Consider the following 288358-nt stretch of genomic DNA (forward strand, 5'->3'; position numbering starts at 1 on the left):
TTGGCTATTTTCGTATTTCGTATTTGAACTAAGTGATCAAACTAGCAATAGAATACAAGTTTAGAAGCATCTTCCAGGAACATGATTGGTCTCAGAAATGTCATAAAAGCAAAGAGCTTATAATGCCTCGAATATGTGATTTCTGCAGCCGGTCGGCTGTTATGGACGATTCATACTCCTATTTTAGAGCCGAATAAAAGTCGGTTCAGCTCTGTAGAGCCTACAATGTGACATCATTTTAGGTTCGGGGGGCGGGTACCGTCCTAAAGTCGGCTCTTCGGTGCTACTGAACATTAGTATGAATATGAATCGGCCCTTAGAACGGCATCAACAGTAGGTTTAGAATGTTCACACACCTAAAACATGTTACATTAGAATGTTCACATACCTAAAACATGTTACATTTTCAGGTCTTCAGTCTTGAGATTTTATTTTGCTTCGTTCATGCATGTCCCGTTTCCCATAGCACAATAGCACACCCTGCCTCTCAAACCCACAGCTATGCGTAGCATTGATCACTCCTTTGTAATCTAATAAGGGCATGTCCAGACAAGACAGACTTCACTAGCCTCCTTTAACAATGCTGTAGAGAAGTCGTTCACACTCCCCTACCCCCAAGTCTGTCTGCCTCACAGCTGTGCTAAATCAATGGCATTACTATGCAAGACCGCAACATGCATAACGGTCTTAAGTCCTATTCATAGTCCAGTTTTTGGTGAAGAGGTGACCACCAAAACGTGGTTAGTAAAAACAGAGAGATGTGTTGTGTGAGCGGTGACCACCGCGGCTCAGTGTTTTCGGTGGTCACCTCTTCACCCAAAACTGGACTTTTAAAAGCCTTAAATTAGCCTTAAATTATCACTTCACTGTCATCTGGGAACCCCCCAAAACCATGTGGGGACACCCCCCCCCCCCCCCCCCCACAGGTTGAGAACCCCTGCCCTAGAATATGCAGCAAGAGGCACCAAGCACCAAAATCCAGTAAACGGGTTTACTGGCGGTGAGCGGAACGCCACGCCCCTCCCCCTTCATTCGCGACGTGCCAATTACCCCCAGATCATTTGCATGACAACAACAGGTTTACCTGAACGTCCTCATACACCTTTTTTTAAAATTCAAGACATTCCTTGAGAAGATTTACAAAATGTTTCCTGCTACTATTTATAATTGAGTAAACTATAATTGTATAACATTAATCACACATTAACTTAATTAAGAAGATGTTTTCTGATGCTGGTCTCGTCGCGAGTCGACTCTCACTGTCCGTCCACTACTGTCATACAGGCTGGTCCAGCAGCACAGGAAGCCTGCAGTTCACCCCCCTGCCCTCTGGGTGGTGCTGACGTTGCACTCCAGGAGGGGGACATCAGTGTGCGTATGACTCCGTGGGGCGGCGAGCGGGACAAGATCTTTGATGCTCTCAACAGGCTGCGTCTCGACCGTACCTTGTGTGATGTGATTCTGTGCTGTGAGGGACAGGAGGTCCCCTGCCACCGTGCTGTTCTGGCCTCCTTCAGCCCTTACTTTGAGGTAAATTAATCCAAGTTCAATTCAAGTAATCGGGCCGTCTGGTCTGGGGCATACATTAAGTAAGACCTAAACTATGGACATTTGAAGCCAAACGTTCTGCTTTCCAACAGGCCATGTTTACATCTGGCACGGAGGAGTCCACACAGGACAGAGTGACCATCAGAGAGGAACCCCAGATGATTGCATTGCTGGTGAACTACGCCTACACATATACGGTGTCCTTCTGCGCTGATAATGCACAGGTAATGTGTTGCCACTAAGAATACGATACACTCAACTCACGATACGATACGTATCACGATATGAGGTTCACGATACGATTTTTCACGATATTTTAAACACAAAACTTTCCAGACAAATGACTGAAAAATCTTTTTTATTATTCCCCCCCCCCCCCCCCCCCCAGGCTATTTGTATTTAACTACATCGCTAAAGTATCATTACTTTTCATGTCAAATTACTTAATTTCTGTGCAACAACTGTAAACATGCTTTCTTGTTTAGAACCTAGTAAAAAGCTTTCTTTGATGACATCTGAGAATAGATGTAGACCTATTTGACAGTGCAGAAACATAATTGCCTTCCTTGATGTATTAATGAGCATCAACGACCATCACCTGGGCACAGTCAGACACACAGCTCCCCTCTGCAGGCTTCTACAACTGAAAGTGACTGCATGGAGTCTGTCTCATTTCTCTCCAAAAGCAGCCCCCCTAATAATAATAATTATTATTATTTTGTAATCGATTTTTATATTTATTCAATCGATCATATATATCGTCGGGATTAATATCAATATATATATATCGATATATACGATATATCATTACATGCCTAGTTACCGTCATCATAAACCTCATTGTCTCCATGTTTGTCCTACATAGCATCAGTGCTTACATTCATTGTTTTCTTCATTTGTTCTATAGGCCCTGCTGGCAGCGTCAGACTTGTTGGAAATCGCGGCTGTTCGAAAGGCCTGCTGTGACTACATGAAGGACATCAAACGTTGGGTAGGGATTTGTTGCTTTTCATATTGAGAGGGTTTGGGGCGTATTGTTGCTGTTTGGGAGGGGAAGATGGATGGCATTGCTTTTCAGAGGAAACCTCATAACTCCATTTTTGAGGTTTGATTTTATTCCATAAATCAGTGCTATTGAACACCCTTTATGTCTGTGTGTTGTTTTGAAAATATTGAACCAATGGAAAGTAGTAAAAAACGCATTGGACAAAACCTTAACTCCATTGGACCCTCAAACTGTCTGCTAAAACAGCTAACTCCACCACCTCTCTCCTTCTCATGCAAGTAATTGACAATATCTAAAGACACAACACCAACTTTGATGGGGCAGTATTGCATTGTTTAAGCACAGAACATCCTAATTCACACTTGGAAATATTCAAATTTGCCCCTTATGCACAAAATCGGTTATCTGTATTGGCCGATCGTGAGAAAAGAAAATCGGGATCGGGATCGGTCCCCCAAAAACCTGATCGCATCACACCTAATTATGCATCTACCTCTGGATGTTGTGGTTAGGCTATGGAATGAGCTCCCCTTCCACCTAAGAACTGAGGTCTCTGTGGACACTTTTATTAAAGGACTCCTAAAAACTTTTAGCCTTTTCAGACATGCCTTTTATAACCCTAGTTGACTACAAGATTCTGTGTTGTAACACAATCCTGTTTTCCTTTGTTCAATTTCACCGGCTTGGTTAAATGTTGATTGTTTTATTTTTATAAAAATGTTGCCTTATTTTTGTTACTTTTATTGTTGTTAAAGCACTTTGTGATTGTCTGCGAAAGGTGCTCTACAGATACATTTATTTTCTTGCTTTCTTTTTGCACTTCAGGAGAACCGAGAGGCCACCGGTCTCCCGCTGAGGGGAGAGGAGAGAGGCGCTGTCGTGTATGTGGACCCAGAGCATCCGGCTCTAGGTACCATGTTTATGCATCAACCTCCATCGGAGATTGGGAATTATTGGGACCAACACAATTCCAGGAAGGTGTTAGATGGTCTCAACAGGCTGCGTCTCAACAGTGTCTTGTGTGATGTGATTCTGTGCTGTGAGGGACAGGAGGTCCCCTGCCATCGCGCTGTCCTGGCCTCCTTCAGTCCTTACTTTGAGGTAATGCATTTACATTTATTGACCTGCTGTAGTGTTCTTAACTTGGCTTTTATATGAACTGATCTGAACTGATTATGTCAATGAATTGTTTACACAATGTACATCAGGGTAGGCAAGTCACAGTGATTACATATTAATGTACATCAGGGTAGGCATGTCACAGTGATTACATATTAATGTACATCAGGGTAGGCATGTCACAGTGATTACATATTAATGTACATCAGGGTAGGCATGTCACAGTGATTACATATTAATCACCTAATCACAGTTGGAGATAATAGGCCTATCTCACAGCCCGCTTTTCACGCCCACTTCCGGTAAATAGTGGCGTCTTTAACATTAGCATTTACACGTTTTTTTCTCTGGAGAATCTAAGTACATTTTCTAATGTAAAAATGTGACAGACCAATATTATTATGAAGCAAACAAGATGGTAAATCAGCTCGAACAGATAGAACAAACCTTACCTTGAGAAAACAAAAGTTGTAGACTTCTTAAATTACCTCTGTTAACATGTAGCGTCTATGGAGTGACGTCACGCTATCACCACTAACCCCAAAAGGGGGCGTATTAAGGGGGGTGGGGAAATTCTGTGAGATAGGCTTATCACAATGATGTTTTTTGTCAATCGTTTCCATGTTGAAAAATGGCCATACATTTTTTTTATAATAGCAAGCATATAAGGCAAACAAATTGTAACGTTCCAATGGTCAATGCAAAAAATAATAATCGTAATTGCGATTGTTTGTTGCATTGTTTTTCATGTCAATCATCGAAACCTTAATTAATGTAGCGGATGTGAAAAGGAGAAGTTTTGTGACTATTTATTTTATTAGGGGCATCATCACCTTTATTTATACTCGGAAATACAGTTGAGGGCAAGCCCTCATTTTCAACGTAGCCGAGGTTACAATACACAAAATACAGTTGAGGGCAAGCCCTCATTTTCAACGTAGCCGAGCGAGGTTACAATACACAAGGTACAGTCAAAAAATAACATTATAAATCAGGATAAATTACAAAGGAACTTTATACAGAACAACCATCAGTAAAATAAATCAATTGAAGCAGAAGCAATCACTGTGAAAAATGTTCTGGAGCATTCCTTTGAACTGACCGAAGGATGGCAGGGAGCTCAGTTTTAAGGAGTTTTGGAGTTCCTTCCACGAAGTTGGGCCATTGACAGAAAAGGGCATGGGGACTACCAGCGCTGCCCTTGTGATTCCCCCTCCCCCATGGACACTCAAACCATTGTCCTTTCCAACGTGCACAGGCCATGTTTACGTCTGGTATGAGGGAGTCCACACAGGACAGAGTGACCATCAGTGGAGTAGAACCTCACACCATTGGAGTATTGGTGAACTACGCCTACACTGGTGTGGTGTGCACCACAAAGGCACATATGCAGGTAATGTACAATGCATAATAAACCTACTTTTCAACATTATTGTCCTATATCGGTTCTTAACAAAAAAAAAGTGAGGATACCATGTGAGGATACCTACTCTAGGGGACACGGGGAGAACATGCAAACTCATTGCATTTCATAACGTCACCTGTTACATAGCCAGCGCCACATTCAGTAGTGCAAACAACTGATGGCTGTGTGGGGTGAGTTTAGTGAATGATAAGGGGACGTCGCAGGACAACAGCAGTAGCTGTGTGGGGTGAGTTTAGTGAATGATAAGGGGACGTCGCAGGACAACAGCAGTAGCTGTGTGGGGTGAGTTTAGTGAATGATAAGGGGGTGTCGCAGGACAACAGCAGCAGCTGTGTGGGGTGAGTTTAGGACTCACCCCACAATATGCAGTAGCTGCGCAGTGCATATTGATATAATGTCAAACTGGTGTTTCTCCTCAACCCGCACCACAGACCAATCAGAAGCCACGGTTCCATTTCAACCCTCATATGTCCCAACAGTTCCGCCTACCTGTGTGGAGAATAGGAGACTGTCCAGACTGAGTAGCGCAGTGACATTTTCAGATCTGCGGAACGCAGCGAATCAGGTTGGAACCCAGGCTACCATATCGGTGCTTAACAAAGACATGTTGTTAATTTGTTCCAGGCCCTGCTAGCAGCCTCGGTGATGTTTGACGTTGCGGTTGTTCAAAAGGAGTGCTGTGACTACATGGTGCAACATGTTGTGGACATTAATAACTGTGTGGAGCTGTACTGCTTCGCCGAGGCCCATTCCTGTGAAGGCTTGCAGACAAAAAGCATGCATTACATGGAGGAACACTTCAGTGTCGTATACCAGCAGGTCAGTTATTTGATGCTTTCTACGTTTTTTTTGGTTTCTGCTATAACTTCGTTTTACAAACGTATTACTCGACCAGACCTGAGTAGAAACAGTCATTCACAGACATTAGATGTATTTCAGCGACAGTCACATGTCCATTTCACTAAACAAATCATCTATCACCAGTGAACACCTTCCAGGCGAGACAATGTGACTTCAAGTATAAAATGGTAAATGGTGCAATTATATAGCGCCTTTATCCAAATCGCTTTACAGAGATTGTGCATTACATCCACCCATTCACACACACATTCATACACCGATGGCAGCGAAAACCATGCAAGGCACCGACCAGCTCATCAGGAGCAATCAGGGGTTCAGAGTCTTGCTCAAGGACACTTCGACACTAACTCTGGGAGGAGCCCGGGGGTTTGAACTGGCAACCTTACGGTTACCATCCAGCCACTCTACCGCCTGAGCCACCGCCGCCCCCTAGTGGCCACTCTACCCCTGAGCCACCACCGCCCCCTAGTGACCACTCTACCCCTGAGCCACCGCCGCCCCCTAGCGGCCACTCTACCCCTGAGCCACCGCCTCCCCCTAGTGGCCACTCTACCCCTGAGCCACCGCCGCCCCCTAGTGGCCACTCTACCCCTGAGCCACCACCGCCCCCTAGCGGCCACTCTACCCCTGAGCCACCGCCTCCCCCTAGTGGCCACTCTACCCCTGAGCCACCGCCGCCCCCTAGTGGCCACTCTACCCCTGAGCCACCGCCGCCCCCTAGTGGCCACTCTACCCCTGAGCCACCGCCGCCCCCTAGTGGCCACTCTACCCCCTGAGCCACCGCCGCCCCAAGTATGAGAACAGGGTCTTCATCTATCAGCTAATCTACCGTAGTCTCTTCTACCAATAGGAGGAGTTTCTCTCTCTCTCAGTGGAAAGGCTGACAGAGGTTCTCTCCAGTGACCATCTGAATGTTCCAGAGGAGGACATGGTGTTTGAGGCTGCCATGCTGTGGTTAGACAAGTGTCCTACCCACAAGCAGAGCTTTGGACAGGTCAGTCATTTCTTATTCTCGCACCTTGTAAGACAATCAGAGGTCTCTGCCTGTCGATACGTCAGGGGTCTTCTAAATGTAAGGTAGTTTCTAGAACAGAGCCCACTGCTTGCTTGACGTCTATAATGTGTTATAAGTAACTTGCTGGTATTCTGCATGTTTTTTTTATTATTTACTAGTCCAACTGGATATTGGGTGAAACACATTATGCTGTATATAATATTGTTCTGTGTTCTTGAAGGTGTTGGAGCACATCCGTCTGCCTCTCATCAGTCCCTCCTACCTCCACACTGTGGTTGAGAGTCTGGATGTGGTGAAAGAACAGCAGGGCTGTCAGAGGTTCATCTCTGAAGCCAAGGGGGAGCAGCCATACTCTAACACAGCACGCCCACGCAGTACCACTGGTAGGTACCCTGTTGAACACTTGCATGCATGCGGCCGTGCTATTTTTGGAAAAAATAAATATCTTGGTGTTTTAAAAGGTGACGAGCTGAAAGTCGACATCTATCCAAAGGCCAGCATGCCTGTCTGTGAGATATGGTCTCTTTTCATGAAATAAACTCTTGAATGTTGACCCTGATGAAGGCCCATGCAGGCCGAAACGCGTTGGTCGTGTTTTTAATATTTAAAGTAAACTAATCAATGAAATAAAGGATTTTTCTACTTCTACTGGACAGAGCTGCCTTGGACCCTCTTTTAAGTTCGCCACCTTATATCTCCTTCCACAGTGACATTGACTCAAGGTATAGAACTTTTTAAGAACTCTTGTGCTTTGCTATATGAAACCCTCTCCAAAGAGCACCTGTCTACAGTTCTCTCTACATATAAAGGACCCACGTAGCGCTTCTTCGTTTCTTTTTTTCTGAAACTCTTGAATGTACTCTGTCTGACCTGCTCCTGCTCCCCCCCTGGATGCAGTGATCGTGGTGGTGGGAGAAACGCGCAAAAGGAAAGGCAGCAACACATTTGACAGCTTTGATCCCCTGACAGAAGAGTGGAGGACAGTTGAAGACTTGCCCATGAAAACGGACAGTCCTGCCATGGTCGCCTCAGGTGAGAAGTTGGTCGACTCAATCGACTTGTTGATCAACTTTTGTCTTGCCTCTGAATTCAATTCAATTAAAATTAGCGGACTCGGGTCCATACACAAAGTACAAACAAATAAGACATACAAGAAAAAGTAATTAAATGGATGTAAAATAAAAATAGTACACAACTTAACCCATTCTGGGTGGGAACCCCTTTTGGGGTTCTGTACAGTATGTACAGTATTCAACAAAATAAAGTGATGCTATATAAATAGAAAACTGGGTTAATCCACAGGTATTTAACACCCCGAACGCCCGGGATTATTTAATCCGCAATTACATTAAATCATAGATCAATTACATTAAATCATAGATCAATTACATTAAATCAATTACATTAAATCATAGCGCCAAGCGATTTATAGCAGCCAAATATACCAAAACACTCGAGGCGATCGACAACAACGGGATGTATAGTTAATTATAACGCGACTAGCGACGGGACCGCGGTGGGCCGTCTAACACATCATTTTTCTTTTCTTAGAATTGGACGGAATGATTTAGATCAAGAGTTATTAACGTTTTAACATTTTCGATCTCGTCGGCTAAAATGGCTTAATATAAGCGCCCAGCAGCTTCTATTATATCACCACACACTGGAACTATTTTGATGAATTTCTGTGAATTTCTTCAGCGATATATGAAGACATTTCAAGTTGTGTATGCATATTTTGAAACAATGTATTTCTTTTTAACAATGAAAGCTTACGTCATTGTTTTAATTCTGCTCCTCTCCCACCATATAGGCTCTACTCTGTATCTGGCTGGAGGATGTGACAGGCCGGGTCATTTTCGTGGTAGTGACACTAGTGACATGTGGCGCTTCGATGCTCAGAACGAAAAATGGATGAAGATGGCTTCCATGAAGGAGGAACGCGCTTGCTTCAGTAAGCTGTCAAACTATTCTAATTTAGCCCCCTTTCCCTGCCAAGAATATTTAACCAAAAAAGCCCAGACTGCCATAATTGACATCGATGTATGTTTACTCAGGTTTAAGTAGTCACAGAATATTCATCTTCACTACTATCGCACACCGAGACATTCGTTTGTGAAAATAGTCGGTTTGAAAATCCGTCCATGTAATCCATAGTTAGATTAGAGCCCATTCAAGATTGAATGGTCTCTCAGGGGGAAAGGACACACAAACAAGGCAGAGAACATTGTCCCCACCAGGGAATAAAAAGGAGTTTTACGAGCACATGGCTGTCACATGTGTTTCTGGGTTGATCATAGATTACCTCCCTCTAGTGGAAACACTGACAGGATTATCCATTGAAATAAATGGACCCTAGCCTCGGTAGTCGCTGTACCGCACTGTTGTGACGAAAAGAGAGTTGAGCCAGAAGGCAAAGCTCTCTGTCTACCGAGCAATCTTCGTTCCTACTCTCACCTATGGTCATGAAGTGTGGGTCATGACCGAAAGAATAAGGTCGCGAATACAATCGGCCAAAATGAGTTTTCTTCGACGGGTGGCTGGCTCTCCCTTAGAGATGGGGTGAGAAGTTTAGTCACACAAGAGAGACTCGGAGTAGAACCGCTGCTCCTTCGCCTGGAAAGGAGTCAGCTGAGGTGGTTCGTGCATCTGGTTAGGATGCCTCTCGGGCGCCTCCCTAGGGAGGTCCTCGACGCACGTCCCACTGCGAGGAGACCCCGGGGCAGACCAAGGATCACGACCCACTGGGCAGACCAAGACGCAGTTGGAGGAAACGCATTGACTCACTGGCCTTGGAACGTCTCGGAATCCCCCAGGAGGAAGTCACTAATGTTGCTCTGGAGAGGGAAGTCTGGAGCACTCTGGTGGAGCTGTTGCCCCCACGACCCGACTACGGATAAGCGGTTGAAGATGGATGGATGGATGGAAGGATGAATGGATAGCCTCGACGACCATGCATGTCCAACACGAACGTGTGGCCTTCTAACGATTATGTTGTATCTTTTTTTTCCACAGGCCTGGTGATGCTGGATGGATATATGTTTGCAGTGGGGGGGTGGGGGATGGGGGGTGACTGCCCAATAGAACGGTACGACCCGAGCACGGACACCTGGGAGGTGATGGGGGAGGACAGAGTGGGAGCGCATTACGGTGTTGACAGCTGTGACCTGGGCGTGGAGACCAGGGGGCCGAAGAAGGATACCGGAGCGGGAAAGCATTACGACCCTAGCAGCTGTGACGTGGTCGCACTGGACGGACATCTCTATTTTATTGGTATGGAACAGATTCATGGACCTGCAGGTTCAGCCTGCTGGGTTTCATGAGGTTGTGTTTTTCATGTAGTAATAATAATAATGAATTGCATTTTTATAGTGCTTTTCTATGCACTACGTGCCTACTCAAAGCGCTTTACAATGGTTCATTCATTCATACATTGGGAGGTGAAGCGGCGAACAGTCGAAGCCAGCGTCCTCACTTCCCACATTCACACACCAATGGTGGCGAGCTCACACCGACCGACCCATTGAAGGCAATGTAGGGTTCAGTGTCTTGCCCAAGGACACTTTGACATGTAGCGTTAGTGTATGTCAAGCATAATGGTTCACTGAAAACGTACAAATATACTTTGGTATTATTTTATTACGTATTCATGCTTCACCTGTTGGCGGTGAATAACGTTTTGACGTGTGTGTGTGTGTGTGTCCTCCTGGACTCTAGGTGGTGATCCACAATTTTATCCCGACAACAAGCCAGGTGGCCTTTTGGCCAAGTACAACCCTAAAACCTCCGTGTGGACACAACTCGCTCCTATGCAGATTCCACGTACAGACTCAGCCGCTTGTGTTCTGAATGGAAAGATCTACGTTACAGGTATCTTACCTTATTTCCTTACCTTTAAGTAGTCACATGTTTATGCCCACTACGGTCGATCGCACCGACCGTGGTTAATCACAGAGCCTTTTGTTGTGCTTTAGTCACTAAACTTTTCCACATGTTCAGAGTCATTTCTGAAAAAGACATAAGCCTAGTATTTTTTTAAAATCATACTATCATTGTCGATATAACGCCATTTAGGTCAACGATATAATTATGTTGTGATATAATAATATTGTGCTGGAGGATGCTAAACGAACACCAGTCTTAGTAGTGGTGCCAGCTCACACCAGTCTTAGTAGTGGTGCAGCTCACACCAGTCTTAGTAGTGGTGCAGCTCACACCAGTCTTAGTAGTGGTGCAGCTCACACCAGTCTTAGTAGTGGTGCAGCTCACACCAGTCTTAGTAGTGGTGCAGCTCACACCAGTCTTAGTAGTGGTGCAGCTCACACCAGTCTTAGTAGTGGTGCAGCTCACACCAGTCTTAGTAGTGGAGCAGCTCACACCAGTCTTAGTAGTGGTGCAGCTCACACCAGTCTTAGTAGTGGAGCCAGCTCACACCAGTCTTAGTAGTGGTGCCAGCTCACACCAGTCTTAGTAGTGGTGCCAGCTCACACCAGTCTTTGTAGTGGTGCCAGCTCACACCAGTCTTAGTAGTGGTGCCAGCTCACACCAGTCTTAGTAGTGGTGCAGCTCACACCAGTCTTAGTAGTGGTGCAGCTCACACCAGTCTTAGTGGTGCAGCTCACACCAGTCTTAGTGGTGGTCTAGCTCACACCAGTCTTAGTGGTGCCAGCTCACACCAGTCTTAGTAGTGGTGCCAGCTCACACCAGTCTTAGTAGTGGTGCAGCTCACACCAGTCTTAGTAGTGGTGCAGCTCACACCAGTCTTAGTAGTGGTGCAGCTCACACCAGTCTTAGTGGTGCAGCTCACACCAGTCTTAGTGGTGGTCTAGCTCACACCAGTCTTAGTAGTGGTGCCAGCTCACACCAGTCTTAGTAGTGGTGCCAGCTCACACCAGTCTTAGTAGTGGTGCAGCTCACACCAGTCTTAGTAGTGGTGCAGCTCACACCAGTCTTAGTAGTGGTGCAGCTCACACCAGTCTTAGTGGTGCCAGCTCACACCAGTCTTAGTAGTGGTGCCAGCTCACACCAGTCTTAGTAGTGGTGCAGCTCACACCAGTCTTAGTAGTGGTGCAGCTCACACCAGTCTTAGTAGTGGTGCAGCTCACACCAGTCTTAGTAGTGGTGCAGCTCACACCGGTCTTAGTAGTGGTGCAGCTCACACCAGTCTTAGTAGTGGTGCAGCTCACACCAGTCTTAGTAGTGGTGCAGCTCACACCAGTCTTAGTAGTGGTGCAGCTCACACCAGTCTTAGTAGTGGTGCAGCTCACACCAGTCTTAGTAGTGGTGCAGCTCACACCAGTCTTAGTAGTGGTGCAGCTCACACCAGTCTTAGTAGTGGAGCCAGCTCACACCAGTCTTAGTAGTGGTGCCAGCTCACACCAGTCTTAGTAGTGGTGCAGCTCACACCAGTCTTAGTAGTGGAGCAGCTCACACCAGTCTTAGTAGTGGTGCAGCTCACACCAGTCTTAGTAGTGGAGCCAGCTCACACCAGTCTTAGTAGTGGTGCAGCTCACACCAGTCTTAGTAGTGGTGCCAGCTCACACCAGTCTTAGTAGTGGTGCAGCTCACACCAGTCTTAGTAGTGGTGCCAGCTCACACCAGTCTTAGTAGTGGTGCAGCTCACACCAGTCTTAGTAGTGGTGCAGCTCACACCAGTCTTAGTAGTGGTGCAGCTCACACCAGTCTTAGTGGTGCAGCTCACACCAGTCTTAGTGGTGGTGCAGCTCACACCAGTCTTAGTAGTGGTGCCAGCTCACACCAGTCTTAGTAGTGGTGCCAGCTCACACCAGTCTTAGTAGTGGTGCAGCTCACACCAGTCTTAGTAGTGGTGCAGCTCACACCAGTCTTAGTAGTGGTGCAGCTCACACCAGTCTTAGTGGTGCCAGCTCACACCAGTCTTAGTAGTGGTGCCAGCTCACACCTGTCTTAGTAGTGGTGCAGCTCACACCAGTCTTAGTAGTGGTGCAGCTCACACCAGTCTTAGTAGTGGTGCAGCTCACACCAGTCTTAGTAGTGGTGCAGCTCACACCAGTCTTAGTAGTGGTGCAGCTCACACCAGTCTTAGTAGTGGTGCAGCTCACACCAGTCTTAGTAGTGGTGCAGCTCACACCAGTCTTAGTAGTGGTGCCAGCTCACACCAGTCTTAGTGGTGCCAGCTCACACCAGTCTTAGTAGTGGTGCCAGCTCACACCTGTCTTAGTAGTGGTGCAGCTCACACCAGTCTTAGTAGTGGTGCAGCTCACACCAGTCTTAGTAGTGGTGCAGCTCACACCAGTCTTAGTAGTGGTGCAGCTCACACCAGTCTTAGTAGTGGTGCAGCTCACACCAGTCTTAGTAGTGGTGCAGCTCACACCAGTCTTAGTAGTGGTGCCAGCTCACACCAGTCTTAGTAGTGGTGCCAGCTCACACCAGTCTTAGTAGTGGTGCAGCTCACACCAGTCTTAGTAGTGGTGCAGCTCACACCAGTCTTAGTAGTGGTGCCAGCTCACACCAGTCTTAGTAGTGGTGCAGCTCACACCAGTCTTAGTAGTGGTGCCAGCTCACACCAGTCTTAGTAGTGGTGCCAGCTCACACCAGTCTTAGTAGTGGTGCCAGCTCACACCAGTCTTAGTAGTGGTGCAGCTCACACCAGTCTTAGTAGTGGTGCCAGCTCACACCAGTCTTAGTAGTGGTGCCAGCTCACACCAGTCTTAGTAGTGGTGCCAGCTCACACCAGTCTTAGTAGTGGAGCCAGCTCACACCAGTCTTAGTAGTGGTGCCAGCTCACGGCAGAAACATCTAAAGAGTTAAGAAACCAACGTTTCGGCAGATGCAACTGCCACTCTTTCTGTCTTTTTAAGACTTAACTCTTTAAGTGATATATAATAATATATCAGCGGGTAGCCTATTTAAGGGCCAGTCAACCGTCTTCCGTGAGAACGTTAGGTTTTGGTACGATGACGGGCGTATCGTCATGGACTCAAAGTAAAATTAGCTGACCTTCCCTTGGACTGAGATTAAAAAGGCATAACCCTTCCCTATTTTCCTCCAGGTTTACACTTTTTTTTCTTTCTAAATATCGACCTGTCCCATAGTCTGGAGTTTGTCCTTGTGACTGTAGTTTGGGCCCATAATGAAAGGCACTAACAGTCAATCCCTGTGTGTGGATAGGTGGTCTGTATAAACACGAGGAGTATGGCAAGGTGATAGCAGAAACGGTGGAGTGCTACAACCCGCAGACCGACCGGTGGACCATGTGTGCCCCCTTTGGAGGACGCTACAAGCACAGCGCGGTCGTGGACAAAGGAAAGATCTACGTACTGGGAGGGACGGCAATACAGGGCAATTACGATGATCACTTCCGGTAAGACACTGCAGCGGCTCCATGAATGTCTGGGAGGGGGGAAAAGTGTCTTCTGGACACTAAGGGCTCCATTTTCGTCACCGCTAAACCCCTTTTGTTTCCCCTATTTTGCAAAACATTTTTGAATAGTTAAAATGGCCAGTCTACCAGCTCACAACGTGTCAATGTAGATTGGCTAGTTGAACTATTCAAAAATGTTTTTCAAAATTATAAAAAAAAAAGAAAAAAAGAAGTTTAGGGATAAGGGTTTTAGCGGTGACGAAAATGGAGCCCTAAGTCAGTGGTTCCCAATCGTTTTAGCCTAAAAGAGAGATTAGACGTTTGCACCAGGACCCAAACTTCTGAAAATAGGGGATCCTACAAGCTTGCGACGCGTGCTTGTAGATTTTCACTACTTCTTAATTATTTTATATTCATGGAATTTCATAGATGTTTTTATTTATACAAATATTTTTATATTTTCAAAAAAAGAAAATCTTTGTCCAGTCGTGACTCGTGACCCATAAAGATTGGTCCGTCACCCACAAATGGACTAGTAGTGTCATTTGTATGTCAGCAGCAGTCGACAGGCAAGTGCTCAGGAAGTTGAAAGTACCGTAGCTTATGCTATGGTGTCTTCTGGTCCATACGAGACATTTCTTTCACATCTGTCGGTCTCTCTCTGTTCGTGTCTAGATATGCCAGAATGATCGAGTGCTACTGCGAAGAGACGGACACGTGGGAAAAGGCGGGAGAGTCAACGGCTGCTCGCTTCGGTATCAGATGTGTGTCTCTCAAGCTGCCGAGGTATCATGGTTACGACTTCGAATGTGGAGACTATGATGCTCAATATTCCCCTTCTGGAGACTCCAATGATGAGTGGTAACCCACCCGTTCCAGACCACTTATTTTTATTCCATTGTGTAAGCCGAGATCTACCAATGTGTTCCCCGGACCGCTGCACTAGAGGCACACCTTAATCTAACAGATCTACCAATGTGTTCCCCGGACCGCTGCACTAGAGGCACACCTTAATCTAACAGATCTACCAATGTGTTCCCCGGACCGCTGCACTAGAGGCACACCTTAATCTAACAGATCTACCAATGTGTTCCCCGGACCGCTGCACTAGAGGCACACCTTAATCTAACAGATCTACCAATGTGTTCCCCGGACCGCTGCACTAGAGGCACACCTTAATCTAACAGATCTACCAATGTGTTCCCCGGACCGCTGCACTAGAGGCACACCTTAATCTAACAGACTATTATTCATTTGATTACCTGCAGCTGCTGTACTAGCCTATGATGTTTTTATACCGCTGAAGTTCTTTTTTGTTTTTAAACCTGAACTGGAAACATTTTCTCTAGAAACAGGCTGTGTATCAAACATTCATGAGCATCATAAACGACAAAGATCCACTGCCACCTGTAGAAATGCACACTAGATACATTCAAAACCCTCCTACGGCTGTTGAATGAACCGTGGTAAATCCTCCTCTACGGCTGTTGAATGAACCGTGGTAAATCCTCCTCTACGGCTGTTGAATGAACAGTGGTAAATCCTCCTCTACGGCTGTTGAATGAACCGTGGTAAATCCTCCTCTACGGCTGTTGAATGAACCGTGGTAAATCCTCCTCTACGGCTGTTGAATGAACCGTGGTAAATCCTCCTCTACGGCTGTTGAATGAACCGTGGTAAATCCTCCTCTACGGCTGTTGAATGAACCGTGGTAAACCCTCCTCTACGGCTGTTGAATGAACAGTGGTAAATCCTCCTCTACGGCTGTTGAATGAACCGTGGTAAATCCTCCTCTACGGCTGTTGAATGAACCGTGGTAAATCCTCCTCTACGGCTGTTGAATGAACCGTGGTAAACCCTCCTCTACGGCTGTTGAATGAACAGTGGTAAACCCTCCTCTACGGCTGTTGAATGAACCGTGGTAAATCCTCCTCTACGGCTGTTGAATGAACCGTGGTAAATCCTCCTCTACGGCTGTTGAATGAACCGTGGTAAATCCTCCTCTACGGCTGTTGAATGAACCGTGGTAAATCCTCCTCTATGGCTGTTGAATGAACAGTGGTAAATCCTCCTCTACGGCTGTTGAATGAACCGTGGTAAACCCTCCTCTACGGCTGTTGAATGAACAGTGGTAAACCCTCCTCTACGGCTGTTGAATGAACAGTGGTAAACCCTCCTACGGCTGTTGAATGAACCGTGGTAAACCCTCCTCTACGGCTGTTGAATGAACAGTGGTAAATCCTCCTCTACGGCTGTTGAATGAACAGTGGTAAATCCTCGTTATCTATAAATGGTGAAGTATAACAAGATGTTAAAGCATCGCCACTGAGTAGACCAAAGCAATGTTGCACGTCCTACTTGCTCTCTCTCTCTCTCTCTCTCTCTCTCTCTCTCTCTCTCTCTCTCTGTGTGTATATTGTGTGTGAATGCTTCCCTCCCAACGTATATGAGATTTTTTTTTAAATCCACAGCATTTGTATGAAGACATTAAATGTATATTTTCATGCTGTACATTTCTTGTACCAACTTATTATGTTTTTAATAAAATGACAGAAAACAGAACAGCGACTTACATTAATTGTACTTTTACAGGATATTGTGTTAACAGTGTTTAGCCTCTGCACTGCATTAACTATTAATTATTAGGCTATTATTATTCATAATATTTGTTCTGGAATTGGAAGTGTTGCAATATAAGAGGTGTGTGAATCTATGTATTCACTTGCATCAAAATATAAAACTAACCTTATTCCTAAACTTCTCTCCAATGGCAACCGGATGTACTGTTTGATTGATTGAAATATGTATTAACAGTTTGCAGAATTACAGTACATTTCAAGCACAAACTCAATACAAAGACTGTACTGTACTGTACTGTACTGTACTGTACTGTAGGCCTACGTCTTAAAAATAACCAGCAGGAATGTGTCTGGCTTATAAAACTAATGTCTCCCCTCCTTTCAGATGATAGAATATGAGAGCAGATGAAGGGACAGCAGTGCCATCTAGTGGACAAGTTAGCTCATCAAATGATTTGTAGCTGTACTGGTTGAGCGAAGAGAAGTCAGTCATACATGTACAAGAGTTAAAAAAGCACCAGTTGTTCATCAATAACAAAGCCAATGAATTCCAAGTTTTAATTGACAATAGGCTACATTTATTGACTGTCATTTGATTTACTTTGTTTTTATATTTTTAACTAATCCAATCACTTGCCATATAGTCTACTATTCTATTCCTACACGTTTTATAGCCATGAATGTGTATGTTTCTGCATTTATTGTCCCACAGCTCCTTCCTATTTTGATGCCAGTATATGTAGGTGATTTAACTGGCATGATACGTTTTGGTTTTATTTTAATTTTAATTTATATCTTTATAATCATGTTTTGTTTTCACCATCCATGAGGGAAGAATCTATTCTTTAAGACTATAGGATAATGACCACCTAGCTAGCCGCAATTTGCAACTCTATATTTTACCAGACATTATCCCTTACATAGTGATTTAACCTCTTAACAAAAAAACTTTATGTTTTAACCAAAACTGATTGATTGATTGAAGAATGTATTTACAGATTGGATAATTACAGTACATTTCAAGCACAAGTTGCACAACTCAATACAAAACTGTTAACTGTGGACGAAACCATAAAGCATTACACTTGTTTACAATAGGGTCCAGCATGTTCAATTCATCATAACATTTACAAATATGTTACAAATATACACTTCTATATAGCCAAGAACAGAAAGTCATCATAGAGGAGATAAAAAGGGAAAATACAAATAAAAACGTACTAGTCTGGAGTTGGCCAGAGAGACAATTAACGTGTATTCACTATTCACTATGTCAGTGAATTCATCTGACATCTGTCTGGCCAACGCCAGGCTAGTAATTAAGTACAGTACTTAAAGTAATACTTTAACACGCAGTGTCGGTGGGCCAATCAGAGGCAGGCGGGGCGTTACCAGGATGTGTGTGCGTGTCTGGAAGGAACGGTGTAGTATGTGTTGTGTTTCCAGGAGGACACATTTAGTGGTTACACCACTGCTTTGAACAGTAGAGACGCGTCGAAGGAAGCACTGAGCAGCTGTTTGACTCTAAAACCTTCTAAAAGTGAGTATATTACATTGTTTACCTAAGACTGAACGTCTTGTTTGAACTAATTTCAAGGATTCGAGCCATGAATCCATTTCCCTCTTATTCATTATCGCGAGACATGGCCAAAGCATTTCAATTTCCGGAGGTCCCCCCAGCCCAAACTGTTGAGAACCCCTGAGTTAAACCACATGTAACAGTAATGTAGTGTGTTCTCTCTCCACCTCACCTCAGCCATGAGTTAAACCACATGTAACAGTAATGTAGTGTGTTCTCTCTCCACCTCACCTCACCTCAGCCATGAGTTAAACCACATGTAACAGTAATGTAGTGTGTTCTCTCTCCACCTCACCTCATTCATGAGTTAAACGGTTAAACCACATGTAAATAGTAATGTTGTGTGTTCTCTCAATTCAATTCAAAAGGCTTTCTCGACATGAGAACATATACGTATATCCTCTCTCCACCACGCTGCACCTCAGCCATGGCTGACAACATCCTGGACCTGGATGCTGCCTGCCAGAGAGAATCACCAAATGTTGCCAAGAGGATGAGACTGGACACTGACCATGTGAGACTGGACACTGACCATGTGAGACTGGACACTGACCATGTGAGTGTGTGCTATATAAATGCACCATTTACCATTTTAGATTGGCTATTTTCGGTCATTATTTATTTTATGAAAACATATTTGAACTAAGTGATCAAACTAGTAATAGAAAATAAGTTTAGAAGCATCTTCCAGGAACATGATTGGTCTCAGAGCTTATAACGAGCTTATAACGCCTCAAATCTGTGATTTCGGCAGCCGGTCGGCTGTTAGAAGGGCATCAACAGTAGGTTTAGAATGTCCACATACCTAAAACATGTTACATTTTCAGATCTTCAGTGTTGAGATTTTATTTTGCTTCATTCCCGTTTCCCAAAATTCCCATAGCACAATAGCACCCCCTGCCTCTCAAACCCACAGCTATGTAGCATTGATCACTCCTTTGTAATCTAATAAGGACATGTCCAGACAAGACAGACTTCACTAGCCTCCTTTACCAATGATTTAGAGAAGTCGTTCACACTCCCCTACCCCCAAGTCTGTCTGCCTCACAGCTGTGCTAAATCAATGGCATTACTATGCAAGACCGCAAGATGCATAACGGTCTTAAGTCCTATTCATAGTCCAGTTTTCGGTGAAGAGGTGACCACCAACACGGTGGTTAGTAAAAACAGAGAGGTGTGTTGTGTGAGCGGTGACCACCGCGGCTCAGTGTTTTCGGTCGTCACCTCTTCACCCAAAACTGGACTTTTAAAAGCCTTAAACTAGCCTTAAATTATCACTTCACTGTCATCTGGCGACCCCCCCAAAACCATGTGGGGACCCCCCCCACAGGTTGAGAACCCCTGCCCTAGAATATGCAGCAAGAGGCACCAAGCACCAAAATCCAGTAAACAGGTTTACTGGCGGTGAGCGGAACGCCACGCCCCTCCCCCTTCATTCGCGACGTGCCAAGTACCCCCAGATAATTTGCATGACAACAACAGGTTTACCTGAACGTCCTCATACACTTTTTTTTTTAATTCAAGACATTCGTTGAGAAGATTTACAAAATGTTTCCTGCTACTATTTATAATTGAGTAAACTATAATTGTATAACATTAATCACACATTAACTTAATTAAGAAGATGTTTTCTGATGCTGGTCTCGTCGCTAGTCGACTCTCACTGTCCGTCCACTCCTACTGTCATACAGGCTGGTCCAGCAGCACAGGAAGCCTGCAGTTCACCCCCCTGCCCTCTGGGTGGTGCTGACGTTGCACTCCAGGAGGAGGACCGCAGTGTGCGTATGACTCCTTGGGGCGGCGAACGGGACAAGATCTTTGATGCTCTCAACAGGCTGCGTCTCGAGCGTACCTTGTGTGATGTGATTCTGTGCTGTGAGGGACAGGAGTTACCCTGCCACCGTGCTGTTCTGGCCTCCTTCAGCCCTTACTTTGAGGTAAATTAATCCAAGTTCAATTCAAGTAATCGGGCCGTCTGGTCTGGGGCATACATTAAGTAAGACCTAAACTGTGGACATTTGAAGCCAAACGTTCTGCTTTCCAACAGGCCATGTTTACATCTGGCACGGAGGAGTCCACACAGGACAGAGTGACCATCAGAGAGGAACCCCAGATGATTGCATTGCTGGTGAACTACGCCTACACATATGAGGTGTCCTTCTGCGCTGATAATGCACAGGTAATGTGTTGCCATTAAGCATACGATACACTCGACTCACGATACGATACGTATCACGATATGAGGTTCATGATACGATTTTTCACGATATTTTAAACAAACTTCCAGACAAATGACCGAAAAATCTTTTTTATTATTTCTTCTTCATTTGTTCTATAGGCCCTGCTAGCAGCGTCAGACTTGTTGGAAATCGTGGGTGTTCGAAAGGCCTGCTGTGACTACATGAAGGACATCAAACGCTGGGTAGGGATTTGTTGCTTTTCATATTGAGAGGGTTTGGGGCGTTTGGGAGCGAACAGAGGAAACCTCATAACTCCATTTTTGAGGTTTTTTATGTCTGTGTGTTGTTTCGAAAATATTGAACCAATGGAAAGTAGTAAAAAACCGCATTGGACAAAACCTCTTAACTCCATTGGACCCTCAAACTGTCTGCTAAAACAGCTAACTCCACCACCTCTCTCCTTCTCATGCAAGTAATTGACAATATCTAAAGACACAACACCAACTTTGATGAGGCAGTATTGCATCGTTAAAATACAAGGTTTTATTAATTTCCTGAAAAATGAACATTTTGGAGTTATGAGGTTTCCTCCGGACAGCAGAGATATAATAAATGACACTTATGCACAATGCAGATTGAATAGATGGCATGTAGCGTACAGTCGGACACTTTTATTAAAGGACTCCTAAAAACTCTCCTTTTCAGACTTGCCTTTTATATCCCTAGTTGACTACAAGATTCTGTGTTGTACCGTGTGTTTCACCGGCTTGGTTAAATGTTGATTGTTTTATTTTGTATAAAAATGTTGCCTTATTTTTGTTACTTTTATTGTTGTTAAGGCACTTTGTGATCATCTGCGAAAGGTGCTCTACAGATACATTTATTTTCTTGCTTTCTTTTTGCACTTCAGGAGAGCCGAGAGGCCACCGGTCTCGTGTATGTGGACCCCGAGCATCCGGCTCTAGGTACCATGTTCATGCGTCCTCCATCGGAGATTGGGAATTATTGGGACCCAAACAATTCCAGGAAGGTGTTAGATGGTCTCAACAGGCTGCGTCTCAACAGGTTCTTGTGTGATGTGATTCTGTGCTGTGAGGGACAGGAGGTCCCCTGCCATCGCGCTGTACTGGCCTCCTTCAGTCCTTACTTTGAGGTAAATATATTTACGTTTATTGACCTGCTGTAGTGTTCTTAACTTGGCTTTTATATGAACTGATTATGTCAATGAATTGTTTACACAATGTACATCAGGGTAGGCATGTCACAGTGATTATATATTAATCACCTAATCACAGTTATTGGAGATAATCACAATGATGTTTTTTTGTATGATCGTCAATCGTTTCCATGTTGAAAAATGTACATTTTTTTTTATAATAGCAAAAAAGGCAAACAGAAATACAAATTGTAACGTTCCAATGTTCAATGCAATACAAATAATCGTAACAATTAATTGTAAACTTAAATGTGTAATCGCGACATAAGGGATGCCCAGACTTTTTTTACTTGAACTACTTTTAACACGACCAGCTCAACAAGACCTACCAACCCCCAAAAATATAATCCCATTGCTGAATACACGTCAAAATGTACCAGGCAGGCAGGCCGTCTTTCATGTCAATCATCGAAACCTTAATTAATGTAGCGGATATCAAAGTTTTGTGACTATTTATTTTATTCTTTTCAACGTGCACAGGCCATGTTTACGTCTGGTATGAGGGAGTCCACACAGGACAGAGTGACCATCAGTGGAGTAGAACCTCACACCATTGGAGTATTGGTGAACTACGCCTACACTGGTGTGGTGTGCACCACAAAGGCACATATGCAGGTAATGTACAATGCATAATAAACCTAATTTTCAACATTATTGTTATCGGTTCTTAACACAAAAAAAATAAAGGGGACGTTGCAGGACAACAGCAGTAGCTGTGTGGGGTGAGTTTAGTGAATGATAAGGGGACGTTGCAGGACAACAGCAGTAGCTGTGTGGGGTGAGTTTAGTGAATGATAAGGGGACGTCGCAGGACAACAGCAGCAGCTGTGTGGGGTGAGTTCAGTGAATGATAAGGGGACGTCGCAGGACAACAGCAGTAGCTGTGTGGGGTGAGTTTAGTGAATGATAAAGGGACGTCGCCGGACAACAGCAGTAGCTGTGTGGGGTGAGTTTAGTGAATGATAAGGGGACGTCGCAGGACAACAGCAGCAGCTGTGTGGGGTGAGTTTAGTGAATGATAAGGGGACGTCGCAGGACAACAGCAGTAGCTGTGTGGGGTGAGTTTAGTGAATGATAAGGGGACGTCGCAGGACAACAGCAGTAGCTGTGTGGGGTGAGTTTAGTGAATGATAAGGGGACGTTGCAGGACAACAGCAGTAGCTGTGTGGGGTGAGTTTAGTGAATGATAAGGGGACGTCGCAGGGCAACAGCAGTAGCTGTGTGGGGTGAGTTTAGTGAATGATAAGGGGACGTCGCAGGACAACAGCAGCAGCTGTGTGGGGTGAGTTTAGTGAATGATAAGGGGACGTCGCAGGACAACAGCAGTAGCTGTGTGGGGTGAGTTTAGTGAATGATAAGGGGACGTCGCAGGACAACAGCAGTAGCTGTGTGGGGTGAGTTTAGTGAATGATAAGGGGACGTCGCAGGACAACAGCAGTAGCTGTGTGGGGTGAGTTTAGTGAATGATAAGGGGACGTCGCAGGGCAACAGCAGTAGCTGTGTGGGGTGAGTTTAGTGAACGATAAGGGGATGTTGCAGGACAACAGCAGTAGCTGCGCAGTGCACATTGATAGAATGTCAAACTGGTGTTTCTCCTCAACCCGCACCACAGACCAATCAGAAGCCACGGTTCCATTTCAACCCTCATATGTCCCAACAGTTCCGCCTACCTGTGTGGAGAATAGGAGACTGTCCAGACTGAGTAGCGCAGTGACATTTTCAGATCTGCGGAACGCAGCGAATCAGGTTGGAACCCAGGCTACCATATCGGTGCTTAACAAAGACATGTTGTTAATTTGTTCCAGGCCCTGCTAGCAGCCTCAGTGATGTTTGACGTTGCGGTTGTTCGAAAGGAGTGCTGTGACTACATGGTGCAACATGTTGTGGACATTAATAACTGTGTGGAGCTGTACTGCTTCGCCGAGGCCCATTCCTGTAAAGGGTTGCAGACAAAAAGCATGCATTACATCGAGGAACACTTCAGTGTCATATACCAGCAGGTCAGTTATTTGATGCTTTCTACGTTTTTTTTGGTTTCTGCTATAACTTCGTTTTACAAACGTATTACTCGACCAGACCTGAGTAGGTCACAGACATTAGATGTATTTCGGGACAGTCACATGTCCATTTCACTAAACAAATCATCTATCACCAGTGAAGACCTTCCAGGCGAGACAATGTGACTTCAAGTATAAAATGGTAAATGGTGCAATTATATAGCGCCTTTATCCAAATCGCTTTACATAGATGCATTACATTCACCCATTCACACACACATTCATACACCGATGGCAGCGGAAACCATGCAAGGCACCGACCAGCTCATCAGGAGCAATCAGGGGTTCAAAGTCTTGCTCAAGGACACTTCGACACTAACTCTGGGAGGAGCCCGGGGGTTTGAACTAGCAACCTTACGGTTACCATCCAGCCACTCTACCCCCTGAGCCACCGCCGCCCCCTAGTGGCCACTCTACCCCCTGAGCCACCGCCGCCCCCTAGCGGCCACTCTACCCCTGAGCCACCGCCGCCCCCTAGTGGCCACTCTACCCCTGAGCCACCGCCGCCCCCTAGTGGCCACTCTACCCCTGAGCCAACGCCGCCCCCTAGTGGCCACTCTACCCCCTGAGCCACCGCCGCCCCAAGTATGAGAACAGGGTCTTCATCTATCAGCTAATCTACCGTAGTCTCTTCTACCAATAGGAGGAGTTTCTCTCTCTCTCCGTGGAAAGGCTGACAGAGGTTCTCTCCAGTTACCATCTGAATGTTCCAGAGGAGGATATGGTGTTTGAGGCTGCCATGCTGTGGTTAGACAAGTGTCCTACCCGCAAGCAGAGCTTTGGACAGGTCAGTCATTTCTTAGTCTCTCACATTGTAAGACAATCAGAGGTCTCTGCCTGTCGATACGTCAGGGGTCTTCTAAATGTAAGGTAGTTTCTAGAACAGAGCCCACTGCTTGCTTGACGTCTATAATGTGTTATAAGTAACTTGCTGGTATTCTGCATGTTTTTTATTATTTACTAGTCCAACTGGATATTGGGTGAAACACATTATGCTGTATATAATATTGTTCTGTGTTCTTGAAGGTGTTGGAGCACATCCGTCTGCCTCTCATCAGTCCCTCCTACCTCCACACTGTGGTTGAGAGTCTGGATGTGGTGAAAGAACAGCAGGGCTGTCAGAGGTTCATCTCTGAGGCCAAGGGGGAGCACTTCCCTAGCACAACACGCCCACGCAGTACCACCGGTAGGTACCCTGTTGAAACGGCCGTGCTATTTTTGGAAAAAAAAATATCTTGGTGTTTTAAAAGGTGACGAGCTGAAAGTCGACATCTATCCAAAGGCCAGCATGCCTGTCTGTGAGATATGGTCTCTTTTCATGAAATAAACTCTTGAATGTTGACCCTGATGAAGGCCCATGCAGGCCGAAACGCGTTGGTCGTGTTTTTAAACCCTTGTTTTTAATATTTAAAGTAAACTAATCAATGAAATAAAGGATTTTTCTACTTCAACTGGACAGAGCTGCCTTGGACCCTCTTTTAAGTTCGCCACCTTATATCTCCTTCCACAGTGACATTGACTCAAGGTATAGAACTTTTTAAGAACTCTTGTGCTTTGCATTATGAAACCCTCTCCAAAGAGCACCTGTCAACAGTTCTCTCTACATATAAAGGACCCACGTAGCGCTTCTTAGTTTCTTTTTTTCTGAAACTCTTAAATGTACTCTGTCTGACCTGCTCCTGCTCCCCCCATGGATGCAGTGATCGTGGTGGTGGGAGAAACGCGCAAAAGGAAAGGCAGCAACACATTTGACAGCTTCGATCCCCTGACAGAAGAGTGGAGGACAGTTGGAGACTTGCCCATGAAAACGGACAGTCCTGCCATGGTCGCCTCAGGTGAGAAATTCAATTCAATTAAAATTAGCGGACTCGGGTCCATACACAAAGTACAAACAAATAGACATAAAAGAAAAAGTAATTAAATGGATGTAAAATAAAAATAGTACACAACTTAACCCATTCTGGGTGGGAACCCCTTTTGGGGTTCTGTACAGTATGTACAGTATTCAACAAAATAAAGTGATGCTATATAAATAGAAAACTGGGTTAATCCACAGGTATTTAACACCTCGAACGCCCGGGATTATTTATCCGCAATTACATTAAATCATAGATCAATTACATTAAATCATAGATCAATTACATTAAATCATAGCGCCAAGCGATTTATAGCAGCCAAATATACCAAAACACTCTCGAGGCGATCGACAACAACGGGAGGTATGATTAATTCTAACGCGACTAGCGACGGGACCGCGGTGGGCCGTCTAACACATCATTTTTTCTTTTCTTAGAATTGGACGGAATGATTTAGATCAAGAGTTATTAACGTTTTAAGATTTTCGATCTCGTCGGCTAAAATGGCTTAATATAAGCGCCCAGCAGCTTCTATTATATCACCACACACTGGAACTATTTTGATGAACTTCTGTGAATTTCTTCAGCGATCAGCGATATATGAAGACTAGGCATGCCGCGGTTTACCGAAATTCGGTAATACCGCGACAGGAACAGCCACGGTGTTGATACCGTGAGATTTCCGAGCTTACGGTATTTTAATACAGCGTTGGTGGGCTGCGCATGCTGCGCGCATGCAGTGCAACTCCACTCCCAGACTAAGGCAAAACATTTATTTTCACCACAGCTGCAGTAGATTGAAAAGTTGCTTCCTACCTTTGAGTTAGTGTTGCTGAAAGACACCCAGATCCAATTGTAAATTCCATATTTCCACAGTACTAAACTAAAAGTGTGAACTGTCAAGTGTCAACACAGAGGCACGCAGTTGTGAGCATGCGCAGATTGCACTACAGCGTGCAGGGTACAAAACGGCCATTAGGGGGAGCCATAGTACAGTGAAATACAGTGGGGAATAGCTATTGATTCATTGATTGAATACTTTATTGGCAGAAATGTAATCAGTATAGGGTAGTAAGGGTACAGTCAAACACATGTCCAAAGGGATCACTGAAAAAAGTCCTTGCAGTCTTGTTTCCATTCGGTCCTGGGTAATCAATTCATAATCATGACAAGTCACATGACAAATAACAAAATTCAAATTATCATAAAAGGTAAAAATAAAAAAATAAGATATGTAGGCCTACAGGTTGGGGAACAAAGAAGGGCTTATAAGGAGGTGGGGGTAGTCACTAGACATAGGTGGGGGGGGGCAATCTTTTTTTTTTTTTTTTTAATATAAATACCGTGGAATACCGAGGTATAGGTTTTCAATACCGGCACCGTACCGTACTGTAAAATCTCATACCGTGGCATGCCTAATGAAGACATTTCAAGTTGTGTATGCATATTATTAAACAATGTATTTCTTTTTAACAATGAAAGCTTACGTCATAGTTTTAATTCTGCTCCTCTCCCACCATATAGGCTCTACTCTGTATCTGGCTGGAGGAGAGGACAGGACGGGTGGTGGTGACTGTAGTGACATGTGGCGCTTCGATGCTCAGAATGAAAAATGGATGAAGATGGCTTCCATGAAGGAGGGACGTGCTCACTTCAGTAAGCTGTCAAACTATTCTAATTTAGCCCCCTTTCCCTGCCAAGAATATTTAACGGTTTGAAAATCCGTCCTATGTAATCCATAGTTGGAGCCCATTCAAGATTGAATGATCTCTCAGGGGGAAAGGACACACAAACAAGGCAGAGAACATTGTCCCCACCAGGAAATAAGGAGTTTTACATGACATGGCTGTCACATGTGTTTCTGGGTTGATCATAGATTACCTCCCTCTAGTGGAAACACTGACTGGACGTAATTTACGCCCCTGGCAGGATTATCCATTGAAATAAATGGACCCTAGCCTCGACGACCATGCATGTCCAACACGAACGTGTGGCCTTCTAACGATTATGTTGTATCTTTTTTTCCACAGGCCTGGTGATGCTGGATGGATATATGTTTGCAGTGGGGGGGTGGGGGAAGGCGCATGACTGCCCAATAGAACGGTACGACCCGAGCACGGACACCTGGGAGGTGATGGGGAAGGACACAGTGGGAGCGCATTACGGTCTTGACAGCTGTGACCCGAGCGTCACTGAGACCTGGGGGCCGAAGAAGGATACCGGAGCGGGAGAGCATTACGCCCCTTGCAGCTGTGACGTGGTCGCACTGGACGGACATCTCTATTTTATTAGTACGGAACAGATTCATGGACCTGCAGGTTCAGCCTGCTGGGTTTCATGAGGTTGTGTTTTTCATGTAGTAATAATAATAATGAATTGCATTTTTATAGTGCTTTTCTATGCACTACATGCCTACTCAAAGCGCTTTACAATGGTTCATTCATTCATACATTGGGAGGTGAAGCGGCGAACAGTCGAAGCCAGCGTCCTCACTTCCCACATTCACACACCAATGGTGGCGAGCTCACACCGACCGACCCATTGAAGGCAATGTAGGGTTCAGTGTCTTGCCCAAGGACACTTTGACATGTAGTGTTAGTGTATGTCAAGCATAATGGTTCACTGAAAACGTACAAATATACTTTGGTATTATTTTATTACGTATTCATGCTTCACCTGTTGGCGGTGAATAACGTTTTGACGTGTGTGTGTGTGTCTCCTCCTGGACTCTAGGTGGTGATCCACAATTGTATCCCGACAACAAGCCAGGTGGCCTTTTGGCCAAGTACAACCCTAAAACCTCCGTGTGGACACAACTCGCTCCTATGCAGATTCCACGTACAGACTCAGCCGCTTGTGTTCTGAATGGAAAGATCTACGTTACAGGTATCATACCTTATTTCCTTACCTTTAACCCATTTAGGCCTGACCTCAAAATAAATAAAAAATCTTCTAAATCCTACAGTTTTCTGAAATAAATATTTTCACGAGACCTACAAGCTCATAGCGCGCCACTCGGTGGTGCGCTATGAGCTTGTAGATCTGCTATTTTTCAATAGCTAAATTATAACATAATGTTTAAAACACAAAGGGGTTCCCGCCCAAAATGGGTTAAGTAGTCGCAGAATGTTTATGCCCACTACGATCGATCGCACCGACCGTGGTTAATCACGGAGCCTTTGGTTGTGCTTTGGTTGTCACTAACCTTTTCCACATGTCCAAAGTCATTTCTGAAAAAGACATAAGCCTAGTATTTTTTTTTAAATCATACTATCATTGTCGATATAACGCCATTTAGGTCAACGATATAACATTATGTTGTGATATAATAATATTGTGCTGGAGGATGCTAAACGCACACCAGTCTTAGTAGTGGTGCCAGCTCACACCAGTCTTAGTGGTGCCAGCTCACACCAGTCTTAGTAGTGGTGCAGCTCACACCAGTCTTAGTAGTGGTGCCAGCTCACACCAGTCTTAGTGGTGGTGCCAGCTCACACCAGTCTTAGTAGTGGTGCAGCTCACACCAGTCTTAGTAGTGGTGCAGCTCACACCAGTCTTAGTAGTGGTGCCAGCTCACACCAGTCTTAGTAGTGGTGCCAGCTCACACCAGTCTTAGTAGTGGTGCAGCTCACACCAGTCTTAGTAGTGGTGCAGCTCACACCAGTCTTAGTAGTGGTGCAGCTCACACCAGTCTTAGTAGTGGTGCAGCTCACACCAGTCTTAGTAGTGGTGCCAGCTCACACCAGTCTTAGTAGTGGTGCAGCTCACACCAGTCTTAGTAGTGGTGCAGCTCACACCAGTCTTATTAGTGGTGCAGCTCACACCAGTCTTAGTAGTGGTGCAGCTCACACCAGTCTTAGTAGTGGAGCCAGCTCACACCAGTCTTAGTAGTGGTGCCAGCTCACACCAGTCTTAGTAGTGGTGCCAGCTCACACCAGTCTTAGTAGTGGTGCCGGCTCACACCAGTCTTAGTAGTGGTGCAGCTCACACCAGTCTTATTAGTGGTGCAGCTCACACCAGTCTTAGTAGTGGTGCAGCTCACACCAGTCTTAGTAGTGGTGCAGCTCACACCAGTCTTAGTAGTGGTGCAGCTCACACCAGTCTTAGTAGTGGTGCAGCTCACACCAGTCTTAGTAGTGGTGCCAGCTCACACCAGTCTTATTAGTGGTGCAGCTCACACCAGTCTTAGTGGTGGTGCCAGCTCACACCAGTCTTAGTGGTGGTGCCAGCTCACACCAGTCTTAGTAGTGGTGCAGCTCACACCAGTCTTAGTGGTGGTGCCAGCTCACACCAGTCTTAGTGGTGCCAGCTCACACCAGTCTTAGTAGTGGTGCCAGCTCACACCAGTCTTAGTGGTGCAGCTCACACCAGTCTTAGTAGTGGTGCCAGCTCACACCAGTCTTAGTAGTGGTGCAGCTCACACCAGTCTTAGTAGTGGTGAAGCTCACACCAGTCTTAGTGGTGCCAGCTCACACCAGTCTTAGTAGTGGTGCCAACTCACACCAGTCTTAGTAGTGGTGCAGCTCACACCAGTCTTAGTAGTGGTGCAGCTCACACCAGTCTTAGTAGTGGTGCAGCTCACACCAGTCTTAGTAGTGGTGCCAGCTCACACCAGTCTTAGTAGTGGTGCAGCTCACACCAGTCTTAGTAGTGGTTCCAGCTCACACCAGTCTTAGTAGTGGTGCAGCTCACACCAGTCTTAGTAGTGGTGCAGCTCACACCAGTCTTAGTAGTGGTGCAGCTCACACCAGTCTTAGTAGTGGTGCCAGCTCACACCAGTCTTAGTAGTGGTGCAGCTCACACCAGTCTTAGTAGTGGAGCAGCTCACACCAGTCTTAGTAGTGGTGCAGCTCACACCAGTCTTAGTAGTGGTGCAGCTCACACCAGTCTTAGTAGTGGTGCAGCTCACACCAGTCTTAGTAGTGGTGCCAGCTCACACCAGTCTTAGTAGTGGAGCAGCTCACACCAGTCTTAGTAGTGGTGCCAGCTCACACCAGTCTTAGTAGTGGTGCCAGCTCACACCAGTCTTAGTAGTGGTGCAGCTCACACCAGTCTTAGTAGTGGTGCAGCTCACACCAGTCTTAGTAGTGGTGCAGCTCACACCAGTCTTAGTAGTGGAGCAGCTCACACCAGTCTTAGTAGTGGAGCAGCTCACACCAGTCTTAGTAGTGGTGCCAGCTCACACCAGTCTTAGTAGTGGTGCCAGCTCACACCAGTCTTAGTAGTGGTGCAGCTCACACCAGTCTTAGTAGTGGTGCCAGCTCACACCAGTCTTAGTAGTGGTTCCAGCTCACTCCAGTCTTAGTAGTGGTGCCAGCTCACACCAGTCTTAGTAGTGGTGCCAGCTCACACCAGTCTTAGTAGTGGTGCCAGCTCACACCAGTCTTAGTAGTGGTGCAGCTCACACCAGTCTTAGTAGTGGTGCCAGCTCACACCAGTCTTAGTAGTGGTGCAGCTCACACCAGTCTTAGTGGTGCAGCTCACACCAGTCTTAGTAGTGGTGCAGCTCACACCAGTCTTAGTAGTGGTGCAGCTCACACCAGTCTTAGTAGTGGTGCAGCTCACACCAGTCTTAGTAGTGGTGCAGCTCACACCAGTCTTAGTAGTGGAGCAGCTCACACCAGTCTTAGTAGTGGAGCAGCTCACACCAGTCTTAGTAGTGGTGCCAGCTCACACCAGTCTTAGTAGTGGTGCCAGCTCACACCAGTCTTAGTAGTGGTGCAGCTCACACCAGTCTTAGTAGTGGTGCCAGCTCACACCAGTCTTAGTAGTGGTGCAGCTCACACCAGTCTTAGTAGTGGTGCAGCTCACACCAGTCTTAGTAGTGGTGCCAGCTCACACCAGTCTTAGTAGTGGTGCAGCTCACACCAGTCTTAGTGGTGCCAGCTCACACCAGTCTTAGTAGTGGTGCAGCTCACACCAGTCTTAGTGGTGCCAGCTCACACCAGTCTTAGTAGTGGTGCCAGCTCACACCAGTCTTAGTAGTGGTGCAGCTCACACCAGTCTTAGTAGTGGTGAAGCTCACACCAGTCTTAGTGGTGCCAGCTCACACCAGTCTTAGTAGTGGTGCCAACTCACACCAGTCTTAGTAGTGGTGCAGCTCACACCAGTCTTAGTAGTGGTGCAGCTCACACCAGTCTTAGTAGTGGTGCAGCTCACACCAGTCTTAGTAGTGGTGCCAGCTCACACCAGTCTTAGTAGTGGTGCAGCTCACACCAGTCTTAGTAGTGGTTCCAGCTCACACCAGTCTTAGTAGTGGTGCAGCTCACACCAGTCTTAGTAGTGGTGCAGCTCACACCAGTCTTAGTAGTGGTGCCAGCTCACACCAGTCTTAGTAGTGGTGCAGCTCACACCAGTCTTAGTAGTGGTGCAGCTCACACCAGTCTTAGTAGTGGTGCAGCTCACACCAGTCTTAGTAGTGGTGCAGCTCACACCAGTCTTAGTAGTGGTGCCAGCTCACACCAGTCTTAGTAGTGGAGCAGCTCACACCAGTCTTAGTAGTGGTGCCAGCTCACACCAGTCTTAGTAGTGGTGCAGCTCACACCAGTCTTAGTAGTGGTGCAGCTCACACCAGTCTTAGTAGTGGTGCAGCTCACACCAGTCTTAGTAGTGGTGCAGCTCACACCAGTCTTAGTAGTGGAGCAGCTCACACCAGTCTTAGTAGTGGAGCAGCTCACACCAGTCTTAGTAGTGGTGCCAGCTCACACCAGTCTTAGTAGTGGTGCCAGCTCACACCAGTCTTAGTAGTGGTGCAGCTCACACCAGTCTTAGTAGTGGTGCCAGCTCACACCAGTCTTAGTAGTGGTTCCAGCTCACACCAGTCTTAGTAGTGGTGCCAGCTCACACCAGTCTTAGTAGTGGTGCAGCTCACACCAGTCTTAGTAGTGGTGCCAGCTCACACCAGTCTTAGTAGTGGTGCCAGCTCACACCAGTCTTAGTAGTGGTGCAGCTCACACCAGTCTTAGTAGTGGTGCCAGCTCACACCAGTCTTAGTAGTGGTGCAGCTCACACCAGTCTTAGTAGTGGTGCCAGCTCACAGCAGTCTTAGTAGTGGTGCCAGCTCACAGCAGTCTTAGTAGTGGTGCCAGCTCACACCAGTCTTAGTAGTGGTGCCAGCTCACACCAGTCTTAGTAGTGGTGCAGCTCACACCAGTCTTAGTAGTGGTGCCAGCTCACACCAGTCTTAGTAGTGGTGCCAGCTCACACCAGTCTTAGTGGTGGTGCCAGCTCACACCAGTCTTAGTAGTGGTGCCAGCTCACACCAGTCTTAGTAGTGGTGCCAGCTCACACCAGTCTTAGTGGTGGTGCCAGCTCACACCAGTCTTAGTGGTGGTGCCAGCTCACACCAGTCTTAGTGGTGGTGCAGCTCACACCAGTCTTAGTAGTGGTGCCAGCTCACACCAGTCTTAGTAGTGGTGCAGCTCACACCAGTCTTAGTAGTGGTGCAGCTCACACCAGTCTTAGTAGTGGTGCCAGCTCACACCAGTCTTAGTAGTGATGCAGCTCACACCAGTCTTAGTAGTGGTGCAGCTCACGGCAGAAACATCTAAAGAGTTAAGAAACCAACGTTTCGGCAGATGCAACTGCCACTCTTTCTGTCTTTTTAACCCAATTTGACCTGAGATCAGATTCTAAAAATGTCTTCTACATCCTGACAGTTTTCTGAAAAAGCTATTTTTCTATGTCAGTCGTTCTTCGATTTGGCGTATCGTCATGGACTCAAAGTAAAATTAGCTGACCTTCCCTTGGACTGAGATTAAAAAGGCATAACCCTCCCCTATTTTCCTCCAGGTTTACACTTTTTTTTCTTTCTAAATATCGACCTGTCCCATAGTCTGGAGTTTGTCCTTTAAACTTGACTGTAGTTTGGGCCCATAATAAAACACACTCAACAGTCAATCCCTGTGTGTGGATAGGTGGTCTGTGTAGATACGGGGAGTACGGCAAGGTGATAGCAAAAACGGTGGAGTGCTACAACCCGCAGACCGACCGGTGGACCATGTGTGCCCCCTTTGGAGGACGCTACAAGCACAGCGCAGTCGTGGACAAAGGAAAGATCTACGTACTGGGAGGGACGGCAATACAGGGCAATTACGATGATCACTTCCGGTAAGACACTGCAGCGGCTCCATGAATGTCTGGGAGGGGGAAAAAGTGTCTTCTGGACACTAAGGGCTCCATTTTCATCACCGCTAAACCCCTTTTTTCCCCCCTATTTTGCAAAACATTTTTGAATAGTTAAAATGGCCAGTCTACCAGCTCACAACTTGTCAGTGTAGATTGGCTAGTTGAACTATTCAAAAATGTTTTTCAAAATTGTAAAAGAAAAAAAAAGAAGAAGTTTAGGGATAAGGGGTTTAGCGGTGACGAAAATGGAGCCCTAAGTCAGTGGTTCCCAATCGTTTTAGCCTAAAAGAGAGATTAGACGTTTGCACCAGGACCCAAACTTCTGAAAATAGGGGATCCTACAAGCTTGCGACGCGTGCTTGTAGATTTTCACTACTTCTTAATTATTTTATATTCATGGAATTTCATAGATGTTTTTATTTATACAAATATTTTTATATGTTCGTGTCTAGATATGCCAGAATGATCGAGTGCTACTGCGAAGAGACGGACACGTGGGAAAAGGCGGGAGAGACACTGGCTTCTCGCTTCGGTATCAGATGTGTGTCTCTCAAGCTGCCGAGGTATCATGGTTACGACTTCGAATGTGGAGACGATGATGCTCAATATTCCCATTCTGGAGACTCCAATGATGAGTGGTAACCCACCCGTTCCAGACCACTTATTTGTATTCCATTGTGTAAGCCGAGATCTACCAATGTGTTCCCCGGACCGCTGCACTAGAGGCACACCTTAATCTAACAGATCTACCAATGTGTTCCCCGGACCGCTGCACTAGAGGCACACCTTAATCTAACAGATCTACCAATGTGTTCCCCGGACCGCTGCACTAGAGGCACACCTTAATCTAACAGATCTACCAATGTGTTCCCCGGACCGCTGCACTAGAGGCACACCTTAATCTAACAGATCTACCAATGTGTTCCCCGGACCGCTGCACTAGAGGCACACCTTAATCTAACAGATCTACCAATGTGTTCCCCGGACCGCTGCACTAGAGGCACACCTTAATCTAACAGATCTACCAATGTGTTCCCCGGACCGCTGCACTAGAGGCACACCTTAATCTAACAGATCCACCAATGTGTTCCCCGGACCGCTGCACTAGAGGCACACCTTAATCTAACAGATCCACCAATGTGTTCCCCGGACGGCTGCACTAGAGGCACACCTTAATCTAACAGATCTACCAATGTGTTCCCCGGACCGCTGCACTAGAGGCACACCTTAATCTAACAGATCTATTCATGTGATTACCTGCAGCTGCTGTACTAGCCTACGATGTTTTTATTCTGCTGAAGTTCTCCTTTTTTGTTTTTAAACCTGAACTGGAAACATTTTCTCTAGAAACAGGCTGTGTATCAAACATTCATGATTATCATAAACTACAAAGATCCACTGCCACCTGTAGAAATGCACACTAGATACATTAAAAACCCTCCTACGGCTGTTGAATGAACAGTGGTAAATCCTCCTCTACGGCTGTTGAATGAACAGTGGTAAATCCTCGTTATCTATAAATGGTGAAGTATAACAAGATGTTAAAGCATCGCCACTGAGTAGACCAAAGCAATGTCGCACGTCCTACTTGCTCTCTCTCAATCTCAATCTCTCTCTCTCTCTCTCTCTCTCTCTCTCTCTCTCTCTCTCTCTCTCTCTCTCTCTCTCTCTGTATACTGTGTGTGAATGCTTCCCTCCCAACGTATATGCTTTTTTTTTTAATCCACATTATTTGTATGAAGACATTAAATGTATATTTTCATGCTGTACATTTCTTGTACCAACTTATTATGTTTTTAATAAAATGAAAACAGAACAGTGACTTGCATTCATTTTACTTTTACAGGATATTGTGTTAACAGTGTTTAGCCTCTGCACTGCATTAACTATTAATTATTAGGCTATTATTATCATCATCTTTGTTCTGGAATTGGAAGTGTTGCAATATAAGAGGTGTGTGAATCTATGTATTCACTTGCATCAAAATTATAAAACTCTAGCCTTATTCCTAACCTTTACCTCAGTAAAACTATGGTTTAACTATAGCTTTATTCCTAAACTTCTCTCCAATGACAACCGGATGTACTGTACTGTACTGTACTGTACTGTACTGTACTGTACTGTATGTCTTAAAAATAACCAGCAGGAATGTGTCTGGCTTATAAAAACTAATGTCTCACCTCCTTCAGATGATAGAATATGAGAGCAGATGAAAGGACAGCAGTGCCATCTAGTGGGCAATTTAGCTCATCAAAGGATTTGTACTGTATCCTTCACAGTAGGTTGAGTGAACTTAGTGAAGAGACATACATGCACAAGAGTTACTATTCTATTCCTACACGTTTTATGTTATAACCATGTATGTGTATGTTTCTGCATGTATTGTCCCACAGCTCCTTCCTATGTTGATGCCAGTATATGTAGGTGATTTAACTGGCATACGTTAGCGTTTTGGTTTTATTTTTATCTTAATTTTGTTTTCACCATCCATGAGGGAAGAATCTATTCTTTGAGACTATGTAAGGAATAATGTCCACCTAGCCAGACATTAGGCTATCCCTTACAATGATTTAACCTTTTAACCAAAAGATTGATTGATTGATTGATTGATTGATTGAAGCATGTATTAACAGATTGGAGAATTACAGTACATTTCAAGCACAACCCAATACAAAAACAAAACTGTTAACTATAGTGTGGACGACACCATAAAGCATTACACTTTTAGCATTACAATAAATAGTGTCCACCATGTTCAATTCATCATGACATTTAGAGACGTAGCCTACTTAAATATACACTTCTATATAGCCAAGAACAGGTAATCATCATAGAGGAGGAAAAATAAAAACGTACTAGTCTGGCGTTGGCCAGACAAAGCCAGGCTAGTAATTAAGGGTAACAGGTCAGGTCGCCCCAATTCCATCTCGCCCCAGCTTTGTAATTAAGTACAGTACTTTAAAAGTAATTACCGGCAATGTACTTTAACACGCAGTGTCGGTGGGCCAATCAGAGGCCGGCGGGGCGTTACCAGTGGCGTGTGTAACACCGTCTCCACACCTTAGCGCAAAACGGTCTTAAAATGCGCACTTCTTAAGCTGCTCGCAGCTTAAATTCTGAGTTTTTAGACAGCTGGTGGATGGAAAAGAAGCTCCACCTCCGCGGACTTTTTGCGCGGAGGAGAGCGTTTCCGGGAATCTGGCCGTCGCGCAAAAAGTCCGCGGAGGTGGAGCTTCTTTTCCATCCACCAGCTGTCTAAAAACTCGGAATTTAAGCTGCGCGCAGCCGAGAACGTGCGCAGCTCTTTCGATAGTGTGGCAACACAACACCTTTAGTGGCGACACGCTTTGATCTCCCCGCAAAGCGGGGTGCTAGCGAGTTTTTTATTCCTATGATGGGAGGGAATTTGGAGCGCTGTGATTGGTTGTCAGTGGAGTAGGAAGCGCTGGGCTGTGTTTTGGACCGCACACAAGTGTTTATGCCTACTAGTACTCTATGACTAGTAGGCCTACTAACCCTATCTCTAACTCTAACCTAAACATAACCGCAAGCAGGGGAGCAACGCACCCCTCACCAACCTTAATCCAAAAACTATTAACGTACCCCTCACCAACCTTAATCCAAAAACTATTAAAAAATCTGCGGTAGTAAAAGAGTAGTAAAACGAGCGCTCCTAAACCTGAGCTATCCTAGGAATAAAAAACTAGCGGGGTGCTAACCCTAGGTGCTAAGGGAGAATTAGCAAGAGAGGCCAACTTTGCTTTACTTCCTGTATCTGCGTGAGGTGGGCGGTAACATTATTAGGAGACAGGAAGAATGTGAGACAATGGGAGAGTGAACGTGAACACCATAGACATATATACATAGACGCCTCATTTGCCGCTGCAGTTCATTGGAGCGACGTGTATCCCAATGAAGGCGGAAGTGCAGTGCTGAAGGCTTTTTTTTTTTTTAACAAATCTTTATAACAGTCATGACAATATACATTACAAAACAAGACAAACAAACACAAACAACAAAGTTATTAACAATACAACATCAGAGCCAGGGGGGATTAGATTACTAACAGAAAACATTAAAAGAGTGAACACAAAGCAACAGTTCTCCGCAGCTTTCTTATTTAGAAGTGCTGAAGGCATTTGCTGAAGGCGACTGCGTCGCTGCCCGAGTGACGTCACTCATGTGAATCCTCCATGTCTCTCGCTGTCACTCAAGTGACTACTGGCCAATCACAGCGCGTCTTTTCCGGGACTTATGTTACGCACGCGGAAGCTTGACAAGCTTCCGCTTTGCTTCCGCTATTCTTCGCAAGGAATGTCGGGAAAATAGTGCCTTCAATTTTGACACACGCCTCAGAGCCGGAAGGGGCGTCTATGTATATATGTCTATGGTCGCCACTCTCCTACTAGAATACTCTGGTTGCCAGCAGGCAGGAGGAGTCGGACTTATTTAGTGGTTACACTGCTTTGAACAGTGGAAGCGCGCCGAAGAAGGAAGCACTGAGGGCTCCGTTCCTTTGGCAAATCTAGAACTTCCTGTTTGAGAGCTAGCAAATTTAAGACATCCGGTTGCTTTCAGAATAAAAGCGTAGTTAATTAAATAATTATTTCATTACATTATTAGTATTGTTATTACATTACAGTTATTGTGAAGACACACATTATGTTTCTGTGTAAAAATAAGTAATGAAATAACGTAAAAAAGTTATCTAAATGGATAAATGCCCAAGTCTATGCACTGGAGTGCCCAAGTCCATTCACTGGAGTGCATGGGCTTTATAAAGTGGACACTGGACAAAAATCCCTGCTATGTATCGACTAGTGTGACATACGCACATGTCCGGGGAGACCTCCTCTACAACACCACACTGTCCGCTAAGCAGCAGAGGTGTAAAAATGTAATTGGCACACCATACAGCGAGGTGAAAGGTCAAAACACATCCCATTTCCAGACTAAAGTCAACTAAAGTGGACACTGGACAAAAATCCCTGCTATGTATCGACTAGTGTGACATACGCACATGTCCGTGGAGACCTCCTCTACAACACCACACTGTCCGCTAAGCAGCAGAGGTGTAAAACAAAAATTGGCACGCCATACAGCGAGGTGAAACATAAAACAATGTCCCATTTCCAGACTAAAGTCAACTAAAGTGGACACTGGACAAAAATCCCTGCTATGTATCGACTAGTGTGACATATGCACATGTCCGGGGAGACCTTCTCTACAACACCACACTGTCCGCTAAGCAGCAGAGGTGTAAAAATTAAATTGGCACACCATACAGCGAGGTGAAAGATACAAAAATATCCCATTTCCAGACTAAAGTCAACTAAAGTGGACACTGGACAAAAATCCCTGCTATGTATCGACTAGTGTGACATATGCACATGTCCGGGGAGACCTCCTCTACAACACCACACTGTCCGCTAAGCAGCAGAGGTGTAAAACAAAAATTGGCACGCCATACAGCGAGGTGAAACATAAACAAATGTCCCATTTCCAGACTAAAGTCAACTAAAGTGGACACTGGACAAAAATCCCTGCTATGTATCGACTAGTGTGACATATGCACATGTCCGGGGAGACCTCCTCTACAACACCACACTGTCCGCTAAGCAGCAGAGGTGTAAAACAAAAATTGGCACGCCAATGGGGAAATGGGACATTTTTTTATGTTTCACCTCGCTGTATGGCGTGCCAATTTTTGTTTTACACCTCTGCTGCTTAGCGGACAGTGTGGTGTTGTAGAGGAGGTCTCCCCGGACATGTGCATATGTCACACTAGTCGATACATAGCAGGGATCTTTGTCCAGTGTCCACTTTATAAAGTCCATGCACTCCAGTGAATAGCATTTATCCATTTAGATAACTTTTTAATTACTTATCTTTACACAGAAACATTACTTATTACTTATTTTTACACAGAAACATAATGTGTGTCCTATAGCATCGTTTAAATGCTTAATTTATAGTTTTAATGTGCAAATCCCTCGTTTATCCTTTTATCTTTTTAACCCTGTACTGTTATGTTATGTTTTGCTTTGTTTTTTTCTTATTAAAGTCTGTTCCTAGTGTTCCTATGTAAAGCGCTTTAGGTACTTAGAAAAGCGCTATATAAATTTGAGCTATTATTATTATTATTATTTATTATTAAATTAATCTTTTTTTTCGGGTACTCTTATTTTGAAGAGATCGTCCCCCGGAAGTCTTATATTTGCTAGCTTAGATTTGCCAGAAAAACAGTGCCAGCACTGAGCAGCTGTTTCACCTGTTTGACTCTAAAACCTTATAAAAGTGAGTATATTGCATTGTTTATTTCATTTTCATTCCCTTGCTGTCTGTCTCCCTGTCCCTGTGTTGTGGACACTCTGTTGGAACTCATTCGTCGATTTATAAGAGGAACAACGAGGATTGTTTTACGTGTTGTTTTTATTTTTGTTTACGTGTGTTCCCGTTTCTATCGTGTGTTGTTAGTAAAAGTACCACAGTATCTTCTTGAAGTACCAAACTTTTCAAATGTAGCATGTACAATCGATGTATTAAAAAGAGAATCTTTTGAAAATAGCAAATCTACAAGCTCCCAATGTGTCGCATTGTGTATAATAATATCATAATATATAATAGGGCTGAAGTGGTTAATGTATGTTTTGTAATAATGACTCAAATCTTCAATCAATTGTAGTGGAGTAAAAGTATCTGCCTCCTAGTGGAGTAGAAGTAATACAAGTACTGAACTGGAAATACTCCCATAAAGTAAAATAATAATACCTCAACATTCGGTACAGTAAGTACAATACTTGAGTAAACCTACTTAGTTACTTTCCACCGCTGAAGAGAAGACGAGTAAATTAATAAGCAGTGAGTTTTTTATTTTTATTTTACCAGGAACTGGTGGAACAGAGACAAACTTAAATTAAACCAAAGACTGAACGTCTTGTTTGAACTAATTTCAAGGATTCGAGCCTTGAGTCCATTTCCCTCTCATTCATTATCGTGAGACATGGCCAAAGCATTTCCAAAATTCCGGCGGTCCCCCCAGCCCAAAATGTTGAGAACCCCTGATTTAAACCACATGTAAATAGTAATGTTGTGTGTTCTCTCAATTAAATTCAAAGGGCTGTCTCTGCATGAGAACATACGGTATACATTATATCCTCTCTCCACCACAGCTCACCTCAGCCATGGCTGACAACATCCTGGATGCTGCCAGCCAGAGAGAATCACCACAGGCTGCCAAGAGGATGAGACTGGACACTGACCATGTGAGTGTGGACACTGACCATGTGAGTGTGGACACTGACCATGTGAGTGTGTGTGGACACTGACCATGTGAGTGTGTGTGGACACTGACCATGTGAGTGTGGACACTGACCATGTGAGTGTGGACACTGACCATGTGAGTGTGGACACTGGCCATGTGAGTGTGGACACTGGCCATGTGAGTGTGTGTGGACACTGACCATGTGAGTGTGTGTGGACACTGACCATGTGAGTGTGTGTGGACACTGACCATATGAGTGTGGACACTGACCATGTGAGTGTGGACACTGACCATGTGAGTGTGTGGACACTGACCATGTGAGTGTGGACACTGACCATGTGAGTGTGGACACTGACCATGTGAGTGTGGACACTGACCATGTGAGTGTGGACACTGACCATGTGAGTGTGGACACTGACCATGTGAGTGTGGACACTGACCATGTGAGTGTGGACACTGACTGACCGACCGTGTGTGTGTCTAATGCCCAGGTTTTTCCAGCACAGCACCTTATAACCTCACACGGGCCGGGCCAGCACCCAGAACATGTCACATGGATGAAAGTTCTCAGTCGCCGACTCACCACGACTGATCAATTTCAGTCATTTGGATTCCATAGAAGCGAAGCCTGCAGTGTGTCTTCTGTGAAAGCATGCTGTGCGCTGACAATAGCAGATCTAGAAGCTCACAACATGTCGCAGCTGTGACGTGATGTGAGCTTGTAGATTGGCTATTCTCGGTCATTATTTATTTTAGGATGAAAGAGTATTTGAACTAACTCATCAAACTAGCAACAGAATACAAGTTTAGAAGCATCTTCCAGAAACGTGATTGGTCTCAGAAATGTCATAAAAGCAAAGAGCTTATAATACCTCAGATCTGTGTTTTCTTCAGCCGGTCGGCTGTTATATAGAACAGCAGCAACAGTATGTTTAGAATGTTCACATACCGACATCGTTACATTTTCATATTTTCAGTCTTGAGATTTTATTTTATAAAACAAAGTACTGCATTGTGGGTTTGAGCTGACAGGCCCTTACATGTCAGTGGACTGGCCTCATGCTTCCTTCTATGCATGAGGAGTCCAAGCTGCTTCTTTTTACCTGACAGGGGAGAGTTTCCCCGGCCGGACGCATCACGTGGAAGGAACACGTTATTCCGACCAGTTCCTTTCCCCTCCATCAGGCGCCCCGGCTGGCAGAGGTAGTTTTGCACAGCCTTTGTGATCTACTGGTTCTAACTCTCTGCCCTAGAATATGCAGCAAGACACACCAAGCACCAAAATCCAGTGGTTACTTGCATAACAGGTTTACTGGCGGTGAGTGTGCCGGCCATGCCCCTCTCCCTTGATTCACGACGTGCCAAGTACCCAAATCATTTGCATGACACCATATAAAAGCAACACCTACAGCCTGTACGCCTTTTTAAATTCAAGACATTCCTTGAGAATGTAGCATTACACAGGAAGCGGGGATTGAACCCGGGGCTCCCACTCGCCAGACCACCTCGCAATCTACCGTGCCAATAGGGCTGAGCTCGGTTAGCAGGGCTGTTGCGGGCTGGGTCTTGGCTGGAGGCTACAAGAAGATTTACAAAATGTTTCCTACTACTATTTCAAATAAGGGGAATTTATACTACTATAATATTAATCCCACATTAAGTTCATTAAGTGGCGGCGGTGGCTCAGGGTTAGAGTGGCTGGATGGAAACCGCAAGGTTGCCAGTTCGAACCCGGGCTTCCCCAGAGTTAGTGTCGAAGTGTCCTTGAGCAAGACACTGAACCCCTAATTGCTCCTGATGTGCTGGTTGGTGCCTTGCATGGTTTCTGCTGCCATCGGTGTATGAATGTGTGTGTGAATGGGTGAAATCTATGTAAAGCGCCTTGGATAAAGGCACTATATAAATGCACCATTTACCATTTAAGAAGATGTTTTCTGATGCTGGTCTCGTCACGTGTTGACTCTCACTGTCAGCTGTTCTGTGCACATGGGCACACGTTGCGAGCTTGTAGATCTGCTGTTTTCACTAGTTCGGGTCCCGGCCCTAATAAATAATAATAATCTTTATTGTCCCGAAGGATTTTTGTCTTCACAGTCTGTTCAAACACCCATATCAAAAAACAACACATAGCACCCAGACAATACAAAAACATGAGGTCCCTAGTACTGTATACAGAACCATCCTATCGGCGGGGCAGTTTGTTTAATGCCGCGATGGCTGAGGGAACAAAACTCCTACTAAAACAGACCTTTTTCCATGGCAAGGTTCTGTATCTTTGTCCAGGTGGCATGAGGTTAAAGAAGCGATACAGAGGATGATCAGTGTCATACGATATTGAAAGTGCAAGCCGTTATCTCTTTTGGGTCACATTCTGAAAAGTCTGGGAAACTAAACCACTGCTCTTTATATAACCATCCACTCCTCCTGTCATACAGGCCGGTCAGGCAGCACAGGAAGCCTGCAGTTCACCCCCCTGCCCTCTGGGTGGTGCCGACGTTGCACTCCAGGAGGAGGACCGCAGTGTGCGTATGACTCCTTGGGTCGGCGAACGGGACAAGATCTTAAAGGGTCTCGACAGGCTGCGTCTCGAGCGTACCTTGTGTGATGTGATTCTGTGCTGTGAGGGACAGGAGGTCCCCTGCCACCGTGCTGTTCTGGCCTCCTTCAGCCCTTACTTTGAGGTAAATTATAGTACACGCTAGGCCTGATCTCGATTAGTCGACCAATAATCGACCGATGGAGTCTTAGTTGACTACCGATCTCTACCAATCTCTCCACAGCCCAAATGGAATGATTCTCTATTCAGTCTATTGCATGACTTGTTTTATGTTATGCAATCAGACTGATTCGACTGCCGCCAATCTCTCAAAATTATGAAACAAAAAAACAACCTTATAGTCGTCTATAGACACACCGGCGTGGTGTCTATAGACGGACTGCGGTCGACACATGATGATGATGATGATAGACACAATTTGGCCAATCAGATTAGACTTGGAACGTTACTTTCCCCCCTTATTCCCGACTCAATGGGCTCAATTCACCAAGCAGTTTACGCCCATATTTAGAACGTACATGACATGTACGCAACGTCCCACGTCAGAGTCTTTAGAAGGCTTTATTCTCCATGCTGCATCAATTGTGCCAAACCTCAAATAAAATATGTTCCCAGCATTTGTCAAAAAAGAAAAAGAAAACAACCTTTTTTGTTTTTAAAGAAATGATGTATTGTATTCAAATTAGACCTGATGCAAATCCAACTGATGTGTATTTATTTTGAGTTGACGCATCGCATGCAGAGCTGAGTTATTTAATGCCACACTTTGGCATATTGGACTTTCATCAAGACAACTGCAACGTCGCTCCATCATTTATAATATGTATTGACCAGTGACCACATCGCATGAAAACCTGTCTTACCATCTGACGAGGAGAAGGATACAGTATAAGGGGCGGCTTTAGGAATCTGGAGGCCTGTTTCTTTTTTTTTTTTGAAATTATGTTTTTATTTTGGTCCTTGTGTACAAGCATAATGAACAACTACATCATGAGAAGTACATTACATTACAATCATATACATATAAAGATATATTTCCCATGTTCTCAATGGTGACCAAAGTTACAACATTTTTCTTTTTCTTTGGAGCAAAAACTAAAAACGAACAAACAAGAAAAAACAAAAAAGACGAACATCTGGGCAGCTCTGAAGGGAAAAGGGGGAAAGGAGACGCTTTCACTAATCTACATTACAACTTATTTGTAAGCAAGTACAGGGTCATACACTGGAGGCCTGTTTCAAGATCAAATATGGCCCCCATATATATCTATCACATATTCTGTTGATACAGCCGTATTGATACAAATAGTTTGGACTGTTCTATATCGCGCACAGCCATTACTCTCTATAATTATGCAGCAACAACACCTCTCCTAATCCGGTCGTCCCTTCACAATAAAGTGTCTCCCCTTTTACCTCCCAATGCCGCACATTTTACCCAGGTTATTAACAGGAAATAGGTGTAATTTAACATCATGGGAGAGAGCAAGGCACCGAGCGAGAGAGAGAGATAGAGAGAGGGCCAAGGGTGGCGACTGATGCCTGACGGTCAGTCAGAGCTTGGAGGCACCCCTGAGGGTGGAGGCCCGTTTCAATTGAAACTGGTGAAATATAGCTAAGGCCTCGTATACAGATATTTATGTTAGATGTCACATTATTGAGGGAGATTAAGATTCTCTGATAAAAAAAAAGAAAAGAAAAGGCCGCTTATCAACGAACTGGTTAATCGATCGATAAGTTGATCATTTCCTTAATTAATCGATGATGTGCATCCCTACTTCAAGCCAAACATTAATCTTTCCAACGTGCACAGGCCATGTTTACATCTGGCACGGAGGAGTCCACACAGGACAGAGTGACCATCAGAGAAAAACCTCAGATGATTGCACTGCTGGTGAACTACGCCTACACGTCTGAGGTGTCCATCTCTGCTGATAATGTACAGGTAATGTATTAACACCATCATAAACCTGTGCTGATAATGCACAGGTAATGTGTTAACACCATCATAAACCTGTGCTGATAATGTACAGGTAATGTGTTAACACCATCATAAACCTGTGCTGATAATGTACAGGTAATGTGTTAACACCATCATAAACCTGTGCTGATAATGTACAGGTAATGTGTCCTACGGATGGCTGCAATTCGAAACTGGCCCCCGTAAAATCTGAATCCCCCCCCCCCTTTTCCCCCTCACTGTATATGTTTATTTTCCCTTTTTACCTCCTTTATGTTGAATTCATGATCTGTTCTTTGACTATATAGAGCGTCGCAGTCCCGCCTCCTACCCTGGACCAGGAAATGAAACCCAATGCATTATTCTCATAGACATTTCTTAAAGTATTTATTTAAAGACGGTTACGCCGCGGACAAAGCCAACTCGAGTCGTGACAACTCATGACAACACAAACAATATTTTGGACCAAACAAATAATTAGAAAGAAGAAAAAAACGGCAGGTTACAACACTTTTTTTGTTGTTTTTCTTCTTTGTAATTATTTGTTTGGTCCAAAATATTGTTTGTGTTGTCATGAGTTGTCACGACTCGAGTTGGCTTTGTCCGCGGCGTAACCGTCTTTAAATAAATACTTTAAGAAATGTCTATGAGAATAATGCATTGGGTTTCATTTCCTGGTCCAGGGTAGGAGGCGGGACTGCGACGCTCTATAGAAGTGTCTATTTGTACGTCTCTAAATGTTTTGATGAATTGAACATGGTGGACCCTCTTGTAAACAAGTGTAATGCTTAATTGCGTCGTCCACTCACAGTTAACAGTCTTTGTATTGAGTTTGTGCTTGAAATGTACTGTAATTCTGCAAACTGTTAATAAATATTGAAATCAATCAATCAAAGTCCTTATGTGCTGATAATGCACAGGTAATGTGTTTCCATCATCATAAACCTCATTTGTTGTGTAATGTTTTTTGTCCTACATGGCATCAGTGCTTAATAAATACTTGTTTGATTTGTTCTATAGGCCCTGCTAGAGACATCAGACTTGTTGGAGATCGAGGCTGTTCGAGAGGCCTGCTGTAAATACATGAAAGACATCAAACCCGTGTCCCCTAGGGTAGGTACCCTCACAAAAAAACAGGAGCAACTTGGACACTCATGCATGAAGGAAGCATGAGTTCAAGTCCGTTGCTCTCCCCAGGTTGGCGGAGGGTGTGTAGAGCCCAGGATCACATTAGATAATTGACACAGGGGTGAAAAATGGGTTACAAAATCGTGGGATAAAAAAAAAAAAAAGACATCAAACTTTGTGTAGGGATTTGTTTGCTTTTCATATTGAGAGAGTTTAGGGCGTATTGGTGCTGTTTGGGAGGGGAACATGGAGAGGAGGACGGAGGAGGACAAACCTACCAAATCTTTCTTTTTCTAGCCCATTTTGACCTGAGATCAGATTCTAAAAATGTCTTCTACATCCTGACAGTTTTCTGAAAAAGCTGTGTTTCTATGTCAGTCGTTCTTCGATTTTTCAAAAATAGCAGACCTACAAACTCGTAGCGCGCCACTCGGTGGCGCGCTATGAGCTTGTAGATCTGCTGTTTTTCAATAGCTAAAGCATAACATAATGCTAACACCAAAAGGGGTTCCCGCCCCAAAATGGGTTAATTTCTTTTCATCGTTGTGACGGGCCTACCATTCTCCCCTTCCTCCCCACACACACGGGAACAGTTTTGACGCGGGGTTTTTTTGGCATATAATGATTTGGGGAAATATTCAAATTTGCCCCTTCTGCGCACAAAATCGCTACCGGTATTGGTATTGGCCGATGGTGAGAAAAGATACTCGGGATCGGTCCCGAAGAACCGGACCGGAAAACACCCCTAATTATGGACGTTAACTCTGGATGTTGTGGTTAGGCTACGTTATGGAGTGAGCTCTCTTCCACCTCTGGATGTTGTGGTTAGGCTACGTTATGGAGGGAGCTCCTCTTCCACCTCTGGATGTTGTGGTTAGGCTACGTTATGGAGTGAGCTCCTCTTCCACCTCTGTGAACATTTACATTTTTATTGAAGGACTCTAAACCCACTTTGGGCGGGAACCCCTTTTGGTGTTCTAACAGCTATTGAAAAATAGCAGATCTACAAGCTCATAGCGCGCCACCGAGTGGCACGCTATGAGCTTGTAGGTCTGCTATTTTTGAAAAATCGTGAAAATGCACCTTAAATCTTTGAATATATATTCTTTCTGTGTTTCAGTTTTTAACTCAAATCTTTGCTTCTGGAGGGTCCCTGGAACAACATATTTTCAGATGGGGGTCGGCGGCATAGTACATATATAATTTTTGGGGTCCTTGACATGAAATATTGAGAACCACTGATGTAGAAACATGAGGTTTTTCAGAAAAAATACATTTTAAAAAATGCATTTTTTAAATTTCGACGTCAGGTCTAAATGTGTTAAAAACTCACCTTTTCAGACAGGCCTTTCCATAGCCCTATTTAACTACAGATTCTGTGTTATAAATAATCCTGTGTTCCTTTGTTCAATTTCACCGGCTTGGTTACACGTTGATTTTTTTAATAATTCAAATTTAATTTTTGTCTTTATTTTTTATCATTCACAATGTTGTTCAAACGAACTCCGGGGCGCACTTCCAGGGGGACCCGCGTAACCGTGGGTACCCACCTTTTAAAGCACTCTGTGATTGTCTGCGAAAGGTGCTCTAAAATGAACTTTACTTACTTACTTCAGGAGAACCGAGAGGCCAACGATCTCCCCTCCAGCCATCCGGGTGGATCGTTCACCACCATAATAGATCCACCTCCACCGGAGATGGAGAATTATAGGGACTACACACATCCCAGGAAGCTGTTAGAGGGTCTCAACAGGCTGCGTCTCAACAGGTTCTTGTGTGATGTGATTCTGTGCTGTGAGGGACAGGAGGTCCCCTGCCATCGCGCTGTACTGGCCTCCTTCAGTCCTTACTTTGAGGTAAATATAAATACATATATAAATATACCTTTAGTTTATTGACCTGCAGTGGGATGAGTGACATTTTAATTCTTAACTTGGCGTTTATATGAACGGATGTTGTTTATGTCCAATCACTGAATTGTTTACACAATTGTACATAAGGGTTGGCATAGACCATAACTTGATTAATAAGGTTTATTTGGTATGTACATGAAATTAAAATGTAAGTTTTATATAGCACGGACATGTCTGTGTTCATCTTAAAACAGTGGCTTAGTATTGGGCTAACAGCTGGAGCATACCGGCTAATGGCTGACTGGCCGTGAATGTTTCAGGGCTGTTTTCTCAAGTCTACATTCTGTACGAGACATCACCGTTTGAGCCATATCTCAAAAACGAGTGCCGTTGGTCAAACTGCAGAACCAATATGTCAATTTGAAGCTATGATTCCCCTGCTTTCACATGACATGAAAAAAACAACGTCAAAATGGTTCACAAATGCTCGTCTCAAAGATTAGGCCATGCATGTCTCAAGTACAACTGGATAGATAGCAGATAGCGGATGCCGAAAGGAGAAGTTTTGTGACTATTTATTAGTGGTCTACCTGCGCTGTCCTTGTGATTCCCCCCCCCCCCCCCCCCCCCATGGACACTCAAACCATTGTCCTTTCCAACGTGCACAGGCCATGTTTACGTCTGGTATGAGGGAGTCCACACAGGACAGAGTGACCATCAGTGGAGTAGAACCTCACACCATTGGAGTATTGGTGAACTACGCCTACACTGGCGTGGTGTGCACCACAAAGGCACATATGCAGGTAATGGTACTTTCATAACGCACCTCATTGCCAACGATATTGTCCTATATTTTTGCTTAACCCATTTTGGGGCGAGAACCCCTTCTGGTGTTTTAAGCATTATGTTATGCTTTAGCTATTGCAAAATAGCAGATCTACAAGCTCATAGCGCGGCACGAGCTTGTAGATCTGCTATTTTTGAAAAATCATGAAAAGGTGGCACAAATCTTTGAATATATTATTTCAGAGCGAACGTTTTTAACTCAAATCTTTGCTTCTGAGAGGTTCCTGGAATAACATATTTTCAGATGGGGGTCAGTGGCCTCTTACATACAATTCGTGGGTACCTTGACATGAAATATTGAGCACCACTGACATAGAAACATAGGTTTTTCAGAAAACTGACAGGATTTAGAAGACATTTTGTAGAATCAAGCTCAGGTTTACATGGGTTAACAAAGACATTTTGGGGCGGCAGTGGCTCAGTCCCTCAGAGTTGGTGTCGAAGTGTCCTTGAGCAAGACGCTGAACCCCTAATTGCTCCCGATGTGCAGGTTGGTGCCTTGCATGGTTTCCTCTGCCAATCGGTGTATGAATGTGTGCATAAATGGGTGAATGTAATGCACAATCTACATATGTAAAGCGCCTTGGATAAAGGTGGTATATAAATGCACCATTTACAGTAACATGTACATGTTGTTAATTTGTTCCAGGCCCTGCTCGTAGCCTCAGGGATGTTTGACGTCACGGCTGTTCGAGCGGTCTGCTGTAACTACATGACGGCACATGTGGACATTAATAACTGTGTGGAGATGTTCTGCTTTGCCGAGGCCCATTCCTGTGAAGGCTTGCAGACAAAAAGCATGCATTACATCGAGGAACACTTCAGTGTCGTATACCAGCAGGTCAGTCATGATTTGAGGAGTCATACATTTACCAAGGTCTACACATTCAGAAGATAATCTGGGGATCCCCCTCACTCACCAAAGTCAAAGTCGTACGATTTGTCACACGTTACCGGCCGCAGTGAAATTTGTTCTCCGCATTTGACCCATCTCTTGGAGCGGTTGAGCCGCAGCCAAGGAGCGGTGAGCTGCAGCCGTGCCACACTCGGGAGTCATTTGATTAGTAGATTTGACCCCGGCCCTCAATCCAACCCTTGATGCTGAGTGCCAAGCAGGGAGGCATTTTACAGAGTCTTTGGTATGACCTGGCTGGGGATCGAACCCCGACCTCCCATTTTCAGGGCGGACACTCTAACCACAAGGTCACTGTCTGGTGGCCTTGTGAGGACCAGTGAGCACTTCAGAGGAGAAAAGGTGACTTCAGTATGAAGTAGTGTCTTCGTGTATCTCAGCTAATCGTGTTATTTATTTTCCTCTAACAACAGGACGAGTTCCTCTCTCTCTCCGTGGAAAGGCTGACAGAGGTCCTCTCCAGTGACCATCTGAATGTTCCAGAGGAGGACATGGTGTTTGAGGCTGCCATGCTGTGGTTAGACAAGAGTCCTACCCGCAAGCAGAGCTTTGGACAGGTCAGTCATTTAAACAAGAGTCCTACCCGCAAGCAGAGCTTTGGACAGGTCAGTCATTTAAACAAGAGTCCTACCCGCAAGCAGAGCTTTGGACAGGTCAGTCATTTCTTATTCTCTCACCTTGTAAGACAATCGTAGGTCTCTATCAATGTCATGTTGATCACCCAATATCCAGTTGGACTAGTATTAATACTTGGTGTTCTGTGTTCTTTAAGGTGTTGGAGCACATCCGTCTGCCTCTCATCAGTCCCTCCTACCTCCACACTGTGGTTGAGAGTCTGGATGTGGTGAAAGAACAGCAGGGCTGTCAGAGGTTCATCTCTGAAGCCAAGGGGGAGCAGCCATACTCTAACACAGCACGCCCACGCAGTAGCACCGGTAGGTACCCTGTTGAACACTTGCATGCATGCGGCCGTTCGATCCCGGGTTTCCCCCCAGAGTTGGTGTCGAGCTAGACTCAGTCTGAACCCCTATTTGCTCCCGATGAGCAGGTTGGTGCCTTGCATGCTCTCCTCCGCCATTGGTGTGTGAATGTTCGTTTGTGAATGGGTGGCTGACGAGGTGTCAACATCTATCCAAAGGCCAGCATGCCTGTCTGTGAGATATGGACTCTTTTCATGAAATAAACCCTTGAACTCTTGAATGTACTCTGTCTGACCGGCTCCTTCTCCCCCCCTGGATGCAGTGATCGTGGTGGTGGGAGAAAAGCGCAAAAGGAAAGGCGTCAACGCATTTGAGAGCTTCGATCCCCTGACAGAAGAGTGGAGGACAGTTGGAGACTTGCCCATGAAAACGGACAGTCCTGCCATGGTCGCCTCAGGTGAGAAGTTGGTCGACTCAATCGACTTGTTGATCAACTTTTGTCTTGCTAGTGCTTTAGTTAAAGGTCCTCAATCCAGCAGTAACAAACACCTGACTATCACTGCTCCCTCTGCGTTATTTAAGGAGTATCAGTTTGCAGAATTACAGTACATTTCAAGCACAAACTCAATACAAAGGCTGTTAACTGTGAGTGGACGACCCAATTAAGCATTACACTTGTTTACAAGAGGGTCCACCATGTTCAATTCATCAAATTCATTCACATGTAGATGTGTCCTTGTGCAAGACACTGAACACTACATTGCCTCCGATGAGTTGGTTTGTGTGAGCTCGCCACCAGTGTGTGGGAAGTGAGGACGCTGGCGTTGACTGTTCGCCTCTTCACCTCCCAATTTATGAATGAATTGTAAAGCGCTTTGAGCACTTGGGAAAAGTGCTATAAAAATGCAATTAATTATTATTTTATTATTAATAAGGAAAAAACAACAGATATTGGCCAATTTTACACTTTATTAATTCTACACTCATTGTTGGGGAACTGGAAGTTCCATACGCTGCAACTGCGTATGGCTCGTCATACGCAGTTGCTGCGTATGTTTATCATGATTGTAAACCTGCTACCACGCTTAGCTTTGGATCCATACATGTGGTGGAAGCTGACTTTACAGCCATTGTAAACATAATAATAAAACGTAGTGTTGCCCACTTGGTAGCTTATATTATATCACATCACCACACGCTGGAACTATTTTGATGGATTTCTGTGAATTTCTTGGCTTGATAAAATGGTCCATCTTATAGAAGATCAGCGGTTATATAACATTTCAAGTTGTGTATGCATATTAAGAGAGCCCACGCAAAACTGCCCAAAATCACTTTCACCTAGAAAATCCATTCACATTTTTTATAATTCAGCTGACTGTGGAGACACATGCTGGAACCTTTTACTTTGAAATGTTTTATAGTTTCTGAGTTATTTAATTTAAACGCCAAATGCATTCTCAATGGCGAAAACACGTCTTGGGCTATGCACGTGCGGTAATACCCAGGACGTCCACAGACGTTTTGGGCACAAAATGTGTTAAACTATGTATTTCTATGTATTTCTTCTTAACACCCCAATCGCCTTAGTAGCGCCCAGGACGAAGTTTTATCCAAAAGACGAAGTTTATTGATATGAAAACCGATCACATCACTCCACAGCCTAGGAGCGCCTGTTGCGCAATCCTCGATGTTGCATAACAGTGGGACGTCATCAAAAATGTCCCCCCCCTGTTTAGCCGACGACAACGGAAATCTTAAAACGTTAATAACTCGCAATCTAAATCATCCCGTCCAATTCTAAGAAAAGATCATGTGTAAAGGCTCAAACATAGTCTGGATTTTCGGTGGTGAGGTGTCCACCGAACTACAACATGGCGTCACGAGCTGCGGTGAAGAGCAAACCACCGCCCCAGCCCTTCTCTCTGTTTTTACTCACCACCGCTCAACGTTATTTCAGCTCCGGTGGTCACCTCACCACCGGAGCGGTGGTCACCTCACCACTGAAAATCCAGACTATGAATGAGCCTTTAGACGGCCCCCCCGCTGTCCAGTCGCTAGTCGCGTTAGATTTAATCATGCCTCCCATTGTTGTCGATCGTGTTTGGCTACATTTAGCTGCTCCAGCCACATCCGGTATAACTTCCGGTCCGTCGGTAAAAGTGCTCCGTTGCTATAAATCGCTTGGGCGCTACGATTTAATGGATTAAATAACCCTGGGCAATCGGAGTGTTAACAATGGAATTATACGTTGTTGTTTTAATTCTGCCCTTCTCCCACCATACAGGCTCTACTCTGTATCTGGCTGGAGGAAAGGAAAGGCCGGGCCATCGTGGTAGGGAGAGCAGTGCGATGTGGAGCTTTGATGCTCGGAACAAAAAATGGATGAAGATGGCTTCCATGAAGGAGGGACGCGCTCGCTTCAGTAAGCTGTCAAACTATTCTAATTCAGCCCATTAAGACCTGGAACGCATCTGTGTCATGCCGATACCGATCTGTCCCGATCCGATCTTTATATTTTTTATATAACACTTATGCCATATCACAATAGCAAATATACTAATATATGTCACTCTAGTGTAGTCTGTTGTGTTGCCTTTCAATTATTGAAAGGCAACATGTGACTATACTTTTATTAGAATGACTGTCATTCTGACAGGGCTTTTTTAAGTGGTGCAACCACTTCCTTAAGTGACTGTGTGTGTGGCTGGCTGGGTGGGTGGGTGGGTGGGTGCCTGGGTATGAGCACGAAAATAGCATGGTTGTTTCTCACCACCTGTGCGCAACCTAACACACACACGCACATATTAACTGTATATATGGTGATTTCGGGTGTGCCAGTACAGTAAGGGACCCCCACACGGTAACTCGGTCATTTCTCAACCGATTCGGACGCGGGGCGGCTCGCCGGAATCGGGGCGGCACCCTGGGTGCGTTCCTGTGGGTCTGGAACTCCCCCCCCCGATCTTTTGAAAGTCATGTGATCGGAGCCGATTTCCGATCACCCGATCCGATCGGGACAACCCTAGTTATAGGCAAAAATAAATAATCAGAACTGAAGATGTCCCCCTTAGCCTGTAGCACTTGCCGTAGAACTTGCCCTATAGCCTCGACGACCATGCAGGCTTATGTAATACATTTTAACTTGGCATGTCATTAAAGTGACATCCTGTCTTAAACTTAGTTTTGGAATAACCGCTAAGTTTTGTTGCCTTGGTTACCCAATGAGAGGCTGCATACATGTGACCACGGCCATCCCTTCTATTATTCCAACGATCGTTTTTTTTTAAAATGTTAAATTGTTACTGCTACTGAATTAGTTACATTTTCGCTAGAAACAGACAATCAAAACGAAACAGAGACACCTCCCTGACAATAACGCAGAGACAGCTTGTTTATTTTTGGACCACAACGCTTATATGAAACGATTTTAAGATGAGCCCATGTTATTCTGCATAGAGAAATTACTTACGTTTACATGGGGAATCGAGGGGACGAGCGACTCTATTGACGACTTTGGCGCTCTATTGTCCTCATTGGTCTGTTGTAGGGCATAGCAGTGAACCATTGTCCTCATTGGTCTGTTGTAGGGCATAGCAGTGAACCATTGTCCTCATTGGTCTGTTGTAGGGCATAGCAGTGAACCATTGTCCTCATTGGTCTGTTGTAGGGCATAGCAGTGAACCATTGTCCTCATTGGTCTGTTGTAGGGCATAGCAGTGAACCATTGTCCTCATTGGTCTGTTGTAGGGCATAGCAGTGAACCATTGTCCTCATTGGTCTGTTGTAGGGCATAGCAGTGAACCATTGTCCTCATTGGTCTGTTGTAGGGCATAGCAGTGAACCATTGTCCTCATTGGTCTGTTGTAGGGCATAGCAGTGAACCATTGTCCTCATTGGTCTGTTGTAGGGCATAGCAGTGAACCATTGTCCTCATTGGTCTGTTGTAGGGCATAGCAGTAGCAGACATGTAGTGGTTCCACCCATCCAGAGCACATTAATTTTCTTCCCGTAGAGATTTCCATACAAATATGTATATCAATTATTTTAAGCGTAGAATCCAGAATCTAGGATCCTTCATCCTGGTGAATCATGACCATAAAACATTTGATTCTGTGAGAGAGGGAAAAAAAGAATGAAAGAAAACCGTCAAGGCTTTTGTTTGTTTATTTATTTTCATCTGAAGCTGACCGAGGCCATTACAGATGACCAATCACCATCAGCTCACAGCTTCTTCTGTTCTTATTGGTTAATTGTTATTATTTTCTTTTTTTTAAATTTTAGCACAGGTTTTATTTATTTGTCATAATTTTATCATTTTTGATTTCCTTCTTTATCGTGGGCACGCTTTTATGTTGTTGTTGGTTGTCATGGCTGCCAATTCCCACCTGATGTGGGAGTTCTGATTGGTCCAGAGTGTACTGCATAGCTTACATAAGGGTTTTTTTTAAACAAGAAATGTTGACCATCTGAAAAGTATATTAATGTATGCAGTTAATACTATTTTAGAACTAATTATTTAATCAATGGGGCGTGGCATGGAGGTGATCAGCCTGTGGCACTGTTGAGGTGTTATGGAAGCCCAGGTTTGCTTTGACAACAGCCATAAATTAATTTGAATTGTTCAGTCTTATGTCTCACACCTTCCTCTTGACAATACAACTAGATTCTCTGTGGGGTTCAGGTCAGGCCAGTTGGCTGGTCAGTTAAGCACAGTAATGCCATGGTCAGTACACCAGTTACTAGTAGTTTTGGCTCTGTGGGCAGGTGCCAAATCGAGCTGGAAAGGAACATTTGCATCTCCATGAAGCTTGTCAACATGCTGAAGCACAATGTACTCTAATAAAATCACACCCGTGTGAACTGAGTGGTGTAAGGTCTTATATAGACTAATCAGCTGTGGTCTGACGTAATGTCTGACGTAATGAAATCACACCCGTGTGAACTGGGTGACCGTAACAACCATGCTCATTGTTTGAGCACAGACAGACAGACTAACAAAGCCAGTTGTAGGAGTGGTTTACACCACTCAAAAAGATGGCTTTTTAGAGTACAAGCTTTACAGTAGGTGACTTTAGGCCTGCAACACACATGCAGCATTCAGCAACACATATGCAGCATTCAGCAACACATATGCAGCATTCTGCAACACATATGCAGCATTCTGCAACACATGTGCAGCATTCAGCAACACATATGCAGCATTCAGCAACACATATGCAGCATTCTGCAACACATATGCAGCATTCAGCAACACATGTGCAGCATTCAGCAACACACATGCAGCATTCAGCAACACATGTGCAGCATTCAGCAACACATGCAGCATTCAGCAACACATATGCAGCATTCAGCAACACATATGCAGCATTCAGCAACACATATGCAGCATTCAGCAACACATATGCAGCATTCAGCAACACATATGCAGCATTCTGCAACACATGTGCAGCATTCAGCAACACATGTGCAGCATTCAGCAACACATATGCAGCATTCAGCAACACATATGCAGCATTCAGCAACACATATGCAGCATTCAGCAACACATATGCAGCATTCAGCAACACATATGCAGCATTCAGCAACACGTGTGTTGCAGAATGCTGCATATGTGCAGATCTCAACGCTCGAGTCAAGCTATAAAAAGCGTGACTCGAAGGGGAAGGGGAATATAATGCCCTCTAGGGGGTGCGTGGGGAAGGGGAAGGGGAATAGAATGCCCTCTAGGGGGTGTAGAGGGAATAGAATGCCCTCTAGGGGGTGCGTGGGGAAGGGGAATAGAATGCCCTCTAGGGGGTGTAGAGGGAATAGAATGCCCTCTAGGGGGGGTAGAGGGAATAGAATGCCCTCTAGGGGGGGTAGAGGGAATAGAATGCCCTCTAGGGGGGGTAGAGGGAATAGAATGCCCTCTAGGGGGGGTAGAGGGAATAGAATGCCCTCTAGGGGGTGTAGAGGGAATAGAATGCCCTCTAGGGGGTGTAGAGGGAATAGAATGCCCTCTAGGGGGTGTAGAGGGAATAGAATGCCCTCTAGGGGGTGCGTGGGGAAGGGGAATAGAATGCCCTCTAGGGGGTGCGTGGGGAAGGGGAATGGAATGCCCTCTAGGGGGTGTAGAGGGAATAGAATGCCCTCTAGGGGGTGTAGAGGGAATAGAATGCCCTCTAGGGGCTGTAGAGGGAATAGAATGCCCTCTAGGGGGAAGGGGAATAGAATGCCCTCTAGGGGGTGCGTGGGGAAGGGGAATAGAATGCCCTCTAGGGGGTGCGTGGGGAAGGGGAATAGAATGCCCTCTAGGGGGTGTAGAGGGAATAGAATGCCCTCTAGGGGGTGTAGAGGGAATAGAATGCCCTCTAGGGGGTGTAGAGGGAATAGAAGAGGGAATAGAATGCCCTCTAGGGGGTGTAGAGGGAATAGAATGCCCTCTAGGGGGTGCGTGGGGAAGGGGAATAGAATGCCCTCTAGGGGGTGAAGGGGAATAGAATGCCCTCTAGGGGGTGTAGAGGGAATAGAATGCCCTCTAGGGGGTGTAGAGGGAAAAAATCTTCTAAATCCTCGTTTTCTGAAATAAATATTTTCACGATTTTTCAAAAATAGCAGACCTACAAGCTCGTGGCGCGCTATGAGCTTGTAGATCTGCTATTTTTCAATAGCTAAATTATAACATAATGTTTAAAACACCAAATGGCAAAATCCAGTAAGACACTGTCGTAAGGAGATGTATACTCAGTGCATTCTGTGATTATTTGCCATAGTCATGTAAAAAAATATATAATTTTCGGCCAAATACAACGAGACTGAGCGTTGGGGGTGCGTCAGGTATAGGTCAGGAGGTAACGGGGGGTGCACAGCCAAAAATGTTTGGGGACTGCTGCTCTAGTAGGTGAAGAGCTCATTTTTGATGAAAAAAAACAAAAAATAAATCTGTTTTATCTCCTCCGTTGAAAAGCTTGCACGATGACAGGCTCTCAGTCAAATCTGGTCACAAATATTAAAATAATATTTGAATCCATAATTCCGTAATGACAGCACTACTTGGTAGTCACGGCTGCCAGTTCCCACCTGATGTTGTGTGCGAGTTCTGATTGGTCCAGAGCGTACTGAATAACTGCTAGCTTACATAAGGTCTTAAGACTAGGACTAAAAAGGTCTAAAATGAACAGCTCATTAGAGATAGTTTTAACTCTTTTCTTTCCTCCGAATAAGATGATACGATCTCCCACAATGCAACAGCACATGTGCTTCATTGGACATGGTCCTTTACCCTTGGGCTCAACCTTCTTCCAGGAGAAGGTCTCTGGACTGAATTTCCACACATCATTGAAGGTCTGGTCATCGTTGCAGCCACCAAATATGTACAGCTCTCCATTGTAGGTAATTGCTGAATGCCAACAGCGTCCTTCTGGAAGAGGTTGTGCAGAAGGTGTTCTCATCCAGTCGTTGGTCTCTGTGTCAAACACTCTGATGCTGTTGTAGACCCCATGGAACTCCTCATAGCCCCCAAATACAAACATCTTTGTCCCGATGATGGTAGCAGAGTGACCATATAAACCATACGGTGGAGTTCCTCTGGTGTTAATTAAAGACCAGACCATTGTGCTGGTGTCCAACGTGTACATTACATTAGTGAGTCCAATCATGATGGTGTATCCTCCATGGATAAATATGACTTTCTCTAACACACAGGCTGAGTGGTATTTCATCTTTGGAACAGTCCCAGAAACCCTGGGTTGGAACCATCTGTGGGCGTCGACATCAAATGCATAAAGTATGTTGTAGTACCTCCCATTCCTTTTCCCTCCCCAGATGAAGACTGTATCTTCTACCAGCACAGCCGTGTGTCCCTCACGCACCAGCCCAGTCGTCGCTGTTGTCAACTTCTCCCAGCGCAAAGTCACTGTGTTGAAGATGTGCACCTCCGTCTGACCCGTGTTACCACCGCAGTATCCTCCAAAGTAATAAACCTTTTGCTCCACTGAAACAGCAGCATAAGCCGGTCCTCCTGGTCCTCCCTTCCGGTGGACCGTCCAGTGGGACATTTCTCTCACACCGTAGATCAAACTGGACTTTGTCGAGTCTTGCTCTGTAAACGTCCAGAGAGTCCGTTGGTCTCGGTGCCACAGACGTTTTGGCGAAATCCACAAAGCCAATGAAGTGGGTCGCTGTTAGATGGGGGAAGCCGATGGCGTTGGGCTAATGTAGCAGAATGAACGTCAGCTCCACCTCAGCCCAGTCAGTCTGATCCACAGTGCGGACAGTATCTCCAGGTGGAAGTGTCTTCAGGCCAGGCGGGATTCTTCGGTAAAAAGTCGCTAAATGACATCGAGATCACTTGAAGATTAATTTTTAAAGGACCCGGTGGTCGTGATGACGACATGGTGATGTCGTTGCGTGATGATGTCACTACCCCGGGTTAGCCAATGGCATTGCTGCAGATGCCCTTGAAGAGACCTGCACTATGGAATCGTGGATTTCCCGTCAGTTGGTTGTGCCTCGTGACATCATGTGATGTCATCAATATTAAGCGCATATATGGAGATAACTGATCTCATGATTATTGGCCAGCAACTCTACATCTGACCTCAAACCTCAAACCATTAGATCTCCATATATGGAGCTGACCTGTTCTGACATTCCATGCATTATGTTGATCCTTCCCCATCCATCCTTCCTCTTCGATGTCTCCCTTTTGACTGATACCTTGTCAATTTAAACTCTAGACTGGCCTGTTGACTGATACCTGTCCATTTAAACTCTAGACGGCCCTGTTGACTGATACCTGTCCATTTAAACTCTAGACGGGCCTGTTGACTGATACCTTGTCAATTTAAACTCTAGACGGGCCTGTTGACTGATACCTGTCCATTTAAACTCTAGACGGCCCTGTTGACTGATACCTGTCCATTTAAACTCTAGACGGGCCTGTTGACTGATACCTGTCCATTTAAACTCTAGACGGGCCTGTTGACTGATACCTGTCCATTTAAACTCTAGACGGGCCTGTTGACTGATACCTGTCCATTTAAACTCTAGACGGGCCTGTTGACTGATACCTGTCCATTTAAACTCTAGACGGGCCTTTTGACTGATACCTGTCCATTTAAACTCTAGACGGGCCTGTTGACTGATACCTGTCCATTTAAACTCTAGACGGGCCTGTTGACTGAAACCTGTCCATTTAAACTCTAGACGGGCCTGTTGACTGATACCTGTCCAATGAAATGAAATGAAATCTATATTTACCCAGGGTATCTGGGCTAAGCTCAAGAACTTGTTTCCAGCCAGGCCCTGCTCATAGAACACATTTCATCGTAGTGGTTGATGCCTTGTTCAAGGGCATTTCAGCGGTGGTAATTTTAACGTGTCGGACGGCTGGTTCGAACTGGGAACCTTCCGGTATCTAGACCGCGCCGCTATCCGTTCGGCCACCGCTGCCACAACTCTAGACGGGCCTGTTGACTGATACCTGTCCATTTAAACTCTAGACGGGCCTGTTGACTGATACCTGTCCATTTAAACTCTAGACGGGCCTGTTGACTGATACCTGTCCATTTAAACTCTAGACGGGCCTGTTGACTGATACCTGTCCATTTAAACTCTAGACGGGCCTGTTGACTGATACCTGTCCATTTAAACTCTAGACGGGCCTGTTGACTGATACCTGTCCATTTAAACTCTAGACGGGCCTGTTGACTGATACCTGTCCATTTAAACTCTAGACGGGCCTGTTGACTGATACCTGTCCATTTAAACTCTAGACGGGCCTTTTGACTGATACCTGTCCATTTAAACTCTAGACGGGCCTGTTGACTGATACCTGTCCATTTAAACTCTAGACGGGCCTGTTGACTGATACCTGTCCATTTAAACTCTAGATGGGCCTTTTGACTGATACCTGTCCATTTAAACTCTAGATGGGCCTGCCCCAAAGTTATTAGTGCAGCTGTGGCCGGCAGCCGGCGAAAACTAGAGTACTCAACAGGCCCTGCCCTACCTGGGCCCTCATCAAACCCTGTACATAAGACACGCTCCATATATTGCCAGTACAGAATTCAAACCATATGTTGATCTCACCTCCCATTCCAAAGCGCCAGGACTCACCCAGCAGTCTGCTGTCACCCAGGCGCTTGCGTGCGCGCGACCTTGCCCTCAGGCTTCTTACTGGTAATAATATTGGACTTCATTTTTCTAGCGCTTTTCTATGCAGAGAGCTTTACTCAAAGTGCTTTACAATAGAGCGTCGCGGTCCCAACTGATGATATTTTCCAGGACAGCCAGGGATTCATTAATCCACCATCTCTTTAGTGTTGAAGACAGCGTGTCAGGACAGCCAGGGATTAATTAAAATGTATTCCAGTGTGTTTTTTTCCTTCTTTTTTGAGTGGTGCAAACTACTCCAACAACCAGCTTCGTCTGTATGTCTGTGTACCTGTGTACGTGCACAGGTGAGCATGGTTACCATGGTCACTGACATTACGTCAGACCACAGCTGATCAGGCTATATAAGACCTTGCACCACTCAGTTCACACAGGTGTGATTTTGTTTTGGTGGAACCAGACGAGGGATCCATGATTGCAGAATATAAACAAAGCTATGTGGAGTGGTCTTTGTTTCCCCTTTCGGGAAAATACATTTTATAAATGTGATCATTGGTTGTTTATTTAGTTTAGGCTGTTAGTCATTCTGGACTTCAGGATGGGACGTCCCACACTGGAGGCCCTCACCATCAAGGGGACAGAGGTGGAGCAGGCAGACAGCTTCAAGCTCCTTAGCCTTCATGTGTCAAAACATCTGGGCTGGAAGGAAACATCTGGGCTGGAAGGAAACATCTGGGATGGAAGGAAACATCTGGGCTGGAAGTAAACATCTGGGCTGGAAGTAAACATCTGGGCTGGAAGGAAAACATCTGGGCTGGAAGGAAAACATCTGGACTGGAAGGAAACATCTGGACTGGAAGGAAACATCTGGACTGGAAGGAAACATCTGGACTGGAAGGAAACATCTGGACTGGAAGGAAACATCTGGGCTGGAAGGAAACATCTGGGCTGGAAGGAAACATCTGGGCTGGAAGGAAAACACTTGCTACAGAGAAAAAAGCACAGCAGCGGCTGTACCTTATTAGGATGCTGAAGAAGGCCAGACTTGGTCCTCAGCCCCTTTTTATGGCCTACAGAGGACTGGTTGAAAGACTTGGTCCTCAGCCCCTTTTTATGGCCTACAGAGGACTGGTTGAAAGACTTGGTCCTCAGCCCCTTACTCTGGCCTACAGAGGACTGGTTGAAAGACTTGGTCCTCAGCCCCTTTTTATGGCCTACAGAGGACTGGTTGAAAGATTTGGTCCTCAGCCCCTTTTTATGGCCTACAGAGGACTGGTTGAAAGATTTGGTCCTCAGCCCCTTTTTATGGCCTACAGAGGACTGGTTGAAAGACTTGGTCCTCAGACCCTTTTTATGGCCTACAGAGGACTGGTTGAAAGACTTGGTCCTCAGCCCCTTACTCTGGCCTACAGAGGACTGGTTGAAAGACTTGGTCCTCAGACCCTTTTTATGGCCTACAGAGGACTGGTTGAAAGATTTGGTCCTCAGCCCCTTTTTATGGCCTACAGAGGACTGGTTGAAAGACTTGGTCCTCAGCCCCTTACTCTGGCCTACAGAGGACTGGTTGAAAGACTTGGTCCTCAGCCCCTTTTTTATGGCCTACAGAAGACTGGTTGAAAGACTTGGTCCTCAGCCCCTTATTCCGGCCTACAGAGGACTGGTTGAAAGACTTGGTCCTCAGCCCCTTTTTATGGCCTACAGAGGACTGGTTGAAAGACTTGGTCCTCAGCCCCTTACTGTGGCCTACATAGGACTGGTTGAAAGACTTGGTCCTCAGCCCCTTACTCTGGCCTACAGAGGACTGGTTGAAAGACTTGGTCCTCAGCCCCTTTTTATGGCCTACAGAGGACTGGTTGAAAGACTTGGTCCTCAGCCCCTTACTCTGGCCTACAGAGGACTGGTTGAAAGACTTGGTCCTCAGACCCTTTTTATGGCCTACAGAGGACTGGTTGAAAGATTTGGTCCTCAGCCCCTTTTTATGGCCTACAGAGGACTGGTTGAAAGACTTGGTCCTCAGCCCCTTACTCTGGCCTACAGAGGACTGGTTGAAAGACTTGGTCCTCAGCCCCTTTTTTATGGCCTACAGAGGACTGGTTGAAAGACTTGGTCCTCAGCCCCTTATTCCGGCCTACAGAGGACTGGTTGAAAGACTTGGTCCTCAGCCCCTTTTTATGGCCTACAGAGGACTGGTTGAAAGACTTGGTCCTCAGCCCCTTACTGTGGCCTACATAGGACTGGTTGAAAGACTTGGTCCTCAGCCCCTTACTCTGGCCTACAGAGGACTGGTTGAAAGACTTGGTCCTCAGCCCCTTACTCTGGCCTACAGAGGACTGGTTGAAAGACTTGGTCCTCAGCCCCTTACTCTGGCCTACAGAGGACTGGTTGAAAGACTTGGTCCTCAGCCCCTTACTCTGGCCTACAGAGGACTGGTTGAAATACTTGGTCCTCAGCCCCTTACTCTGGCCTACAGAGGACTGGTTGAAAGACTTGGTCCTCAGCCCCTTACTCTGGCCTACAGAGGACACGTTGAAAGACTTGGTCCTCAGCCCCTTACTCTGGCCTACAGAGGACACGTTGAAAGACTTGGTCCTCAGCCCCTTATTCTGGCCTACAGAGGACTGGTTGAAAGACTTGGTCCTCAGCCCCTTACTCTGGCCTACAGAGGACTGGTTGAAATACTTGGTCCTCAGTCCCTTATTCTGGCATACAGAGGACTGGTTGAAAGACTTGGTCCTCAGCCCCTTACTCTGGCCTACAGAGGACTGGTTGAAATACTTGGTCCTCAGCCCCTTACTCTAGCCTACAGAGGACTGGTTGAAAGACTTGGTCCTCAGCCCCTTACTCTGGCCTACAGAGGACTGGTTGAAAGACTTGGTCCTCAGCCCCTTACTCTGGCCTACAGAGGACTGGTTGAAAGACTTGGTCCTCAGCCCCTTACTCTGGCCTACAGAGGACTCGTTGAAAGCATCCTCACCATCACGGTGTGGTTTGGAAACACTACCCAAGCTGAGAGGAAATCGCAGAGAAATCCGTTCGTCGTACGATATGTTTTATACCACACGGTTGTGACGATGATGTGATGTCATTTCCTGATGATGTCATTATGTTGAATGGTGCTACTCTACCTGAACGGGCCATGACATCATCAGTCTCCCATATTTGGGCGAGAATCAACCTCTCCCGCTGAAACAACAGTGCTTCTTAATACGGCACAGTTTGAGAAGCAGGAGTTAAACTATCAATCTGGTGTCAGTACAAAACTCTGCATTCAAAGCAACCAAAAGTATGGCACCACCATATGTTGCAAGTCTGATCACATGCTACAAACCCTCCTGAGCACTCAGATCAGCCGACGCAGGGAAGCTGGAAGTACCTTGGCTAAAAACTCTTCTCCCTTCTGGCTCCAAAACTATGGACTGAACTTCCCATTGCAGTCAGAACTGCAGCCTCACCCCCAATCTTCCGCCGCAGTCTGAAAACCCACCTCTTCAGACTCCATCTTAGCCCGTAGTATTTGCCCTAGCCTCTATTGCAGCAGTGGTGTGAAGTAACTAAGTACTTACTTACTGCTGGCCAATCACAATTTGCGTCCTCCCTTTTGTCTTCAATGTTTGTGTTTACAGAGACACTCGAAGCTGGCCATTCATTGTCGATGCCATTCAATGTTTGTGTTAAGACAATGTTTGTTTACACAAACCCTCAAAGCTGGATATAGGAGGGGCTAGCACCCCTCAAAAAAAATAAACAAATACACAAATCATCCAGGCCGCTTGACTCATGGATATGAAGAATCAACTGACTGCGAAAAAACGCTATTGTTACTGCTACTGAATTAGTTACATTTTCACTAGAAACAGACTATCATATAATATGAGTGACTGACTGTCGCAAACGAAACAGAGACACCTCCCTGACAATAACACAGAGACAACGCTTATATGAAACGATTCTAAGATGAGCCCATGTTATTCTGCATAGAGAAATTACTTCCGTGAACCATGGGAATCGAGGGGATGAGCGAGTGACGTCAGGACCCAATGAGAGGTTGCATACATGTGACCACGGCCATCCCTTCTAACGATCGTTTTTTTTTTAAAAAATTTCCCCCACATTGTCCACAGGCCTGGTGATGCTGGATGGATCCGTGTTTGCAGTGGGGGGGTGGGGGAGGGGTTTTAATTCATGCTCAATGGAACGGTACGACCCGAGCGCGGACACCTGGGAGCTGATGAAGGATGCCGGAGCGGGAGCGCATTACGACGTTAGCAGCTGTGACGTGGTCGCACTGGACGGACATCTCTATTTTATTGGTACGGAACAGATTCATGGACCTGCAGGTTCAGCCTGCTGGGTTTCATGAGGTTGTGTTGGTGTATGGTTCACTGAAAACCTACAAATACTTTGTAGTAAGACGCGCGGACGTGGGAAGCGAACACAGCTTAAAGGACCACTTCACCACTTTTCAACCCATCTTCATATAATAATCATGATAAAATTATTTTTCTACTCAGTCTGTGTCTCATAGGAGGGCTGTGGGCAGTTTAGAAACAGTCTTCCAGTGACATCATCATCAGGCAGATCTTTTTTTTTAAACAAGATTCTTTTACAAATATGTTTAGATTTCCATTATCGTGAGAACGATGGCTTCCATTTTCGCATTGCAACTTTTCAGGACTAGAAAGCCTGCAGTTTCTATTAACTTGTATTCCCCATCGATGATGTCACTGGAAGACGGTTTCTGAACTGCCCACAGCCCTCTTATGAGACACAGACTGAGTAGAAAAGAATTGCGCCATTTTTTCATGATTATTAGTGAGGACCTATTATATGAAGATAGGTTGAAAAGTGGTGAAGTGGTCCTTTAAGTTTTCTTTTTTTAAACGTTTTCTTTTTTTTTAAAGTTTTTATTTTTTAAGTTTTCTAGTGTGTGTGTGTGTGTGTGCGCGCTTCTCCTGTTGACGGTGAATAACATTTTGACGTGTGTGTGTGTGTGTCCTCCTGGACTCTAGGTGGCATTATAGGCGCGAAAGATGACGGGCCAGGTGGCCAGGTGGCCAAGTACAACCCTAAAACATCTGTGTGGACACAACTCGCTCCTATGCAGATCCCGCGTAACGATTCAGCTGCTTGTGTTCTGAATGGAAAGATCTACGTTACAGGTATCTTACCTTATTTCCTTACCTTTAAGTAGGCACAGAATGTTTATGTCCACTATGAGCGATCACCCCGACCGTTGATTATCACGGAGCGTTTTGTTCTGCTTTAGTGGGGCGGGGGCTTTTGTTATGGTCTTTGTTATGGTCCCGAAGTGGAACAGTACTGGAGCGGAGATGAAGTGGGCATTTGAGAAAATGGTAAATAAATGGTAAATGGTGCATTTATATAGCGCCTTTATCCAAGGCGCTTTACATAGATTGTGCATTATATTCACCCATCCACGCACACATTCACACACCGATGGCAAGGCACCAACCAGCACATCAGGAGCAATTAGGGGTTCAGAGTCTTGCTCAAGGACACTTCGACACTAAGTCTGGGGAAGCCCAGGTTCGAACTGGTAACCTTGCGGTTACCATCCGGCCACTCTACCCCTGAGCCACCGCCGCCCCATTGCAATCACATGATATCCTGGTGCAACGTTTCAATGAGACGTTGACGCATACGTAGGTTAGCGAAGAGTGCCAGCTAGTGTAAAAAAACACACGGGAGACGTCAAAAGACGCACCGTGATTGGCCAGGTACAGTCACGTCTTTGATTGGCAGTTGTGCCGAACACTAACATCAAAAACATGATTTACGAGTGTTAGGGACGGAGCTCGTTAATTTACATTGATAACGATCACCTTATCGAGCCCACTATGGACCATTTTCTATTATTTTGTGGAAAGACGGGAGACGATACATTTTGAACAGAACCAGTATCGTTTACTTCGGCCTTCAAATACAGAACTTTTCTAACAGATGGAAGGCAATTGACCTTTTTACCAATAATATGTTATTAAAGAAACTGTTAACTGGTTGACATGTGTATTGTGTACCGTCACTTTAACCCATTTTGGCCGGAACCCCTTTTGGTGTTAGCATTATGTTATGCTTTAGCTATTGAAAAATAGCAGATCTACAAGCTCATAGCGCGCCACCGAGTGGCGCGCTACGAGCTTGTAGGTCTGCTATTTTTGAAAAATCGAAGAACGACTGACATAGAAACATAGCTTTTTCAGAAAACTGTCAGGATGTAGAAGACATTTTTAGAATCTGATCTCAGGTCAAAATGGGTTAAAACATAATGTTGTTTACCCAGACAGCGCTGGCTGGCAGGTATCAATACACTTTTAGACCGACATGTTTGTGCCAGCATGAGCATGGATGGATGATTACATTTATTATTTCTTGATCGCCTCTTGTCTTGATTGTTTAAACATGACGTCATGGGCCACTATGTTCGATAACAGGCCAATAAGCCCAAAGCTTATTGATAACGGGTACTCAATAAGCTTGTTATCGGATTGTCTTGTGTATCTGTCAGGAGTTTGTCCTTTAAACTTGACTGTAGTTTGGGCCCATAATAAAACACACTCAACAGTCAATCCCTGTGTGTGGATAGGTGGTCTGTATAAACACGAGGAGTACGGCAAGGTGATAACAAAAACGGTGGAGTGCTACAACCCGCAGACCGACCGCTGGACCATGTGTGCCCCCTTTCCAGGACGCTACAAGCACAGCGCGGTCGTGGACAACGGAAAGATCTACGTACTGGGAGGGACGGAAATACAGGGCAATTACGATGATTACTTCCGGTAAGACACCACAGCAGCTCTGTCTGGGGGTACATGTAGGAGACGAAAATGGGATTTTTACTCGAGGCATGAACCATAAAGATGGGTCCCGACCCACTGTTTGGGGAAAAAGTATCTCTGGTCCATAGGAGGATGTCTCCTTAATGCTATGGTACTTTCAACTTCCTGCGCACACATGAAAGACTGCACTGTTGAGTGTCGACTGATGCAAAAATAAAGATGACATTTTCGCTACTCGCCAAATACGGCAATACAAAGGCGGTTTTGTGGAGTCGAAAGCGTACTTTCCCTACTGGACCCCACCACACCTTTTGGCCAGAAAAGACAATATTTTACCAAAAGGAGAATAAGATTTTTCTATTGACGAGATCTGTAGAGTGTACAGTGGACTGAGTGGAGTAACTGTACACTCTAAAATGTGCATTTTATACGTGTGGTGGGGGGCTCAGAGTGCGTCCACTAGAGAAAGTAGGCTTTCGACTCCACAAAACCGTCTTTGTATTGGTGAGTAGCCAAAGCCTTTCATGCGTGCGCAGGAAGTTGAAGTACCATACACCAAAGAGTTGTCTTCCTAACGCTATGGACCAGAGCTAGGGAAAAAGTGTCTTCTGGTCATCCATACGAGACATTTCTTTCACATCTGTCGGTCTCTCTCTGTTCGTGTCTAGATATGCCAGAATGATCGAGTGCTACTGCGAAGAGACGGACACGTGGGAAGAAGCGGGAGAGACACCGGCTGCTCGCTTCGGTATCAGATGTGTGTCTCTCAAGCTGCCGAGGTATCATGGTTACGACTTCCAATCTGGAGACGATGATGATCAATATTCCCATTCTGGAGACTCCATGAATGATGAGTGGTAACCCACCTGTTCCAGCCTTAGAGTATATATGAATAGAGACGGCACCCGAGTTCTCCTCCCATCCACTTGCATTAACCCATTTTGACCTGAGATCAGATTCTAAAGATGTCTTCTACATCGATTTTTCAAAAATAGCAGACCTACAAGCTTGTAGCGCGCCACTCGGTGGCGCGCTATGAGCTTGTAGATCTGCTATTTTTCAATAGCTAAAGCATATCATAATGCTAACACCAAAAGGGGTTCCCACCCAAAATGGGTTAAGTTGCTCAAAAGTGCATGAGGCGATTTCACTCCTCCTTCCGGGTAGGAACAGAGTGCATTCTGGGATGGATTGGACCCAAACACATGAACGCGCTGTGCCGTTGACTACCATTGCACGCGTTCACGTGCGTTCACGTATGAATCAGCGTTCACGTGTCATCATGAACGTGCGCAATGATAGTCAACGGACCTTTGTGTTTGGGTCCAAACTGCAATACCAGATTCGGCCACTATGTCCATTTCGCCTCAGGGTTTCCTCCGGGTGCCGTCTCTATTCATATATACTCTAAGGTTCGAGCCCACTTATTTTTATTCCATTGTGTAAGCCGAGATCTATTTGCATACACCCACACAAAGGCTAGTCGTCTAAATATGAATGAACAAAATGGCAACATTTTTTGGGAAAAAAAAAAAAAAAAGTCCTCTCCCAATACACTATCAGTTGTTTGTGATCTACCGTGTAGAACATAATCGACCGGGTGGTTAGCACCGATATATATTATTTTACAAGACGTCTACACAATTAAACTCTTGAGACCGTAAAATTAAACCAAATGGAGCCCCATGCGAGTCCATTTGGTGTCATTTTACAGTTACACTCTCGAGTTAAGGATCTATAAGGGTCCATTTGGTTACCAACTCTCGCCATCATTTAGCTGGGGACCACCTGGAACCCCCTCAAGGACCACTGGTGGTCCCTGGACCACTGCACTAGTGGGACGCCTAAATCTAACAGACTATTATCCATTTGATTACCTGCAGCAACTGTACTAGCCTACGATGCTTTTATTTTTTGTTTTGTTTTTAAACCTGAACTAGAAACCAAACCACAAACTCATGCTAGTATTGACACCTCTTTAAACGTGCATCATACTTTGTCGAGACGTGTGTGTCAACGGAATCCGATATAGACCTTTGAAGTCCTGACGATGCTGCTATTCCCCTGTTTTTTATTTATTTTACTTGCCCATAGGGACGATCTTGGATCGCTTCATATAAGGATTGTGTTTGAAAAATAAACAAATCACCCTGATTATTTTACTCGTATGGATATGAAGCATCGACTGAAGGTGTAAATGTACAAATATACCCACAGAGTAACACAATACACGCTAGAAACGAGTCAAACAACCCAAAGACTACATTTCCGGACTGTTGCCCGTCGCACACAATAGTAGCGACATTGAGTAGACCAAAGCAATGTCGCACGTCCTGGATTCTCTCTCTATCTCTATCTCTAGCTCTATCTCTATCTCTATCTCTATCTCTATCTCTCTCTCTCTCTCTCTCTCTCTCTCTCTCTCTCTCTCTCTCTCTCTCTCTCTCTCTCTCTCTCTCTCTCTCTATTGTGGGTGAATGCTTCCCACCCTATATATGATGTTTTTTTTATCCACAACATTTGTATGAAGACATTAAATGTATATTTTCATACTGTACATTTCTTCTACCAACTTATTATGTTTTTAATAAAATGACAGAAAACTGAACAGCGACTTACATACATTACGTACATTAATTGGACTTTTACAGGAGATTGTGTTAACAGTGTTTAGCCTCTGCACTGATTAACTATCAATTATTAGGCTATTATTATCATTTGTTCTGGATTTGGAAGTGTTGCAATATAAGAGGTGTGGCATCAAAATAAAAAAATGACACCTGTGTGAAGTGAGGGGCGGCGGTGGCTCGGGGGTAGAGTGCCTGGATGGTAACCGTAAGGCACCATTTACCATTTTCACCGTCGCCTGCGTCCTCACCTCCGTCTCCGGCCATTCATTGTCAATGGCATTCCATGGTTGTGTTTACACAAACACTCAAAGCTCGCCCTTCATTGTCAATGGAATTCAATGTCAAAGCTAGCCATTCATTAGAAATGGCATGTTTGTGTTAGGACAATGTTTGTGTTTACAGAAACCCTCAAAGCTGGACATAGGCCTAGGCCCTCAAAAACTAAACTACTGCTCTCCAATGGCAACCGGATGTACTGTAGGCTACTGTACTGGACTGTAAAGCAGGAATGTGCCTGGCTTTGTGGCTTATAGAAACTAATGTCTCACCAGACTCCCCTCCTTCAGATGATAGAATATGAGAGCAGATGAAAGGACAGCAGTGCCATCTAGTGGTCAAGTTAGCTCATCAAAGGATTTGTACTGTATCCTTCACACAGTTTGGCTGCATGAAGAGAAGTCCATGCAGACTTGACATACACACACACACACACACACAGTCACACACACACACACACACACTCTGCTGGCTATAAGTTATGTTATAGTAGGCAATGTTGGAAAGTAAAGTAACTTATTATTTAAAGGTATGTTGAATGTTAAAAAGGTCTATATTGTGATACTCATACTGATGTGTTTGTTCAGTAACCGCAGTCTCTCCAGCTTTGTATTAAAGGGATTGCATTTTCAGGTCGGGATACCAATTTGCAGCTAGCCGCATGATGACGTCAACTTATTTCCCCTCCGACCGGATCAGAAACCCGGAAATGGTATTTACTTTAGTGTCCGGAACTTACTGTTCTTCTGTAGTGTGTTGTTGTGGTTGTTTTCAGGCGGACACGTCCCTGTGAAGAAGGCATGCAGGAGTAAAGTTATCTAATCTTATTGTTGAAGTTTAAAACGTCTAAAAGTGGAACTTACATTGTTTGACGGACTAATTCCATTGTTGTTTGTGTGCGGATGTCCGTCTGTTGTGGAACACTTGGTTGGACTTTGGATTTGTAGTCAGAACAACGAGGTTTGTTTATTTGAGTTGTGTTTACGTTTAGCCCCATATGTGCCCTCTCCCTACGCTCATTCTGTAGCTCCGAGATGCTACAGAATGAGCGTAGGGAGAGGGCACATATGGGGCTAGTGACACATATGTTGGTATCATATCATTACACCCCACAACAAATTAGATTAGACGTTGATTAATAGCGGTTGTTTAAACGTCTATATATAGACGTCTAATCAACCGCTAATCAACGTATAATCTAAGAATAGACGTCTAAAGAACTTTCATTTTTAGACGTTTTTTATCCCATTTTTAGACGAATATTAGACGTCTATTAGATGCTCAGGATGCGTGTTGTGGGAGCTTGTTTATAGTCTGACGTTGGATTTAGGCTGATATTAGAATGGTGACGGTGTACTTCTGCGTGTTGCCAAGTGTTTGCACATGGACTATTGTCTCTGAGGTTGGTGGATTGAAAGAGGGTAGTAGTAGTTTATAGTATACCAAACTATACTTGTGTAAATTAAATGATTGCACACAAACATTTCACTTCATATTCAGTACACTTGGTGGAGTGGATTTGTGTGAAGTGGACCTCTACTAGCCGCAATTTGCAATTCTAGATTTCTTTATAATGCCATTATCCCATTATGGGATGAATCTAGAGTTGCAATAGCCCTGAAACATGACTGTCATGATGTTCGAGCGTCATGTGAACCATGGCTAGAGTTGCAATAGGGAGTCCTCCATTGACTCCCCATTCATCCAATTTGCATTTGAGATCTGCTTGTATTAAACGACGTTAAACTCGCCAACATTGCAGCTGTTTAGTCTATCATCTATCACTGTAATATTAATACTGGTACTGTATGTTGTAGTTTTTCATCATGTCTCTCCTTCTGTAAGTGTGTGGAGTGGAGTCTGTCGTTCAGAAGCATAAGTAAGGGATAATATCTGGCTAGGTGGTCATTGTCGGGAGATAATTCACCGACAGGGAGTTTAACCACCGAGGTGAAGCCTCATCCTGTTTAATTTCAAGGACCCCCATTTCGACATGCATCCACGTCCACGGACTCCCATGTAATGGCATTTCTATCTTCTATCTCTTTATATTGTAAAATCAAAGTTAATTTAACTCAGAGTGTACAATGTTTGGTTCCCAAACTATAATTCAGCTGGGGACCCCCTGGAACTCCCTCAAGGACCCCTGGGGGTCCCCGGACCCCACTTTGGGAACCACTGCCTTATATCATCATTATGGGAGGGAGAAGAGTCTAGGATGTGTAGCTGACATGATGTTTAATGCCACAATGCATAGGAAACATAATGATGTGATGTATATTTTATGCACCAAGTGACCCAATGTGTCTTTGTAGCAGCGATGGTCCGAGTGGAAGAAAGGCATACATCAGATGCTTACTAGTTGTTCTCACTCTCTGAGAAACATGTACACGTTCATTTGCCAAAGAAGTAACCCAGAGAAAGAATCCTGATACTCAGACTGCTGTAGTGGCCAGTCGTTGCAGACTGGCTGTACTCACTTACAAATGCTTGTTTAACTGAACAGAGTGTAGTCTATGTAAAGCGACTGCATGAGAAATAAACTTGTAAAGTCGCTGAGAGGCGATGGGATGGGCCATGTTGTCAGACGCGCTCCGCCGCAAACAAAAGGAATGCGCTGGATCCGAATGATGCATTTTAAGGGTTTTAGTAAAGCAATATAAACTCATAACGGTGCTCTAACGTAAAGCAAAAATGACCACAGCTTCAACTTAAATAAAGTAAATAAAATAAAGCAAATTAAAGCCCCCCTGTCTCACACTCTGCTCAGCAGGTGAACAGTACAGCGTCCCACACCCCCTGTCTCACTCTCTGCTCAGCAGGTGAACAGTACAGCGTCCCACACCCCCTGTCTCACTCTCTGCTCAGCAGGTGAACAGTACAGCGTCCCACACCCCCTGTCTCACACTCTGCTCAGCAGGTGAACAGTACAGCGTCCCACACCCCCTGTCTCACTCTCTGCTCAGCAGGTGAACAGTACAGCGTCCCACACAGCCCCTGTCTCACTCTCTGGGGGCTTTGGCCAGTAGTGTTGGGCAGCTTTAACGTTTCCCAGCCGCTCTGGGGGTTGGTGTAAACACATGTAACAGTAGTGTGTTCTCTCTCCACCTCACCTCAGCCATGGATGACGACATTTTCGACGACATCCATGACGACATTTTCGACGACATCCATGACGACATTTTCCTGGATGCTGTCTGGCAGAGAGAATCACCACAGGCTGCCAAGAGGATGAGACTGGACTCTGACCATGTGAGTCAGGGGCGCCTAACTTTGTTTCCAGGTGGGGAGCACAGATTTGGACGCGCGCGCGCGCGCGCGCGCGCAGCGACTCAGCGTTTTTTCGAGGCCGAGTCGGGTGTCTTAGCACGATTCTAACTGTTAAAAGCATGACAGCCACTACTAAGAAGTCACTACTGACCTTGTTTAAAAATACCCGCATGGTTAACTGCAGGGCTAACAAGCATTGGTAGGCTACTGCACATTCATGTCATGAATAATAATTTAAGAAATCATAGCAGATTATATGAGTTAAAAAAAAAGGATCTCAATTCCACAGCTGTGAAGGGAAAGCTGTAGTACACATGGCCGGCCTGTAGATGGCCACCAAAAAAAAGAACAAAGCTTATTCTGGTATTTCACACAGGTGTTGCCAAATAACTAATTATCTTGCCAGTCAGATGCGCATATGACATATCTAGGACATATCAATTTAATCAGCAGAGCAGTGCTGCTTCTCTCTCTGAGTCTGCACACACTGACTGACCAGCTAAAGTTTATGCCTACTTTAAACCATAATATGACAAACCTTGGATTAATTCTTCTGAAAACGAGCAGCAAGCACAAAGTAAGTGATTCACACAGGCGGGCATTATTGGAAATGGATATTTCTGGGGGCGCAGTGCGCCGGTTCATTTTAATCTGCTGGAGCAGCTGCTCCGTTTGCTCAATGGCTCAGGCGCCACTGATGTGAGTGACCACAAGCATCATTACCAGATCAGCAACATGACTCACAGATTAATAATAGTTTATTTGTCTTGGATGTTGTTGTCGTTGCACTTCAGGAGGACGACACCAGTGTACCTGTATCCTCCCTGGATGCTAAGGTGTTTGTGAACTACCTCCATCCCAACAAGCTGTTAAAGGGTCTCAACAGGCTGCGTCTCAACAGTGTCTTGTGTGATGTGATTCTGTGCTGTGAGGGACAGGAGATCCCCTGCCATCGTCATGTACTGGCCTCCTTCAGCCCTTACTTTGAGGTAAATACACACGTCTATTGACCTGCTGGTGTTCAGGCAATGACATTTCAAGTCTGCCTTGTCCTTTACATGAATCAATTCATCATTCTACACAAAATTAATTAATCGGTTAACAATGTAAATTATAAATAAACTATGGACACTCCAAGCCAACCGTTCTCCTTTCCAATGTGCACAGGCCATGTTTACATCTGGTATGAGGGAGTCCACACAGGACAGAGTGACCATCAGTGGAGTGGAACCTCAGATGATTGGTTTGCTGGTGAACTACGCCTACACTTCTGAGGTCTCCGTCAGTAATGATAATGTACAGGTAATGTATTTTATTATTATCATAAACATCATTCATTGTCTCCATGTTAGTCCTACATAACATCAGTTCCCCATAAAGCTAATGTGTTCATTTGTTCCAGGTTCTGCTGGCAGCATCAGACCTGCTGGAAGTCACGGCTGTTCGAGAGGCCTGCTGTGACTACATGAAGTGTCGCGTGGACGTAAATAACTGTGTGGAGTTTTACTGCAGTGCCGACGACCACTCCTGTGAAATGTTAAAGAAACACAGCTTGGATCACATTCTGGAACACTTCGGTGTCATCTACCAGAAGGTCAGTGGTTGGGTAGCGTGATATTGGTCCGACCTCCCGTTAGATCGACCATTACTAACCCTATCTCTAACTCTAACCTAAACATAACCGCAAGCACGGGAGCAACGCATCCTTCACCAACCGTAATCCGGTCTTTTTAACGCATCCCTCACCAACCTTAATCCTGTCGAACTAACGGGAGGTCGAACCTTATGGCAGCCCCCCAGTGGTTGAGGGTCATACATTTGGGTTGTTTTATTACCATAACTCAACTTCCCACCATCACAACTGACCTGGGTAGAAACATTCAATCAGTCACAGTGATTAGATATACGCATATTACCATACGATAGTCATATGTCCATTTCACTAATCTATCACCAGTGAACATTTCAGACGAGAAAATTTGACTTCAGTGTGAAGTATGGGAATAGTGTCTTCATCTATCAGCTAATTGTGTTTCTTTTTCTACTAATAGGAAGAGTTTCTCTCTCTCTCCATGGAAAGGCTGACAGAGGTTCTCTCCAGTGACCATCTGAATGTTCCAGAGGAGGACATGGTGTTTGAGGCTGCCATGCTGTGGTTAGACAAGAGTCCTACCCGCAAGCAGAGCTTTGGACAGGTCAGTCATTTCTTAGGCCCAGGCTACACGTATATGGATCTTTTGCTAAACGCACATTTGTTTGTGTGTTTGGGCCTTTCAGCCACACGCAAACTGCGTTTTCGGCCACTCAAACAGAGGTTTTTGGAAACGGATAAATAAGTGAAGATTTTCTAAATATCCGGATCAGTGGATCTGTGTAGTCATGCGAAACTGAGCTTTTGAGAAACGATGATGTCACCGCTTATTAGCGCATATCATTTTTACTATAGGTGAGAAATGCAGCTTGTGCCTGCATGGAAACTACATGGATATCTATCCAATTGTTCATGTTTATATATCACTGTTAACAACTTTAAAACGTATCATATGTTGCATCAACTGCAGCGAGCAAAGGCTCTGCTCTGCTGCATCCAATAATAAATATATCAGCCTACTAGTCCAGTGCGGACTGGTGATTGCATTTGTATTGGTGCCGAGTGCGAAGCTTGAGGTTAATTGCGGACCGCTACAGATAAACTGTGGATATTAACCTACCAAATAAGGACCCAGGCCAAATGTCATTGCAGTAGACTACACCTGCAACAACAAGTCTATGCGTGGTGTGTGCATAGCCATGTGAAACTATATTCTCGTGCTGTATTTTGCTCTCCATTTCATGGTCATGGAGGGGAGAGAGAGGGGGGGTGCAGAGAGAGAGAGAGGTGTGAATGGTGCTGTTTAGGTATAATAAAGGGTGCACCCTTGACTGCATTTGTCACTGTACCTGCATGCCAATAATGTGCGCGTGTGAACTTTTATTAGCCTACATTATAACGTGACATCTTTTATACACCTCGAAAATATGGTGGTATAAGTGGTTGTGGACACTTCTATAGGTCTGACTTTGCTATTTTCTGTGCAGGACTTGCCAAGTCGCCAGAGCAATGGTAAAGTGTATCATTTTTAAATTATATGGAGAGAAGAGTCGAGATTTGGTGATTTACACACATAGTGTGACATGCTGACAGACAATGAAAGAAACATGTTCCACTTCCACTCACAATTTAGGTGGTGGCTTTTAAAATGCGGTTATTCCTTCATTAAAAAATATGATTACTCATAAGTGTAAATATAAAATCAAATATAATATAGCCTACAATTGAAACCTGCTACTGCAGTGATTTTATCCTGTGTTCAATGCGTTTCTGCGTTTGTGTGTGGACTCAGATATCTCTGTCGTATGGGCAGGGATTCTTTCTATAGCTGGGTCTGAATTCGTCCAAAATCAACAAGATCGTGCACTTGGTGACTTGTTTTTGATTTTTGGTATGATGGTAGGTATGGTTATAAGGTTTTCAAAAACCATCGCAAACGAGTTGGGAGCGCCCCCTAGTGGCCTGTTTGCCACTAGGGGGCCACTAAATGGGTCAGTATATGGCTAAAAATCAAAATAATTGATAAAAGAAATTTTCCAATGGATTCTATTAGTATTGGAATAGGCCAATGCTGGCCTATTTAACATTGGATTCATTGCAAACAGACCACTAGGGGGCGAGCCCAACTCGTTTGCGATGGTTTTTGAAAACCTCATGCCCATACCTAACACCATGCCAAAAATCTAAAACTTGTCACCAAGTGCATAATTGTTATGATTTTGTATGTATTAAATCACAGTTTATAGGCATTTTAAGCTTACTGAGGCCACCGTGGACGCCATCTTGAAAATGATGCCTTTCCAGAAGTTATTTATTTAGCATACCCAATACTAATAGAATCCATTGGAAAATATATTTTATCAATTATTTTGTTTTGTTTTTTTACATATTAAATCCCAGCTTTATAGGCATTTTGCAGCTATCTTGAAAATGATGCCTTTCCAGACGTTATTATTTCCTAATTCCTTAGTATGTTATTTAGCACACCCAATACTAATAGAATCCATTGGAAAATCTCTTTTATCAATTATTTTGATTTATAACCATATACTGACCCATTTAATATTAGATTCATTGCAAACGGACCACTAGGGGGCGCTCCCAACTCGTTTGCGATGGTTTTTGAAAACCTTATAACCATACCTACCACCATACCAAAAATCAAAAACTTGTCACCAAGTGCACGATTTTAACGAATTCAGACCCAGCTACTAAGACGGAGGATGAATATATCCGTTTTGCAAAAGATCCATATACGTGTAGCCTGGGCCTTAGTCTCTCACCTTGTAAGACAATCGGAGGTCTCTATCAATGTCATGTTGATCACCCAATATCCAGTTGGACTAGTACTAATACTTGGTGTTCTGTGTTCTTTAAGGTGTTGGAGCACATCCGTCTGCCTCTCATCAGTCCCTCCTACCTCCACACTGTGGTTGAGAGTCTGGATGTGGTGAAAGAACAGCAGGGCTGTCAGAGGTTCATCTCTGAAGCCAAGGGGGAGCAGCCACACTCTAACACAGCACGCCCACGCAGGATCACAGGTACCCTGCTGAACACATGCATGCATGTTGCACCTGATGATGCTGGAAAAACCTTATCTGACAATAAAGAATATGACTGGTTTTCTATTCAGGCTTCATAGTGGTTATTACATCATGATTCCATTATTTTTTCCTCATTTCGTTTTTTTGTGATTTTATATATGTCAAAATGCACACCAATTGTCTCCTGGATTCATTCAGTGACTGCTAATGTAGTGCTGCCTCTCTGGAGAGAGAGTTCCAGAGGGCTGCCACACTGCAGCCTCTATCCCAGAAGGTTCTACTCTCCATGGGGAGAGAGTTCCAGAGGGTTGTGGCTGCCACACTGCAGCCTCTATCCCAGAAGGTTCTACTCTCCATGGGGAGAGAGTTCCAGAGGGTTGGGGCTGCCACACTGCAGCCTCTATCCCAGAAGGTTCTACTCTCCATGGGGAGAGAGTTCCAGAGGGTTGTGGCTGCCACACTGCAGCCTCTATCCCAGAAGGTTCTACTCTCCATGGGGAGAGAGTTCCAGAGGGTTGGGGCTGCCACACTGCAGTCTCTATCCCAGAAGGTTCTACTCTCCATGGGAAGAGAGTTCCAGAGGGTTGGGGCTGCTACACTGCAGCCTCTATCCCAGAAGGTTCTACTCTCCATGGGGAGAGAGTTCCAGAGGGTTGTGGCTGCCACACTGCAGCCTCTATCCCAGAAGGTTCTACTCTCCATGGGGAGAGAGTTCCAGAGGGTTGGGGCTGCCACACTGCAGTCTCTATCCCAGAAAGTTCTACTCTCCATGGGGAGAGAGTTCCAGAGGGTTGTGGCTGCCACACTGCAGCCTCTATCCCAGAAGGTTCTACTCTCCATGGGGAGAGAGTTCCAGAGGGTTGGGCTGCCACACTGAAAGCTCAACCAAATACATTTGGTTTCTTCTTCATTCTTAAATCTACTCTGTCTCACCTGCTCCTTCTCCTCTGCTTGTTGAAGTGATTGTGATGCTGGGAAATACTAACAAAGTTGAGAGCTTCGATCCACTGACCAATCAGTGGAAGACTCTTGGACGACTGCCCATGTACCTAGAGAAGTGTACTGTGTGTTCATCAGGTGAGGATTACCATCACAGTCTATCAATTTAAGACCTGTAATGCAGTGGTAACCTACCTTTTCAAGCCCAAGGGCACATTTTATTATGCCACTAAAATGTGTTTAAAACAATGTAAAATGAAAAAAACACAATTGCAAGCTCAATGCATGATCGCACATTCACACAAAGACTAGTAGTTTAAATAAGAATAAACACTATATTAATCTAATAATAACCAATATATAATCAAGACAAGACAGCTCGGTTCAATATATTTAACATAATTCCTCCTATGTCATGTATGAGCAGCTAAATTAGTTCCCATGTCAAAGTTGCTGAGTCCCGGCAGATGAACGTTGCTCCAGTTAGATTTCTCCAGCCAGGATGAAGATACCAGGCAGCCGTTCGCTGCGTTCGCAGTAGCCTTTTGGTCAATCTGGGAACACACTTTACATTCTTGTGAATCTCACAGTGCTACAGGGTCTAGAAGCATTTATTCTAACAATCAAGGTATAACTTGTTTTTAATTCTGCTCTTTCTCCACCGTAGGTTCCAGTCTGTATTTGGCCGGAGGTTTTGATGATGATGATATCGTCAAGAGCAGAGAGATATGGCGCTATGATGTTCACCATAACTCATGGTTGAGGATGGCTCCCATGAATGAGCCACGCTTTGGTTTCAGTAAGATTGGCAACATCTATTGTATGGCATTTGATAAATAATTCTAGACAATATCAGAATATGGCAATTCATTAAACTAGCAGAGGCACCTGTACAGGTAGCAACATCTATGAGTTCCAACTGCAGAATAATGACATCACAAGTGGATCCAGTTGATAATTGTACATACTGTACTGACTGTAATATTGACCTAGCAGTAAGACGCCCTGAGGGGCGAGAAGCCCTTGGTGACGGCAGACTGCTGGGTGAGCGCTGGCGCTTTGGCATGGTGGGGGGGTCAGATCAACATATGGAATGAATTCTGTACTGGCCATATATGGAGCGTGTCTTGAGTGTACAGGGTTTGATGAGGTCAGATCAACATATGGTATGAATTCTGTACTGGCCATATATGGAGCGTGTCTTGAGTGTACAGGGTTTGATGATGTCAGATCAACATATGTTTTTGTCACCATATTTCCATATATGGTGCATGATGTCACGAGGCATGACCATATATGGAGGTGTGATGTCACAAGGCATGACCATATATGGAGGTGTGAGGTCACGAGGCGTGACCATATATGGAGGTGTGATGTCACGAGGCGTGACCATATATGGATGTGTGAGTACCGGGAGATGCAGGTGTTCATAGTAAATGCAACCTACAGTCGCAATAAATGTGGATCCATTGCTATTGTTAAATATGAAGTAAATGTATATTCCTGTGCAGTCGTGTGGTCAGGCAGCAGAGACTTAATACTACTTCTATTCCTGACATCACACAGAATGGGAAATATTGGAGGCAGGGTGGATTTAGCTCTTCAAACATGATATCCAGAATGTATATGTGTATAAGAATGCCAAATTATAACGTATATAATATTTATGCAGTTTCATGTTTATGTTTTCCCTGTTCAACCCCACATGTTCACAGGCCTGGTGATGCTGGATGGATGTGTGTTTGCAGTCGGGGGCTGGGGGAGTGAGAAGAGTGAAGACTCAATGGAAAAATACCACCCGCACACAGACTCCTGGCAGCTCATGGAGTCTGTCGGTGTGGCAGAGCATTACAATGCTGACTTCTGTAACGCGGTCGCTCTGGATGGACATCTCTATTGTATTGGTATGGAACAGATTTATGGACCTGCAAGTTCAGCCTGTAGGTGTTGTGCAGTTGGGGTGTCATGAGATTGTGTTATTCATGTTCCCAGATTGGTGTATGTCAAGCATAATGGTTCACTGAAAATGTACAAATCCTTTGTTATTATTATGTATCCATGCTTCTCCTGTTGACAGTGAATAATGTTTTGATGTTTGTGTCCTCCTGGACTCTAGGTCACATTCGAGGTGGTGAGCTACGTGACCAGGTGGCCAAGTACAACCCTAAAACGTCTGTGTGGACACAACTAGCTCCTATACAGATTCCACGAGAACAACCAGCTGCTTGTGTTCTGAATGGAAAGATCTACGTTACAGGTATCATACCTCTACGTAAAGGCTCTTAGTCAGTGGTGGAAGAAGTACTCTGTTTTCTTTTTACTTAAGAATAGCGATACCAGAATATTGAAATACTTTTATACTATACAAACGTATAGGCATACAATTAAAAGTTGCTTGCAATACCAAAAATAAAAATACTCAATATGCAAAATGGCCCTTTTCACAGTTTTACTATTTAATTGGAATAAGTAATGTATTCATCACTTTAATGTTAGGTGTGGTTAGGGCTGACCCAAAGAAATGTATCGAAATTCGTTCGATAAGCACGGGAATCGATCTGGAAATAAAAAATCGACTATTCTATTTTTAAAAAGCCGCCCATTTTGGTCAGCGGGCCATGCTTGTGCCTCGCAACGCCTCCTCCGTCCTCACGTGTTAACGAGGAAGTCAACAAGTGCAGCTACAGTCATGCCGTCCACGCAGAAAAATAAGTCAAAAGTGACATGGTTGCATTTTAAAATATGCAAAGAAGTCCACGACCACTGTCGTGGTGGAAAAATAATGTGCCACATTATCCAAAGTTGGCACCTGTAGTGAAGAGGATTCTATCCATCCCTGATTCCCTGCCGCTGCCACTACAACCCCTTCGGAGCGCATCTTCTCCAAGCCCACAGTGTGTACATTTAGTGGCCCTCTTCATCATCAAAGTTGCCCACCCCTGATATAGAGGTAAATGTGCCTCATAATTCAACAATATAAAAATTATTATTTGATTTGAGTCGCGCCTGCGAAGCCTCATATTTTTTCTAATAAGGTTTGTCCTTATAGATAGAAATGTGATCATTTTTGTATAGTTTTGGATATGAATTAATTCATTTTTAAAGCATTTCTCCCAGGCGGCTCTGATTGCAAAGCTTCCGCTTTTGGTCTGCGAGCCATGCGTGCGCCTCTTAGAAAGCACTCGTTGCGCTGCTGTCATAAAGCCTTGATTAAATGACGCTTTATTTCAGTTAATTTCACGGCAAGAGAAGCAAAATGCTGTTTGTTTACACTTGACAGCGTGTGTTGTTTTGAATGGTAGCCAAACTGTTACTTTTAGGCCTACCATTATTTCGTTTTTTTGTTTGTTTTTAGTTCCATGATAGAATAGAGCCTAAAGGGTCATTGATTGATTTAAGAGTTCATTACTGTTACGGTCGGGTGGTGTTTTTTTCACATCTGAGTTTCAGTTCAATTTTAAGAGAAGCAAAATGCCTTTCTTTTACAATTGCTGCTTTGGATTATATATTTATTTTAATTTGAGAGGTAGGCTAATGCCTGTGTCAGGCGCTGTTTCATTGTTGACTTCTCCGTTTTATCATCATAAGCCAAATTGTTTGTGCGTCACTGCTTTCATGAAGGCTGCTACACTTCTGTGAAATGAACATTTTGTTCATGTTGTTTATTGTTAAATAAAATAAGCTTAATTTAATTAAGACCAATCCAAGTAGCCTATGCGTTTCTCTCTACTATTTGCATCTTCTGCTATATCGCTGTTTTATTATAAGCCTAATTCATTGTGCGTCACTGCTCGCCACCCCAACATTTTAAAAGTAAGTAGTGAACTGTCAAATAATTGCAAAAAAATAAATAGTGTTTGCCTCTTAAAAGACAGGAAAAAGGAAACATTCAAGTAAATTAAAAGTACACTAAAAGTATTCAGTTACATTCCACCACTGATCTTAGTTCCATAATAGACTCACTTAAACATTATAGTTTGGGCTCATAATAAAACACACTTATCCTGTTAATTCTTGGTTGTCTATAGGTGGTTGTTGTAATAATAATAATTCAATTGAAAATACGATGGAGTGCTTCAACCCCCAGACCAACCAGTGGACCATGTGTGCCTCCATGCAAATGGGACGCTCTTCACCTTGCATGGTTGTGGTGGATGGAAAGATCTACGTTCTTGGGCGAGACTACGATGGCGGTGAAGACGATGATAAGTATGACACTGTTGCTCCTTGAATGTCTGTCTTCTTTCCACACCAGCCATTTCTCTCATGGCTGTTTGTTTGTTTCTCTTTTTGTAGTTTTATCGAGTGCTACTGTGAAGAGACGGACACGTGGACAACTGTGGTAGAGAATCTAGAGATTGCTGATGTTTGCTTCACATTGAAATGTGTGTCTCTCAAGCTGAGGAGGGATCACGGTCAACCCATAGATGATGATGATGATGATGAAGAAGATGATTCTGATGGTGACTAGGGTTGGGGTCTGGAACCGGAACCAGCATTGAGGAGCTGGAATCTGTTCCATCACACTTGGAACCAGTTTGCCACACTGTCAGAGCTGGTATGTGGACTTCATGTCTGCTAGACAATTACAATAGCAGTGGTTCTCAAACCTTTTTATTTTTATATCAAGCACTGACATAACTCTGAGTTAGACATTGTGTTTAAACAAATCTATATAATTTTGGCCTTCATTAAAAGGTTTGATAAATATAGGAATCATCAAAGGGGAACCGTTAAGGAATCTGACTGTTAAGAGGGACTCGTTAACAAACCAGTATCGTTAAGATCCTGAAGGTGACAGAATAGAGATGTGTATATAATATGATTAGATTAGATTGATATATGTAAAGAATTATCAAGAAGACTTCCTGCTGGGATGTTACAGAGAAGAAGAGACTCACTGTGTTGTGATGGTGGTGTGAGTTGGGTTGACTTCAGAAGCTCTGCTCAGACCAGCTTCACTGTGTTGTGATGGTGGTGTGAGTTGAGTTGACTTCAGAAGCTCTGCTCAGACCAGCTCACTGTGTTGTGATGGTGGTGTGAGTTGAGTTGACTTCAGAAGCTCTGCTCAGATGAAAGAGATGGGGAGGAGAGAAGGTGCTTCCAGACCGTGGAGTCACGAAGATGCCAAAAGCCGTGAGCGGCAGGCGTCTCTTCTGGGTTTTTAGACAGCTGGTGGATGGAAATGAAGCTCCACCCTTGCTGCATTTTGCAGCGTCGGCAAAGAGTTTCCGGTTTTCTGGCCAACTTTGTCATAATGCCAATGCCCTCCCCGCACATGTTGCCACTGCTGTTATACCGTATTTACTCGCCTCCCAGCGAGGAGCCCCTACCAGGACGACATAGTGCCTCCCCCAGCCCCCTCCCAGCGAGGAGCCCCTACCAGGACGACAGTGCCTCCCCCAGCCCCCTCCAAGCCAGGAGCCCCCACCAGGACGACATAGTGCCTCCCCCAGCCCCCTCCAAGCCAGGAGCCCCCACCGGGACGACATAGTGCCTCCCCCAGCCCCCTCCCAGCGAGGAGCCCCCACCGGGACGACATAGTGCCTCCCCCAGCCCCTCCCAGCGAGGAGCCCCCACCGGGACGACATAGTGCCTCCCCCAGCCCCTCCCAGCGAGGAGCCCCCACTGGGACGACATAGTGCCTCCCCCAGCCCCTCCCAGCAAGGAGCCCCCACCGGGACGACATAGTACCTCCTCCAGCCCCTCCCAGCGAGGAGCCCCCACCGGGACGACATAGTATTAGTGCCTCCCCCAGCCCCTCCCAGCGAGGAGCCCCCACCGGGACGACATAGTGCCTCCTCCAGCCCCTCCCAGCGAGGAGCCCCCACTGGGACGACATAGTATTAGTGCCTCCCCCAGCCTCTCCCAGCGAGGAGCCCCCACTGGGACGACATAGTATTAGTGCCTCCCCCAGCCTCTCCCAGCGAGGAGCCCCCACTGGGACGACATAGTGCCTCCCCCAGCCCCCTCCCAGCGAGGAGCCCCCACCGGGACGACATAGTGCCTCCCCCAGCCCCCTCCCAGCGAGGAGCCCCCACTGGGACGACATAGTGCCTCTCCAGCCCATTGGAGTCGCTAGCACAGCTTCCCTCTCCCGGACACGGACAGTGTGTTGGTATAGATGTGCGTCCAAGCCGGATGCCCCATGGTGGATTGGAACCCCCTAGACTTTACCCTGTACTGCCACAACCAGGTGCCACTGAAGTTGACCTTGTTCTGGTGGTGGGACTCAGTGATGTAACTGACGGATTAGGTTTATAAATAAAAAGATTGTTCAGTGTTTTCTGTCATACATCAATCTAATGTTAAAGGCAGAATGGTGACCAGGCAGAACTATAATATACAAATAACTAATTAAGTAACTATTAAGAACTGAAGTTGAATAAACTACCTCAATGTGTTGTTAAAGTATTGTAGTTGAGATACTTTGCACCACTGAGAACATTAGATCTAATCTTCATCCTCCTTTTTTTCAGTTCATATATTCATTCAGTGTATATACATACAGGATTGTAGTCTAGATACAAATACTTTGTTAAACCTTTGTATTTATACTTGATTTAGTATTTATGTCAAAGAAACACTAATGTGACTACACTACCAATCTGGTGGCAAATGTAAATATATACAGGTACACGGTAAAGAGTGTTGATGTAACCTTGAACCCGCGAGGGGGTTAAAACACTCCAGATTATACAGTGCCTGCTATTGAGATGGGAGGGGAGAGACATGACGTAAACATGAGTGTAGAAAGTATCACATTTATAAAAAAATTACATTTTATGTGATGGTATTTATTAAACCATCTGTGGTTCTAATACCATACTTTGGAGGATGATGGAGGTCAGAATCTGTTGTCTGTTGTCTATAGCAGACCTATGCTCCCATCTAGTGGTGCTGTGGTGGTAAGGACTCATTGCTCTCACATTCATACAACATCTAAAATAAAGGTTTATATTCTTATCTTGTGTCAATTAATGACCATTTATTTCTACATAATGGGAAAATGCCAACATATGTCGAATCAGCATTCCATGACAAATGCATAGTTTTGTATGAAGGTAAATTATGGACTATAAGAATAAGTGCAGAGAAACTTAGTTTATGAAGACAAGAGGTCATAGGTCATGAAGACAGGTTTGATTGATTGATTGAAAATTGTATTAACAGTTTGCAGAATTACAGTACATTTCAAGCACAAACTCGATACAAAGGCTGTTAACTGTGAGTGGACGACGACCCAATTAAGCATTACACTTGTTTACAACAGGGTCCGTCATAGAAGTTTAAGATGACCATGAAATCTGTCTGCTTTTGGATGAATGAATATATATATATTTTCATACAATAGTTGAATTAATCAGTATTTGAATGTATCAATTCAATTTTTTTTTTTTTTTCACAGATATTTAGGCTTTATATGGCTTGAGGTCTACTCTCAAACCTTTGTGTTCAGTAGGCCTATATCATTTTTGACAACCATATATATAGCCTACTTCACAAGAGCTTGTACATCTGCTACTTCTGCCGAACGTTTGCATATTTTCAATTGAATAGTATAATAAATCATTCACCACAGATTGCTTAATTGTCCTGCAGCTTTATCAATGAGGGTTAAGCATTTATTTATAAAGCTGTTTTACAAAAGCCCCTTTGGGAATCAAATAAATAAATGAATAAAAATAAGAACAATTTGTACCAAACTAAACATTTTAGGGGAACTGTGTTCTGGCCGCATGATGACGTCAAGTTATTTCCGCTCCGACCGGAATCACCGGATCAAAAACCCGGAAATGGTATTTACTTTAGTGTCTGGAACTTTTCTTCTGTAGTGTGTTGTTGTCAGACGGACACAGTTAGTGGTAACACGTCGTCCCTGTGAAGAAAGCATGCAGGAGTAAAGTGATCTTATTGTTAAAGTTTAAAACGTCTAAAAGTGAAACTTACATTGTTTGACGGACTAATTCCATTGTTGTTTGTGTGCGGCTGTCCGTCTGTTGACTTGTGGAACACTTGGTTGGACTTTGGATTTGTAGGCAGAACAACGAGGTTTGTTTATTTGAGTTGTGTTTACGTTATGTTTGTATCATATCATTACATGCGTGTTGTCGTGAGAGCTTGTTTATAGTCGGACGTTGGATTTAGGCTGATATTAGAATGGTGTACTTCTGCGTGTTGCCAAGTGTTTGCACATGGACTATTGTCTCTGAGGTTGGATTGAAAGAGGTATAGTAGCTTAAAGTATACCAAACTATACTTGTGTAAATTAAATGATTGCACACAAACATTTCACTTCATATTCAGTACACACGAAATGCAATTTGGATCAATGGGATGTCAATGGAGGGTATTGCAACTCTAGAATCATACCATTTATAAAAATAATCTAGTGTTGCAAGTTGCGGCTAGTATATAGCCTGTATTCTTCAGTGTAATATGAATGATGCTATGTACTATATTATAGTGATGTAGCATGTATTCTTTATTCTATAGATGATAACATATGACCAATAATAATAAAGTTGGTGTAAGCACATGTAACAGTAATGTAGTGTGTTCTCTCTCCACTTCACCTCAGCCATGAGTTAAACCACATGTAACAGTAATGTAGTGTGTTCTCTCTCCACCTCACCTCACCTCAGCCATGAGTTAAACCACATGTAACAGTAATGTAGTGTGTTCTCTCTCCACCTCACCTCACCTCAGCCATGAGTTTAAACCACATGTAACATTAATGTTGTGTGTTCTCTCTCCACCTCACCTCAGCCATGAGTTAAACCACATGTAACAGTAATGTAGTGTGTTCTCTCTCCACCTCACCTCAGCCATGAGTTAAACCACATGTAACAGTAATGTAGTGTGTTCTCTCTCCACCTCACCTCAGCCATGAGTTAAACCACATGTAACAGTAATGTAATGTGTTCTCTCTCCACCTCACCTCAGCCATCAGTTAAACCACATGTAACAGTAATGTAGTGTGTTCTCTCTCCACCTCACCTCACCTCACCTCAGCCATGAGTTAAACCACATGTAACAGTAATGTAATGTGTTCTCTCTCCACCACACCTCACCTCAGCCATGGCTGACAACATCCTGGATGCTGCCAGCCAGAGAGAATCACCACAGGCTGCCAAGAGGATGAGACTGGACACTGACCATGTGAGGGTTTTCAAGCATCATTACCAGATCAGCAACATGACTCACAGATTGATAGTAGTTTATTTGTCTTATGAATGTCCCTCTGGATGCTGTTGTTGTTGTTGCACTTCAGGAGGACGGCACCAGTGTACCTCCATCCTCCCTGGATGCTGAGGTGTTTGTGGACCCCCACCATCCCAACAAGCTGTTAGAGGGTCTCAACAGGCTGCGTCTCAACAGTGTCTTGTGTGATGTGATTCTGTGCTGTGAGGGACAGGAGGTCCCCTGCCATCGTCATGTACTGGCCTCCTTCAGCCCTTACTTTGAGGTAAATAAATACACACGTCTATTGACCTGCTGGTGTTCAGGCAATGACATTTCAAGTCTGCCTTGGCTTTTACATGAATCAATTTATCATTCTACACAAAATTAATTAATCAGTTAACAATGTAAATAAGAAAGAAACTATGGACACTCCAAGCCAACCATTCATCTTTCCAACGTGCACAGGCCATGTTTACATCTGGTATGAGGGAGTCCACACAGGACAGAGTGACCATCAGTGGAGTGGAACCTCAGATGATTGGTTTGCTGGTGAACTACGCCTACACGTCTAAGGTCTCCATCAGTAATGATAATGTACAGGTAATGTATTTTATTATTATTTATCATAAACATCAGTCATTGTCTCCATGTTAGTCCTACATAACATCAGTTCCCCATAAAGCTAATGTGTTCATTTGTTCCAGGCCCTGCTAGCAGCATCAGACCTGTTGGAAGTCACGTCTGTGCGAGAGGCCTGCTGTGAATACATGAAGCGTAACTTGGACATAAATAACTGTGTGGAGTTTTACTGCAGTGCCGACGACCACTCCTGTGAAAGGTTGAAGGAACACAGCTTCGATCACATTCTGGAACACTTCGGTGTCATCTACCAGAAGGTCAGTGGTTGGGTAGCGTGATATTGGTCCGACCTCCCGTTAGATCGACCATTACTAACCCTATCTCTAACTCTAACCTAAACATAACCGCAAGCACGGGAGCAACGCATCCTTCACCAACCTTAATCCGGTCGTTTTAACGCATCCCTCACCAACCTTAATCCGGTCGTTTTAACGCATCCCTCACCAACCTTAATCCGGTCGTTTTAACGCATCCCTCACCAACCTTAATCCGGTCGAACTAACGGGAGGTCGAACCTTAGGGCAGCCCCCCAGTGGTTGAGGGTCATACATTTGGGTTGTTTTATTACCATTACTCAACTTCCCACCATCACAACTGACCCAGACCTGGGTAGAAACATTCAATCAGTCACAGTGATTAGATACACGCATATTGATAAGCTACAGTCATGAGCATTACACTAATATATCACCAGTGAATATTTCAGACGAGAAAATGTGACTTCAGTGTGAAGTATGGGAACAGTGTCTTGTCTTCATCTATCACCTAATTGTGTTTTTCTTCTTCTACCAATAGGAAGAGTTCCTCTCTCTCTCCGTGGAAAGGCTGACAGAGGTTCTCGCCAGTGACCATCTGAATGTTCCAGAGGAGGACATGGTGTTTGAGGCTGCCATGCTGTGGTTAGACAAGAGTCCTACCCGCAAGCAGAGCTTTGGACAGGTCAGGCATTTCTTATTCTCTCACCTTGTAAGACAATCGGAGGTCTCTATCATGTTGATCACCCAATATCCAGTTGTAGTAGTACTAATACTTGGTGTTCTGTGTGTTCTTCAAGGTGTTGGAGCACATCCGTCTGCCTCTCATCAGTCCCTCCTACCTCCACACTGTGGTTGAGAGTCTAGATGTGGTGAAAGAACAGCAGGGCTGTCAGAGGTTCATCTCTGAAGCCAAGGGGGAGCAGCCATACTCTAACACAGCACGCCCACGCAGGACCACAGGTACCCTGCTGAACACATGCATGCATGTTGCACCTGATGATGCTGGAAAAACCTTATCTGACAATAAAGAATATGACTGGTTTTCTATTCAGGCTTCATAGTGGTTATTACATCAGGATTCCATTATTTTTTTCTCATTTCATTTTTTTTGTGCTTTTATACATGTCAAAATGCACACCAATTGTCTCCTGGATTCATTCAGTGACAGCTATGTTTTTGCTGCCTCTCTGGGGAGAGAGTTCCAGAGGGTTGGGGCTGCCACACTGCAGCCTCTATCCCAGAAGGTTCTACTCTCCATGGGGAGAGAGTTCCAGAGGGTTGGGGCTGCCACACTGCAGGCTCTATCCCAGAAGGTTCTACTCTCCATGGGGAGAGAGTTCCAGAGGGTTGGGGCTGCCACACTGCAGGCTCTATCCCAGAAGGTTCTACTCTCCATGGGGAGAGAGTTCCAGAGGGTTGGGGCTGCCACACTGCAGCCTCTATCCCAGAAGGTTCTACTCTCCATGGGGAGAGAGTTCCAGAGGGTTGTGGCTGCCACACTGCAGCCTCTATCCCAGAAGGTTCTACTCTCCATGGGGAGAGGGTTCCAGAGGGTTGGGGCTGCCACACTGCAGTCTCTATCCCAGAAGGTTCTACTCTCCATGGGGAGAGAGTTCCAGAGGGTTGGGGCTGCCACACTGCAGTCTCTATCCCAGAAGGTTCTATTCTCCATGGGGAGAGAGTTCCAGAGGGTTGGGGCTGCCACACTGAAAGCTCAAATACATTTTGGTTTCTCCTTCAACTCTTAAATCTACTCTGTCTCACCTGCTCCTTCTCCTCTGCTTGTTGAAGTGATTGTGATGCTGGGAAATACTAACAAAGTTGAGAGCTTCGATCCACTGACTAATCAGCGGAAGACTCTTGGACGACTGCCCATGTACCTAGATGATTATGCTGTGTGTGCATCAGGTGAGTCAATCAATTTAAGACCTGTAATGCAGTGGTAACCTACCTTTTCAAGCCCAAGGGCACATTTTATTATACCACTAAAATGTGTTTAAAAAAATGTAAAACCTAAATAAAAAAAACACAATTGCACTTCCAGACAAGCTCAATGCATGATTGCACATCCACACAAAGACTAGTAGTTTAAATAAGAATAAACACTGATATAATAATCTAATAATAACCAATATATAATCAATGGCTAAATAGTAAAGGGATACTTCACCCTTTTTGCAAAAATATATATGTTAATGAGGTTTAGAAGATTTAGAACACTTTCCTGGGGTTTTTATGTGTGTAATCTGTGGTTTTAGATTTGAGCAGTGCCCATGATGTCACAGACAATGGGCTCACTTCCTTCCTGGACTACAATTCCCATAATGGTACACTGCTCCTCCTTGTGGATAGTTTGGAGGGCATAGTGACGCGTTCGGTACGATTTTGGCTTATTTGGGTGTCATCTTCCTGCCTACATGTAGGATGCTAGGCTACTTGGCTACCAGTCTGTAGTTCGTAAGTTTGCTTGTCAGTGACACTGGTGTGTACACTGTCACTGCAGTACACCATCTTCCATCTCTCTACTATCTTTGACTTGTCACAACTCTTCTACTCTATGGCTCTGGATCGACAGTGGTATTATTATTATTCGCCGTTAGAAAATGTTCGGTGTTCTGATCTGATAGCCGCCTCCCCTCTCCTCACGTCAAAACAGTTCTCAATGTTTACATCTTACTTGACGAGAAGACATGTGGACATATCCTTATGGAACCAGGGAGAGAAGACATGTGGACATATCCTTATGGAACCAGGGAGAGAAGACATGTGGACATATCCTTATGGAACCAGGGAGAGAAGACATGTGGACATATCCTTATGGAACCAGGGAGAGAAGACATGTGGACATATCCTTATGGAACCAGGGAGAGAAGACATGTGGACATATCCTTATGGAACCAGGGAGAGAAGACATGTGGACATATCCTTATGGAACCAGGGAGAGAAGACATGTGGACATATCCTTATGGGACCAGGGAGAGAAGACATGTGGACATATCCTTATGGAACCAAGGAGAGAAGACATGTGGACATATCCTTATGGAACCAGGGAGAGAAGACATGAGGACATATCCTTATGGAACCAGGGAGAGAAGACATGTGGACATATCCTTTTGGAACCAGGGAGAGAAGACATGTGGACATATCCTTATGGAACCAGGGAGAGAAGACATGTGGACATATCCTTATGGAACCAGGGAGAGAAGACATGTGGACATATCCTTATGGAACCAGGGAGAGAAGACATGTGAACATATCCTTATGGAACCAGGGAGAGGGGGAAAAACACCACGAGAGTGACGAGTGATCAGTCAATCATGTGTTCTCTCTGCAGTAAATAAATGTCTGTATGCGATCTGACCATTATTATTTTAATTACACCGTCATGCTCGTTTGAGGACAGGTAGAGAGCAGAGCATACATGTGTTTGGGAATGTTGCTGAAGGTTATGTTATTTTGTCAGCTGAGAAAGAAACCATACAGCGTGTATTTAATTATTTGATATCTCTGACAGTCAACGCACTGCAAGACTAAAATGGAAGCATAATTCTGACGGCCCGCGGTGGAATGGACAAGTTAGTATAAAAACGGACAGGGCAGACCCAGCAACTTTGGTGGTCGGCTCACCACCGGAGCGGTGGTGAGCTGACCACCGAAAATCCAGACTATGAATAGGCCGTTACTGAGACAGCATGTAGTCCAGGAAGGAAGTGAGACTTTGGGTCAGTCTTGCACGTAGAATCTGAAGGTGCGTTCAAACCTGAAGATATATTTGTCTCCAGTCGCTTCAATCGTTTCACTTTAATCACGCAGGTCAGCGTTGATAAAAAAGAAGTCCCTTTGCTCGGGTTGCGAGCCGATTGGCTGTAGACACTACTTTGGTAGTGTAACCAAATGGACCGGCTCGTTCACACAAGACAGCTTGGTTCAATATATTTAACATAATTCCTGCTACTATGTCATGTATGAGATGTCTTTGCAAAGTTGCTGAGTCCCGGCAGATGAACGTTGCTCCAGTTAGATTTCTCCAGCCAGGATGAAGATACCAGGCAGCCGTTCGCTTAGTTCGCAGTAGCCTTTTGGTCAATCTGGGAACACACTTTACATTCTTGTGAATCTCACAGTGCTACAGGGTCTAGAAGCATTTATTCTAACAATCAAGGTATAACTTGTTTTAATTCTGCTCTTTCTCCACTGTAGGTTCCAGTCTGTATTTGGCCGGAGGTTTTGATGATAACGTCAGCAGAGAGATGTGGCGCTATGATGTTCTCCATAACTCATGGTTGAGGATGGCTCCCATGAATGAGCCACGCTTTTGTTTCAGTAAGATTGGCAACATATAGTTTATGTCATTTTATAAATAATTCATTAAACTAGCAGAGGCACCTGTACAGGTAGCAACATGTAAGAGTTCCAACTGCAGAATAATGACATCACAAGTGGATCCAGTTGATAATTGTACTGACTGTAATATTGACCTACCAGTAAGATGCCCTGAGGGGCGAGAAGCCCTTGGTGACGGCAGACTGCTGGGTGAGCGCTGGCGCTTTGGCATGGTGGGGGGGTCAGATCAACATGGAATGAATTCTGTACTGGCCATATATGGAGTGTGTCTTGAGTGTACAGGGTTTGATGAGGTCAGATCAACATATGGTATGAATTCTGTACTGGCCATATATGGAGCGTGTCTTGAGTGTACAGGGTTTGATGAGGTCAGATCAACATATGTTTTTGTCACCATATTTCCATATATGGTGCATGATGTCACGAGGCATGACCATATATGGAGGTGTGATGTCACAAGGCATGACCATATATGGAGGTGTGAGGTCACGAGGCATGACCATATATGGAGGTGTGATGTCACGAGGCGTGACCATATATGGATGCGTGAGTACCGGGAGATGCAGGTGTTCATAGTAAATGCAACCTACAGTCGCAATAAATGTGGATCCATTACTATTGTTAAATATGAAGTAAATGTATATTCCTGTGCAGTCGTGTGGTCAGGCAGCAGAGAGTTAATACTACTTCTATTCCTGACATCACACAGAATGGGAAATATTGGAGGCAGGGTGGATTTAGCTCTTCAAACATGATATCCAGAATGTATATGTGTATAAGAATGCCAAATTATAACGTATATAATATTTATGCAGTTTCATGTTTATGTTTTCCCTGTTCAACCCCACATGTTCACAGGCCTGGTGATGCTGGATGGATGTGTGTTTGCAGTCGGGGGCCGAGGGAGTGAGAAGATTGAAGACTCAATGGAAAAATACCACCCGCACACAGACTCCTGGCAGCTCATGGAGTCTGTCGGTGTGGCAGAGCATTACAATTATGACGGCTGTAACGTGGTCGCTCTGGATGGACATCTCTATTGTTTTGGTATGGAACAGATTTATGGACCTGCAGGTTCAGCCTGTAGGTGTTGTGCAGTTGGGGTGTCATGAGATTGTGTTATTCATGTTCCCAGATTGGTGTATAATGGTCAAGCATAATGGTTCACTGAAAATGTACAAATCCTTTGTTATTATTATGTATCCATGCTTCTCCTGTTGACAGTGAATAATGTTTTGATGTTTGTGTCCTCCTGGACTCTAGGTCACATTCGAGGTGGGGAGCTACGTGACCAGGTGGCCAAGTACAACCCTAAAACATCTGTGTGGACACAACTCGCTCCTATACAGATTCCACGAGAACAATCAGCTGCTTGTGTTCTGAATGGAAAGATCTACGTTACAGGTATCATACCTCTACTTAAAGGCTCTTAGTCAGTGGTGGAAGAAGTACTCTGTTTTCTTTTTACTTAAGAATAGCGATACCAGAATATTGAAATACTTTTATACCCGAGAGAAAGTACAAACGTATAGGCATACAATTAAAAGTTGCTTGCAATACCAAAAATAAAAATACTCTATATGCAAAATGGCCCTTTTCACAGTTTTACTATTTAATTGGAATAAGTAATGTATTCATCACTTTAATGTTAGGTGTGGTTAGGGCTGACCCAAAAAAATGTATCGAAATTCGTTCGATAAGCACGGGAATCGATCTGGAAATAAAAAATCGACTATTCTATTTTTAAAAAGCCGCCCATTTTGGTCAGCGAGCCATGCTTGTGCCTCGCAACGCCTCCTCCGTCCTCACGTGTTAACGAGGAAGTCAACAAGTGCAGCTACAGTCATGCCGTCCACGCAGAAAAGTAAGTCAAAAGTGACATGGTTGCATTTTAAAATATGCAAAGAAGTCCACGACCACTGTCGTGGTGGAAAAATAATGTGCCACATTATCCAAAGTTGGCACCTGTAGTGAAGAGGATTCTATCCATCCCTGATTCCCTGCCGCTGCCACTACAACCCCTTCGGCGCGCATCTTCTCCAAGCCCACAGTGTGTACATTTAGTGGCCCTCTTCATCATCAAAGTTGCCCACCCCTGATATAGAGGTAAATGTGCCTCATAATTTAACAATATAAAAATGATTATTTGATTTGAGTTGCGCCTGCGAAGCCTCGCGCTAGACAGCATTTTTTTATTCTTTGAAATGGGGGCTTTACGTCTCTCTCTCTCTCCTTTTAATTGACATTAACTATTTAATTACATATTTCCATTTTGCACCAATATTATACTATTATACTGTCATGTCTTAATACCGTGTTGCTTTTTACAAATAAAATAAGCAAATTAAGAAGGTTGATCACAAAGTTATAGTGTGGTATTATAAGCTACTTTGATCGGAATGCGACCCAAGAACACCCGCTGCCCATGGGTTTCACGTGGACAGTGAATAATAGTTTCTTACCTCGTGGCTCGTGCTGTTTGTTTGAAGAAAGAAGAATTATAATCCAATAATTATAATCCAAGGTTTGTTTGTCTGGAGATCCAACACTATGTCATATTATTAAAGTAAGTAAACTTTAAGAAGAGCTGGTCATTGTGCTGCAGAGAAGCTGCTCCGCTCTGCTAATTGATCTGACCTATATTTGCGCAACTGACTGCATGGCATGAGGCCTAATTACTTATTTGGCAGCACCTGCAATGCAATTCCAATAGTAACCTACAGTATACACATTTCAAAAGGCTTTCATATACTATTTTTTTTTCTGGTGTTTTTTTTCTGAGTTTCAGTTCAATTTTAACCCATTTTGACCTGAGATCAGATTCTAAAAATGTCTTCTACATCCTGACAGTTTTCTAAAAAAAGCTATGTTTCTGTCAGTCGTTCTTCGATCATTAAAAAATAGCAGATCTACAAGCTCATAGCGCGCCACCGAGTGGCGCGCTATGAGCTTGTAGATCTGCTTTCAATAGCTAAATAATAACATAATGCTAAGACCAAAAGGGGTTCCCACCCAAAATGGGTTGAGAAGCAAAATTCCTTGCGTTTACAATTGCTGCTTTGGATTATATATTTTTATTTGAGAGGTAGGCTAATGCCTGTGTCAGGCGCTGTTTCATTGTTGACTTTGCCGTTTTATCATCATATGCCTAATTTTTTGTGTCACTGCTTTCATGAAGGCTGCTACACTTCTGTGAAATGAACATTTTTTTCATGTTTATTGTTAAATAAAATAAGCTTAATTGAATTAAGACCAATCCAAGTAGCCTATGCGTTTCTCTCTACTATTTGCATCTTCTGCTATATCGCTGTTTTATTATAAGCCTAATTCGCCACCCCAACATTTTAAAAGTAAGTAGTGAACTGTCAAATAATTGCAAAAAAGTAAATAGTGTTTGCCTCTTAATCGTTTACCCGCCAGGAACATAGGAATATTAACACGTAGAATCTTGTAGCCTGCCACAAACGGAAAAGCCGTTTTAACAGCGATGTATTCATTAATGCATGTTTTAATACGATCGTATCGAAATCTACCGTCCGTTAGCTTTGTTATGCTTCTGACACAATGGGCGCGGCCATTTTGAAAATGCGCGCGCATCCACTAACATTGCCGGCTCTGTTTTCAGACGGCTTTATCTCACAGAAGCGACATTGCAGAGGACGCTTTGTCCCAGACAAGCGTTTTCAACGGCCTGTAGCAGGCGCTGTGATACTCGCGGTCCACTTTTTCCACCACCGACCGAGAGAACGAGCACCAGCTTCGTCAACACACACGGAATGGTTTCATAGTAAAATGCGATACGGATATTTGGCTCTTCAAAGTAAGTGTCACGCGTGATTAAACCATGGCAATACGCAATCGAGGGATTAATTAATGGCGGCAGGCTAAGAGTTTTAAAAGACAGGAAAAAGGAAACATTCAAGTAAATTAAATGTACACTAAAAGTATTCAGTTACATTCCACCACTGATCTTAGTTCCATAATAGACTCACTTAAACTTCATTATAGTTTAAACTTCATTATAGTTTAAACTTCATTATAGTTTGGGCTCATAATAAAACACACTAATCCTGTTCATTCTTGGTTGTCTATAGGTGGTTGGAGTAATAATTCAATTGAATATACGATGGAGTGCTTCAACCCCCAGACCAACCAGTGGACCATGTGTGCCTCCATGCAAATGGAACGCGGTTGGCCGACGGTTCAAATGGTTGTGGTGGATGGAAAGATCTACGTTCTAGGAGAGCGAGACTCCCATGAGGGTGAAGACGATGACGAGGATAAGTATGACACTGTTGCTCCTTGAATGTCTGGGGAAATGTGTCTTCTTTCCACACCAGAGATTTCTCTCATGGCTGTTTGTTTGTGTCTCTTTGTGTAGTTATATCCGCAACATCGAGTGCTACTGTGAAGAGACGGACATGTGGACAACTGTGGGAGAGATTGCTGATGCTCGCTTCAAGCTCGAATGTGTGTCTCTCAAGCTGACGAGGGATCACGGTCAACCCATAGATGATGATGATGATGAAGAAGATGATTCTGCTGGTGACTAGGGTTGGGGTCTGGAACCGGAACCAGCATTGAGGAGCTGGAATCTGTTCCATCACACTTGGAACCAGTTTGCCACACTGTCAGAGCTGGTATGTGGACTTCATGTCTGCTAGACAATTACAATAGCAGTGGTTCTCAAACCTTTTTATTTTTATATCAAGCACTGACATAACTCTGAGTTAGACATAGGCCCTCATTTATCAACCGTGCGTACGCCAAAATATGGGTGTACGCCGAAATTACCGCAATTTTCGGCATTTACCATTTGCGCCAACGTTTGATTTTGAACTTGAGCCAAGACAAGAACCACGTCTGGTCGGGAGCTGTCGTACGCTTTGTCCTCACCTGTTTTTCTGTCGTAGAACAGCGGAGCAGCATTGTTTGACCAGCTGAGAGGCTGTCACAGGCATCGAAACATATGTATTCACTCCTAAAATGTTTATATAAAACTGTATAGGTATATATGGGCTAAATACATATAAGATGTGTCTTTGTGTCATATGAAATTAGGAGATTTCCAACTTTACAAGTAATTAAAATCGCGCAATTAAAAACAATGTTGCAAGTTAGATGCTTAAGCCATTTAAACAGTGTTTTGCATGAGCGCATACATGCGAGGATTTGGGCTGTCTGTGCTGAAATATTTCCATGACGGGACGTTGGAGAGTACTATAGGCTAGTGCAGTGCTGCAGCTGCGGAGAGTCCCAACGTGGGTAGCCTACTGTAGCCTATAATCTACAGCAGGCCGATGTCTTTCTGGAGTTACGGTATGTGCAATCTCCTCCTCGTTTAATAAACCCGACGCGTCGCTCGAATGCCAAATGTGTCGTGCCAGCGCAAGTGGGAACGCATCGGAGATAGTATAGGCTAACCCAGCCTGCAGCCCACCACCACCACCACCACTGTCCAGTGCATGCCACATGAGGCTACGGTTTTGGCTTCAATATTCATATAATTGATTTGACAGTTGACAGCCCAACCACTGCAGCGACTGCGAGGCAATTTAAATCGTCGAACGTGCTGGTCAGTTGATCACGGTGTCACGGACGGACCACAGTGATAGAGAGAGACAGACAGGACAGGAGGAGCACCTATGCAAAACAGCAGCGTGTGTGTGCCTATTTGTTATTTAATTCATGGTTCACAGGTTCAGGTTTTCGTTCACTAATATTTCTTGTTGTATATTAAATTAAAAATACTTTAATAATTGAATATACAACTAACAACACACAGTGACAGTTGCTTGCAAATTGCGATATGTGCGTGCATGCGTGCGGGGGGGGGGGGGTGAGGCGGACAGGGGGGAAGCGAAGCGAGAGGAGAAACAGACAGGGTAGGCTACAGCTTTATTTAATTCATGCAGGTTTATTTATTTAAGATACAACAAGTTGCAAGTTGCGTGTGCGTGCGTGCGTCTGTGTGTGTGTGTGTGTGTGTGTGTGTGTGTGTGTGTGTGTTTGTGTGTATGAGAGGGGGCAGAAAGGCAACTTATGCAAGCGAGGGGAACTTTATTTTTCCTGTAACCATGGTTTCCAGGTCGTATTGCAGTTGTTCATGTCGCAAAAACGAGGGCGAGGCTTGATTTCATAGGGCGTGCCAGATAGATTTCAGCCGTCACATTTATTAACGTCGGAACGAAATTAAGGAAGAAACAGCTGTCTGCGATCACTTTGTAAATGCCGACCCGACGTGGGTGTACTACGAATCCTACACTCGAATTTGGGGCAGATTTTACACTCGATTGATAAATGAGGGCCATAGTGTTTAAACAAATCTGTATAATTTTGGCCTTCATTAAAATGTTTGATAAATATATAGGATTCGTCAAAGGGGAACCGTTAAGGAATCTGACCGGTAAGAGGGAATCGTTAACAAACCAGAATCGTTAAGATCCTAAAGGTGACAGAATAGAGATGTGTATATAATATGATTAGATTAGATTGATATAATGTAAACAATGAAGATCAAGAAGACTTCCTGCTGGGACGTCACAGAGAAGAAGAGACTCACTGTGTTGTGATGGTGGTGTGAGTTGAGTTGACTTCAGAAGCTCTGCTCAGACCAGCTCACTGTGTTGTGATGGTGGTGTGAGTTGAGGTGACTTCAGAAGCTCTGCTCAGACCAGCTCACTGTGTTGTGATGGTGTGAGTTGAGTTGACTTCAGAAGCTCTGCTCAGACCAGCTCACTGTGTTGTGATGGTGGTGTGAGTTGAGTTGACTTCAGAAGCTCTGCTCAGATGAAAGAGATGGGGAGGAGAGAAGGTGCTTCCAGACCGTGGAGTCACGAAGATGCCAAAAGCCGCGAGCGGCAGGCGTCTCTTCTGGGTTTTTAGACAGCTGGTGGATGGAAATGAAGCTCCACCCATGCGGCATTTTGCAACGTCGGGAAAGAGTTTCCGGTTTTCTCGCCAACACTCAAAGTTGCCGCGCGGGTAGATCTTAATTCACACACACACACACACACACACACACACACACACACACACCATTTTATAGAAAACTGCTATAGACTTAATGGTTTTACTGATGGGCATGTGTACTTGATTTGGATGTCAGTATTGGGTCAACATAGACTAGACTACTCACATTGTTTTTGTTTTCTAAAAAAAAGAGAAAATACTCAGCCTTGTTCTTTTCATTGTATTTTTTTTTTTGAATTGCCAGTTATTGTCACCTCTTGTTTCTTTGTCATTATGCCAATGCCCTCTCCACACATGTTGCCACTGCTGTTGTACTGTGTGTCCAAGCCGGATGCCCCGTGGTGGGTTGGAACCCCCTAGACTTTACCCTGTACTGCCACAACCAGGTGCCACTGAAGTTGGCCTTGTTCTGGTGGTGGGACTCAGTGATGTAAGTTTGTAACTGACAGATTAGGTTTATAAGTAAAAAGATTGTTCAGTGTTTTCGGTCATACATCCATCTAATGTTAAAGGCAGAATGGCGACCAGGCAGAACTATAATATGCAAATAACTAATTTAGTTGAATAAACTACCTCAATGTGTTGTTAAATTATTGTAGTTGAGATACTTTGCACCACTGAGAACAATTCAGGAATGTATAAATAGTCCAGATTAGAGCTAATCTTCAGCCTCCTTTTGTTGCAGTTCATAGGCCTATATTCATTCAGTGTAGATATCTATACATACAGGATTGAAGTCTATACAAACTTTGTTGTATTTGTATTTATACTTGATTTAGTATTTATGTCAGCAACAAAGACACACTAATGTGACTAGGCTACACTACCAATCTGGTGGCAAATGTAAATATATATACAGGTACACGGTAAAGAGTGTTAATTTAACCCTGAACCCGTGAGGGGGTTAAAACACTCCAGATTATACAGTTCCTGCTATTGAGATGGGAGGGGAGAGACATGACGTAAACATGAGTGTAGAAAGTATCACATTTATACAATATTATGTGATGGTATTTATTAAACCATCCGTGGTTAGTTCTAATACCATACTTTGTAGGATGATGGGGGTCAGAACCTGTTGTCTATAGCAGACCTATGCTGCCATCTTGTGGTGGTAAGGACTCATTGCTCACATTCATACAACATCTAAAATAAAGGTTTATATTCTCATCTTGTGTCAATTAATGACCATTTATTTCTACATAATGGGAAAATGCCAACATATCCCGATTCAGCATTCCATGACAAATGCATAGTTTGGTATGAAGGTAAATGATGGACTTTCACTAAAATAATAATTGCAGAGAAACTTTGTTTATAAAGACTTAAAAGGTCATAGGTCATAAAGACGGGTCATAGAAATGGACAAACAGCTTCTCAAGTAGATTAAGATGACACAAATGCTTTAGGATGAATTTATTTTTTACATAAAATGGAATACACATTTACTTTAGGCTTCATGGCTTGAGGTCCACTCTCAAACCAAACGAGCATAATTTACTTTATAAAATAAGATATAAATACTTAAATGCATAAATAAGAACTCCAGTTGACCTAACCTCGCGTCACAAAATCACCATTTGTACCAAACTAAACATTTTAGTGAAACTGTGTTCTGGCCGCGTGATAACGTCTACTTATTTCCGCCACGACCGGATCAGAAACCCGGAAATTACTTTAGTGTCCGGAACTTTTCTTCTGTATTGTGTTGTCAGACGGACACAGTTAGTGGTAACACACGTAGTCCCTGTGAAGAAGGCATGCAGGAGTAAAAAGTTATCTTATTGTTAAAGTTTAAAACGTCTCAAAGTGAAACTTACATTGTTTGACGGACTAATTCCATTGCTGTTTGTGTGCGGCTGTCCGTCTGTTGTGGAACACTTGGTTGGACTTTGGATTTGTAGGCAGAACAACGAGGTTTGTTTATTTGAGTTGTGTTTACGTTATGTTTGTATCATATCATTACATGCGTGTTGTCGTGAGAGCTTGTTTATAGTCGGACGTTGGATTTAGGCTGATATTAGCCCTGAAACATGACTGCCATGATAATCATCATGATGATTATCATGGCAGTCATGTTTCAGGGCTAGGCTGATATTAGAATGGTGTACTTCTGCGTGTTGAAATGAAATGAAATGATTACTATATTTACCCAGGGTATCTGGGCTAAGCTCAAGAACTTGTTTCCAGCCAGGCCCTGCTCATGTGTTGCCAAGTGTTTGCACATGGACTATTGTCTCTATGAGGTTGGTGGATTGAAAGGTAGTAGTAGCTTATAGTATACCAAACTATACTTGTGTAAATTAAATGATTGCACACAAACATTTCATTTCATATTCAGTGCACTTGGTGGAGTGGATTTGTGTGAAGTGGACCTCTACTAGCCGCAATTTGCAATTCTAGATCTCTTTATAATGTGATGAATCTAGAGTTGCAATACCCTCCATTGACTTTTTGATTTTTACAACTCTAGCAGTGATTCTCAACCTTTTTAATTTCAAGGACCCCTATTTCGACATGCATCCATTCCACGGACTCTCATTTAATGGCATTTCTATCTCTGGGACCCCCAATTTATATTCTCAACTCAACTGTATTTATATAGCACATTTTACATGACCAGGTCAACCAAAGGGCTGTACAGGTGCAAAGAACAGAACAATACAATATAAACAGCCATTTAAAACATGAAAACAAGCATTTAGAAGAAATGAAAGCAAAACTATCCAATATAAGCAGACAATACAAAGGAGCAAACAATGCAGACTATTGCACTAGTGAGGGGAACAGGGTAGCCCGTCTCCGGACCCCCCGGGTTGAGCTCCTTTGGACCTACCACGTAGGGTCCGGTCTCACCGGCCTCAAGCGACATGGGATGCCATCTGATTTCCCCTGACTTAGCCCTGTGCTGCGGTGTGGGTGTCACGCTGACATATTCCAAACGAAGCATATGAACGCTATAGGAGACAACGAACCATCTGACCCCCCCCGCGAACGGCTCAGAAGCCGTTAAGTATTTTTAATGTTTGTACGACCGTTTTGCCAGCTCTGAAATTCTCTCTTCGGTCCCTCCTTGTTGACATCTCGGTTGGCTAGCTGCGCCTACGAGGCGCGTAGGGAGGCGCTGCTAGCCAACCGAGATGCCGAGAGGCGGTACAATGGGATGTCAACAAGAGAGAATTTCAGAGCTGCCAAAACGGTCGTACAAACATTAAAAATACTTAACGGCTTCTGAGCCGTTCGCGGGGGGGGTCAGATGGTTCGTTGTCTCCTATAGCGTTCATATGCTTCGTTTGGAATATGTCAGCGTGACACCCACACCGCAGCACAGGGCTAAGTCAGGGGAAATCAGATGGCATCCCATGTCGCTTGAGGCCGGTGAGAAGGAACCCTACATAAAGTCATCAAAATGTCAGAAACTTTAACGTAGGGTTCCGAAAGGAGCTAGGGAACAGGGCTACCTCAACTGACATTAAAAGCCAGGGAGAATAAGTGGGTCTTAAGCAAAGATTTAAAATCTTTTATCTTTTATATTGTAAAATCAAAGTTTATTTAACTCTTGAGTGTACAATGGTGGTCTGTTTGTTCCAAACTATAATTTAGCTGGGAACTCCCTCAAGGACCCCTGGGGGTCCCCGGTCTCCACTTTGGGAACCACTGCCTTATATCATCATTATGGGAGAGAGAAGAGTCTAGGATGTGTAGCTGACATAATGTTTAATGCCACAATGCATAGGAACCAAATGATGCTTACTAGTTGTTCTCACTCTCTGAGAAACATGTACACGTTCATTTGTCAAAGAAGTAACCCAGAGAAAGAATCCTGATACTCAGACTGCTCTAGTGGCCAGTCGTAGCAGACTGGCTGTACTCAGTTACAAATGCTTGTTTAACTGAACAGAGTGTAGTAGCCAGGACTAGCGATGAAAATGATCAGTTAATTTGTTAATTGATAAGCATATCAATCAATTAACCGGTTAGTCGATAATCTGTGTTTTTTGTTAAACCCCAGCTGCGTGCTGTCTTGCTCGTGCTACATGCGCGAGTAGAACCGCCCGCTTGCAGCCCCAGCTTTGGCCAGTAGGGTTAGGCAGCTTCAACGTTTCCCAGCCGCCCTGGGGGTTGGTGTAAGCACATGTAACAGTAATGTAGTGTGTTGTCTCTCCACCTCACCTCAGCCATGAGTTAAACCACATGTAACAGTAATGTAGTGTGTTCTCTCTCCACCTCACCTCAGCCATGAGTTAAACCACATGTAACAGTAATGTTGTGTGTTCTCTCTCCACCTCAACTCACCTCAGCCATGGCTGACAACATCCTGGATGCTGCCAGCCAGAGAGAATCACCACAGGCTGCCAAGAGGATGAGACTGGACACTGACCATGTGAGTGACCGTTTTCAAGCATCATTACCAGATCAGCAACATGACTCACAGATTGATAGTAGTTTATTTGTCTGATTATGAATGTCCCTCTGGATGCTGTTGTTGTCGTTCCACTTCAGGAGGACGGCACCAGTGTACCTCCATCCTCCCTGGATGCTGAGGTGTTTGTGGACCCCCACCATCCCAACAAGCTGTTAGAGGGTCTCAACAGGCTGCGTCTCAACAGTGTCTTGTGTGATGTGATTCTGTGCTGTGAGGGACAGGAGGTCTCCTGCCATCGTCATGTACTGGCCTCCTTCAGCCCTTACTTTGAGGTAAATACACACGTCTATTGACCTGCTGGTGTTCAGGCAATGACATTTCAAGTCTGCCTTGGCTTTTACATGAATCAATTTATCATTCTACACAAAATTAATTAATCAGTTAACAATGTAAATAAGAAAGAAACTATGGACACTCCAAGCCAACCATTCATCTTTCCAACGTGCACAGGCCATGTTTACATCTGGTATGAGGGAGTCCACACAGGACAGAGTGACCATCAGTGGAGTGGAACCTCAGATGATTGGTTTGCTGGTGAACTACGCCTACACGTCTAAGGTCTCCATCAGTAATGATAATGTACAGGTAATGTATTTTATTATTATTTATCATAAACATCAGTCATTGTCTCCATGTTAGTCCTACATAACATCAGTTCCCCATAAAGCTAATGTGTTCATTTGTTCCAGGCTCTGCTAGCAGCATCAGACCTGTTGGAAGTCACGTCTGTGCGAGAGGCCTGCTGTGAATACATGAAGCGTAACTTGGACATAAATAACTGTGTGGAGTTTTACTGCAGTGCCGACGACCACTCCTGTGAAATGTTAAAGAAACACAGCTTGGATCACATTCTGGAACACTTCGGTGTCATCTACCAGAAGGTCAGTGGTTGGGTAGCGTGATATTGGTCCGACCTCCCGTTAGATCGACCATTACTAACCCTATCTCTAACTGTAACCTAAACATAACCGCAAGCACGGGAGCAACGCATCCTTCACCAACCTTAATCCGTTCTCTTTAACATCCTTCACCAACCTTAATCCGGTCGTTTTAACGCATCCCTCACCAACCTTAATGCGGTCGAACCAACGAACCTTAGGGCAGCCCCCCAGTGGTTGAGGGTCATACATTTGGGTTGTCACCACCACCACAACTGACCCAGACCTTGGTAGAAACATTCAATCAGTCACAGTGATTAGATATACGCATATTACCATACGATACAGTCATATGTCCATTTCACTAATCTATCACCAGTGAACATTTCAGACGAGAAAATGTGACTTCAGTGTGAAGTATGGGAACAGTGTCTTCATCTATCAGCTAATTGTGTTTCTTTTTCTACCAATAGGAGGAGTTTCTCTCTCTCTCTGTGGAAAGGCTGACAGAGGTTCTCTCCAGTGACCATCTGAATGTTCCAGAGGAGGACATGGTGTTTGAGGCTGCCATGCTGTGGTTAGACAAGTGTCCTACCCGCAAGCAGAGCTTTGGACAGGTCAGTCATTTCTTAGGCCCAGGCTACACGTATATGGATCTTTTGCTAAACGCACATTTGTTTGTGTGTTTGGGCCTTTCAGCCACACGCAAACTGCGTTTTCGGCCACTCAAACAGAGGTTTTTGGAAACGGATAAATAAGTGAAGATTTTCTAAATATCCGGATCAGTGGATCTGTGTAGTCATGCGAAACTGAGCTTTTGAGAAACGATGATGTCACCGCTTATTAGCGCATATCATTTTTACTATAGGTGAGAAATGCAGCTTGTGCCTGCATGGAAACTACATGGATATCTATCCAATTGTTCATGTTTATATATCACTGTTAACAACTTTAAAACGTATCATATGTTGCATCAACTGCAGCGAGCAAAGGCTCTGCTCTGCTGCATCCAATAATAAATATATCAGCCTACTAGTCCAGTGCGGACTGGTGATTGCATTTGTATTGGTGCCGAGTGCGAAGCTTGAGGTTAATTGCGGACCGCTACAGATAAACTGTGGATATTAACCTACCAAATAAGGACCCAGGCCAAATGGCATTGCAGTAGGCTACACCTGCAACAACAAGTCTATGCGTGGTGTGTGTATAGCCATGTGAAACTATATTCTCGTGCTGTATTTTGCTCTCCATTTCATGGTCATGGAGGGGAGAGAGAGGGGGGGTGCAGAGAGAGAGAGGTGTGAATGGTGCTGTTTAGGTATAATAAAGGGTGCACCCTTGACTACATTTGTCACTGTACCTGCATGCCGATAATGTGCGCGTGTGAACTTTTATTAGCCTACATTATAACGTGACATTTATTATACACCTCGAAAATATAGCCCTCTACAAGCTCACAAGTGGTTGTGGACACTTCTATAGGTCTGACTTTGCTATTATTTTCTGTGCAGGACTTGCCAAGCCGCCAGAGCAATGGTAAAGTGTATCATTTTTAAATTATATGGAGAGAAGAGTCGAGATTTGGTGATTTACACACATAGTGTGACATGCTGACAGACAATGAAAGAAACATGTTCCACTTCCACTCACAATTTAGGTGGTGGCTTTTAAAATGCGGTTATTCCTTCATTAAAAAATATGATTACTCATAAGTGTAAATATAAAATCAAATATAATATAGCCTACAATTGAAACCTGCTACTGCAGTGATTTTATCCTGTGTTCAATGCGTTTCTGCGTTTGTGTGTGGACTCAGATATCTCTGTCGTATGGGCAGGGATTCTTTCTATAGCTGGGTCTGAATTCGTCCAAAATCAACAAGATCGTGCACTTGGTGACTTGTTTTTGATTTTTGGTATGATGGTAGGTATGGTTATAAGGTTTTCAAAAACCATCGCAAACGAGTTGGGAGCGCCCCCTAGTGGCCTGTTTGCCACTAGGGGGCCACTAAATGGGTCAGTATATGGCTAAAAATCTAAATAATTGATAAAAGAGATTTTCCAATGGATTCTATTAGTATTGGAATAGGCCAATGCTGGCCTATTTAACATTGGATTCATTGCAAACAGACCACTAGGGGGCGAGCCCAACTCGTTTGCGATGGTTTTTGAAAACCTCATGCCCATACCTAACACCATGCCAAAAATCTAAAACTTGTCACCAAGTGCATAATTGTTATGATTTCTTATGTATTAAATCACAGTTTATAGGCATTTTAAGCTTACTGAGGCCACCGTGGACGCCATCTTGAAAATGATGCCTTTCCAGAAGTTATTTATTTAGCATACCCAATACTAATAGAATCCATTGGAAAATATATTTTATCAATTATTTTGTTTTGTTTTTTTACATATTAAATCCCAGCTTTATAGGCATTTTGCAGCTATCTTGAAAATGATGCCTTTCCAGGACGTTATTTTTTCCTAATTCTTTAGTATGTTATTTAGCACACCCAATACTAATAGAATCCATTGGAAAATCTCTTATCAATTATTTTGATTTATAACCATATACTGACCCATTTAATATTAGATTCATTGCAAACGGACCACTAGGGGGCGCTCCCAACTCGTTTGCGATGGTTTTTGAAAACCTTATAACCATACCTACCACCATACCAAAAATCAAAAACGTGTCACCAAGTGCACGATTTTAACGAATTCAGACCCAGCTACTAAGACGGAGGATGAATATATCCGTTTTGCAAAAGATCCATATACGTGTAGCCTGGGCCTTAGTCTCTCACCTTGTAAGACAATCGGAGGTCTCTATCAATGTCATGTTGATCACCCAATATCCAGTTGGACTAGTACTAATACTTGGTGTTCTTTAAGGTGTTGGAGCACATCCGTCTGCCTCTCATCAGTCCCTCCTACCTCCACACTGTGGTTGAGAGTCTGGATGTGGTGAAAGAACAGCAGGGCTGTCAGAGGTTCATCTCTGAAGCCAAGGGGGAGCAGCCATACTCTAACACAGCACGCCCACGCAGGACCACAGGTAACCTGCTGAACACATGCATGCATGTTGCACCTGATGATGCTGGAAAAACCTTATCTGACAATAAAGAATATGACTGGTTTTCTATTCAGGCTTCATAGTGGTTATTACATCATGATTCCATTTTATTTTGTGATTTTATATATGTCAAAATGCACACCAATTGTCTCCTGGATTCATTCAGTGACTGCTAATGTAGTGCTGCCTCTCTGGAGAGAGAGTTCCAGAGGGCTGCCACACTGCAGCCTCTATCCCAGAAGGTTCTACTCTCCATGGGGAGAGAGTTCCAGAGGGTTGGGGCTGCCACACTGCAGCCTCTATCCCAGAAGGTTCTACTCTCCATGGGGAGAGAGTTCCAGAGGGTTGGGGCTGCCACACTGCAGCCTCTATCCCAGAAGGTTCTACTCTCCATGGGGAGAGAGTTCCAGAGGGTTGGGGCTGCCACACTGCAGCCTCTATCACAGAAGGTTCTACTCTCCATGGGGAGAGAGTTCCAGAGGGTTGGGGCTGCCGCACTGCAGCCTCTATCCCAGAAGGTTCTACTCTCCATGTGGAGAGAGTTCCAGAGGGTTGGGGCTGCCGCACTGCAGCCTCTATCCCAGAAGGTTCTACTCTCCATGGGGAGAGAGTTCCAGAGGGTTGGGGCTGCCACACTGCAGCCTCTATCCCAGAAGGTTCTACTCTCCATGGGGAGAGAGTTCCAGAGGGTTGGGGCTGCCACACTGCAGTCTCTATCCCAGAAGGTTCTACTCTCCATGGGGAGAGAGTTCCAGAGGGTTGTGGCTGCCACACTGCAGCCTCTATCCCAGAAGGTTCTACTCTCCATGGGGAGAGAGTTCCAGAGGGTTGGGGCTGCCACACTGCAGCCTCTATCCCAGAAGGTTCTACTCTCCATGGGGAGAGAGTTCCAGAGGGTTGGGCTGCCACACTGAAAGCTCAACCAAATACATTTGGTTTCTCCTTCATTCTTAAATCTACTCTGTCTCACCTGCTCCTTCTCCTCTGCTTGTTGAAGTGATTGTGATGCTGGGAAATACTAACAAAGTTGAGAGCTTCGATCCACTGACCAATCAGTGGAAGACTCTTGGACGACTGCCCATGTACCTAGAGGAGTATGCTGTGTGTTCATCAGGTGAGGATTCCCATCCCAGTCAATCAATTTAAGACCTGTAATGCAGTGGTAACCTACCTTTTCAAGCCCAAGGGCACATTTTATTCTAGAAGCATTTATTTTAACAATCAAGGTATAACTTGTTTTTAATTCTGCTCTTTCTCCACCATAGAAGGTTCCAGTCTGTATTTGGCTGGAGGTTGTGATCATGATAACGATAGTAGAGAGATGTGGCGCTATCTCCATAACTCATGGCTGAGGATGGCTCCCATGAATGAGCCACGCTTTTGTTTCAGTAAGATTGACAACATATATTTTATGTAATTTGATAAATAATTCTAGACAATATCAGAATATGGAAATTCATTAAACTAGCAGAGGCACCTGTACAGGTAGCAACATCTATGAGTTCCAACTGCAGAATAATGACATCACAAGTGGATCCAGTTGATAATTGTACATACTGTACTGACTGTAATATTGACCTACTAGTAAGACGCCCTGAGGGGCGAGAAGCCCTTGGTGACGGCAGACTGCTGGGTGAGCGCTGGCGTTTTGGCATGGTGGGGTCAGATCAACATATGGAATAAATTCTGTACTGCCCATATATGGAGCGTGTCTTGAGTGCACAGGGTTTGATGAGGTCAGATCAACATATGGAATGTCAGAACAGGAAGGACGGGTGGGGGGGGATCCTCATATGGCATGTCAGAACAGGTCAGTGTTGTGATCTTCATATATGGAGATGGCCAATTGGCCATATATGGTGGCGTGACGTGTCACGAGATGTGATGTTACGAGGCGTGACCATATATGGAGGTGTGATGTCACGAGGCGTGACCATATATGGAGGAGTGATGTCACGAGGCGTGGCCATATATGGAGGTGTGAGTAACGGGAGATGCAGGTGTTCATAGTAAATGTAATCTACGATCGCAATAAATGTGGATCCATTACTATTGTTAAATATGAAGTAAATGTATATTCCTGTATTAGTGCAGTGGTACTTCTATTCCTGACATACCGGTAACACAAAATGGGAAATATTGGAGGCAGGGTGGATTTAGCTCTTCAAACATGATTTCCAGAATGTTTATTTGTGTATGAGAATGCCAACTTATAACATATAAAACATTTATGCAGTTTCATGTTCATGTTTTCCCTGTTCAACCACACATGTTCACAGGCCTGGTGATGCTGGATGGATGTGTGTTTGCAGTCGGGGGCCGAGGGAGTGAGAAGAGTGAAGACTCAATGGAAAAATACCACCCGCACACAGACTCCTGGCAGCTCATGGAGTCTGTCGGTGTGGCAGAGCATTACGATAATGGCTGCTGTAACGTGGTCGCTCTGGATGGACATCTCTATTGTATTGGTATGGAACAGATTTATGGACCTGCAAGTTCAGCCTGTAGGTGTTGTGCAGTTGAGGTGTCATGAGATTGTGTTATTCATGTTCCCAAATTGGTGTATGTCAAGCATAATGGTTCACTGAAAATGTACAAATCCTTTGGTATTATGTATCCATGCTTCTCCTGTTGACAGTGAATAATGTTTTGATGTTTGTGTCCTCCTGGACTCTAGGTGGCTCTAGAGGTGGCGAGACAGGTGACCAGGTGGCCAAGTACAACCCTAAAACTTCTGTGTGGACACAACTCGCTCCTATGCAGATTCCACGACATCATCAACCAGCTGCTTGTGTTCTGAATGGAAAGATCTACGTTACAGGTATCATACCTCTACTTAAAGGCTCTTAGTCAGTGGTGGAAGAAGTACTCTGTTTTCTTTTTACTTAACAATAGCGATACCAGAATATAGAAATACTTTTATACCCGAGAGAAAGTACAAACATATAGGCATAAAAGTAAAAGATGCTTGCAATACCAAAAATAAAAATACTCTATATGCAAAATGGCCCTTTTCACAGTTTTACTATTTAATTGGAATAAGTAATGCATGCAATATATTCATCACTTTAATGTTAGATGAGGTACAGGCAGAGTTTCTGTTTAGCTTAACCTATAATAATAATAATAAACATGTATCAGCATGTTTAGTATGAATAATCAACATTATAAAAGTAAATAATTGTCAAATTGCAAAAAAAGAAATAGTGTTTGCCTCTTAAAAGACAGGAAAAAGGAAACATTCAAGTAAATTAAAAGTACAGTAAAAGTATTCAGTTACTTTCCACCACTGATCTTAGTTCCATAATAGACTCACTTAAACTTCATTATAGTTTAAACGTCATTATAGTTTGGGCTCATAATAAAACACACTAATCCTGTTAATTCTTCTTTGTCTTTAGGTGGTGGGAGTTATAACAATAATAATAATTGGATATTTGAAAATGCGATGGAGTGCTTCAACCCCCAGACCAACCAGTGGACCATGTGTGCCTCCATGCACATGGGACGCTCTTCACCTTGCATGGTTGTGGTGGATGGAAAGATCTACGTTCTAGAAGAGCGAGACTCCGATGATAAGTATGACACTGTTGCTCCTTGAATGTCTGGGGAAATGTGTCTTCTTGTCCACACCAGACATTTCTCTCATGGCTGTTTGTTTGTTTCTCTTTGTGTAGTGTTATTCGCAACATCGAGTGCTACTGTGAAGAGACGGACACGTGGACAACTGTGGGAGAGATTGCTGATGCTCGCTTCACATTCAAATGTGTGTCTCTCAAGCTGAGGAGGGATCACGGTTCTGTATTCTCTGCTGCCCCATCTGGCGGAGTCAGGTTAGGTCAACCCGGCATAGATGAAGAAGATGATTCTGCTGGTGACTAGGGTCGGGTTCTGGAACCGGAACCAGCATTGAGGAGCTGGAATCTGTTCCATCACACTTGGATCCAGTTTTCCACACTGTCAGAGCTGGTATGTGGACTTCATGTCTGCTAGACAATTACAATAGCAGTGGTTCTCAAACTTGTTCATTTTATTGTATTTTTTTTTTTTTTTTTGAGTTTCCAGTTATTGTCACCTCTTGTTTCTTTGTCATTATGCCAATGCCCTCTCCACACATGTTGCCACTGCTGTTGTACTGTGTGTCCAAGCCGGATGCCCCTGTGGTGGATTGGAACCCCCTAGACTTTACCCTGTACTGCCACAACCAGGTGCCACTGAAGTTGGCCTTGTTCTGGTGGTGGGACTCAGTGATGTAACTGACAGATTAGGTTTATAAGTAAAAAGATTGTTCAGTGTTTTCTGTCATACATCCATCAAATGTTAAAAGCAGAATGGCGACCAGGCAGAACTATAATATGCAAATAACTAATTTAGTTGAATAAACTACCTCAATGTGTTGTTAAATTATTGTAGTTGAGATACTTTGCACCACTGAGAACAATTCAGGAATGTATAAATAGTCCAGATTAGAGCTAATCTTCAGCCTCCTTTTGTTGCAGTTCATAGGCCTATATTCATTCAGTGTAGATATCTGTACATACAGGATTGAAGTCTATACAAATACTTTGTTAAACATTTGTATTTATACTTGATTTAGTATTTATGTCGGCAACAAAGACACACTAATGTGACTACACTAGCAATCTGGTGGCAAATGTAAATATATATATACAGGTACACGGTAAAGAGTGGTAATTTAACCCTGAACCTGTGAGGGGGTTAAAACACTCCAGATTATACAGTGCCTGCTATTGAGATGGGAGGGGAGAGACATGACGTAAACATGAGTGTAGAAAGTATCACATTTATACAATATTATGTGATGGTATTTATTAAACCATCCGTGGTTCTAATACCATACTTTGTAGGATGATGGGGGTCAGAACCTGTTGTCTATAGCAGACCTACGCTGCCATCTTGTGGTGGTAAGGACTCATTGCTCACATTCATACAACATCTAAAATAAAGGTTTATATTCTCATATTGTGTCAATTAATGACCATTTATTTCTACATAATGGGAAAATGCCAACATATGCCGATTCAGCATTCCATGACCAAATGCATAGTTTGGTATGAAGGTAAATGATGGACTAAAATAAGTGCAGAGAAACTTTGTTTATAAAGACTTAAAAGGTCATAGGTCATAAAGACAGGTCATAGAAATGGACAAACAACTTCTCAAGTAGATTAAGATGACACTGAAATGCTTTAGGATGAATTTATTTTTTACATAAAATGGAATACACATTTACTTTAGGCTTCATGGCTTGAGGTCCACTCTCAAACCAAACGAGCATAATTTACTTTATAAAATAAGATATAAATAAATACTTAAATGCATAAATAAGAACTCCAGTTGACCTAACCTCGCGTCACAATAAAATCACCATTTGTACCAAACTAAACATTTTAGTGGGTCTGTGTTCTGGCCGCGTGATGACGTCTACTTATTTCCGCCACGACCGGATCAGAAACCCGGAAATTACTTTAGTGTCCGGAACTTTTCTTCTGTATTGTGTTGTTGTCAGACGGACACAGTTAGTGGCAACACGTCGTCCCTGTGAAGAAGGCATGCAGGAGTAAAGTTATCTTATTGTTAAAGTTTAAAACGTCTCAAAGTGAAACTTACATTGTTTGACGGACTAATTCCATTGCTGTTTGTGTGCGGCTGTCCGTCTGTTGTGGAACACTTGGTTGGACTTTGGATTTGTAGGCAGAACAACGAGGTTTGTTTATTTGAGTTGTGTTTACGTTATGTTTGTATCGTATCATTACATGCGTGTTGTCGTGAGAGCTTGTTTATAGCCGGACGTTGGATTTAGGCTGATATTAGAATGGTGTAGCCTACTTCTGCGTGTTGCCAGAAGTGGACATGGACTATTGTCTCTATGAGGTTGGTGGATTGAAAGAGTAGTTTATAGTATACCAAACTATACTTGTGTAAATTAAATGATTGCACACAGACATTTAATTTCATATTCATTACACTTGGTGGAGTGGATTTGTGTGAAGTGGACCTCTACTAGCCGCAATTTGCAATTCTAGATCTCTTTATAATGTGATGAATCTAGAGTTGCAATACCCTCCATTGACTTTTTTTGATTTGTACAACTCTAGCAGTGATTCTCAACCTGTTTAATTTCAAGGACCCCTATTTCGACATGCATCCACGGACTCCCATTTAATGGCATTTCTATCTCTGGGACCCCCAATTTATATTCTCAACTCAACTGTATTTATATAGCACATTTTGCATGACCAGGTCAACCAAAGGGCTGTACAGGTGCAAAGAACAGAACAATACAATATAAACAGCCATTTAAAACATGAAAACAAGCATTCAGAAGAAATGAAAGCAAAACTATCCAATATAAGCAGACAATACAAAGGAGCAAACAATGCAGACTATTGCACTAGTGAGGGGAACAGTGGAAGGCAGAATACAACAATTGAGACTCATTATGGTCTATACTATTTTAAAAGAAAAATGCCCAAAATATTTTAAAGGTTACTTCCCGTATGTTAACCAGTTCCATAGTTTGAACACAAGGGCTAGTATAGCTGATCTTAGCCGCAATTTGCAACTCTAGATTTTTTTATAATGGGATGAATCTAGAGTTGCAATACCCTCCATTGACTCCCCACTCATCATTTTGCGTTTGCGATCTGCTTGTCTTAAACGACGTTAAACTCACCAACATTGCAGCTGTAGTCCAAGCTTGAATTATTCTCTTTCAATCTGCAAAGCTTGTTTTTCATAAAAATCCCCCGTAGACATGTTATGAGCTACTTTCTGTCAAGAAATTCTGTGCAAGTGATTCTTTTTCTAAGTGCTGGAGTTTGGAAGCGCTCGTCGTAAGTCACTGAACGTCCCTGCATGCATCTGATTCGCATTTGCACATAATGCAGGAGGCAGCAGCGCGACCCCTTAATACAAACGAGCGCTTCCAAACTCCAACATTTCTTCTTCTTGACAGAAAGTAGCTCATAACATGTCTACGGGGGATTTTTATGAAAAACAAGTTTTGCAGATTGAAAGAGAATAATTCAAGCTTGGACTACAGCTGCAATGTTGGTGAGTTTAACGTCGTTTAAGACAAGCAGATCGCAAACGCAAAATGATGAGTGGGGAGTCAATGGAGGGTATTGCAACTCTAGATTCATCCCATTATAAAAAAATCTAGAGTTGCAAATTGCGGCTAAGCTGATCTTAAACCACCAAACCTAAGACATAAGGTAGGTAGAAGCTCTTTTAAATATACAGGGGTGGAGGATTGGAACAAAATCCCAAGGGAAATTAAATTTGCCCAGTCTTTGAATATTTTTAAAAATATGTTGAAAAAGTGGCTGATGGGCAAGTTAGTATAGTACTGTATTTATCTATTTATATCTATTTATTGTCTTTTGTTTATTGATCTATGATGGCCTGTTGTAAATGTCATTAGTATTGTGACATTGTTCTTTTTATCGTATGCTGTAACTATTTATTTTTTTGGATCACAATGGAATTAAGTCCTTTTTGTGCAATCCTGATAATTCTGTACTGCTCTTTTATGAATTGTATCATGAATATATCAAATAAATCAAATCAAAACAGGGCTACCTCAACTGACATTAAAAGCCAGGGAGAATAAGTGGGTCTAAAGCAAAGATTTAAAATATTGTATCTTTTACATTGTAAAATCAAAGTTAATTTAACTCTTGAGTGTACAATGGGGGTCTGTTTGTTCCAAACTATAATTTAGCTGGGAACCCCCTGGAACTCCCTCAAGGACCCCTGGGGGTCCCCGGACCCCACGTTGGGAACCACTGCCTTATATCATCATTATGGGAGAGAGAAGAGTCTAGGATGTGTAGCTGACATGATGTTTAATGCCACAATGCATAGGAAACATAATGATGCTTACTAGTTGTTCTCACTCTCTGAGAAACATGTACACGTTCATTTGTCAAAGAAGTAACCCAGAGAAAGAATCCTGATACTCGGACTGCTCTAGTGGCCAGTCGTAGCAGACTGACTGTACTCGGTTACAAATGCTTGTTTAACTGAACAGAGTGTAGTAGCCAGGACTAGCGATGAAAATGATCAGTTAATTCATAAGCATATCAATCAATTAACCGGTTAGTCGATAATCTGTGTTTTTTGTTAAACCCCAGCTGCGTGCCCTCTTGCTCGTGCTACATGTGCGAGTAGAACCGCCCGCTTGCAGCCCCAGCTTTGGCCAGTAGGGTTAGGCAGCTTCAACGTTTCCCAGCCGCCCTGGGGGTTGGTGTAAGCACATGTAACAGTAATGTAGTGTGTTCTCTCTCCACCTCACCTCACCTCAGCCATGAGTTAAACCACATGTAACAGTAATGTAGTGTGTTCTCTCTCCACCTCACCTCACCTCAGCCATGAGTTAAACCACATGTAACAGTAATGTAGTGTGTTCTCTCTCCACCTCACCTCAGCCATGAGTTAAACCACATGTAACAGTAATGTAGTGTGTTCTCTCTCCACCTCACCTCAGCCATGAGTTAAACCACATGTAACAGTAATGTAGTGTGTTCTCTCTCCACCACACCTCAGCCATGAGTTAAACCACATGTAACAGTAATGTTGTGTGTTCTCTCTCCACCTCACCTCAGCCATGGCTGACAACATCATGGATGCTGCCTGGCAGAGAGAATCACCACAGGCTGCCAAGAGGATGAGACTGGACACTGACCATGTGAGTGACCGTTTTCAAGCATCATTACCAGATCAGCAACATGACTCACAGATTGATAGTAGTTTATTTGTCTGATTATGAATGTCCCTCTGGATGCTGTTGTTGTTGTTGTTGCACCTCAGGAGGACGGTGTACCTCCATCCTCCCTGGATGCTGAGGTGTTTGTGGACCCCCACCATCCCAACAAGCTGTTAGAGGGTCTCAACAGGCTGCGTCTCAACAGTGTCTTGTGTGATGTGATTCTGTGCTGTGAGGGACAGGAGGTCTCCTGCCATCGTCATGTACTGGCCTCCTTCAGCCCTTACTTTGAGGTAAATACACACGTCTATTGACCTGCTGGTGTTCAGGCAATGACATTTCAAGTCTGCCTTGGCTTTTACATGAATCAATTTATCATTCTACACAAAATTAATTAATCAGTTAACAATGTAAATAAGAAAAACTATGGACACTCCAAGCCAACCATTCATCTTTCCAACGTGCACAGGCCATGTTTACATCTGGTATGAGGGAGTCCACACAGGACAGAGTGACCATCAGTGGAGTGGAACCTCAGATGATTGGTTTGCTGGTGAACTACGCCTACACGTCTAAGGTCTCCATCAGTAATGATAATGTACAGGTAATGTATTTTATTATTATTTATCATAAACATCAGTCATTGTCTCCATGTTAGTCCTACATAACATCAGTTCCCCATAAAGCTAATGTGTTCATTTGTTCCAGGCTCTGCTAGCAGCATCAGACCTGTTGGAAGTCACGTCTGTGCGAGAGGCCTGCTGTGAATACATGAAGCGTAACTTGGACATAAATAACTGTGTGGAGTTTTACTGCAGTGCCGACGACCACTCCTGTGAAATGTTGAAGAAATACAGTTTGGATCACATTCTGGAACACTTCGGTGTCATCTACCAGAAGGTCAGTGGTTGGGTAGCGTGATATTGGTCCGACCTCCCGTTAGATCGACCATTACTAACCCTATCTCTAACCTAAACATAACCGCAAGCACGGGAGCAACGCATCCCTCACCAACCTTAATCCGGTCGTTTTAACGCATCCCTCACCAACCTTAATCCGGTCGAACTAACGGGAGGTCGAACCTTAGGGCAGCCCCCCAGTGGTTGAGGGTCATACATTTGGGTTGTTTTATTACCATTACTCAACTTCCCAGACCAGACCTGGGTAGAAACATTCAATCAGTCACAGTGATTAGATACACGCATATTGATAAGCTACAGTCATGAGCATTACACTAATATATCACCAGTGAATATTTCAGGCGAGAAAATGTGACTTCAGTGTGAAGTATGGGAACAGTGTCTTGTCTTCATCTATCAGCTAATTGTGTTTTTCTTCTTCTACCAATAGGAAGAGTTCCTCTCTCTCTCCGTGGAAAGGCTGACAGAGGTTCTCTCCAGTGACCATCTGAATGTTCCAGAGGAGGACATGGTGTTTGAGGCTGCCATGCTGTGGTTAGACAAGAGTCCTACCCGCAAGCAGAGCTTTGGACAGGTCAGGCATTTCTTATTCTCTCACCTTGTAAGACAATCGGAGGTCTCTATCATGTTGATCACCCAATATCCAGTTGGACTAGTAGTAGTACTAATACTTGGTGTTCTGTGTGTTCTTTAAGGTGTTGGAGCACATCCGTCTGCCTCTCATCAGTCCCTCCTACCTCCACACTGTGGTTGAGAGTCTGGATGTGGTGAAAGAACAGCAGGGCTGTCAGAGGTTCATCTCTGAAGCCAAGGGGGAGCAGCCATACTCTAACACAGCACGCCCACGCAGGACCACAGGTACCCTGCTGAACACATGCATGCATGTTGCACCTGATGATGCACCTTTTATTTGCCAATAAAATATATGACTGGTTTTCTATTCAGGCTTCATAATGGTTATTACTTCATGATTCCATTATTTTTTGCCATTTAGATTCTTGCGCTTTTATACATTTCAAAATACACACCAATTGTCTCCTGGATTCATTCAGTGACATTTGTTTTGTTGCCTCTCTGGGGAGAGAGTTCCAGAGGGTTGGGGCTGCCACACTGCAGCCTCTATCCCAGAAGGTTCTACTCTCCATGGGGAGAGAGTTCCAGAGGGTTGGGGCTGCCACACTGCAGCCTCTATCCCAGAAGGTTCTACTCTCCATGGGGAGAGAGTTCCAGAGGGTTGGGGCTACCACACTGCAGTCTCTATCCCAGAAGGTTCTACTCTCCATGGGGAGAGAGTTCCAGAGGGTTGGGGCTGCCACACTGCAGCCTCTATCCCAGAAGGTTCTACTCTCCATGGGGAGAGAGTTCCAGAGGGTTGTGGCTGCCACACTGCAGCCTCTATCTCAGAAGGTTCTACTCTCCATGGGGAGAGAGTTCCAGAGGGTTGGGCTGCCACACTGAAAGCTCAACCAAATACATTTGGTTTCTCCTTCATTCTTAAATCTACTCTGTCTCACCTGCTCCTTCTCCTCTGCTTGTTGAAGTGATTGTGATGCTGGGAGAGACTAATACCTACAAGGGCTTTGAGGACAAAGTTGAGAGCTTCGATCCACTGACCAATCAGCGGAAGACTCTTGGACGACTGCCCATGTACCTAGATGCTTATGCTGTGTGTTCATCAGGTGAGGATTACCATCACAGTCAATCAACTTAAGACCTGTAATGCAGTGGTAACCTACCTTTTCAAGCCCAAGGGCACATTTTATTATACCACAAAAATGTGTTAAACAAAACGAATAAAAAGTAAAAATAATAATAATAAAACTACACAATTGGAATTACAGACAAGCTCAATGACTACAGACAAGCTCAGACTAGTAGTTTAAATAAGTATAAACACTGATAGTTATATAATAATAATGCCTATATATTGAAGGGACTACAATTCCCATAATGCTTTGGTGCACTGCTCCTTGTGGATAGGGGAAGGGCTGTCTTGGGGTGCTTCCAGACAGTCGAGTCACCAAGATGCCAAAAGCCACGGACGGCAGGCGTCTCTTCCGGGTTTTTAGACAGCTGGTGCCTGGTGGATGGAAATTAAGCTCCACCCACGCGGCAACTTGCAGTGTCGTCCAGAAAACCGGAAAGCCGACGCTGCAAGTTGCCGCGTGGGTGGAGTTTCATTTTCATCCACCAGCTGTGTAAACACCAAGGAAGCTTTGAGAAGGAAGAGAAGTGGTCACGTGACTGGGCTGCGCCATGACACTTTCATGGACACTTTCATGGACACTTTCATGGGAGCCAAACTCACACCGGAAGTGCAATGAATACATGGCAGTGAATGAAGCCGGCTGGACCAGCTCATAACAAACATTATTTATGAACAATTGAGTAATCACTTCTGGAAAATAACAGAAGACATCACAGGTTTATTTCTAATCACTTACTTTTCGATGTGCACAGTAAACAGCAGTAGGTAGGCCTATCGTTTCTGGCTCCGAAGTATCACAAGATTTGGCTGACAGACAGGAAACGGTGGGAAGTCTTGCGATACTTGGGCTGCGTTCGAATTGCTAGGGTTGTTCCCTACTCCCTGCTCCCCATACGGGGACCCAGACTCAGTGGACTCAAATAGTGATTAATTCGGACAATACTCCCTGTATGGTGAGCACCGACTCTGACGTCAATATCGGTAGAGGGCGCTATAGGTCCGCGGGTTCATGTACTTTTTATTTGCATTGTAATCCCCCATAGGGTTCAGATCGCCTCATAAAGAACTGTATGAAAAATAAACAAATCATCCCGGCCGTTTCACTCATTTGGATATGAAGAATCAACTGACTACAAAAAAACAGTCAAAACGCTGCTGCTGAAATGATGATAAAAAGGTTATTCTTTTAAAATAACATAGCCCTATGATTATTATCAATACATTAATATTATATCCATTATCCAGCAATATGAAAACAGTGCACCACCTTGACAATATGAAAATATCAGCAGCATGATTATGAACCCCCACTAATCCTGGGGGGGGGGGGGGGGGGGGGGGATACGGCAAAAATAGCCGATCTATAAGCAACGCGACGTCCGTATTGTGAGCTTGTAGATCGGGTACTTTTGGTAAAGAATTACCAAAAGTAGCCGATCTACAAGCTCTGCTCACATTACAATATGGACGTTAACAGAAACAGCAGTCCAATAAATTACTGCCTACATAATGAAGTTGTAATGTATTTAGCGCAATTCAATGCACAGATCATTTGTCTCGAGATCTGTAGCTTCGAGATCCGCCAGGGAAGAAAAGAGAGGGGAAACGAAAGTTTAATTTGTGTGGATTTCTTTCGCTGGTTCAACTTCTGCCTCTTCTGAGTTGGAGCGCAATAAACGCATGCATGCAGCGCACGTGCGCGCAAACGCGTGCATGTGCGTTCAAGAGCGAGCTTGCGCAATGCATTATGGGGCAGATTTGCTTCGCTGTGTTTTTGTAGTGACCATCGGATGGTCCCTACAATTCCCGGTGCATTGTGGGATACTTCAGTCCACTACATTAGGGTGCAAATATGCTCACTACATATTCGGACACTATAACAAAATGGCGGAACCCCAAAGTAGTGCACTATATGGGGCAAAGGGAATGAATTCGAACGCAGCCCAGTGGTACGTTCAGAAAGGTACTTTGTGCTCTTTAGATACCATACCTCTATAAAAACTACACAGTGTACACATCGAAAAGCAACACAGCAGACAATAATGTGTTACATGTCTTCTGTTATTTTCCAGAAGTGATTACTTTACAAAAGGTCTCAGTCATTCATAAATAATGTTTGTTCATGAGCTGGTCACTGAGCTCTCATTGACTCCAGTGCATTCTGCCGAACTTCCGGGTAGTTTGGCTCCCATGAAAGCGTCCATGAAAGTGTCATGGCGCAGCCCAGTCACGTGACCACATCTCTTCCTTCTCAAAGCTTCCTTGCTAAAAACCAGGAAGAGACACCTGGACATCTTTTTTATGAAACAATGCAAAGGGCATGACATGAATTGCTTTTACAGTTGCCTTCTGTTCAATGCACAATATTTAGTTTCTCAGTTTGATGAATATTCACATACAGATATTCTGTTCAAATGCATAAATGGCCATATACAGATATGGTGACAGATACAATCATCTCATGGTCACCTTGTAATGTGACTGCATATTATTTGACTGCAAGCCTTTTGAAATGTGATTGATAGTTATTAATTGCCAATCATACAAGTTCTAAATAGGCATTCAGCTTAACTCCGGGCGGTCGAGCTTTAGGTAAGGTAGCCAGTGTCATGTGAATCTGTAACATGAGCGCAGATGGGGCACTTTTTGTTTTTGTTCGAAGGGGGATATTGCCTAGACTGGGGATCTGCGGAGGCCCAACGAGGCCTGCTAGCGATTCGATCACGGTTTCCATTAGCGGGAGTCTGGATTTATGATTTATTATGTGCCGATCATGCCTATTTCATCTCGTTTTAAGCCATAATGCCTGGTCTCTAGCTCTGCCCTCCAGTTGATAGTCAGTTTACTACTTACTTTTAATGGACTGCTGTTTAATGTCAGTTCTGAGGAAAGGGTTTGATACAAAAGCAGCTACTTGACTCCTGCCTTGTGCCTCAAATCTATGGTGAGTTTGTTGGTCAGTTTGTTCAATTGGGCACAGAATTGTTGGGAATGAAAAGCAGTTTTGTCTGAGGTTTTGTGATCTTCTCAAGATTTGGGAAGTGTATCAGCCTTGCACGTCGAATCTGAAGGTGCGTTCAAGCCTGAAGATATGTGTTCGGTTATTTGGCGATGTTATGCCGGGGCTCCGACCAGCCCATGCATTAGGCAGAGTAAAGTGACTAACACGCACAGGGTGAACTAAATGTTCCAATAATAGCTTATATTTGATGAACTCAAACGTGCATTTTATAGGGTTTTTATTAATTCATATTAATCATAAACACTTACAATCATACATTCACACGTTCTGTTCACACTTCCCCCAACACAAGATGATCTCAGTACCCTGGAGCTCTGTCCTATTGGTCTGTAGTTCTATCCTGCTCTGTCGGTCAGGAATTCTAGCTATCATTTAACACTCTAAACCGTCCCAGATCATGGTAAAGCTTAGCTTGTCCTTGATGGATTTCAGACTTAGTTCAAGTGTATCACTAATTATGTGGTGGAAAAGAAACACAAATAACACTTGGTTACAATCTAAACATCATATTACATTGATTATGAATAATGCACAATTACATATATAGCATATAATACATACCGCTGGCGTCTGCCTAACTACATGTATCACGTTCGTTGGTATTGGTGAATCTAATTATTGATTGTGCCACACAGAATAGTCATGCAAGCCTTCTGACTGATCACACCTCCATGCTAACACTTTCAGCCAATCAGAAGCCACTGACCTTCCTGCCTTTCTCTGGCCACAGCAGCCAGCTCCTATTACAGTCCCTGTAATGTGCCCAACTGCTACTTCTGCCTAGATTAAACTGTTTAGACTATTACAGGTATTTATCATTTAGCCTTTTTACCAACCCAATATATAATAGGTTATTAGAACACATTTAAACAATTGAAGAGGAATTAAAGATTGGTTACTTCAATATTTGCATGTTCTAGCTGAGTTGACTTCTCCTGTGAGAAGGAGTCATAATGGCCTGTCTCACAACAGGAAGAGGCAGTAAAACCCCCATCCACCGGTTATCAATGCAACTGGAGTGCATTGGAATGTGGTCCCAGGACCTACAGCTATCCTGTTGCTCCAGGAGAGTGGTACACATTGATCACTCAATCTGACCCAATATATTTTACTCTAATGTCTGAGAATAAATCTCGCACACCCATAAATAACACGACAATATGTATTTGTTTCCAGTCGCTTCAACGCTTCACTTTAATCACGCAGGTCAGTGCTGATAAAACGAAGTCCCTCCACTCGCATTGCGAACCGATTGGCTGTAGACACTGTAATTTAACCGATTGGCTGTAGACACTGTAATTTAACTTTGACAGTGTAACCAAATGGACCCGCTCGTTCACACAAGACGCTCAGTTCAATATTATTTTACATAATTCCTGCTACTATGTCATGTATGAGCAGCTAAATTAGTTCCTATATCTTTGCAAAGTTGCTGAGTCCCGGAAGATGAACGTTGCTCCAGTTCGTTATTCCCAGCCAGGGCGAAGATACCAGGCAGCCGTTCGCTTTGTTCGCAGTAGCCTTTTGGTCAATCTGAGAACACACTTTACATTCTTGTGAATCTAGAAGCATTCAAGGTATAACTTGTTTTAATTTTGCTCTTTCTCCACCATAGGTTCCAGTCTGTATTTGGCTGGAGGTTATAATGATGATCTCAGGAGCAGAGGGATGTGGCGCTATGATGTTCTTCATAACTCATGGTTGAGGATGGCTCCCATGAATGAGCCACGCTCTTGTTTCAGTAAGATTGACAACATATAGTTTATGTAATTTGATAAATAATTATAGACAATATCAGTTGATTTATTATAATATCGAATGATATGGAAATTCATTAAACTAGCAGAGGCACCTGTACAGGTAGCAACATGTATGAGTTCCAACTGCAGAATAATGACATCACAAGTGGATCCAGTTGATAATTGTACATACTGTACTGACTGTAATATTGACCTACCAGTAAGATGCCCTGAGGGGCGAGAAGCCCTTGGTGACGGCAGACTGCTGGGTGAGCGCTGGCGCTTTGGCATGGTGGGGGGGTCAGATCAACATATGGAATGAATTCTGTACTGGCCATATATGGAGCGTGTCTTGAGTGTACAGGGTTTGATGAGGTCAGATCAACATATGGAATGAATTCTGTACTGGCCATATATGGAGCGTGTCTTGAGTGTACAGGGTTTGATGAGGTCAGATCAACATATGGAATGAATTCTGTACTGGCCATATATGGAGCGTGTCTTGAGTGTACAGGGTTTGATGAGGTCAGATCAACATATGGAATGAATTCTGTACTGGCCATATATGGAGCGTGTCTTGAGTGTACAGGGTTTGATGAGGTCAGATCAACATATGGAATGAATTCTGTACTGGCCATATATGGAGCGTGTCTTGAGTGTACAGGGTTTGATGAGGTCAGATCAACATGGAATATCAGAACAGGAAGGACGGGTGGGGAAGGATCAACATATGCTATGTCAGAACAGGTCAGCTCCTTATATGGAGATCTAAGGGTTTGAGGTTTGAGGTCAGATGTAGAGTTGCTGGCCGGCTCCATATATGCAGATCTATGTGATGGTCCAGTCTTCTCCATGTACGGTTATCCAGGGTTAGATGAGGTCAGTGTCGTGATCACCATATATGGAGATAGCCATATATGGTGGCGTGACGTGTCATGAACGTTTCGCAAAGAAGGCACGCACGACTTGTCTCAATCTCATAGAAATAGTGACGTGTCATGAGACGTGATGTCACGAGGCGTGACCATATATGGAGGGTGAGTAATGGGAGATGCAGGTGTTCATAGTAAATGCAATGCAACCTATGGTCGCAATAAATGTGGAATATTGTTAATAAATATGATGTATATTGATGTAAGTGTTCCTGTATTAGTGCAGTGGTGTGGTCAAGCAGCAGTGAGTTAATACTACTATTCCTGACATCACACAGATTAAGAATGAGAAATATTGGAGGCAGGGTGGATTTAGCTCTTCAAACATGAATGTATATGCGTGTATGAGAATGCCAAATTATTAACATCACATTTATGCTTTTATTTATGATTATTATTATTTTTTTCTTCACATTAATCACATTTGCCCTGTCTTTGTTTCGGAAGAACGGCTAAGGATCAAGCCCAAGGTCATCAGTTTATGTTTTCCCTGTTCAACCCCACATGTTCACAGGCCTGGTGATGCTGGATGGATGTGTGTTTGCAGTCGGGGGCTGGGGCAGTGAGAAGAGTGAAGACTCAATGGAAAAATACCACCCGCACACAGACTCCTGGAGGCTCATGGAGTCTGTCGGTGTGGCAGAGCATTACAATTATGACGCCCGTAACGTGGTCGCTCTGGATGGACATCTCTATTGTATTGGTATGGAACAGATTTATGGACCTGCAAGTTCAGCCTGTAGGTGTTGTGCAGTTGGGGTGTCATGAGATTGTGTTTTTCATGTTCCCAGATTGGTGTATGTCAAGCATAATGGTTCATTGAAAATGTACAAATCCTTTTTTATTATGTATCCATGCTTCTCCTGTTGACAGTGAATAATGTTTTGATGTTGTCCTCCTCCTGGACTCTAGGTGGCAAGACAGCTGGCCAGTTGGCCAAGTACAACCCTAAAACATCTGTGTGGACACAACTCGCTCCTTTGCAGATTTCACGACAGGAACAACCAGCTGCTTGTGTTCTGAATGGAAAGATCTACGTTACAGGTATGATCTATCATACCTCTACTTAAAAGACAGGAAAAAGGAAACATTCAAGTAAATTAAAAGTACAGTCAAAGTATTCAGTTACATTCCACCACTGATCTTAGTTCCATAATAGACTCACTTAAACTTCATTATAGTTTAAACTTCATTATAGTTTGGGCACATAATAAAACACACTAACCCTGTTCATTCTTGGTTGTCTATAGGTGGTTGTAGTAATAATAATTCAATTGAATATACGATGGAGTGCTTCAACCCCCAGACCAACCAATGGACCATGTGTGCCTCCATGCAAATGGAACGCCGCTGGCCGAAGGTTCAAATGGTTGTGGTGGATGGAAAGATCTACGTTCTAGGAGAGCGAGACTCTGATGATAAGTATGACACTGTTGCTCCTTGAATGTCTTCTTGTCCACACCAGACATTTCTCTCATGGCTGTTTGTTTGTGTCTCTTTTTGTAGTTTTATCTACAACATCGAGTGCTACTGTGAAGAGACGGACACGTGGACAAATGTGGGAGAGATTGCTAATGCTAGCTTCAAGCTCGAATGTGTGTCTCTCAAGCTGAGGAGGGATCACGGTCAACCCATAGATGATGATGATGATGAAGAAGATGATTCTGCTGGTGACTAGGGTCGGGGTCTGGAACCGGAACCAGCATTGAGGAGCTGGAATCTGTTCCATCACACTTGGAACCAGTTTGCCACACTGTCAGAGCTGGTATGTGGACTTCATGTCTGCTAGACAATTACAATAGCAGTGGTTCTCAAACCTTTTTATTTTTATATCAAGCACTGACATAACTCTGAGTTAGACATTGTGTTTAAACAAATCTATATAATTTTGGCCTTCATTAAAAGGTTTGATAAATATAGGAATCATCAAAGGGGAACCGTTAAGGAATCTGACTGTTAAGAGGGACTCGTTAACAAACCAGAATCGTTAAGATCCTGAAGGTGACAGAATAGAGATGTGTATATAATATGATTAGATTAGATTGATATAATGTAAAGAATTATCAAGAAGACTTCCTGCTGGGATGTTACAGAGAAGAAGAGACTCACTGTGTTGTGATGGTGGTGTGAGTTGGGTTGACTTCAGAAGCTCTGCTCAGACCAGCTCACTGTGTTGTGATGGTGGTGTGAGTTGAGTTGACTTCAGAAGCTCTGCTCAGACCAGCTCACTGTGTTGTGATGGTGGTGTGAGTTGAGTTGACTTCAGAAGCTCTGCTCAGATGAAAGAGATGGGGGAGAGAAGGTGCTTCCAGACTGTGGAGTCACGAAGATGCCAAAAGCCGTGAGCGGCAGGTGTCTCTTCTGGGTTTTTAGACAGCTGGTGGATGGAAATGAAGCTCCATCCTTGCGGCATTTTGCAGCGTCGGCAAAGAGTTTCCGGTTTTCTGGCCAACTTTGTCATAATGCCAATGCCCTCCCCGCACATGTTGCCACTGCTGTTATACCGTATTTACTCGCCTCCCAGCGAGGAGCCCCTACCAGGACGACATAGTGCCTCCCCCAGCCCACTCCAAGCCAGTAGCCCCCACCAGGACGACATAGTGCCTCCCCCAGCCCCCTCCAAGCCAGGAGCCCCCACCGGGATGACATAGTGCCTCCCCCAGCCCCCTCCCAGCGAGGAGCCCCCACCGGGACGACATAGTGCCTCCCCCAGCCCCTCCCAGCGAGGAGCCCCCACCGGGACGACATAGTGCCTCCTCCAGCCCCTCCCAGTGAGGAGCCCCCACCGGGACGACATAGTATTAGTGCCTCCCCCAGCCCCTCCCAGCGAGGAGCTCCCACCGGGACGACATAGTATTAGTGCCTCCCCCAGCCCCTCCCAGCGAGGAGCCCCCACTGGGACGACATAGTATTAGTGCCTCCCCCAGCCCCCTCCCAGCGAGGAGCCCCCACTGGGACGACATAGGTGACCAGATTTGACCGAGGGGCTGCCATTGGATTTTTTTGAATTTCCGTTTTTTCATGTCATGTGAAAGCAGGGAATCATAGCTTCAAATTGACATATTGGTTGTTCAGTTTGACCCACCAGTTTTGGAGATATGGCTTATAGAAAAATGTCTTGCAGGAGTAGTGGAAAAAAGACCAAGCAGAGAAAATGGACTTCTAAGCTTTAGTTCAGTGATCTGTGACTTTAGGGGGCGCTGTTTTCCCTTCATTTCTCCATTAGTCAACCAGCAGTGTTGCCATGTCTGCTTATTATAATTAGTTGGCCTTGTTTCTAAAGAAAAATAATGCATAGGCCTACTGTACCAATTTTATAATAATTTATAACCTGTTAATAAAAATGTATTTGACAAAAATAAAGTGTAGTTGATTATGGAGAGTTGGTAACCAAGTGGACCCTTATTAGATCTTTAACTATCAAGTGTAAAAAGAAACCTTAAAAAGGTCCATTTTGTTTCATTTTACACTCTCAAGATATACATAATTGTTAAACATCTGCATTACTTAATTTACAATAAGTCTACACAATTAGAGAATGTTGTTATCTTGATCGTTTGCCTGTTATCTCTCCTTTTTAAAATAGGCTACTGTATTTATTTGGCCTTTTGTAGTATGAAAAAGGGAAAATAACAGTGGCAGATAAATTAGGCCTATGTAAATGTTCCAGATGAGTACAAATAAAAGAGCTATATGAATGCAATAAATAAAAAAATAAAAAAACAGTAACCAACAGACAACAGGACAGTTTGCTCTCAAACCCTCCCAGCACAAATTGTGCCCTCTTGGCTCTTCTCTTAATTCCTCTGTTTCATTAGCCTGTTATTATTATTATTTGTCTGCAGACCCCCATCTGAAAATAATTTATGCCAGACACAAGATTTGTGTTGTTTGTATGCATGTAGATCCGCTATTTTCGCTTATTTTGGGCTTGTTTTCATATACCGGGTTGCTTATTTCTCTCGCAGAAACTGGCAACCCCACAATGATAGCCGTTAGCTACATTTAGCTAATATATTGATATCAATCCTGTAAGCTAAAACAAGTACATTATCGCGCTATATTACATATCGATGCGATCTGCGTTATTATGACCTTAATTTTCATGGCAGGTACATTCCAAAGCAACTAATAATAACCACGTTATGGTGACATAATGTTACAATGTTTACAATACATTCATTCGAGTCTTCTTCTTCTGCTATTGGAAATAGGAAGCCATTTCCGCATTTTCCATTGTTGTGGTCAACAGTGCCCCCAGCTGGAACATTAGCATGAATTAGCTTTAGGCGGACCAAAATAAACACACTTTTTACAAAATATCGTTGTTAATACTTCTTTCTGTGCTATTTCTGTTAGCCAGTTAGTAAAAGACTAGTATTATCTTCCAAAACGATTGTGTACAAAAAGGCGGATTTTAGCGGAATTTGCATACTATAGCAGGGAAGCCGTATGTCTAGTTAGCATTGGTTAACCCAATGGTTATAACATTAGACATAGTGACATGTTTAAGCATTTATTTCATATTTATATGTCGATATCAGCTCTGACATTTATTACAGACCTGCTCTAACATGACATGAATAATAATATAGCTTCAGATTATTTTAGACAGAAAAATAAAAAAGGACAAAGAAAATAGTTTTTCAGCTGTCCTCAACAATTGCCATCCCCGCGATGGCAGGCTCTATATCGCGTGTGGTCAGTATTAGTGCCTCCCCCAGCCCCTCCCAGCGAGGAGCCCCCACTGGGACGACATAGTGCCTCCCCCAGCCCCTCCCAGCGAGGAGCCCCCACTGGGACGACATAGTATTAGTGCCTCCCCCAGCCCCTCCCAGCGAGGAGCCCCCACCGGGACGACATAATATTAGTGCCTCCCCAGTCCATTGGAGTCGCTAGCACAGATTCCCTCTCCCGGACACGGACAGTGTGTTGGTATAGATGTGTGTCCAAGCCGGACGCCCTGTGGTGGATTGGAACCCCCTAGACTTTACCCTGTACTGCCACAACCAGGTGCCACTGAAGTTGGCCTTGTTTTGGTGGTGGGACTCAGTGATGTAACTGACAGATTAGGTTTACAAATAAAAAAGATTGTTCAGTGTTTTCTGTCATACATCGATCTAATGTTAAAGGCAGAATGGTGACCAGGCAGAACTATAATATGCAAATAACTAATTAAGTAACTATTAAGAACTGAAGTTGAATAAACTACCTCAATGTGTTGTTAAAGTATTGTAGTTGAGATACTTTGCACCACTGAGAACAATTCAGGAATTTATAAATAGTCCAGATTAGATCTAATCTTCATCCTCCTTTTTTTCAGTTCATATATTCATTCAGTGTATATACATACAGGATTGTAGTCTAGATACAAATACTTTGTTAAACCTTTGTATTTATACTTGATTTAGTATTTATGTCAAAGAAACACTAATGTGACTACACTACCAATCTGGTGGCAAATGTAAATATATACAGGTACACGGTAAAGAGTGTTGATGTAACCTTGAACCCGCGAGGGGGTTAAAACACTCCAGATTATACAGTGCCTGCTATTGAGATGGGAGGGGAGAGACATGACGTAAACATGAGTGTAGAAAGTATCACATTTATAAAAAATTACATTTTATGTGATGGTATTTATTAAACCATCTGTGGTTCTAATACCATACTTTGGAGGATGATGGAGGTCAGAATCTGTTGTCTGTTGTCTATAGCAGACCTATGCTGCCATCTAGTGGTGCTGTGGTGGTAAGGACTCATTGCTCTCACATTCATACAACATCTAAAATAAAGGTTTATATTCTTATCTTGTGTCAATTAATGACCATTTATTTCTACATAATGGGAAAATGCCAACATATGGCGAATCAGCATTCCATGACAAATGCATAGTTTTGTATGAAGGTAAATTATGGACTATAAGAATAAGTGCAGAGAAACTTAGTTTATGAAGACAAGAGGTCATAGGTCATGAAGACAGGTTTGATTGATTGATTGAAAATTGTATTAACAGTTTGCAGAATTACAGTACATTTCAAGCACAAACTCGATACAAAGGCTGTTAACTGTGAGTGGACGACGACCCAATTAAGCATTACACTTGTTTACAACAGGGTCCGTCATAGAAGTTTAAGATGACCATGAAATCTGTCTGCTTTTGGATGAATGAATATATATATATTTTCATACAATAGTTGAATTAATCAGTATTTGAATGTATCAATTCAATTTTATTTTTTTTTCACAGATATTTAGGCTTCATATGGCTTGAGGTCTACTCTCAAACCTTTGTGTTCAGTAGGCCTATATCATTTTTGACAACCATATATATATAGCCTACTTCACAAGAGCTTGTACATCTGCTACTTCTGCCGAACGTTTGCATATTTTCAATTGAATAGTATAATAAATCATTCACCACAGATTGCTTAATTGTCCTGCAGCTTTATCAATGAGGGTTAAGCATGTATTTATAAAGCTGTTTTACAAAAGCCCCTGTGGGAATCAAATAAATAAATGAATAAAAATAAGAACAATTTGTACCAAACTAAACATTTTAGGGGAACTGTGTTCTGGCCGCATGATGACGTCAAGTTATTTCCGCTCCGACCGGAATCACCGGATCAAAAACCCGGAAATGGTATTTACTTTAGTGTCTGGAACTTTTCTTCTGTAGTGTGTTGTTGTCAGACGGACACAGTTAGTGGTAACACGTCGTCCCTGTGAAGAAGGCATGCAGGAGTAAAGTGATCTTATTGTTAAAGTTTAAAACGTCTAAAAGTGAAACTTACATTGTTTGACGGACTAATTCCATTGTTGTTTGTGTGCGGCTGTCCGTCTGTTGACTTGTGGAACACTTGGTTGGACTTTGGATTTGTAGGCAGAACAACGAGGTTTGTTTATTTGAGTTGTGTTTACGTTATGTTTGTATCATATCATTACATGCGTGTTGTCGTGAGAGCTTGTTTATAGGACGTTGGATTTAGGCTGATATTAGAATGGTGTACTTCTGCGTGTTGCCAAGTGTTTGCACATGGACTATTGTCTCTGAGGTTGGATTGAAAGAGGTATAGTAGCTTAAAGTATACCAAACTATACGTAAATTAAATGATTGCACACAAACATTTCACTTCATATTCAGTACACACGAAATGCAATTTGGATCAATGGGATGTCAATGGAGGGTATTGCAACTCTAGAATCATACCATTTATAAAAATAATCTAGTGTTGCAAGTTGCGGCTAGTATATAGCCTGTATTCTTCAGTGTAATATGAATGATGCTTTGTACTATATTATAGTGATGTAGCATGTATTCTTTATTCTATAGATGATAACATATGACCAATAATAATAAAGTTGGTGTAAGTGTTGCAGGTCCCAGGTAGCTAGGACAAGCATGCAGATAATATTGTCCTGATAAACAGGAGAAAGAAGCACACAGAACGTTATAGTTGTTTCCAGACTGGTTGCTCTCGATAGAATTTATTTTCACAGATCACAAATCCACAAATTCACTTTGTTTTCCATTTCTTTTGTTTCTGGTATTATTATTTCAATGTATTTTAACTCATTTCCAACTCTGTTTTCATCAAAATACACAATAAACCATTTTGTATCACTGGAGTTATTATCACCGTTACAATACTGCATGTTCTTCCCATATTCTTTTACATTGCAAACCTGGTACACTTCATCACTTCAAAACATACAATAAAGTACCATAATAGACCCTCATTCATTGTCTTGTTTGTCTCAGGAATATTCACCTTTAACTCAGTGCACTTTAATAATGCTCATTCAAGTAATTATACTCTTCTTATACTTCCTTAGTTATTCAATAACACCTTTGAGTTACTGTACCTACTGTACATATTCTTATTATTACCCCTGAGAGCTGAACTTATTCATAACCATGTCCAAATACAATAAAATAGCTGGTCACACTTCTTACAAAACACCTAATTCACCAAAACACATTCATCATCATTCACCAAAACACATACAAAAACGGGAGCTCAAAAACGGGAGTGTAAACTAGGATTAGTTCCCTTATAAAACATTGCACATGGACGTCGCCATTTTGTATTGATTGCCACAGCCAAACTAGTGTGTTCTGCCCTGGATTCACTCACAAGCAATAATCACATCCTGCAAACACATTAAAGTAAGGCTCCACCATCAGAACGTGTAGATTCAGTGAGTTGATGCACCAAAACCAACCTGATAAACAGGAGAAAGAAGCACACAGAACGTTATAGTTGTTTCCAGACTGGTTGCTCTCGATAGAATGACGGTGAGCTTCCGGTCTGCAGGTAATACCAACCCATGGGGAAGGTAGAACGCTCCTATACTGCCCCCTACTGTCCAAGGTGAACTCAATACTCATACAGATACATTGACAAGTGACAGCTCTCAAAACGAACTCAAATCACACAATAAAATAAATAAAACAACACAATAATGTGACTACATTCTAGGTGGGTCACACGCTCCCCGACAAAGAAAATGACTCCCGGCATTCAAAATACAAAATACTCTTCTCAAAATGTACACTTTTTCTTTTCAAATCAAACCTTGTATGTACATGTCTGTGTGTAAGTCAGTATGCAAAGGAAGGGACAGTGTATGGTATCATGACAGTGTATGGCAGTGTTGGGTAGTGTGTGGGATATGGTGGGAAATGTGGTGTTGGGCCTGACTGTATTCCCCATGCTGGCAATGTTAGTGGTCCCCCAAGTCCAATACTGTTGACTGACCCCATTGGCTGGTAGGATGGCTGACCAAGAGACTCATATGTCAGTGTCCTGGGTGGTCTCCTGTCTCGCACTGGCCTCCTGCCTGGATCACACTGAGGGGATTCAGGACTGTCATGGTTAGTGTCATACCTGGCTTGGTCATGTTCATGTTCTGCATTCTGTCCATCATAGTCTGCTGTCCGTTCACATTCATGTTCACTTTGTTCATCATCTTCAATCTGTTCTTGCTCCATCAGTTCATGTTCCTCTTCTGTGAACCTGGGATGCTGTCTGTGCTCTCCTGCTGGTGTAGTCAACCTTGCTTGTTCCTGTAAGGATGGAGAAGTCATAGGGTTCCTTTGAGGCACATGTGTGGTTGTAACATCCGGCCTTACTCTAAGCCAGTACTGTGCCCTGGGGACATCATCATCCGAGTCAGACGAAGAACTGCTTTGGAATGCCTCTCTCTGTGCATCCCTCTCAACCCGACTCCCATTCCCTTGTCTCTCCTTAGTCAGTGCTTGGCTCCTCGACGGTTCAGCAACACTCACAGGCAAGTCATTCACAAGGTGAAGGAGATTCCTGTGCAGAGTACGGACTTTTCCACCACCTGTCTCTGGAGACACTTTGTAAACAGGGCTGTCATTTATTTGTTCCTTCACAATGTTTACTCTTTGTTCCCAGTAGGACCTGAGCTTTCCCGGACCTCCTCTCTCACTCATGTTGCGGACTAAGACTCTGTCACCGGGCTGTAGCACGACTCCCTTCACATGAAGATCATATCGCTTCTTGCCTCGTGCACTGGACTGTTGGCTGTTCTCAGATGCAATTCGGTAGGCCTCTTTCATCCTCACAGCCCATTTGTCGGCGTACCCTTGTGGTGTTTCACCCTCCTCTTCTGTGGACAGACCAAATAGCAGTTCTACGGGGAGGCGGGGGTGGCGCCCAAACATAAGGTAGTGGGGTGAGAAACCTGTGGCCTCGTGTCTAGTGCAGTTATATGCATGCACCACCTGTGGTAAATGATCCTTCCAGTTGCACTTTTCCTCTTCTTGCAGTGTTCTCAGCATCTGAAGCAACGTCCGATTGAATCTCTCTGCAGGGTTTCCCTGGGGATGATACGGGGTCGTTCTGGAGTGACTCACCCCAGACAGCTGTTGCAGGGTTTTAAACAGGTTGTTCTCGAATTCCTTACCCTGGTCATGGTGTAGACGGGAACAAAATCCGAAACGAGTGAAGAAGTCACCAAATATTCTCTCTGCAGCTGTTCTGCCTGACTTGTTTCGTGTTGCATACACTTGGGCAAATCTGGTGAAGTGGTCTATGACTACTAAGATGTATTCGTATCCACCCTTGCTCTTCTCCAAGTGCATGTAATCAATAGACACAAGCTCAAGAGGTGTAGTGGTTGTGATGCTGCCCATCGGTGCTCTATCATGGACCACAGGTTTATTTTGCTTGATACAGGGGCACTGCTTTGTGACATAGGCCTCAATGTCCTTTTTCATAAATGGCCAATAGAAACGATCTCTTGCCAGCCCAATGACTCTCTCTGATCCTAGGTGAGCCATGTCATTATGGAGATACTTCAGTACAAGGGGCCGATATTCAGCAGGTAGGACGAGCTGCTGTCGCCCTCCAGCTCTCCTGTACAACAGGTCACACTCCATATACAGCTTACTCCACTCATGCAAGAGTCTTTTCACAGGGCCACCTGCTTTCTTTCTGTCCTCATTTGTCAGTGCTGTTCTTGACTCTTTGAGCTTGATTATCTCACTGATGGCTGCATCCTGCCTCTGAGCTCTGATCAGTTCACTTTGGCTGATGGTCGGTAACGGGGATTTAACTTGTGACTCTGAACTTTGTGCCAGGTTAAGAGAAGCAACATAGGCAATGTCACGCCTTTTCGCAGCCTCACTTCCTTCCCAAGTAGCATGGATGGCATCTCTGTTGAGCTCCTCAGTACACTCTTCAACATAGCTGTTTATGTCTAGTGGGAGACGGGAGAGTGTGTCAGCATCCACGTTGGCTTTTCCTGGCCTGTACTTCAGGTTGAATCTGAAGTCAGCAAGCTCTCCGACCCATCTGAAGCCTGTGGCGTTCAGCTTTGCAGTACTCATCACGTATGTCAGTGGATTATTGTCTGTATACACTGTAAAGGACGGGGCATAAAACAAGTAATCCCTGAATTTTTCACATACAGACCACTTTAAGGCCAAGAACTCCAGCTTTCCAGAGTGAAGGTTGTAGTTCTTTTCAGCGGGGGTCAATGTTCTCGAGCCATAGGCGATGACTTTCAACTTTCCACTCTGTCGTTGGTACAAGACTGCACCGAGTCCCAGCTGACAGGCATCGGTGTGAAGGACAAAAGGCAGTTCAAAGTCAGGGTATGCAAGCACAGGCGGGTGTGATAGGATGTCAATGAGCTGCTCGAGGATGGTCTGGTGACAGGCGGTCCACTGTATGGGTGTCTTTGAGTGCATCTGAGCTCCTTTACCTTTCTTTGTCTTCCTCTGTGTTGCATCAGGATTTCCTTTCATTTGCAGCAGCCCATATATTGGCTTAGCGATGCGGGAGAAATCTTGGATATACATCCGGTAGTAACTCAGAAAGCCTAACAGCTTACGGACGTCTCCCACCGTAGTGGGTGTCTTCTCCCTCAATGACTTTACAGCCTCAATGTCTTTTGGGTCGATTCTCACACCATTAGCTGACACCAACCTGCCCACATACCTGACCTCTGGCTTGAACAGCTCACATTTTGTGGGACGCAGCTTGACACCGTGACACTGCAGGGCTCTCAGGACTCGACGTACTGCATCAACATGATCAGCGAAGGACTTGGAGTAGCATAAAATGTCGTCAAGATATGGAATGCAGCAGTCGTCACGCAAGGTGACAAGCATCTCCTCCATGCTGCGCTGGAAAGCAGCAGGTGCATTGGTGAGACCAAACGGTATCCTCACCCATTCATGTAGACCCCAAGGCGATATGAAGGCTGTCATGTGGCGGGATCCTTCAGCTATGTAGCCCTGATGATAGGCTTTGCCTTGGTCAAGTATGGTGAACCAGCTGTGACCACCCAGGGTGTCCAAGAGATCCTGGATGCGAGGCAGTGGATGGCGATCTGCTACTGTTTTCTGGTTCAACTGCCTGTAATCAATACACAGTCTTAGAGATCCATCACGTTTTCTGACACAGACTACAGGTGCTGAAAAGGGTGATTTTGACTTGACAATCCAGCCTTTTGCCAGCAGCTCCTGGATGTACTGTTTGACCTCTTGATAGAGTGGCTTGGGGATGGATGCATATGTTTTTTGGACTGGAATGTCATCTTTCAGACTGATGGTCATGTGGAGGCTTGGGATGTCACCAATATCACCATCGTTGCGAGCAAAAGCTCCTGATTCCTCTATCAACATTTGTTTCACCTCCTCCTGTTGCTCATCTGTCAGATGACTGACATCCACTGGGGGGTGCCACAGGTCTGCAGTGGGTGGGACTTGATTAGAGCTGGGGAGAGGTGAGGAGTCAACAGTGTTTACATGAATACTCTTAGGGTCACTGCAGGGACTGTCTGTCTCTATGACTTTGTCAATGGGCTCAATGCTGCCTAGAACTGTGAAACTGGGCAACGTCACATCATGACTGGAGTGGTTTGACACTGGCACTTTAATGAAAGATCTGTCTGTCTGGTGAATCTCCATTAAGCCTGCTCCAATGCTCAATGTCTCCAGCTGTGCACTGTCGAGGTTGGGTTCAAACAACAAAAATGCCTCTGAGGGGTTAACATTGGCTGGTACCCTGCACTTAATGTGAACTACCTGACCTGAATAAATTGTGACCTCTTTGAAACCAACTTTTACGGCAGCATACTCCTCTTCTGGGGAGCTCTGAGTCTGAATAAAAGTCACTATGGCCTCCGCACGAGCATCATCAATTTCCATGGCACCAGCGAGGAGATTGGACAGAATGGACATGAGCTTGGGTCGGCCTTCATTGCTTTTAATGAGTTCTTGGATTACATTAAAACCAACTAATGGTCTGTCTAGTTTCAGCTGACTCACTAGGAAGGGAACACGGATGGATAAATCTGGGTCATCATTTCCTTGCAGGTTTACTACCACCTCAACCCATCCGTCGTAGGGCACCTTATCACCTGTGACTGCAGTCACATTCAGCTCCTTGTCCATTAGCTCACAGAGAGGTCGAATATCTTGGCCAGGCAGGTACTTGTTCTTCCACGTGCGGTCAATTAGGCTTACATTGGCTCCTGTGTCCAGCAGGACAGTGACAGCGTAGCCACCCATACTACACTTCAGAAGGGATTTGCGGCCAATGAGTGGGGCAATTAACTTGCACGGCTGTGTTGTATTGTCAGTTTGTATTGTGTTGGCATCACTGACCTTAGCTGGCTTTGGTCTTGGGCTTGTTTGGGGTTGGGACATGTGCTTAGGGCCGATCAAAGGTTGTCCCTCTACCTTGACCGGGTCCCGTTTCCCGACGGCTTCTGTTTATTTAAACACCCAATTGCACGATGGCCTTCTTCTCCACATGCGAAGCAGTGGTTGCAATTTGGATTGGACTGTGCGACACATTGCTGGCAGCCATAAGGTCTCTGGGTCCTTCTCTCTGATCTGGGCTGGTCAGGGTTACTGTAAGGGGTTGGTACACTGCGCTGTGCTGGTGCTTGAGCCTGGGTAACTAGCTGTCTCAGGGTCTCCACTGCCTGGCTCAATGCTTCAACCTGGGAACTCAGTCTCTGTATTGTCTCATCTTTAGTGACTGTGCTAACCTTTGCCTCACTCTTAACTTTCTCCTCAGGTTCAGCCTGGGTGCTATGGGCCTGGGTTACCTTACGGGCAGTGCTGCTGCGGCCAAATCTGCGCTTCCTCTCACTTTCCTCTGTTGTGGTCTTTATCACCTGTCGCAGCAGAGCTTCATCAGATACTGTTGGGTCAGCAAGGAGAGGCTTGAGCTCACGCCTGACATCTTCAAACTTCTCTCCTATGCCTTGACATATAGTGTTCAAGAATATGCACTGGATTGTGGAGGCATCATACTTGACTACTGAGTTTGTCTGTTTAGCAGTGAACATAATTCTTTGTTTTAGGCCAATCATCCTATACAAGAATTGCTGTGGTGTCTCGTTTTCATGTTGCTTGGCACACATCAAGTCTTGAAAGAGCTCTGTGCCTCCTTTTTCACCTAGATGTGACTGGAGGAAGCTTTTGAGTTCTGTGGCTGTCAGGTCGTCTTTGTTTGTCAACATATCTCTGAAGTTGCCAGGTTTGATTGCACGGAGCACCCCTCTAATGACCTCACCCTCAGTGTGTTTCTCTCTCAGACCTTCATCTATTTGTTTGCATAAGCTGTTGTAGCTGAGGTCAGATGTAGTGTCACTTACTTGGCCCCCATGTATCCTGAACTCTTTTCGCTGGAGATAAGCGAGATCTTGTAGGGAGACCAATCTGTCTGAGGCTTGGCGTGGTGTGGGGTTGATGTCACTATGGTGACGTGGCTGGCTGCCACCTTGTGCTGAGGTTGGAGTCATTGCTGGGTCATTTGCATCTGGGCCGTTCATGTGTGGGTCAGTTGTGGTTGTCAGGCCAGAAGATGTGGTGGGAGTCACAGTACATTCATGTAATTTCTTGCCTATCTCTTCATACATGGCTTGTAACTTCTCAATGTCCCCAGTTGGCTTGGTTGTGTGGGTGTGAGTGGTGGGGTTAGTGTGTGTTTGTGTAGTGGGCAGTGTATTTGAATCAGCTACATCATCTGAAATGAGAACAGGACATTCAAAACGTTCACGATATTTCATAACCTTTGATATTAAATCATTCAAATGCATCAAATGACCAACACCCTCATCTTCAGAATTAAGCAGATCATCAGAATGCATAAAGGTAAGGATATGGTCGATGCAGCCTTCTTCATCCGTGGATTCCAGCTGGTCATGATCAGTTCCAATGGACTTCGCAACCTCATAGGCCTCGGTGCCTGAGAGATTGTACAGTTTCTTTTTGATGCTGAATAAGACTTCTTTGCGTACGATAGACATGGCTTGGCCTGCAGTGATGACACCTTGCTGCTGTCGTCGCACTGCGGCACGTCACTTCGTCTCTGTAGTCGCACTAAGTCTCTGTAGTTGCACTGCAGTCTCTGCACTGCAGTCTCTGTCGTTGCACTGCAGTCTCTGTAGTTGCACTGCAGTCTCTGTGGTCACACTGCAGTCTCTGTAGTTGCACTGCAGTCTCTGTAGTAACACTGCAGTCTCTGTAGTAGCACTGCAGTCTCTTCGGCCCTGTAGGTCGCACGTCAGCTCTGTACTGTAGTCGCACTGCAATCACGCCACCTTTGCACTGTGGTTGCACTGCAGTCACGCCACCTCTTCACTGTAGCCGCACTGTAGACACACCACCTCTGCTCTGTAGCCGCACCGCAGACACGCCACCTCACTTCAGTAACGTGCAGGACTTCACTCTGGCCTCCGGGTTCATAATATCACTGGATCAGCAACCGTCAAATCATCAATGGCGTTGCCAATCCCGGACGAGCCCCCAAATATCTGTTGCAGGTCCCAGGTAGCTAGGACAAGCATGCAGATAATATTGTCCTGATAAACAGGAGAAAGAAGCACACAGAACGTTATAGTTGTTTCCAGACTGGTTGCTCTCGATAGAATTTATTTTCACAGATCACAAATCCACAAATTCACTTTGTTTTCCATTTCTTTTGTTTCTGGTATTATTATTTCAATGTATTTTAACTCATTTCCAACTCTGTTTTCATCAAAATACACAATAAACCATTTTGTATCACTGGAGTTATTATCACCGTTACAATACTGCATGTTCTTCCCATATTCTTTTACATTGCAAACCTGGTACACTTCATCACTTCAAAACATACAATAAAGTACCATAATAGACCCTCATTCATTGTCTTGTTTGTCTCAGGAATATTCACCTTTAACTCAGTGCACTTTAATAATGCTCATTCAAGTAATTATACTCTTCTTATACTTCCTTAGTTATTCAATAACACCTTTGAGTTACTGTACCTACTGTACATATTCTTATTATTACCCCTGAGAGCTGAACTTATTCATAACCATGTCCAAATACAATAAAATAGCTGGTCACACTTCTTACAAAACACCTAATTCACCAAAACACATTCATCATCATTCACCAAAACACATACAAAAACGGGAGCTCAAAAACGGGAGTGTAAACTAGGATTAGTTCCCTTATAAAACATTGCACATGGACGTCGCCATTTTGTATTGATTGCCACAGCCAAACTAGTGTGTTCTGCCCTGGATTCACTCACAAGCAATAATCACATCCTGCAAACACATTAAAGTAAGGCTCCACCATCAGAACGTGTACTTAATGTTATTATAATCACATAGCTATCATTCAGTGAGTTGATGCACCAAAACCAACCTGATAAACAGGAGAAAGAAGCACACAGAACGTTATAGTTGTTTCCAGACTGGTTGCTCTCGATAGAATGACGGTGAGCTTCCGGTCTGCAGGTAATACCAACCCATGGGGAAGGTAGAACGCTCCTATACTGCCCCCTACTGTCCAAGGTGAACTCAATACTCATACAGATACATTGACAAGTGACAGCTCTCAAAACGAACTCAAATCACACAATAAAATAAATAAAACAACACAATAATGTGACTACATTCTAGGTGGGTCACATAAGCACATGTAACAGTAATGTAGTGTGTTCTCTCTCCACTTCACCTCAGCCATGAGTTAAACCACATGTAACAGTAATGTAGTGTGTTCTCTCTCCACCTCACCTCACCTCAGCCATGAGTTAAACCACATGTAACAGTAATGTAGTGTGTTCTCTCTCCACCTCACCTCAGCCATGAGTTAAACCACATGTAACAGTAATGTAGTGTGTTCTCTCTCCACCTCACCTCAGCCATGAGTTAAACCACATGTAACAGTAATGTAGTGTGTTCTCTCTCCACCACACCTCAGCCATGAGTTAAACCACATGTAACAGTAATGTTGTGTGTTCTCTCTCCACCTCACCTCAGCCATGGCTGACAACATCATGGATGCTGCCTGGCAGAGAGAATCACCACAGGCTGCCAAGAGGATGAGACTGGACACTGACCATGTGAGTGACCGTTTTCAAGCATCATTACCAGATCAGCAACATGACTCACAGATTGATAGTTTATTTGTCTGATTATGAATGTCCCTCTGGATGCTGTTGTTGTTGTTGTTGCACCTCAGGAGGACGGTGTACCTCCATCCTCCCTGGATGCTGAGGTGTTTGTGGACCCCCACCATCCCAACAAGCTGTTAGAGGGTCTCAACAGGCTGCGTCTCAACAGTGTCTTGTGTGATGTGATTCTGTGCTGTGAGGGACAGGAGGTCTCCTGCCATCGTCATGTACTGGCCTCCTTCAGCCCTTACTTTGAGGTAAATACACACGTCTATTGACCTGCTGGTGTTAAGGCAATGACATTTCAAGTCTGCCTTGGCTTTTACATGAATCAATTTATCATTCTACACAAAATTAATTAATCAGTTAACAATGTAAATAAGAAAAACTATGGACACTCCAAGCCAACCATTCATCTTTCCAACGTGCACAGGCCATGTTTACATCTGGTATGAGGGAGTCCACACAGGACAGAGTGACCATCAGTGGAGTGGAACCTCAGATGATTGGTTTGCTGGTGAACTACGCCTACACGTCTAAGGTCTCCATCAGTAATGATAATGTACAGGTAATGTATTTTATTATTATTTATCATAAACATCAGTCATTGTCTCCATGTTAGTCCTACATAACATCAGTTCCCCATAAAGCTAATGTGTTCATTTGTTCCAGGCTCTGCTAGCAGCATCAGACCTGTTGGAAGTCACGTCTGTGCGAGAGGCCTGCTGTGAATACATGAAGCGTAACTTGGACATAAATAACTGTGTGGAGTTTTACTGCAGTGCCGACGACCACTCCTGTGAAATGTTGAAGAAACACAGTTTGGATCACATTCTGGAACACTTCGGTGTCATCTACCAGAAGGTCAGTGGTTGGGTAGCGTGATATTGGTCCGACCTCCCGTTAGATCGACCATTACTAACCCTATCTCTAACTCTAACCTAAATATAACCGCAAGCACGGGAGCAACGCATCCCTCACCAACCTTAAACCAGTCGTTTTAACGCATCCCTCACCAACCTTAATCCGGTCGTTTTAACGCATCCCTCACCAACCTTAATCCGGTCGTTTTAACGCATCCCTCACCAACCTTAATCCGGTCGTTTTAACGCATCCCTCACCAACCTTAATCCGGTCGAACTAACGGGAGGTCGAACCTTAGGGCAGCCCCCCAGTGGTTGAGGGTCATACATTTGGGTTGTTTTATTGCCATTACTCAACTTCCCACCATCACAACTGACCCAGACCTGGGTAGAAACATTCAATCAGTCACAGTGATTAGATACACGCATATTGATAAGCTACAGTCATGAGCATTACACTAATATATCACCAGTGAATATTTCAGACAAGAAAATGTGACTTCAGTGTGAAGTATGGGAACAGTGTCTTGTCTTCATCTATCAGCTAATTGTGTTTTTCTTCTTCTACCAATAGGAAGAGTTCCTCTCTCTCTCCGTGGAAAGGCTGACAGAGGTTCTCTCCAGTGACCATCTGAATGTTCCAGAGGAGGACATGGTGTTTGAGGCTGCCATGCTGTGGTTAGACAAGAGTCCTACCCGCAAGCAGAGCTTTGGACAGGTCAGGCATTTCTTATTCTCTCACCTTGTAAGACAATCGGAGGTCTCTATCATGTTAATCACCCAATATCCAGTTGTAGTAGTACTAATACTTGGTGTTCTGTGTGTTCTTCAAGGTGTTGGAGCACATCCGTCTGCCTCTCATCAGTCCCTCCTACCTCCACACTGTGGTTGAGAGTCTGGATGTGGTGAAAGAACAGCAGGGCTGTCAGAGGTTCATCTCTGACGCCAAGGGGGAGCAGCCATACTCTAACACAGCACGCCCACGCAGTGGCAGGATCACAGGTACCCTGCTGAACACATGCATGCATGTTGCACCTGATGATGCTGGAAAAAGCTTATCTGACAATAAATAATATGACTGGTTTTCTATTCAGGCTTCATAGTGGTTATTACATCATGATTCCATTATTATTTCTCATTTCGTTCTTTTGTGCTTTTATTCATGTCAAAATGCACACCAATTGTCTCCTGGATTCATTAAGTGACTGCTAATGTAGTGCTGCCTCTCTGGGGAGAGAGTTCCAGAGGGTTGGGGCTGCCACACTGCAGCCTCTATCCCAGAAGGTTCTACTCTCCATGGGGAGAGAGTTCCAGAGGGTTGGGGCTGCCACACTGCAGCCTCTATCCCAGAAGGTTCTACTCTCCGTGGGGAGAGAGTTCCAGAGGGTTGTGGCTGCCACACTGCAGCCTCTATCCCAGAAGGTTCTACTCTCCATGGGGAGAGAGTTCCAGAGGATTGGGGCTGCCACACTGAAAGCTCAAATACATTTTGGTTTCTCCTTCAACTCTTAAATCTACTCTGTCTTACCTGCTCCTTCTCCTCTGTTTGTTGAAGTGATTGTGATGCTGGGAAATGGAAATACTAAAAAAGTTGAGAGCTTCGATCCACTGACTAATCAGCGGAAGACTCTTGGACGACTGCCCTGTCAAATGAACTCTTATGCTGTGTGTTCATCAGGTGAGGATTACCATCACAGTCAATCAACTTAGGACCTGTAATGCAGTGGTAACCTACCTTTTCAAGCCCAAGGGCACATTTTATTATACCACTAAAATGTGTTTAAAAAAATGTAAAAACTAAATAAAATAAAAACACAATTGCAATTCCAGACAAGCTCAATGCATGATCGCACATTCACACAAAGACTAGTAGTTTAAATAAGAATAAACACTGATATAATAATCTAATAATAACCAATATATAATCAATGGCTAAATAGTAAAGGGATACTTCCCCCTTTTTGCAAAAATATACATGTTAATGAGGTTTAGAAGATTTAGAACACTTTCCTGGGGTCTTTATGTGTGTAATCTGTGGTTTTAGATTTTTAGAGCAGTGCCCATGATGCCACAGACAATGGGCTCACTTCCTTCCTGGACTACAATTCCCATAATGCTATGGTACACTGCTCCTTGTGGATAGGTTGGAGTAGCCTGGTTAATAAACCAGACCGAATCAGCCGTTGGCAAAAAAAAATTGCCTACCAGCGGATTACGGTCTGGCGAGGCTCAGTAGCACGCCTCTTTCCTACAACCGAGAACAGGTCGGACCAATCGGGACACGGTATGCAATATGGGCGGGCTTTGGTACAGTGACGTTCAATGCTTGAGACTTTTGACTGACAGTAGCTCTGACCAATTGCGTCAAAGAGAAAATGTTTGAACCCGCCCCCCGGGAAATTAAATCCAAGTGGAGCCAGCCCAGACTAATATACCGCGACAGTGTTGTGTGATATTAGTCTGGCTTATTAGCCAGGCTAAGGTTGGAGGGCATAGTGACGCGTTCGGTAGGATTTTGGCTTATTTGGGCGTCATCTTCTTGCCTCCATGTAGGCTACTAGGATGCTAGGCTACTTGGCTGCCAGTCTGTAGTTCGTAAGTTTGCTTGTCAGTGACACTGGTGTGTACACTGTCACTGCAGTACACCATCTTCCATCTCTCTACTATCTTTGACTTGTCACAACTCTTCTACTCTATGGCTCTGGATCGACAGTGGTATTATTATTATTCGCCGTTAGAAAATGTTCGGTGTTCTGATCTGATAGCCGCCTCCCCTCTCCTCACGTCAAAACAGTTCTCAATGTTTACATCTTACTTGACGAGAAGACATGTGGACATATCCTTATGGAACCAGGGAGAGAAGACATGTGGACATATCCTTATGGAACCAGGGAGAGAAGACATGTGGACATATCCTTATGGAACCAGGGAGAGAAGACATGTGGACATATCCTTATGGAACCAGGGAGAGAAGACATGTGGACATATCCTTATGGAACCAGGGAGAGGAGACATGTGGACATATCCTTATGGAACCAGGGAGAGGAGACATGTAGACATATCCTTATGGAACCAGGGAGAGGAGACATGTGGACATATCCTTATGGAACCAGGGAGAGGAGACATGTGGACATATCCTTATGGAACCAGGGAGAGGAGACATGTGGACATATCCTTATGGAACCAAGGAGAGGAGACATGTGGACATATCCTTATGGAACCAGGGAGAGGAGACATGTGGACAAATCCTTATGGAACCAGGGAGAGGAGACATGTGGACAAATCCTTATGGAACCAGGGAGAGGAGACATGTGGACATATCCTTATGGAACCAGGGAGAGGAGACATGTGGACATATCCTTATGGAACCAGGGAGAGGAGACATGTGGACATATCCTTATGGAACCAGGGAGAGAAGACATGTGGACATATCCTTATGGAACCAGGGAGAGAAGACATGTGGACATATCCTTATGGAACCAGGGAGAGAAGACATGTGGACATATCCTTATGGAACCAGGGAGAGGAGACATGTGGACATATCCTTATGGAACCAGGGAGAGGAGACATGTGGACATATCCTTATGGAACCAGGGAGAGGAGACATGTGGACATATCCTTATGGAACCAGGGAGAGGAGACATGTGGACATATCCTTATGGAACCAGGGAGAGGAGACATGTGGACATATCCTTATGGAACCAGGGAGAGGAGACATGTGGACATATCCTTATGGAACCAGGGAGAGGAGACATGTGGACATATCCTTATGGAACCAGGGAGAGGAGACATGTGGACAAATCCTTATGGAACCAGGGAGAGGAGACATGTGGACAAATCCTTATGGAACCAGGGAGAGGAGACATGTGGCCATATCCTTATGGAACCAGGGAGAGAAGACATGTGGACATATCCTTATGGAACCAGGGAGAGAAGACATGTGGACATATCCTTATGGAACCAGGGAGAGAAGACATGTGGACATATCCTTATGGAACCAGGGAGAGAAGACATGTGGACATATCCTTATGGAACCAGGGAGAGAAGACATGTGGACATATCCTTATGGAACCAGGGAGAGGGGGAAAAACACCACGAGAGTGACGAGTGATCAGTCAATCATGTGTTCTCTCTGCAGTAAATAAATGTCTGTATGCGATCTGACCATTATTATTTTAATTACACCGTCATGCTCGTTTGAGGACAGGTAGAGAGCAGAGCATACATGTGTTTGGGAATGTTGCTGAAGGTTATGTTATTTTGTCAGCTGAGAAAGAAACCATACAGCGTGTATTTAATTATTTGATATCTCCGACAGTCAACGCACTGCAAGACTAAAATGGAAGCATAATTCTGACGGCCCGCGATGGAATGGACAAGTTAGAGTATAAAAACGGACAGGGCAGACCCATTACTGTTGTGGATCAACGTTATGTTATTTTGTCATCTGACACCCAAACCCAAACACAGTGTTTATTTAATTTTATATCTACAATGGTATATGTCTCCACAGTGAGGCTGGGAAATGTAGCCTATAGCAGCCTACTACTATAGCCTACTGGTAGGCAGGAAAATGGTCACCACCGGAGCAGTGGTCACCTCACCACCGAAAATCCAGACTATGAATAGGCCGTTACTGAGACAGCATGTAGTCCAGGAAGGAAGTGAGACTTTGGGTCAGTCTTGCACGTAGAATCTGAAGGTGCGTTCAAACCTGAAGATATATTTGTCTCCAGTCGCTTCAATCGTTTCACTTTAATCACGCAGGTCAGCGTTGATAAAAAAAAGTCCCTTTGCTCGGGTTGTGAGCCGATTGGCTGTAGACACTAACTTTGGTAGTGTAACCAAATGGACCGGCTCGTTCACACAAGACAGCTCGGTTCAATATATTTAACATAATTCCTGCTACTATGTCATGTATGAGATGTCTTTGCAAAGTTGCTGAGTCCCGGCAGATGAACGTTGCTCCAGTTAGATTTCTCCAGCCAGGATGAAGATACCAGGCAGCCGTTCGCTGCGTTCGCAGTAGCCTTTTGGTCAATCTGGGAACACACTTTACATTCTTGTGAATCTCACAGTGCTACAGGGTCTAGAAGCATTTATTCTAACAATCAAGGTATAACTTGTTTTAATTTTGCTCTTTCTCCACCGTAGGTTCCAGTCTGTATTTGGCTGGAGGTTATGATGATATCGTCGGGAGGAGAGAGATGTGGCGCTATGATGTTCACCATAACTCATGGTTGAGGATGGCTCCCATGAATGAGCCACGCTTTTGTTTCAGTAAGATTGGCAACATGTAGTTTATGTAATTTGATAAATAATTCATTAAACTAGCAGAGGCACCTGTACAGGTAGCAACATGTAAGAGTTCCAACTGCAGAATAATGACATCACAAGTGGATCCAGTTGATAATTGTACATACTGTACTGACTGTAATATTGACCTACCAGTAAGATGCCCTGAGGGGCGAGAAGCCCTTGGTGACAGCAGACTGCTGGGTGAGCGCTGGCGCTTTGGCATGGTGGGGGGGTCAGATCAACATATGGAATGAATGATGTACTGGCCATATATGGAGTGTGTCTTGAGTGTACAGGGTTTGATGAGGTCAGATCAACATATGGAATGAATTCTGTACTGGCCATATATGGAGTGTGTCTTGAGTGTACAGGGTTTGATGAGGTCAGATCAACATATGGAATGAATTCTGTACTGGCCATATATGGAGCGTGTCTTGAGTGTACAGGGTTTGATGAGGTCAGATCAACATATATTTTTTTCACCATATTTCCATATGTGGTGCATGATGTCACGAGGCATGACCATATATGGAGGTGTGATGTCACAAGGCATGACCATATATGGAGGTGTGATGTCACGAGGCGTGGCCATATATGGATGTGTGATGTCACAAGGCGTGACCATATATGGAGGTGTGATGTCACGAGGCGTGACCATATAATATATGGTCACGCCCTCCACACCCCACACCACACCCTATTATGGAGGCGTGAGTACCGGGAGATGCAGGTGTTCATAGTAAATGCAACCTGTCCTACAGTCGCAATAAATGTGGATCCATTACTATTGTTAAATATGAAGTAAATGTATATTCCTGTATTAGAGCAGTGGTGTGGTCAGGCAGCAGAGAGTTAATACTACTTCTATTCCTGACATCACACAGAATGGGAAATATTGGAGGCAGGGTTGATTTAGCTCCTCAAACATGATATCCAGAATGTATTAGTGTATATATGTGTATAAGAATGCCAAATTATAACATATATAATATTTATGCAGTTTCATGTTTATGTTTTCCCTGCTCAATGTTCACAGGCCTGGTGATGCTGGATGGATGTGTGTTTGCAGTCGGGGGCCGAGGGAGTGAGAAGAGTGAAGACTCAATGGAAAAATACCACCCGCACACAGACTCCTGGCAGCTCATGGAGTCTGTCGGTGTGGCAGAGCATTACGATAATGACTGCTGTAACGTGGTCGCTCTGGATGGACATCTCTATTTTATTGGTATGGGACAGATTGATGGACCTGCAAGTTCAGCCTGTAGGTGTTGTGCAGTTGGGGTGTCATGAGATTGTGTTATTCATGTTCCCAGATTGGTGTATGTCAAGCATAATGGTTCACTGAAAATGTACAAATCCTTTGTTATTATTATGTATCCATGCTTCTCCTGTTGACAGTGAATAATGTTTTGATGTTTGTGTCCTCCTGGACTCTAGGTCACATTCGAGGTGGTGAGCTACGTGACCAGGTGGCCAAGTACAACCATAAAACATCTGTGTGGACACAACTCGCTCCTATACAGATTCCACGAGAACAACCAGCTGCTTGTGTTCTGAATGGAAAGATCTACGTTACAGGTATCATATCTCTACTTAAAGGCTCTTAGTCAGTGGTGGAAGAAGTACTCTGTTTTATTTTTACTTAAGAATAGCGATACCAGAATATTGAAATACTTTTATACCCGAGAGAAAGTACAAACGTGGACTGTAACAACATCGAGGCATGCCATATACTGCCCAGGAAAAACGGCGACAACAACGACAAACCAGCTGTCATCTTAAGGTTTGTCAACAGAAAGCACAAGATCGCACTATTAAAACAATGGAAAAAGCTGAATGGATCAAATGTCTATTTGAACGAGCACTTGACCAAACACAATGCTGATATCGCCAAAAAAGCACGCTATCTCAAGAAACAAGGGAAACTTCAAAGCACCTGGACTGCAAGTTGCAAGATTTTCATTAAGCTAAACGGGAGCCCTGAAGACGCTAAAGTGGTGGTCATCCGAAACATTGAAGAGCTGGATGAGTACGATAACTAGTATTCTGGAATAGACTGGGACGTGATTGGACTGTAAGGTAACAACACACCATGACACACAACTACAGATCATCAGGTGACAGCAGTCACCTAATTCAGAGGATAAGGGACTATGATCACATTGAACTAAATACATTGGATAACAGTGATCACAGTATAATTGACATGGAGCAAAACATTGACCCGGACATTAATTTCTTTTCCAGCATAAATAACACTTGCAAATATTACACCACGGAACAATATAATCACAACGTCAAACCAGACGGGAAGTTATCAATTATCCACATAAACAGTAGAAGCTTATATGCAAACTTCAAATGCATAAAGGATTTTTTACATTCATTCTCGCAACCATTTAACATCATAGCAATATCTGAAACGTGGTTCAATAATGAAAGAGGACTTGACTTTGAGATGGATGGCTATGAACTTACTTATATTAATAGACTGAGTAAGAATGGAGGAGGGGTGGCAATATATGTTGATTCAAACTTTAATTTTAAGATTGTAGAGGCTATGTCACAGGTGGTTACTAATCTTCTTGAATGCATTACAATTGAGATCTATATAGAAAATAAGAGAAATGTATTGATCAGCTGTGTATATAGAATGCCGGATTCAAGTATTGATACATTTAGAGAGTGGATGGAAGACATGTTTTCAGGAATAGGTAACAGAAATATATTTATCTGTGGAGATACCAATATTAATCTATTACAATATAACAACCATAAAAGTACTGAGGATTTTATAAATACAATACATAGTATGAGCCTACTTCCCTCCATCACTAGACCCACCAGAATTACATCTCATAGTGCCACTCTCATTGACAATATATTCACCAATGTAATTGACAATAAAACAAGTGGGTTAATAATCAGCGACATTACAGACCACCTGCCAGTATTTACAGTATTTGATAGCAATTATAGGAACAAGATAGACAAACAAAAACTATATAGACGAATAATGACCAATGAATCAATTAGTATGTTAAAACAGGAATTAATGGCACAGAACTGGGATAATGTTTACAAGGAAGCAGATGTGGACAATGCATATAACACATTCATATTAATATTTAGATCATTATACGATAAGCATTGTCCAATCAAGGAATACAATAGAAAAAGAACTTATAATAATTGTCCATGGTTAACTAAAGGTCTACAAAATGCCTGTAAAAAGAAAAATGCATTATATAGGAATTTTATTAGACAGAGAACTAAAGTGGCAGAAGATAAATATAAAAAATATAAAAATAAGTTAACTTGTATTATAAGGATAAGCAAGAAAGAATACTTTAAGAATAAATTAGATAAGAACTAACGTATTATAAGAGATGGTGCCAAACAAAACAGCTTACCTAAATATTTTGTTGAGAATGACATTGAAAACTACAATATGGAGGAGGCGGCAGATCGCTTCAACCATTTTTTTGTTAATGTGGGCCCTGATCTAGGCAGAAAAATTCAGGATCGAGGATCAGATGGTGAACATGTGGGGGGAATGGTTGATAGAAATCCTTGCTCAATGTTCTTGAGTGAAGTGAAGGAAATTGAAATTTTGGACATAGTCCAAAACAGTAAAAACAAAACATCTACAGACTATAATTTGACATGTCACTGGTCAAACAGGTCATTGGGGGGATTTCTAGGCCATTTACACACATATGTAATTTATCTTTCCAAACAGGTTCATTTCCAGACCAAATGAAAATAGCAAAGGTCATTCCTCTATATAAAAATGGGAGCAAACATCACTTCACAAACTACAGACCTGTCTCATTACTGCCACAATTCTCAAAGATATTGGAGAAACTTTTTAATAGCAGACTAGATTCATTCTTGGACTCATATTGACTCTCAGAGAGTCAATATGGTTTCAGAAAGAACAGATCAACATCTCAGGCATTGATGGAATCTATAGAAAAAATCACAGACGCAATTGATAATCGGCAGTATGCAATAGGAATATTCATTGACCTCAAAAAAGCTTTTGACACTATCCATCACAACACATTAGTAAAAAAACTGGAGAAAATTGGTATCAGAGGCATTGCAATAAAATGAATGCTCAAATTGTCTGGAAATTACCTGTGGTGTCCCCCAGGGGTCAGTACTGGGGCCCAAACTCTTTATTCTTTATATCAATGATATCTGCAAAGTATCAAAGCTGCTGTCACTAGTACTTTTTGCAGACGACACTAATGTATTTTGCTCTGGTGATAATCTGGATAAACTACAGGTTGACATCAATGAAGAATTAAGTAAATTAAAGTTATGGTTTGATTACAATAAATTATCTTTAAATGTGAGCAAGACGAAGTTTATGCTATTTGGTAATCACAGGACAAACACACAGGTACATATAAATATTGATGGGATTGCTATTGACCGGGTCCATGAAAATACATTTCTGGGAGTGACAATAGATGACAGGCTTAGCTGGAAACCACACATTACTAATGTTAAGTACAAAGTTGCTAGAAGTATAGCAGTCATAAATAAGGCAAAGCAGGTTCTCGATCTCAAGTCACTTCACACTCTCTACTGTTCATTAGTATTACCATATTTTCATTATTGTGCTGAGGTTTGGGGAAATAATTATAAAAATTCAGTTCAGTCGCTAGTCATACTACAAAAAAGAGCATTAAGAACCATTCACAAGGTCAGCTATCTGGAACATACAAATTCTCTATTTTTACAGTCAAAACTGCTAAAATTCACTGACATAGTAGCTTATCAAACAGCAATAATAATGTATAAGGCTAGGAACCACAATTTACCAGCAAACATTCAGAATTTGTTTCAAGATAGGGACGGGGGTTATAATTTGAGGGATAATTTTAATTTCAAAACGTTAAACAGAAATACCACAATGAAAAGTTTTTGTGTTTCGATTAGGGGTGTAACACTGGAACAATTTGAGGGATGAGCAAAAACAATGTTCTAGCATCAATCTGTTTAAAGTAAGGTATAAAAATATGGTTTTCACAAGATACAGGGAGGAGGAAAATGGATAATTCAGGTGCTTATGTGTTTAAAATGGATATTTTGGATATGTGTATTCAATTTATGTTTATACTATGTATATGCGCTGCATATTTGTATGTACATATACAGTTTTCTTTTCGTATATCAAAATTAACATATTAATTTTTATATTGAGTTGAAGCACAGAAGTCAGCGAGTAATTATTAAATTACAGAGGGGTGGGAGTTTATAAGTTTTTAACTTCTTCTCACTCCTTTTCGGATATGCTTTTTTTGTCTTTTTCTTTGTTTTGTTTTCTTATATTTTAAGCTATTTATTTTAAGTGTTTTTCCTTGTAATTAGGAAATACAAAACTGTTCTGTTTTATTTATTTTATTGCATATTCGAAATAAACATGACAAACAAACAAACAAACAAAATAGGCATACAATTAAAAGGTGCTTGCAATACCAAAAATAAAAATACTCAATATGCAAAATGGCCCTTTTCACAGTTTTACTATTTAATTGGAATAAGTAATGTATTCATCACTTTAATGTTAGGTGTGGTTAGGGCTGACCCAAAAAAATTGATTAATCAACATTCGTTCGATAAGCACGGGAATCGATCTGGAAATAAAAAATCGACTATTCTATTTTTAAAAAGCGGCCCATTTTGGTCAGCGAGCCATGCTTGTGCCTCGCAACGCCTCCTCCGTCCTCACGTGTTAACGAGGAAGTCAACAAGTGCAGCTACAGTCATGCCGTCCACGCAGAAAAATAAGTCAAAAGTGACATGGTTGCATTTTAAAATATGCAAAGAAGTCCACGACCACTGTCGTGGTGGAAAAATAATGTGCCACATTATCCAAAGTTGGCACCTGTAGTGAAGAGGATTCTATCCATCCCTGATTCCCTGCCGCTGCCACTACAACCCCTTTGGCGTGCATCTTCTCCAAGCCCACAGTGTGTACATTTAGTGGCCCTCTTCATCATCAAAGTTGCCCACCCCTGATATAGAGGTAAATGTGCCTCATAATTTAACAATATAAAAATGATTATTTGATTTGAGTTGCGCCTGCGAAGCCTCGCGCTAGACGGCATCCTTTTATTCTTTGAAATGGGGGCTTTACGTCTCTCTCTCTCTCTCTCTCCTTTTAATTGACATTAACTATTTAATTACATATTTCCATTTTGCACCAATATTATACTATTATACTGCCATGTCTTAATACCGTGTTGCTTTTTACAAATAAAATAAGCAAATTAAGAAGGTTGATCACAAAGTTATAGTGTGGTATTATAAGCTACTTTGATGGGAATGCGACCCAAGAACACAGCTGCCCATGGGTTTCACGTGGACAGTGAAGAATTAGTTTCTTACCTCGTGGCTCGTGCTGTTTGTTTGAAGAAAGAAGAATTATAATCCAATAATTATAATCCAAGGTTTGTTTGTCTGGAGATCCAACACTGTCATATTATTAAAGTAAGTAAACTTTAAGAAGAGCTGGTCATTGTGCTGCAGAGAAGCTGCTCCGCTCTGCTAATTGATCTGACCTATATTTGCGCAACTGACTGCATGGCATGAGGCCTAATTACTTATTTGGCAGCACCTGCAATGCAATTCCAATAGTAACCTACAGTATACACATTTCAAAAGGCTTTCATATACTATTTTTTTTTTCTGGTGTTTTTTTCTGAGTTTCAGTTCAATTTTAACCCATTTTGACCTGAGATCAGATTCTAAAAATGTCTTCTACATCCTGACAGTTTTCTAAAAAAAGCTATGTTTCTGTCAGTCGTTCTTCGATCATTCAAAAATAGCAGATCTACAAGCTCATAGCGCGCCACCGAGTGGCGCGCTATGAGCTTGTAGATCTGCTTTCAATGGCTAAATAATAACATAATGCTAAGACCAAAAGGGGTTCCCACCCAAAATGGGTTGAGAAGCAAAATGCCTTGCGTTTACAATTGCTGCTTTGGATTATATATTTTTTTATTTTATTTGAGAGGTAGGCTAATGCCTGTGGCAGGCGCTGTTTCATTGTTGACTTTGCCGTTTTATCATCATATGCCTACTTTTTTGTGTCACTGCTTTCATGAAGGCTGCTACACTTCTGTGAAATGAACATGTTTATTGTTAAATAAAATAAGCTTAATTTAATTAAGACCAATCCAAGTAGCCTATGCGTTTCTCTCTACTATTTGCATCTTCTGCTATATCGCTGTTTTATTATAAGCCTAATTCGCCACCCCAACATTTTAAAAGTAAGTAGTGAACTGTCAAATAATTGCAAAAAAATAAATAGTGTTTGCCTCTTAAAAAAAGGGAAAAAGGAAACATTCAAGTAAATTAAATGTACACTAAAAGTATTCAGTTACATTCCACCACTGATCTTAGTTCCATAATAGACTCACTTAAACTTCATTATAGTTTAAACTTCATTATAGTTTGGGCTCATAATAAAACACACTAATCCTGTTCATTCTTGGTTGTCTATAGGTGGTTGGAGTAATAATTCAATTGAATATACGATGGAGTGCTTCAACCCCCAGACCAACCAGTGGACCATGTGTGCCTCCATGCAAATGGAACGCGGTTGGCCGACGGTTCAAATGGTTGTGGTGGATGGAAAGATCTACGTTCTAGGAGAGCGAGACTCCCATGAGGGTGAAGACGATGACGAGGATAAGTATGACACTGTTGCTCCTTGAATGTCTGGGGAAATGTGTCTTCTTTCCACACCAGAGATTTCTCTCATGGCTGTTTGTTTGTGTCTCTTTGTGTAGTTATATCCGCAACATCGAGTGCTACTGTGAAGAGACGGACATGTGGACAACTGTGGGAGAGATTGCTGATGCTCGCTTCAAGCTCGAATGTGTGTCTCTGTCTCTCAAGCTGAGGAGGGATCACGGTCAACCCATAGATGATGATGATGATGAAGAAGATGATTCTGATGGTGACTAGGGTTGGGGTCTGGAACCGGAACCAGCATTGAGGAGCTGGAATCTGTTCCATCACACTTGGAACCAGTTTGCCACACTGTCAGAGCTGGTATGTGGACTTCATGTCTGCTAGACAATTACAATAGCAGTGGTTCTCAAACTTTTTTATTTTTATATCAAGGACTGACATAACTCTGAGTTGTAGACATTGTGTTTAAACAAATCTGTATAATTTTGGCCTTCATTAAAATGTTTGATAAATATAAGATTCATCAAAGGGGAACCGTCAAGGAATCTGACCGTTAAGAGGGAATCGTTAACAAACCAGAATCGTTAAGATCCTGAAGGTGACAGAATAGAGATGTGTATATAATATGATTAGATTAGATTGATCTAATTATCTTGAATTGATCTTGAATTATCCTCTTTCAATCTGCCGAGCTTGTTTTTCATAAAAATCCCCCGTAGACATGTTATGAGCTACTTTCTGTCAATAAATTCTGTGCAGGTGATTCTTTTTCTAAGTGCTGGAGTTTGGAAGCACTCGCCATAAGTCACTGAACGGCCCTGCGTAGTGCTTACCACCAGTTTCGAATTTGCACATAATGCAGGAGGGAGCAGCGCGACCCGTTAACACAAACGAGTGCTTCCAAACTGCAACACTTATAAAAATAATCACCTGCCGACGATGTCTTGACAGAAAGTAGCTCATAACATGTCTACGGGGGATTTTTATGAAAAACAAGCTCGGCAGATTGAAAGAGGATAATTCAAGCTTGGACTACAGACAGCTGCAATGTTTGTGAGTTTAATGTTGTTTAAGACAAGCAGATCACAAACCAAATTGGATGAGTGGGGAGTCAATGGAGGGTATTGCAACTCTAGATTCATCCCATTATAAAAAAATCTAGAGTTGCAAATTGCGGCTAGATGGTGGTGTGAGTTGAGTTGACTTCAGAAGCTCTGCTCAGACCAGCTCACTGTGTTGTGATGGTGGTGTGAGTTGAGGTGACTTCAGAAGCTCTGCTCAGACCAGCTCACTGGGTTGTGATGGTGGTGTGAGTTGAGGTGACTTCAGAAGCTCTGCTCAGACCAGCTCACTGGGTTGTGATGGTGGTGTGAGTTGAGTTGACTTCAGAAGCTCTGCTCAGATGAAAGAGATGGGGAGGAGAGAAGGTGCTTCCAGACCGTGGAGTCACGAAGATGCCAAAAGCCGCGAGCGGCAGGCGAGAAAACCGGAAACTCTTCGCCGACGCTGCAAATTGCCGTGTGGGTGGAGCTTCATTTCCATCCACCAGCTGTCTAAAAACCGTAAGAGACGCCTGCCGCTCGCGGCTTTTGGCATCTTTGTGACTCCACAGTCTGGAAGCAGTGAGTGAGATGGACACAGCGTCCCATGCTGCTGCTCCTGGCCAGCCTATCAGAGGTGAGGGGCGGGGCCTTCTCTTTCAGTGCAGTAACTCCCAGAACAAGCATTTTGTTTGAAAGAGACCTGTTGTTTAGCACATCTACGCTTCCATCTAGTGGTGATAAGGACTCATTGCTCACACGTTCATAAAGCTACATGTGTATTTACTCGCCATACATCTATTGTAAAATAAAGGTTTATATTCTCATCTTGTGTCAATTAATGACCATTTATTTCTACATAATGGGAACATGCCAACATATGCCGATTCAGCATTCCATGACAAATGCATAGTTTGTTATGAAGGTAAATTATGGAATAAGAAGAACTATAAGAATAAGTGCAGAGAAACGTAGTTTATACAGACGAGGTCATATTTCGTAAAGACACGTCATAGAAGTGGACAAACAGCTTCTCAAGTAGATTAAGATGACACTGAAATGCTTTTGGATGAATTTTAGGGGAACTGTGTTCTAGCCGCATGATGACGTCAAGTTATTTCCGCTCCGACCGGATCAGAAATCCGGTAATGGTATTTACTTTAGTGTCCGGAACTGTTCTTCTGTAGTGTGTTGTTGTTGTCAGACGGACACAGTTAGTGGTAACACTTCGTCCCTGTGAAGAAGGAATGCAGGAGTAAAGTTATCTTATTGTTAAAGTTTAAAACGTCTCAAAGTGAAACTTACATTGTTTGACGGACTAATTCCATTGCTGTTTGTGTGCGGTTGTCCGTCTGTTGTGGAACACTTGGTTGGACTTTGGATTTGTAGGCAGAACAACGAGGTTTGTTTATTTGAGTTGTGTTTACGTTATGTTTGTATCATATCATTACATGCGTGTTGTCGTGAGCTTGTTTATAGTCGGACGTTGGATTTAGGCTGATATTAGAATGGTGTACTTCTGCGTGTTGCCAAGTGTTTGCACATGGAAATTAAATGAAATGAAATCTATATTTACCCAGGGTATCTGGGCTAAGCTCAAGAACTTGTTTCCAGCCAGGCCCTGCTCATAGAACACATTTCATCGTAGTGGTTCAATGCCTTGTTCAAGGGCACTTCAGCGGTGGTAATTGTAACGTGTCGGACGGCTGATTCGAACTAGGAACCTTCCGGTATCAAGACCGCGCCGCTATCCGTTCGGCCACCGCTGCCACAAACTATTGTCTCTATGAGGTTGGTGGATTAAAAGAGGGTAGTAGTAGTAGCTTATAGTATACTAAACTATACTTGTGTAAATGAAATGATTGCATACAAACAGAGAGAAACAAACAGAGATTGGACCCTCTTGTAAACACGTGTAATGCTTAATTGGGTCGTCCACTCACAGTTAACAGTCTTTGTATTGAGTTTGTGCTTGAAATGTACTGTAATTCTGCAAACTGTTAATAAATATTTCAATCAATCAAACATTTCACTTCATATTCAGTACACTTGGTGGAGTGGAAGTGTTGGAGTTTGGAAGTATACAGATTTATTTGATTGTATAGTAGTTGATCTCTATATAAATTTAGAAAGAAAAACATGACACAGAGACGATGACTGCTTAATTAAGTTAATTTAGGACCTTCTAGCAGTTAATTTCGTTTTATTAAACATTTCTTCCATGTAGCCCATGTTTTGTAATGGCATCATCATGGTATTATGCCCGTGGATACAGAGTGAACTTAACAATGATACATTAATATGATAATAGCTTTTATATAATCACCAACATGAATTATGTTTGTTATTTACAGCTAGGTAGAGTAGTGGGGCGAGTTGGAAAAGGGGCGACCGTACCTGTTATTTACAGCTAGGTAGAGTAGTGGGGCGAGATGGAAAAGGGGCGACCGTACCTGTTACTCTGCTGCGTACCACCTGTTTCGAATTTGCACATAATGCAGGAGGGACCAGCACTACCCGTTAATACAAAGGAGTGCTTCCAAACTCCAAACATGATCTGCAGTTTGAAAGAGGATAATTCAAGCTTTCAATGTTGGTGAGTTTAACGTAGTTTATTACAAGCAGTCAGATTGGAAATGCAATTTGGATCAATGGAGGGTATTGCAACTCTAGATTCATCACATTATAAAAAATAATCTAGTGTTGCAAATTGCGCCTAGTAGGCCTATATAGCCTGTATTCTTCTATGCATTGTGATATTAATGATGCTATGTACTATAGTGATGCAGTGCAGAGACAAAATGTTTTTTTAATCGTCATGGGGGCCCGCACTAAACTCTCTCTCTATATATATATATATATATATATATATATATATATATATATATATTAGAAGAGCATGTTTAAATGCCATGATTGCACTAGTCCTGTCCGCCTGGTTCTGTGTTCTGTCGCTGGGACGGCGGAAGGTTTCAACAGCAGGCTGGCATCGCTGTTGCCAGCCAGGGTGTTCTTACTGGTGGTGGTTTCATTGTGAACAAAAGTAGTCTAAGCAGAGTACAGTACTGTATGCATGCATACCCTTACCTACCTGGCAGGTGAAAACAAGCACCCAGATTAGCATTTCAATGCCTGATCTGCATGTGTACAGCAGGACAGGCAACGCGGTCCACCCCCCACCACCCCCCACCCCGGACAGTGAGGAAAAAAGAGGTGTTAAGGTGCCAGACTATGTTTGTTGTGGACCCCACAGAGAGGCTGCTACTTTGGTGGCAGCTACTGGGGATCCAAATAAATGGTGCATTTATATAGCTCCTTTATCCAAGGCGCTTTACATAGATAGAATGTGCATTACATTCACCCATTCACACACACATTCATACACCGATGGCGGCGGAAACCATGCAAGGCATCAACATGCGTGAGCAAAAGCGCCCACTTGCAGTTTCAGCTTTGGCCAGTAGGGTTAGGCAGCTTCAACGTTTCCCAGACACTCTGGGGGTTGGTGTAAGCACATGTAACAGTAATGTTGTGTGTTCTCTCTCCACCTCAACTCACCTCAGCCATGGCTGACAACATCCTGGATGCTGCCAGCCAGAGAGAATCACCACAGGCTGCCAAGAGGATGAGACTGGACACTGACCATGTGAGTGACCGTTTTCAAGCATCATTACCAGATCAGCAACATGACTCACAGATATCGGTAGTTTATTTGTCTGATTATGAATGTCCCTCTGTATGTTGTTGTTGTCGTTGCACTTCAGGAGGACGGCACCAGTGTACCTCCATCCTCCCTGGATGCTGAGGTGTTTGTGGACCCCCACCATCCCAACAAGCTGTTAGAGGGTCTCAACAGGCTGCGTCTCAACAGTGTCTTGTGTGATGTGATTCTGTGCTGTGAGGGACAGGAGGTCCCCTGTCATCGTCATGTACTGGCCTCCTTCAGCCCTTACTTTGAGGTAAATACACACGTCTATTGACCTGCTGATGTTCAGGCAATGACATTTCAAGTCTGCCTTGGCTTTTACATGAATCAATGTATCATTCTACACAAAATTAATTAATCAGTCAACAATGTAAACTATGGACACTCCAAGCCAACCATTCATCTTTCCGACGTGCACAGGCCATGTTTACATCTGGTATGAGGGAGTCCACACAGGACAGAGTGACCATCAGTGGAGTGGAACCTCAGATGATTGGTTTGCTGGTGAACTACGCCTACACGTCTAAGGTCTCCATCTCTACTGATAATGTGCAGGTAATGTATTAACACCATGAACCTCATTCAAAGCTCCTTTGAATTGTCTCTAATGTTGTCCTACATACTGTAACATCGGTGCCCCATGTAGTTAATTTGTTAATTTGTTCTAGGCTCTGCTAGCGGCATCAGACCTGCTGGAAGTCACGTCTGTTCGAGAGGCCTGCTGTGAATACATGAAGCGTCACTTGGACAGCACCAACTGTGTGGAGTTTTACTGCAGTGCCGACGACCACTCCTGTGAAATGTTAAAGGAATACAGCTTGGATCACATTCTGGAACACTTCAGTGTCATATTCCAGAAGGTCAGTGGTTGAGGACCATACATTTACCACAGTGTTTGTTTGTTTTATTACCATTACTCAACTTCCCACCATCACAACTGACCCAGACCACCTGGGTAGAAACATGCAATCAGTCACCGTGATTAGATATACGCATATTAATAAGCTACAGTCATGAGCATTTCACTAAACAAATCATCAGTGAACACTTGAGTCGAGAAAAGGTGATTTCAGTGTGAAGTATGGGAACAGTGTCTTCAACTGTCAGATAATCTTTTTTTTATTTTTCTACCAATAGGAGGAGTTTCTCTCTCTCTCTGTGGAAAGGCTGACAGAGGTTCTCTCCAGTGACCATCTGAATGTTCCAGAGGAGGACATGGTGTTTGAGGCTGCCATGCTGTGGTTAGACAAGAGTCCTACCCGCAAGCAGAGCTTTGGACAGGTCAGTCATTTCTTATTCTCTCACCTTGTAAGACAATCGGAGGTCTCTATCAATGTCATGTTGATCACCCAATATCCAGTTGGACTAGTACTAATACTTGGTGTTCTGTGTGTTCTTTAAGGTGTTGGAGCACATCCGTCTGCCTCTCATCAGTCCCTCCTACCGCCACACTGTGGTTGAGAGTCTGGATGTGGTGAAAGAACAGCAGGGCTGTCAGAGGTTCATCTCTGAAGCCAAGGGGGAGCAGCCATACTCTAACACAGCACGCCCACGCAGGACCACAGGTACCCTGCTGAACACATGCATGCATGTTGCACCTGATGATGCACCTTTTATTTGCCAATAAAATATATGACTGGTTTTCTATTCAGGCTTCATAATGGTTATTACATCATGATTCCATTATTTTTTGCCATTTAGATTCTTGCGCTTTTATACATTTCAAAATACACACCAATTGTCTCCTGGATTCATTCAGTGACATTTGTTTTGTTGCCTCTCTGGGGAGAGAGTTCCAGAGGGTTGGGGCTGCCACACTGCAGCCTCTATCCCAGAAGGTTCTACACTCCATGGGGAGAGAGTTCCAGAGGGTTGGGGCTACCACACTGCAGTCTCTATCCCAGAAGGTTCTACTCTCCATGGGGAGAGAGTTCCAGAGGGTTGGGGCTGCCACACTGCAGCCTCTATCCCAGAAGGTTCTACTCTCCATGGGGAGAGAGTTCCAGAGGGTTGGGGCTGCCACACTGCAGCCTCTATCCCAGAAGGTTCTACTCTCCATGGGGAGAGAGTTCCAGAGGGTTGGGGCTGCCACACTGCAGTCTCTATCCCAGAAGGTTCTACTCTCCATGGGGAGAGAGTTCCAGAGGGTTGTGGCTGCCACACTGCAGCCTCTATCCCAGAAGGTTCTACTCTCCATGGGGAGAGAGTTCCAGAGAGTTGGGGCTGCCACACTGAAAGCTCAACCAAATACATTTGGTTTCTCCTTCATTCTTAAATCTACTCTGTCTTACCTGCTCCTTCTCCTCTGCTTGTTGAAGTGATTGTGATGCTGGGAGAGACTAAAACCTACAAGGGCTTTGAGGACAAAGTTGAGAGCTTCGATCCACTGACCAATCAGCGGAAGACTCTTGGACGACTGCCCTGTCAAATGAACTCTTATGCTGTGTGTTCATCAGGTGAGGATTACCATCACAGTCAATCAATTTAGGACCTGTAATGCAGTGGTAACCTACCTTTTCAAGCCCAAGGGCACATTTTATTATACCACAAAAATGTGTTAAACAAAACGAATAAAAAGTAAAAATAATAATAATAAAACGACACAATTGGAATTACAGACAAGCTCAATGACTACAGACAAGCTCAGACTAGTAGTTTAAATAAGTATAAACACTGATAGTTATATAATAATAATGCCTATATATTGAAAGGACTACAATTCCCATAATGCTTTGGTGCACTGCTCCTTGTGGATAGGGGAAGGGCTGTCTTGGGGTGCTTCCAGACAGTCGAGTCACCAAGATGCCAAAAGCCACGGACGGCAGGTGTCTCTTCCGGGTTTTTAGACAGCTGGTGCCTGGTGGATGGAAATTAAGCTCCACCCACGCGGCAACTTGCAGCGTCGTCCAGAAAACCGGAAACTCTTTGCCGACGCTGCAAGTTGCCGCGTGGGTGGAGTTTCATATTCATCCACCAGCTGTGTAAACACCAAGGAAGCTTTGAGAAGGAAGAGAAGTGGTCACGTGACTGGGCTGCGCCATGACACTTTTGTAAAGTAATCACTTCTGGAAAATAACAGACATCACAGGTTTTTTTCTAATCACTTACTTTTCGATGTGCACAGAGTGCACAGTATATAATTTTATCTGATGATCTAAACAGCAGCAGGTAGGCCTATCGTTTCTGGCTCCGAAGTATCACGAGATTTGGCTGACAGACAGGAAACGGTGGGAAGTATCGCGATACTTGGTACGTTCAGAAAGGTACTTTGTGCTCTTTAGATACCATACCTCTATAAAAATTACACAGTGTACACATCGAAAAGCAACACAGCAGACAATAATGTGTTACATGTCTTCTGTTATTTTCCAGAAGTGATTACTTTACAAAAGGTCTCAGTCATTCATAAATAATGTTTGTTCATGAGCTGGTCACTGAGCTCTCATTGACTCCAGTGCATTCTGCCGAACTTCCGGGTAGTTTGGCTCCCATGAAAGCGTCCATGAAAGTGTCATGGCGCAGCCCAGTCACGTGACCACATCTCTTCCTTCTCAAAGCTTCCTTGCTAAAAACCAGGAAGAGACACCTGGACATCTTTTTTTATGAAACAATGCAAAGGGCATGACATAAATTGCTTTTACAGTTGCCTTCTGTTCAATGCACAATATTTAGTTTCTCAGTTTGATGAATATTCACATACAGATATTCTGTTCAAATGCATACATGGCCATATATCTGGTAAATGGTAAATGGTGCATTTATATAGCGCCTTTATCCAAGGCGCTTTACATAGGTTGTGCATTACATTCACCCATTCACACACACATTCATACACCGATGGCGGCGGAAGTCATGCAAGGTGCCAACCAGCACATCGGGAGCAATTTGGGGTTCAGTGTCTTGCCCAAGGACACTTCGACATGTAGACAGGAGGAGCCGGGATTCGAACCGCCGACCCATGGATCATTGGACGACCTGCTCTACCTCCTGAGCCACAGTCGCCCCGTATCTGCACAGATATGGTGATATACAATCATCTCATGGTCACCTTGTAATAATGCATATTATTTGACTGCAAGCCTTTTGAAATGTGATTGATAGTTATTAATTGCCAATCATACAAGTTCTAAATAGGCATTCAGCTTAACTCCGGGCGGTCGAGCTTTAGGTAAGGTAGCCAGTGTCAAGTGAATCTGTAACATGAGCGCAGATGGGGCACTTTTTGTTTTTGTTCGAAGGGGGATATTGCCTAGACTGGGGATCTGCAGAGGCCCAACGAGGCCTGCTAGCGATTCGATCACGGTTTCCATTAGCGGGAGTCTGGATTTATGATTTATTACGTGCCGATCATGCCTATTTCATCTCGTTTTAAGCCATAATGCCGGGTCTCTAGCTCTGCCCTCCAGTTGATAGTCAGTTTACTTGTTCAAAAATCTTCATTTCAACACCTGTAGTTAATGCAAACACATCCTGCATTTTAATGGACTGCTGTTTAATGTCAGTTCTGAGGAAAGGGTTTGATACAAAAGCAGCTACTTGACTCATGCCTTGTGCCTCAAATCTATGGTGAAATTCTGATGTCAGTTTGTTCAATTGGGCACAGAATTGTTGGGAATGTCTGAGGTTTTGTGATCTTCTCAAGATTTGGGAAGTGTATCAGCCTTGCACGTCGAATCTGAAGGTGCGTTCAAGCCTGAAGATATATATTTGTTTCCAGTCGCTTCAACGCTTTACTTTAATCACGCAGGTCAGCGTTGATAAAACAAAGTCCCTCCACTCGCATTGCGAACCGATTGGCTGTAGACACTGTCATTTAACGTTGACAGTGTAACCAAATGGACCCGCTCGTTCACACAAGACGCTCAGTTCAATATTATTTTACATAATTCCTGCTACTATGTCATGTATGAGCAGCTAAATTAGTTCCTATATCTTTGCAAAGTTGCTGAGTCCCGGAAGATGAACGTTGCTCCAGTTCGATTTTTCCAGCCAGGGCGAAGATACCAGGCGGCCGTTCGCTTTGTTCGCAGTAGCCTTTTGGTCAATCTGAGAACACACTTTACATTCTTGTGAATCTCAAAGTGCTACAGGGTCTAGAAGCATTCAAGGTATAACTTGTTTTAATTTTGCTCTTTCTCCACTGTAGGTTCCAGTCTGTATTTGGCCGGAGGTTATAATGATGATGATGATCTCAGGAGCAGAGGGATGTGGCGCTATGATGTTCTCCATAACTCATGGCTGAGGATGGCTCCCATGAATGAGCCACGCTCATGTTTCAGTAAGATTGGCAACATATAGTTTATGTAATTTGATAAATAATCCTAGACAATATCAGAATTTGGAAATATGGAAATTCATTAAACTAGCAGAGGCACCTGTACAGGTAGCAACATGTATGAGTTCCAACTGCAGAATAATGACATCACAAGTGGATCCAGTTGATAATTGTACATCCTGTACTGACTGTAATATTGACCTACCAGTAAGATGCCCTGAGGGGCGAGAAGCCCTCGGTGACGGCAGACTGCTGGGTGAGCGCTGGCGCTTTGGCATGGTGGGGTCAGATCAACATATGGAATGAATTCTGTACTGGCCATATATGGAGCGTGTCTTGAGTGTACAGGGTTTGATGAGGTCAGATCAACATATGGAATGAATTCTGTACTGGCCATATATGGAGCGTGTCTTGAGTGTACAGGGTTTGATGAGGTCAGATCAACATATGGAATGAATTATGTACTGGCCATATATGGAGCGTGTCTTGAGTGTATAGGGTTTGATGAGGTCAGATCAACATATGGAATGAATTCTGTACTGGCCATATATGGAGTGTGTCTTGAGTGTACAGGGTTTGATGAGGTCAGATCAACATGGAATATCAGAACAGGAAGGACGGGTGGGGAAGGCTCAACATATGCTATGTCAGCTACAGGTCAGCTCCTTATATGGAGATCTAAGGGTTTGAGGTTTGAGGTCAGATGTAGAGTTGCTGGCCGGCTCCATATATGCAGATCTATGTGATGGTCCAGTCTTCTCCATGTACGGTTATCCAGGGTTAGATGAGGTCAGTGTCGTGATCTCCATATATGGAGATAGCCATATATGGTGGCGTGACGTGTCATGAACGTTTCGCAAAGAAGGCACGCACGACTTGTCTCAATCTCATAGAAATAGTGACGTGTCATGAGACGTGATGTCACGAGGCGTGACCATATATGGAGGGTGAGTAATGGGAGATGCAGGTGTTCATAGTAAATGCAATGCAACCTATGGTCGCAATAAATGTGGAATATTGTTAATAAATATGATGTATATTGATGTAAGTGTTCCTGTATTAGTGCAGTGGTGTGGTCAAGCAGCAGTGAGTTAATACTACTATTCCTGACATCACACAGATTAAGAATGAGAAATATTGGAGGCAGGGTGGATTTAGCTCTTCAAACATGAATGTATATGCGTGTATGAGAATGCCAAATTATTAACATCACATTTATGCTTTTATTTATGATTATTATTATTTTTTTCTTCACATTAATCACATTTGCCCTGTCTTTGTTTCGGAAGAACGGCTAAGGATCAAGCCCAAGGTCATCAGTTTATGTTTTCCCTGTTCAACCCCACATGTTCACAGGCCTGGTGATGCTGGATGGATGTGTGTTTGCAGTCGGGGGCTGGGGGAGTGAGAAGAGTGAAGACTCAATGGAAAAATACCACCCGCACACATACTCCTGGAGGCTCATGGAGTCTGTCGGTGTGGCAGAGCATTACAATTATGACGCCCGTAACGTGGTCGCTCTGGATGGACATCTCTATTGTATTGGTATGGAACAGATTTATGGACCTGCAGGTTCAGCCTGTAGGTGTTGTGCAGTTGGGGTGTCATGAGATTGTGTTTTTCATGTTCCCAGATTGGTGTATGTCAAGCATAATGGTTCACTGAAAATGTACAAATCCTTTGTTATTATGTATCCATGCTTCTCCTGTTGACAGTGAATAATGTTTTGATGTTTGTGTCCTCCTGGACTCTAGGTGGCAAGACAGGTGGCCAGGTGGCCAAGTACAACCCTAAAACATCTGTGTGGACACAACTCGCTCCTTTGCAGATTTCACGACAGGAACAACCAGCTGCTTGTGTTCTGAATGGAAAGATCTACGTTACAGGTATGATCTATCATACCTCTACTTAAAAGACAGGAAAAAGGAAACATTCAAGTAAATTAAAAGTACAGTCAAAGTATTCAGTTACATTCCACCACTGATCTTAGTTCCATAATAGACTCACTTCAACTTCATTATAGTTTAAACTTCATTATAATTTGGGCACATAATAAAACACACTAACCCTGTTCATTCTTGGTTGTCTATAGGTGGTTGTAGTAATAATAATTCAATTGAAAATACGATGGAGTGCTTCAACCCCCAGACCAACCAGTGGACCATGTGTGCCTCCATGCAAATGGAACGCGGCTGGCCGACGGCTCACATGGTTGTGGTGGATGGAAAGGTCTACGTTCTAGGAGAGCGAGACTCTGATCATAAGTATGACACTGTTGCTCCTTGAATGTCTTCTTGTCCACACCAGACATTTCTCTCATGGCTGTTTGTTTGTGTCTCTTTTTGTAGTTTTATCTACAACATCGAGTGCTACTGTGAAGAGACGGACACATGGACAAATGTGGGAGAGATTGCTAATGCTAGCTTCAAGCTCGAATGTGTGTCTCTCAAGCTGAGGAGGGATCACGGTCAACCCATGATTCCATAGAAGATGATTCTGCTGGTGACTAGGGTCGGGGTCTGGAACCGGAACCAGCATTGAGGAGCTGGAATCGGTTCCATCACACTTGGAACCAGTTTGCCACACTGTCAGAGCTGGTATGTGGACTTCATGTCTGCTAGACAAGTACAATAGCAGTGGTTCTCAAACTTTTTTGACATAACTCTGAGTTACAGACATTGTGTTTAAACAAATCTGTATAATTTTGGCATTCATTAAAATGTTTGATAAATATAGGATTCATCAAAGGGGAACCGTTAAGGAATCTGACCGTTAAGAGGGAATCGTTAACAAACCAGAAGCGTTAAGATCCTAAATGTGACAGAATAGAGATGTGTATATAATATGATTAGATTAGATTGATATAATGTAAACAATGATCAAGAAGACTTCCTGCTGGGACCTCACAGAGAAGAAGAGACTCACTGTGTTGTGATGGTGGTGTGACTTCAGAAGCTCTGCTCAGACCAGCTCACTGTGTTGTGATGGTGGTGTGACTTCAGAAGCTCTGCTCAGACCAGCTCACTGTGTTGTGATGGTGGTGTGATTTGAGGTGACTTCAGAAGCTCTGCTCAGACCAGCTCACTGTGTTGTGATGGTGGTGTGATTTGAGGTGACTTCAGAAGCTCTGCTCAGACCAGCTCACTGTGTTGTGATGGTGGTGTGAGTTGAGGTGACTTCAGAAGCTCTGCTCAGACCAGCTCACTGTGTTGTGATGGTAATGTGAGTTGAGTTGACTTCAGAAGCTCTGCTCAGACCAGCTCACTGTGTTGTGATGGTGGTGTGAGTTGAGTTGACTTCAGAAGCTCTGCTCAGACCAGCTCACTGTGTTGTGATGGTGGTGTGAGTTGAGGTGACTTCAGAAGCTCTGCTCAGATGAAAGAGATGGGGAGGAGAGAAGGTGCTTCCAGACCGTGGAGTCACGAAGATGCCAAAAGCCGCGAGCGGCAGGCGTCTCTTCCGGGTTTTTAGACAGCTGGTGGATGGAAATGAAGCTCCACCCATGCGGCAATTTGCAGCGTCGGCAAAGCGTTTCTGGTTTTGCCGTGTGCGTGGGGTGGTGAATTAAATATATAATACAGCTCCATCTCACTGAATTAGAATATTTTGTAAAAGTAAAATTTCTTCTGTAATATAATTAAAAAAGTGAAACTTTCATATATTCTCAATTCATTGTGCATAAAGTGAAGTATTTAAAACCTTTTTTTTGTTTTAATCTTGATGATTATGGCGTACAGCTCATGAAAATGTAAAAATCCTATCAATGAATTAGAATATTTTACGAGACCACTAAAAAAATGATTATTTTTTTTTAAACGAGAAATGTCGACCATCTGAAAAGTATATTAATGTATGCAGTTAATATTTGGTCTGGGCTACTTTTGAAGAAATTATGTCATCAATGGGGTGTGGCATGGAGGTGATCAGCCTGTGGCACTGTTGTGTTATGGAAGCCCAGGTTTGCTTTGACAACTGTCCAAAGAGGCTGTGTGTCAGGTGTCAGAATAGACGACAAAGGACCTCTAGAATCTAGATGGTCTTCCACCATGTCTTCACCTCAGGTTCATTTATTTGTTTGTCCCTGTGGGGTGATTTGGTTTACAGCAAGGCATAACACAGGCAGGTAACATGAAACACAAAAACACAGTAAAAAGGCACATAGTACACATAGAACAGTCACCAGCTCAGTGGCCTTGTGGTTAGAGTGTCCGCCCTGAGACTGGGAGGTCGGGGTTCAATCCCCGGCTGGGTCATACCAAAGACTCTAAAAAATGGGACCCAGGGCCTCCCTGCTTGACACTCAGCATCAAGGGTTTGGATTGGGGGTAAGTCCCTGCGACATACTAGCGTCATGTCCAGGGGGTGTACTTGTACATCAAGCTGCCTCACGCTACAGAAACAGGAGATAGGCTCCTGCCCTATGGGCCTCATGGCTCGGCAAGGCTACTTACTTACACATAGAACAATAAAACAGGATGGCAGTTCAAGGTATCAGTGTAACATTATAATTCATAACATTTTCAGAACAGTTGTATAAATTCATACAAGCGAGTCAGGTGACAAGCTCCTATCGGCATTTAGAGCCTGGATAGCTACAGGCACGAAGGAGAACTTATACCTATTGCTTTTGGCCCCTGGAACTTTTAGGCGAAGGCCAGAGGGAAGCAGCTTGAACTCAGTACTGAGGGGATGAGAGTTGTCCGTACAAATGGACTTGGCTTTCTTAAGCACCTGATTTTTAAATACTTGGTCTAGACTACTGAAGTCAACTCCGGCAATCTTTGAGACCGTTCTCACAATCCTACCAAGGTGGTTTTTGTCCTTTATGTTTAGGTTTCCATACCAACAAATGATGGAGAAGGAGATAACTGACTCGATAAAAGCACTGTAGAACAGTTTCATTAGGGATTTGTCAACCTGAAATTTGGCGAGCTGCCTCAAACAAAAGAGGCGTTGTTGGCCTTTCTTGCACAATATTTCACAGTTCACATCGAATTTCAGCTTGCTGTCAAATGTAGTACCCAGGTATTTGTAAGTGGTCACCAGTTCGACACTGTTCTGGGGAACGGGGGGGGGGGGGGGGGGGGGGGGGTCTCCTGAAGTCTACACACATTTCCTTGGTTTTGGAGACATTCAGTTGGAGAAAGGCATCCCCACACCAGGAGAGAAATTCTTCAAGTACTTGGCCATGACCAACTTCATCATCACCAAGCAAGCTGACTATGATGCGAGTCGTCAGCGTATTTGATAATCCTCCTAGGACTAGACTAGAGGGTGATGTTTAACTGTCCAAATGTCAGGAATTTGCAGTGGCTCAAACCCTGTCCATATAAAGTTTACTTGTATTAATAATAACCTAACATGGTTCATATATTTTATATAGTAATTAGAATTGATTTGCCTCCTGTGTGAATAGGATGGGATAGGGTATGTGTACGCTGTAAGTCATAATGGTGCTACTTGAATTTGATTAAGTGATATTTGAAAGATGTGTTATGACTCTATAACAATTGGCACATGTATTGAATATGGTTGGGGATACTAAGACATGTATTGAATATGGGTGGGGATACTAAGACATGTATTGAATATGGGTGGGGATACTAAGACATGTATTGAATATGGGTGGGGATACTAAGACATGTATTGAATATGGGTGGGGATACTAAGACATGTATTGAATATGGGTGGGGATACTAAGACATGTATTGAATATGGGTGGGGACAGAGGCGCATAGAGTTGAGCGATAATTCCTTTTCATCTAAGGTCTGTCTGCCTGTCAACGAAGCTCTTTGTCATACAGATAAGATAGGATAGGTGTGATGAAGGAAGAGACAGATAGATAGGATAGATATGTGTGATGAAGGAAGAGACAGGACAGAAGGCACACTGAATAGACAATCAAAGGCCAACACTATGGGGGAGGGTGGTCGGCTGAGAACTGGTGAAACAAGGTCTCATGGCCAACACTCTAGGATAAACTGAGCCTCTGAATAGGCCTATGTTACCTAAATACACAGAATATGAAATATGTAGGCTAGAATTATAGGTTCCGGAGATACTTCAAATGCTATACTATACCAACACTATAGGCTTGTATTACTACAGATGAAACGAATGACATAAAGCTTGCTCTACTTGAAAACCATGACAAAAGAGAAGCATGCACATCCCCACCCCAACCTAGGGCCAGGTGCTGAGCGACAAACGGTAAGCAGAGCAGATTAAATAAATAAATAAGCATCTGTCTCTGTGTGCGAGTGTTTATTCTTCTTTGATTTACTTGAAAATCAACCAACACTATAGCCTAAGCCTTAATGACACGGCAAGACTGAAAGTGCTACACTCTTCTATCTATTTTGATTGATTGATTGAAAAATGTATTAACAGTTTGCAGAATTACAGTACATTTCAAGCACAAACTCAATACAAAGGCTGTTAACTGTGAGTGGACGACCCAATTAAGCATTACACTTGTTTCCAATAGGGTCCACAATGTTCAAATCATCAAAAACATTTAGAGACGTACAAATAGACACTTCTATATAGACAAAGGACAGAACAGGAATTCATCATAAAGGAGGTAAAAAGGGAAAATAAACATATACAGTGAGGGAAAAAAAGGGGTGGGCGGTGGGGGGGATTCACCTATCTATCTATCTATCTATCTATCTATCTATCTATTTATCTATCTATCTATCTAGATATCTGTCTGTCTGTCTGTCTGTGGGCGGCTGTGGCTCAAGAGGTAGAGCAGGTCGTCCAATGATCCATGGGTCGGCGGCGGTTCGAATCCCGGCTCCTCCTGGCTACATGTCGAAGTGTCCTTGGACAAGACACTGAACCCCAAATTGCTCCCGATGTGCTGGTTGGTACCTTGCATGGCTTCCGCCGCAATCGGTGTATGAATGTGTGTGTGAATGGGTGAATGTAATGCACAATCTATGTAAAGCGCCTTGGATAAAGGCGCTATATAAATGCACCATTTACCATTTTCCTATACTTTACAACAGAGTATAATATAGGCTATGTTATCTCTCTTCTTTTATGGTTCTTTAATCAACAAAATGTTTATAATTTATTCATGATCATTTAATTGAATATATTAAACGTTTTTGAGTGCATGCAGGCTCCCTACTTCCAAGTTCCACCACTTGCCTCTGTGACTTGTAACAGTCAGTATGCAGTGCCGGTTGGTGCCACAGGGTGGTGCACTGCTCCTTTTTGTTTCGCTGTAGTACAAGATCTGACGTCAGTGTGACAGACTGTATGCTCCGTTCACTTGACAGTGACACTTATGTTTATTATATTGGTATTGTCTGCCGTGAGACCTGGCTTGATATGGTCAATAATGAATTAGTTGGCTGCTAAATAAACCAGATTAGTGACATTGTCTTTGTCTGTGTGAAATTCCTGGACATCTATTCTGCTGTCCACACACAGCTGTGACCCCTTCACTTTGACTGACCAATGACCGACGGACTTTCCAATGACGTAGTTCAACTGCGCGGAATCAGTAGGCGGGGCTTTAGATTTAAAATGGAGTCACATACCGTTCAACAGCATTATGTTTGGGGCGTGCTGCTGAAAGGTAAGCTTTGTTTGAGAACCACGAGGTTTCGTTTTAATCCACCATTAACTCTGTTATTGTTTAAGCATTTGTGCTTTGAACAATGTTTTGCTTGAAGCAAAACATTGTTCAAACTGTGGTGGAAAGTAAATAATTACATTTAGTGGTATACAGTATACTGTGAACAATGTGCTCCACCACTATTTGGATACTTTTAATTACTAGTTGTAGATTTGGGCTTATTAAAAAAACATAGCCTGGCTACATTGCGATTTACCACTACAGACATATTTTGGCCATTTGAAAGTAGCTGATCTACAAGCTCACAATGCATTCTGATGTGACACACTGAGCTTTTTTCCTGCTTAATGAGTACGACATTTTTAAGTACATTTTGATGCCGATACCTTCATTTTACTTGATTTTGATTTTTATTAAGGATCCCCATTAGCTGGTGGCATAGCAACCAGCTAGTCTTCCTGGGGTCCACACAAGAATAAACATTACAGTAGACATACAATTACAAATACACATTTGTTAAAAAGTCAGTATTCAACTTACATTAGTTCAGATAAAATAAAAATAAAAATTGCTAAGATTACAAGTTAGAGCATGAAAACAAAAAAAACGAAAAACACACAACACTTCACTGTATCAAATGGAATTTTAGATGCTTTTTAAACGTTAATTTACTGTAAATGCAACAGAGGTTTTGAGGCAGGTTATTCCAAAGTGACAATGATCTATAAATAAATGATCTCTTTAGAAAATTATATTTTGGGCGAGGTAACACAAGCTGCCCATTACTGGAGCCTCTAGTGTCATGATCATGCACAGTATTACTAAAAACAATCTGTGAATTTATGAAAACAGGAGTTTTACTACTCATGACTGTTTTGAACAACACAAGAGTATTAAAAGATAACCTATTCTCAACTGTAAGCCAGGAGAGGCAGGCATGCATATGACTCACATTTGTTCTGAGAGGGCAACCCATTACCAACCGTGCGGCCCTGTTCTGGACAACCTGGAGCTTCCTCAGGTCACCACTAGCAGCAGATGACCATACAGTGGAGCAGTAGTCAAGATGACATAAAACTAGACTTTGAACTATCTGACGTAACAAGGGACGGGCCACAAAAGAACAACACTTCCTTGAAATACCAATAGCTCTCCCCATTTTTAGAACAATATAGTTAATGTGGTGTGACCAAGACAGAGTGCAGTCAACCATCACTCCAAGGAGTTTAGTACTTTCAACTTGTTGAACTGTAGAATTGCCCAGGTTTAAAACAAGCTTTGGGCTTGTAGATAACCTGTGCCTTGTACCCAGTACCATACATTTAGTCTTTGAGATGTTAAGGGCAAGTCTATTACATACTACCCATTCATGCACAACTTTTAGTTCTCTGCTCAAGACCTCGTTCAGTACATTGCAAGACGGAGAAGCATAATACATAGTCGAATCATCTGCATAAAGAACAGTTGTGGCATATTTTGTAGTCCAGGACAGGTCGTTAGTAAATATAGAAAATAATAAAGGTCCTAAGCAGCTGCCCTGTGGGACACCACACTCTAGACCCCTGCTACTGGACAGACTGCCATTTAGATACACCTTCTGTGATCTAGAGGACAAATAGCTTTTGATCCATTTTAATGCTAAAAAATTAATACCATAACATTTAAGTTTCTCAACCAGTAAAGAATGGTCAAGCACATCAAATGCAGCACTAAAATCTAATAACACAGTGCCCACCATCATAGAATTATCTATCGCTTTAAGCCAGTCATCAGTCATTTGTATCATCGCAGTAGAGGTAGAGTGGCCGGCTCTATAGGCATGTTGAGAATTTGTTAGAAGATTGTTTGATACGAAATACTCTTGAACTTGTGCATGCACCAACTTTTCCATGATTTTGCTCAAAACGGGTAAAATACTTATAGGTCTAGAATTCCCCTCATTAAAAGCAGCTTTGGTATCCTTAGATAAAGGAATAACTTTAGCCTCCTTCCAGATCTTTGGAAATAGGCCCACATCCAAACATCTATTAAAAATGTGACAGATAGGAGATGCTATGATACCAGCAGTAATTCTGAGCAATTTACTGTCCAGGTTATCTAGGCCTGCTAACTTACTGTCAGGAAGAGAGCGGAGCAGGCGCTCCACCTCACCTACTTCAACCTGATGAAATTCAAATATACAACTTTTGTCATTCATTATGATATTCTTAATACAGTCATTTGATTTAATGTTGTCTGAACTATTCATAGCCTGCCTTAGTTTAGATACTTTACCGACATAATAATCATTAAAATGATTTGCAATATCACCTGGCTTAGTGAGAACAAATCCATTTGATTCGACAAAAGGTGTGCACCCAGTTGACTTTCGACCCATAATATCATTTAAAACATTCCATAATTGTTTGCTATCATGTCTCACATCATGTAACCTTTGTTTAAAATAGTCCCTTTTTTTCACCTTATTTAGTTTTGTGACTTGATTGCGTAAAGAACAATATTTATGTCTGTCATCAATTGATCCAGAAATCACTGAGGCTTTTTTGGCCCCGTCTCTTTCTGTCATTAGGGCTCTGAGACTCTGGTCAAGCCATGGGGCCGACCTATTTTTGACTGTGAACTTTAGTAAAGGAGCATATTTGTTCACGACCCTCATATATGTCGACATAAATAAATCCAGTGCAGCTTCAGGGTCATCCTTGCTACACACCATGTCCCAATTTACACTTGTTATTTCATCAATAAATGAATCTTCATTAAATCGTTCATAGGACCGCGTTAAAATAATTTTAGCTTTAGGCTTAGGTATCTTTGTCTTTCTAGTGAAAGCTATTATATTATGGTCACTAAAGCCTACAGGAGCGGAGATGACCTTAGAGCATTGTAGAGAAGCATTTGTATAGATATGGTCAATGCATGTCCCAGAAATGATCCCATCACTTCCTATACTTATTCTTGTGGGAACTTCAACAATTTGGGCCAGATTACAAGCATTTAATATAGAGAGTAATTTATTTCTATTGGGACATGACTGCACGCCCCAGTGAACATTCATATCACCCAACAGGTATATTTCTCTATTTTCATCAGCTATCTTGTCAAACATCTCACACAACCCATGCATATACATAGCATCAGCACTAGGGGGCCTGTAGAAACAACATACTAGAATTGGTTTTAAATAAGGCAAGTGGACTTGTACACAGTTAACTTCAATGTCTTCCCTCATCAGATCATGACGTATTTTAGCAGGTAAATTATTTTGAACATAAATAGCCACTCCACCCCCAAACCTATTTCTATCTTTTCTAAAAATGGAGAAACCGTCAATAGCTACACTAGAATCAGAGAAGGAATCATCAAGATGGGTCTCAGAAATGGCCAGGATGTTAATACAGTTATCTCTGACAATACGCTCTACATCCTGATACTTATACCGCAGACTGCATACATTCACATGAGCTAAAACCAGGCCCTTATGCAGGCCCAGTTTAATGCCAGGCATATCAGTGTTGGATGTAGTCATGGCAATAGTCAAAAAAGTAAAATTGACACACTCAGCATACTCAATCTAAAAGAGCAAGGGGATTCACTGCATCTGGCCTCCGTGGTTTGATTACCAGCCGGTCATAGTTGATGACAGCATACATTCCATCATCCCTGGCCTGCTTCATTGCAGGAATGAGCTCTGCTCTCTTCTTCCTAAGCAGTTCAGAGAAGTCCTCATTTACATAAAATGAAGTCTCCTTAAGGTGGGCTCTCGCCTTGGCCATTATGCGTTCTTTATCCTTGTATCTTAAGAGTTTCACAACAATCGAACGTGATTTATCAGAGTTCTGTTTCACAGGTCCAATGCGGTGGGCTCTTTCAATTTCAATAGACTTAGAGTCAATTTTCAGTTTGTTGTTCATAAACTCTCGAACCTTCTGTTCGGTGTCTGACCAGGACTCAAAAGAGTCCTGTTTCAGACCATCAATAATGACATTATTTCGACGACTCTGGTTTTCTAAATAATCAATTTTCGAAATTACATCTTTGTTTTCAGAGGACAGGTCCAGAGAGGGCAGAGACTGCAATTGTGATTCGATTGAACCAACTTTCTTCTCCATCTCTCTCTCAGGTCATCAATTTGGGCCTGGGAGAACTGAAGGCTGGTTTTAACCTCCTGTACCTCTTTCATGAGTCCATCGATTCTGGTAGTTGTAGATTCCAGGATCATCTTGGTGAAGTTCATGAAGTTTGTTTCTTGTCTGTTGAGCATTTCCACATAGAAGACTTTTTGCTGTTCCATCATCTCTTTCATGGTCTCCGTAGTGACAAAATCTTCATCATTAGTGGCGTTTTTCCTGGGGGCCATCTTTACCCACAATTAAGGGATATGATGGTCTTAGTGTCAAAACTGAAATGAAGTAACCCTAAGGCCTTCACAGACAGAGTGGGTTTGTCTCTAGTTCAGGCTGCTACAAGCACAGCAGATAAGTAGGCCGAAGAAGAGTGGATCCGTCAAATATCAGGAACCCCAAAAATAATCCACCACAGTTGTCTGCATATGCTCTTAGCTTGTCATTCAATTGTTGAATAGCACTTTGAATTAAAAACTTTAGAGCCTTTGGTATAAAATTATGATTAAAAACAAGTTGTGGTACCAGGAGCCCAAACACATTCAGCTGCCAAACAGGAAACAGGAAGTCAATTGCTGGTTGGTACCTTGCAATTGACTTGAGTACATGATGGTAACACAAGTTGTAACGATAGCATACGCATTCATAAGATTAATCTAAAAAATGTCTCTGCTGGATGGAAAACTCAAATGTACAAACCACTTTTGTTTGTTTTGATTTTAAAGTCTGGGGGCCACACATTTGACCGTCAGTAGCCTCGGAAACCCAGACGTTTTTTATTTCCTGGGAGAAAAGTCTGGGTCCGAGTCCACTTCAATTCGGCATACAGTAGAGCAAACCGATCCGTCTGCACCTTTGTTAAATTGATGTACAGTCACACGCACTCCTCTCCCTCTGTCGCGCTAATTAGTCTCATGTCACGCAGCTGCGTCTAGATTCTCCCGGCGGATCATGTCAGGAGCTGCCTATGCCATAGAAAGCATAGGTGGACCCCACCCATGTCAGTGACATGGTACTGTTTTGTGTCCAGTATCGCTATGCCAGAATCACAAAATTTCCATGTTGCAGAGGGCTCACTAGTTTTGTGGATTAATTATTTTTTTAATGAGTGGCCCCCAGTCAGTGCCCCCCACCACACACCACCACCAAATGACCAGAACTACAGCTTTAAATGAACAAATCCGAACTAAACCTGTGAGGGAAATATAATGTAGATTTTTTTTTTTTTTTTTTTTTTAAAGCTGTTTTTTTTCTACAATGTATAAAATCTGGATAAAGAGTAATGTTGGTATATGTGTATGTGTTTTACAGGTTGATCATGTGAACGTGGTGTCATGCGGTGACCTTGGATGCAGTCATCAGGAGATGGCTGGTATAATAGAGTGTCTACTCAGGAAAGGGGGCAGGGAGATGGAACCTGGGTGTTTCAGTAGAGAGCCCCGAGAGCTGAAACGTATAACGGTGCCAACGAACGCTCTCCCTGAGATTACGAGGCGAACGGTGCTCTGGACGTATCCTTCGTGGCTCTATTAATACCAGCTATCTTCAACCGAGTGACAGAAGGCCCCACACGGTATGTACCTGGATTACATGGGGCTGTAGTAAAAACTAGGGCTTTGTCACCATTAGGCTACAACATATTAAGTTTGTCATACAAATTATTGCGATTAACAATTGTGTTTGACGTTTAACATATGATAATAAGTTTTAATTTCTTTATGGCTTTTAGGCTTCATAAAAAAGTTGCATGAGGCAGATATGACTAATTATATGCATGAATTACATTTATACTTTTCCAAAAATACATTAAATGGACACTTCACCCCTTGTCTACCAAGCATTATTAAAATAAAATCTGGTTGCAAAACATTTTCTTGGGTTTGATGTGGGTAATATGTGTTTTATTTATTTAGATATTTTAGTATTTCAAAGTATCCATGATGTCATGGACACTGGGCCACCTCCTTCCCATAATTAGTGGATAGGTGTCGGCTAATTTGACTATTATTTTAATTATGTTTGGGAGACCAGAAACACTTTCTTAGGGACTTTATGTGGGTAATATGGATTTTTAGATATTTTTGTATTTCAAAGTGTCCATGATGTCATGGACACATGTGGAAAAAACAAACCTATTATACACATAAACCCCCAGAAAAGTGTTTCTTGTGTGCTAAACATCATTAAAATAAGATCTGGTTGCAAAAGGTGTGAAGTGGCCCCTTAATGGGTTGAATCGTTAATCACAATTTGTGTGACTATATAAAGTAAAATAATGGTGACACAGCCCTGTCAGTGACTGTTATGACTTTCAAAATGTCTTGCTGTAGGCCGACGACTAATTATTTTCTTTCCCCCCCCCCCCCCCCCCCTGCCATTTTAGAACGTGAAGCTGACAGAAGGTGTGAACTCTATGCTGTTGCCATTGCTGGGTGAACTCTATGCTGTTGCCACTGCTGGTTGCTGTTAGCAGTGAAGGTTAGTTAACCATCTTGTTCCTGCTGCTCCTTGTGTAAGTGGGCTACATGCTTCCATACAGTAGGTTGTCTTTCGCGCCATGTATCGTTTCACGTAATCTGCGTGTATAATGCCAGTCCACATCACATGCTGCTATGTGATCTTTGTGGAGGCATGTGATTTATTTATCATTTAACTTAATTTACGGGTAAACTCTGTCCACATCACATATGTATGTTCTCTTCTAGTGTCTCCTTTCTCTTCTCTATTCTTTGCTTTTAATAAAGTTATTTTTGTTTTGTTGTCAGAGTTTTTAATCGCATTTCGCTTTATTTTTTTATAAGTAATTTATTTCTTCTTGCCTATCTATTGCCCTAGTTCTTCACTAGTGGTTTTTGTGTGTACAAATGTGATGTGGAGGTATGCGATTTATGGTAGCATGTAGCCCCTTAACACTGTTTACAGCCTACTATGCTGTAGGTCTGTGCAAACTTAACAGGGGAAGCAAATGATGGCCGCTGTGTCATTTGCTTCCTTGGTTGGTGTGTGTATTGAGTTAAGTGGCTGATATTGAAGGTAAGTGAGCATAGTTTATTATCTTTGGCTGTTGGGCAGAAACCTGGGCAGAAACCTTGTATCTCCATAGTTTAACCTTCTTTTGTAAATTAATTTCCTTACTTACTAAAGTAGCAAAAATAGCCGATCTACAAGCTCACAAGGCAAAGATCATCAATTATTGACTATTTTCATTTTATTTAATATAACATGTATTGTATTTTATATTTATATTGTGGGGTTTTTATATCGAACCTACAAGAATTTGACTAAATAACATTGGAACACATATTATATTAATTAATTAAATTTTTGTTGGACGTACAAGGTTTCTACCCTTAATCTTTTCTCTCTATTCTTTGCTTTAATAAAGTTATTTGTTTTTGTGGTCAGAGTTTTTAATCGCATTGTGCTTTATTTTTTTTATAAGTAATTTCTTTCTTGCCCATCTATGACACTAGTTCTTCACGTGTGTGTGTGTGTGTGTGTGTGTGTGTGTGTGTGTGTGAGAGAGATTCAGGTTGTGTCTCTCGTACAGTTTCTCATTTGGAGCAGTATCGTTTCACGTAATTTGCCAGTAAAGCGTCATCACGTCAGTTCACATCAGATATGAACACAGGCCCGGTATGTGATGTGCATTTATGTGACTATTTCACAGCAATTGCGAATAGCTCGTCGTTCACTTTGTATGTTGTGTTCTAATGTCATCCATAGTAGTGTTGTGTACTAATGTTCATAGTATTGCTGACAAATACTGGGGTGCAAAGAATGCTGTCATTGCATAATTTGCACCTCGTATAATTTATGTCAATCGTCCACAAATGGCATAAATTGTTTTTTTTTTGTTTTTTTTTGTATGCAATTATTTTGAAACCACTTTTTACTCATGCCACAAACCTAAGGCCAACTGCTTGGGTGGAGACCAAGAGAATTTATTTTGTTCATGTTTATAAAGCGCTCCAAGTGCTTAAAGTGAAAAGTGCATCACCAAACATCTAGGTCATAAGACTATTGTTGGTGCTATTATATTATCAGATCTAATTTGTGAGTAAAGCTTCATCACGTAAGCCCACATCACCTATGAACACAGGCCCGGTATGTGATGTGTGTTTATGTCTCATGTCACATTTGAGTAAGGCTTCATCATGTCATCCCACATCACATAATGAACATAGGGTTAGGTTAGGGTAGGTATGTGATGTTGGTTGATGTGCGAGTGAAGCTTCATCGCGTCAGTTAACATCACATTATGTGGTGTGTATTGATGTGATTTATTCATGCTGCCATTTGCAGCTAAAACTTCATCATTCATGCCGGTCAGTAGGCGAGGCATTGACGATGGGCCTATGACCCAAACGTTTTCTGCTGCACTTTTCACTTTTAGCACTTTGCGGCACTTTATAAGCACGAAAAAATAAAAGCTATTTTCTTTGTCTGAGGAGTTTTCCTTAAGGTATTTGTGGAGAGTCTTCTTCTGGTTTTCAATTGTATAAATACATGGCTATCATTCATAGTCTGTTGATGCAAATTTGAAATGTTAGCTTTTGCTTCTGTATTTTAATTTCCTACAGTATACATTGTGAAATGATTACTGTTTTAATCAATGTGATTGATTTTGGACCTGTAAATTACAAAAAAAAAACTAAGGCACTGGTGTGGTACTACTGGTTTACCAGAATGGGGTTCAACTCCCTGCGGTGCCCTCATATTTGTTGCATTTACATGGTTCATTTTCTGCTCATTGTGTTGCCTTTTCATAGATGATAACCCCCAGGTTCTTTACTGTGTTTGTACTCTCTACAGTTTGGTTACAAGTCTACTTGTTTTTTTTTGGCTCCCAATCCGATTACAATCATTTGAAAATGACGTTTGGCCCTGATTTCTGATCACCCCATCTGATCGGGACAACCTCTAGAGGGCAATGGTGAGGACGTGAAGCCCACAACCATTGGCCAATGGGTGGCACTATTGCACTCAACTGAAAATGCAAGCTTTAAAGGAGCATACAGTGATTTGGGTCATTTGGAAAACCCTGGTCCGCCCCGGTAACAAGATGTGCACATGCATGCACTACAGTGGCAGGCCAACAGCACACACACCAAGGCCCGCCCCCGCTCGATCATGATTGGCGGAAGGCCCCTCTCTATTCTGATTGGATGAAGGCTGGGCCACCTAGCCAAAGTGTTTTTTTTTTTTTTAAATACCCCCAGGGGTTAACTGGGGACAGGGAGGAACTCCTTATATGGTCAGCACACTCTATAGTAGGGGGATTATCAAAACAAAAAAGTGACATTTGAATTGTGAAATCACTGAATATACCTTTAAACGGACATAGCTCATGAACCGTTTGACCGTGAGAAATAAAACTGGTACACTTTTGCATACTGTGAACGCACTGGTGTTCTGTTAAGATTGTGGGGATCGATGAGTTCTTTGAGATATTGTGGTGCCTGACCATTGAGAGCTTTATAGGTGAGGATTTTGAACTCTATTCTGGACATACTATAGTCCATGGTCTCGGACAGCATACTATAGTGCAGTGTTTCCCAACCTTTTTTGTCCCAGGGCACACTTTTCATAGCCTAAAAATCTCAGGGCACACCGTGATATACGGTGTATAGGCCCATCTATATACATATACATACTGTGTGTGTGTGTGTGTGTGTGTATGTATGTATATATATAATTTATTTATTTTTATACATTTATATATTTTGAACTAAAGTTCATGGTTCCAAACCATTTGTTATTTTTCTTTTTATTATTATTACCATAGCCATATAGAACCTCAAACTTTATTGAATAAAAAAAACTTTGGGGGATTTAATAATAAAAAAATAATTCCTTTAAAAAAAATACATTTTGGAGAAAAAATTGCTCATATGCAATGTGAAATGCCACCTAATTCTTAATCCTTGTCTTTATTATGGGCCAACTTGTGAAAGCTGCATGCTTTTATTTTGAAGGGTCTCAGTTCTCACAGCCTGCATATTTCCACGTGCTGAAAATAGCTGATCGACAAGCTCACAACGCGTTGCGAGCTTGTAAATCAGCCATTTTCAGCATGGAACACATGTACGACGAATAATAAATCGGGCATCACTGCGCTTCTGTGGAGGGAGGGAGATATATTGTGTTGGCCGAATGAGGCGATCATGTATGGACACTTGGACAGCTATTTTTCGTGGCACATTATGTTTAATCACAACAACGTCACGTTTACTTTACCTCCTCAGTGTTTGGGTCGGGACATGTAGGACTGTATGTGTCTGCTACGTGCATATGCGCGAAATGTGGCGTCTTCTGGATGCATCTCTTTTGCATTAACATTTCAATGGCAGAGTGTCGTAGAGTGTGGTTCCGTCGTTATCGCACGTCTAATGGTTAGACGTGTGACAACGACGCAACAATAGGAAGCCTGCAGCCCAGTAGCTATAATATTGCTTTCGGAGGAGGGTTAGTGTTTTCGGTCAAATCAGGTTGGGAAACACTGCTATAGTGTTCCATTTTTTTCCACGATTTTGGAGGATTTGAAAAAGGCAAATCACGGAAAAGCGAAAGGCATGCTATAGTCTTATGAAGGTCATCTATACTGGTCGAGGTCACCCCAGTGCCTCCCCAGTGTCCATGGTCTCGGAGTGATTTTCGTCTTTTTTTCCCCCAAATCCTCAAAAATGAAAAACGGCATGCTATAGTATGCCGTCTGAGACCATGGGCTATACCCTTTCGCTTTTCCGCGATTTTCACCTTTTTTCAAATCCTCCGAAATCGTAAAAAACGACATACTATCGTATTCCCTCCGAGACCAGGGGTGGGCAACTTTGTATATGGTGAGAGCCACTAAATTTCCACACTCAATCTGGGGGGCTGCATTGTTTATCGGCAGTAGTACCCCATCACTCAAATGGCCCATAATAGTCACAGATATGATAAATAAGGCATAAACAATTATAATTTGTTTTGTAACTTTGTTTTTATTCCATTTCAAACGCATTTAGTAATGCTTAATTTCAACTTTATGAATTTATAAATACAGCTGAATATTGCTGTGTAACACAATACAAAAATGACAAATTATAATTAAGGCTTCTATTAAAATAAATGTATGAACTTAAAGCCCACTGCTCAACAAACACAAAGCAGCATTCCTGCAGCATTTCACTACAACAGTAAATCAAAAGTGCAATAATGAATGCTTTTGTTAAATGTATAAACTTTTATTCTGCTACTAAACAAAACATTCCTGAGTGCTTCATATCCATAACATGCATTTCAGTGTTATTAGTGTAGTTATCTGAACACTACAAAAGTAAACGAGTAGCCAAGTGCAATACTAAGAATAATGAATTTTAGTGCAATTCCACATGCCTCCCATTGAGCCTTTATCACCCTCTCCCACAGTGGGTCAATAATGGTGCTGTCTTTAATGAGACACTTGTGGTCTCTCCTGTTGGCCACAATAGAAGGAATGTCAACTTCAATGTTTGCATGCGATCTGCATCAGATGAAATAACGTTTCATCTGACAGCCTGTTTCTCTCCTTCGACTTAATGTGCTTCATGTTTGAGAAATTGCTCTCACAGATGTATGTGCTCCCAAACATACTGGCCATAGAGAGGGCCAAGTCCCTGAGGAGTGGGAAGCGTGGCTCAGGGCCAAACATACTGGCCATAGAGAGGGCAAAGTCCCTGAGGAGTTGGAAGTCCCTGAGGAGTGGGAACATACTGGCCATAGAGAGGGCAAAGTCCCTGAGGAGTGGGAAGCGTGGCTCAGGGCCAAACATACTGGCCATAGAGAGGGCAAAGTCCCTGAGGAGTGGGAACATACTGGCCATAGAGAGGGCAAAGTCCCTGAGGAGTGGGAACATACTGGCCATAGAGAGGGCAAAGTCCCTGAGGAGTAGGAACATACTGGCCATAGAGAGGGCAAAGTCCCTGAGGAGTGGGAAGCGTGGCTCAGGGACAAACAGCGCTATCCGTGACTGCATGCCGTTGAAATCTTCAAACCGATCATTGAATTGCGTTTGCGGTGTTTCAATGTGGCTCCTGTACTTTCCGAATGTGTCCTTACATTTGGGGTCAGCTTTGCGCATCTCTGTGCGCATTTCTTCACATGCAGTAAAGTGTGTCGACAAGTCCGGGTGGTCAGACGAAAGGCAATGTTTGAAAAGGGCAAGTTTCATCTTAAAGGCGTTCATGTGTGCATCGATAGATCCGATAGCTTTTGATTTCTTCCCTGCAACTGCAAATTGAGGTGATTAAGGTGCGAAGTGATATCCGTGAGGAAGGCCATGTCACAGAGAAAGCTGCATCTCTGAGTTTAGTGCAGTATGCGCTTGTGTCGCTCTTCAGTTGTTCCTCCAAGAATGAAACCTCCAAGCACTTCCCACGGCTCAGCCATCGGATTTCTGTGTAGCTGCAAGTCGCCATAATCAGTGTCCATCTCATCCAAAAAGGAGAAACTTTCTATGGTTTAGTGACCTGTTGCCTCCATGAATTAGATTGGTAACCTTGGTAACTAAATCCATAACATGGCTGAAGTCAAGCTTCTTGGCACAGAGAGCCTCCTATATCAGATAAAAAAAGAAGAAAAACTATTATGAATAACTACTCTCGCATATAATTTGACTACACTCTACTCTCATTGGTCATTATTAGTGAGTGACCCACAATAGATGACAATTATGTTAGCAAACTTACCTGATGTATAATTCAGTGTAGGATTGGACACTCAACGCCACTCTGCCTTAGAAGCCCCGCCAATCCTGTGTTTTCCTTTCATTGCGGGTGCTCCATCGGTAACAACAGTTTATCAAACCCCCCATATTGCTGCATGGCACTTTCAACAGCGTTGAATATGTCCACACCCTTGGTAGTGTCATGCAAAGAGGCCAGTTTCAACAGCTCCTCATACCTCAAATGAGCTATTAATGGAGTTGGAACAACATATGTTCAGGAGGAGGAGAAACGAACATTGGCCCTGCCCTTCATACCACTCTCCGCCCTCCACGTCAATCTACCTGTCCCCATTTATACCTGCCCAGTACCACCCAGAATCCTCCATGTTTCACCCACCTCGCTGCGTCGCACACCAGCAGCCTTTTTGACCATGGGCTATAGCCCATCTCAGACGGCATACTATAGCATGCCGTTTTTCATTTTTGAGGATTTAAAAAAAAGGCGAAAATCACTCGAGACAATGGACTATAGCCCATGGTTTCGGAGTGATTTTCGTCAAGGTGAAAATCGTGGAAAAGCGAAAGGCTATAGTCCATGGTGTCAGAGGGCATACTATAGTATGTTGTACTTCACAATTTCAGATTTGAAAAAAAGGTGAAAATCGCGGAAAAGCAAAAGGCTATAATCCATGGTCACGGACCGCATACTAGTCAATGTCATTTATACTGGTCAAGGTCATTTACTAGTCTTATGAGGGTAATTTATACTGCTCAAGGTCATTGATATTGGTCAAGGTCATTGATCGGCACGCTATAGTGCGCAATTCTTCATTGTTGAGGATTTGAAAAAAGGTGAAAATCAAGGAAAAACGAAAGGCTTACTTTTGTTACTTTGGTCGGAGGGCATGCTATAGTATGTCCTTTCACGATTTCGGAGGATTTGAAAGAAAGTTGAAAATCCTTTCACTTATACTGGTGAAGGTCTTATGAAGGTAATTTATACTGGTCAAGGACATTTATACTGATCAAGGTCATTTATACTGGTCAAGGTCATTTACGAGTCTTATGAAGGTTATTTATACTAGTCAAGGTCATTTATACTATCAAGGTCATTGATATTGGTCAAGGTCATTGAGTGACGCGCTATAGTGCGCGATTCTTCATCATTGTTGAGGATTTGAAAAAAAGGTGAAAATCCTGGAATACGAAAGGCTATAGTCCAAGGTCTCGGAGGGCTTTAAATAAATACTTTCTGAAAAGTCTGAGGAAAATGTACGGGGATTTCTTTTCCGGGTCTCTCGAGGGGGCGGGACTGCGACGCTCTATAGTACTTACTTCACAGGGGTGTGATTTTCATGATTTTGGAGGATTTGAAAAAAATATGAAAATAATGGACCTGTAAATTACAACAAAACAAACTAAGGCACTGGTGTGGTACTCCTGGTTTACCAGAACGGGGTTCAAGTCCCTGCAGTGCTCTACTCAATGTGTTGTATTTACATGGTTTATTTAAATGTTATGCTCATTGTGTTGCCTTTTCATAGATGATAACCCCCAGGTTCTCTACTGTTTGTACTCCCTACAGTTAGGTTCCCAAGTATATGTATGACTTATGATTCTGTTCACTAGACCCAGAACAGATATGAGAGTCTTATTTTTCAAATCCTAATTTTTCATCATTTTTGACCATGGGCTATAGCCCATCTCAGACGGCATACTATAGCATGCCGTTTTTCATAATTTGAGGATTTGAAAAAAAGACGAAAATCACTCCGAGACCATGGACTATAGCCCATGGTCTCGGAGTGCCTTTTGTCTTTTTTTCAAATCCTCGTTTTTATCATTTTTGACCATGGGCTATAGCCCATCTCAGACGGCTTACTATAGCAGCATGTTTGTCTCGATTTTTGAGGTTTTGAGAGAAAGATGAAAATCGAGAAAAAAGCGACATACTATTATAGCCCATATCAGACGGCATACTATAGCATGCCGTTTTTCATAATTTGAGGATTTGAAAAAAAGACGAAAATCACTCGAGACAATGGACTATAGCCCATGGTCTCGGAGTGATTTTCGTCTTTTTTTCAAATCCTCGTTTTTCATCATTTTTGACCATGGGCTATAGCCCATCTCAGACGGCTTACTATAGCATTTCGTTTTTCTCGATTTTTGAGGTTTTGAGAGAAAGATGAAAATCGAGAAGAAAGCGACATTCTATTATAGCCCATATCAGACGGCATACTATAGCACGCCGTTTTTCATCATTTTTGAGGATTAAAAAAAAAGACAAATCACTCGAGACCATGGACTATAGCCCATGGTCTCGGAGTGCCTTTCGTCTTTTTTTCAAATCCTCGTTTTTCATCATTTTTGACCATGGACTATAGTCCATGGTCAAAAATGATGAAAAACGAGGACGGCATACTATAGCACGCCGTTTTTCATCATTTTTGAGGATTTAAAAAAAAGACGAAAATCACTCGAGACAATGGACTATAGCCCATGGTCTCGGAGTGATTTTCGTCTTTTTTTCAAATCCTCGTTTTTCATCATTTTTGACCATGGGCTATAGCCCATCTCAGACGGCATACTATAGCATGCCGTTTTTCATAATTTTTGAGGATTTGAAAAAAAGACGAAAATCACTCCGAGACCATGGGCCACCCTATAGCATGTGCTCCGAGACCATGGACTAGCCTGTCGATTTTCACCTGTTTTTCAAATCAGCTTTTCAGTGATTGCAGAGACAGTGACGCAGAGAGAGTGACGCAGAGACAGTGATGCAGAGAGAGTGACGCAGAGAGAGTGACGCAGAGACAGTGACGCAGAGAGTGACGCAGAGAGAGTGACACAGAGAGAGTGACGCAGAGACAGTGCATGTGCTCAGAAGACTAGTAAATGACCTTGACAAGTATAAATTACCTTGACCAGTATAAATGACCTTCATAAGACTAGTAAATTACCTTGACCAGTATAAATGACCTTGACTAGTATGCGGTCCGTGACCATGGACTATAGCCTGTCGCTGTTCCGCGATTTTCACCTTTTATTTCAAATCCTCGGAAATCGTGAAAAATGGCACCCGATAGCATGCGCTCCGAGACGATGGACTAGAGCCTGTCGCTTTTCAGTGATTTTGACTTTTTTTTCAAATCCTCCGAAATTGTGAAAAATGGCACCCTATAGCATGTGCTCCGAGACCATGGACTATAGCCTGTCGCTTTTCAGTGATTTTCAGCTTTTTTTCCAAATCCTCCGAAACCGTGAAAAATGCCACCCTGTAGCATGTGCTCCGAGACCATGGACTATAGCCTGTCGCTTTTCAGTGATTTTCACCTTTTTTTTCAAATCCTCCGAAACCGTGAAAAATGCCACCCTGTAGCATGTGCTCCGAGACCATGGACTATAGCCTGTCGCTTTTCAGTGATTTTCACCTTTTTGTCAAATCCTCCGAAACCGTGAAAAATGCCACCCTATAGCATGTGCTCCGAGACCATGGACTATAGCCTGTCGCTTTTCAGTGATTTTCACCTTTTTTTCAAATCCTCCGAAACCGTGAAAAATGCCACCCTGTAGCATGTGCTCCGAGACCATGGACTATAGCCTGTCGCTTTTCAGTGATTTTCACCTTTTTTTCAAATCCTCCGAAACCGTGAAAAATGGCACCCTGTAGGATGTGCTCCGAGACCATGGACTATAGCCTGTCGCTTTTCAGTGATTTTCACCTTTTTTTCAAATCCTCCGAAACCGTGAAAAATGGCACCCTATAGCATGTGCTCCGAGACCATAGCCTGTCGCTTTTCAGTGATTTTCACCTTTTTTTCAAATCCTCCGAAACCGAGAAAAATGCCACCCTGTAGCATGTGCTCCGAGACCATGGACTATAGCCTGTCGCTTTTCAGTGATTTTCACCTTTTTTTCAAATCCTCCGAAACCGTGAAAAATGGCACCCTATAGCATGTGCTCCGAGACCATGGACTATAGCCTGTCGCTTTTCAGTGATTTTCACCTTTATTTCAAATCCTCCGAAACCGTGAAAAATGGCACCCTGTAGCATGTGCTTCGAGACCATGGACTATATATAGCCTGTCGCTTTTCAGTGATTTTCACCTTTTTTTCAAATCCTCCGAAACCGTGAAAAATGCCACCCTGTAGCATGTGCTCCGAGACCATGGACTATAGCCTGTCGCTTTTCAGTGATTTTCACCTTTTCTTCAAATCCTCCGAAACCGTGAAAAATGCCACCCTGTAGCATGTGCTCCGAGACCATGGACTATAGCCTGTCGCTTTTCAGTGATTTTCACCTTTTTTTTCAAATCCTCCGAAACCGTGAAAAATGCCACCCTATAGCATGTGCTCCGAGACCATGGACTATAGCCTGTCGCTTTTCAGTGATTTTCACCTTTTTTTCAAATCCTCCGAAACCGTGAAAAATGCCACCCTATAGCATGTGCTCCGAGACCATGGACTATAGCCTGTCGCTTTTCAGTGATTTTCACCTTTTCTTCAAATCCTCCGAAACCGTGAAAAATGGCACCCTATAGCATGTGCTCCGAGACCATGGACTATAGCCTGTCGCTTTTCAGTGATTTTCACCTTTTTTTCAAATCCTCCGAAATTGTGAAAAATGCCACCCTATAACATGTGCTCCGAGACCATGGACTATAGCCTGTCGCTTTTCAGTGATTTTCACCTTTTTTTCGAATCCTCCGAAACCGTGAAAAATGGCACCCTATAGCATGTGCTCCGAGACCATGGACTATAGCCTGTCGCTTTTTAGTGATTTTCAACTTTTTTTCAAATCCTCCGAAATTGTGAAAAATGCCACCCTATAGCATGTGATCCGAGACCATGGACTATAGCCTGTCGCTTTTCAGTGATTTTCACCTTTTTTTCGAATCCTCCGAAACCGTGAAAAATGGCACCCTATAGCATGTGCTCCGAGACCATGGACTATTCAAATCCTCCGAAATTGTGAAAAATGTCACCCTATAGCATGTGCTCCGAGACCATGGACTATAGCCTGTCGCTTTTCAGTGATTTTCACCTTTTTTTCAAATCCTCCGAAACCGTGAAAAATGCCACCCTGTAGCATGTGCTCCGAGACCATGGACTATAGCCTGTCGCTTTTCAGTGATTTTGACCTTTTTTTTAAATCCTCCGAAACCGTGAAAAATGGCACCCTATAGCATGTGCTGCGAGACCATGGACTATAGCCTGTCGCTTTTCAGTGATTTTCACCTTTTTTTCAAATCCTCCGAAACCGTGAAAAATGGCACCCTGTAGCATGTGCTCCAAAACCATGGACTATAGCCTGTCGCTTTTCAGTGATTTTCACCTTTTTTTCAAATCCTCCGAAACCGTGAAAAATGCCACCCTGTAGCATGTGCTCCGAGACCATGGACTATAGCCTGTCGCTTTTCAATGATTTTCACCTTTTTTTCCAAATCCTCCGAAACCGTGAAAAATGCCACCCTGTAGCATGTGCTCCGAGACCATGGACTATAGCCTGTCGCTTTTCAGTGATTTTCACCTTTTTTTTCTAATCCTCCGAAACCGTGAAAAATGCCACCCTATAGCATGTGCTCCGAGACCATGGACTATAGCCTGTCGCTTTTCAGTGATTTTCACCTTTTTTTCAAATCCTCCGAAACCGTGAAAAATGGCACCCTATAGCATGTGCTCCGAGACCATGGACTATAGCCTGTCGCTTTTCAGTGATTTTCACCTTTTTTTCAAATCCTCCGAAATTGTGAAAAATGCCACCCTATAACATGTGCTCCGAGACCATGGACTATAGCCTGTCGCTTTTCAGTGATTTTCACCTTTTTTTCGAATCCTCCGAAACCGTGAAAAATGGCACCCTATAGCATGTGCTCCGAGACCATGGACTATAGCCTGTCGCTTTTTAGTGATTTTCAACTTTTTTTCAAATCCTCCGAAATTGTGAAAAATGCCACCCTATAGCATGTGATCCGAGACCATGGACTATAGCCTGTCGCTTTTCAGTGATTTTCACCTTTTTTTCGAATCCTCCGAAACCGTGAAAAATGGCACCCTATAGCATGTGCTCCGAGACCATGGACTATTCAAATCCTCCGAAATTGTGAAAAATGTCACCCTATAGCATGTGCTCCGAGACCATGGACTATAGCCTGTCGCTTTTCAGTGATTTTCACCTTTTTTTCAAATCCTCCGAAACCGTGAAAAATGCCACCCTGTAGCATGTGCTCCGAGACCATGGACTATAGCCTGTCGCTTTTCAGTGATTTTGACCTTTTTTTTTAAATCCTCCGAAACCGTGAAAAATGGCACCCTATAGCATGTGCTGCGAGACCATGGACTATAGCCTGTCGCTTTTCAGTGATTTTCACCTTTTTTTCAAATCCTCCGAAACCGTGAAAAATGGCACCCTGTAGCATGTGCTCCAAAACCATGGACTATAGCCTGTCGCTTTTCAGTGATTTTCACCTTTTTTTCAAATCCTCCGAAACCGTGAAAAATGCCACCCTGTAGCATGTGCTCCGAGACCATGGACTATAGCCTGTCGCTTTTCAATGATTTTCACCTTTTTTTCCAAATCCTCCGAAACCGTGAAAAATGCCACCCTGTAGCATGTGCTCCGAGACCATGGACTATAGCCTGTCGCTTTTCAGTGATTTTCACCTTTTTTTTAAATCCTCCGAAACCGTGAAAAATGGCACCCTTTAGCATGTGCTCCGAGACCATGGACTATAGCCTGTCGCTTTTCAGTGTTTTTCACCTTTTTTTCAAATCCTCCGAAACCGTGAAAAATGCCACCCTATAGCATGTGCTCCGAGACCATGGACTATAGCCTGTCGCTTTTCAGTGATTTTCACCTTTTTTTTCTAATCCTCCGAAACCGTGAAAAATGCCACCCTATAGCATGTGCTCCGAGACCATGGACTATAGCCTGTCGCTTTTCAGTGATTTTCACCTTTTTTTCAAATCCTCCGAAACCGTGAAAAATGCCACCCTATAGCATGTGCTCCGAGACCATGGACTATAGCCTGTCGCTTTTCAGTGATTTTCACCTTTTCTTCAAATCCTCCGAAACCGTGAAAAATGGCACCCTATTGCATGTGCTCCGAGACCATGGACTATAGCCTGTCGCTTTTCAGTGATTTTCACCTTTTTTTCAAATCCTCCGAAATTGTGAAAAATGCCACCCTATAACATGTGCTCCGAGACCATGGACTATAGCCTGTCGCTTTTCAGTGATTTTCACCTTTTTTTCGAATCCTCCGAAACCGTGAAAAATGGCACCCTATAGCATGTGCTCCGAGACCATGGACTATAGCCTGTCGCTTTTTAGTGATTTTCAACTTTTTTTCAAATCCTCCGAAATTGTGAAAAATGCCACCCTATAGCATGTGATCCGAGACCATGGACTATAGCCTGTCGCTTTTCAGTGATTTTCACCTTTTTTTCGAATCCTCCGAAACCGTGAAAAATGGCACCCTATGGCATGTGCTCCGAGACCATGGACTATTCAAATCCTCCGAAATTGTGAAAAATGTCACCCTATAGCATGTGCTCCGAGACCATGGACTATAGCCTGTCGCTTTTCAGTGATTTTCACCTTTTTTTCAAATCCTCCGAAACCGTGAAAAATGCCACCCTGTAGCATGTGCTCCGAGACCATGGACTATAGCCTGTCGCTTTTCAGTGATTTTGACCTTTTTTTTAAATCCTCCGAAACCGTGAAAAATGGCACCCTATAGCATGTGCTGCGAGACCATGGACTATAGCCTGTCGCTTTTCAGTGATTTTCACCTTTTTTTCAAATCCTCCGAAACCGTGAAAAATGGCACCCTGTAGCATGTGCTCCAAAACCATGGACTATAGCCTGTCGCTTTTCAGTGATTTTCACCTTTTTTTCAAATCCTCCGAAACCGTGAAAAATGCCACCCTGTAGCATGTGCTCCGAGACCATGGACTATAGCCTGTCGCTTTTCAATGATTTTCACCTTTTTTTCCAAATCCTCCGAAACCGTGAAAAATGCCACCCTGTAGCATGTGCTCCGAGACCATGGACTATAGCCTGTCGCTTTTCAGTGATTTTCACCTTTTTTTTAAATCCTCCGAAACCGTGAAAAATGGCACCCTTTAGCATGTGCTCCGAGACCATGGACTATAGCCTGTCGCTTTTCAGTGTTTTTCACCTTTTTTTCAAATCCTCCGAAACCGTGAAAAATGCCACCCTATAGCATGTGCTCCGAGACCATGGACTATAGCCTGTCGCTTTTCAGTGATTTTCACCTTTTTTTTCTAATCCTCCGAAACCGTGAAAAATGCCACCCTATAGCATGTGCTCCGAGACCATGGACTATAGCCTGTCGCTTTTCAGTGATTTTCACCTTTTTTTCAAATCCTCCGAAACCGTGAAAAATGCCACCCTATAGCATGTGCTCCGAGACCATGGACTATAGCCTGTCGCTTTTCAGTGATTTTCACCTTTTCTTCAAATCCTCCGAAACCGTGAAAAATGGCACCCTATAGCATGTGCTCCGAGACCATGGACTATAGCCTGTCGCTTTTCAGTGATTTTCACCTTTTTTTCAAATCCTCCGAAATTGTGAAAAATGCCACCCTATAACATGTGCTCCGAGACCATGGACTATAGCCTGTCGCTTTTCAGTGATTTTCACCTTTTTTTCGAATCCTCCGAAACCGTGAAAAATGGCACCCTATAGCATGTGCTCCGAGACCATGGACTATAGCCTGTCGCTTTTTAGTGATTTTCAACTTTTTTTCAAATCCTCCGAAATTGTGAAAAATGCCACCCTATAGCATGTGATCCGAGACCATGGACTATAGCCTGTCGCTTTTCAGTGATTTTCACCTTTTTTTCGAATCCTCCGAAACCGTGAAAAATGGCACCCTATAGCATGTGCTCCGAGACCATGGACTATTCAAATCCTCCGAAATTGTGAAAAATGTCACCCTATAGCATGTGCTCCGAGACCATGGACTATAGCCTGTCGCTTTTCAGTGTTTTTCACCTTTTTTTCAAATCCTCCGAAACCGTGAAAAATGCCACCCTATAGCATGTGCTCCGAGACCATGGACTATAGCCTGTCGCTTTTCAGGGATTTTCACCTTTTTTTCAAATCCTCCGAAACCATGAAAAATGCCACCCTGTAGCATGTGCTTTTCAAATCCTCCGAAACCGTGAAAAATGGCACCCTATAGCATGTGCTCCGAGACCATGGACTATCGCCTGTCGCTTTTCAGGGATTTTCACCTTTTTTTCAAATCCTCCGAAACCATGAAAAATGCCACCCTGTAGCATGTGCTTTTCAAATCCTCCGAAACCGTGAAAAATGGCACCCTGTAGCATGTGCTCCGAGACCATGGACTATAGCCTGTCGCTTTTCAGTGATTTTCACCTTTTTTTTAAATCCTCCGAAACCGTGAAAAATGGCACCCTATAGCATGTGCTCCGAGACCATGGACTATAGCCTGTCGCTTTTCAGTGATTTTGACCTTTTTTTCAAATCCTCCGAAATTGTGAAAAATGGCACCCTATAGCATGTGCTCCGAGACCATGGACTATCGCCTGTCGCTTTTCAGTGATTTTCACCTTTTATCAAATCCTCCGACCCTCCGACACCATGGACTATAGCCTTTCGCTTTTCCGCGATTTTCACCTTTTTTTCAAATCCTCCGAAATCGTAAAAACAACATACTATAGTATGCCCTCCAACACCATGGACTATAGCCTTTCGCTTTTCCACGATTTCACCTTTTTTCAAATCCTCAACAATGATGAAGAATTGCGCACTATAGCGCGCCGCTCAATGACCTTGACCAATATCAATGACCTTGAGCAGTATAAATGACCTTCATAAGACTAGTAAATGACCTTGACCAGTATGAATGACCTTGACAAGTATAAATTACCTTGACCAGTATAAATGACCTTCATAAGACTATTAAATGACCTTCAGAAGACTAGTAAATGACCGTGACCAGTATAAATGACCTTGACAAGTATAAATGACCTTGACCAGTATAAATGACCTTCATAAGACTAGTTAATTACCTTGACCAGTATAAATGACCTTGACTAGTATGCGGTCCGTGACCATGGACTATAGCCTGTCGCTTTTCCGCGATTTTCACCTTTTTTTCAAATCCTCCGAAACCGTGAAAAATGGCACCCTTTAGCATGTGCTCCGAGACCATGGACTATAGCCTGTCGCTTTTCAGTGTTTTTCACCTTTTTTTCAAATCCTCCGAAACCGTGAAAAATGGCACCCTATAGCATGTGCTCCGAGACCATGGACTATAGCCTGTCGCTTTTCAGTGATTTTCCCCTTTTTTTCAAATCCTCCGAAACCGTGAAAAATGCCACCCTATAGCATGTGCTCCGAGACCATGGACTATAGCCTGTCGCTTTTCAGTGATTTTCACCTTTTTTTCAAATCCTCCGAAACCGTGAAAAATGGCACCCTGTAGCATGTGGTCCGAGACCATGGACTACAGCCTGTCGCTTTTCAGTGATTTTCACCTTTTTTTCCAAATCCTCCGAAACCGTGAAAAATGCCACCCTGTAGCATGTGCTCCGAGACCATGGACTATAGCCTGTCGATTTTTCACCTTTTTTTCAAATCCTCCGAAACCATGAAAAATGCCACCCTGTAGCATGTGCTTTTCAAATCCTCCGAAACCGTGAAAAATGGCACCCTGTAGCATGTGCTCCGAGACCATGGACTATAGCCTGTCGCTTTTCAGTGATTTTCACCTTTTTTTTAAATCCTCCGAAACCGTGAAAAATGGCACCCTATAGCATGTGCTCCGAGACCATGGACTATAGCCTGTCGCTTTTCAGTGATTTTGACCTTTTTTTCAAATCCTCCGAAATTGTGAAAAATGGCACCCTATAGCATGTGCTCCGAGACCATGGACTATCGCCTGTCGCTTTTCAGTGATTTTCACCTTTTATCAAATCCTCCGACCCTCCGACACCATGGACTATAGCCTTTCGCTTTTCCGCGATTTTCACCTTTTTTTCAAATCCTCCGAAATCGTAAAAAATGGCACCCTGTAGCATGTGCTCCGAGACCATGGACTGTAGCCTGTCGCTTTTCAATGATTTTCACCTTTTTTTCCAAATCCTCCGAAACCGTGAAAAATGCCACCCTGTAGCATGTGCTCCGAGACCATGGACTATAGCCTGTCGCTTTTCAGGGATTTTCACCTTTTTTTCAAATCCTCCGAAACCATGAAAAATGCCACCCTGTAGCATGTGCTTTTCAAATCCTCCGAAACCGTGAAAAATGCCACCCTGTAGCATGTGCTCCGAGACCATGGACTATAGCCTGTCGCTTTTCAGTGATTTTCACCTTTTTTTTAAATCCTCCGAAACCGTGAAAAATGGCACCCTATAGCATGTGCTCCGAGACCATGGACTATAGCCTGTCGCTTTTCAGTGATTTTGACCTTTTTTTCAAATCCTCCGAAATTGTGAAAAATGGCACCCTATAGCATGTGCTCCGAGACCATGGACTATCGCCTGTCGCTTTTCCGCGATTTTCACCTTTTTTTCAAATCCTCCGAAATCGTAAAAAATGGCACCCTGTAGCATGTGCTCCGAGACCATGGACTGTAGCCTGTCGCTTTTCAATGATTTTCACCTTTTTTTCCAAATCCTCCGAAACCGTGAAAAATGCCACCCTGTAGCATGTGCTCCGAGACCATGGACTATAGCCTGTCGCTTTTCAGGGATTTTCACCTTTTTTTCAAATCCTCCGAAACCATGAAAAATGCCACCCTGTAGCATGTGCTTTTCAAATCCTCCGAAACCGTGAAAAATGGCACCCTGTAGCATGTGCTCCGAGACCATGGACTATAGCCTGTCGCTTTTCAGTGATTTTCACCTTTTTTTTAAATCCTCCGAAACCGTGAAAAATGGCACCCTATAGCATGTGCTCCGAGACCATGGACTATAGCCTGTCGCTTTTCAGTGATTTTGACCTTTTTTTCAAATCCTCCGAAATTGTGAAAAATGGCACCCTATAGCATGTGCTCCGAGACCATGGACTATCGCCTGTCGCTTTTCAGTGATTTTCACCTTTTATCAAATCCTCCGACCCTCCGACACCATGGACTATAGCCTTTCGCTTTTCCACGATTTCACCTTTTTTCAAATCCTCAACAATGATGAAGAATTGCGCACTATAGCGCGCCGCTCAATGACCTTGACCAATATCAATGACCTTGAGCAGTATAAATTACCTTCATAAGACTAGTAAATGACCTTGACCAGTATGAATGACCTTGACAAGTATAAATTACCTTGACCAGTATAAATGACCTTCATAAGACTATTAAATGACCTTCAGAAGACTAGTAAATGACCGTGACCAGTATAAATGACCTTGACCAGTATAAATGACCTTCATAAGACTAGTAAATTACCTTGACCAGTATAAATGACCTTGACTAGTATGCGGTCCGTGACCATGGACTATAGCCTGTCGCTTTTCCGGGATTTTCACCTTTTTTTCAAATCCTCCGAAACCGTGAAAAATGGCACCCTTTAGCATGTGCTCCGAGACCATGGACTATAGCCTGTCGCTTTTCAGTGTTTTTCACCTTTTTTTCAAATCCTCCGAAACCGTGAAAAATGCCACCCTATAGCATGTGCTCCGAGACCATGGACTATAGCCTGTCGCTTTTCAGTGATTTTCCCCTTTTTTCAAATCCTCCGAAACCGTGAAAAATGGCACCCTGTAGCATGTGCTCCGAGACCATGGACTATAGCCTGTCGCTTTTCAGTGATTTTCACCTTTTTTTTAAATCCTCCGAAACCGTGAAAAATGGCACCCTTTAGCATGTGCTGCGAGACCATGGACTATAGCCTGTCGCTTTTCAGTGATTTTCACCTTTTTTTCAAATCCTCCGAAACCGTGAAAAATGGCACCCTGTAGCATGTGCTCCGAGACCATGGACTATAGCCTGTCGCTTTTCAGTGATTTTCACCTTTTTTTCAAATCCTCCGAAACCGTGAAAAATGCCACCCTGTAGCATGTGCTCCGAGACCATGGACTATAGCCTGTCGCTTTTCAATGATTTTCACCTTTTTTTCCAAATCCTCCGAAACCGTGAAAAATGCCACCCTGTAGCATGTGCTCCGAGACCATGGACTATAGCCTGTCGCTTTTCAGTGATTTTCACCTTTTTTTAAAATCCTCCGAAACCGTGAAAAATGGCACCCTTTAGCATGTGCTCCGAGACCATGGACTATAGCCTGTCGCTTTTCAGTGTTTTTCACCTTTTTTTCAAATCCTCCGAAACCGTGAAAAATGCCACCCTATAGCATGTGCTCCGAGACCATGGACTATAGCCTGTCGCTTTTCAGGGATTTTCACCTTTTTTTCAAATCCTCCGAAACCATGAAAAATGCCACCCTGTAGCATGTGCTTTTCAAATCCTCCGAAACCGTGAAAAATGGCACCCTGTAGCATGTGCTCCGAGACCATGGACTATAGCCTGTCGCTTTTCAGTGATTTTGACCTTTTTTTCAAATCCTCCGAAATTGTGAAAAATGGCACCCTATAGCATGTGCTCCGAGACCATGGACTATCGCCTGTCGCTTTTCAGTGATTTTCACCTTTTATCAAATCCTCCGACCCTCCGACACCATGGACTATAGCCTTTCGCTTTTCCGCGATTTTCACCTTTTTTTCAAATCCTCCGAAATCGTAAAAACAACATACTATAGTATGCCCTCCAACACCATGGACTATAGCCTTTCGCTTTTCCACGATTTCACCTTTTTTCAAATCCTCAACAATGATGAAGAATTGCGCACTATAGCACGCCGCTCAATGACCTTGACCAATATCAATGACCTTGAGCAGTATAAATGACCTTCATAAGACTAGTAAATGACCTTGACCAGTATGAATGACCTTGACAAGTATAAATTACCTTGACCAGTATAAATGACCTTCATAAGACTATTAAATGACCTTCAGAAGACTAGTAAATGACCGTGACCAGTATAAATGACCTTGACAAGTATAAATGACCTTGACCAGTATAAATGACCTTCATAAGACTAGTTAATTACCTTGACCAGTATAAATGACCTTGACTAGTATGCGGTCCGTGACCATGGACTATAGCCTGTCGCTTTTCCGCGATTTTCACCTTTTTTTCAAATCCTCCGAAACCGTGAAAAATGGCACCCTTTAGCATGTGCTCCGAGACCATGGACTATAGCCTGTCGCTTTTCAGTGTTTTTCACCTTTTTTTCAAATCCTCCGAAACCGTGAAAAATGCCACCCTATAGCATGTGCTCCGAGACCATGGACTATAGCCTGTCGCTTTTCAGTGATTTTCCCCTTTTTTCAAATCCTCCGAAACCGTGAAAAATGGCACCCTGTAGCATGTGCTCCGAGACCATGGACTATAGCCTGTCGCTTTTCAGTGATTTTCACCTTTTTTTTAAAAAATCCTCCGAAACCGTGAAAAATGGCACCCTATAGCATGTGCTGCGAGACCATGGACTATAGCCTGTCGCTTTTCAGTGATTTTCACCTTTTTTTTTAAATCCTCCGAAACCGTGAAAAATGGCACCCTATAGCATGTGCTGCGAGACCATGGACTATAGCCTGTCGCTTTTCAGTGATTTTCACTTTTTTTTCAAATCCTCCGAAACCGTGAAAAATGGCACCCTGTAGCATGTGCTCCGAGACCATGGACTATAGCCTGTCGCTTTTCAGGGATTTTCACCTTTTTTTCAAATCCTCCGAAACCATGAAAAATGCCACCCTGTAGCATGTGCTTTTCAAATCCTCCGAAACCGTGAAAAATGGCACCCTGTAGCATGTGCTCCGAGACCATGGACTATAGCCTGTCGCTTTTCAGGGATTTTCACCTTTTTTTCAAATCCTCCGAAACCATGAAAAATGCCACCCTGTAGCATGTGCTTTTCAAATCCTCCGAAACCGTGAAAAATGGCACCCTGTAGCATGTGCTCCGAGACCATGGACTATAGCCTGTCGCTTTTCAGTGATTTTCACCTTTTTTTTAAATCCTCCGAAACCGTGAAAAATGGCACCCTATAGCATGTGCTCCGAGACCATGGACTATAGCCTGTCGCTTTTCAGTGATTTTGACCTTTTTTTCAAATCCTCCGAAATTGTGAAAAATGGCACCCTATAGCATGTGCTCCGAGACCATGGACTATCGCCTGTCGCTTTTCAGTGATTTTCACCTTTTAACAAATCCTCCGACCCTCCGACACCATGGACTATAGCCTTTCGCTTTTCCGCGATTTTCACCTTTTTTTCAAATCCTCCGAAATCGTAAAAACAACATACTATAGTATGCCCTCCAACACCATGGACTATAGCCTTTCGCTTTTCCACGATTTCACCTTTTTTCAAATCCTCAACAATGATGAAGAATTGCGCACTATAGCGCGCCGCTCAATGACCTTGACCAATATCAATGACCTTGAGCAGTATAAATGACCTTCATAAGACTAGTAAATGACCTTGACCAGTATGAATGACCTTGACAAGTATAAATTACCTTGACCAGTATAAATGACCTTCATAAGACTATTAAATGACCTTCAGAAGACTAGTAAATGACCGTGACCAGTATAAATGACCTTGACAAGTATAAATGACCTTGACCAGTATAAATGACCTTCATAAGACTAGTTAATTACCTTGACCAGTATAAATGACCTTGACTAGTATGCGGTCCGTGACCATGGACTATAGCCTGTCGCTTTTCCGCGATTTTCACCTTTTTTTCAAATCCTCCGAAACCGTGAAAAATGGCACCCTTTAGCATGTGCTCCGAGACCATGGACTATAGCCTGTCGCTTTTCAGTGTTTTTCACCTTTTTTTCAAATCCTCCGAAACCGTGAAAAATGGCACCCTATAGCATGTGCTCCGAGACCATGGACTATAGCCTGTCGCTTTTCAGTGATTTTCCCCTTTTTTCAAATCCTCCGAAACCGTGAAAAATGCCACCCTATAGCATGTGCTCCGAGACCATGGACTATAGCCTGTCGCTTTTCAGTGATTTTCACCTTTTTTTCAAATCCTCCGAAACCGTGAAAAATGGCACCCTGTAGCATGTGGTCCGAGACCATGGACTACAGCCTGTCGCTTTTCAGTGATTTTCACCTTTTTTTCCAAATCCTCCGAAACCGTGAAAAATGCCACCCTGTAGCATGTGCTCCGAGACCATGGACTATAGCCTGTCGATTTTTCACCTTTTTTTCAAATCCTCCGAAACCATGAAAAATGCCACCCTGTAGCATGTGCTTTTCAAATCCTCCGAAACCGTGAAAAATGGCACCCTGTAGCATGTGCTCCGAGACCATGGACTACAGCCTGTCGCTTTTCAGTGATTTTCACCTTTTTTTTTAAATCCTCCGAAACCGTGAAAAATGGCACCCTATAGCATGTGCTCCGAGACCATGGACTATAGCCTGTCGCTTTTCAGTGATTTTGACCTTTTTTTCAAATCCTCCGAAATTGTGAAAAATGGCACCCTATAGCATGTGCTCCGAGACCATGGACTATCGCCTGTCGCTTTTCAGTGATTTTCACCTTTTATCAAATCCTCCGACCCTCCGACACCATGGACTATAGCCTTTCGCTTTTCCGCGATTTTCACCTTTTTTTCAAATCCTCCGAAATCGTAAAAAATGGCACCCTGTAGCATGTGCTCCGAGACCATGGACTGTAGCCTGTCGCTTTTCAATGATTTTCACCTTTTTTTCCAAATCCTCCGAAACCGTGAAAAATGCCACCCTGTAGCATGTGCTCCGAGACCATGGACTATAGCCTGTCGCTTTTCAGGGATTTTCACCTTTTTTTCAAATCCTCCGAAACCATGAAAAATGCCACCCTGTAGCATGTGCTTTTCAAATCCTCCGAAACCGTGAAAAATGCCACCCTGTAGCATGTGCTCCGAGACCATGGACTATAGCCTGTCGCTTTTCAGTGATTTTCACCTTTTTTTTAAATCCTCCGAAACCGTGAAAAATGGCACCCTATAGCATGTGCTCCGAGACCATGGACTATAGCCTGTCGCTTTTCAGTGATTTTGACCTTTTTTTCAAATCCTCCGAAATTGTGAAAAATGGCACCCTATAGCATGTGCTCCGAGACCATGGACTATCGCCTGTCGCTTTTCCGCGATTTTCACCTTTTTTTCAAATCCTCCGAAATCGTAAAAAATGGCACCCTGTAGCATGTGCTCCGAGACCATGGACTGTAGCCTGTCGCTTTTCAATGATTTTCACCTTTTTTTCCAAATCCTCCGAAACCGTGAAAAATGCCACCCTGTAGCATGTGCTCCGAGACCATGGACTATAGCCTGTCGCTTTTCAGGGATTTTCACCTTTTTTTCAAATCCTCCGAAACCATGAAAAATGCCACCCTGTAGCATGTGCTTTTCAAATCCTCCGAAACCGTGAAAAATGGCACCCTGTAGCATGTGCTCCGAGACCATGGACTATAGCCTGTCGCTTTTCAGTGATTTTCACCTTTTTTTTAAATCCTCCGAAACCGTGAAAAATGGCACCCTATAGCATGTGCTCCGAGACCATGGACTATAGCCTGTCGCTTTTCAGTGATTTTGACCTTTTTTTCAAATCCTCCGAAATTGTGAAAAATGGCACCCTATAGCATGTGCTCCGAGACCATGGACTATCGCCTGTCGCTTTTCAGTGATTTTCACCTTTTATCAAATCCTCCGACCCTCCGACACCATGGACTATAGCCTTTCGCTTTTCCACGATTTCACCTTTTTTCAAATCCTCAACAATGATGAAGAATTGCGCACTATAGCGCGCCGCTCAATGACCTTGACCAATATCAATGACCTTGAGCAGTATAAATTACCTTCATAAGACTAGTAAATGACCTTGACCAGTATGAATGACCTTGACAAGTATAAATTACCTTGACCAGTATAAATGACCTTCATAAGACTATTAAATGACCTTCAGAAGACTAGTAAATGACCGTGACCAGTATAAATGACCTTGACCAGTATAAATGACCTTCATAAGACTAGTAAATTACCTTGACCAGTATAAATGACCTTGACTAGTATGCGGTCCGTGACCATGGACTATAACTTTCAAATCCTCCGAAACCGTGAAAAATGGCACCCTTTAGCATGTGCTCCGAGACCATGGACTATAGCCTGTCGCTTTTCAGTGTTTTTCACCTTTTTTTCAAATCCTCCGAAACCGTGAAAAATGCCACCCTATAGCATGTGCTCCGAGACCATGGACTATAGCCTGTCGCTTTTCAGTGATTTTCCCCTTTTTTCAAATCCTCCGAAACCGTGAAAAATGGCACCCTGTAGCATGTGCTCCGAGACCATGGACTATAGCCTGTCGCTTTTCAGTGATTTTCACCTTTTTTTTAAATCCTCCGAAACCGTGAAAAATGGCACCCTTTAGCATGTGCTGCGAGACCATGGACTATAGCCTGTCGCTTTTCAGTGATTTTCACCTTTTTTTCAAATCCTCCGAAACCGTGAAAAATGGCACCCTGTAGCATGTGCTCCGAGACCATGGACTATAGCCTGTCGCTTTTCAGTGATTTTCACCTTTTTTTCAAATCCTCCGAAACCGTGAAAAATGCCACCCTGTAGCATGTGCTCCGAGACCATGGACTATAGCCTGTCGCTTTTCAATGATTTTCACCTTTTTTTCCAAATCCTCCGAAACCGTGAAAAATGCCACCCTGTAGCATGTGCTCCGAGACCATGGACTATAGCCTGTCGCTTTTCAGTGATTTTCACCTTTTTTTAAAATCCTCCGAAACCGTGAAAAATGGCACCCTTTAGCATGTGCTCCGAGACCATGGACTATAGCCTGTCGCTTTTCAGTGTTTTTCACCTTTTTTTCAAATCCTCCGAAACCGTGAAAAATGCCACCCTATAGCATGTGCTCCGAGACCATGGACTATAGCCTGTCGCTTTTCAGGGATTTTCACCTTTTTTTCAAATCCTCCGAAACCATGAAAAATGCCACCCTGTAGCATGTGCTTTTCAAATCCTCCGAAACCGTGAAAAATGGCACCCTGTAGCATGTGCTCCGAGACCATGGACTATAGCCTGTCGCTTTTCAGTGATTTTGACCTTTTTTTCAAATCCTCCGAAATTGTGAAAAATGGCACCCTATAGCATGTGCTCCGAGACCATGGACTATCGCCTGTCGCTTTTCAGTGATTTTCACCTTTTATCAAATCCTCCGACCCTCCGACACCATGGACTATAGCCTTTCGCTTTTCCGCGATTTTCACCTTTTTTTCAAATCCTCCGAAATCGTAAAAACAACATACTATAGTATGCCCTCCAACACCATGGACTATAGCCTTTCGCTTTTCCACGATTTCACCTTTTTTCAAATCCTCAACAATGATGAAGAATTGCGCACTATAGCGCGCCGCTCAATGACCTTGACCAATATCAATGACCTTGAGCAGTATAAATGACCTTCATAAGACTAGTAAATGACCTTGACCAGTATGAATGACCTTGACAAGTATAAATTACCTTGACCAGTATAAATGACCTTCATAAGACTATTAAATGACCTTCAGAAGACTAGTAAATGACCGTGACCAGTATAAATGACCTTGACAAGTATAAATGACCTTGACCAGTATAAATGACCTTCATAAGACTAGTTAATTACCTTGACCAGTATAAATGACCTTGACTAGTATGCGGTCCGTGACCATGGACTATAGCCTGTCGCTTTTCCGCGATTTTCACCTTTTTTTCAAATCCTCCGAAACCGTGAAAAATGGCACCCTTTAGCATGTGCTCCGAGACCATGGACTATAGCCTGTCGCTTTTCAGTGTTTTTCACCTTTTTTTCAAATCCTCCGAAACCGTGAAAAATGCCACCCTATAGCATGTGCTCCGAGACCATGGACTATAGCCTGTCGCTTTTCAGTGATTTTCCCCTTTTTTCAAATCCTCCGAAACCGTGAAAAATGGCACCCTGTAGCATGTGCTCCGAGACCATGGACTATAGCCTGTCGCTTTTCAGTGATTTTCACCTTTTTTTTTTAAATCCTCCGAAACCGTGAAAAATGGCACCCTATAGCATGTGCTGCGAGACCATGGACTATAGCCTGTCGCTTTTCAGTGATTTTCACCTTTTTTTTTAAATCCTCCGAAACCGTGAAAAATGGCACCCTATAGCATGTGCTGCGAGACCATGGACTATAGCCTGTCGCTTTTCAGTGATTTTCACTTTTTTTTCAAATCCTCCGAAACCGTGAAAAATGGCACCCTGTAGCATGTGCTCCGAGACCATGGACTATAGCCTGTCGCTTTTCAGGGATTTTCACCTTTTTTTCAAATCCTCCGAAACCATGAAAAATGCCACCCTGTAGCATGTGCTTTTCAAATCCTCCGAAACCGTGAAAAATGGCACCCTGTAGCATGTGCTCCGAGACCATGGACTATAGCCTGTCGCTTTTCAGGGATTTTCACCTTTTTTTCAAATCCTCCGAAACCATGAAAAATGCCACCCTGTAGCATGTGCTTTTCAAATCCTCCGAAACCGTGAAAAATGGCACCCTGTAGCATGTGCTCCGAGACCATGGACTATAGCCTGTCGCTTTTCAGTGATTTTCACCTTTTTTTTAAATCCTCCGAAACCGTGAAAAATGGCACCCTATAGCATGTGCTCCGAGACCATGGACTATAGCCTGTCGCTTTTCAGTGATTTTGACCTTTTTTTCAAATCCTCCGAAATTGTGAAAAATGGCACCCTATAGCATGTGCTCCGAGACCATGGACTATCGCCTGTCGCTTTTCAGTGATTTTCACCTTTTATCAAATCCTCCGACCCTCCGACACCATGGACTATAGCCTTTCGCTTTTCCGCGATTTTCACCTTTTTTTCAAATCCTCCGAAATCGTAAAAACAACATACTATAGTATGCCCTCCGACACCATGGACTATAGCCTTTCGCTTTTCCACGATTTCACCTTTTTTCAAATCCTCAACAATGATGAAGAATTGCGCACTATAGCGCGCCGCTCAATGACCTTGACCAATATCAATGACCTTGAGCAGTATAAATGACCTTCATAAGACTAGTAAATGACCTTGACCAGTATGAATGACCTTGACAAGTATAAATTAACTTGACCAGTATAAATGACCTTCATAAGACTATTAAATGACCTTCAGAAGACTAGTAAATGACCGTGACCAGTAGTATAAATGACCTTGACAAGTATAAATGACCATGACCAGTATAAATGACCTTCATAAGACTAGTAAATTACCTTGACCAGTATAAATGACCTTGACTAGTATGCGGTCCGTGACCATGGACTATAGCCTGTCGCTTTTCCGCGATTTTCACCTTTTTTTCAAATCCTCCGAAACCGTGAAAAATGCCACCCTGTAGCATGTGCTCCGAGACCATGGACTATAGCCTGTCGCTTTTCAGTGATTTTCACCTTTTTTTCAAATCCTCCGAAACCGTGAAAAATGCCACCCTGTAGCATGTGCTCCGAGACCATGGACTATAGCCTGTCGCTTTTCAATGATTTTCACCTTTTTTTCCAAATCCTCCGAAACCGTGAAAAATGCCACCCTGTAGCATGTGCTCCGAGACCATGGACTATAGCCTGTCGCTTTTCAGTGATTTTCACCTTTTTTTAAAATCCTCCGAAACCGTAAAAAATGGCACCCTTTAGCATGTGCTCCGAGACCATGGACTATAGCCTGTCGCTTTTCAGTGTTTTTCACCTTTTTTTCAAATCCTCCGAAACCGTGAAAAATGCCACCCTATAGCATGTGCTCCGAGACCATGGACTATAGCCTGTCGCTTTTCAGGGATTTTCACCTTTTTTTCAAATCCTCCGAAACCATGAAAAATGCCACCCTGTAGCATGTGCTTTTCAAATCCTCCGAAACCGTGAAAAATGGCACCCTGTAGCATGTGCTCCGAGACCATGGACTATAGCCTGTCGCTTTTCAGTGATTTTGACCTTTTTTTCAAATCCTCCGAAATTGTGAAAAATGGCACCCTATAGCATGTGCTCCGAGACCATGGACTATCGCCTGTCGCTTTTCAGTGATTTTCACCTTTTATCAAATCCTCCGACCCTCCGACACCATGGACTATAGCCTTTCGCTTTTCCGCGATTTTCACCTTTTTTTCAAATCCTCCGAAATCGTAAAAACAACATACTATAGTATGCCCTCCAACACCATGGACTATAGCCTTTCGCTTTTCCACGATTTCACCTTTTTTCAAATCCTCAACAATGATGAAGAATTGCGCACTATAGCGCGCCGCTCAATGACCTTGACCAATATCAATGACCTTGAGCAGTATAAATGACCTTCATAAGACTAGTAAATGACCTTGACCAGTATGAATGACCTTGACAAGTATAAATTACCTTGACCAGTATAAATGACCTTCATAAGACTATTAAATGACCTTCAGAAGACTAGTAAATTACCGTGACCAGTATAAATGACCTTGACAAGTATAAATGACCTTGACCAGTATAAATGACCTTCATAAGACTAGTTAATTACCTTGACCAGTATAAATGACCTTGACTAGTATGCGGTCCGTGACCATGGACTATAGCCTGTCGCTTTTCCGCGATTTTCACCTTTTTTTCAAATCCTCCGAAACCGTGAAAAATGGCACCCTTTAGCATGTGCTCCGAGACCATGGACTATAGCCTGTCGCTTTTCAGTGTTTTTCACCTTTTTTTCAAATCCTCCGAAACCGTGAAAAATGGCACCCTATAGCATGTGCTCCGAGACCATGGACTATAGCCTGTCGCTTTTCAGTGATTTTCCCCTTTTTTCAAATCCTCCGAAACCGTGAAAAATGCCACCCTATAGCATGTGCTCCGAGACCATGGACTATAGCCTGTCGCTTTTCAGTGATTTTCACCTTTTTTTCAAATCCTCCGAAACCGTGAAAAATGGCACCCTGTAGCATGTGGTCCGAGACCATGGACTACAGCCTGTCGCTTTTCAGTGATTTTCACCTTTTTTTCCAAATCCTCCGAAACCGTGAAAAATGCCACCCTGTAGCATGTGCTCCGAGACCATGGACTATAGCCTGTCGATTTTTCACCTTTTTTTCAAATCCTCCGAAACCATGAAAAATACCACCCTGTAGCATGTGCTTTTCAAATCCTCCGAAACCGTGAAAAATGGCACCCTGTAGCATGTGCTCCGAGACCATGGACTATAGCCTGTCGCTTTTCAGTGATTTTCACCTTTTTTTTTTAAATCCTCCGAAACCGTGAAAAATGGCACCCTATAGCATGTGCTCCGAGACCATGGACTATAGCCTGTCGCTTTTCAGTGATTTTGACCTTTTTTTCAAATCCTCCGAAATTGTGAAAAATGGCACCCTATAGCATGTGCTCCGAGACCATGGACTATCGCCTGTCGCTTTTCAGTGATTTTCACCTTTTATCAAATCCTCCGACCCTCCGACACCATGGACTATAGCCTTTCGCTTTTCCGCGATTTTCACCTTTTTTTCAAATCCTCCGAAATCGTAAAAAATGGCACCCTGTAGCATGTGCTCCGAGACCATGGACTGTAGCCTGTCGCTTTTCAACGATTTTCACCTTTTTTTCCAAATCCTCCGAAACCGTGAAAAATGCCACCCTGTAGCATGTGCTCCGAGACCATGGACTATAGCCTGTCGCTTTTCAGGGATTTTCACCTTTTTTTCAAATCCTCCGAAACCATGAAAAATGCCACCCTGTAGCATGTGCTTTTCAAATCCTCCGAAACCGTGAAAAATGGCACCCTGTAGCATGTGCTCCGAGACCATGGACTATAGCCTGTCGCTTTTCAGTGATTTTCACCTTTTTTTTAAATCCTCCGAAACCGTGAAAAATGGCACCCTATAGCATGTGCTCCGAGACCATGGACTATAGCCTGTCGCTTTTCAGTGATTTTGACCTTTTTTTCAAATCCTCCGAAATTGTGAAAAATGGCACCCTATAGCATGTGCTCCGAGACCATGGACTATCGCCTGTCGCTTTTCAGTGATTTTCACCTTTTATCAAATCCTCCGACCCTCCGACACCATGGACTATAGCCTTTCGCTTTTCCGCGATTTTCACCTTTTTTTCAAATCCTCCGAAATCGTAAAAACAACATACTATAGTATGCCCTCCAACACCATGGACTATAGCCTTTCGCTTTTCCACGATTTCACCTTTTTTCAAATCCTCAACAATGATGAAGAATTGCGCACTATAGCGCGCCGCTCAATGACCTTGACCAATATCAATGACCTTGAGCAGTATAAATGACCTTCATAAGACTAGTAAATGACCTTGACCAGTATGAATGACCTTGACAAGTATAAATTACCTTGACCAGTATAAATGACCTTCATAAGACTATTAAATGACCTTCAGAAGACTAGTAAATGACCGTGACCAGTATAAATGACCTTGACAAGTATAAATGACCTTGACCAGTATAAATGACCTTCATAAGACTAGTTAATTACCTTGACCAGTATAAATGACCTTGACTAGTATGCGGTCCGTGACCATGGACTATAGCCTGTCGCTTTTCCGCGATTTTCACCTTTTTTTCAAATCCTCCGAAACCGTGAAAAATGGCACCCTTTAGCATGTGCTCCGAGACCATGGACTATAGCCTGTCGCTTTTCAGTGTTTTTCACCTTTTTTTCAAATCCTCCGAAACCGTGAAAAATGGCACCCTATAGCATGTGCTCCGAGACCATGGACTATAGCCTGTCGCTTTTCAGTGATTTTCCCCTTTTTTCAAATCCTCCGAAACCGTGAAAAATGCCACCCTATAGCATGTGCTCCGAGACCATGGACTATAGCCTGTCGCTTTTCAGTGATTTTCACCTTTTTTTCAAATCCTCCGAAACCGTGAAAAATGGCACCCTGTAGCATGTGGTCCGAGACCATGGACTACAGCCTGTCGCTTTTCAGTGATTTTCACCTTTTTTTCCAAATCCTCCGAAACCGTGAAAAATGCCACCCTGTAGCATGTGCTCCGAGACCATGGACTATAGCCTGTCGATTTTTCACCTTTTTTTCAAATCCTCCGAAACCATGAAAAATGCCACCCTGTAGCATGTGCTTTTCAAATCCTCCGAAACCGTGAAAAATGCCACCCTATAGCATGTGCTCCGAGACCATGGACTATCGCCTGTCGCTTTTCAGTGATTTTCACCTTTTATCAAATCCTCCGACCCTCCGACACCATGGACTATAGCCTTTCGCTTTTCCGCGATTTTCACCTTTTTTTCAAATCCTCCGAAATCGTAAAAAATGGCACCCTGTAGCATGTGCTCCGAGACCATGGACTGTAGCCTGTCGCTTTTCAATGATTTTCACCTTTTTTTCCAAATCCTCCGAAACCGTGAAAAATGCCACCCTGTAGCATGTGCTCCGAGACCATGGACTATAGCCTGTCGCTTTTCAGGGATTTTCACCTTTTTTTCAAATCCTCCGAAACCATGAAAAATGCCACCCTGTAGCATGTGCTTTTCAAATCCTCCGAAACCGTGAAAAATGCCACCCTGTAGCATGTGCTCCGAGACCATGGACTATAGCCTGTCGCTTTTCAGTGATTTTCACCTTTTTTTTTAAATCCTCCGAAACCGTGAAAAATGGCACCCTATAGCATGTGCTCCGAGACCATGGACTATAGCCTGTCGCTTTTCAGTGATTTTGACCTTTTTTTCAAATCCTCCGAAATTGTGAAAAATGGCACCCTATAGCATGTGCTCCGAGACCATGGACTATCGCCTGTCGCTTTTCCGCGATTTTCACCTTTTTTTCAAATCCTCCGAAATCGTAAAAAATGGCACCCTGTAGCATGTGCTCCGAGACCATGGACTGTAGCCTGTCGCTTTTCAATGATTTTCACCTTTTTTTCCAAATCCTCCGAAACCGTGAAAAATGCCACCCTGTAGCATGTGCTCCGAGACCATGGACTATAGCCTGTCGCTTTTCAGGGATTTTCACCTTTTTTTCAAATCCTCCGAAACCATGAAAAATGCCACCCTGTAGCATGTGCTTTTCAAATCCTCCGAAACCGTGAAAAATGGCACCCTGTAGCATGTGCTCCGAGACCATGGACTATAGCCTGTCGCTTTTCAGTGATTTTCACCTTTTTTTTAAATCCTCCGAAACCGTGAAAAATGGCACCCTATAGCATGTGCTCCGAGACCATGGACTATAGCCTGTCGCTTTTCAGTGTTTTTCACCTTTTTTTCAAATCCTCCGAAACCGTGAAAAATGCCACCCTATAGCATGTGCTCCGAGACCATGGACTATAGCCTGTCGCTTTTCAGGGATTTTCACCTTTTTTTCAAATCCTCCGAAACCATGAAAAATGCCACCCTGTAGCATGTGCTTTTCAAATCCTCCGAAACCGTGAAAAATGGCACCCTGTAGCATGTGCTCCGAGACCATGGACTATAGCCTGTCGCTTTTCAGTGATTTTCACCTTTTTTTCAAATCCTCCGAAATTGTGAAAAATGGCACCCTATAGCATGTGCTCCGAGACCATGGACTATAGCCTGTCGCTTTTCAGTGATTTTGACCTTTTTTTCAAATCCTCCGAAATTGTGAAAAATGGCACCCTATAGCATGTGCTCCGAGACCATGGACTATCGCCTGTCGCTTTTCAGTGATTTTCACCTTTTATCAAATCCTCCGACCCTCCGACACCATGGACTATAGCCTTTCGCTTTTCCGCGATTTTCACCTTTTTTTCAAATCCTCCGAAATCGTAAAAACAACATACTATAGTATGCCCTCCAACACCATGGACTATAGCCTTTCGCTTTTCCACGATTTCACCTTTTTTCAAATCCTCAACAATGATGAAGAATTGCGCACTATAGCGCGCCGCTCAATGACCTTGACCAATGTCAATGACCTTGAGCAGTATAAATGACCTTCATAAGACTAGTAAATGACCTTGACCAGTATGAATGACCTTGACAAGTATAAATTACCTTGACCAGTATAAATGACCTTCATAAGACTATTAAATGACCTTCAGAAGACTAGTAAATGACCGTGACCAGTATAAATGACCTTGACAAGTATAAATGACCTTGACCAGTATAAATGACCTTCATAAGACTAGTTAATTACCTTGACCAGTATAAATGACCTTGACTAGTATGCGGTCCGTGACCATGGACTATAGCCTGTCGCTTTTCCGCGATTTTCACCTTTTTTTCAAATCCTCCGAAACCGTGAAAAATGGCACCCTTTAGCATGTGCTCCGAGACCATGGACTATAGCCTGTCGCTTTTCAGTGTTTTTCACCTTTTTTTCAAATCCTCCGAAACCGTGAAAAATGCCACCCTATAGCATGTGCTCCGAGACCATGGACTATAGCCTGTCGCTTTTCAGTGATTTTCCCCTTTTTTCAAATCCTCCGAAACCGTGAAAAATGGCACCCTGTAGCATGTGCTCCGAGACCATGGACTATAGCCTGTCGCTTTTCAGTGATTTTCACCTTTTTTTTAAAAATCCTCCGAAACCGTGAAAAATGGCACCCTATAGCATGTGCTGCGAGACCATGGACTATAGCCTGTCGCTTTTCAGTGTTTTTCACCTTTTTTTCAAATCCTCCGAAACCGTGAAAAATGCCACCCTATAGCATGTGCTCCGAGACCATGGACTATAGCCTGTCGCTTTTCAGTGATTTTCCCCTTTTTTCAAATCCTCCGAAACCGTGAAAAATGGCACACTATAGCATGTGCTGCGAGACCATGGACTATAGCCTGTCGCTTTTCAGTGATTTTCACCTTTTTTTTTAAATCCTCCGAAACCGTGAAAAATGGCACCCTATAGCATGTGCTGCGAGACCATGGACTATAGCCTGTCGCTTTTCAGTGATTTTAACTTTTTTTTCAAATCCTCCGAAACCGTGAAAAATGGCACCCTGTAGCATGTGCTCCGAGACCATGGACTATAGCCTGTCGCTTTTCAGGGATTTTCACCTTTTTTTCAAATCCTCCGAAACCATGAAAAATGCCACCCTGTAGCATGTGCTTTTCAAATCCTCCGAAACCGTGAAAAATGGCACCCTGTAGCATGTGCTCCGAGACCATGGACTATAGCCTGTCGCTTTTCAGGGATTTTCACCTTTTTTTCAAATCCTCCGAAACCATGAAAAATGCCACCCTGTAGCATGTGCTTTTCAAATCCTCCGAAACCGTGAAAAATGGCACCCTGTAGCATGTGCTCCGAGACCATGGACTATAGCCTGTCGCTTTTCAGTGATTTTCACCTTTTTTTTAAATCCTCCGAAACCGTGAAAAATGGCACCCTATAGCATGTGCTCCGAGACCATGGACTATAGCCTGTCGCTTTTCAGTGATTTTGACCTTTTTTTCAAATCCTCCGAAATTGTGAAAAATGGCACCCTATAGCATGTGCTCCGAGACCATGGACTATCGCCTGTCGCTTTTCAGTGATTTTCACCTTTTATCAAATCCTCCGACCCTCCGACACCATGGACTATAGCCTTTCGCTTTTCCGCGATTTTCACCTTTTTTTCAAATCCTCCGAAATCGTAAAAACAACATACTATAGTATGCCCTCCAACACCATGGACTATAGCCTTTCGCTTTTCCACGATTTCACCTTTTTTCAAATCCTCAACAATGATGAAGAATTGCGCACTATAGCGCGCCGCTCAATGACCTTGACCAATATCAATGACCTTGAGCAGTATAAATGACCTTCATAAGACTAGTAAATGACCTTGACCAGTATGAATGACCTTGACAAGTATAAATTACCTTGACCAGTATAAATGACCTTCATAAGACTATTAAATGACCTTCAGAAGACTAGTAAATGACCGTGACCAGTATAAATGACCTTGACAAGTATAAATGACCTTGACCAGTATAAATGACCTTCATAAGACTAGTTAATTACCTTGACCAGTATAAATGACCTTGACTAGTATGCGGTCCGTGACCATGGACTATAGCCTGTCGCTTTTCCGCGATTTTCACCTTTTTTTCAAATCCTCCGAAACCGTGAAAAATGGCACCCTTTAGCATGTGCTCCGAGACCATGGACTATAGCCTGTCGCTTTTCAGTGTTTTTCACCTTTTTTTCAAATCCTCCGAAACCGTGAAAAATGGCACCCTATAGCATGTGCTCCGAGACCATGGACTATAGCCTGTCGCTTTTCAGTGATTTTCCCCTTTTTTCAAATCCTCCGAAACCGTGAAAAATGCCACCCTATAGCATGTGCTCCGAGACCATGGACTATAGCCTGTCGCTTTTCAGTGATTTTCACCTTTTTTTCAAATCCTCCGAAACCGTGAAAAATGGCACCCTGTAGCATGTGGTCCGAGACCATGGACTACAGCCTGTCGCTTTTCAGTGATTTTCACCTTTTTTTCCAAATCCTCCGAAACCGTGAAAAATGCCACCCTGTAGCATGTGCTCCGAGACCATGGACTATAGCCTGTCGATTTTTCACCTTTTTTTCAAATCCTCCGAAACCATGAAAAATGCCACCCTGTAGCATGTGCTTTTCAAATCCTCCGAAACCGTGAAAAATGGCACCCTGTAGCATGTGCTCCGAGACCATGGACTACAGCCTGTCGCTTTTCAGTGATTTTCACCTTTTTTTTTAAATCCTCCGAAACCGTGAAAAATGGCACCCTATAGCATGTGCTCCGAGACCATGGACTATAGCCTGTCGCTTTTCAGTGATTTTGACCTTTTTTTCAAATCCTCCGAAATTGTGAAAAATGGCACCCTATAGCATGTGCTCCGAGACCATGGACTATCGCCTGTCGCTTTTCAGTGATTTTCACCTTTTATCAAATCCTCCGACCCTCCGACACCATGGACTATAGCCTTTCGCTTTTCCGCGATTTTCACCTTTTTTTCAAATCCTCCGAAATCGTAAAAAATGGCACCCTGTAGCATGTGCTCCGAGACCATGGACTGTAGCCTGTCGCTTTTCAATGATTTTCACCTTTTTTTCCAAATCCTCCGAAACCGTGAAAAATGCCACCCTGTAGCATGTGCTCCGAGACCATGGACTATAGCCTGTCGCTTTTCAGGGATTTTCACCTTTTTTTCAAATCCTCCGAAACCATGAAAAATGCCACCCTGTAGCATGTGCTTTTCAAATCCTCCGAAACCGTGAAAAATGCCACCCTGTAGCATGTGCTCCGAGACCATGGACTATAGCCTGTCGCTTTTCAGTGATTTTCACCTTTTTTTTAAATCCTCCGAAACCGTGAAAAATGGCACCCTATAGCATGTGCTCCGAGACCATGGACTATAGCCTGTCGCTTTTCAGTGATTTTGACCTTTTTTTCAAATCCTCCGAAATTGTGAAAAATGGCACCCTATAGCATGTGCTCCGAGACCATGGACTATCGCCTGTCGCTTTTCCGCGATTTTCACCTTTTTTTCAAATCCTCCGAAATCGTAAAAAATGGCACCCTGTAGCATGTGCTCCGAGACCATGGACTGTAGCCTGTCGCTTTTCAATGATTTTCACCTTTTTTTCCAAATCCTCCGAAACCGTGAAAAATGCCACCCTGTAGCATGTGCTCCGAGACCATGGACTATAGCCTGTCGCTTTTCAGGGATTTTCACCTTTTTTTCAAATCCTCCGAAACCATGAAAAATGCCACCCTGTAGCATGTGCTTTTCAAATCCTCCGAAACCGTGAAAAATGGCACCCTGTAGCATGTGCTCCGAGACCATGGACTATAGCCTGTCGCTTTTCAGTGATTTTCACCTTTTTTTTAAATCCTCCGAAACCGTGAAAAATGGCACCCTATAGCATGTGCTCCGAGACCATGGACTATAGCCTGTCGCTTTTCAGTGATTTTGACCTTTTTTTCAAATCCTCCGAAATTGTGAAAAATGGCACCCTATAGCATGTGCTCCGAGACCATGGACTATCGCCTGTCGCTTTTCAGTGATTTTCACCTTTTATCAAATCCTCCGACCCTCCGACACCATGGACTATAGCCTTTCGCTTTTCCACGATTTCACCTTTTTTCAAATCCTCAACAATGATGAAGAATTGCGCACTATAGCGCGCCGCTCAATGACCTTGACCAATATCAATGACCTTGAGCAGTATAAATTACCTTCATAAGACTAGTAAATGACCTTGACCAGTATGAATGACCTTGACAAGTATAAATTACCTTGACCAGTATAAATGACCTTCATAAGACTATTAAATGACCTTCAGAAGACTAGTAAATGACCGTGACCAGTATAAATGACCTTGACCAGTATAAATGACCTTCATAAGACTAGTAAATTACCTTGACCAGTATAAATGACCTTGACTAGTATGCGGTCCGTGACCATGGACTATAGCCTGTCGCTTTTCCGGGATTTTCACCTTTTTTTCAAATCCTCCGAAACCGTGAAAAATGGCACCCTTTAGCATGTGCTCCGAGACCATGGACTATAGCCTGTCGCTTTTCAGTGTTTTTCACCTTTTTTTCAAATCCTCCGAAACCGTGAAAAATGCCACCCTATAGCATGTGCTCCGAGACCATGGACTATAGCCTGTCGCTTTTCAGTGATTTTCCCCTTTTTTCAAATCCTCCGAAACCGTGAAAAATGGCACCCTGTAGCATGTGCTCCGAGACCATGGACTATAGCCTGTCGCTTTTCAGTGATTTTCACCTTTTTTTTAAATCCTCCGAAACCGTGAAAAATGGCACCCTTTAGCATGTGCTGCGAGACCATGGACTATAGCCTGTCGCTTTTCAGTGATTTTCACCTTTTTTTCAAATCCTCCGAAACCGTGAAAAATGGCACCCTGTAGCATGTGCTCCGAGACCATGGACTATAGCCTGTCGCTTTTCAGTGATTTTCACCTTTTTTTCAAATCCTCCGAAACCGTGAAAAATGCCACCCTGTAGCATGTGCTCCGAGACCATGGACTATAGCCTGTCGCTTTTCAATGATTTTCACCTTTTTTTCCAAATCCTCCGAAACCGTGAAAAATGCCACCCTGTAGCATGTGCTCCGAGACCATGGACTATAGCCTGTCGCTTTTCAGTGATTTTCACCTTTTTTTAAAATCCTCCGAAACCGTGAAAAATGGCACCCTTTAGCATGTGCTCCGAGACCATGGACTATAGCCTGTCGCTTTTCAGTGTTTTTCACCTTTTTTTCAAATCCTCCGAAACCGTGAAAAATGCCACCCTATAGCATGTGCTCCGAGACCATGGACTATAGCCTGTCGCTTTTCAGGGATTTTCACCTTTTTTTCAAATCCTCCGAAACCATGAAAAATGCCACCCTGTAGCATGTGCTTTTCAAATCCTCCGAAACCGTGAAAAATGGCACCCTGTAGCATGTGCTCCGAGACCATGGACTATAGCCTGTCGCTTTTCAGTGATTTTGACCTTTTTTTCAAATCCTCCGAAATTGTGAAAAATGGCACCCTATAGCATGTGCTCCGAGACCATGGACTATCGCCTGTCGCTTTTCAGTGATTTTCACCTTTTATCAAATCCTCCGACCCTCCGACACCATGGACTATAGCCTTTCGCTTTTCCGCGATTTTCACCTTTTTTTCAAATCCTCCGAAATCGTAAAAACAACATACTATAGTATGCCCTCCAACACCATGGACTATAGCCTTTCGCTTTTCCACGATTTCACCTTTTTTCAAATCCTCAACAATGATGAAGAATTGCGCACTATAGCGCGCCGCTCAATGACCTTGACCAATATCAATGACCTTGAGCAGTATAAATGACCTTCATAAGACTAGTAAATGACCTTGACCAGTATGAATGACCTTGACAAGTATAAATTACCTTGACCAGTATAAATGACCTTCATAAGACTATTAAATGACCTTCAGAAGACTAGTAAATGACCGTGACCAGTATAAATGACCTTGACAAGTATAAATGACCTTGACCAGTATAAATGACCTTCATAAGACTAGTTAATTACCTTGACCAGTATAAATGACCTTGACTAGTATGCGGTCCGTGACCATGGACTATAGCCTGTCGCTTTTCCGCGATTTTCACCTTTTTTTCAAATCCTCCGAAACCGTGAAAAATGGCACCCTTTAGCATGTGCTCCGAGACCATGGACTATAGCCTGTCGCTTTTCAGTGTTTTTCACCTTTTTTTCAAATCCTCCGAAACCGTGAAAAATGCCACCCTATAGCATGTGCTCCGAGACCATGGACTATAGCCTGTCGCTTTTCAGTGATTTTCCCCTTTTTTCAAATCCTCCGAAACCGTGAAAAATGGCACCCTGTAGCATGTGCTCCGAGACCATGGACTATAGCCTGTCGCTTTTCAGTGATTTTCACCTTTTTTTTTAAAATCCTCCGAAACCGTGAAAAATGGCACCCTATAGCATGTGCTGCGAGACCATGGACTATAGCCTGTCGCTTTTCAGTGATTTTCACCTTTTTTTTTAAATCCTCCGAAACCGTGAAAAATGGCACCCTATAGCATGTGCTGCGAGACCATGGACTATAGCCTGTCGCTTTTCAGTGATTTTCACTTTTTTTTCAAATCCTCCGAAACCGTGAAAAATGGCACCCTGTAGCATGTGCTCCGAGACCATGGACTATAGCCTGTCGCTTTTCAGGGATTTTCACCTTTTTTTCAAATCCTCCGAAACCATGAAAAATGCCACCCTGTAGCATGTGCTTTTCAAATCCTCCGAAACCGTGAAAAATGGCACCCTGTAGCATGTGCTCCGAGACCATGGACTATAGCCTGTCGCTTTTCAGGGATTTTCACCTTTTTTTCAAATCCTCCGAAACCATGAAAAATGCCACCCTGTAGCATGTGCTTTTCAAATCCTCCGAAACCGTGAAAAATGGCACCCTGTAGCATGTGCTCCGAGACCATGGACTATAGCCTGTCGCTTTTCAGTGATTTTCACCTTTTTTTTAAATCCTCCGAAACCGTGAAAAATGGCACCCTATAGCATGTGCTCCGAGACCATGGACTATAGCCTGTCGCTTTTCAGTGATTTTGACCTTTTTTTTAAATCCTCCGAAATTGTGAAAAATGGCACCCTATAGCATGTGCTCCGAGACCATGGACTATCGCCTGTCGCTTTTCAGTGATTTTCACCTTTTATCAAATCCTCCGACCCTCCGACACCATGGACTATAGCCTTTCGCTTTTCCGCGATTTTCACCTTTTTTTCAAATCCTCCGAAATCGTAAAAAATGGCACCCTGTAGCATGTGCTCCGAGACCATGGACTGTAGCCTGTCGCTTTTCAATGATTTTCACCTTTTTTTCCAAATCCTCCGAAACCGTGAAAAATGCCACCCTGTAGCATGTGCTCCGAGACCATGGACTATAGCCTGTCGCTTTTCAGGGATTTTCACCTTTTTTTCAAATCCTCCGAAACCATGAAAAATGCCACCCTGTAGCATGTGCTTTTCAAATCCTCCGAAACCGTGAAAAATGCCACCCTGTAGCATGTGCTCCGAGACCATGGACTATAGCCTGTCGCTTTTCAGTGATTTTCACCTTTTTTTTAAATCCTCCGAAACCGTGAAAAATGGCACCCTATAGCATGTGCTCCGAGACCATGGACTATAGCCTGTCGCTTTTCAGTGATTTTGACCTTTTTTTCAAATCCTCCGAAATTGTGAAAAATGGCACCCTATAGCATGTGCTCCGAGACCATGGACTATCGCCTGTCGCTTTTCCGCGATTTTCACCTTTTTTTCAAATCCTCCGAAATCGTAAAAAATGGCACCCTGTAGCATGTGCTCCGAGACCATGGACTGTAGCCTGTCGCTTTTCAATGATTTTCACCTTTTTTTCCAAATCCTCCGAAACCGTGAAAAATGCCACCCTGTAGCATGTGCTCCGAGACCATGGACTATAGCCTGTCGCTTTTCAGGGATTTTCACCTTTTTTTCAAATCCTCCGAAACCATGAAAAATGCCACCCTGTAGCATGTGCTTTTCAAATCCTCCGAAACCGTGAAAAATGGCACCCTGTAGCATGTGCTCCGAGACCATGGACTATAGCCTGTCGCTTTTCAGTGATTTTCACCTTTTTTTTAAATCCTCCGAAACCGTGAAAAATGGCACCCTATAGCATGTGCTCCGAGACCATGGACTATAGCCTGTCGCTTTTCAGTGTTTTTCACCTTTTTTTCAAATCCTCCGAAACCGTGAAAAATGCCACCCTATAGCATGTGCTCCGAGACCATGGACTATAGCCTGTCGCTTTTCAGGGATTTTCACCTTTTTTTCAAATCCTCCGAAACCATGAAAAATGCCACCCTGTAGCATGTGCTTTTCAAATCCTCCGAAACCGTGAAAAATGGCACCCTGTAGCATGTGCTCCGAGACCATGGACTATAGCCTGTCGCTTTTCAGTGATTTTCACCTTTTTTTCAAATCCTCCGAAATTGTGAAAAATGGCACCCTATAGCATGTGCTCCGAGACCATGGACTATAGCCTGTCGCTTTTCAGTGATTTTGACCTTTTTTTCAAATCCTCCGAAATTGTGAAAAATGGCACCCTATAGCATGTGCTCCGAGACCATGGACTATCGCCTGTCGCTTTTCAGTGATTTTCACCTTTTATCAAATCCTCCGACCCTCCGACACCATGGACTATAGCCTTTCGCTTTTCCGCGATTTTCACCTTTTTTTCAAATCCTCCGAAATCGTAAAAACAACATACTATAGTATGCCCTCCAACACCATGGACTATAGCCTTTCGCTTTTCCACGATTTCACCTTTTTTCAAATCCTCAACAATGATGAAGAATTGCGCACTATAGCGCGCCGCTCAATGACCTTGACCAATATCAATGACCTTGAGCAGTATAAATGACCTTCATAAGACTAGTAAATGACCTTGACCAGTATGAATGACCTTGACAAGTATAAATTACCTTGACCAGTATAAATGACCTTCATAAGACTATTAAATGACCTTCAGAAGACTAGTAAATGACCGTGACCAGTATAAATGACCTTGACAAGTATAAATGACCTTGACCAGTATAAATGACCTTCATAAGACTAGTTAATTACCTTGACCAGTATAAATGACCTTGACTAGTATGCGGTCCGTGACCATGGACTATAGCCTGTCGCTTTTCCGCGATTTTCACCTTTTTTTCAAATCCTCCGAAACCGTGAAAAATGGCACCCTTTAGCATGTGCTCCGAGACCATGGACTATAGCCTGTCGCTTTTCAGTGTTTTTCACCTTTTTTTCAAATCCTCCGAAACCGTGAAAAATGCCACCCTATAGCATGTGCTCCGAGACCATGGACTATAGCCTGTCGCTTTTCAGTGATTTTCCCCTTTTTTCAAATCCTCCGAAACCGTGAAAAATGGCACCCTGTAGCATGTGCTCCGAGACCATGGACTATAGCCTGTCGCTTTTCAGTGATTTTCACCTTTTTTTTTAAAATCCTCCGAAACCGTGAAAAATGGCACCCTATAGCATGTGCTGCGAGACCATGGACTATAGCCTGTCGCTTTTCAGTGATTTTCACCTTTTTTTTTAAATCCTCCGAAACCGTGAAAAATGGCACCCTATAGCATGTGCTGCGAGACCATGGACTATAGCCTGTCGCTTTTCAGTGATTTTAACTTTTTTTTCAAATCCTCCGAAACCGTGAAAAATGGCACCCTGTAGCATGTGCTCCGAGACCATGGACTATAGCCTGTCGCTTTTCAGGGATTTTCACCTTTTTTTCAAATCCTCCGAAACCATGAAAAATGCCACCCTGTAGCATGTGCTTTTCAAATCCTCCGAAACCGTGAAAAATGGCACCCTGTAGCATGTGCTCCGAGACCATGGACTATAGCCTGTCGCTTTTCAGGGATTTTCACCTTTTTTTCAAATCCTCCGAAACCATGAAAAATGCCACCCTGTAGCATGTGCTTTTCAAATCCTCCGAAACCGTGAAAAATGGCACCCTGTAGCATGTGCTCCGAGACCATGGACTATAGCCTGTCGCTTTTCAGTGATTTTCACCTTTTTTTTAAATCCTCCGAAACCGTGAAAAATGGCACCCTATAGCATGTGCTCCGAGACCATGGACTATAGCCTGTCGCTTTTCAGTGATTTTGACCTTTTTTTCAAATCCTCCGAAATTGTGAAAAATGGCACCCTATAGCATGTGCTCCGAGACCATGGACTATCGCCTGTCGCTTTTCAGTGATTTTCACCTTTTATCAAATCCTCCGACCCTCCGACACCATGGACTATAGCCTTTCGCTTTTCCGCGATTTTCACCTTTTTTTCAAATCCTCCGAAATCGTAAAAACAACATACTATAGTATGCCCTCCAACACCATGGACTATAGCCTTTCGCTTTTCCACGATTTCACCTTTTTTCAAATCCTCAACAATGATGAAGAATTGCGCACTATAGCGCGCCGCTCAATGACCTTGACCAATATCAATGACCTTGAGCAGTATAAATGACCTTCATAAGACTAGTAAATGACCTTGACCAGTATGAATGACCTTGACAAGTATAAATTACCTTGACCAGTATAAATGACCTTCATAAGACTATTAAATGACCTTCAGAAGACTAGTAAATGACCGTGACCAGTATAAATGACCTTGACAAGTATAAATGACCTTGACCAGTATAAATGACCTTCATAAGACTAGTTAATTACCTTGACCAGTATAAATGACCTTGACTAGTATGCGGTCCGTGACCATGGACTATAGCCTGTCGCTTTTCCGCGATTTTCACCTTTTTTTCAAATCCTCCGAAACCGTGAAAAATGGCACCCTTTAGCATGTGCTCCGAGACCATGGACTATAGCCTGTCGCTTTTCAGTGTTTTTCACCTTTTTTTCAAATCCTCCGAAACCGTGAAAAATGGCACCCTATAGCATGTGCTCCGAGACCATGGACTATAGCCTGTCGCTTTTCAGTGATTTTCCCCTTTTTTCAAATCCTCCGAAACCGTGAAAAATGCCACCCTATAGCATGTGCTCCGAGACCATGGACTATAGCCTGTCGCTTTTCAGTGATTTTCACCTTTTTTTCAAATCCTCCGAAACCGTGAAAAATGGCACCCTGTAGCATGTGGTCCGAGACCATGGACTACAGCCTGTCGCTTTTCAGTGATTTTCACCTTTTTTTCCAAATCCTCCGAAACCGTGAAAAATGCCACCCTGTAGCATGTGCTCCGAGACCATGGACTATAGCCTGTCGATTTTTCACCTTTTTTTCAAATCCTCCGAAACCATGAAAAATGCCACCCTGTAGCATGTGCTTTTCAAATCCTCCGAAACCGTGAAAAATGGCACCCTGTAGCATGTGCTCCGAGACCATGGACTACAGCCTGTCGCTTTTCAGTGATTTTCACCTTTTTTTTTAAATCCTCCGAAACCGTGAAAAATGGCACCCTATAGCATGTGCTCCGAGACCATGGACTATAGCCTGTCGCTTTTCAGTGATTTTGACCTTTTTTTCAAATCCTCCGAAATTGTGAAAAATGGCACCCTATAGCATGTGCTCCGAGACCATGGACTATCGCCTGTCGCTTTTCAGTGATTTTCACCTTTTATCAAATCCTCCGACCCTCCGACACCATGGACTATAGCCTTTCGCTTTTCCGCGATTTTCACCTTTTTTTCAAATCCTCCGAAATCGTAAAAAATGGCACCCTGTAGCATGTGCTCCGAGACCATGGACTGTAGCCTGTCGCTTTTCAATGATTTTCACCTTTTTTTCCAAATCCTCCGAAACCGTGAAAAATGCCACCCTGTAGCATGTGCTCCGAGACCATGGACTATAGCCTGTCGCTTTTCAGGGATTTTCACCTTTTTTTCAAATCCTCCGAAACCATGAAAAATGCCACCCTGTAGCATGTGCTTTTCAAATCCTCCGAAACCGTGAAAAATGCCACCCTGTAGCATGTGCTCCGAGACCATGGACTATAGCCTGTCGCTTTTCAGTGATTTTCACCTTTTTTTTAAATCCTCCGAAACCGTGAAAAATGGCACCCTATAGCATGTGCTCCGAGACCATGGACTATAGCCTGTCGCTTTTCAGTGATTTTGACCTTTTTTTCAAATCCTCCGAAATTGTGAAAAATGGCACCCTATAGCATGTGCTCCGAGACCATGGACTATCGCCTGTCGCTTTTCCGCGATTTTCACCTTTTTTTCAAATCCTCCGAAATCGTAAAAAATGGCACCCTGTAGCATGTGCTCCGAGACCATGGACTGTAGCCTGTCGCTTTTCAATGATTTTCACCTTTTTTTCCAAATCCTCCGAAACCGTGAAAAATGCCACCCTGTAGCATGTGCTCCGAGACCATGGACTATAGCCTGTCGCTTTTCAGGGATTTTCACCTTTTTTTCAAATCCTCCGAAACCATGAAAAATGCCACCCTGTAGCATGTGCTTTTCAAATCCTCCGAAACCGTGAAAAATGGCACCCTGTAGCATGTGCTCCGAGACCATGGACTATAGCCTGTCGCTTTTCAGTGATTTTCACCTTTTTTTTAAATCCTCCGAAACCGTGAAAAATGGCACCCTATAGCATGTGCTCCGAGACCATGGACTATAGCCTGTCGCTTTTCAGTGTTTTTCACCTTTTTTTCAAATCCTCCGAAACCGTGAAAAATGCCACCCTATAGCATGTGCTCCGAGACCATGGACTATAGCCTGTCGCTTTTCAGGGATTTTCACCTTTTTTTCAAATCCTCCGAAACCATGAAAAATGCCACCCTGTAGCATGTGCTTTTCAAATCCTCCGAAACCGTGAAAAATGGCACCCTGTAGCATGTGCTCCGAGACCATGGACTATAGCCTGTCGCTTTTCAGTGATTTTCACCTTTTTTTCAAATCCTCCGAAATTGTGAAAAATGGCACCCTATAGCATGTGCTCCGAGACCATGGACTATAGCCTGTCGCTTTTCAGTGATTTTGACCTTTTTTTCAAATCCTCCGAAATTGTGAAAAATGGCACCCTATAGCATGTGCTCCGAGACCATGGACTATCGCCTGTCGCTTTTCAGTGATTTTCACCTTTTATCAAATCCTCCGACCCTCCGACACCATGGACTATAGCCTTTCGCTTTTCCGCGATTTTCACCTTTTTTTCAAATCCTCCGAAATCGTAAAAACAACATACTATAGTATGCCCTCCAACACCATGGACTATAGCCTTTCGCTTTTCCACGATTTCACCTTTTTTCAAATCCTCAACAATGATGAAGAATTGCGCACTATAGCGCGCCGCTCAATGACCTTGACCAATATCAATGACCTTGAGCAGTATAAATGACCTTCATAAGACTAGTAAATGACCTTGACCAGTATGAATGACCTTGACAAGTATAAATTACCTTGACCAGTATAAATGACCTTCATAAGACTATTAAATGACCTTCAGAAGACTAGTAAATGACCGTGACCAGTATAAATGACCTTGACAAGTATAAATGACCTTGACCAGTATAAATGACCTTCATAAGACTAGTTAATTACCTTGACCAGTATAAATGACCTTGACTAGTATGCGGTCCGTGACCATGGACTATAGCCTGTCGCTTTTCCGCGATTTTCACCTTTTTTTCAAATCCTCCGAAACCGTGAAAAATGGCACCCTTTAGCATGTGCTCCGAGACCATGGACTATAGCCTGTCGCTTTTCAGTGTTTTTCACCTTTTTTTCAAATCCTCCGAAACCGTGAAAAATGCCACCCTATAGCATGTGCTCCGAGACCATGGACTATAGCCTGTCGCTTTTCAGTGATTTTCCCCTTTTTTCAAATCCTCCGAAACCGTGAAAAATGGCACCCTGTAGCATGTGCTCCGAGACCATGGACTATAGCCTGTCGCTTTTCAGTGATTTTCACCTTTTTTTTTAAAATCCTCCGAAACCGTGAAAAATGGCACCCTATAGCATGTGCTGCGAGACCATGGACTATAGCCTGTCGCTTTTCAGTGATTTTCACCTTTTTTTTTAAATCCTCCGAAACCGTGAAAAATGGCACCCTATAGCATGTGCTGCGAGACCATGGACTATAGCCTGTCGCTTTTCAGTGATTTTAACTTTTTTTTCAAATCCTCCGAAACCGTGAAAAATGGCACCCTGTAGCATGTGCTCCGAGACCATGGACTATAGCCTGTCGCTTTTCAGGGATTTTCACCTTTTTTTCAAATCCTCCGAAACCATGAAAAATGCCACCCTGTAGCATGTGCTTTTCAAATCCTCCGAAACCGTGAAAAATGGCACCCTGTAGCATGTGCTCCGAGACCATGGACTATAGCCTGTCGCTTTTCAGGGATTTTCACCTTTTTTTCAAATCCTCCGAAACCATGAAAAATGCCACCCTGTAGCATGTGCTTTTCAAATCCTCCGAAACCGTGAAAAATGGCACCCTGTAGCATGTGCTCCGAGACCATGGACTATAGCCTGTCGCTTTTCAGTGATTTTCACCTTTTTTTTAAATCCTCCGAAACCGTGAAAAATGGCACCCTATAGCATGTGCTCCGAGACCATGGACTATAGCCTGTCGCTTTTCAGTGATTTTGACCTTTTTTTCAAATCCTCCGAAATTGTGAAAAATGGCACCCTATAGCATGTGCTCCGAGACCATGGACTATCGCCTGTCGCTTTTCAGTGATTTTCACCTTTTATCAAATCCTCCGACCCTCCGACACCATGGACTATAGCCTTTCGCTTTTCCGCGATTTTCACCTTTTTTTCAAATCCTCCGAAATCGTAAAAACAACATACTATAGTATGCCCTCCAACACCATGGACTATAGCCTTTCGCTTTTCCACGATTTCACCTTTTTTCAAATCCTCAACAATGATGAAGAATTGCGCACTATAGCGCGCCGCTCAATGACCTTGACCAATATCAATGACCTTGAGCAGTATAAATGACCTTCATAAGACTAGTAAATGACCTTGACCAGTATGAATGACCTTGACAAGTATAAATTACCTTGACCAGTATAAATGACCTTCATAAGACTATTAAATGACCTTCAGAAGACTAGTAAATGACCGTGACCAGTATAAATGACCTTGACAAGTATAAATGACCTTGACCAGTATAAATGACCTTCATAAGACTAGTTAATTACCTTGACCAGTATAAATGACCTTGACTAGTATGCGGTCCGTGACCATGGACTATAGCCTGTCGCTTTTCCGCGATTTTCACCTTTTTTTCAAATCCTCCGAAACCGTGAAAAATGGCACCCTTTAGCATGTGCTCCGAGACCATGGACTATAGCCTGTCGCTTTTCAGTGTTTTTCACCTTTTTTTCAAATCCTCCGAAACCGTGAAAAATGGCACCCTATAGCATGTGCTCCGAGACCATGGACTATAGCCTGTCGCTTTTCAGTGATTTTCCCCTTTTTTCAAATCCTCCGAAACCGTGAAAAATGCCACCCTATAGCATGTGCTCCGAGACCATGGACTATAGCCTGTCGCTTTTCAGTGATTTTCACCTTTTTTTCAAATCCTCCGAAACCGTGAAAAATGGCACCCTGTAGCATGTGGTCCGAGACCATGGACTACAGCCTGTCGCTTTTCAGTGATTTTCACCTTTTTTTCCAAATCCTCCGAAACCGTGAAAAATGCCACCCTGTAGCATGTGCTCCGAGACCATGGACTATAGCCTGTCGATTTTTCACCTTTTTTTCAAATCCTCCGAAACCATGAAAAATGCCACCCTGTAGCATGTGCTTTTCAAATCCTCCGAAACCGTGAAAAATGGCACCCTGTAGCATGTGCTCCGAGACCATGGACTACAGCCTGTCGCTTTTCAGTGATTTTCACCTTTTTTTTTAAATCCTCCGAAACCGTGAAAAATGGCACCCTGTAGCATGTGCTCCGAGACCATGGACTATAGCCTGTCGCTTTTCAGGGATTTTCACCTTTTTTTCAAATCCTCCGAAACCATGAAAAATGCCACCCTGTAGCATGTGCTTTTCAAATCCTCCGAAACCGTGAAAAATGCCACCCTGTAGCATGTGCTCCGAGACCATGGACTATAGCCTGTCGCTTTTCAGTGATTTTCACCTTTTTTTTAAATCCTCCGAAACCGTGAAAAATGGCACCCTATAGCATGTGCTCCGAGACCATGGACTATAGCCTGTCGCTTTTCAGTGATTTTGACCTTTTTTTCAAATCCTCCGAAATTGTGAAAAATGGCACCCTATAGCATGTGCTCCGAGACCATGGACTATCGCCTGTCGCTTTTCCGCGATTTTCACCTTTTTTTCAAATCCTCCGAAATCGTAAAAAATGGCACCCTGTAGCATGTGCTCCGAGACCATGGACTGTAGCCTGTCGCTTTTCAATGATTTTCACCTTTTTTTCCAAATCCTCCGAAACCGTGAAAAATGCCACCCTGTAGCATGTGCTCCGAGACCATGGACTATAGCCTGTCGCTTTTCAGGGATTTTCACCTTTTTTTCAAATCCTCCGAAACCATGAAAAATGCCACCCTGTAGCATGTGCTTTTCAAATCCTCCGAAACCGTGAAAAATGGCACCCTGTAGCATGTGCTCCGAGACCATGGACTATAGCCTGTCGCTTTTCAGTGATTTTCACCTTTTTTTTAAATCCTCCGAAACCGTGAAAAATGGCACCCTATAGCATGTGCTCCGAGACCATGGACTATAGCCTGTCGCTTTTCAGTGATTTTGACCTTTTTTTCAAATCCTCCGAAATTGTGAAAAATGGCACCCTATAGCATGTGCTCCGAGACCATGGACTATCGCCTGTCGCTTTTCAGTGATTTTCACCTTTTATCAAATCCTCCGACCCTCCGACACCATGGACTATAGCCTTTCGCTTTTCCACGATTTCACCTTTTTTCAAATCCTCAACAATGATGAAGAATTGCGCACTATAGCGCGCCGCTCAATGACCTTGACCAATATCAATGACCTTGAGCAGTATAAATTACCTTCATAAGACTAGTAAATGACCTTGACCAGTATGAATGACCTTGACAAGTATAAATTACCTTGACCAGTATAAATGACCTTCATAAGACTATTAAATGACCTTCAGAAGACTAGTAAATGACCGTGACCAGTATAAATGACCTTGACCAGTATAAATGACCTTCATAAGACTAGTAAATTACCTTGACCAGTATAAATGACCTTGACTAGTATGCGGTCCGTGACCATGGACTATAGCCTGTCGCTTTTCCGGGATTTTCACCTTTTTTTCAAATCCTCCGAAACCGTGAAAAATGGCACCCTTTAGCATGTGCTCCGAGACCATGGACTATAGCCTGTCGCTTTTCAGTGTTTTTCACCTTTTTTTCAAATCCTCCGAAACCGTGAAAAATGCCACCCTATAGCATGTGCTCCGAGACCATGGACTATAGCCTGTCGCTTTTCAGTGATTTTCCCCTTTTTTCAAATCCTCCGAAACCGTGAAAAATGGCACCCTGTAGCATGTGCTCCGAGACCATGGACTATAGCCTGTCGCTTTTCAGTGATTTTCACCTTTTTTTTAAATCCTCCGAAACCGTGAAAAATGGCACCCTTTAGCATGTGCTGCGAGACCATGGACTATAGCCTGTCGCTTTTCAGTGATTTTCACCTTTTTTTCAAATCCTCCGAAACCGTGAAAAATGGCACCCTGTAGCATGTGCTCCGAGACCATGGACTATAGCCTGTCGCTTTTCAGTGATTTTCACCTTTTTTTCAAATCCTCCGAAACCGTGAAAAATGCCACCCTGTAGCATGTGCTCCGAGACCATGGACTATAGCCTGTCGCTTTTCAATGATTTTCACCTTTTTTTCCAAATCCTCCGAAACCGTGAAAAATGCCACCCTGTAGCATGTGCTCCGAGACCATGGACTATAGCCTGTCGCTTTTCAGTGATTTTCACCTTTTTTTAAAATCCTCCGAAACCGTGAAAAATGGCACCCTTTAGCATGTGCTCCGAGACCATGGACTATAGCCTGTCGCTTTTCAGTGTTTTTCACCTTTTTTTCAAATCCTCCGAAACCGTGAAAAATGCCACCCTATAGCATGTGCTCCGAGACCATGGACTATAGCCTGTCGCTTTTCAGGGATTTTCACCTTTTTTTCAAATCCTCCGAAACCATGAAAAATGCCACCCTGTAGCATGTGCTTTTCAAATCCTCCGAAACCGTGAAAAATGGCACCCTGTAGCATGTGCTCCGAGACCATGGACTATAGCCTGTCGCTTTTCAGTGATTTTGACCTTTTTTTCAAATCCTCCGAAATTGTGAAAAATGGCACCCTATAGCATGTGCTCCGAGACCATGGACTATCGCCTGTCGCTTTTCAGTGATTTTCACCTTTTATCAAATCCTCCGACCCTCCGACACCATGGACTATAGCCTTTCGCTTTTCCGCGATTTTCACCTTTTTTTCAAATCCTCCGAAATCGTAAAAACAACATACTATAGTATGCCCTCCAACACCATGGACTATAGCCTTTCGCTTTTCCACGATTTCACCTTTTTTCAAATCCTCAACAATGATGAAGAATTGCGCACTATAGCGCGCCGCTCAATGACCTTGACCAATATCAATGACCTTGAGCAGTATAAATGACCTTCATAAGACTAGTAAATGACCTTGACCAGTATGAATGACCTTGACAAGTATAAATTACCTTGACCAGTATAAATGACCTTCATAAGACTATTAAATGACCTTCAGAAGACTAGTAAATGACCGTGACCAGTATAAATGACCTTGACAAGTATAAATGACCTTGACCAGTATAAATGACCTTCATAAGACTAGTTAATTACCTTGACCAGTATAAATGACCTTGACTAGTATGCGGTCCGTGACCATGGACTATAGCCTGTCGCTTTTCCGCGATTTTCACCTTTTTTTCAAATCCTCCGAAACCGTGAAAAATGGCACCCTTTAGCATGTGCTCCGAGACCATGGACTATAGCCTGTCGCTTTTCAGTGTTTTTCACCTTTTTTTCAAATCCTCCGAAACCGTGAAAAATGCCACCCTATAGCATGTGCTCCGAGACCATGGACTATAGCCTGTCGCTTTTCAGTGATTTTCCCCTTTTTTCAAATCCTCCGAAACCGTGAAAAATGGCACCCTGTAGCATGTGCTCCGAGACCATGGACTATAGCCTGTCGCTTTTCAGTGATTTTCACCTTTTTTTTTTAAATCCTCCGAAACCGTGAAAAATGGCACCCTATAGCATGTGCTGCGAGACCATGGACTATAGCCTGTCGCTTTTCAGTGATTTTCACCTTTTTTTTTAAATCCTCCGAAACCGTGAAAAATGGCACCCTATAGCATGTGCTGCGAGACCATGGACTATAGCCTGTCGCTTTTCAGTGATTTTCACCTTTTTTTCAAATCCTCCGAAACCGTGAAAAATGCCACCCTATAGCATGTGCTCCGAGACCATGGACTATAGCCTGTCGCTTTTCAGGGATTTTCACCTTTTTTTCAAATCCTCCGAAACCATGAAAAATGCCACCCTGTAGCATGTGCTTTTCAAATCCTCCGAAACCGTGAAAAATGGCACCCTGTAGCATGTGCTCCGAGACCATGGACTATAGCCTGTCGCTTTTCAGTGATTTTGACCTTTTTTTCAAATCCTCCGAAATTGTGAAAAATGGCACCCTATAGCATGTGCTCCGAGACCATGGACTATCGCCTGTCGCTTTTCAGTGATTTTCACCTTTTATCAAATCCTCCGACCCTCCGACACCATGGACTATAGCCTTTCGCTTTTCCGCGATTTTCACCTTTTTTTCAAATCCTCCGAAATCGTAAAAACAACATACTATAGTATGCCCTCCAACACCATGGACTATAGCCTTTCGCTTTTCCACGATTTCACCTTTTTTCAAATCCTCAACAATGATGAAGAATTGCGCACTATAGCGCGCCGCTCAATGACCTTGACCAATATCAATGACCTTGAGCAGTATAAATGACCTTCATAAGACTAGTAAATGACCTTGACCAGTATGAATGACCTTGACAAGTATAAATTACCTTGACCAGTATAAATGACCTTCATAAGACTATTAAATGACCTTCAGAAGACTAGTAAATGACCGTGACCAGTATAAATGACCTTGACAAGTATAAATGACCTTGACCAGTATAAATGACCTTCATAAGACTAGTTAATTACCTTGACCAGTATAAATGACCTTGACTAGTATGCGGTCCGTGACCATGGACTATAGCCTGTCGCTTTTCCGCGATTTTCACCTTTTTTTCAAATCCTCCGAAACCGTGAAAAATGGCACCCTTTAGCATGTGCTCCGAGACCATGGACTATAGCCTGTCGCTTTTCAGTGTTTTTCACCTTTTTTTCAAATCCTCCGAAACCGTGAAAAATGCCACCCTATAGCATGTGCTCCGAGACCATGGACTATAGCCTGTCGCTTTTCAGTGATTTTCCCCTTTTTTCAAATCCTCCGAAACCGTGAAAAATGGCACCCTGTAGCATGTGCTCCGAGACCATGGACTATAGCCTGTCGCTTTTCAGTGATTTTCACCTTTTTTTTTTAAATCCTCCGAAACCGTGAAAAATGGCACCCTATAGCATGTGCTGCGAGACCATGGACTATAGCCTGTCGCTTTTCAGTGATTTTCACCTTTTTTTTTAAATCCTCCGAAACCGTGAAAAATGGCACCCTATAGCATGTGCTGCGAGACCATGGACTATAGCCTGTCGCTTTTCAGTGATTTTCACTTTTTTTTCAAATCCTCCGAAACCGTGAAAAATGGCACCCTGTAGCATGTGCTCCGAGACCATGGACTATAGCCTGTCGCTTTTCAGGGATTTTCACCTTTTTTTCAAATCCTCCGAAACCATGAAAAATGCCACCCTGTAGCATGTGCTTTTCAAATCCTCCGAAACCGTGAAAAATGGCACCCTGTAGCATGTGCTCCGAGACCATGGACTATAGCCTGTCGCTTTTCAGGGATTTTCACCTTTTTTTCAAATCCTCCGAAACCATGAAAAATGGCACCCTATAGCATGTGCTCCGAGACCATGGACTATAGCCTGTCGCTTTTCAGTGATTTTGACCTTTTTTTCAAATCCTCCGAAATTGTGAAAAATGGCACCCTATAGCATGTGCTCCGAGACCATGGACTATCGCCTGTCGCTTTTCAGTGATTTTCACCTTTTATCAAATCCTCCGACCCTCCGACACCATGGACTATAGCCTTTCGCTTTTCCGCGATTTTCACCTTTTTTTCAAATCCTCCGAAATCGTAAAAACAACATACTATAGTATGCCCTCCGACACCATGGACTATAGCCTTTCGCTTTTCCACGATTTCACCTTTTTTCAAATCCTCAACAATGATGAAGAATTGCGCACTATAGCGCGCCGCTCAATGACCTTGACCAATATCAATGACCTTGAGCAGTATAAATGACCTTCATAAGACTAGTAAATGACCTTGACCAGTATGAATGACCTTGACAAGTATAAATTAACTTGACCAGTATAAATGACCTTCATAAGACTATTAAATGACCTTCAGAAGACTAGTAAATGACCGTGACCAGTAGTATAAATGACCTTGACAAGTATAAATGACCATGACCAGTATAAATGACCTTCATAAGACTAGTAAATTACCTTGACCAGTATAAATGACCTTGACTAGTATGCGGTCCGTGACCATGGACTATAGCCTGTCGCTTTTCCGCGATTTTCACCTTTTTTTCAAATCCTCCGAAACCGTGAAAAATGCCACCCTGTAGCATGTGCTCCGAGACCATGGACTATAGCCTGTCGCTTTTCAGTGATTTTCACCTTTTTTTCAAATCCTCCGAAACCGTGAAAAATGCCACCCTGTAGCATGTGCTCCGAGACCATGGACTATAGCCTGTCGCTTTTCAATGATTTTCACCTTTTTTTCCAAATCCTCCGAAACCGTGAAAAATGCCACCCTGTAGCATGTGCTCCGAGACCATGGACTATAGCCTGTCGCTTTTCAGTGATTTTCACCTTTTTTTAAAATCCTCCGAAACCGTGAAAAATGGCACCCTTTAGCATGTGCTCCGAGACCATGGACTATAGCCTGTCGCTTTTCAGTGTTTTTCACCTTTTTTTCAAATCCTCCGAAACCGTGAAAAATGCCACCCTATAGCATGTGCTCCGAGACCATGGACTATAGCCTGTCGCTTTTCAGGGATTTTCACCTTTTTTTCAAATCCTCCGAAACCATGAAAAATGCCACCCTGTAGCATGTGCTTTTCAAATCCTCCGAAACCGTGAAAAATGGCACCCTGTAGCATGTGCTCCGAGACCATGGACTATAGCCTGTCGCTTTTCAGTGATTTTGACCTTTTTTTCAAATCCTCCGAAATTGTGAAAAATGGCACCCTATAGCATGTGCTCCGAGACCATGGACTATCGCCTGTCGCTTTTCAGTGATTTTCACCTTTTATCAAATCCTCCGACCCTCCGACACCATGGACTATAGCCTTTCGCTTTTCCGCGATTTTCACCTTTTTTTCAAATCCTCCGAAATCGTAAAAACAACATACTATAGTATGCCCTCCAACACCATGGACTATAGCCTTTCGCTTTTCCACGATTTCACCTTTTTTCAAATCCTCAACAATGATGAAGAATTGCGCACTATAGCGCGCCGCTCAATGACCTTGACCAATATCAATGACCTTGAGCAGTATAAATGACCTTCATAAGACTAGTAAATGACCTTGACCAGTATGAATGACCTTGACAAGTATAAATTACCTTGACCAGTATAAATGACCTTCATAAGACTATTAAATGACCTTCAGAAGACTAGTAAATGACCGTGACCAGTATAAATGACCTTGACAAGTATAAATGACCTTGACCAGTATAAATGACCTTCATAAGACTAGTTAATTACCTTGACCAGTATAAATGACCTTGACTAGTATGCGGTCCGTGACCATGGACTATAGCCTGTCGCTTTTCCGCGATTTTCACCTTTTTTTCAAATCCTCCGAAACCGTGAAAAATGGCACCCTTTAGCATGTGCTCCGAGACCATGGACTATAGCCTGTCGCTTTTCAGTGTTTTTCACCTTTTTTTCAAATCCTCCGAAACCGTGAAAAATGGCACCCTATAGCATGTGCTCCGAGACCATGGACTATAGCCTGTCGCTTTTCAGTGATTTTCCCCTTTTTTCAAATCCTCCGAAACCGTGAAAAATGCCACCCTATAGCATGTGCTCCGAGACCATGGACTATAGCCTGTCGCTTTTCAGTGATTTTCACCTTTTTTTCAAATCCTCCGAAACCGTGAAAAATGGCACCCTGTAGCATGTGGTCCGAGACCATGGACTACAGCCTGTCGCTTTTCAGTGATTTTCACCTTTTTTTCCAAATCCTCCGAAACCGTGAAAAATGCCACCCTGTAGCATGTGCTCCGAGACCATGGACTATAGCCTGTCGATTTTTCACCTTTTTTTCAAATCCTCCGAAACCATGAAAAATGCCACCCTGTAGCATGTGCTTTTCAAATCCTCCGAAACCGTGAAAAATGGCACCCTGTAGCATGTGCTCCGAGACCATGGACTATAGCCTGTCGCTTTTCAGTGATTTTCACCTTTTTTTTAAATCCTCCGAAACCGTGAAAAATGGCACCCTATAGCATGTGCTCCGAGACCATGGACTATAGCCTGTCGCTTTTCAGTGATTTTGACCTTTTTTCAAATCCTCCGAAATTGTGAAAAATGGCACCCTATAGCATGTGCTCCGAGACCATGGACTATCGCCTGTCGCTTTTCAGTGATTTTCACCTTTTATCAAATCCTCCGACCCTCCGACACCATGGACTATAGCCTTTCGCTTTTCCGCGATTTTCACCTTTTTTTCAAATCCTCCGAAATCGTAAAAAATGGCACCCTGTAGCATGTGCTCCGAGACCATGGACTGTAGCCTGTCGCTTTTCAATGATTTTCACCTTTTTTTCCAAATCCTCCGAAACCGTGAAAAATGCCACCCTGTAGCATGTGCTCCGAGACCATGGACTATAGCCTGTCGCTTTTCAGGGATTTTCACCTTTTTTTCAAATCCTCCGAAACCATGAAAAATGCCACCCTGTAGCATGTGCTTTTCAAATCCTCCGAAACCGTGAAAAATGCCACCCTGTAGCATGTGCTCCGAGACCATGGACTATAGCCTGTCGCTTTTCAGTGATTTTCACCTTTTTTTTAAATCCTCCGAAACCGTGAAAAATGGCACCCTATAGCATGTGCTCCGAGACCATGGACTATAGCCTGTCGCTTTTCAGTGATTTTGACATTTTTTTCAAATCCTCCGAAATTGTGAAAAATGGCACCCTATAGCATGTGCTCCGAGACCATGGACTATCGCCTGTCGCTTTTCCGCGATTTTCACCTTTTTTTCAAATCCTCCGAAATCGTAAAAAATGGCACCCTGTAGCATGTGCTCCGAGACCATGGACTGTAGCCTGTCGCTTTTCAATGATTTTCACCTTTTTTTCCAAATCCTCCGAAACCGTGAAAAATGCCACCCTGTAGCATGTGCTCCGAGACCATGGACTATAGCCTGTCGCTTTTCAGGGATTTTCACCTTTTTTTCAAATCCTCCGAAACCATGAAAAATGCCACCCTGTAGCATGTGCTTTTCAAATCCTCCGAAACCGTGAAAAATGGCACCCTGTAGCATGTGCTCCGAGACCATGGACTATAGCCTGTCGCTTTTCAGTGATTTTCACCTTTTTTTTTAAATCCTCCGAAACCGTGAAAAATGGCACCCTATAGCATGTGCTCCGAGACCATGGACTATAGCCTGTCGCTTTTCAGTGATTTTGACCTTTTTTTCAAATCCTCCGAAATTGTGAAAAATGGCACCCTATAGCATGTGCTCCGAGACCATGGACTATCGCCTGTCGCTTTTCAGTGATTTTCACCTTTTATCAAATCCTCCGACCCTCCGACACCATGGACTATAGCCTTTCGCTTTTCCGCGATTTTCACCTTTTTTTCAAATCCTCCGAAATCGTAAAAACAACATACTATAGTATGCCCTCCGACACCATGGACTATAGCCTTTCGCTTTTCCACGATTTCACCTTTTTTCAAATCCTCAACAATGATGAAGAATTGCGCACTATAGCGCGCCGCTCAATGACCTTGACCAATATCAATGACCTTGAGCAGTATAAATGACCTTCATAAGACTAGTAAATGACCTTGACCAGTATGAATGACCTTGACAAGTATAAATTAACTTGACCAGTATAAATGACCTTCAGAAGACTATTAAATGACCTTCAGAAGACTAGTAAATGACCGTGACCAGTAGTATAAATGACCTTGACAAGTATAAATGACCATGACCAGTATAAATGACCTTCATAAGACTAGTAAATTACCTTGACCAGTATAAATGACCTTGACTAGTATGCGGTCCGTGACCATGGACTATAGCCTGTCGCTTTTCCGCGATTTTCACCTTTTTTTCAAATCCTCCGAAACCGTGAAAAATGCCACCCTGTAGCATGTGCTCCGAGACCATGGACTATAGCCTGTCGCTTTTCAGTGATTTTCACCTTTTTTTCAAATCCTCCGAAACCGTGAAAAATGCCACCCTGTAGCATGTGCTCCGAGACCATGGACTATAGCCTGTCGCTTTTCAATGATTTTCACCTTTTTTTCCAAATCCTCCGAAACCGTGAAAAATGCCACCCTGTAGCATGTGCTCCGAGACCATGGACTATAGCCTGTCGCTTTTCAGTGATTTTCACCTTTTTTTAAAATCCTCCGAAACCGTGAAAAATGGCACCCTTTAGCATGTGCTCCGAGACCATGGACTATAGCCTGTCGCTTTTCAGTGTTTTTCACCTTTTTTTCAAATCCTCCGAAACCGTGAAAAATGCCACCCTATAGCATGTGCTCCGAGACCATGGACTATAGCCTGTCGCTTTTCAGGGATTTTCACCTTTTTTTCAAATCCTCCGAAACCATGAAAAATGCCACCCTGTAGCATGTGCTTTTCAAATCCTCCGAAACCGTGAAAAATGGCACCCTGTAGCATGTGCTCCGAGACCATGGACTATAGCCTGTCGCTTTTCAGTGATTTTGACCTTTTTTTCAAATCCTCCGAAATTGTGAAAAATGGCACCCTATAGCATGTGCTCCGAGACCATGGACTATCGCCTGTCGCTTTTCAGTGATTTTCACCTTTTATCAAATCCTCCGACCCTCCGACACCATGGACTATAGCCTTTCGCTTTTCCGCGATTTTCACCTTTTTTTCAAATCCTCCGAAATCGTAAAAACAACATACTATAGTATGCCCTCCAACACCATGGACTATAGCCTTTCGCTTTTCCACGATTTCACCTTTTTTCAAATCCTCAACAATGATGAAGAATTGCGCACTATAGCGCGCCGCTCAATGACCTTGACCAATATCAATGACCTTGAGCAGTATAAATGACCTTCATAAGACTAGTAAATGACCTTGACCAGTATGAATGACCTTGACAAGTATAAATTACCTTGACCAGTATAAATGACCTTCATAAGACTATTAAATGACCTTCAGAAGACTAGTAAATGACCGTGACCAGTATAAATGACCTTGACAAGTATAAATGACCTTGACCAGTATAAATGACCTTCATAAGACTAGTTATTTACCTTGACCAGTATAAATGACCTTGACTAGTATGCGGTCCGTGACCATGGACTATAGCCTGTCGCTTTTCCGCGATTTTCACCTTTTTTTCAAATCCTCCGAAACCGTGAAAAATGGCACCCTTTAGCATGTGCTCCGAGACCATGGACTATAGCCTGTCGCTTTTCAGTGTTTTTCACCTTTTTTTCAAATCCTCCGAAACTGTGAAAAATGCCACCCTATAGCATGTGCTCCGAGACCATGGACTATAGCCTGTCGCTTTTCAGTGATTTTCCCCTTTTTTCAAATCCTCCGAAACCGTGAAAAATGGCACCCTGTAGCATGTGCTCCGAGACCATGGACTATAGCCTGTCGCTTTTCAGTGATTTTCACCTTTTTTTTTTAAATCCTCCGAAACCGTGAAAAATGGCACCCTATAGCATGTGCTGCGAGACCATGGACTATAGCCTGTCGCTTTTCAGTGATTTTCACCTTTTTTTTTAAATCCTCCGAAACCGTGAAAAATGGCACCCTATAGCATGTGCTGCGAGACCATGGACTATAGCCTGTCGCTTTTCAGTGATTTTCACCTTTTTTTCAAATCCTCCGAAACCGTGAAAAATGGCACCCTGTAACATGTGCTCCGAGACCATGGACTATAGCCTGTCGCTTTTCAATGATTTTCACCTTTTTTTCCAAATCCCCTGAAACCGTGAAAAATGCCACCCTGTAGCATGTGCTCCGAGACCATGGACTATAGCCTGTCGCTTTTCAGGGATTTTCACCTTTTTTTCAAATCCTCCGAAACCATGAAAAATGCCACCCTGTAGCATGTGCTTTTCAAATCCTCCGAAACCGTGAAAAATGGCACCCTGTAGCATGTGCTCCGAGACCATGGACTATAGCCTGTCGCTTTTCAGTGATTTTCACCTTTTTTTTAAATCCTCCGAAACCGTGAAAAATGGCACCCTATAGCATGTGCTCCGAGACCATGGACTATCGCCTGTCGCTTTTCAGTGATTTTCACCTTTTATCAAATCCTCCGACCCTCCGACACCATGGACTATAGCCTTTCGCTTTTCCGCGATTTTCACCTTTTTTTCAAATCCTCCGAAATCGTAAAAACAACATACTATAGTATGCCCTCCGACACCATGGACTATAGCCTTTCGCTTTTCCACGATTTCACCTTTTTTCAAATCCTCAACAATGATGAAGAATTGCGCACTATAGCGCGCCGCTCAATGACCTTGACCAATATCAATGACCTTGAGCAGTATAAATGACCTTCATAAGACTAGTAAATGACCTTGACCAGTATGAATGACCTTGACAAGTATAAATTACCTTGACCAGTATAAATGACCTTCATAAGACTATTAAATGACCTTCAGAAGACTAGTAAATGACCGTGACCAGTATAAATGACCTTGACAAGTATAAATGACCATGACCAGTATAAATGACCTTCATAAGACTAGTAAATTACCTTGACCAGTATAAATGACCTTGACTAGTATGCGGTCCGTGACCATGGACTATAGCCTGTCGCTTTTCCGCGATTTTCACCTTTTTTTCAAATCCTCCGAAACCGTGAAAAATGGCACCCTTTAGCATGTGCTCCGAGACCATGGACTATAGCCTGTCGCTTTTCAGTGTTTTTCACCTTTTTTTCAAATCCTCCGAAACCGTGAAAAATGCCACCCTATAGCATGTGCTCCGAGACCATGGACTATAGCCTGTCGCTTTTCAGTGATTTTCCCCTTTTTTCAAATCCTCCGAAACCGTGAAAAATGGCACCCTGTAGCATGTGCTCCGAGACCATGGACTATAGCCTGTCGCTTTTCAGTGATTTTCACCTTTTTTTTAAATCCTCCGAAACCGTGAAAAATGGCACCCTATAGCATGTGCTGCGAGACCATGGACTATAGCCTGTCGCTTTTCAGTGATTTTCACCTTTTTTTTTAAATCCTCCGAAACCGTGAAAAATGGCACCCTATAGCATGTGCTGCGAGACCATGGACTATAGCCTGTAACTTTTCAGTGATTTTCACCTTTTTTTCAAATCCTCCGAAACCGTGAAAAATGGCACCCTGTAGCATGTGCTCCGAGACCATGGACTATAGCCTGTCGCTTTTCAGTGATTTTCACCTTTTTTTCAAATCCTCCGAAACCGTGAAAAATGCCACCCTGTAGCATGTGCTCCGAGACCATGGACTATAGCCTGTCGCTTTTCAATGATTTTCACCTTTTTTTCCAAATCCTCCGAAACCGTGAAAAATGCCACCCTGTAGCATGTGCTCCGAGACCATGGACTATAGCCTGTCGCTTTTCAGTGATTTTCACCTTTTTTTTAAATCCTCCGAAACCGTGAAAAATGGCACCCTTTAGCATGTGCTCCGAGACCATGGACTATAGCCTGTCGCTTTTCAGTGTTTTTCACCTTTTTTTCAAATCCTCCGAAACCGTGAAAAATGCCACCCTATAGCATGTGCTCCGAGACCATGGACTATAGCCTGTCGCTTTTCAGGGATTTTCACCTTTTTTTCAAATCCTCCGAAACCATGAAAAATGCCACCCTGTAGCATGTGCTTTTCAAATCCTCCGAAACCATGAAAAATGGCACCCTGTAGCATGTGCTCCGAGACCATGGACTATAGCCTGTCGCTTTTCAGTGATTTTGACCTTTTTTTCAAATCCTCCGAAATTGTGAAAAATGGCACCCTATAGCATGTGCTCCGAGACCATGGACTATCGCCTGTCGCTTTTCAGTGATTTTCACCTTTTATCAAATCCTCCGACCCTCCGACACCATGGACTATAGCCTTTCGCTTTTCCGCGATTTTCACCTTTTTTTCAAATCCTCCGAAATCGTAAAAACAACATACTATAGTATGCCCTCCGACACCATGGACTATAGCCTTTCGCTTTTCCACGATTTCACCTTTTTTCAAATCCTCAACAATGATGAAGAATTGCGCACTATAGCGCGCCGCTCAATGACCTTGACCAATATCAATGACCTTGAGCAGTATAAATGACCTTCATAAGACTAGTAAATGACCTTGACCAGTATGAATGACCTTGACAAGTATAAATTACCTTGACCAGTATAAATGACCTTCATAAGACTATTAAATGACCTTCAGAAGACTAGTAAATGACCGTGACCAGTATAAATGACCTTGACAAGTATAAATGACCTTGACCAGTATAAATGACCTTCATAAGACTAGTTAATTACCTTGACCAGTATAAATGACCTTGACTAGTATGCGGTCCGTGACCATGGACTATAGCCTGTCGCTTTTCCGCGATTTTCACCTTTTTTTCAAATCCTCCGAAACCGTGAAAAATGGCACCCTTTAGCATGTGCTCCGAGACCATGGACTATAGCCTGTCGCTTTTCAGTGTTTTTCACCTTTTTTTCAAATCCTCCGAAACCGTGAAAAATGCCACCCTATAGCATGTGCTCCGAGACCATGGACTATAGCCTGTCGCTTTTCAGTGATTTTCCCCTTTTTTCAAATCCTCCGAAACCGTGAAAAATGGCACCCTGTAGCATGTGCTCCGAGACCATGGACTATAGCCTGTCGCTTTTCAGTGATTTTCACCTTTTTTTTAAATCCTCCGAAACCGTGAAAAATGGCACCCTATAGCATGTGCTGCGAGACCATGGACTATAGCCTGTCGCTTTTCAGTGATTTTCACCTTTTTTTTTAAATCCTCCGAAACCGTGAAAAATGGCACCCTATAGCATGTGCTGCGAGACCATGGACTATAGCCTGTAACTTTTCAGTGATTTTCACCTTTTTTTCAAATCCTCCGAAACCGTGAAAAATGGCACCCTGTAGCATGTGCTCCGAGACCATGGACTATAGCCTGTCGCTTTTCAGTGATTTTCACCTTTTTTTCAAATCCTCCGAAACCGTGAAAAATGCCACCCTGTAGCATGTGCTCCGAGACCATGGACTATAGCCTGTCGCTTTTCAATGATTTTCACCTTTTTTTCCAAATCCTCCGAAACCGTGAAAAATGCCACCCTGTAGCATGTGCTCCGAGACCATGGACTATAGCCTGTCGCTTTTCAGTGATTTTCACCTTTTTTTTAAATCCTCCGAAACCGTGAAAAATGGCACCCTTTAGCATGTGCTCCGAGACCATGGACTATAGCCTGTCGCTTTTCAGTGTTTTTCACCTTTTTTTCAAATCCTCCGAAACCGTGAAAAATGCCACCCTATAGCATGTGCTCCGAGACCATGGACTATAGCCTGTCGCTTTTCAGGGATTTTCACCTTTTTTTCAAATCCTCCGAAACCATGAAAAATGCCACCCTGTAGCATGTGCTTTTCAAATCCTCCGAAACCATGAAAAATGGCACCCTGTAGCATGTGCTCCGAGACCATGGACTATAGCCTGTCGCTTTTCAGTGATTTTGACCTTTTTTTCAAATCCTCCGAAATTGTGAAAAATGGCACCCTATAGCATGTGCTCCGAGACCATGGACTATCGCCTGTCGCTTTTCAGTGATTTTCACCTTTTATCAAATCCTCCGACCCTCCGACACCATGGACTATAGCCTTTCGCTTTTCCGCGATTTTCACCTTTTTTTCAAATCCTCCGAAATCGTAAAAACAACATACTATAGTATGCCCTCCGACACCATGGACTATAGCCTTTCGCTTTTCCACGATTTCACCTTTTTTCAAATCCTCAACAATGATGAAGAATTGCGCACTATAGCGCGCCGCTCAATGACCTTGACCAATATCAATGACCTTGAGCAGTATAAATGACCTTCATAAGACTAGTAAATGACCTTGACCAGTATGAATGACCTTGACAAGTATAAATTACCTTGACCAGTATAAATGACCTTCATAAGACTATTAAATGACCTTCAGAAGACTAGTAAATGACCGTGACCAGTATAAATGACCTTGACAAGTATAAATGACCTTGACCAGTATAAATGACCTTCATAAGACTAGTTAATTACCTTGACCAGTATAAATGACCTTGACTAGTATGCGGTCCGTGACCATGGACTATAGCCTGTCGCTTTTCCGCGATTTTCACCTTTTTTTCAAATCCTCCGAAACCGTGAAAAATGGCACCCTTTAGCATGTGCTCCGAGACCATGGACTATAGCCTGTCGCTTTTCAGTGTTTTTCACCTTTTTTTCAAATCCTCCGAAACCGTGAAAAATGCCACCCTATAGCATGTGCTCCGAGACCATGGACTATAGCCTGTCGCTTTTCAGTGATTTTCCCCTTTTTTCAAATCCTCCGAAACCGTGAAAAATGGCACCCTGTAGCATGTGCTCCGAGACCATGGACTATAGCCTGTCGCTTTTCAGTGATTTTCACCTTTTTTTTAAATCCTCCGAAACCGTGAAAAATGGCACCCTATTGCATGTGCTGCGAGACCATGGACTATAGCCTGTCGCTTTTCAGTGATTTTCACCTTTTTTTCAAATCCTCCGAAATTGTGAAAAATTGCACCCTATAGCATGTGCTCCGAGACCATGGACTATAGCCTGTCGCTTTTCAGTGATTTTGACCTTTTTTTCAAATCCTCCGAAACCGTGAAAAATGCCACCCTATAGCATGTGCTCCGAGACCATGGACTATAGCCTGTCGCTTTTCAGGGATTTTCACCTTTTTTTCAAATCCTCCGAAACCATTAAAATGCCACCCTGTAGCATGTGCTTTTCAAATCCTCCGAAACCGTGAAAAATGGCACCCTGTAGCATGTGCTCCGAGACCATGGACTATAGCCTGTCGCTTTTCAGTGATTTTCACCTTTTTTTTAAATCCTCCGAAACCGTGAAAAATGGCACCCTATAGCATGTGCTGCGAGACCATGGACTATAGCCTGTCGCTTTTCAGTGATTTTCACCTTTTTTTCAAATCCTCCGAAATTGTGAAAAATGGCACCCTATAGCATGTGCTCCGAGACCATGGACTATAGCCTGTCGCTTTTCAGTGATTTTCACCTTTTTTTTTAAATCCTCCGAAACCGTGAAAAATGGCACCCTATAGCATGTGCTGCGAGACCATGGACTATAGCCTGTCGCTTTTCAGTGATTTTCACCTTTTTTTCAAATCCTCCGAAATTGTGAAAAATGGCACCCTATAGCATGTGCTCCGAGACCATGGACTATCGCCTGTCGCTTTTCAGTGATTTTCACCTTTTATCAAATCCTCCGACCCTCCGACACCATGGACTATAGCCTTTCGCTTTTCCGCGATTTTCACCTTTTTTTCAAATCCTCCGAAATCGTAAAAACAACATACTATAGTATGCCCTCCGACACCATGGACTATAGCCTTTCGCTTTTCCACGATTTCACCTTTTTTCAAATCCTCAACAATGATGAAGAATTGCGCACTATAGCGCGCCGCTCAATGACCTTGACCAATATCAATGACCTTGAGCAGTATAAATGACCTTCATAAGACTAGTAAATGACCTTGACCAGTATGAATGACCTTGACAAGTATAAATTACCTTGACCAGTATAAATGACCTTCATAAGACTATTAAATGACCTTCAGAAGACTAGTAAATGACCGTGACCAGTATAAATGACCTTGACAAGTATAAATGACCTTGACCAGTATAAATGACCTTCATAAGACTAGTAAATTACCTTGCCCAGTATAAATGACCTTGACTAGTATGCGGTCCGTGACCATGGACTATAGCCTTTCGCTTTTCCGCGATTTTCACCTTTTTTTCAAATCCTCCGAAATCGTAAAAACAACATACTATAGTATGCCCTCCGACACCATGGACTATAGCCTTTCGCTTTTCCACGATTTCACCTTTTTTCAAATCCTCAACAATGATGAAGAATTGCGCACTATAGCGCGCCGCTCAATGACCTTGACCAATATCAATGACCTTGAGCAGTATAAATGACCTTCATAAGACTAGTAAATGACCTTGACCAGTATGAATGACCTTGACAAGTATAAATTACCTTGACCAGTATAAATGACCTTCATAAGACTATTAAATGACCTTCAGAAGACTAGTAAATGACCGTGACCAGTATAAATGACCTTGACAAGTATAAATGACCTTGACCAGTATAAATGACCTTCATAAGACTAGTAAATTACCTTGACCAGTATAAATGACCTTGACTAGTATGCGGTCCGTGACCATGGACTATAGCCTGTCGCTTTTCCGCGATTTTCACCTTTTTTTCAAATCCTCCGAAACCGTGAAAAATGGCACCCTTTAGCATGTGCTCCGAGACCATGGACTATAGCCTGTCGCTTTTCAGTGTTTTTCACCTTTTTTTCAAATCCTCCGAAACCGTAAAAACAACATACTATAGTATGCCCTCCGACACCATGGACTATAGCCTTTCGCTTTTCCACGATTTCACCTTTTTTCAAATCCTCAACAATGATGAAGAATTGCGCACTATAGCGCGCCGCTCAATGACCTTGACCAATATCAATGACCTTGAGCAGTATAAATGACCTTCATAAGACTAGTAAATGACCTTGACCAGTATGAATGACCTTGACAAGTATAAATTACCTTGACCAGTATAAATGACCTTCATAAGACTATTAAATGACCTTCAGAAGACTAGTAAATGACCGTGACCAGTATAAATGACCTTGACAAGTATAAATGACCTTGACCAGTATAAATGACCTTCATAAGACTAGTAAATTACCTTGACCAGTATAAATGACCTTGACTAGTATGCGGTCCGTGACCATGGACTATAGCCTGTCGCTTTTCCGCGATTTTCACCTTTTTTTCAAATCCTCCGAAACCGTGAAAAATGGCACCCTTTAGCATGTGCTCCGAGACCATGGACTATAGCCTGTCGCTTTTCAGTGTTTTTCACCTTTTTTTCAAATCCTCCGAAACCGTGAAAAATGCCACCCTATAGCATGTGCTCCGAGACCATGGACTATAGCCTGTCGCTTTTCAGTGATTTTCCCCTTTTTTCAAATCCTCCGAAACCGTGAAAAATGGCACCCTGTAGCATGTGCTCCGAGAACATGGACTATAGCCTGTCGCTTTTCAGTGATTTTCACCTTTTTTTTTTTAAATCCTCCGAAACCGTGAAAAATGGCACCCTATTGCATGTGCTGCGAGACCATGGACTATAGCCTGTCGCTTTTCAGTGATTTTCACCTTTTTTTCAAATCCTCCGAAATTGTGAAAAATGGCACCCTATAGCATGTGCTCCGAGACCATGGACTATAGCCTGTCGCTTTTCAGTGATTTTGACCTTTTTTTCAAATCCTCCGAAACCGTGAAAAATGGCACCCTTTAGCATGTGCTCCGAGACCATGGACTATAGCCTGTCGCTTTTCAGTGTTTTTCACCTTTTTTTCAAATCCTCCGAAACCGTGAAAAATGCCACCCTATAGCATGTGCTCCGAGACCATGGACTATAGCCTGTCGCTTTTCAGTGATTTTCCCCTTTTTTCAAATCCTCCGAAACCGTGAAAAATGGCACCCTGTAGCATGTGCTCCGAGAACATGGACTATAGCCTGTCGCTTTTCAGTGATTTTCACCTTTTTTTTTTAAATCCTCCGAAACCGTGAAAAATGGCACCCTATTGCATGTGCTGCGAGACCATGGACTATAGCCTGTCGCTTTTCAGTGATTTTCACCTTTTTTTCAAATCCTCCGAAATTGTGAAAAATGGCACCCTATAGCATGTGCTCCGAGACCATGGACTATAGCCTGTCGCTTTTCAGTGATTTTGACCTTTTTTTCAAATCCTCCGAAACCGTGAAAAATGGCACCCTTTAGCATGTGCTCCGAGACCATGGACTATAGCCTGTCGCTTTTCAGTGTTTTTCACCTTTTTTTCAAATCCTCCGAAACCGTGAAAAATGCCACCCTATAGCATGTGCTCCGAGACCATGGACTATAGCCTGTCGCTTTTCAGTGATTTTCCCCTTTTTTCAAATCCTCCGAAACCGTGAAAAATGGCACCCTGTAGCATGTGCTCCGAGAACATGGACTATAGCCTGTCGCTTTTCAGTGATTTTCACCTTTTTTTTTTAAATCCTCCGAAACCGTGAAAAATGGCACCCTATTGCATGTGCTGCGAGACCATGGACTATAGCCTGTCGCTTTTCAGTGATTTTCACCTTTTTTTCAAATCCTCCGAAATTGTGAAAAATGGCACCCTATAGCATGTGCTCCGAAACCATGGACTATAGCCTGTCGCTTTTCAGTGATTTTGACCTTTTTTTCAAATCCTCCGAAACCGTGAAAAATGGCACCCTTTAGCATGTGCTCCGAGACCATGGACTATAGCCTGTCGCTTTTCAGTGTTTTTCACCTTTTTTTCAAATCCTCCGAAACCGTGAAAAATGCCACCCTATAGCATGTGCTCCGAGACCATGGACTATAGCCTGTCGCTTTTCAGTGATTTTCCCCTTTTTTCAAATCCTCCGAAACCGTGAAAAATGGCACCCTGTAGCATGTGCTCCGAGACCATGGACTATAGCCTGTCGCTTTTCAGTGATTTTCACCTTTTTTTTAAATCCTCCGAAACCGTGAAAAATGGCACCCTATAGCATGTGCTGCGAGACCATGGACTATAGCCTGTCGCTTTTCAGTGATTTTCACCTTTTTTTTAAATCCTCCGAAACCGTGAAAAATGGCACCCTATAGCATGTGCTGCGAGACCATGGACTATAGCCTGTCGCTTTTCAGTGATTTTCACCTTTTTTTCAAATCCTCCGAAACCGTGAAAAATGGCACCCTGTAGCATGTGCTCCGAGACCATGGACTATAGCCTGTCGCTTTTCAGGGATTTTCACCTTTTTTTCAAATCCTCCGAAACCATGAAAAATGCCACCCTGTAGCATGTGCTTTTCAAATCCTCCGAAACCGTGAAAAATGGCACCCTGTAGCATGTGCTCCGAGACCATGGACTATAGCCTGTCGCTTTTCAGTGATTTTCACCTTTTTTTTAAATCCTCCGAAACCGTGAAAAATGGCACCCTATAGCATGTGCTGCGAGACCATGGACTATAGCCTGTCGCTTTTCAGTGATTTTCACCTTTTTTTCAAATCCTCCGAAATTGTGAAAAATGGCACCCTATAGCATGTGCTCCGAGACCATGGACTATAGCCTGTCGCTTTTCAGTGATTTTGACCTTTTTTTCAAATCCTCCGAAATTGTGAAAAATGGCACCCTATAGCATGTGCTCCGAGACCATGGACTATCGCCTGTCGCTTTTCAGTGATTTTCACCTTTTATCAAATCCTCCGACCCTCCGACACCATGGACTATAGCCTTTCGCTTTTCCGCGATTTTCACCTTTTTTTCAAATCCTCCGAAATCGTAAAAACAACATACTATAGTATGCCCTCCGACACCATGGACTATAGCCTTTCGCTTTTCCACGATTTCACCTTTTTTCAAATCCTCAACAATGATGAAGAATTGCGCACTATAGCGCGCCGCTCAATGACCTTGACCAATATCAATGACCTTGAGCAGTATGAATGACCTTCATAAGACTAGTAAATGACCTTGACCAGTATGAATGACCTTGACAAGTATAAATTACCTTGACCAGTATAAATGACCTTCATAAGACTATTAAATGACCTTCAGAAGACTAGTAAATGGCCGTGACCAGTATAAATGACCTTGACAAGTATAAATGACCTTGACCAGTATAAATGACCTTCATAAGACTAGTAAATGACCTTGACCAGTATAAATGACCTTGACTAGTATGCGGTCCGTGACCATGGACTATAGCCTGTCGCTTTTCCGCGATTTTCACCTTTTTTTCAAATCCTCCGAAACCGTGAAAAATGGCACCCTTTAGCATGTGCTCCGAGACCATGGACTATAGCCTGTCGCTTTTCAGTGATTTTCCCCTTTTTTCAAATCCTCCGAAACCGTGAAAAATGGCACCCTGTAGCATGTGCTCCGAGACCATGGACTATAGCCTGTCGCTTTTCAGTGATTTTCACCTTTTTTTTAAATCCTCCGAAACCGTGAAAAATGGCACCCTATTGCATGTGCTGCGAGACCATGGACTATAGCCTGTCGCTTTTCAGTGATTTTCACCTTTTTTTCAAATCCTCCGAAATTGTGAAAAATGGCACCCTATAGCATGTGCTCCGAGACCATGGACTATAGCCTGTCGCTTTTCAGTGATTTTGACCTTTTTTTCAAATCCTCCGAAATTGTGAAAAATGGCACCCTATAGCATGTGCTCCGAGACCATGGACTATCGCCTGTCGCTTTTCAGTGATTTTCACCTTTTATCAAATCCTCCGACCCTCCGACACCATGGACTATAGCCTTTCGCTTTTCCGCGATTTTCACCTTTTTTTCAAATCCTCCGAAATCGTAAAAACAACATACTATAGTATGCCCTCCGACACCATGGACTATAGCCTTTCGCTTTTCCACGATTTCACCTTTTTTCAAATCCTCAACAATGATGAAGAATTGCGCACTATAGCGCGCCGCTCAATGACCTTGACCAATATCAATGACCTTGAGCAGTATAAATGACCTTCATAAGACTAGTAAATGACCTTGACCAGTATGAATGACCTTGACAAGTATAAATTACCTTGACCAGTATAAATGACCTTCATAAGACTATTAAATGACCTTCAGAAGACTAGTAAATGACCGTGACCAGTATAAATGACCTTGACAAGTATAAATGACCTTGACCAGTATAAATGACCTTCATAAGACTAGTAAATTACCTTGACCAGTATAAATGACCTTGACTAGTATGCGGTCCGTGACCATGGACTATAGCCTGTCGCTTTTCCGCGATTTTCACCTTTTTTTCAAATCCTCCGAAACCGTGAAAAATGCCACCCTATAGCATGTGCTCCGAGACCATGGACTATAGCCTGTCGCTTTTCAGTGATTTTCACCTTTTTTTCAAATCCTCTGAAACCGTGAAAAATGCCACCCTGTAGCATGTGCTCCGAGACCATGGACTATAGCCTGTCGCTTTTCAGTGATTTTCACCTTTTTTTCAAATCCTCCGAAACCGTGAAAAATGCCACCCTGTAGCATGTGCTCCGAGACCATGGACTATAGCCTGTCGCTTTTCAGTGATTTTCACCTTTTTTTCAAATCCTCCGAAACCGTGAAAAATGGCACCCTATAGCATGTGCTCCGAGCCATGGACTATAGCCTGTCGCTTTTCAGTGTTTTTCACCTTTTTTTCAAATCCTCCGAAACCGTGAAAAATGGCACCCTGTAGCATGTGCTCCGAGACCATGGACTATAGCCTGTCGCTTTTCAGTGATTTTCACCTTTTTTTCAAATCCTCCGAAACCGTGAAAAATGGCACCCTGTAGCATGTGCTCCGAGACCATGGACTATAGCCTGTCGCTTTTCAGTGATTTTCACCTTTTTTTCAAATCCTCCGAAACCGTGAAAAATGCCACCCTGTAGCATGTGCTCCGAGACCATGGACTATAGCCTGTCGCTTTTCAGTGATTTTCACCTTTTTTTCCAAATCCTCCGAAACCGTGAAAAATGCCACCCTGTAGCATGTGCTCCGAGACCATGGACTATAGCCTGTCGCTTTTCAGTGATTTTCACCTTTTTTTCCAAATCCTCCGAAACCGTGAAAAATGCCACCCTGTAGCATGTGCTCCGAGACCATGGACTATAGCCTGTCGCTTTTCAGTGATTTTCACCTTTTTTTAAAATCCTCCGAAACCGTGAAAAATGGCACCCTTTAGCATGTGCTCTGAGACCATGGACTATAGCCTGTCGCTTTTCAGTGTTTTTCACCTTTTTTTCAAATCCTCCGAAACCGTGAAAAATGCCACTCTATAGCATGTGCTCCGAGACCATGGACTATAGCCTGTCGCTTTTCAGTGATTTTCACCTTTTTTTCAAATCCTCCGAAACCGTGAAAAATGGCACCCTATAGCATGTGCTCCGAGCCATGGACTATAGCCTGTCGCTTTTCAGTGTTTTTCACCTTTTTTTCAAATCCTCCGAAACCGTGAAAAATGGCACCCTGTAGCATGTGCTCCGAGACCATGGACTATAGCCTGTCGCTTTTCAGTGATTTTCACCTTTTTTTCAAATCCTCCGAAACCGTGAAAAATGGCACCCTGTAGCATGTGCTCCGAGACCATGGACTATAGCCTGTCGCTTTTCAGTGATTTTCACCTTTTTTTCAAATCCTCCGAAACCGTGAAAAATGCCACCCTGTAGCATGTGCTCCGAGACCATGGACTATAGCCTGTCGCTTTTCAGTGATTTTCACCTTTTTTTCCAAATCCTCCGAAACCGTGAAAAATGCCACCCTGTAGCATGTGCTCCGAGACCATGGACTATAGCCTGTCGCTTTTCAGTGATTTTCACCTTTTTTTCCAAATCCTCCGAAACCGTGAAAAATGCCACCCTGTAGCATGTGCTCCGAGACCATGGACTATAGCCTGTCGCTTTTCAGTGATTTTCACCTTTTTTTAAAATCCTCCGAAACCGTGAAAAATGGCACCCTTTAGCATGTGCTCTGAGACCATGGACTATAGCCTGTCGCTTTTCAGTGTTTTTCACCTTTTTTTCAAATCCTCCGAAACCGTGAAAAATGCCACTCTATAGCATGTGCTCCGAGACCATGGACTATAGCCTGTCGCTTTTCAGTGATTTTCACCTTTTTTTCAAATCCTCCGAAACCGTGAAAAATGCCACCCTGTAGCATGTGCTCCGAGACCATGGACTATAGCCTGTCGCTTTTCAGTGATTTTCACCTTTTTTTCAAATCCTCCGAAACCGTGAAAAATGGCACCCTATAGCATGTGCTCCGAGCCATGGACTATAGCCTGTCGCTTTTCAGTGTTTTTCACCTTTTTTTCAAATCCTCCGAAACCGTGAAAAATGGCACCCTGTAGCATGTGCTCCGAGACCATGGACTATAGCCTGTCGCTTTTCAGTGATTTTCACCTTTTTTTCAAATCCTCCGAAACCGTGAAAAATGGCACCCTGTAGCATGTGCTCCGAGACCATGGACTATAGCCTGTCGCTTTTCAGTGATTTTCACCTTTTTTTCAAATCCTCCGAAACCGTGAAAAATGCCACCCTGTAGCATGTGCTCCGAGACCATGGACTATAGCCTGTCGCTTTTCAGTGATTTTCACCTTTTTTTCCAAATCCTCCGAAACCGTGAAAAATGCCACCCTGTAGCATGTGCTCCGAGACCATGGACTATAGCCTGTCGCTTTTCAGTGATTTTCACCTTTTTTTCCAAATCCTCCGAAACCGTGAAAAATGCCACCCTGTAGCATGTGCTCCGAGACCATGGACTATAGCCTGTCGCTTTTCAGTGATTTTCACCTTTTTTTAAAATCCTCCGAAACCGTGAAAAATGGCACCCTTTAGCATGTGCTCTGAGACCATGGACTATAGCCTGTCGCTTTTCAGTGTTTTTCACCTTTTTTTCAAATCCTCCGAAACCGTGAAAAATGCCACTCTATAGCATGTGCTCCGAGACCATGGACTATAGCCTGTCGCTTTTCAGTGATTTTCACCTTTTTTTCAAATCCTCCGAAACCGTGAAAAATGCCACCCTGTAGCATGTGCTCCGAGACCATGGACTATAGCCTGTCGCTTTTCAGTGATTTTCCCCTTTTTTCAAATCCTCCGAAACCGTGAAAAATGGCACCCTGTAGCATGTGCTCCGAGACCATGGACTATAGCCTGTCGCTTTTCAGTGATTTTCACCTTTTTTTTTAAATCCTCCGAAACCGTGAAAAATGGCACCCTATAGCATGTGCTCCGAGACCATGGACTATAGCCTGTCGCTTTTCAGTGATTTTCACCTTTTTTTCAAATCCTCCGAAATTGTGAAAAATGGCACCCTATAGCATGTGCTCCGAGACCATGGACTATCGCCTGTCGCTTTTCAGTGATTTTCACCTTTTATCAAATCCTCCGAAATTGTGAAAAATGGCACCCTATAGCATGTGCTCCGACACCATGGACTATAGCCTTTCGCTTTTCCACGATTTCACCTTTTTTCAAATCCTCAACAATGATGAAGAATTGCGCACTATAGCGCGCCGCTCAATGACCTTGACCAATATCAATGACCTTGAGCAGTATAAATGACCTTCATAAGACTAGTAAATGACCTTGACCAGTATGAATGACCTTGACAAGTATAAATTACCTTGACCAGTATAAATGACCTTCATAAGACTATTAACCCTTAGAAGAGCAAAGACGCCAATTGGCGTCTTTGCTTATATTCCGTAAATGAGCAATGACGCCAATTGGCGTCTTTCTATTTTCTTATTAATCTAACCATATTAATATCCTCCGGAGCGCTGTTTAAATCCCTGAGCTTATATTCCAACTACATTACCCATAAAACCCGTGTCACGTGACACCCTGCATCCTTTGCTATAAAACCTGGCCACCCCCCCGGGATCTGCGTGGGGAAGACAGTTTTGGAGTAGTCTATGGTGCGTGTCGAAAGTGAGTGAGTAGTATTATATTGATTGAGCGAGTTTTGTAGCAGTAGTAGTAGTAGTAGTGATAGTAGTAGTAGTAGTAGTAATAGTAGTAGTTAGTTGTAGTAATTTAGGTTTATATTTAGTTTAGATTCTTTAGTTAGTAGTCTGTTGTCTGTCTGTCTTTGTCTGTCAAAAAAAAAACAAAAAAAAACAAAAAAAAAGTGTCCGCGTCTTGCCGTCTTATCTGTGTATAGTATAGCTTTAGATCGTTAGTTTAGTGTGTTTATTTTTACCTGTTTAGTGTGTGTCTGTCTGTTGGTTGAGTGTTGGTTTGTCTGTACGTCTTGTTAGTTTATATAGTAGATTACGAGTGTAGTCGGTCAGTAGTCAGTGTCAGAGTGTAGTTCGACATGGCGCCAAAAAAACGCTCCAAGCGTCCATCTCCCCTTCCCTCTACCTCCACTGGTGGTGTGCGCCAAACAACCATGGAGGAACATCTCCGCATGGTCTTCGTCGGGAAGAAGGGCCGGCCCCGTAATCCTGATCCTCTTCCACCTCAGACCGACGAGGAGTTGTCTGGTAGCGACGGAGAGAAGCCAGGAGATGCGGTGGTGCCTCTTGTCCCCCCCGGGCCTGATGCTAAGCCCCTTGTCCCCGATGTCGAGCCTACTGTCGTCCCCGATGTGAAGCTCTTGTCCCCCGTCAAGAAGAAGAGCAGGCAAGCGGCTTCGCCCGGTCCCCAGCCCGGTGGCAGCGGGTTGCAGGATCGCGGCCTTCTCGCATCTACTAGCCCCAAGCCTGCGCCCAGTGTTAGCGGTCCCTCTCCCCGGCCTGGCTCGAGCGACGACACCGTGCTCCGCCGATCTACACGGGTTACGAGGTTTTCCAAGGGGTTTGTCGCCCCCCCCCCCCCCAATCTTCCTCCGAAGAGGACTTTGAGCCGTTTCGAGACAGCGATGGAGACGAACCGTCCCCCGATGAGCTCGATGGTAAGAATCTTATTGTCTGAAACATTGTTACGAAAAATGCCAACACATTGTAGCCAACACACATCAAAGCAAAGCAAAGTGTCCATCGTTGTATCCCCCCCCCCCCACTGCTACAGCGGTGGAGTCCTAAGCGAACCAATGGGGCTTTCAAATAGATCTGTATTGAGCTTGCATGATGATCAAATGAACGTATTGTACCGTGGTTTATATGCTATATATTATGAGAAATGTTCCATTACTTTTTTCCCCATCTATTCAGTATTGTTTTATCGTTTATTATGATCCCTGTTTTTTTGTATTACTTTTCCGCGCCGATGGGGGAAGGGTGGTGTAATGCAGGCCGCAAAGCTAAGCTAATTCATTATACTACTAAATCTATATAATATTGCGCTTGCATGATAATCAAAATAGTGTATTGTACCGTGGCTTATAGGCAAAATCATATAAGATGATCGCTAGAAATAAATGATTTGGATTATGTAGCATGCACGATAAAACTATCATATAAAAAATGTATTTTGACGATGACGAAGGTTTTCAGGAGGAGGCCGCCATCATGCGGCATGCCCGCATGATGGCGGCACCTTCGTCAAACCTTCGTCATCGTCAAAATACATTTTTTATATGATAGTTTTATCGTGCATGCTACATAATCCAAATCATTTATTTCTAGCGATCATCTTATATGATTTTGCCTATAAGCCACGGTACAATACACTATTTTGATTATCATGCAAGCGCAATATTATATAGATTTAGTAGTATAATGAATTAGCTTAGCTTTGCGGCCTGCATTACACCACCCTTCCCCCAGCGGCGCGGAAAAGTAATACAAAAAAACAGGGATCATAATAAACGATAAAACAATACTGAATAGATGGGGAAAAAAGTAATGGAACATTTCTCATAATATATAGCATATAAACCACGGTACAATACGTTCATTTGATCATCATGCAAGCTCAATACAGATCTATTTGAAAGCCCCATTGGTTCGCTTAGGACTCCACCGCTGTAGCAGTGGGCGGGGGGGGATACAACGATGGACACTTTGCTTTGCTTTGATGTGTGTTGGCTACAATGTGTTGGCTGAAATGGATCAACACTGAATAGATGGATGTGTTGGCCACAATTCGTATGTGATTGGCTACATTTTTGTATGAAGGAATGTAATTGTAGCGTGCACTCCAGCTAAATGATTATTTATTTGTACATATTTAGAACCGGGTGATGAGGAGTGGCACGATGATGAAGATGAGGTGAACAGTGATGTGGATGGAGGTGAGTAACTAGAGAGCTAAATAACTTGTGGATGTGGCTAAAGTCTGTCTGCATTTGGCACTATGGAGAACGCTACACCATGCCTCTAATTGATTGAAATGGTTGTTGTTTTACAGATGATGAACAGCCCATCATCTCGACAGCTGCAGATGCTGCCCCTGTGCCCATGGAAGCAGGTATAAATACAATGCACAGAACAAAATCATGTATATCATTTTATAGTCTCATCACATGTTACAGCTCCACCAGATGTATTCTACATGAATAAAAACAATGTTTTTTATGCTAATAATTGTGTATTCCTGTAATTTAGGTGATGCCAACTCAACGGCTTCGCCAGGGTGGTCTGCTGGTGGGTGGGAGCCACAGGACATCCCGTTTACTGGAGAGCCGGGTGTTCACTGTGACCTCAGTGCAGAGAGTGATCCAGTGGATTTCTTTGAGCTGTTGCTGACCGATGAGCTGCTCCAGTATATTTGCGATGAGACCAACAGATATGCAGCGCAGTCCATCGCAATGGTGTGTATTGTGTATATTCCACATTGATGTTTTCCCAAATTGATGACTTTGTTGTAATTTCTGCAAATAAATCTAACTTATATATCTATCTATCTAGATCCAGGACCCACTCCCACACTCCAGAGTGAAGAAATGGACGGATGTCTCTGTGATAGAGCTGAAGAATTTCTTCGGGCTCTTTTTCCTGACGGGCCTTGTGAGGAAGCCAACCATCGTGTCATACTGGTCCCGGCGTAAGGCTAATGAGACACAGCAGTTCAGGCGCACCATGAGACTGGACCGGTTTCTGCTGCTCAAGCGGTTCCTTCACTTCAGTGACCAGGAGACTCCAGACACAGCGGACCGCATGTACAAAGTCAGATATCTTGTGAACTACCTTCTGGCCCGGTTTCAGTCCATGTACACCCCAGAGAAGAACATATCCATCGACGAAGGTGTTATGCTATGGAAGGGAAGACTGGCTTGGAAGTGCTATAATCCGTTGAAACCGGTGAAATGGGGGATTAAATCCTACTGCCTAGCCGATTCAGCGACGGGCTACCTCTGGAACATGAAGCCATATACCGGAGTAGGCTGTGGGCTGGACACGACCGTGATGGAGCTTCTCGGACCGTTGTCCAACAAAGGCTACCATTTGTACATGGACAATCTGTACAACTCAGTGAACAGGTGTATTATGCTACTGTCTTTGGGAACCCATGTATGTGGGACGATGAGGAAGAACAGGGGGGAACCACCGGAGATGAAGCGGCTTAGCAAACCAGGCGACATGAAGCTGGGCGAGACTCTGATGCGCCACAACAACGACGGGGTGATGCTGTTGGCTTGGCGGGACAAGAAGGTTGTCAAAATGTGCAGCACCATCCACCCACACACGATGGTCACAGTCACTGAGAGGCGTAAGAAAGCCAGAGTGACGCCAGGCGAGCCAGTCAGGGATAAAAAAATTAAGCCACATTGTATCAACGAGTACAACAAGTACATGAATGGTGTGGACAAACTAGACCAACATATCTCCTACTACCCGTTTGCCCGTAAGTCCTACAAGTGGCCTGTGAAGTTTGTCTTTTACATGTTTCAGATGGTGATGTACAATGCGTTCGTGTTGCACAAACTCAAACAGGGCAGGACAAAAACTCTCCTGGACTATATCATGTTGGTGGTGGAGAGGTGGACATCACTGAGACCAGGGAGGCCGGAGGAGGAGGAGGAGGAGGAGGAGGAGGAGGAGGCGGCGGCGGAGGGGGCAGTGGGGGGTGATCGTGCACTCAGGGCAAGAGCAGGTGACGACAATAGGAGACTTGAGGTGCATTTGCGTGGCCATGTGCCAGTGAGAATTGACAAGAGAACCTGCAGGCTCCACCTGCTCAGTAACGGTCCCAATGGTAGACCAATCCGGCATATGACCCTGTATTACTGCCCTGATTGTGAGGTGCCCTTGTGTTTGTTCCCATGCTTCTTCGTTTACCACAAGGACAAGAATATCAAGCACTACTTTGAATAACTGTTCTCTTTTTTTTTCTTTTTTTCTGTCTTATTTTGAAAGTCTACACCCTCAACGTCAATAGAACTGTACCCTGTATAGCCTACACATACAATGTCAACGTCAAAATAGAACTGTACCCTGTATAGCCTACACATACAATGTCAACGTCAAAATAGTGTAACAGTGCGGCTAAGCTGCTTCATCTCCGGTGGTTCAGGGGGGGAGGGGGGGTGGGTGTCCTACACACACACTGTCAACGTCAAATAGAACTGTACCCTGTATAGCCTACACATACAATGTCAACGTCAAAATAGTGTAACAGTGCGGCTAAGCTGCTTCATCTCCGGTGGTTCAGGGGGGGAGGGGGGGTCGGTGTCCTACACACACACTGTCAACGTCAAATAGAACTACCCTGTATAGCCTACACATACAATGTCAACGTCAAAATAGTGTACAGTATGTACACTATGTATTGCATTAGTATTTATTTATTTTCTGTAATTATTTAAAATTATAATGTTTATGTTCTGGTTGTGTTGTTCTGAAGAAATAAAAGTGCACTTTTCCAATTTGAGATACCTGTCGGGCTATTTTTACACTATTCAGAGGTTTATGGTTTGACTAAGCGAGTTTCAACTGTGATTTACTCTGTAATTGTAGATGGTAAGAACCCAATTTTTTTTTTATAATGCAGTATACATTCAAGTCTATATTTTGATACATATCATGGGCACCAAGTCATATCAAAACGATGTCCTTGGATGTGTTTTTTATCAAAACTGTGTTTCTTCGTAACAGGTTTTTGAGATTCATGCATGAATATACAAGGTACTGGTAAGACTATGTAGACATGGTATATATCAAAATGTGCGTTAGAATGTCTACATTTACCCAAAAAAGAATTTGAGTTTCTATCACGTTCCAATGCAGAGCTATGGGAACTTTTAGCTGGATAGGTCAGATTGGTCCTGACTGACCATGCTATTTATAGATGGCAAAATATCTACAGTGGTACATGTGTGAAACTTTTTTCTTTTTCTTTTTTTAACTAGACAACTCACCCTTTAAAATGAGATATGGCATGGGTGTGTACGCCCAGCAGAAAAAAAGTTCTTTAGAAAATAAAACTTCAACTGGTCATAACTTTTTTTGGTTGTCCTAGAAACAGAAAACAGTGTAAATGCAGGCTCTTTTAAATGGCTTCCAACACAAGAACTAAACATTTTATCAACAAAGTTCATTTTTTTCCTGGAAGCAGACAAGTCAAGCTTTCTCTGAAGGTCTTTCGTTGTCACACATTCACAACAGAGAATTTTCAATAAATCATTCAAAAACGCCATTTTTCCATAGAGAAGTCTACAAACTGTATAGAAATCCTTGAAACTCTCAAAGAGTTAAATGACCTTCAGAAGACTAGTAAATGACCGTGACCAGTATAAATGACCTTGACAAGTATAAATGACCTTGACCAGTATAAATGACCTTCATAAGATTAGTAAATTACCTTGACCAGTATAAATGACCTTGACTAGTATGCGGTCCGTGACCATGGACTATAGCCTGTCGCTTTTCCGCGATTTTCACCTTTTTTTCAAATCCTCCGAAACCGTGAAAAATGGCACCCTATAGCATGTGCTCCGAGACCATGGACTATAGCCTGTCGCTTTTCAGTGATTTTCACCTTTTTTTCCAAATCCTCCGAAACCGTAAAAAAAAACATACTATATGCCCTCCGACACCATGGACTATAGCCTTTTGCTTTTCCACGATTTCACCTTTTTTCAAATCCTCAACAATGATGAAGAATCGCGAAAAATGGCACCCTATAGCATGCGCTCCGAGACGATGGACTAGAGCCTGTTGCTTTTCCGCGATTTTCACCTTTTTTTTTTAATCCTCCGAAATTGTGAAAAATGGCACCCTATAGCATGCGCTCAGAGACGATGGACTATAGCCTGTCGCTTTTCCGCGATTTTCACCTTTTTTAAATCCTCCGAAATCCTGAAAGATGGCACCCTATAGCATGCGCTCCGAGACGATGGACTATTGCCTTTCACTTTTCCTTGATTTTTACCTTTTTTCAAATCCTCAACAATGATGAATAATCGCGCACTATAGCGCGCCGCTCAATGACCTTGACCAATATCAATGACTTGCATAAGACTAGTAAATGACCTTGACCAGTATAAATGACCTTGACCAGTATGCAGTCAGTGACCATGGACTATAGCCTTTTGCTTTTCCGTGATTTTCACCTTTTTTTTCAAATCCTCCAAAATTGTGAAAAACGACATACTATAGTATGCCCTCCGAGACCATGGACTTTCGCTTTTCCTTGATTTTCACCTTTTTTCAAATCCTCAATGATGAAGAATCGTGCAGAAATGTAAATACAACACATTGAGCAGGGCACTGCAGGGAGTTGAACCATGTAAATACAACACATTGAGCAGGTCACTGCAGGGAGTTGAACCATGTAAATACAACACATTGAGCAGGTCACTGCAGGGAGTTGAACCATGTAAATACAACACATTGAGCAGGTCACTGCAGGGAGTTGAACCATGTAAATACAACAAATTGAGCAGGGCACTGCAGGGAGTTGAACCCCGTTCCGGTAAACCAGAAGTACGACACCAGTGCCTTAGTTTTTGTGTTGTTGTCATGTACAGGTCCATTCGTTGAAATGTAAAATGTACATTTCAACAGTAAAGTAATATATAAAGAAGAAAAACATAGGACAAAACTAAACATTTTGAATTACCGGTATTTGCTATGATTTTTTTTAACTTTCTCTTGCCGACCTCACACATTTCATTCGATGATTAACAAAAAAACAGTGTTGGACCTGTAAGGGTCCATTTGGTTACACGTGCGTGTGCGTGCGTGTGCGCGTGTATGTGCGTGTGTGCACGCTTCGATAACCAGTGTTGGACCTTCCCATTTTGTTTCATCTGTACACTCTGAGTTACAGACCTGTAAGGGTCCATTTGGTTACATGTTTTACACTCTGAGTTACATTTGGTTAGCATGTGCGTGCACGCCGTCTGTGCGTGTGCATGTGTGTGTGCGTGTGTGCACGCTTTAAGTACAGCAGAAAAAGTACAAGTCAAACGCAATTTTTGTTTTCACTGCGAGTGTCCTGAGACATTGAGTTTCATCTGCGGCGAAAACGGCAGATCTACAAGCTCATCATATACCGCGTCGCGTCGTGTCTGCTTTTTTCCCCGGCATTGGGACAACAATGTGAGCCGACATATATAAATCGGACCGACATCTTTTAGGAGAAGAAGAATACCTCCCTTGTGGCTATTACGGTGATGGTCATAGCACTGTTTTCAAGAGAAATGCATACAAAGAGATATGAAAGAGAAAAGAAACAGCTGTCCCAAAATATATAGCACAAAAGAGTTAAGTAGAAAAACTCAGTAGCCTCTATAGAAATCTGACACCGTAGGAGGAATAAAATAAAAAATAAACAGTCCTTCCTCTTCAGCCGAAGTAGAGATTGTCGCTTCCCTTTCAAAGCGGGGATACTTAATTTGGACAACAGACAACAATGTCTGTCTGGGAACTGTGAGCACTCTGCTTGGCAAGAGGATTCAGCATCGCTGTGCTTTCTTTCTTCAACGTCCACCGCGCTACACCCCGCTTAGCAGAGACGACCTGTGGACAGAAGAGATGGCTGTTACCAACAGAAAGAAGTACTCAGATTTAGACCCGAGGACGATTCTACAAATGTCCTCCTGACAGTTTTCTGAAAAACCCTATGTTTCTATGTCAGTGGTTCTAAAACATTTTCATGTCAAGGACCCCCAGAATTATCTGTATTCGACTGCGGACCCCCATCTGAAAATATGTTGTTCCAGGGACCTCCCAGAAGCAAATATTTGAGTTAAAAACTTTCGCTCTGAAAGAATATATTACACATTTTCACGATTTTTCAAAAATAGCAGTAGATCTGCTATTTTTCAACAGTTAAAGTATAACATAATACTTAAAACACCAAAAGGGGTTCCCGTCCTGAATGGGTTAAAGGGCAAAAAAAAGAAGAAAAATAAATACTTCTGGGTAGGGATGGTGGTCTATCGTGATAGAAAAAATCACACCCGTGTGAACTGAGTGGTGTAATGTCTTATATAGACTGATCAGCTGTGGTCTGACGTAATGTCTGACGTAATGTCTGACGTAATGAAATCACACCCGTGTGAACTGGGTGACCATAGCAACCATGCTCATTTCTTGGTACGAACAGACACGTAAACTAACAAAGCCAGTTGTAGGAGTGGTTTACACCACTCAAAAAGAAAAGTGCACAATAATCGTACCATCGTGGAGATTTTAATTTACCATGACATTGTCTTTCGTCATACACTAGGATGAATTGGCTGCAAATTCAGCACCAGTCAAAGTCTATGGGATTTTTAATGTATGTTTAGAGCACTTATGACGTACATCATTTGCCAGCCAAGTCTGTGGACCCATTTTGACCTGAGATCAGATTATAAAAATGTCTTCTACATCCTGAAAGTTTTCTGAAAAAGCTATGTTTCTATGTCAGTCGTTCTTCGATTTAAAAAAATAGCAGACCTACAAGTTCGTAGCGCGCCACTCGGTGGCGCGCTACGAACTTGTAGGTCTGCTATTTTTGAGTGGTGCAAACCACTCCAATAACCAGCTTTGTCTGTACCCGTGTACCCACGTCTGTACCTGTGTACCTGTACGTGGGGCCATGTACAGGTGAGCATGGTTGCTATGGTTAGTGTGTGACGTCACTGCACCACTCAGTTCACACGGGTGTGATTTTTCAATAGCTAAAGCATAACATAATGCTAACACCAAAAGGGGTTCCCGCCCAAAATGGGTTAAGACAGTGGGCGGCCCCTCACCTTTTAGTTTACAGAAATGAAATAAACATTTTCAGTGTGAATGAATGAATGAATGAATGAATGAATGAATGAATGAATGCATGTACACACCTCAGGGACTTCCACCTGTCCTTCTCCATGTTGTTCTCAGGGCCTTCACTCTCATACGACGCCAGACACAGTGCTGTGGGGAAGAGAAGAGCACATGATACAACACTTTAGTTCTGAACTCTCACATGATACCAGCCAGGCCACAGCTCTGAGACACAACCGTTTAGTTCTGAACTCTCACATGATACCAGCCAGGCCACAGCTCTGAGACACAACCGTTTAGTTCTGAACTCTCACATGATACCAGCCAGGCCACAGCTCTGAGACACAACCGTTTAGTTCTGAACTCTCACATGATACCAGCCAGGCCACAGCTCTGAGACACAACCGTTTAGTTCTGAACTCTCACATGATACCAGCCAGGCCACAGCTCTGAGACACAACCGTTTAGTTCTGAACTCTCACATGATACCAGCCAGGCCACAGCTCTGAGACACAACCGTTTAGTTCTGAACTCTCACATGATACCAGCCAGGCCACAGCTCTGAGACACAACCGTTTAGTTCTGAACTCTTACATGATACCAGCCAGGCCACAGCTCTGAGACACAATAGTTTAGTTTTGAACTCTTACATGATACCAGCCAGGCCACAGCTCCGAGACACAACCGTTTAGTTCTGAACTCTCACATGATACCAGCCAGGCCACAGCTCTGAGACACAACCGTTTAGTTCTGAACTCTCACATGATGCCAGCCAGGCCACAGCTCTGAGACACAACCGTTTAGTTCTGAACTCTCACATGATACCAGCCAGGCCACAGCTCTGAGACACAACCGTTTAGTTCTGAACTCTCACATGATACCAGCCAGGCCACAGCTCTGAGACACAACCGTTTAGTTCTGAACTCTCACATGATACCAGCCAGGCCACAGCTCTGAGAAACAACCGTTTAGTTATGAACTCTCACATGATACCAGGCAGGCACAGCTCTGAGACACAACCGTTTAGTTTTGAACTCTTACATGATACCAGGCAGGCACAGCTCTGAGACACAACCGTTTAGTTTTGAACTCTTACATGATACCAGCCAGGCCACAGCTCTGAGACACAACCGTTTAGTTATGAACTCTCACATGATACCAGCCAGGCCACAGCTCTGAGACACAACCGTTTAGTTTTGAACTCTTACATGATACCAGCCAGGCCACAGCTCTGAGACACAACCGTTTAGTTTTGAACTCTTACATGATACCAGCCAGGCCACAGCTCTGAGACACAACCGTTTAGTTTTGAACTCTCACATGATACCAGGCAGGCACAGCTCTGAGACACAATAGTTTAGTTTTGAACTCTCACATGATACCAGGCAGGCACAGCTCTGAGACACAACCGTTTAGTTTTGAACTCTCACATGATACCAGGCAGGCACAGCTCTGAGACACAATAGTTTAGTTTTGAACTCTTACATGATACCAGGCAGGCACAGCTCTGAGACACAATAGTTTAGTTTTGAACTCTTACATGATACCAGGCAGGCACAGCTCTGAGACACAATAGTTTAGTTTTGAACTCTTACATGATACCAGGCAGGCACAGCTCTGAGACACAATAGTTTAGTTTTTAACTCTTATATGATGCCAGCCAGGCAGGCCACAGCTCTGAGACACAATGCTTTAGTGGTTATTTTTTAGCACTAGTTTTCCCATTTTGACCGACCCCAACCCTACCCGACCCGACGCATTTTCGTCACGCTCAGAGACCATGCCCATGGTCAAAAATGATGAAAAACGAGGATTCGAAAAAAAAAGACGGAAATCACTCCGAGACGAGTCCATGGTCTCGGAGTGATTTTCGTCTTTTTTTCCAAAAAAAAATGATGAAAGATGGCATGCTATAGTATGCCGTCTGAGACCACGAAAAAGCGTGACGAAAAAGGGTCACGCTTTTTCGTGATGCCTGCTTTTTCGTGCTTATGAAGGTCATCTATACTGGTCAAGGTCATTTATACTGGTCAAGGCCATTGATACTGGTGAAGGCCATTGATACTGGTGAAGGCCATTGATACTGGTGAAGGTCATTTACTAGTCTTATGAAGGTCATCTATACTCAAGGTCATTTATACTGCTCAAGGTCATTTATACTGGTGAAGGTCATTTAACAGTCTTATGAAGGTCATTTAAACTGCTCAAGGTCATTTATACTGTTCAAGGTCATTGAGTGGCGCGCTATAGTGTGCGATTCTTCATCATTGTTGAGGATTTTTTTTAAATGTGAAAATCACGGAAAAACAAAGGGCTATAGTCCGTGATTTGAGGCTTGGGACTATAGTCCATGCTTTTGTCGTGATTTTCGTATTTTTTTTCAAGCCTTGTTTCAGTGTGAAAAGGAAAATGTCAGTTTTCCCCCATATTGAGGCAAATCAATTCTAATTACTATATAAAATATATGAATCATGTTAGGTTATTATTATTAAAAGTAAACTTTATATGGACAGGGTTTGAGCCCTGTCCATATAATTTCCTGACATTTGCACAGTTAAACATCACCCTCTAGTCTAGTCCTAGTGTCCTAGGAGGAGGTGAAGACATGGTGGAAGACCATCTAGAGGTCCTTTGTTGTCTATTCTGACACCTGCCACACAGCCTCTTTGGACACAGTTGTCAACAGCTTCAGTGAAATTGTTCATTTGTTTACTGGACAGTGTGACAATGAATTGAGTGGTAACATTTCCTTTCAAACATACAAGTGGACAACGGTGAGACAGCCAGCAGCAGCCCAGGGATTTGAACCCTGATTCTAGCAATGTAGAATGTACCGACTACAACTGCTTGTTTTCTGATATCACCATCCGTACTTGCATGTATAGTAGCCTTAGTAGGGAGGAGTAACCTGTGTTGCAGTGGCTTGATAAAGAACCGTCCAAAGCATCAACTCTAAATATTACACTAGTTGGCAGCATGCTGAACACACAGTATCCAATTATGTACACTACAAATAAAGGCCTACACAATACACATAACACACAAACGGTATACCCTAGTGAACAGCAAACAAGAACATAGGCTGCCCCATTTGACATTTACAGCAATACTATAAAATCCTAAAGGCTCATACATAGTCTGGATTTTCGGTGGTTATGTGACCACCGAACTACAACATGACGTCACGAGCCACGGTGAAGAGCAAACCACCGCCACCGCTCCAGCCTCCAGCCCTCTGTTTTTACTCACCACCGCTCAACGTTATTTCAGGTGGTCAGCTCACCACCGGAGCGGTGGTCACCTCACCACCGAAAATCCAGACTATGAATAGGCCTTAACTCTAAAGGTCTCCACACCTCTGTAAACCACCTTAAGAGCATACAAATGGAACCAAATGGATCTGCCCTATCTTCTACAGAGCATAGGAGCAATGAATAAATACATATCAGGTACAGTAAACATATCTGCAATGGCTGCATATTGTCTAAAACCATGAATCACTCATTTGATTTCTCACTGTTGTAGCATTTGGCCTATACAGCATCAAACACATTTTTACCCATTATACAATGTTGCCATTATCTTCAGGTGAATGGCCCATGCACCTGTCATTAATGGCTATGAGTCAGACCAATTGAAAATATTGATTGGGGTCAGGGGACCCCCAGGGGTCCTTAAAGGAGAATTCCATGCTAGAAGGCTTTACCTTTCTTACCTTTCTTTATAGTCGTTACGTCCCCACCAAAGAGGTCCAGGTATTTGTTTGTGCAAAAGCTCCTTATTGGCTATTTCCCCTACCATAAGCCCTCAATGAATTGCATTGAATGGGAATTGAATGGGGCTATGGGGTGTTATGCTAATTCGCTTATTACTACTTATTTCCATCGAAATAAGTAGTAAAGTGTGCCGCTTGGGATAGTATTTACATTATGAAGAGAGGATATATACAAAAAAATAATAATTTTGAGCGATGGAAATAAGCGAATTAGCACAACACCCCATAGCCCCATTCAATTCAATGCAATTCATTTAGGGCTTATGGTAGGGTAAATAGCCAATAAGGAGCTTTTGCACAAAATAACACCTGGACCTCTTTGGTGGGGACGTAACAACTACAAATAAAGGTAAGAAAGCCTTCTAGCATGGAATTCACTTGGAACTGACTTAAAGGAGAGCTCTGAAATTCTCTCTTGTTGACATCCCATTGTACCGCCTCTCGGCATCTCGGTTGGCTAGCAGCGCCTCCCTACGCGCCTCGTAGGCGCAGCTAGCCAACCGAGATGTCAACAAGGAGGGACCGAAGAGAGAATTTCAGAGCTGGCAAAACGGTCGTACAAACATTAAAAATACTTAACGGCTTCTGAGCCGTTCGCGGGGGGGGTCAGATGGTTCGTTGTCTCCTATAGCGTTCATATGCTTCGTTTGGAATATGTCAGCGTGACACCCACACCGCAGCACAGGGCTAAGTCAGGGGAAATCAGATGGCATCCCATGTCGCTTGAGGCCGGTGAGACCGGACCCTACGTGGTAGGTCCAAAGGAGCTCAACCCGGGGGGTCCGGAGACGGGCTACTCCACACACTGACAGGAGAGACATGATGAAAAACTGTAATATAATTAATACACCAGTATTAATATTACAGTGGTATCTATTATAGATACCATCTAAAGTAAAGGAGACATGCTATATACACATCACTGCAACATAGTACAACATAGTACTGTTAATAAATACTCCAATCAATCAATCAATCAATCATCTGGTGGCGCTATAATAGGCCAATGTGAAAAGGGTGCCATTTCTTCTTATGCCTTGGATAGAAATTGGATGATTTGAGACATTTTGTTCCAAAAATGTGTTTTGCAAAAATCCACCTGTTGGTGGCACTATAATAACGGTGCGGGAGATTACATCTTTCCACATCTCACAACTCACTGCATCCTGGCAAAACACAACACACTGCTTCTCCCTGTACTCACATTTATTTAGCCTAGTCTTTAGTACACCATTCTAATATCAGCCTCAATCCAACGCACAGCTGTAAACAAGCTCTCACAACAACAACACGCAAATGATCAGTGGCGAAACTACCTGGCAGTGGGCCCCGGTGCAAATATTTTGTGTGGGCCCCCTAAAATATAAAAATACTAATAATGTGCTGGGGGGGGGGGGGGGGGGGGGTGCGATGCGATGTGAAATGATAAACAACTCCCAACTTTGTCTGCCCAGTGCTCCCCAGTGCCTCCCCAGTACCTCCCCAATGTCTGCCCAGGGCCTCCCTAGTGACTCCCCAGTGCCTCCCCAGTGTCTCCCCAGTGCCTCCCTAGTGCCCCCCCAGTGCCTCCCCAGTGCCTCCCCAGTGCCTCCCCAGTGTCCCCCCAGTGCCTCCCTAGTGCCCCCCCAGTGCCTCCCCAGTGTCCCCCCAGTGCCTCCCCAGTGTCCCCCCAGTGCCTCCCCAGTGCCTCCATAGTGCCTCCCCAGTGTCCCCCCAGTGCCTCCATAGTGCCTCCCCGGTGTCCCCACAGTGCCTCCCCAGTGCCTCCCCAGTGTCTCCCCAGTGTCTCCCCAGTGCCTCCATAGTGCCTCCCCAGTGTCCCCACAGTGTCTCCCCAGTGCCTCCCCAGTGTCCCCCCCAGTGCCTCCATAGTGCCTCCCCAGTGTCCCCACAATGCCTCCCCAGTGTCCCCACAGTGCCTCCCCAGTGCCTCCCCAGTACCACCCCAGTGTCCCCCCCAGTGCCTCCCCAATTTTTGGGACAAAGTAAAAAAAAGATTTTAACAGAAAGATAACGCTCAAAGTGAGTGACAACTCAACACTTGTCAGTCACTTGGCATAGTAGCACACACAAGTAAGACGCGCAAACGCGGGAAGCGAACGCAGCTCGTAAATTGCAATAACAATTAGAATAAATTACGTACTTAAGGTTTTTTTTAAGTTAAGTTTTTTTAAATTAAATGTTTTTTCAAGTTATTTTTTTAGTGTGTGTATGTGTGCGTGCGTGCGTGTTTCTTTTTTAGGTTTTAAAAAAAAAAGTGTTTTCTTTAAGTTTTTTTTTAAGTTAAGTTTTTTTTTAAGTTAAGTTTTTTGTGTGTGTGCGTTTTTCTTTTTTAAGTTTTTTTTTTAAGTTAAGTTTTTTTTTAAGTTAAGTTTTTTTTAAGTTAAGTTTTTTGTGTGTGTGCGTTTTTACTTTAAGTTTTTTTTTTAAGTTAAGTTTTTTTTTAAGTTAAGTTTTTTGTGTGTGCATTTTTCCTTTTTAAGTTTTTTTTTAAGTTAAGTTTTTTTTTAAGTTAAGTTTTTTGTGTGTGCGTTTTTTCCTTTTTAAGTTTTTTTTTTAAGTTAAGTTTTTTTTTAAGTTAAGTTTTTTTTTAAGTTAAGTTTTTTGTGTGTGTGTGTGTGTGTGTGCGTGCGTGCGTGCGTGCGTGTGTGTGTGCGTGCGTGCATGTGTGTGTGTGTTTTTGTGTGTGATACAGATGCGCCCTCTGGTGGTGGGCGGGTGGTGTTACAGCGTGACACACACACAGACAGACACACACACACACAGACGTGATCTGCTGGGTCTCATAGTAAATGCTCACTGCGTTCGCAACTACACAGCATGCAAGGCAGCGATGCATGCATGCAAACAACATGTTTCTACAGCTTAGATTTAGTGTCTCCATCTCTCTCTGGAAGTGGTTGCACATTACCTCTACGGCCACACTGAGGCGCTCCAACACAAACACTCTGATGAAGCTTCAGCTGACACAAATCAACACCATGCTGTTTGTACAAAACACACAATCTCCTCTCCACGTTTCTACTTCCCCACTTGTCCTAATGTTAGTAAAATAATTAACACAACAACATACCTGCAACTTTGCAAGTAATGCTGGTCGCTGGAGCCTCGCAACGTCTGTTTCCTTCATTTTATTTCCTACTCTTGTAACCAGCGGGGATGCGCTTTTGTTTCAAAACAAACTAATGTTGACAGTACACGTGACTCTGCTACTACGGGGGACGGGATAAAGAAGGAGGGGCAACTACAGCCATAGACATATATACATAGACGCCCCTTCCGGCTCTGAGGCGTGTGTCAAAATTGAAGGCACTATTTTCCCGACATTCCTTGCGAAGAATAGCGGAAGCAAAGCGGAAGCTTGTCAAGCTTCCGCGTGCGTAACATAAGTCCCGGAAAAGACGCGCTGTGATTGGCCAGTAGTCACTTGAGTGACAGCGAGAGACATGGAGGATTCACATGAGTGACGTCACTCGGGCAGCGACGCAGTCGCCTTCAGCAAATGCCTTCAGCACTTCTAAATAAGAAAGCTGCGGAGAACTGTTGCTTTGTGTTCACTCTTTTAATGTTTTCTGTTAGTAATCTAATCCCCCCTGGCTCTGATGTTGTATTGTTAATAACTTTGTTGTTTGTGTTTGTTTGTTTGTCTTGTTTTGTAATGTATATTGTCATGACTGTTATAAAGATTTGTTAAAAAAAAAGAAGCCTTCAGCACTGCACTTCCGCCTTCATTGGGATACACGTCGCTCCAATGAACTGCAGCGGCAAATGAGGCGTCTATGTATATATGTCTATGACTACAGCTGTGTCTGAGCAGAGCACCGCGCAAGTAGTGTTGCAGGAGGAACGCGTGAAAAAAAGAAAAAGGGGGGCTTGCTGCCTCGCTCATTGTGCTGCCTGATGACAGGGCTGCTTCATTGTACCAAATGCGTCTTTGAACTGTACCTAAGCGATCTGATAGTAAAATATTCAATCAATTTGCATGTTTCACTTTCAATCATTCTGTATTTGTGTATCTGTAGGACTGCAGGGCTGCAGCCTGCAGGCTATCAGAAATGACTTTGGACAGATGGAAAAAACTTTAGTTAAACTTGCAGAGTGACAGATTACTTTACCTGGGTTACATCTTCTGATAGTGCTGACATGACATAATAATCCCATCTAGTGTTTCATTATCGCGACGGAACGTGACAGAATAGTCTACAGCTGAGCTATGTTGTGCTGCTGACAGGCAGCGCATGAACACAAACACACACGTTGAAACAAGGTGGTAAAAATACCAAGAAGGAGTTGACAGTGATGTCACTGTTATGCAACAGGAAGTAGTATGGACTTGAAGCTGTTTATAAACCAGCAGTCAGTGACATCACTGATAAATCCTTGGTGTTACTCTTCCTGCGACCGATAGCCCCTGAAACCAGGCTTTCACCGTCGTCCTGACTCTTTTTTCTCTCTCTTTTCCTTCCCCTTCATGGGCCCCTTGGGGTGCTGGGCCCCGGTGCAATGCACCTGTTGCACCGTCGATAAAATCGCCACTGCAAATGATACACACGTCATAACCATATAGACATATACGACGTCAACAACCAAACACATGAACAAATCTAAAAACACAACTAAAATAAACAAACCTCGTTGTTCTGCCTACAAATCCAAGGTCCAACCAAGTGTTCCACAACAGACGGACAGCCGCACACAAACAGCAATGGAATTAGTCCGTCAAACAATGTAAGTTTCACTTTGAGATTAAACTTTAACAATAAGATAACTTTACTCCTGCACTTGTTTCTTCACCAAAGGGGCCACGACATGTTACCACTAACTGTGTCCGCCTAACAGCCACAACAGGCACTGTTTTCTAGCAAATCTAAGCTAGCAAATATAAGACTTCCGGGGGACGATCTCTTCAAAATAAGAGTACCCTCTAGAGTATTGAAAAAAAGATTAATTTGCACATTAAAACTATAAATTAAGCATTTAAACGATGCTATAGGACACACATTATGTTTCTGTGTAAAAATAAGTAATAAGTAATGTTTCTGTGTAAAGATAAGTAATTAAAAAGTTATCTAAATGGATAAATGCTATTCACTGGAGTGCATGGACTTTATAAAGTGGACACTGGACAAAAATCCCTGCTATGTATCGACTAGTGTGACATATGCACATGTCCGGGGAGACCTCCTCTACAACACCACACTGTCCACTAAGCAGCAGAGGTGTAAAACAAAAACTGGCACGCCATACAGCGAGGTGAAAGGTCAAACACCATCCCATTTCCAGACTAAAGTGAACTAAAGTGGACACTGGACAAAAATCCCTGCTATCTATCGACTAGTGTGACATACGCACATGTCCGTGGAGACCTCCTCTACACCACCACACTGTCCGCTAAGCAGCAGAGGTGTAAAACAAAAATTGGCATGCCATACAGCGAGGTGAAAGGTCAAACACCATCCCATTTCCAGACTAAAGTGAACTAAAGTGGACACTGGACAACAATCCCTGCTATGTATCGACTAGTGTGACATATGCACATGTCCGGGGAGACCTCCTCTACAACACCACACTGTCCGCTAAGCAGCAGAGGTGTAAAACACAAATTGGCACGCCATACAGCGATGTGAAAGGTCAAAAACCATCCCATTTCCAGACTAAAGTGAACTAAAGTGGACACTGGACAAAAATCCCTGCTATGTATCGACTAGTGTGACATATGCACATGTCCAGGGAGACCTCCTCTACAACACCACACTGTCCGCTAAGCATCAGAGGTGTAAAAATTAAATTGGCACGCCATACAGCGAGGTGAAAGGTCAAACACCATCCCATTTCCAGACTAAAGTGAACTAAAGTGGACACTGGACAAAAATCCCTGCTATGTATCGACTAGTGTGCCATACGCACATGTCCGTGGAGACCTCCTCTACAACACCACACTGTCCGCTAAGCAGCAGAGGTGTAAAACAAAAATTGGCACGCCATACAGCGAGGTAAAAGGTAAAAAACCATCCCATTTCCAGACTAAAGTGAAGTAAAGTGGACACTGGACAAAAAAAAGTTTTTGACCTTTCACCTCGCTGTATGGCGTGCCAATTTTTGTTTTACACCTTTGCTGCTTAGCGGACAGTGTGGTGTTGTAGAGGAGGTCTCCACGGACATGTGCATATGTCACACTAGTCGATACATAGCAGGGATTTTTGTCCAGCGTCCACTTTAGTTCATTTTGGTCTGGAAATGGGATATTTTTTTACCTGACCTCATTCCATCATTTTCTTTACACCTCTGCTGCTTAGCGGACAGTGTGGTGTTGTAGAGGAGGTCTCCCCGGACATGTGCGTATGTCACACTAGTCGATACATAGCAGGGATTTTTGTCCAGCGTCCACTTTATTTCACGTTATTTCATTACTTATTTTTACACAGAAACATAATGTGTGTCTTCACAATAACTGTAATGTAATAATAATACTAATAATGTAATGTAATAATTATTTAATTAACCACGCTTTTATTCTGAAAGCAACCGGATGTCTTAAATTTGCTAGCTCTCAAACAGGAAGTTCTAGATTTGCCGAAAAGACGGAGCAACACACTGCAGAAGAACAGTTCCGGTCTCCGGACACTAAAGTAAATACAATTTCCGGGTTTCTGATCCGGTCGGAGCGGAAATAACCTGACGTCATCATGCGGCCAGAACACAGTTCCACTAAAATGTAAAAAAAATAATAATAATAATTATACTTGCAGCCAGTGAGGCTTGTTTTTTTTTTTGTTTTTTTTGGAATATTATTTTATTTGTTCTATATTGAACTTATTTTAATTCTTTGACTTTTGTCTAATTTTTTATAATGTTCGGAATAAAGTTTTTCATTCATATTAATATAATTGGTCACTGGCCTTTTCATGTCACAACTTGACTATGGCGATGTTGTTTACCGTTTCGCCTGTTCCTCTGCTTTGGGCAGACTTGATCCCCTTTTTCATGCTGCTTTGAGATTCATCACCAGCTCTACCTATAGGACACACCATTGTACTCTGTACTCCTTAGTAGGGTGGTCCTCCTTAGCATCTCGCAGGCTGCTACACTGGTATACTTTTATCTACAAAGTCATCTTGGTAATTCCCCTTTTTACATTAGTTCTAAATTCGATCTAGTCCAAAACTCACTCAACCTCAGATCAAATGCCTGGATGCGCTATGTCGTACCCAACACCAAATCTGAGGCAGGGAAAAAAACCCTTGTGTTTTTTGGGCCCTGGGCTTGGAACGATCTACAGACCAGATTAAAATTGGCTTCCTTGATCCCCCTAGCCTAGTGACTTTTAAGAGGCTTGCCTCTGGCATACTCTCCAGCCATTGCTCCTGCTTTGATGAGTAGCAATTTGCGGTGTTCTCAGTTTTATATTAGCTTAGTAGTTTCTTGATGTATTGTTCTTATTAGTCTCTTTTAGTCTGTACTTGGTTTAGTGGTTAGCTATTTAGACTCTTTGAGTCTCCCTGGTAGTAGGTTTTTGGTATTACGGATGTCATATGTTTGTCTTGTCATGTCCTGTATGTTGTTACTGGCAGAGCTGTGTAACACTTATTTGCCTCTTCTCTTGGCCAGTGCGCACTTGTAAAAGACTTTGGTCTCAATGTGATTTTACTGGTTAAATAAAGGTTAAAAAAAAAAAAACATTAGATCAATGTATGACAGAAAACACTGAACAATCTTTTTATTTATAAACGTAATCTGTCAGTTACATCCCTGAGTCCCACCACCAGAACAAGGCCAACTTCAGTGGCACCTGGTTGTGGCAGTACAGGGTAAAGTCTAGGGGGTTCCAATCCACCACGGGGCATCCGGCTTGGACACACAGTACAACAGCAGTGGCAACATGTGTGGAGAGGGCATTGGCATAATGACAAAGAAACAAGAGGTGACAATAACTGGCAACTCTAAAAAAAAAAAAAAATACAATGAAAAGAACAAGGCTGAGTATTTTCCCTTTTTTTTTAATGAACTGGAAGGGAAGGCCCCGCCCCTCATCTCTGATAGGCTGGCCAGAAGCAGCAGCAGCATGGGACGCTGTGTCCATCTCACTCACTGCTTCCAGACCATGGAGTCACGAAGATGCCAAAAGCCGCGAGCGGCAGGCGTCTCTTCCGGGTTTTTAGACAGCTGGTGGATGGAAATGAAGCTCCACCCACGCGGCAACTTGGAGCGTTGGCGAGAAAACCGGAAACTCTTTGCCGACGATGCAAATTGCTGCGTGGGTGGAGCTGCTTCATTTCCATCTCCTCCCCATCTCTTTCATCTGAGCAGATCTTCTGAAGTCAACTCAACTCACACCACCATCACAACACAGTGAGCTGGTCTGAGCAGAGCTTCTGAAGTCAACTCAACTCACACCACCATCACAACACAGTGAGCTGGTCTGAGCAGAGCTTCTGAAGTCAACTCAACTCACACCACCATCACAACACAGTGAGTCTCTTCTTCTCTGTGACGTCCCAGCAGGAAGTCTTCTTGATCATCATCTTCACATTATATATCAATCTAATCTAATCATATTATATACACATCTCTATTCTGTCACCTTCAGGATCTTAACGATTCTGGTTTGTTAACGAGTCCCTCTTAACAGTCAGATTCCTTAACGGTTCCCCTTTGATGATTCCTATATTTATCAAACCTTTTAATGAAGGCCAAAATTATACAGATTTGTTTAAACACAATGTCTGTAACTCAGTTATGTCGGTCCTTGATATAAAAATAAAAAAGTTTGAGAACCACTGCTATTGTAATTGTCTAGCAGACATGAAGTCCACTCCACATACCAGCTCTGACAGTGTGGCAAACTGGTTCCAAGTGTGATGGAACAGATTCCAGCTCCTCAATGCTGGTTCCGGTTCCAGACCCCAACCCTAGTCACCAGCAGAATCATCTTCTTCATCATCATCATCATCTATGGGTTGACCGTGATCCCTCCTCAGCTTGAGAGACACACATTCGAGCTTGAAGTGAGCATCAGCAATCTCTCCCACAGTTGTCCACGTGTCCGTCTCTTCACAGTAGCACTCGATGTTGCGGCTATAACTACACAAAGAGACACAAACAAACAGCCATGAGAGAAATGTCTGGTGTGGACAAGAAGACACATTTCCCCAGACATTCAAGGAGCAACAGTGTCATACTTATCCTCGTCATCGTCATCGTCTTCATCCACATGGGCGTATCGCTCTCCTAGAACGTAGATCTTTCCATCCACCACAACCATTTGAACCTTCGGCCAGCGGCGTTCCATTTGCATGGAGGCACACATGGTCCACTGGTTGGTCTGGGGGTTGAAGCACTCCATCGTATATTCAATTTTCCAATTATTATTACTACCACCTATAGACAACCAAGAATTAACAGGATTAGTGTGTTTTATTATGAGCCCAAACTATATGATTGATTGATTGATTGATTCTTTATTTAAGTGTCATGCTTCCGAAGAAGCCCAGCCCATATGGACTTACAGGACACTTTTTACAGTTTACATGAACAATTACAATAACAATAAACCGACATGACGGTTTGCAAACAATGATCAATTGAATACCAAACTGACACTCCAGATCCTTACGAGCAGATTACATAATATATAACATAAAATAAAATACACCATTAGGCCTGTGACAGGAGACACATGTACCTACTTGAAGAGCTGGGATTGTCTTCTACTCCAGGCTCTAGAAACAAACTGTGCTGTCCTAAATACTTCATAATTAAATAACCAGTCTAACTTCTGTCCATCATCTTCCCAGAATAGATCAGGATTTCTTTGTTGCATTACCTCAAACAGTGGAACCCTCAAATCATCATACTATAATCATACTATAATGTTTAACCCTTAGAAGGTGAAAGACGCCAATTGGCGTCTTCATCAGAATTCCGTAAATGATCAATGACGCCAATTGGCGTCTTCACAGTTTTTGATGAATCTAAACATATTAATATGCTCCGAAGCGCTGTTTAAATTCCTGAGCTTATATTCCAACTACATTACCCAGAAAACCCGTGTCACGTGACACACGTGTACGTGTTGCCATTGGAAGCTGGTCCCACCCCCTGTAAACAGTGGGGGCAGAGGGAGTCTTCATAGTTTTCATTGTTTTGCCTGTTTGCCGTCTCGCCCGAGCGATTTTCTAGCAGAAAAAGTTGAAAGCAGTACTATTTATTTGAGCGAGTTTTGTGGTAGTAGTATTGATCCATACGCGTCCCAGTCGCCTTCTCCAGGCGGAGTAGCCCTGGTCCAGTGCTTACAGCGAGACTCGCTGCTCCCTCCCTCCTTTTTTCATTGTCTCCCCATCGTCGTCCGATGAGCTATACCGGGAAACCATTGAAGAAGACGATCAACCCGGAATGTTTTGAGGTAATCTTATTGTAGAAAATGCCCTTCTATAGTGATCAGAAATCATAAGATGATCGCTACAAATAGATGCTTGGATAATTACTACTACTAGTCAGATCATGACGCCAGAATGACTCACCACGATGGCCCCCAGCCATTAGCCAGCACCGAAGGTGCTGGCTAATGGTGTTGGTCGGTGCATTGGTGCTGGCTAAGGGCTGGAGGGGGGGGGGTTGGTGTCGATCGGTTGGTTGGTGCAGTACAAATGTATCGTAGCAGGCATGCACGCATGGCAGTACAAGTATTTTATATTGTAGCGTGCCTTATAGGCGATCTGATCTTTAGAGTAATGTTCGCTCCTTTTATTTACTGTCTACAAAGACGGAGAACAAACATGCATCGTTTACTGAAGCAACGCGTGGTTATGATGACGTTGCTACAAGGATCGGAGGGGGGACGGGGAGTGAAGCTAACAGTAGCGTATTATATAAGATCTGTATGACGTTTCATTGACGTCTGAGCTTGCATGATAATTGCATTCATTGTATATTGTATACAATCATGATTGTACATTGTTTAGTGTGTCTCCGTGTGATGATGATGATGACGATGATGTCAGATAGCTTACGTCCCCGTCCCCCCCCAACTGGCTATTGGCCGGGCTGACTACAGCTAAATGTTTATTTTTATATATTTAGAACTGGCATCGGAGGAGGAGGATGATGATGATGATGATGATGATGATGATGATGATGAAGACGAAGAGTCAAGACTGCGATGGAGTTCTCCGACACTGAACCGGATGCATTCATTCATTTCAGTTGTTGTTTTTTTTAAATTTAGCCTACACACACACACACCGTCAAGAACAACTGGAATGCAGTGGTTTGGGGACACTGGGGAGTTTGGGGACAACTGTTTTGTATGTAGGCCTATTTATTTTCTGTAATATTTATTATAATTGTATTATGTTAGTAGTCATAAAAAATAAAAGACAAGCTTTTACAATGAGTTAGACCTGTCATGGCTATTTTGTTCACTAGTCTGAGGTTTATGGTTTGACTAAGCGAGTTTCAACTGTGATTTACTCTGTAACGGTAGATGGTAAGAACCCAATTTTTTTGTTATAATACAGTATACATTCAAGTCTATATTTTGATACATATCATGGGCACAAAGTCATATCAAAACAATGTCCTTGGATGAGTTTTTTATCAAAACTGTTTCTTCACAACAGGTTTTTGAGATACATGCATGAATAGACACGGTACTGGTAAGACTATGTAAACATGGTATATATCAAAATGTGCGTTAGAATGTCTAATTTTACCCCAAAAAAGAATTGAGTTTATATGATGTTCCATTTCAGAGCTAGGGGGACTTTTAGCTGGATAGGTCAGATTGATCATGACTGACCATGCTATTTATAGATGGCAAAATATCTACAGTGGTACATGTGATAAACTTTTTATTTTATTTTAATTGAACTAGACAACTCACCCTTTAAAATGAGATATTGCATGGCTATGTACGCCCAGCAGAAAAAAAGTTATTTAGAAAATAAAACTTCAACCGGTCATAACTTTTTTTGTTGTCCTAGAAACACTACCCAGTGTAAATGCAGGCTCTTTTAAATGGCTTCCAACACCACAACTAAACATTTTATCAACTCAGTTCATTTTTTTCCTGGAAGCAGACAAGCCAAGCTTTCTCTGAAGGTCTTTCGTTGTCACACATTCACAGCAGAGAATTTTCAATAAATCATTCAAAAACGCCATTCTGCCATAGAGAAGTCTAAAAACTATATAGAAATCCTTGAAACTCTCAAAGAGTTAAGTGAGTCTATTATGGAACTAAGATCAGTGGTGGAATGTAACTGAATACTTTTAGTGTACTTTTAATTTACTTGAATGTTTCCTTTTTCCTGTTTTTTAAGAGGCAAACACTATTTATTTTTTTGCAATTATTTGACAGTTCACTACTTACTTTTAAAATGTTGGGGTGGCGAGCAGTGACGCACAATGAATTAGGCTTATAATAAAACAGCGATATAGCAGAAGATGCAAATAGTAGAGAGAAACGCATAGGCTACTTGGATTGGTCTTAATTAAATTAAGCTTATTTTATTTAACAATAAACAACATGAAAAAAATGTGTAGCAGCCTTCATGAAAGCAGTGACACACGAAACCTTAGGCATATGATGATAAAACGGCGAAGTCAACATTGAAACAGCGCCTGACACAGGCATTAGACTGACAGAAACATAGCTTTTTCAGAAAACTGTCAGGATGTAGAAGACATTTTTAGAATCTGATCTCAGGTCAAAATGGGTTAAAATTGAACTGAAACACCAGAGGAAAAAAAAGAGTATATGAAAGCCTTTTGAAATGTGTATACTGTAGGTTACTATTGGAATTGCATTGCAGGTGCTGCCAAATAAGTAATTAGGCCTCATGCCATGCAGTCAGTTGCGCAAATATAGGTCAGATCAATTAGCAGAGCGGAGCAGCTTCTCTGCAGCACAATGACCAGCTCTTCTTAAAGTGTACTTACTTTAATAATATGACAGTGTTGGATCTCCAGACAAACAAACCTTGGATTATAATTATTGGATTATAATTCTTCTTTCTTCAAACAAACAGCACGAGCCACGAGGTAAGAAACTAATTCTTCACTGTCCACGTGCACCCATGGGCAGCGGGTGTTCTTGGGTCGCATTCCCATCAAAGTAGCTTATAATACCACACTATAACTTTGTGATCAACCTTCTTAATTTGCTTATTTTATTTGTAAAAAGCAACACGGTATTAAGACATGGCAGTATAATAGTATAATATTGGTGCAAAATGGAAATATGTAATTAAATAGTTAATGTCAATTAAAAGGAGAGAGCGAGAGAGAGATGTAAAGCCCCCATTTCAAAGAATAAAAAAGTGCCGTCTAGCGCGAAGCTTCGCAGGCGCGACTCAAATCAAATAAGCATTTTTATATTGTTGAATTATGAGGCACATTCACCTCTATATCAGGGGTGGGCAACTTTGATGATGAAGAGGGCCACTAAATGTACACACTGTGGGCTTGGAGAAGATGCGCTCCGAAGGGGTTGTAGTGGCAGCGGCAGGGAATCAGGGATGGATAGAATCCTCTTCACTACAGGTGCCAACTTTGGATAATGTGGCACATTATTTTTCCACCACGACAGTGGTCGTGGACTTCTTTGCATATTTTAAAATGCAACCATGTCACTTTTGACTTATTTTTCTGCGTGGACGGCATGTAGCTGCACTTGTTGACTTCCTCGTTAACACGTGAGGACGGAGGAGGCGTTGCGAGGCACAAGCATGGCTCGCTGACCAAAATAGTCGATTTTTTATTTCCAGATCGATTCCCGTGCTTATCGAATGAATTTCGATTAATCAATTTCTTTGGGTCAGCCCTAACCACACCTAACATTAAAGTGATGAATACATTACTTATTCCAATTAAATAGTAAAACTGTGAAAAGGGCCATTTTGCATATTGAGTATTTTTTTTTTTGGTATTGCAAGCACCTTTTAATTGTATGCCTATACGTTTGTACTTTCTCTCGGGTATAAAAGTATTTCAATATTCTGGTATCGCTATTCTTAAGTAAAAAGAAAACAGAGTACTTCTTCCACCACTGACTAAGAGCCTTTAAGTAGAGGTATGATACCTGTAACGTAGATCTTTCCATTCAGAACACAAGCAGCTGCTTGATGATGTCGTGGAATCTGCATAGGAGCGAGTTGTGTCCACACAGATGTTTTAGGGTTGTACTTGGCCACCTGGTCACGTAGCTCACCACCTCGAATGTGACCTAGAGTCCAGGAGGACAGAAACATCAAAACACTATTCACTGTCAACAGGAGAAGCATGGATACATAATAATAACAAAGGATTTGTACATTTTCAGTGAACCATTATGCTTGACATACACCAATCTGGGAACATGAAAAACACAATCTCATGACACCCCAACTGCACAACACCTACAGGCTGAACTTGCAGGTCCATAAATCTGTTCCATACCAATACAATAGAGATGTCCATCCAGAGCGACCACGTTACAGCCGTCATTATCGTAATGCTCTGCAACACCGACAGACTCCATGAGCTGCCAGGAGTCTGTGTGCGGGTGGTATTTTTCCATTGAGTCTTTACTCTTCTCACTCCCTCGGCTCCCCACTGCAAACACACATCCATCCAGCATCACCAGGCCTGTGAACATTGAGCAGGGAAAACATAAACATGAAACTGCATAAATATTATATATGTTATAATTTGGCATTCTTATACACATATATACACTAATACATTCTGGATATCATGTTTGAGGAGCTAAATCCACCCTGCCTCCAATATTTCCCATTCTGTGTGATGTCAGGAATAGAAGTAGTATTAACTCACTGCTGCCTGACCACACCACTGCTCTAATACAGGAATATACATTTACTTCATATTTAACAATAGTAATGGATCCACATTTATTGCGACTGTAGGACAGGTTGCATTTACTATGAACACCTGCATCTCCCGGTACTCACGCCTCCATAATAGGGTGTGGTGTGGGGTGTGGAGGGCGTGACCATAATATTATATGGTCACGCCTCGTGACATCATCACACCTCCATATATGGTCACGCCTTGTGACATCACATCCATATATGGTCACACCTCGTGACATCACACCTCCATATATGGTCATGCCTTGTGACATCACACCTCCATATATGGTCATGCCTCGTGACATCATGCACCATATATGGAAATATGGTGAAAAAAATACATGTTGATCTGACCTCATCAAACCCTGTACACTCAAGACACGCTCCATATATGGCCAGTACAGAATTCATTCCATATGTTGATCTGACCTCATCAAACCCTGTACACTCAAGACACACTCCACTGTACACTAAATCCCTTGGCACCATCATCTCTGCTCACAATATATCCTATCACTGCTATGCCGATGACACACAACTGTTTCTATCCTTCCCCCCCTCTGCCACCCAGGTAGAAGAGCGCATCACTGCATGCCTGGCTGACATCTCACAGTGGATGTCTTCCAACCACCTCAAGCTGAACCCAGACAAGACTGAGCTTCTGTTCTTCCCAGCTAAGTCCTGCCCTATGCGGGAGCTAACTATCTCCGTAGACAACGCCCTGGTAAAGTCTGTCCCGACAGCCAGGAACCTTGGTGTTGTCCTGGACAGTCAGCTCTCGTTCAAAACACACATCACAGCTGTCACTAGATCCTGTAGGTTTACACTCTACAACATACGACGAATTAGACCGTTCCTCACCCAGGAGTCAGCCCAGCTCCTAATCCAGACAACAGTCTTGTCAAAACTTGACTATTGCAACTCCCTCCTTACTGGCCTACCGGCATGTGCACTTAAGCCCCTCCAACTGATCCAAAATGCCGCAGCACGCTTGGTCTTCAACCAGCCAAAATTCTCACACGTCTCCCCCCTTCTCCGCTCGCTCCATTGGCTCCCGGTCGCTGCCCGCACAGAATACAAAACTCTGATGCTGGCATTCAAAGCAACCAAAGGCATGGCCCCCCCATATCTCACAAGTATGATCGTACCCTACAAACCCTCCCGCTCACTCAGATCAGCCAACGCAGGGAAGCTGGAGGTACCTTCACTAAAAACGCCGGGACAACGCTCCACACGTCCCAAACTCTTCTCCCTTCTGGCTCCAAAACTATGGAATGCACTTCCCATTGCAGTCAGAACTGCAGCCTCACTCCCAATCTTCCGCCGTAGTCTGAAAACCCACCTCTTCAGACTCCACCATGGCCCGTAGCACTTGCCCTAGCCTAGCCCCTTAGATAGCACATTATGTAGACTTAGATAGTATTTTAAACAGACTTATAGCTTGTTATGTAGACAGCTCTAGAATTGCACTTTATGTAGTCATAGCACTTTATAGTACACATGTATAATATATTATATAGTATAGTATGTATAGTTTACATAGATACTCCACTGTTACGTTCTTAGTTTACGCATGATTCATGATAACTACTTTTTATACATGTGATGTATGCCATGCTTTTTGTTTTTGCTTAATGTAAGTCGCTCTGGATTAAGAGCGTCTGCTAAATGCCTAAATTGTAAATTGTAAATATATGGCCAGTACAGAATTCATTCCATATGTTGATCTGACCTCATCAAACCCTGTACACTCAAGACACACTCCATATATGGCCAGTACAGAATTCATTCCATATGTTGATCTGACCCCCCCACCATGCCAAAGCGCCAGTGCTCACCCAGCAGTCTGCCGTCACCGAGGGCTTCTCGCCCCTCAGGGCATCTTACTGGTAGGTCAATATTACAGTCAGTACAGTATGTACAATTATCAACTGGATCCACTTGTGATGTCATTATTCTGCAGTTGGAACTCATACATGTTGCTACCTGTACAGGTGCCTCTGCTAGTTTAATGAATTATTTATCAAATTACATAAACTATATGTTGCCAATCTTACTGAAACAAAAGCGTGGCTCATTCATGGGAGCCATCCTCAACCATGAGTTATGGTGAACATCATAGCGCCACATCTCTCTGCTCCCGACGATATCATCATCAAAACCTCCGGCCAAATACAGACTGGAACCTACGTTGGAGAAAGAGCAAAATTAAAACAAGTTATACCTTGATTGTTAGAATAAATGCTTCTAGACCCTGTAGCACTGTCAGATTCACAAGAATGTAAAGTGTGTTCCCAGATTGACCAAAAGGCTACTGCGAACGAAGCGAACGGCTGCCTGGTATCTTCATCCTGGCTGGAGAAATCTAACTGGAGCAACGTTCATCTGCCGGGACTCAGCAACTTTGCAAAGACATAGGAACTAATTTAGCTGCTCATACATGACATAGTAGCAGGAATTATGTTAAATATATTGAACCAAGCTGTCTTGTGTGAACGAGCCGGTCCATTTGGTTACACTACCAAAGTAGTGTCTACAGCCAATCGGCTCGCAACCAGAGCAAAGGGACTTTTTTGTATCAACGCTGACCTGCGTGATTAAAGTGAAACGATTGAAGCGACTGGAGACAAATATATCTTCAGGTTTGAACGCACCTTCAGATTCTACGTGCAAGACTGACCCAAAGTCTCACTTCCTTCCTGGACTACATGCTGTCTCAGTAACGGCCTATTCATAGTCTGGATTTTCAGTGGTGAGGTGACCACTGCTCCGGTGGTGACCATTTTCCTGCCTACCAGTAGGCTATAGTAGTAGGCTGCTATAGGCTACATTTCCCAGCCTCACTGTGGAGACATATACCATTGTAGATATAAAATTAAATAAACACTGTGTTTGGGTTTGGGTGTCGAATGACAAAATAACATAACGTTGATCCACAACAGTAATGGGTCTGCCCGGTCCGTTTTTTTACTTCAGAGAGAACACATGATTGACTGATCACTCGTCACTCTCGTGGTGTTTCTCCCCCTCTCCCTGGTTCCATAAGGATATGTCCACATGTCTTCTCTCCCTGGTTCCATAAGGATATGTCCACATGTCTTCTCTCCCTGGTTCCATAAGGATATGTCCACATGTCTTCTCTCCCTGGTTCCACAAGGATATGTCCACATGTCTTCTCTCCCTGGTTCCATAAGGATATGTCCACATGTCTTCTCTCCCTGGTTCCATAAGGATATGTCCACATGTCTTCTCTCCCTGGTTCCATAAGGATATGTCCACATGTCTTCTCTCCCTGGTTCCATAAGGATATGTCCAC

The 288358-nt window shown here is 43.3% G+C and overlaps 9 protein-coding genes across 14 annotated transcripts in view; 7 read left to right on the forward strand and 2 right to left on the reverse strand.

Annotated features, from left to right (window-relative positions):
- LOC306914742 (kelch-like protein 24) overlaps positions 1–16871 on the forward strand; it is a 19125-nt gene extending 2254 nt beyond the window's left edge. For 2 of the 3 annotated variants that reach the window (XM_079491925.1, XM_079491926.1), the window contains exons 3-16: positions 1285–1530; positions 1641–1772; positions 2456–2539; positions 3380–3655; positions 4932–5066; positions 5724–5918; positions 6811–6954; positions 7196–7358; positions 7873–8007; positions 8789–8929; positions 9991–10248; positions 10693–10845; positions 14125–14317; positions 14993–16871. In XM_079491925.1, the coding sequence (XP_079348051.1) occupies positions 1285–1530; positions 1641–1772; positions 2456–2539; positions 3380–3655; positions 4932–5066; positions 5724–5918; positions 6811–6954; positions 7196–7358; positions 7873–8007; positions 8789–8929; positions 9991–10248; positions 10693–10845; positions 14125–14317; positions 14993–15182 (2445 nt within the window). In that variant the 3' untranslated portion in view covers positions 15183–16871. The remainder of the gene's footprint in view (positions 1–1284; positions 1531–1640; positions 1773–2455; positions 2540–3379; positions 3656–4931; positions 5067–5723; positions 5919–6810; positions 6955–7195; positions 7359–7872; positions 8008–8788; positions 8930–9990; positions 10249–10692; positions 10846–14124; positions 14318–14992) is intronic. The other variant, XM_079491927.1, reaches the window with a different exon arrangement.
- Positions 16872–18298: 1427 nt separating this feature from the next.
- On the forward strand, positions 18299–70830 carry LOC306914744 (kelch-like protein 24a). 2 transcript variants are annotated; one of them, XM_079491928.1, is made up of 16 exons: positions 18299–18436; positions 18844–19031; positions 20167–20412; positions 20523–20654; positions 20814–20897; positions 21566–21808; positions 22352–22486; positions 23677–23871; positions 24572–24715; positions 24955–25114; positions 25629–25763; positions 27309–27440; positions 27815–28075; positions 28518–28670; positions 68055–68247; positions 68916–70830. In XM_079491928.1, the coding sequence occupies exons 2-16, from the start codon at positions 18855–18857 to the stop codon at positions 69106–69108; spliced, it is 2583 nt and encodes an 860-aa protein (XP_079348054.1). In that variant the 5' UTR covers positions 18299–18436; positions 18844–18854; the 3' UTR covers positions 69109–70830. The 2 variants fall into 2 exon arrangements, with proteins under 2 accessions (XP_079348054.1, XP_079348055.1); XM_079491929.1 differs by having other exon boundaries at positions 18844–19010.
- Positions 40192–66565, forward strand: LOC306915822 (kelch-like protein 24; the record flags this gene model as incomplete). Its single annotated transcript, XM_079493461.1, has 14 exons — positions 40192–40208; positions 41030–41197; positions 43611–43856; positions 45546–45677; positions 46713–46805; positions 48437–48676; positions 49342–49476; positions 50169–50360; positions 50846–50989; positions 51205–51367; positions 51675–51809; positions 53640–53777; positions 65572–65760; positions 66555–66565. The coding sequence occupies exons 2-14, from the start codon at positions 41042–41044 to the stop codon at positions 66563–66565; spliced, it is 1974 nt and encodes a 657-aa protein (XP_079349587.1). The 5' UTR covers positions 40192–40208; positions 41030–41041.
- LOC306915823 (kelch domain-containing protein 3-like) lies at positions 58384–59391 on the reverse strand (the record flags this gene model as incomplete). Its single annotated transcript, XM_079493462.1, has 1 exon — positions 58384–59391. One exon carries the CDS (start codon positions 59389–59391, stop codon positions 58384–58386), a length of 1008 nt encoding a protein of 335 aa, XP_079349588.1.
- A 17063-nt stretch (positions 70831–87893) lies between the features above and the next one.
- Positions 87894–114755, forward strand: LOC306914745 (kelch-like protein 24). The gene is made up of 13 exons (XM_079491930.1): positions 87894–88049; positions 89077–89159; positions 89272–89466; positions 89649–89783; positions 89888–90079; positions 90618–90761; positions 90877–91039; positions 91871–91987; positions 94280–94402; positions 112054–112242; positions 112452–112595; positions 113176–113353; positions 113452–114755. Exons 2-13 carry the CDS (start codon positions 89079–89081, stop codon positions 113654–113656), a joined length of 1866 nt encoding a protein of 621 aa, XP_079348056.1. The 5' UTR covers positions 87894–88049; positions 89077–89078; the 3' UTR covers positions 113657–114755.
- A 570-nt stretch (positions 114756–115325) lies between these two features.
- LOC306914747 (kelch-like protein 24) lies at positions 115326–130007 on the forward strand. Its single transcript, XM_079491933.1, has 13 exons — positions 115326–115502; positions 118405–118487; positions 118610–118798; positions 118975–119109; positions 119214–119405; positions 119856–119999; positions 120121–120283; positions 120967–121104; positions 125771–125896; positions 127341–127529; positions 127739–127870; positions 128077–128248; positions 128333–130007. The coding sequence occupies exons 2-13, from the start codon at positions 118407–118409 to the stop codon at positions 128502–128504; spliced, it is 1833 nt and encodes a 610-aa protein (XP_079348059.1). The 5' UTR covers positions 115326–115502; positions 118405–118406; the 3' UTR covers positions 128505–130007.
- A 3558-nt stretch (positions 130008–133565) lies between these two features.
- LOC306914746 (kelch-like protein 24) lies at positions 133566–158914 on the forward strand. Of its 2 annotated transcripts, none has more exons than XM_079491931.1 (13): positions 133566–133722; positions 143636–143718; positions 143838–144026; positions 144203–144337; positions 144442–144633; positions 145207–145350; positions 145466–145634; positions 146188–146310; positions 149787–149912; positions 150967–151155; positions 151368–151508; positions 157455–157644; positions 157742–158914. In XM_079491931.1, exons 2-13 carry the CDS (start codon positions 143638–143640, stop codon positions 157917–157919), a joined length of 1857 nt encoding a protein of 618 aa, XP_079348057.1. In that variant the 5' UTR covers positions 133566–133722; positions 143636–143637; the 3' UTR covers positions 157920–158914. The 2 variants fall into 2 exon arrangements, with proteins under 2 accessions (XP_079348057.1, XP_079348058.1); XM_079491932.1 differs by having other exon boundaries at positions 151000–151155.
- Positions 158915–159919: 1005 nt separating this feature from the next.
- On the forward strand, positions 159920–170778 carry LOC306914748 (kelch-like protein 24). The gene is made up of 13 exons (XM_079491934.1): positions 159920–160088; positions 162250–162332; positions 162451–162645; positions 162813–162947; positions 163061–163252; positions 163530–163673; positions 163795–163957; positions 164711–164848; positions 167539–167670; positions 169024–169212; positions 169422–169553; positions 169760–169931; positions 170016–170778. Exons 2-13 carry the CDS (start codon positions 162252–162254, stop codon positions 170152–170154), a joined length of 1812 nt encoding a protein of 603 aa, XP_079348060.1. The 5' UTR covers positions 159920–160088; positions 162250–162251; the 3' UTR covers positions 170155–170778.
- A 107953-nt stretch (positions 170779–278731) lies between these two features.
- Positions 278732–288358, reverse strand: part of LOC306915814 (kelch-like protein 23) — a 65006-nt gene continuing 55379 nt past the window's right edge. For both annotated transcript variants that reach the window (XM_079493450.1, XM_079493449.1), the window contains exons 9-13: positions 287100–287228; positions 284627–284815; positions 284271–284414; positions 279373–279571; positions 278732–279274 (exon numbers count right to left, since the gene is read on the reverse strand). In XM_079493450.1, coding sequence (XP_079349576.1) covers positions 279103–279274; positions 279373–279571; positions 284271–284414; positions 284627–284815; positions 287100–287228 — 833 coding nt within the window. In that variant the 3' untranslated portion in view covers positions 278732–279102. The remainder of the gene's footprint in view (positions 279275–279372; positions 279572–284270; positions 284415–284626; positions 284816–287099; positions 287229–288358) is intronic.

This window comes from Electrona antarctica, assembly GCF_951216825.1.
Source record: "Electrona antarctica genome assembly, chromosome: 22".
NCBI classification, from domain to species: Eukaryota; Metazoa; Chordata; class Actinopteri; order Myctophiformes; family Myctophidae; genus Electrona; species Electrona antarctica.

What these genes read in the sequence shown, in the direction of transcription:
- LOC306914746 (XM_079491931.1), top strand. Translation starts at nt 143,638, where the DNA reads ATGGCTGACAACATCATGGATGCTGCCTGGCAGAGAGAATCACCACAG. An exon ending in TCGGTGTCATCTACCAGAAG is followed by an intron (nt 144,634 to 145,206) that starts GTCAGTGGTTGG and finishes TTCTACCAATAG; the next exon opens with GAAGAGTTCCTCTCTCTCTC. An exon ending in GCAAGCAGAGCTTTGGACAG is followed by an intron (nt 145,351 to 145,465) that starts GTCAGGCATTTC and finishes GTGTTCTTCAAG; the next exon opens with GTGTTGGAGCACATCCGTCT.
- LOC306914744 (XM_079491928.1), top strand. Translation starts at nt 18,855, where the DNA reads ATGAGAACATATACGTATATCCTCTCTCCACCACGCTGCACCTCAGCC. An exon ending in TGAAGGACATCAAACGCTGG is followed by an intron (nt 20,898 to 21,565) that starts GTAGGGATTTGT and finishes TTTGCACTTCAG; the next exon opens with GAGAGCCGAGAGGCCACCGG. An exon ending in GCAAGCAGAGCTTTGGACAG is followed by an intron (nt 24,716 to 24,954) that starts GTCAGTCATTTC and finishes GTGTTCTTGAAG; the next exon opens with GTGTTGGAGCACATCCGTCT.
- LOC306914745 (XM_079491930.1), top strand. Translation starts at nt 89,079, where the DNA reads ATGGCTGACAACATCCTGGATGCTGCCAGCCAGAGAGAATCACCACAG. An exon ending in CCTTCAGCCCTTACTTTGAG is followed by an intron (nt 89,467 to 89,648) that starts GTAAATAAATAC and finishes CAACGTGCACAG; the next exon opens with GCCATGTTTACATCTGGTAT. An exon ending in TGAGCCACGCTTTTGTTTCA is followed by an intron (nt 94,403 to 112,053) that starts GTAAGATTGGCA and finishes ACATGTTCACAG; the next exon opens with GCCTGGTGATGCTGGATGGA.
- LOC306914748 (XM_079491934.1), top strand. Translation starts at nt 162,252, where the DNA reads ATGGCTGACAACATCCTGGATGCTGCCAGCCAGAGAGAATCACCACAG. An exon ending in TTATGCTGTGTGTTCATCAG is followed by an intron (nt 164,849 to 167,538) that starts GTGAGGATTACC and finishes TCTCCACTGTAG; the next exon opens with GTTCCAGTCTGTATTTGGCC. An exon ending in TGAGCCACGCTCATGTTTCA is followed by an intron (nt 167,671 to 169,023) that starts GTAAGATTGGCA and finishes ACATGTTCACAG; the next exon opens with GCCTGGTGATGCTGGATGGA.
- LOC306914747 (XM_079491933.1), top strand. Translation starts at nt 118,407, where the DNA reads ATGGCTGACAACATCATGGATGCTGCCTGGCAGAGAGAATCACCACAG. An exon ending in TCAGTAATGATAATGTACAG is followed by an intron (nt 119,110 to 119,213) that starts GTAATGTATTTT and finishes CATTTGTTCCAG; the next exon opens with GCTCTGCTAGCAGCATCAGA. An exon ending in TCGGTGTCATCTACCAGAAG is followed by an intron (nt 119,406 to 119,855) that starts GTCAGTGGTTGG and finishes TTCTACCAATAG; the next exon opens with GAAGAGTTCCTCTCTCTCTC.